The sequence below is a fragment of the Copidosoma floridanum genome, unplaced genomic scaffold, assembly GCF_036245765.1.
Source record: "Copidosoma floridanum isolate Cflo_tuat_1 unplaced genomic scaffold, Cflo_Japanese_pri ptg000004l, whole genome shotgun sequence".
In the NCBI taxonomy this organism is placed as follows: Eukaryota; Metazoa; Arthropoda; class Insecta; order Hymenoptera; family Encyrtidae; genus Copidosoma; species Copidosoma floridanum.
In genome coordinates, this window is record NW_028321881.1 from 3,777,809 (window position 1) to 4,066,166 (window position 288,358).

Genomic DNA, 288,358 nt, shown 5'->3' on the forward strand with positions numbered 1-288,358 from the left:
CATTATTTACTGCCTCGAAGGCAGCGAGAGGCATATTCGAACGGTTGATCTTTTCCGAGCTCTCCTTGACTTAATAATGCTTCTATCGCGTAGTGTGAAGCGTCTGTCGTCACAATAAAGGGTTTCTCCAAATTAGGTGCAGCGAGTACTGGTTCACTACACAATGCATCGACGAGTGTTTTGAAGGCTTTTCCTGCTACTTTTTCCATTTGAACTCTGCTCCCTTTATCAAGAGTTTAGAGAGTGGCTGATAAATTTTCGCATGATTCTGGATAAATCATCTCCAACATCTGACAAATCCAAGAAACTGTTTAATGTTTTTCTCATTCGTAGGTCTCAGGGATTTTTTTGCTGCTTTAATTTTTTTGGATCTGTTTTAATCCAACCGTTTTCTACTACGTGTCACAGTACTTTTGCTTCGCGTTTCAAGAATTGGCATTTCTTCAGTTTAGTTGTTAAGTCTGCCTCCAAAAGCTACTTTAAAAGTCTAATAAAACGCCTCCTGTGCTCTTTAAAGTTCGAAGAAAATACTATGATATCATCCAAATACGCGTCGATCTGATGCCTTGTAGGCCCCCTAAAGTAAGGTTCATTCCTCTCAAAAACGTGTTTGGAGATTCTGTGTACGCCATCGGCATTCTCCTATATTCCATCTTGTTTTAAATCTACAAAAAGGATATATTGTGCTGTTACTAGATGCTCAAGTATATCGCTTTAAAAAAGCAGGGGATGGCAAGCATTGCAGTGCTAAATATAGAAGTCTAGAATCGGTAACTACCCACCAGCATTTTTCACCGCTCAGCCCTACATGCTTTGGTACAATCCACATATTCGATTCATAGGGCGATTTCAAAGGCTCGATGTTGCGTTACTCAAGCAATTTCTCTTTCTCTTTTTTCATCTGTTTTATTGGCACTGGTGGGTAGATACTATAGATTAGCACTTCACTGTCACGGGTTTGTCCGTCGTTGTCATGATGCCATATTTTAATATATGAGTTCCTTTAAACGGTTCTCCGTCCAGGGCAAATACGAATGAATTATATTCTATAAGTTCTCGGACGAGCGATTTTTTCTCCTTGTTATAGCTTAAAACATCCATGAGCTGCATTATTTTATAAGCTCTTGATATATTTTTTTTTTTATTCAATAAACTATCTAAATTATCAGTGTTCCTGAAGTCACCATTGTTCCCACCGCTTGCACGATTATTTTTTACGCTGACTTGAACTTTTCTCATTATTCTTTTTTCTTGTCTATTCGTTTAAAAAAATCTCATCATTGCCTTATTAATGCCCTGAGCGTCATCCCCTGACGAAATATGGATTGTCCTCCCGCATCACCTAACATTCTCATAACTCAATTTCTAGTACAGGCATGCTTATTATCAGTCAGCCTCTCACCCTTTCGTTTATTGAGCCTGTAGGTTCACAGCCTGGTTCAGCATCATGTCTCTGTATGCTCGGAAAAACTTGGGATCTTCGTTTGCTGCTCCTTATGTGTTCTTATCTCTGAAAACTGTGGAGCACATTGCTGTGCTGTTTGCTACGCCACTTGCTTTTCTTTTCGTTTGAACGCATGTTAAAGCACATTATGTATATGATTACTGTCAAACCTATCTCTCAAGTGCGAGTTAGCGTCCCTCAAATTTTCGGTCATCCCATTTTTGGCTGTATATTCTGCATTCTTTAAGGGCGACACATTCGCCACCTCGTTTTTTATGATGTTTGAATACTCTGCAACCCACCCCCATCATGCATTTTATTATTTGGGGAACTTTCTTCACAATTACCCCTGGTTTTAATTTTTTTAAGAACTCTTATATTAGCATACGCTGTTTCTAGCCTATTTTTTCTCATTTCGTTTGTGTTTTAGGACTATGCTCTAATATTACTGTTAGCGTTCCTGACTTCAGCTTATTTACTGTTTTGAGAGAATCGTTTCCTCAGTGTCACTTACCACCTTATTTTGCACGTTGCTGTGGCTCTCCATGATATTTATCTTTTAAACTCTAATAACCTATAGAACCGTTACTAAAACTATTTTAATTTCGGTCCTTGCTATACATTTTTATTGCTTTTACCCTACGGTAGTAATTTTGTTTTGAACTTATTCAACCAAGTACCTAGCCTAATCTTTGTCAACTAGGTCCTGATTACTTTCTTTTTCTCAATCCAACAGTATTTAATGAGGGACCAACTAGTTCATTTGCTCGCCACCAGACACAAAAAAGTATTGAATGCAAAAAAAAAATATGTATCAAACGCTAGAAATCCTCACAAGATTATTTTTTTTATTTTTTATTTTTTTCTTCTTATTTTAAAATCACCTGGGAAGGAGTGAAGGCACTCATTATTTACTTGAAGGTACTAACGTGGTATTTCCTGCCAGCGTGAAAATCAGTATGATGACTCCAACCATCCTGTTGACCCATTGTGGCTCGTTGATTGTTCGGTAAATTTCCCTTTGCTAGTAGTATCCTTGGTAGTATCCTCAGTCCTCTTGTAACCATCTTTAGGTGCTCTCCTTTTCTTGACGGTCTTGCTACAACAGGTGACTCTCTCCACTGTATTCCTCTTTATCTTGTGACACGACATGATGTGTGTTTCCTGAAAATCGCGTGAAAATATCAACTGACAAAAAAAGTTTTATTTATTTAATTCAGAAAATCCATTTTAATTCTGACACTTACTATTACGCAGAATTCTAAGGCCTTGGGGTGCGCACGAAGTAAATAGTGGAGGGATTGGTATAAACTTCTTTATTTATTAAAAACGAGCAAAGAACGTGTCGCGTCTGGAAGACTCTCGTCCTTGCTGGTTCCCACGAGAGAGAGAGAGAAAGAGAGAGAAAGAGCTCCCTTCAGCATCCTATCGACTTGTCTCTCTGCTCTTTCCCACTACAATTGTTTTCAGTAGGCCCAAGAAATAGGAGTCGCACATACGTGTGGGTATGATACCGTACGTAACAAGATACTTGACCAGCTAAAAATATATACTCATTATAAGTTACACTTACGTGCCAGTAAAATGATAACAATCTCAAAATTGTACATAATCTAAGTTAAAGGGTTAATTGCATGAATGACATAGATACTTTGTCATACTTTGATTTTTACCTCAAGAGTTGAATCACAATTTTTCAGTGGATTTTTATATGGTTCTTCTAGTTTCAAAACAAAAAAATGAGGAGCTCGAAAAAACCACTAAGAAGGTGTCTCTTTATCTTCTTCTTCATTTTGTCTGTAGCTTTTACATCCTAATTTACTATCATCATACATACACTAGATAAAATGACCAAGACTTAATGCTTTATGACATTAATATGCTTAAATACTTTCAATAGGTTCTAATCAACACTTAAAGTCTGCATATACAACAAAAAGTACGCGGTTCTTTTGTCTTACGCTTTTAATTTCAAGGGTCTGCTCCTTATTTTTTTCATTAAGTAGCTTTATTTTACTCTTGTTAAAATTCTTACAATCCCTTTTATATGCTCCCAAGTTTTTCCTGGATTAAAAAAAGTGAAGGCAATGATCACCCCTATTTGCTGCATGTTAAAATCCAGATAACTGCTTACGTACTAGACAAAATAAATTTTTGGTCCGTGTGTTATGATATTTGTACTCAATATCATCATTGTTTATTAGTATCTTTGTAGCATCTTCTTCTACACTATCCTAATTAAAAATTTTTGTATGTAAACAATTGACGTGGCTTTCTCTTTTTTTTTTATGTCAAGTGACTAGAAAAAACGTCATGAGTGTTACCTTTTTTAATTTATAATTTAACTGATGTACTTATGAGCTTTTTAAATTTACACATTTTCTTGAGGAATCATTAATGTTAACATAATTAAAATTCAGCTATTTCTTATGTTGAAGATGATTAGAGACACGATTTGAGTTTTTCTTTTACTGCATGTTATGGTGACAAATTAGCTCATTGAAAGCATTGATTATCAACTTTTATTACATTTACACAAACATCTAGTAAGGCTATAAAAAAACTGCCTAGTAAAAATGTTTATTTACTTATGTTACTGACTTAATTTAAAATCGAGCGCAGGGACTAGCCAAATTCTTTTTCTTGAAAATCGTATGAATTTTTTTCCATAGTTTGTTTCACATTCATTTTAAACCATGCATTTGGATTAGCTGTGTTGTAAATAGGCTGCAACTCAGTATTAAAACGGGGGACAGTTGATGCTTGGGTACCTAAGTATAAAGTTGTACTTCTATAAAATTATATGGCTATTAATATAATTTTGACTATAAAAATACATTCTATGAAACAATATTGTGTGTATAGGTGCAATTATCATGAAAATGAGTTTACCTACGTTGAATAAGTGTGATTTCAATTAATATTAAATTAATGATTACAAACAATATACTACGGCACAGTACAATAAAAATAGTATATAAGCTTGCCAGTACGAGACTTTGCTCTTTTATTGAATCTTCCGGTGTTTTAAGAACAATATTTTACTGCCTACGCTGATTAAATCTGTAACGTCACACTTACATCTATCACATACGATCCTACACTTATTTCTCGTCTTTATTCAATACTCAAAAAATAATTGTACATAGAAAATTAAGAAATAACATTATGTTGTATAGCTTTCTTCAATAGAGTAGTGAATGTCCCTTTATCATCACACATAGGTATTTTTGACAGATACTATTCAAACATCAAACATATATTGGAATGGCATAAGAAATATCCATAATAATTGCAGCTCGTTTGACTGTACTATTATTTTGTACATGATGCAGTTAAAAAAATGAATATTCAACATATAATTACATCAAAAATTTTATCAAATGGCATTAATCTGAGTTGTAGGAATCTCCTAATTTTTTGGGTGCAAAAGATTGCTTTTAAAAGAACCTATCGAATTTTTAAAAAGACCCACAAGTTAAATTTTAAAAAAATTTAAAAAGAGGGGATGAGGTGTGTGAGAAAGCACGTATATAAGCACATCCACATACGAAAAAGAATCGCTAGCTTTACTGTAGCCATAAGCTTTCCTGTCATTTCTCTGAATTTTCTCCCAGAAACTATGTAAAGAACATTCTTAAGTCAAAAAATAACTTATGTATTTTGTACAAAACAAAATTTTCTTGTTATTTTTTTAGAATTTTTAAAAAATATGAAAAAATTGTATAAATAATTATTTATTTATTAAAAAAGTAGCAAATAGAATTCATAGGAATACATATTTAATAATGAATTGGAAGGGTGCTCTGCTGAAATTTGTTGATTTCCAAGTTTTCAAAGAAACACTTGAGAAAAAAATTAGTTTATTGAGTAAATTGTTTGTTTATGTAATTGATAATCAAACCAAATAAATCTATGTACATTCAATAAAAATTTCTATTGAAAATAAATAGCAAACTGTAAGATAACATAAAGTGATGTGATTTTATACTGTTAGGCCTGCTCATAGCAGAGTAGGTAAAGGTTGTAGCCAGTGAATAAGAGGTCAAGGGCTTAATTCTCTTTGAAAACTGTTTTTTTTTTTTTTTTTTTTTATTTAGAATTGGTGGAGTTAAAAAAAAATTTTTTTAATGTGTAGCATTGTGATGTGATGTGGCTTTATGTTGTGTAGAGGAGACTAAAGTTCTTGATGTGAAATAACAGTTCATGTTATTGGCTTACTGTAAGATCATATGTTAGAAGTCGGGGGCTTGTCTATACATATGCGTCTTCTCTCTCGACTCGAAAGTGCTACAAACACTATAACTGTAGTAATTGTGTTTGTGTAGGCACAAAAATACAAGTGTACAATTAAAAATCGTACTACATAAACATTAATACTATTAGTGGGCGTTGCTACGTTTTTTTTTCTTTGTTTTCTTTTTCTGGATACAAGTTACATTTACAAAACTTCTTGGTTGTTTTTAATAACACTGAAGGTGGTAATTTGTACTTATTTTCTTTTGTGTGACACTTTAGCGCAATAAAGCAGGTGTTCGATTGCACCCAGCTAATGTCTGGACGCAAGGCTCACCTTCACAGCAGCGTCTACCCCAAGCTTGTCTCCAGCGTAAACAGGCACAGTCACTAACGTTTTACTGTATACAAAAAATTTAACCAGATAGTGCGAGTGAGTCACTATCACAAGAACAAGAAAATTTAGTTGAGCGGTTTTGTAAAAATTTATCCAACCAAAAAAAATGCAAAGATAAATTTGGAATGCTTCAGCTGACTTGGACTAGTGACAAGAAAATAAACACAGAACGCTTATTTACGTGGATGCTAGGGAGCTACGATTCAACAAATTTTATTCAAGTGGAAGGGCATCTGCATAAAATAATTGTTCAACGAGTCAAAGCAAGGGCTCATTTTATCGAGAAATCTTGCACACAACTTATATGAGAAGTCGATGATGAGGCAAAAGAACAATACTCTCACCCGTTGAGTTTTGTAAAAAAACAATAAAGCAATCCAAGAAAGGCTCAAAATAACTTGTCTTGGAGAAATAAAAACAGAGGAACCAATCAACAGACCAAACCCCTTTGTAAAGAAGAACGACAATATACTCATAAATGACCTGGTAAAATCACTTGCAGAAGAAAACAAGTGGTTAAAAGATTAAGTCTCAAATTTACAAATTCAGCTACAGACACTAACGGCAACCATGAGAAATTCTCACGCCAACGGAGCAGACAAACAGGACAGGCCGAAGATACCAGGCCGAGGTCGAAACAAGCATCACATTCAGAATGGCCGAGAGATCATTCATCTCGGCAGAGATCATTGTGGCAGCCGTATTTATTGACTCTTCCCGGTACTTCAGTCTAAGAAAGGGGGTGGGATGTTGTTCCTCAAGAATACCAAGAAAACTATACGCCTGCAAGACTGTTGAGAGAAGGAAGCTCCCAAGACATAGGCCAAATTGTTAGAACATGGCAAATTCAATTCTCAGGAGCCTATCATGAAAGTTTTGAGGCATTTATCACACGCATCGAAAAGTGCAGAATGTCAGCTAACCTTACACAGGAAGAACTCCTGCCAGCATTACCGGAATTCCTAACAGGAGTAGCAGCCACATGGTTCAGAAATCAAAAAGGACAGATAGTTTTATTACGAAGACTTCATAAGGGACGGTAGGTCATGGTTCGGAGCTGGCAACGAGCTACAATACCGGCTAGCACTGGACGCTCAGCTACGGACTCAATACTAGGGTGAACCAGTGCGGGAATACTTAGCGCAAATAAAATCTACTGCAAGGAGGATTGAACCTCCATGGCCAGAAGAGAAGCAGCTAGACCTGTATTACCAGAATATGAGGCCAGAATTGCAGATAATGGTCAAACGAAGGAAAATCCAAGAACTGAATGACCTCCTACATAAGGCAATGGAAGCCAAACGGGTAATGCACCTAAACAACATTCCGGGAACCTTCTCCACTGGAAAGCTTTCTTTTTCCGGAAATGGCCATTAAACCAACAAAGGCAAATAAGGAAACAGAAAGACAGCCCAAGATCGCCAGAATTAGCGATCCAAAGCCAGATGATCAGGTGATGCTTATGCTTTCACAGCTTATCAAGACCCAAGAGAAGTTTCTCGAAGAGGTCACTGAAACTCTCAAAGTGAAACTGGAGACGGAGGTCAACCAATCACGACTGGCTGGCCTCGCGTTCATGAACAATACGGAAATGAAGATTAGGGAAGAATTCATTAAACGAGAGAGGGAGAAACCACGCGTGACCAGAGAGGTATGCAAATTGCTATTTGACATGATACACAGGGATAGAACCCCAAACAAAAGAGGCTTACCACTTAACAAAGCATCAACGCGCAGGCAGATGGCCCGCCGAAAGGAAAGTAACAACGGTCCACCCCATGCCTCGAAAAAGGGGGGAAGGCACCAATCCTCTTCATCATCGGACTCTTTATGATACGGATGACCCGAAAGGAACAAGTCCGGAAAATCCGAAAACAAAGGAAAATCCCCACAACCTTTCCACGGTCGATGCTACGCCTGCGATGAGGTCAGTGATCTGGCCAACAGATGTCCTCACAAGAAGGGAGACAAAGCAAGGCGGGCGTAAATGAGGGTGTTACGCCCCCTTTCCTAACTTAACCCTCACAGAACCCTATGCTGCCAAGGAATAAGTCTCCAGTGAATGAAAAGAAAAAGGATGGTTGCTGGTGGTGGCCTGAAGTTCAAGAATTCAAACTCCGAGCGATGTACGACCCCAGTTTCACACACGGTAATGCGATCCATAGGACAACAGATCGCCATCGCCTGTGGTCAACATTTACGTCCATCAACCAGTAACGCTACCATGGCTGATGGGCATTCCTCCAATATCCTGGGATTTGTCACGCTACCCTTCACATTGAGATCCACACGTAAGAAATTGGAGGTAGCCATCCTACCTGATTAAGATACCGACTGTTATATAGGAGCCAACTTCATTAACACTTTTCAAACGGTACATGACCCGGTGGAGCGGACACTGATCCTCCGAAAGAGCGGGGAAAAAGTACCATAAAAAGTAGTGGGGCTTATTGTAGACGAGGAAATACAACTTTCTGCCATTGGCCTGCTTGAGGTTACACCTTCCCAAAAAAAAACAGTTGCAGGACCTGGTGGATGGATATGTGGAAGACAATGCTCCCCTTAGTTGCACATCATGGACAGAACACGACATAGAGGTCACAACAGCCAAACCCATCAAACAGCGATTATATCCTGTATCGGAAAAGAGTTAAAGAGAAGTACATGTCCAGATCAACGAAATGTTTAAGTCCGAGGTTGTGGGACCTTAATCCAGTGAATGGGCCAGTCCGGTGGTAATTATTCAGAAAAAGGATGGAAGTTTCCGATTCTGCGTAGATTACCGGAAGGTGAACGCTGTCATCGTACCTGATGCTTACCTTCTTCCCTTCATGGACACTATATTACGCAAGTTAAGAAGCGCCAGGTATATCTTCACTCTGGATCTAAGTAGTGCCTACCACCAAATTCCACTGACGGATAAAGCTGAGCCTATTACGGCCTTCACAGTAACCGGGAAGGGGCTCTTCCCATTCTGTTGGCTACGATTTAGGCTGAGCAATGCACCAGCCATCTTTCAGTGACTCATATACCGGGTAATTGTTATGCTTATGCGTACCTCGATGATATTGTCATCGCTACCGAAACCTTTGGAGAACACCTGGAATGGTTGGAACACGTAGTCCACAGAATACGAGATTCAGGTCTAACACTAAACCACTGGAAAAGTGAGTTTGTTCGGACAGAGGTGAGATATTTAGGAATCCTAGTTAATAGAGAAGATCTCTGCCCCCATCCTAAGAAGATGAAACCAATTCTGGACTATCCCACTCCAAGGAATATTAAGCAACTCCGGCGATTTCTAAGAATGGCTTCCTGGTACAGGAAGTTACTACAGAATAACGCCACTGTTGAGGAGCCAGTTGTTAGGTTATTACGGAAAGATCAACCGTTTGAGTGGTTAGAGGATCACGGCCCTGTTGACAACCTCGGTAGTACTCCAATGCCCCGAACCTAATATCCCGTTCGTAATTGAAACCGATGCGAGCAACACCGTACTGGGTGTCATACTCCTGCAGATTGTAAATGGTGAAGAGAAAGTACTGGAGTTCACCAGTCACTCCATGATAACCGCAGAACGTAACTATAGTGTCACAGAACGCGAATGTCAGGCCATCCTATGGGCAACCTGGAAGTTTCAACCATATATCGAGGAGTCACATTTCAAGGTGATCACCAACCATAGTAGCCTTCGCTGGCTATTCAATATGAATAACCCAACAGGCAGGCTATCTTGATGGGCCATGGAACTACAGAGTCACGACTTCGAGATGGAACATCGGAAAGGAGCACTAAACTATGGGCTGGATGCCCTCTCTCAAATGTTTGAGACTAAAGAACCAGTAACTGTCGTGGCCTGGCATTGGGGGTTAGAGAAAAACGACCCCTGGTATCAGGAACAGTGCCAAAAGGTGAAGGAATCCTAATGACTACCCACGTTGGAAGTTCACTGGAGGTTATCTCTATACGTATCGTCCCAACCTCACGGTAGATGATATCTTAGGCGATCAGGAAGCTTGGAAACTGGTGGCTCCCCAGGGATATTGGAAATAAGTCATTTGCGAGTGTCACGATGATGCCAAGGCAAGTTATCTGGGTCGAAAGAAGACCTTCGCACGAATATCCTGACTGTACTTCTGGCCTGGATACTATCAGGAGGTAGCTCAATACGTCTGCCAATGCCTGATCTGTCACAAAACCAAGGTGGAACAGAAACCCCCGTCCGGGTTAATGGGGATGAGGGCAGTCTCAGCCCCGTGGCAAACAGTGGCGGCCGGTATCATGGGGCCACTACCCAAAAGCTGATGCGAATTTGAATACATCTTTGTAATAGAATACCTATTCACGAGGTGGGCAATATCATTCCGCTACGTCGGGCCAACGCCAAATCGATAGTAGGTGCGATTCGTGAAAACGTCATTTACTGCCATGGAACTCTGTCGACCATATTGACGGATAATGGAACTGAATTTTACTGATCGGGTACTGATGCCAGAGCCAGTGCCAACTGCTACCCTGAAGAAAAACATGGGTTCTGACTAACCGGGCATCCCCGGCATCGCCCAAGACCCTAGAGACAAAACTGCTGGCCCAGGGATTCTACCCCCGGGTTCCATGCCGATACCCTACGAAGAACCACGAGTGGTAAAGGGACCGCCCCCTGGGGCCACCTGGGACGAACCTTCCTCCCCCTAGTCCAAATGGAAGAACATTCTGCGGGAGGCAGAAGACACCCGGCAAATTATCCTCCAAGGCCACCGATAGGCTCGAGCACTGATCCAACGGGTGGAACAGTATATCTCCAACCACGGATCAAGCGAACGAACCCGCCGCACTGAATATCGTATAGGCGAAGTTCGATGTGGATTGGAGGCGTACTACACTGCTCTAGCCCAAGCCTGAACAGCTCGAGAAGCGGAAGAACGCCGGCTGGGGAAATTTGGTGGGCCCAGGAATTGGCCAAACAACTGGCAGAAGAGTTAAGGGTTCCTGCTGAACGGCAGTGGAAAGAGGCCAGCGAGACCCTTCGCCGGGCTGGTTTACACCCACACTCCACGGGGACTCGTCCCCATTGTTGTTGGTGGTGTGGCCTAGACGGGATCAAGGACGTCAGGAGATTTTCTCGCCGTCAAGAACACCACCTTTGGAAGAGGGTGGAAGGAGGTTGGGAACGACATCCCTAGACTCAACCTTCCAACCCAATGTCCACACTTTTTTCTTAAGGGCCTTGATTCTTTTCTCTTTTTTTCTCTCTTTAACAAGATCTCAACTTAAGTTAGTTTTTTTTATATTCTTATATTCCTTTTCTTGTTCTCTTAGCCCTCACTTGGAGGCTCTTCATTTTAATTGAGTACGAACGTGTATGTTTGTACTTCTGAATAAAGAAATTTAATATATCATTAAGGGACGTTAACCTTATTACCTAGCCCTTTCCTTGTCTAGCCAGGCGAACGTAGAACCCGCGAAACCTAGGTCGTAGAGTTGTTCACCGATTATCCAACGTCTGATAAGGGGGTGTCACGGCACAGCCGCGAGAGGTTCGTGGAAGTGAGAAGGGGAGACGGAAGAAGGGGAGCGAAGCAATGAAGAAGAGAGAGAGGTGGCAGACTAGCTTGGGACCCGTTGCAAGGTAGAGCTGAACACGGTGCGTGCGCAAAAACAAGCGAGGTTAGGTGTTCGAGCCGGTGAGTCGAACGAGAGAGAGTGCGCTTCAAGGTCGATGTCACCCGAGTAGCCGGTAACTTCAGGTGGGATTACCAAGTCAAGTTCAAGGAGTTTGGCTAGTAGGGACGCTTCTCTCGCAGTATCGAAGAAACTATTGGTAGGCTACACGAGAAACCGAAGCAAAAAGCAAGTAAGTCAAGCCAAGTGTTTTAGCATGCGTTCGTTTCTATTAGCTTGTGAGGTCTGCCCACTGCGTAGGATGCGGCAGTTGTACGTCAGTTATAGTTCTAAATAAACGGGGGGACAGCGGTCTCCTTACCGAGATTTATTATAACGTGTTATATAGTTTATTACTAACACATACACACACATGACTTTTAATTGTGCACTTAATACTTTAGATTCAATATATTTGTCTTTTATCCAAAATATTGAGAATCTTTCTTTTTTAACGCATGTATATATATGTCGTCAACTTGAACAGTTCCGCGGCTCAAGTCCTATATCTGTTATTTAACATCTAGCTACTCTATGTATCAGGGACATACGTAGCCTTGAGTTATAAGCTAGCGGAGCACCCGACGCCCGGACTTGACTACAGTGAAATTAGGTAAGATTTACAGGTCATTTGACCTGTACGAAGTACGAGGAGTGCCGTCGAGGTTCCGGGGACCTGATAAGCCCGGCTGAAATTATAGAAGGCAGGACATAAGGGCATGTTCCCTGTGTCGTTTGCCCCCGAGCACCCCGTAACAGTCTCTATCATTTAAAAACTTATTATACCATATAATGTACAAAAGATTGTACGACTCATTATGTGTCAAAATTATCCTTTGTACTCTATGTAAATAAAATATTTTTAAAAATTGTAGGTATGACAACATTGTATTCTCAGTAATCTTATTACAGCTCTACATTTAATGCTTTGCTCAAATACACGGCACAACTTAAGTCATTGTCATTTTTTAGAGTTAAGAATCAATTTAATAGTTTTATCAAACAGTTTATGTAGCTGCCATTTTTAATTTTACTTCTGAATCTGGATCTCCTTCCTTTTTGTTTACTTAGGAAAAAAATTGGAAAGTATTGTTATAATTCAAATTACAGTTCTTACAAATGTAGCTATTAAAATTTTTACAGATGCAGCTTTGAATAATTCATCCATTGAAACATTAAGCAAAATAAAAAAGTATACATATACATTAAAAGTTAAATAAAATCATCTCTGGGTAGCATACATGAATTTAAAGCTGTACAAATAGATTTTTGCCTGTAACACGCGCAACTCCTAATATGCCCTGCTTACCAGCGTTTCAACAAATATCTATGAATTTTTTTACAGTTTTGAAAAGTTTCGGGAAGGGAGAGCCCGTGTATCAGAGCAAATTTGCCCAAAGTCTATACATATAGATTGTGACTGTTACTCAAGCAAACGTCTTTTTTGCTATAACAAAAGTTTAAATACCTCACAATCACGTAAAACCTGAGAACAGAATAGTAGTTATTATATGGTTATACTACAATATTTTCGTTTCTCCCACATATCAAATCAAACACTCTTGAATGTGGGAGTATCAAACAATTGATCACCAGATGGCAGCATGGTACGTCATGGAAGCCAAGTACCATGCTGCCCTCTGGTGATCAATTTTTTGATACTCCCTCAGTAACTGGCACTGTTAGCAATAAGCGCCCACTGGCATAGACCACTATCTGCTGGAAATAATAATTCTAATGCCTCCTACGTTCTTGTAAAATGTTCAAGTTAACAGTCATGATTATTACTGCAAAAAATAAAAAAAAATACGTGCTTAAGTGGCACTAAGAGTTTGTTTGCTTTAAACACTTACTTTTCATTAGTTTAAGTTTAGAACCTAACCCAACTGGACTGGACGAAACCAATCTCATGGAAGCAAGAGAGTTAGGGGGAACAGACCTATAACTTCTGTAATGGTATTTCAGCAGTCTTCGTAATTTCTGTATTCACATATTTCTTTTGGACGATCCAAGAACGTAGAGCCAAAGCTTGTTGTTACACCTTTAATGAAGAGAATTAATAATGATAAACGATTACGAAATAAAGTTCAGTGAATTAATTCCTTAATTGTTATCCATAATATTATTTTGTTTTGTAACAGTGAGATGTTATTCTTTACAATGTTTTGTCCCCATTGATAATAATGGTTCACACTTTTAGGAATATGAGCATTCTAAACAGTAGACAGAGGCACGTTTTTTCTTCATACGTAAAAAGCCATGCACACTTGGTTGAAAGCGACTTTTGTGATGAAAGTCAAAAGCTAATAATCATTTTAAGTGGATTGAGACCTCCTTACCAAAATCAGCAGACCAATGGAAAAGGGTACTTAAAATGTAATCTAAATTTCATGCAAGTTTTTATAAGAAAAGTATGAAAATTACGTGTGTTTTTGTTTTAGTCTGTGAAAGACAAATTTAGAAGAAGTAGTTTTCAGCATTTGGAAAATTATCATTCATCAAGAGCTACTGTGCCCATACAGTCAAATACTGTTGTCTCTGATGTTTGCAATGGTTCAGATAACACGTCTCAGCGTTTATTTGATAATGACGCTGAACAATCCACTTTTCCATCCTGTACTCGACGCAAGCTAGAAGTACAGTTACATGGAAGTGATGCAACAGTGAATTAAAATTTAAGTGTTCTGAAAAATCAAATGAACACAAATAATCACGCTGGGCTACGTTAGAGATTTCGATAACTCCAGTTCCAAGCTTAAAAACCTTATATGCTTCACCTCCAATTTATAATTCTCAAGAATTGATACCTGGAAGTACATATACAATTACAAATTTTTCTATCCACTGTCAGTCTGGGCAATCAGGGGCAGATTCAAGACCTGATAATGGCAATAGCACAGCCGTGGTTGGAAGTAACTCTTTGTCTCATTGTAAACTACAGGACACCGACAAAAATAAATCTATTTCCGTCATGAGTAAGAAAATTACAAACTACTCACTGGGTGGTGTAGTATTTTACAACTGACATGAACACATGGTACATGAATGTAGTAGGAATACAAAAAAAAGTGTCTAAACGACAGTATTTATCCTGAAATCTTAAATAATCATAGTGACTCCTATTTATATTTTAAGATTTGATCAATAATTAAGATAGTATTACCAAAATAAAAAGCCATAAAAAGAATGATGACAGTGAAAATATAAAAAAACCTTAAAAAACGTGATACTGAAAACAATATTTGTATGTAAATAACACATTTCATATTCAATAATTTTTGTCCAGGTAATGTGTTCTCTGCAGCCTATGAAGCTCTGGTAGCTGCTGAATCAGTTAGAGAAAAATTGGAGTCTTGTGTCAATGAAGTGAAAAAAATGAAAAATGCTTTTTTGCAAAAAAGGAAGCGACTGCATAGTATTGACTTGACATTGCTTCAATGACTGAAAGAGCATAAAACGAAATTATAAAATATACTTCTTTAATATTGCAATATTTTAAGTAAATACTTTTTAATTTATCATTATCAAGCTGTAGATCCAGTTACAGTCTACCTATTAATTTACGAAAGATTTTCAAAGCTTACACTTGCATACTGTACTATATAATGTATAAATAACATACATATACTATATATATGTATATGTATAACTAAATTTAACAGAGTATACACTCTTATCTTTTCCAAATTCAATACTTAATTCTCGTGCTTGAAGGGTTTTCTTTTCACCAGATTTTACTGGGTCCATTTTACGCTAAATACGTTCGTGGATAGTGCAGATGACTCAGTCAGAGAACGACATCATTAATGACAGCAAGTGGTCTGCTCCGACTGCTCCTATACATAGTTTTGCGCTCGCATATTAAGATATAGTCCTATAGCACTCGTTCGTTCGCTCGGGCTTCAATAGCGTTTGAGCACGCTGTCTTCTCGTCATCCTAGACCTGTTAAGCAACAGTGTGTTCGTGTACGCCGTCTACTTGTCATCCTAGTCCTGTTAAACGGCAGTGTGTTCGCGCACGCCATAACCATATTGTCCAGGTCTTGGTGAGCGGTAGTGCGTTCGCGCACGCCGTTTTCTTTTCGTCCTAGTCATGTTAAGTGGCAGTACGTTTACGCACATAGTCTCTTTGTCGTTCTGGTCTTGCTTAGTAGCAGTGTGGTTGCGTACACCGTCTCCTAGTCGTTCTGATTCTGTTTAGCAACAATGTCTTCTTGCGTTCTGCATGCTCCTCTTTCTGTAAGTCATCCACCCGTGACTGCATTCAGGTGATCCACACTACGTTATCTGTCTTTATGTTGCAGAAGTAGGAGGACAAGCGCGAATGTTATTCTTACCTTGCCTATGTTAAGACGTAATGTATTGTATTGTATTTTCTACCTCTTTAAGTTACGTAGTGAAACCATAATTACTCGTTTTTCACGCAATTTTGCGTAAAATTTTGTTATTCTAGTTAACGTCCTAAATAAAGACAATTAAATCAGAGTAACTGCTTATATTGTAGGCTTGAGTGGGAGAACTTAATTTTTTTTATTTAAATAAGTTTTACTAGGTAAGACACAACTGAAATGTAGATGAAAATTTGTCAGCCTATAAGCATTGAGCCTCAATTCGATTGGCATTTAAATATTACAGTCTCTTCAGTCCTGTCACTAATCGGTGATTTACCGTGAGCCTGGTTAAAAAACTCATGGCGGAAACGCCGGGCCAGTAGGTGGTCACGTGACGCAGGATACCAAGTTCGCGACGGCAGGGGTACGCTTCTTGACCAGTGAAGGTCTGAAAGTACTGTCGAGACGAAGTTTCCAGTGAAGGAGGCTGAGATTTCTTTGGTGAGAAGCAGTATTTAGTTGACCTCACGCGAGCAAAGTTTTCTCTTGTAGGTATAGCATAACGGTTATTGATATTTTCAAAAAATTTCAACTTTCCACTTTTTCAAATATTTCTTGTTGTTAATTCAGTATAGTTTGAAAAAACATTTCTCGTAAGGTGGCGATTATGCAGGACATTAGATGAAATATTTTGAATAAACATGAGGTTTGAATGCATGTTTTTGTAGTATTAATGTGATACGATCGTGACACATTTAGTAGTGACAAAAGAATATGTTTTTTTTTGTAGCTTTGTCAAATCATAGTCAGAATCTTCCAAAACTTCTGTTATCATAATCTTCTCAAACTATCTTAATTTGAATGATTATTTCCAGAGAATCTTTTTTTCTTATTTTAATGGGGTTGGCACTTGGACAGAGAGATCAAAAGTGAGATCAATCTGTGGCTTGATTGGCAGTGACAATCACCAAGAATTCTTTCATTTTTAAAGAATTCTAATTTAAAACATAAAATAAATGATAAGTAATGGCCATTGACATTCAAATTCAAATTGGAAATTTTGATTTTATTCGAAAAACTAAAAAGAGTTTGCATGGACAGTCGTTTCAACACTCACGATTGAAAGGCGTTATTTGTATAAGCTGTAGTATTATGAAAACTCTGGAAGTTATCAGGAGCACATTTCCTGTAAATCTTAGGGGCACGAGGTGACAAACGTACAGATTTGTTGTGGACGGTTAACTGTGAGGCGATTCTCTTTGTATATTTGAAGTTGTCGAATGAAAGACTTTATCTCTTAACATTAATTGTTTTTTTACGATTAAAATAAACCTACTTCTAAAACTTAGGCTATTTAATTTATCATCATATAAAGCTTAAATTGTTCAACTCTATGAGGCTACTCATTTTTCTATCATATTGTTCATTTTCATTCCATAGTACAAACCTGTGTTTGTACGGGGGAGAATGTTCTGGATCAATCGAGCTTATGTTTTAAAATGATAAATATGAAAGTATTTGTGTCATTCATGTGTGATAAAATAAGAATAATGAGTTCAAATGTAAATGACGAGCGTTGTCATGTTAAAAAAATGTTGTAGATTTTAGTTAAAAAAGACGCTCAGTTTTGCCACCAACTTTAATGACTCAGAGTCATATTTTATTTGGCAGCAATAAATATTCTTCGAATTCGACGATTTTCTAAAGATGTTTCTTACTCTGTGCGATGCTAATTTTGCCACCTACTAACATAAAAACAGGAAAAAAAAGAAAAAGTATACAACATAGACAAAAGAAACCTACACAAAATAAAATGAGCACAAACAAAAAAATATGAATCTAAACTTGCATGAATTCATAACAAAGCACTACTGTAACTCTCTGACGATAACGCACACGTGTATTGCAATGTACATATGTATTGCAAGTTGAGTACACTAGAATAGTTATGTGTGTGTAAAAATATGTAAATCATTAACCCATCACTAAAACCGGTAATCTTTTCTAACAATGTGTACACCACTTTTGAACCCCACCTTTTGTACATTCACCTTGAACTTAATCATTCTGATTCATGTAGTATTACAGGAATCCATCAATGGACTGTAATACTAACTGTTAGTACCAAATTTTGTTTGGAAGGTACGCTAAAACTTTCGCTTAAAAGATACGAAAAGTCAGACCAACTTTTTCAACTAAAAAATACAGTCCACCATCGCTTATAGCATACCAACCCATAAACAACCGACGCTATGAGAAAAGCTAGAAGTAAGAGGAATCTCATTTGAAGCAGCTTCTAACGTCTGCGGTGTCAGGCACGTACATGCGGCAGGCATTACTTGTAACTGATACTTGGATAATTTTATCGAAAGTATTGTAATAAATGTACTACTAGACGATTCCCAATTTATTTGCGAAATCACCATTAAACACCAAGCAACATGAGCTTTTAAGGTAACCCTTATGAACTTAAACAATGTTCCACAGTATCGTTAAGTTAAAAAGTTCATAGAACACCCTGAATAAGATCTTCCAGTACCGCTTGCAATACATACACTACCCATTTAGAGCTATTTTCATAAGGTGGAAACGGCTATGAATGACATAAAACTCCTCAATAAGTCAATTTTGGTCTCCTGAAAATTGAACAATGAAAAGATTGCTGCACTTACACAGTCTAACATTTTTAAGGTTATAGGGATGTCATCACCGTAAGATGACAGCTCAAGTGCCCCAATCCAGTACATAATTGGAACATACGTGCCGTCACTGTGAATCAACCTCAAAAAATTTGTCTCCGGCATCAAGGTCCAACGATAATCATTTTTCTTTCTCTTCTTCCGTACAATCATACTAAAATCACTACCTAAAAGTTGTCGTTAACACCACTGTATCCTATTAATCTACCATTCTCATAATTATTGTAAAATTATCACTAAGAAACCAAAGCTTTGAAAGCTGAGTCTGAATGTATTTTCAAAGGAAAGGAATTACTGCCTAAATGTCATCCTTACAACACTTTTGTTATAATAGTAGTAACAATAATTATAATGTATACGTAAACTATACAAAAAAAAAAAATTTGCAATCTGAGAAATTATTATTCTACACAAGTCATCATATTAGATAACTCTTAACTTTTATATGCACAAATTGTAAATGTTAAAACAATATTTCGTGCAAATGTAACCATGTTTAAATTCTGTAAAAACATATCTGTAATACGTAAGCCTGCATTACAAAGCAGGAAGTTGTCCAGCGAGTAAAAACTTGTTGAGTGTGGGCTGAGTCACGTCCAGCGCTCCCAAAAGTGGCTACCGAACTTGGGGGGAAATTCAAATTGGCTATATGGAGCAAGACGCAAAACCTCAGATAACTCGACAACATTCCATACACCATAACTTGATTAATTAATCCTAAGCTATTTAACCCAATAACCCAACGCGCCCATACGCAGTATCACAAGCATTAATAATTAATAAAATAAATTAAACAATAACGCAAGCGCCAATCCCCACACAACCCGGGGCGCTTTCTAATCACTTTGTTAATGAATATATTAAATAAAATAACACAAGTGCCAATCCCCACACAACCCAGGGCGCTTACTGGCCACTTTAATTATTAAGAAAATTAATAAAGTAGAGCAAGCGCCAATCCCCACACAACCCGGGGCGCTTTCTGATCACTTTGTTAATGAATATATTAAATAAAATAACACAAGTGCCAATCCCCACGCAACCCGGGGCGCTTACTGGTCACTTTAATTATTAACAAAATTAATAAAGAAGAGCAAGCGCCAATCCCCACATAACCCAGGGCGCTTACTAGTCACTTTAAATATAAATAAAATAAGTAACATAACACAAGCCTTAATCCCCACACAACCCGGGGCACTTTCTGGTCACTTTGTTAATTAATGTAATAAGTAAAATAACACAAAAGCCAATCCCCACACGACCCGGGGCACTTACTGATCACTTTGTTAATGAATATATTAAATAAAGTAACACAAGTGCCAATCTCCACACCACCCAGGGCGCTTACTGGTCGCTTTAATTATTTATAAAATAACACAAGCGCCAATCTCCACACAACCTGAGGCGGTTACTAGTCACTTTAATTATTAACAAAATTAATTAAGTAGAGCAAGCGCCAATCGCCACATAACCCGGGGCGCCTACTGGTTACTTTGTTAATTATTATAAAAAAAAAATAACACAAGCGCCAAAAACCACACAACCGGAGGCGCTTACTGGTCACTTTAATTATTAACAAAATTAACAAAGTAGAGCAAACGCCAATCTCCACATAACCCGGGGCGCTTTCTGGTCGCTTTAATTATTAATAAAATAAGTAAAATAACACAAGCGCCAATCCCCATACAACCCGGGGCGCTTTCTGGTCGCTTTAATTATTAATAAAATAAGTAAAATAACAATAGCGCCAATCCTCACACAACCCGGGGCGCTTTTTGATCACTTTGTTAATGAATATATCAAATAAAATATCATAAGTGCTAATCCCCACACAACCCGGGACGCCTTCTGGTTGCTTTAATTATTAATAAAATAACACAAGCGCCAATCCTCACACAACCAGGGCGCTTTCTGATTATTTTGTTAATTAATATAATAAATAAAATAACACAAGCCCCGATCCACACACAACCCATGGCGCCTACTGGTCACTTTAATTATTAATAAAATAGCACAAGTACAAATCCCCACACAACCTGGGGCACTTTCTGGTCACTTTGTTAATTGATGTAATTAATAAAATAACATAAGCGCCAATTCCCACACAACCCGGGGCGCTTACTGGTTATGTGAGGATTGGCGCTTACTCTACTTTATTAACTTTGTTAATAATTAAAGTGACAAGTAAGCGCCCCGGGTGGTGTGGGAATTGGCGCTTGCTCTACTTTGATAATTTTGTTAATAATTAAAGTGACCAGTAAGCGCCCTGGGTTATGTGGGGATTGGCGCTTGCTCTACTTTGATAATTTTGTTAATAATTAAAGTGACCAGTAAGCGCCCTGGGTTGTGTGGGGATTGGCGCTTGCTCTACTTTGATAATTTTGTTAATAATTAAAGTGACCAGTAAGCGCCTCAGGTTATGTGGGGATTGGCGCTTGCTCTACTTTATTAATTTTATTAATAATTAAAGCGACCAGTAGGCGTCCCGGGTGGTGTGGGGATTGGCACTTGTGTTATTTTATTTAATATATTCATGAACAAAATGATTAGAAAGCGCCCTGGTTGTGTGAGGATTGGCGCTTGTGTTATTTTATTAATAATTAAAGCGACCATTAGGCGTCCCGGGTTGTGTGGGGATTAGCACTTATGATATTTTATTTGATATATTCATTAACAAAGTGATCAGAAAGCGCCCCGGGTTGTGTGAGGATTGGCGCTATTGTTATTTTACTTATTTTATTAATAAGTAAAGCGACCAGAAAGCACCCCGGGTTGTATAGGGATTGGCGCTTGTGTTATTTTACTTATTTTATTAATAATTAAAGCGACCAGAAAGCGCCCCGGGTTGTGGGGAGATTGGCGTTTGCTCTACTTTGTTAATTTTGTTAATAATTAAAGTGACCAGTAAGCGCCTCAGGTTGTGTGGTATTTGGCGCTTGTGTTTTTTTTTTTTTATAATAATTAACAAAGTATTCAGTAGGCGCCCCGGGTTATGTGGGGATTGGCGCTTGCTCTTGTTGTATAGTAGAAAGAATAGCAAGCGCTGTATATATATATAATTTGATGTAAGGGCATTCTGCCCTACGTGAGCGCCCTCTCTTTCGACTTTGCTACGCGTAAGTGCGTTCGTCTTGGCGCTAGTGTAATAGTGCAGTCAGTCACTGCTTAGCCCCACCCCAGGCTGCACGCGGCAGTAGCGGTCGTGCGATCCCGCATCACTCTTGTATATTCACTGTATTTATATTAAATAAACGGCTTTCCTGAGTAAATCCACACTATTATTTATTAACAGGTTATGGGCCTTCCACTACCATAGGAAAGTGTTTTATTCATTTTTTTTTTAATCTTCGCCAGCCCAAGTGCAAAAGTGCAAAACAAGTTTAAAAATGGAAAATGATTTAGTGAGAATTGCTAAATTAAAAAATATTGAAAATTGGGGGATGTGGAAATTTCAAGTAAGAGTGATGTTAATATCGCAAGAAGTGTTTGATGTTGTCACCGGTGTTGAAATGAAGCCTGAAACTCCTGGACAAGAAGCAAATGCAGCTCAACAAACAGAGTTTGAAAAGAAACTCAAGGAGTTTGCCAAGAAGGATGGGATTGCACAGAAACTCATCGTCACTTCAATTGAAAGACAACCGATGACCCACATTTTGAGTTGCCAATCTGCAAAGGACATGTGGGATAAGCTCCATTCTATTTACGAGAACAAAAGTGAAACTAGTGTTCATTTATTGCAACAAAAGTGGTTCACTTTAACACGAGATCCAAGTGATGATATTGCCTCGCACATTTCAAAAATACAAGACTTGTGCAATACGCTGAGATCCTTAAAAGAAGATATCTCGGACAATATGTTGATCACGAAAATTTTAATGACTTTGCCATCAAGTTATAATCATTTTAAATCAGCATGGGACTCGGCAGCATTGGATCAGAAAACCGTTGAAAATCTCACGTCGAGGTTGATTATGGAGGAAACAAGGATGGCAGTTCAAAAAAATCCCGAAAATACCGCATTCTACGCAGGCAATAAAAACAAGAAACACGCGAAGAAAAACGCCGAAGCGAATAAGAATTCCTCGAAAAGCGAACCGGGAGAAGATTCCAGAAAGAAGAAAGGCTGCTGGAACTGCGGCAAGCTTGGTCACAACAAGCGGGACTGCTGGGGTCTTCACGGAAAGCCAGTCCAGCAGTCGGGTACTTCGAAGCAGCAGCACACCAACGACGAAGATAGAGACAACGGCGCATTGATAGGTACTGTGTTATTTTCGCGCGACGGTACTAACCAAAACGAAGCGTGGCTTCTCGACTCGGGAGCGTCAGAGCATATGTCGAATAGGCGCGAGTGGTTTGATAACCTCGAAAATGCTCATGTGCGAATTTGCCTAGGTGACGGTCGTTGTGTTGATGCTGTTGGTAAAGGCCGCATTAATATTTTAGCGTTTAACGGAAAGACGTGGGAAAGAAAATATCTTTCGAACGTTTTATATATTCCCGAAATAAAATTTAACCTTTTCTCGATGGGATCAGCTCTTGCAAGAAATATGGTTTTTGAATCTGGTAATAAAAATTGCGCGTTCCGTAAAAATGGTGAGATTGTTCTGACCGGAAATAAATCTGACAAAGAGTCCATTTTTAAGTTAAATATTAAAATTGATAACTTGGAGCAATCCCTCGTGGCGAAACAAAATGTTAACAAAAATAAAGGCTCGTTGCAGCTTTGGCACGAGCGCCTCGCGCACCAAAATTTTTCACACGTAAAAGGTTTCTTGGACCGAAACGGCATTAAGGTAGAAGAATCACCTTCTTATTGCGATGCATGCGTGTTAGGAAAAATGCACAGGAGTCCTTTTCCAATAAGCGAAACTCGTACGACTAAAGTTGGTGAAATTATACATTCTGATCTTTGCGGGCCTATGGAAATAAAGTCAGTTGGTAATTCGCGATACTTTTTATTATTCAAAGATGACTTTTCAAGCTACGTTACCATGTATTTTATAGAGCATAAAAGCGAAGTGAAGGATTGTTTTATAAATTTCATGCAACGATTTGAGAAAGAAACAAATATGAAAATAAATATTTTTAGAACCGATAATGGTTTGGAATTTGTAAATAAAGAGCTTGATGATATACTGTTTAAAAACGGAATCAAGCACCAGCGTTCAGTAGTATATACTCCCCAACAAAACGGCAAGGCCGAGCGCGAAAATCGGACGCTTGTCGAAGCGTCGCGCACGATGTTGTTGTCCAAGAATTTACCAAAACGCCTATGGGCTGAAGCTGTCAACACGTCCGCGTACACTTTGAATAGAAGTAGAAAAACAAGCGTGCCTAACAAGACTCCATACGAACTTTGGCATAATAAAAGTAACGTTTTTAAATATTTTAAAGTATTCGGCACTGAAGTATATACACATGTAAATAAAAATCATCGTCAAAAATGGGATGCAAAATCGAAGATTGGTATTTTTGTTGGTTACGACGATTGTACAAAAGGCTACCGAGTTTTCAATTCTGAAAAAAATAGAGTAGAAAAACACCGCGATGTTTTATTTAAAAATGAATTAAAAATTGATAATTTTGAAAAGAATTCCGAAAGCATGTATGACTATGAATTTTGTACTTTCGAAGTGCCAAACAAGAGTAACGAAAATTTTACTGAGGAAAACGAAAATATCAATATTCCTGTTGATGCGCAAATGCCAATAAATGAAGTAGAAATTGAAAATCTGCAAAATGCTAATTTAGAAAATGCTAATGTGCAAAATAATTTGGAAAATGTTTTGAATAAAAATGTTCAAGAGCCTGAAGAAAGGCAAGAAAATAGATATAACTTAAGAAATCGCGACAATATTCAACCACCTGATAGGGGCGATGCGATATACAATTACACCTTTGATTCGGAAGATATCGATGAACTATTTATCGCGCAAATGGAAGAACCGAAAAATTACGATGAAGCGATTAAAGACAAAAATTTGGATGCGTGGATGGTAGCTATGAAGGAAGAAATTTTAGCTTTGAGTCAAAACAAAACTTGGATATTAGTAAATTCTCCTTCTAATGCTAAAATTTCATCCAATCGCTGGGTTTTTAAAATAAAAGACAATGCCAATTGTGAAAATCCAAGTTTTAAAGCTAGGCTTGTAATAAAAGGATATCTTCAAAAGGTAGACATTGATTATAAAGATATATTCAGCCCCGTAGCACGATATAATTCGATCCGCGTTTTCTTAGCTATAGTTTCCTCACATAATATGTACACAAAACAATTTGATGTAAAATCCGCATTTTTGAATGGCGATTTACAGGAAACTATTTATATGAAACAACCCAAAGGTTTTGAAGACGGTACAAATAAGGTTTGTTTATTACGAAAAAGCCTGTACGGATTGAAGCAATCGGCTAGGTGCTGGAACACAAAATTTGTGGACTGCTTAAAACGATTTAATTTGCATCCAACCGATGCAGATCCTTGTGTTTTTATAAGCAAAGGTTCGGAAGATAAATTAATTTTAATTATTTATGTTGACGACGGAGCTATTTCTTGTAAAAACGAGAAAAGAATTCATGGATTCCTAAAATATCTTAAAACTAATTTTGATATTAAAACAAGCGATTTGAAAATATTTTTAGGAATTGAAATTGATTATTCATCTGACCAATCTATGCTTATTCATCAAAGATCGTACGCTGAAAAAATAGTAAATAAATTTAAATTACTAGATGCAAATAGCGTACGCGTACCAGCCGATCCTAATAGTTTTTCTTCTATTTATGAAAATATTAACGAAACAAGTTTAAATGTACCGTATAAAGAAGCAATCGGGAGCTTAATGTTCCTATCAACAGTTACACGTCCAGATATTACCTTTTCAGTGGGAGTTCTTAGCCGATATGCTGAAAATCCATCAAAAATTCACTGGAATGCGATCAAACGAATTATTAAGTACATTAAAGGTACATTAGGGTATGGCCTTATTTATAAAAGAGCGAACGATTGTTCAAAAATACTGGCGTTCAGCGATGCTGACTATGCAAGCGATCATACAACTCGAAAATCTGTTTCTGGGTTTATATTAAAATTAGGTGATAGCCTAGTATCATGGGGCTCGCGTAAACAAAGCACTATTGCTCTTTCAACTACAGAGTCTGAATTTGTAGCTGCATGTACTACGGCTCAAGAAATTATTTGGATTGACCGATTAATTAGAGACATATTTTGTAATATCGAAGAACCTATGTTGTACGTCGACAATCAAAGTGCGATAAGAATTATTAAAGATTTGCGCTATCACTGTCGCACAAAACATGTTGATATAAAATACAAATTCATTCGCGAAAATTACAATAATGGATTATTTGCAATTGAGTACGTGTGTACCAAAGATCAACAAGCGGATATTTTAACTAAGGCGTTATCAGTAAAATGTTTTGAATATTTAAGAGGGCTAATTGGCCTAAGCCTTTAAATGGTTTACGTATTTTTGTAAGACATGCGATTTAATAAGAACACAAAGAAAGCTTGCGCGCTTGTATGTTTCTAAGTGGGAGTGTTGTATAGTAGAAAGAATAGCAAGCGCTGTATATATATATAATTTGATGTAAGGGCATTTTGCCCTACGTGAGCGCCCTCTCTTTCGACTTTGCTACGCGTAAGTGCGTTCGTCTCGGCGCTAGTGTAATAGTGCAGTCAGTCACTGCTTAGCCCCACCCCAGGCTGCACGCGGCAGTAGCGGTCGTGCGATCCCGCATCACTCTTGTATATTCACTCTATTTGTATTAAATAAACGGCTTTCCTGAGTAAATCCACACTATTGTTTATTAACAGCTCTTCTTAATTAATTTTGTTAATAATTAAAGTGACTAGTAAGCGCCTCAGGTTGTGTGGGGATTGGCGCTTGTGTTATTTTATTAATAATTAAAGCGACCAGTAAGCGCCCCGGGTGGTGTGGGGATTGGCCTTGCGTTATTGTTTAATTTATTTTATTAATTATTAATGCTCGTGATACTGCGTATGGGCGCGTTGGGTTATTGGGTTAAATAGCTTAGGATTAATTGATCAAGTTATGGTGTATGGAATGTTGTTGAGTTATCTAAGGTTTTGCGTCTTGCTCCATATAGCCAATTTGAATTTCCCCCCAAGTTCGGTAGCCACTTTTGGGAGCGCTGGTCACGTCCAGTAACGTCTATACACAGTCAGTAACTAATATTATTTGCTGTCTCTTGCCTACCGGCTGCAACCACGAATTAATACCAATGCACATCGCTTGGTCATCTGCTCACCAACAATAACATTTTCTTACGCCATCCCCACCAAATTCAATATCTAGCATGGGTCTACAGCTGCACTTTTTTCCCAAAGTGTGTTAATTAAATTTACTGGTGTTATCGGCGCCGCTGATTGCACACTAATCAACATCAGCACTCCAACCGATCATGAGAAAGCCTACGTGAACTATAAAGGAAACCACTCGCTGAACTTGCAAATGGTGTTAATAAGATTAACTTTTTTATATATACTTTTTTTCATGGTATTTCAATAAAAAAAGTAAAAAGTGATTCGTAGAATCATAATTAAACATTTTGTTCAAGCTTTTTTAAAATTAATATGTAAATAAGTCTTGAGAATAAAAGAATACATCCTTTTCGATTTTTTAACTACAATAATGATACAATTTTTTTATGTTAATTATACAAACATCACAGGTGTGTGACACTGACTATCTTGTTCAAAACCCTTGGATCTGTAGTGGCTTAACCAACGATCGCTTCATCTTGAAATATAGCCAGATGCATGAACAAATGCACCAGCTGCGTGTGACTAATAACGTCATGGATCGAGAAGAATTTTTTTTTTTATCAGTAAACTCGATTTTCCTTGACATGCAAAACGTATACAACAAGTTTAATTTCTTTAATATAATTTAACAAAGATGGAAAAAAAATTTTTTTAAATATAATGAGAATTTTTATCTGTATGACTCGTCAACTCTTTTTTTCGTCGTGTTGTCGTTATTGTTTGCAGATACTAAACTGTGATATAAATTAAACATTGTTAGAACTCTTTATTTGATTATAGGTAATGGTAGTTACAAAACTTCTCCAACACCATATCCTAAAACAGATCCCAATTCAAGAGAAAGTAGGTTCATTAATTCTTTTAAAGCTGCGAGAACCTTTATCGAGCGAATTTTTGGAATTATTAAAAATAAATGGAAGTGTATCATACAAGAAAGGACCCTTCTTTATACTCCCTGGAAGGCTGCCTTGATTGTGACAGCAGTTGCTATACTACATAACTACATTAGGGACTATAAACGGTACAATAACAAATAATAATGTGTAAAATATAAGTCATTTGAAAACACCGCCCCATTACAATCTAATACAGCTTTACTTGTATCAGAAAAATTACTTACAGTTAGGATTTATAAATAATGAAATTCACATTCATCTTGTAGAGACATTCCATCTCAACTTCTTTACGAGCATGTAGTAAATGATGCATTAGATGCTGAAGAAAATATCATAGTAGACCTCAAGGGTGTGGCTATTTGTCAAAATTTAGCACGGTTGTATTTTTCATATCGGGCTTAAAAGCTACTTTTCTGTTATGGTTCAGATAACTTGTATGCTACTAAGTGTACAACAGTAGATACTGATCTGACCTTAAAACTTTGCTATCGTGCATGTATAGAATAGCATATTGGAGATTTCCATCTGAAAAGATATTGCAATTTTGCTGATGGTGTCGAAGATATCATTTTTTAAGGATAGTCATGCTTCTCCAAAAAGCTGAATTTTAATTAATTTTGCTAGATAACTTTTTTTTATCTTTTGATTATGTAGTATGATTTTCATGAGCCATCTTAAAAGTAAAGAGTGGGATGTTTAACCTGTTATAAATAGATATTTTTTCGATTGCGTCTTTGAAAATAAAGATTCCTAATCTGTGCCAAAGTTGAATTTTTAATGTTATACAAGCTGTTAATAGTTTGAAAAAAGGTGGTGGAGGTAGGTTCTTAATATTATCTGGAGTAATTGTTGTGTGTAAAATTGTTAGAGCTGTCATTCGTAGGTGTTATGATAATTTTGGTCATCTTACCAGTGCTTTAAGTTTTAGTGATTTTGGTTTTAGCTCATTTGTTTTCATTATTGTCTTGTAGAACTCGATACTTGTGACTTTCTCTATTGGCATTAGTGAACTGTAATACCCTAATATATGGAGTAAGTGGGGTGTTGAGGTCTAATTTTTAATAGTCTTTAGTTATTTCTATGTCATTTGTTAAAATTACGTTCATTTTTTCGGTGAAGTTGGCGATAGACATATTTTGCTAAGCAGCAGTTATTATTCTAAAAGGATTAATGTTTTGAGTTAGCAAATCTGTTTAGATTTGAAGCATGAATGTAACATGGTAAACATTTGTGATTATTTATGCATCTTTTTTTAGATAAAGATGCAGCTAATTTCTTGGATTTACAAGCCCTTACGACATTTATAGCGTTGTGTAAGTTTTTTGTCTTAATTTTAAGTAAGTCAAACAATCGCATCAAGTTGGTTCTTTTCTTGCTGTCAAAGTATATTTAGTTCTGCTGATGTAAGTCAGTAGAATTTTGAGTGCGTCAACATTGTGGCTGTCTATTGTAAATATATAAAGGCTAGTAGTTTTTTCGTATGAGCCCCTAATCGTTACGTCATGGCTCTTCAATCTAACTTTAGCGTGCAAATATTTGAATGTAGTGTACAGCTAGTGGATGGAAAATATATTTGTGTTAAGTAGTGTTGCAGTGTATTAAAAATAATAAAAGTATTTAACCCGTACCTTGACAAATAATAGACGATTAAACGTCAATAGCTTTCCCGCGTTCGCTGTTAAAATGACTTGGATGTTTTGTTGAATAATTGACATTACGAAAAGAAAAAATTAGTTGAATGATAAATGAAGCTTGATCTTATTAGGTCATAAATATTACAAATCATCCAAAGGTATTTGAAACAGTGTAATAAATGCTCGACTATCTGACACTTTCAAAAATTCACTTGTTATACAGAACTGAAAAGGACCGCAAATGCCTGCAAGTGTCTTGTGAATACGTTGTTATTTATTTTTTTTTTTTGTATTATTAATTACGTTTTTTACTTTCCTAATATAAGTTCAATACGTTTCTTTTTCTCATGGACGCAAATTAATTTTTTTACACACTTTTTTAAGTGTAACCGTATGACCTTCTTTCTTATAAATAATATTCTTTAATACCTCAAATAATTTATTTTTAGGAGTTGCAAAGTAAAGTTAATTTTTCTAACAACGATTTGTCTTCCCAATCGTTGAGTACACAAATATTTGCCATATAAAGAAATTTTTAGCTTAAGTACTCTTCTCATTCTTCTTTTTATCTTTTAATTTAATAGGGGATAACAGTAACAATAAAGTAATAAGCTTTTGTCGTTGTGGGTAAAGAGAGAAAATATTTTTTACGTCTTATTATAGAATTTTTTTTGTAACGCACTGGGATATTGTTTAATGAAAAAAAAGTCGCATGAATGTTTTGTTTATCGTAGGATTTTACTCTGTTTGTAACGTCCTACGTATTGTCCCGTGTAACTCTACAATTCAACCGTTCAAATCACAATTATTATCATCATTTTTTTTGTTATATTGATTATTATAATTGTAATTCAAATAATTATAAGTGTTCGTATCATTATTATTATTTTTATTAGTACTATCATTATAATTATTATTATTGTTAATGCTGATACTATTAGAATAATTATAACTAATATGATTTACGTCATTAAAAGTACTGTTATTGTTTTATAGTCCATTAGTGGCTTGGAGTTGCTTTAATGGTCTGGCGGTGATGGTGGTTGAGACAGGGTCATCATTTTTTTATCATTATCCGTATCCTCCTCGTGCTTTCTATCTGTTTTTTTTTTGCTTTTTGTGTCCCATATATATTTTTGTATGGAATTTCTCTTGTTTATTGTAACTTCCTTGTCTGTTAAGATATTATTTTTATTCTTTATATTGTTTTTTTCTTCGAAAGGCTGTGTATATGTCACCGAACTATCCTTTATATTTTTTAGCGGATCACTCTATAGTCAATCCATGATAAAATTTAATTCCAATGCATCTATTCTGGTGCCTGGTTTTCCTTAAAAATTTTGGTGCTTGACGTCTAGACTAACTTCTGCTTAGAAATTATCTACAAGATCATTATGTATTGCCTTAATTTTCTTGGTCATCCCAGCACCCTTTTCTATGCCCTCTTTTACTTGAATGAACGGTAGTTAGTTAGTTATTTGCTTGCTATTGTTTACTTTTTTACTTATAGGTCCACTTTGTACCTTTTTCTTCGGCATTGGTCGGCTTGATTTAACCTTAGCTCTTGATTTAGCTCTTAGTCCGTTTGTTCTCATTTTTGCTTCGTACAGCTGCACCCGTATTCGTTCTCTCTAGAATATTTATTTGATCGAGGATTCTCTCTTTTTTCTTAGACCCTTCTACTGAAAAGCTTGCCTGTGCTAGTTGGTATGCCCAGTGCATTTGTGCTCCTGGATTTATTTTTATTATTTCCTCACTAATTTTTTTGGTTGTCACACTTGCTTCAGCTAGTTTCAACTTCCAATGTTTCGGTGGCACAGATTTTTTATGCGCTGCCATCGGTGTATCATAATGCGCAATAATAATTTCGGTTGAGTTGTTCAATCGTTTGACAGAGTTAGAAAAATCTGGGACTCCTTTTGTAGCGTATCTTACTGACGTTTACGGGTTTTGTGTTGCATTTTATTTACTATACTATTCCTTATAAATGGCATGCTCGTGGTTTTCACCTTTATTTCCATGTTTTTCTCTTTGCGCGTGTATGTTTTTGCGTACTATGGTCAGATATCTATTAAAAGTGTTTTCTCTGGTCAGCCTTTTTTCTTTATTAAGAAGCTTTCTTTCGTGGTCTTAAGCTTCCTTTAGATTTGGAATAAGCTTCACCGCTGGATTGCTTATCTATACTCTTATTTAGATGTTCTTGGTTAGTTTTGTCGTTGCATCTTTTTTTGTACTTTATTATCTAAGTTTTCTAAGCCTTAGCAATTAATATCGACTTTTTTTGGCTTTTTTTGGATTCTTTGTCGAAGAGTTACACACATTTTAGTTGAACGCGCTGGTTCACAGTATGGCTAATTGGTAAAAAGTTGGTCCAAAGTAAACAAAAAGGTCTGTAGCTAGAGTTTTTTGATGCTTGGGTTAGCTTTGTAAGTACTCCAGAAAGTAGAGACTGTTAGTAAAAGCAGTTTCTCACTTAAAACTCTTTCTTAATTTTATTTGGAACGTGGCCTCTGTTCAAGCACTATACTACGGTCAACACTTAGTTATCAGTAACTGCTTCGCTACGACTGTGTAAAAATATTCTTACTCAAGAGTATTGAGCGGAAAAAAATAGAATCTACTTCAAAAGGTAAGTTATATACATGTGGAAATTTGTAAAGAGAATTGTCAATAAAAAAATTTTTAGAATTATAAATGTGAGAGTATTTTTTTTCTTTTTCTTTCAATAAAAATTTGAGTTGTAAAAGAAGAAAATAATATATTGCTGCTGACTTATGTTACGAATTTTGTTACAGGTCATTTGTTAAAGTTATTTATTAAATAAAATAGAATTTAGCTGCCAAAATCTGCCCATTGAGTTTTTATGCATGTATTCAAGAACACATTTTGCATTGTGCAGCTGATTGTCGAAAAGCTGGCCAAAGGTAAAAAATTTTAGTAATTAACTTTAAAACGAAGCCATAAAGATTTTTGGGACCACTGATTTTGGATTGTATGTCAAATTTGTGGAACTTCACCTCTTTTATCCCCTGCTGACCACTATCGAAAGTGAAATATCATAATCAAGTTACACATCGTTTTTTGTGTATTTATGGTCACTGACTCAAAATGTTATGTTAAACTTACGGAATTGCACCCCTTTTACCGCCTATCGACTGCCCTCAGGAATAAAATATTATATTTTATAATTTATTATCAAGTTACAAATCATTTTCATGATTTCCGAGTACTTGATTACAAATTTTTTATCAATGAAAACATTTTCTTGTAAAATTTGTAATATTTGCAAACAAAAACAGTTTTGTACTATCACTGTAATTTTTTTATTTAAAATACTCAACATTTCACACATGTAACACGAAATTTGTTATCAGGTACTCAAAAACCATAAAAGACGATACATAATAATAATAATAATTTATAATACATAATATTGTATCTCGGGGGCTGGCTGATACAGGGTGGAAGTGGTGCAATTCCGTACATTAGACAAAAAAATTTTTATCAGTAACCTTAAAACTACTAAAAAAGATATGTATTTTCATTATCATAAGCAACGTAGATATTACTCCTACAGGGGTGTTTGACAAGAGATGCAAAAAGTTGAACTCTGTACATTTGATATAATATTTAAAATCAGCGACCCCAAAACCTGTACATCTTGATTTCAGGGTGAACTACTTACATTTTTGACTTTTTACAAGCTTTGTGACAGTCAGCCACACTGTGTGGTGGTCCGTCGGTATCGACCAGTCCCTCATCCTCTTGTTCATCTACTATAGTTCAAATATACACCGTGATGCATATTTTAAAGGACGATCTTTTTCTATGTATCCTTAGCTGAGAATTGCTTCTATTGCATTTGCCAATGAGTTAATTGTTAAAATAAAGATTTATTCATATCTGTAGCTGTAAGTACCGGCTCGCTGCATAGAGTATCTATTAATATTGTACACGCTTTTTAGAACGAAGTTCTTTATGTCGCGTTACTCGGGGGGCTGGAATTTTAAAACCGACAGATTTTTTTTTTTTTGAATCAGAAATCTCTTCCTCTCAAGTTTTTCCCCTCACCCCGTCCCCCTTCACCAAGTGTTCTCTACACACTTCCCCTCTCCTCACTATATATGTATATCTGTCAACCGTGCCGTGTTACTCTTCTGCACCACACCTTTACCCACCATTCCCCCTCACACTCCCAAGCAATTAATTTTTTAACAAATTTTAATTTTATTTCCCCACACTAATTTTTCTTTGACTTTGAATTTTTTTTTCTTTTAAAATTCTAAAAAAAAAAAAAAAAAAAAAAACATTTTTCAATAAAGAGTTTTGAACCCTCGACCTTTTGCATGTAAGTCCTGTACCTTACCCACTTTGCTACGAGCGCTGCCGATTATAGAAGTCGGTTTCTTGTACTTATCGTGTGATTCGTAACTATAACATTCCATTTTTAAATGTATTCACTGATAATACATTCAATTATGAATTTGTTTTATAAATTGTGTATTTGTTTTTTAAATAATACATCTAAAAAAAAAAAAAAAAAAAAAATTTAATTAGCATAAATATAGTTATGTAGATCAAATATAATAAGGCGCGTTATTACGCATTAAATATTTGTATTTTCATTAAACCTGAGGTTTTTTTGGCATTACAGTAATGCTAATAATTACTGTTATAAATGAAAAAAAGGAATGAAATTCAATATGAAAAAAAAAAAAACGAAATATGAAAAAATAAAATATGAAAAAAAATAATAATGAAATTAAATGAAATTTGAACAAATAAAATAATATATTAAAAAATTATGAAATAAAATATGAAAAAAGAAATGAAATATCAAAAAAGAAATGAAATAAAGAAAATACAAAAAAATGAATATAAATAGAAAAACATAAAAAAAAGTAATAAAGGAAATACAAAAAAATGAAAAAAAAGTAATGAAATTAAATATGAAAAAAAAAGAATGATATATGAAAAAAAGGGAATGAAAAAAAAAAAGATTAAATATGAAAATAAGAATGAAATCAAATAAAGGAAATACAAAAAAATTAAAAAAATGTAATAAAATGAAATATGAAAAAAAATAAAACAAAAAAAGAAAAAAAAAAAAAATAAAACAAGAAATAAAGAAAAAAAAAAATAAAAAAAATAAAAAAAAAACAACAACAAACCAGGGGGGATAAATGGGTCATGGGACCCACGGTAAGAACGAAGTTCTTTGAACATGACGAGTATAAAAACACAATTTCTCAGGTAACAAGGGGGTCGCCAGACCCATTGAAAGAACGAAGCTCTATAAACGTTAATACTGCATTCATGTAGTTTACTAAACAAAAACTTGAAAAACGAATAAAAAAAAAAAAAAAAAAAAATTGTTCAGTACTCACGATGGTTGAACTTCGTGAGAACGTCGTGCATAAATACAGTACTCACGAAGTTCAACCATTGTGAGTACTGAACTATTTTTTTTATTTTTTTTTTTATTCGTTTTTCAAGTTTTTGTTTAGTGAACTACATGAATGCAGTATTAACGTTTATAAAGCTTCGTTCTTTCAATGGGTCTGGCGACCCCCTTGTTACCTGAGAAATTGTGTTTTTATACTCGTCATGTTCAAAGAACTTCGTTCTTACCGTGGGTCCCATGACCCATTTATCCCCCCTGGTTTGTTGTTGTTTTTTTTTTTATTTTTTTTTCTTTTTTTCTTTCTTTATTTCTTGTTTTATTTTTTTTTTTTTTTCATTTCTTGTTTTATTTTTTTTCATATTTCATTTTTTCTATTGCTCTTCTCATTTGAGTTAGACTACTTTTCTTGTTAATTTAGAGAGTGGTTCTGCTGTTTCCATGCAATCTTTAATGAAGTATCGATGTTACCCCACTTACCCGAGAAATCGTTTTATTTTCTCTGCATTTGTTGGCTTACAGAGATTTCTGACTGCTTTTACTTTTTCCAAATTTATTTTAATTTGGATATTACCTACTGTTACGTGGGATTCTAAAGGTTCGGGGTGCTTAATAACAACGCGGCAGTTAAACTCAATCAATCACTTTATTGCTATATTCCTTGAGGGAAGGCGCTTTGCGGTCCCGGGTGACTTATCGCGACTCACCTCCTTCTAGTCCCGACGTTCAAGAGCCCTGTGGCCACTGCTGCGGGCCTTTTTATGCTCTCTCTTTCCCCACTTGTGCTCCTTCCTAATACTAATAGCTGAAGCTCATCCCACGTAGTATGTTCCATACATACTGTACGTGACACTACAATATATCCAAGTAATTTTGCTGTTTTTATCGGAATTCAATTCATCCATGTCTACCTCTATCCCACGCCCTTGTAGACCCATTTCTGCCAGTGTTATCACTCAGTTAAACATGCTTAGATTGCTTACGCACCCCATTAGCATTCACTTAAATTAGTAGTGTCTATTTTGTCCTGAGAATTCTGTTGAATGAGCATCCTCCTTATGAATTTTACCTTGAAAATATCTGCTTCTTAAATTAATCTTAGTTATATATTTTGGAGTTGTCAAGTTTTTTAAAATTTTATTCTAGAATGGCAACGAAAAGCACATACCAACTGTTATCTCGTTTAATAGCTCAAAATCTGTTACGACCCTCAAGCGTTTTTTTTTCCTTCAGTCCTACGGTTTTCGGGACAATCCACATATTTAAGTTATATACGGATGTCAAGGGTATGGTTATTTGAAGCTGTAATAGCTTACTTATTTCTATTTGCATTTGTTCCCTTAGTTTTATTGATTAACATACTTTTTTTGCAACAATTGGTTTCTCCGTTAACGCTGTGACTCTATGCTTCAGTATGTTTGTAGCCCTTAGTGGCTCACCATCAAGGACGTATACAAAAGGATTGTCTTCTATAATATCTTGGATGTGGCTTAGTTTTTCCGAGTTGCAGCTGGACATATCGACAATTTCTATTATTTTATTTACTTGAAACACTTTACATTATTTTGATCATTTTGACAGATTACGACACTTTTTTTGTTAGTTTATTACCTTCTACGTTATCATAGCAATTTTAAATGTAAAAAAAACTGATCATGACTCCGTTCAAACATTTAGCGTCGTTTTTAGCAATGCTAAGGGGTTCTGCCCTTGTTTGATTACACATTTAAAAACATATACTTCTGATACTGGTGTGTCAATTTGTTAATATGCTATCTTTATAACTTCCTCATATGTCTTAGAATTTTTATTTGCTCTTATAAAATTGCCCGATAGAATTGCCTCTTTCACATTTTATAGATATACTCAGCTGACTTGTACGTGGCTGTTCGTATTTTTTACGCACACAAATATTATTTTTCTCAACTCAAATATTATTTTTCTCAACTCTCTTGGTAAGAATTTTTAAATATTCTGGGCCTAATAGCAGTATTCTGACGCCCTTAAATTCCAAATGATTTTTTTGGCGCTCATAAAGGCAATATATAATTTAAAAGTGTTCCAAACAATAATGCTTTTCATTGCTATCACGAATGTATTTAGGACTATGTGCAGAGTGATTATTATACGGTTGAGAGGTAAATTAGTCTTCTCTAACGTGCAGCGTGCTTCGTGCATGACTCCAGTTATTAGGAACTTGTCTCTGCTCTCGATACACGTGTCTGTATTACGAGAACTTTATATAACAATTATTATCTCAGCACTAGTATTTGCTTAAGGTTTCGAGCTATACAATTTCAGATTGTCACTACTTAGTATTACTGCTGGTGGTGTGCTTCTTGTACTTGACATGTTTATCCTGTAAAAGTGTAGATTCTTATTTTCGATAATGCTATTTTCGTCAACTTAAAGGCTACCAGCCACTTGTTCTTATTTGCATGTTTTTATTTCCTGTTTATTCTCAGCCATTGAAAAAAAACTCCTTGGGGCTTATTTCTAGCGGTGCTTTGATTTTTTCTCTTCTCTTATACTTTTTATTGAATGATATTTCACAAGAGTTACCTTCAATGCATATTTTATTTAACTCTGTTGGCTCCTTTTCTTTGGTTGACTCTGTCTCATTCTCACGCTTTATCTTTCTACAAATTCTAGGAGCCTGCTCAGCGCTTGGAGAGCATGACGAGCATCCTGTGAGCTTAAATGCTCTGTACTATTACTTTTTTTTCCTATATCTCGTGTATTATCTGATTTATTTAGAAGTTTACAATCCTGATAATTGTAGTTTCTGTTATAATCTTCTTTAGAGTTATCATTATCTTTACACTTATTGTAATTACCATTCCAAATGTTGTAACTATCACTATTACTTCTTAATTAATCAGCATTCTTGTTGTGGTAATCATATCTGCTGTAACTTACATAATCATAAGGGTTTCTTCTATCGTCATTATTGTAGCTCGCATTGTTTATGTTAAAAGGATAATTATAATTAATCACGTGAATAAAACTTTCTTTCGTATGATTTCAGTTATCGTTGATGTATTTATTATTGTCTGCACCCGTCGCTTCGATTATTTCTTCCACTCTTTGTGTCTCTCACTAGTATGCAACTTTTACTTGTATTTTACTTTCACTTCTATGTTTGCAGTAACTGCAATTTTTAGACTTTCCATTTTGCTTGTCTTGTGTTACTTGTGCTGATGAGTCCTCATTTTTATACTGGGTTTTAAATTTTGTTATCTGCCACATCTGCTACCAGTTTTATACATAATTTTGTAGCATGTTTCTCGTATTCATTGCAATACAAGCAAACTTGGTGATCCCCAGCCATTGTATTTTGCTCTGTCGTATCGAGTGCTTTTGTCTAGTCCTGGTTGTGCATATGGTCATCTGCATATCTGGATTCTGTTCTTGCTAGGTATACTTGAGCCTCAATTCAGGCTGGCATTATTTCATGTAAGCTTTAATCAGTTTCTATTTGTAAAGCGGCCACTATAGCTTTGCCAAATGTCTTTGGATTAAGTCATATTACATTATATTCAGAAAGTACTTGTATCCTGTCTGTTTATTACTTTATGGCTTCAAATTTAGCACTCTCTTTTAATGCTTGTCGTTTCCTAAGCGGTCATGTCATGACCAAGTCATATAAAGTCAAATAATTCTTTTGTATATTTTTTTATCAGATAACGGTATTTTTATGACAGTTTACCTCTGTATTGTTTGATAACTTTTATTTTATTGATAATGTATTCACGCTACCAATGCTGTTATATCTAATTTTCATTTCTACTAAAAATTTGTTTACCGATATAGATTGCACGTGGTGTGGTATGAATTCAGCTGTCTTTTCTTATAATTTGTTTAATGGTGAACCTATAAAAAATCTTTATATAAAGAGCCTAGTGTTCATAATACTATTCTGACCATTTGTTTAAAAAGAGGTAACTCAATATGATTTCCGTTTTACATGGGAACATATTTTCCTTTAATTTTCCCTGGGGGTAAATAGATAAAAATAAAGTTCATATTTTATACTCTGTAGTTCATACTTACCAAGTTGTTTCTGCCAAGATAATTAATACAGCTGCGCTGATCTGCATCCTCCTGGATCTCCTGTTCTTTACAGTAATATGGCTGATCGTCCACTCTATCCCGTATTTCTTTGAGTTAGTAAGTGGCAGCTACCCCTAGCATCCTGGTATATCGTTCCACTGCCTTGAATAATAATTAGTCCCTTGTCTGGTCTCACAGTGTTAAAGATATTTTTGTCTAGATTATTTCTTCATTTTCTTGTTTATCTGTTGAAGGGGCGATTGACACAATATATTTTGCGTTTTGCACTTTTTACACGTTTTCTTCCTTATTGCAATTTTTTTTTCTTGTATTCACTGATATAAATAATTTTTGTTTCGCAATATTCAGTATTTTCCGTACAAGAGATAAAACGTAGAAAAGTTTTGCCTGTAACCTACTTCTGACCCTAGCAGTTACACGGGTTTCTCAATACGTAAATAAATAAAGGTGTAGCTTGTAGTTGAGTTACTTTATTAACACTTCTAAATTATTAGAAAAGTACGTAATAATGTATGAAACAAAAATTCCAACATAAAAAGTTTTCTCAAATACTATTTCAGACTGCGATTCTTAGATCCCAGTGAAGATGACGAATGTTGTACAGATGATTTAATGAGCATAATGACGATGTTTCTCACAGTTAAAGACTTTTGCAATAATATTTTATATAATAACATTCTGGTAGTGTGTGCCACACAACTCACTACTACGAATCATTTTACTCAAATATAAATAGAAACAATATTCTCGTCAAATCTAAATGTATATACTTTTGTAAAAGTCCTATCAAATGTACAAACAGAAGTATATATTTAAATGCTTAGTAAAAGTAAGCAGTTCAAGGAGACACAAGAAGAAGAAGAGTTCTTAAGAGAAGAAATGCTGAAATATTATTAAGGAATGATCACGTATGTCAATTTCATTTAAAATGTTCAAAAAAATGTTTGCCTGTATATTAACTGATCACAAATATATTTTACTAGACTGATAAAAATCTATTATGTTAATATAAAATAATGAGAACACGTTTTAAAATAACAATACATCTAATTAATTTAAAAAAATACTTTTTAAACATGCCAGTTATTTTATAAAACAGCCAGTTCGAAGCCTGGGTGCCATTAAAAAAAAAATTCCATAAATACATTAATTAATATTTATTGCATTTCATTCTTTTTTCTATCCATGATTAAGATAATTTATTGGACTTAAGGACGTTTATCACAGTAAGCGAGGGTGAACTAAAAAAAGTTGATAGGAGATCAAATATTGACAGAATGTTGGCAAATTATTTTTCTAATATGTATCTTCTATTATTCCCGTTCTTACGCATACTTAACCCCTCCTTTGTTGCACTATTAAATAAAAATAACACGTAAGTAGACTTAAAAATTGAGTACACTTGTTAAAGATAATTTGTCATACCAATAGAAACTGAGAAATTCCTCTAGATCATAAAATTGTAATTTAACGTTAATTTTGCCATCAGCTGACAGGCTACGTTGTGATTTTTTAAAAATAAACATCTAAAGAAAAGATGTAGTTAAACGATCTGCAACGTCTTATTGGTTGTTGTTATGGTATATCAAATATACGTTAAATGTTTAAATAATATCAGTCAAAAAAATCTATGTGAGATGTACACTGATGTAAATTTTACTGGAATATAATACTACCCTTTCAAAAAAAGTTGCGCTACATAGTGGTTTCACCTTATCTTTTGGATACAAATATATTTTGGGTATTATATATCAAAAAGCAATAAGTTTGTAAGCGTACGTAACAGATGTAAGCGTGACGTTAGGAATGTAATCAGCGTAGGTGGTAGGAAGTTGTTTCGAAATCATCGGAAGATTCGATAAAAGGGCCCAGGCTTGTACTGACCATCCTACATGTTGTTTAAATTGTATCGAGCTACCATATATTGCTTGTAATTATTTATTTATCAACTTTTAAAAAATTCATTAAAACCACACCAAATTGATGAAGGTGTACTCATTCCAACAATAATCATTCCAGTCTTGGGTGCCTAAGTCTAAGAGCACTGCCCACTAGTTTTAATTAAAAATGTTTGTGACAAACGAATATTACAATTACGAAAGCGCTTACGTACGTACTGTATAGTTATACGTGCGTATAAAAATTATAGAAATTTTTTTTTTTTTTTTCGATTACCAGCGAATAGAGAGCTATTGCAAAAAATATTTTAATCACCACATTTTTTATGGTTGCTTACACATATGGCAGGGCAATATTAGAGGTGGAGGGGTCAAAAATAGTTTTAATTATGTTATTTTAAGCAATGGCATATTGAACAGTTCATGCTCACACTTTTGAATTTTCAATTCTTAAAAATTATAAGCTGAAAGCAGGGTCTATACTAAAAGGTCAGTTGTACTTGTGTACAAGGATTACAAAAAAATTTTTTTTAATATTCTTATTACAGGCAAGAGGATAACTTTTTCCGAAAATATGTGAGTTTTCATATTTTTTAGTATTCTTTACATAAATAACAGGCTAAAATTATATTTGCTTGGGCTGAAAATAAGTCTAGATATGTAGTTGTACGCAAACTTTATAACTTACTTCATTTTACATAAGAACTGGAGGCCACTGGATTACTACGCGTTAAAAATTTTATTTTCAACCGTTTCAAGAAATAAAATGTACGTAACTGACAATAATTATAACTTAAGACATAAATCGTTAAGGTGTAATTCTATTAGTAAATAGGAGGTACCACAAAAATTCCGTGTAGTCAAGAATATTAAAGTAAACGTTACAATACCTTAACTCAATATTGCCTATGACATAAAAAATGATGGCCTGTGCGATACACCATGCAAAATCTCCAAAGTATACATGACCTTTTTCAGGTGTAGAATGTCTATAATTAGTATAGTTTGTAAATGTGAATACTTATACTTATAGCTTAAGAGTATTAGTGTACAAAAGTAAAAAAATTTTTTACTTATACTTTTTTATCCAGTGAACAAAGAACTATTTTAAAAAATTTGTGAATTTTAAAAATATTATTGTAAATGTAATCATACGTTTACTCAATAATGTGAATTATATGACATGGAAACTAATGGCTAACGTAACACTATGTGTAAAAGCAGAGATGAGCAGAGAGATTGCTAACGATAATGCTACGAGGTGAGACAACTTTTTGGCACTGATCGAGGTGATCTGCCGCAGCCAGCCATCGAACCAAGGCACACATTTTTCAAGAGTGCGAGACTCGTATTGAACAGCGTGCGCCTACGAGAAGAGAAGTGGATATGCGTGGGAATGAATGTATAGGCCCACATTTTGGAAACATGTGAAAGGGGTATACCAAATATGTGCCTAACGAGGAGAGGAGCAGAAATCTCAACTATAGCTATATAGCTGAGCGCATAGCCAAAGCCAACGACAACAGAAGTTTTTCTCTTTTGACTGCAACCGAGTACATGCTATTTATATTAAACTACCTCTTGCTCTCTCGCTTTTGCTTCAATGTTATTTATCAATCTGGTTCAATTAAATCGTGGAACTAAATGCTTATTAATTCTATGCATAGATGTTTGATTTTAATACATGATTTCTTAATCCTCCCGTACTTGTAACATTCGCAAATCTATTTATTTTCTATAAAAATACACAGCTTCAACCATTTTTTAAGGTTTTTAGTACAGCTTTAACTACTCATTTATTAATTTTACATATACTAACTGCTGTGAACTGTAGGACAAGCTCCAAAGGATATCCATGAATGTATGTGACTTTAAAATAAGATTCCCTTGTCCTTCGGATTGCTGAGATGGATAAGGCTTATGCCCTTTCGTGGATCGTTTTGCACTTTAAGGTTAAAATCCTTATCATGGTAGACTTTTTTTTTTAACTCAATTTATTACTTTGTTTTTATTTCTTTTATAAATGTTTTGCTTAAAAAAATATATACGTGTCGTCAACATTTTTTTTTTCGGATACATAAAAATAAATATCGTTACGTTAATAGTTCTTGTTAGCAAGGCCATTACATAGTTTTATTATACTTTAATAACTTTTAAGGATTCAAACATAATTAATACATTTTAAAACTCTTAAGAAATTATGAACATTCTATTTACAGCAAAAAAAAGCTGGAGGCAGAAGTTTAAATTAGAGTACAATTATCAGCATTCGTCTACTGCTATTTACTTAATGTTTAAATTTTAATCAGTTAATTAATTTGATAAACATAATAGAAAATAGATTTGTAAACATTTGAAACATGTTTGCAAATTAATAATAAAGTGTGCAAATGTTTAATAAAGTGTGCAAAAGTTCAATAAAGTGTTTTACTTTGATTTACATTTAGACTGCCAAAAGAATAGTTATGAACGAAACAGATCGAAGAATAAGTCATTAAAATTATCCGGCAAGATTCTTAGACAAAATATTTTTTTAAATACCGTAGTATTTTATTAAAAAAAAAGAATTAGTTACCATTTAGGGTGAGGTTTAAAATAAAGCTGTTTTGAGGCTGTAAATTATTAGACAAGTTAAATAATTCATTTTAAATGCAGAATAAGCATCACAATACTTTTAACAATGATACCATATGGTAAGTGCAAAAAAAAATCTTTTCAGAGTAAAAGTTACGAAAGATCCTTTTCAAACTAAAAGACAAAGCCTTTTTATACAGAATTACACTGAGGTGTACTAAGCCAGCGTCGATTAGTACAATGAAACCCAATGAAACGTTGCTTAAGATTATTCACTGACATTTTTGAATTTTTTTTTGCTCTTCACCCAGCTCTCAGTTGGTCATGTACCTCTGTACAAATCAGCTTGTTTATTTCATACTGGCGAGCAAAACGAAAAGTTCAACAAAAAAACATACATACCTTTTTATCAATTTGTTTATCAAATTCCAGTTATTCAATTTCAATTAATTTTTCGTCGATCTGTTTCATTCATTACCATTCTTCTGGCAGTCTAAAATTAAATAAAAGTAGCACACCTTACTTAAAATTTGCAAACAATTTAAGAATATTTACAAAACTATCTTTTATTTTTCTTATCAAATTCCTTAACTACTAAAAATTTTAACATAAAGTAAGTAGCAGTAGACGGGTGCTGATTATACGCTAATTTAAACTTCTGCCTCCAGCTTTTTTTTGCTGTAAGTGGGATGTTCATAATTTTTAAGGAGTTTCAAAATATATAAATTACGTATAAATTCTTAAACGTTATTTTAGTATTATAAAACTATGTAATGGCCTTGCTAACAAGAACTATCTAAGTAACGATATTTATTTTTATGTAACCGAAAAAAAAATAATGATGACACATATAAATTTTTTTTAACGAAACATTTATAAAAGAAATAAAAACGAAAAAATAAATTAAACTACAATAAAGAAAGATCTGCCATGATATGGATTTTAACCCTAAAGTGCAAAAAGATCCACGAAGGGGCAAGAGCCTTATCCATCTCAGCTATCCGAAGGACAAGGGAATCTTGTTTCGAAGCCACATACATTCATGATATCCTTCGGAGCTTGTCCTACAGTTGACAGCAGTAAGGATATGTAAAATTAATAATTAAGTAGTTTAAAGCTATACTAAAAACCTTAAAAAATGGTTAAAACTGTATATTTTTAAGAAAATTAATAGATTTGCGAATGTGTAAAGTACGGGAGGATTAAGAAATCATGTATTGAAATGAAACGTATGTGCATATAATTAATGAGCATTTAGTTCCACAATTGAATTAAATCAGATTGATAAATAACATTGAAGCAAAAGCGAGAGAGCTACACTGAAAGAAGGTCGCGAGCTCCGCTGCCTCTGAGCGCACGTAGTCTGCTTCTTATACTGTGGCATCACTTGTCAAGTCTCTAGCGGTAGCAGCTGCCGAGGATTATGAGCCCATGCTGTACGATGGGCGCACGTACGATGCCTATACACTCAATAGTAACAGCTACCGCACAGCCGATAATAAAGTCGCGTTATGAGATACCCATACACCAGCGGCTTAATGCGTGCACTCGATTAGCGACAGCAGAGCTCGCGACTTTAGCACGCGTGATGAACCAAGTCAAGGGATGCCTGTATACGTATTTACTCTTTACTGCTTATGGCACTGCACAATATTATGATTTCATGTGAATAATCTTTTGTTTTACTGCATGATTTTTTTAAACAACAAAGTTGCTCTATACATACATCCTTACTTGAATATGTTGTGAAAATAAAAGTATAATTTTTTTATAATAAAATTTTTTTGTTTCTCTGTTTTTGCTGCCTAAGGCAATAATGGGGGGAAATAATAAATTTAAAAAAACTAGCGAAGTTTATATTGATATCAAAAATAATTTATAATTTATAATTATAACAACATCATACATATTACGTGCTATGCATTTCTTAAAATATTGATTATCATGAACCTGACTGTTTTTTAAGCGTTATGCGGTATACAAAATACTTAAATCATTAAAATATTACAAATGATTATATCTGCAGTAGTTTTATAAACAATGAAATCGCGTCAGGCGCGTTTGGCGTAAGTAGAATGTACATAACTTGTAAATAAAAAATTCGAAACGTAATGGATCGTGCCCATTATAATCCATACGGTGCAGAAATATATTGTTGTTTATTTATTATAGTTGAGAATAGTGTGGGATAAAGCTGCAGCTTGTTTACTTTGAGCAAGATTTGCTTTCTCATATTTTTTACAGCGTATGCGTGAACATGATAATCGAAGTCTAGTTCTTCATAAACACGAAAACGAAGAATTATATCATTTTCTTCTAAAAAAATTTCTATAATCTCGCCAAATTGAGCTTCGCAGTGTTCTAGGAAGCCTGAGAGTAAAAACATACCAACTTCACAGCGAATATTATTAACAATCACATGTTTATAAAATATATGAGGACTTCTTTTTCAATTACATCTACATTTATCTTATTTACAGAACAAGAGGGACCTAATTCTATATTTGACGTTGATACTTTTAACGAATTAGCCAAGTACAACAGTCTTAATGACATTTTCCTTGTTATTGTGTGCACTAAATTTTTAGAGCTTTTTATTGATTCCGCGATGGTTTTTACTGGTTGATGGGCCGACTCAAACCGCATCGTCCAGAAATGTACAACAGGTCCATTATAAAGTAAAATAGTCGGATAATGAATTAAAAAGTGCATCTTAGGCTTTAAAGATCCGTAGAATTTTAAGTAAGAGGAATTTAATTTTTTAATTAATTCCGTTAAAATTTTTAAATCAGCCATCGTGTATCGTGAACACAGTAAGATATCCAGTATTCTTCGTATATATAAATATAATTTATAATGATCATCATCTTCTTTTATTTTATCCCCAATAATCAAACCGAAGTTATTAACAAACCACAACATCTCAGAAGCTGACATTTTGAGATCGTTATGCTCTAATAAACGATTAGGGAAAATTTTGTTAGGCTTGTTTGCGGTTACTTTTCCACAATTGAATTTTGCTATTCTCGCATTTAAAAGCTCTAAAGAAAAAATTTTTTTTTTTTAAATAAATGTATTCAAAAGTCGGTTCCTAACAAACATACAAGCACCTTCCAAGTAATCGTGCATGAGGTCAACTGACATGTTTTCAGTTACATAAAAGTGTGAAGTGTACTAAGTGTGAATATTGTAGGGTTTTAACATGGTTGAAATTTTTTCAAAATTATTGTCAATATATGGTATGCCAATTTTGCAGAGAGGGTAGGTGTTTGTAGTGCTTCTGTTATGATTACTATATTTGTGTCTTTTTAATCCGACCTTTATGTTTTTATTAATAAAGTTAAAAGGGTAATTGTTTTTTATCAACAGGTTTTTCACCCTAGCAATATTCACACCGTGAAAACGTGTACTGGCAAGTAAAATCGCCCTATCAACCAAATTAAAAACAATATTTCTCTTATAGCTAACTGGATGACCAGAAAAATAATTTAAGATTCGTCCGGAAGAAGTAGGTTTTTCAAACCAGTCAAAATTAAAATTAACATGAGTCTTGGATCAGAGGAAGACTCGGACACCATCCCACACTTCTACCAAAACATCATGGGGAGATTTGGGGCTCATACCTCCAATGCTTTAAAACGCTTGAAGGACCTGCACATACAACTATCAACCAGTATGTCACAACGAAGATTTTTACTCAAATGCAGGTACGCGAGCGTACTTCCTAACCACATAAAAGACCTCTACAATAAGTGTTCAAGTGTCAATTTCCGTTGCAAACCGATACATGCCGATTTCAACAAAAGTACCCTACATTTCTGTCAGAAATTTCTGAACTTCGAAATTAGCGACATTAACACACATATTAGATTTTTGCAAAACTCAATTTCCCGCTTAAAAGATCACATCGCGTCATTAAAATTAGACTACAATATTCGTGAACGACATTATAAATTTGTCAACATCAAACAAAACACCATCTACAGAAGATCTAATCATACGGTACATAAAAAATTTAAAAAAATCTTACCGGAAACAAACACCACAACCAGTAATAATAGTTCAATACACAATTTAACGAATATAGCCATTCCTAAAGATGTCGCCGAAATTGCATCTCTTGGACCGAATTTCAATCTCCCATCATCTTTTCGTGAACGCGATTTTTTATGTATTATCAAAAACCTAGAAGTTGGTCTCTCACACCTCGATACGAACGATCGAGTAAAGACCGAAATCCGTGACAAATTATCTCAATATTTAGTTAATGCTTGTAAACAAAAGCCAGCTATTTATAGAAAGGACTGCCAATACGCAAAAAATTTAAAATCAACAAAAAATTTTCTAAACAAAAATCCCGATATATTTTTCACCTCTGCTGACAAAGGCAACGTTACGGTTTGTCTCAAAAAAAGTGACTATACGAAAAGAATGCATAATTTACTGTCTGATAAATCGACGTATAAAATTATTTCATAAAACCCATTAAACTCTCTACAAAAGAGAACCTCTAACATTTTAAAGAATCTCAACTCTAACGGCTTCCTTTCTAGAACATACCATCCCAACGCTTTGTCGCTCACAGATACAACTCTAGCTAAATGTTATGGCTTGCCGAAAATTCACAAGGTCAATGCCCCTTTACGTCCTATCGTCTCTCTTATCAATAGCCCTACATATTTTGTTCAATAATACTTTTTTTACTTTTGACATTATTTTTTATCAACAAATTTTCGGCACGCCAATGAGATCTCCTATTTCACCTTTGTTTGCTGACCTTGTAATGGACGACCTTGAAAATGATTGTCTCTCCATCTTAAAAAATAACTATAATATTATTCCATCTTTTCATTTTCGTTACGTGGATGATGTATTACTTTTTATTAATGTTGACCATATTGACCAAATCTTAAATATTTTTAATTCATATCATCCCAAACTACAATTTACATATGAAATGGAGATTGACAAGAAACTCAACTTTTTAGACTTGACGATAATAAGAAATTCTAATTATTTTAATTTTGACTGGTTTGAAAAACCTACTTCTTCCGGACGAATCTTAAATTATTTTTCTGGTCATCCAGTTAGCTATAAGAGAAATATTGTTTTTAATTTGGTTGATAGGGCGATCTTACTTGCCAGTACACGTTTTCACGGTGTGAATATTGCTAGGGTGAAAAACCTGTTGATAAAAAACAATTACCCTTTTAACTTTATTAATAAAAACATAAAGGTCGGATTAAAAAGACACAAATATAGTAATCATAACAGAAGCACTACAAACACCTACCCTCTCTGCAAAATTGGCATACCATTTATTGACAATAATTTTGAAAAAATTTCAACCATGTTAAAACCCTACAATATTCACACTTACCCTCTTATTAACAATAAACTGCAGCATATCGTCCGCTTAGGAAAAGATACAACGAATAAACATAAACAGACAAATGTAGTATATAAGTTTTATTGTAAAAATTGTCCTGCGTCATATGTGGGTGAAACAAAGCGAGCGGCGGAGGTCCACATCAGTGAACATATGAAAAGTAAAAACTCCGATTCCGTTGTTTGTGCACACCAAATCAATTTTGACCATGAATTCGATTGGGATAACTTTAAAATCCTTGACAAAGAATCCAATTATAAAAAAAGAATTATTTCCGAAATGCTTAATATAAAACTCGACAAACACAACATCAATAGAAAGAAGGATGTGCTTTCCTTTAATAGAGCATACCTTCCTTTACTACGGAAGTTTAAATGTCCCGATCGAGTTCATCGCCCTTTACCGTCTTCCTTTGCGGCTCCGCCTATATAAGCGCTGGCTTGTGGTTGTAATTTATTGTCAGTCGACAGCACGACAGGTGACGAGTAAGTCAACCAAACTTACGAATTCTCGCATACCTGTGGTAACAATTTACAAAAAATTTATTGTATTTTTGTGTTTGAGCCTTTCAGATCACTTATTGTGTGTTTTTAATTTTAATTTTGTAGCCTGATGAGGCTGACGTATATTGTCAGCGAAACGTTGCGCATCAATAAATCAACGCAGAAAATTTAAATACACTTTACTTGTATTTATTTATTTTCTTACATTTCGCCCCCAACGGATCACTGATCACTTTGAATTTCCAAATTCACCGGAGGGCACTGATATATACTACCAATGTGTGCCTTGGTTCGATGGCTGGCTGTGGCAGGTCGCTTCGATCAGTGCCAAAAAGTTGTCTCACCTCGTAGCATTATCGTTAGCAATCTTTTTACTTATTTCTGGTAAAAGCTCTAAAATTGTTTACTCTTTATGGGTACACATGCTGACCGCTAGTTACGGTCATGATTGCAGGTGCTTTTTTATGGTTTAGTTGTGTAGGTAAACAAGAAGCATAAGAAAATCTTAATAAAACTACTCATCGCAAAAGTAAAAGGTTAGGACAGTTTGACATGTCACAATTAGTTACGTATACTAGTATACTTACTTATCACAATTAATAACAAATTTATAGTGAATAAGTAGTTGATTTCAAGATAAAAATTATTAGTATTAGCTTATGCAGTAAGCGATTTTTCATTTTGCACTAATGCTGTTCATCAAAATTATAATTATAGCTAAGCATTGCTTTTTTTTACCATAGAAATGACACTATTCAAATTACTGCAAATTGTGTACATATCAATAATGTAAAATAACAATGTCTTTTTTTTAAATGTCATACAATAGCTTTTACTATTAACTGTTACTGTTACACAATAAAAAACAAAACAAACTTTTATGACTAACATTTAAACTATTGAAATCGATTGTACAATGATAAGTTTTGTATTCGATACTAAAATTTTACGTACAAAAACATTATTTTATGTTTATGTAAGCAGCACACTCGTTTTCAAATAGCTACTATTACCAATAAAATCCTAAAAACGAAGAACTGTAAACTCCATTTCTAGTAGAAGACATAAAAAATATATTGGTTATGTATTTTACAGGTGTTGGTAAGTTAAGCTATAAATTAAATAAAAGTGCTGGTTATTTTTTTTTAGTTAGCACTTACTGACCGTATATATGTTAGATTTGATTAATTTAATTAATAAGGGTAGAAGAATCGATTTGTAAAAACACATTATATTACTCCTTTTTTGTACGATAAATCGCATTATAAATTACAATACTTAGCATTTTAAAATTAATTTTATGACTTCACTAGACAGAAGTAGTATCAATCAAAATTTTTTGTTTTCTGTTGTGTAATAATAACAGTGAAGGAGGCTTCGGCGTTTAATGCCGTACCTTGTGACAGGGCCCTTTAAAGTTTTATATATGATAAATTACATTTTTTGTTTATTGTCATGACAATTAAATATCTTAATTACATATTCCAATTGCAAAGTTTATTGCCCTAAACAGTTAAGAAATATCAATAAAACGAATATTAAAGCTCATTATTTTTATCAGTGCATGCGCAGAAGACGACAAGTGACTTTTATTTTAACTTTCTCCAACTCCCAGTGGTCTCAGCGGCTTACACATAATTATGACAATTGAAAAAAATAACTAATACAAAAAGTTAAATGTACAGTTCTTATTTTTAGCAGCTTATCGTTTAATTTTGTTGTTATAGTTATCTTACTAATATATAAAGCAAAGTCGCTAAAACCGTTGTAATGGCTAACCGCGAAAGTACTCAACCAATCTTGCTGAAATTCTGCATACTGATTCTTTACACTTTCTAGATGATTTTAGTATAGTTTTTATCTTGAAAAATTTAATAGCAATATTATTAAATAAGTTCAAAGTTTTGTAAAAAAACGCCAGCTTTGTACGTTAGTTCAGTAGAATGCACTAGGTGGCGCTGACATAAAATCGAAGCTGCTAACAAAAGTGACGAGTGCTACTAATAAAAAGATCGTTTTAACCGATAATGTCTCCGGTGAAGTATCAGGAAACGTATCAAGACAAAGCAAAAACTGCTTTAACACTTTACAATTGTGTGGCCATACCACAATCTGGCCTGGTGCCGTCAGGGAATTTTTTACTACAAGTGTGAGTCAGCGAAGACAGCTTTAATAAACACGGGCAGCCACCATGCCTTTCTTTTCAAGTGTTCCTCCCAACGGCATACCCACAGAAAAGGTATTCTCTAGGTCTATTTTCCGTACTAATGATGAGTGTTTGGTTATCCGGGGAACGACCCGAAGACGAGATATTCTTTGGTCAGTGGCGTACCTCTCTCCAGTACGGTCTCCATATACACAGAGACTTCAAGGGTAAAAGTCAAGCTACCCGCAGCCAGCTCTTTATCATCAGGAATAATAATAAGGAATAGCTCAAAGTTTCGCTACTGGCCCTTTTCAGAGCCATTATAAGTATTTACGTTCCTTACTTAACCATCAATCTCATCGGTTCTTTTAAGGCCCACCTACGTTTAAGCTACCTTGCTAATAAATACATTTTTACCACGATTTCCAGAAACGGTTCATTGACTAAAATACTATGTTACGAGCTATATTAACTAAAGACAGCCACTATTAAACTAAGTCAGTCATTCACTTGCAGTTGTCACGAGCGGAGTTCTTCGTTGCAAAGCTGGAAACCCTGGCGACCAACGACTCTAAGCATTCAACTAGGAACCACCAATCCTCTTCACAAAACAACTGAGTCTGCAAAAAAAAAGGTGCTTTAGACACCAACGTCTTCAACGTTATACCAGGAGATCATCCCCAGTTGGGAAAGATCTCTACAACTAGCTTCAAAGTTCCGGACTTTGTAATTTTTCGCCCGATCAGTCTGGGGCTTTAACAGCAGGCCAGAGAAGATCACCCTAAGATATCCAGGCAGTTACGTTTGCTGTAAGCTTTAGTCAAGAAAGAATCTATTTAAGTAGCTCGCCGGTTCTTTTTACGGCCATCGGACGTCGAACTACCTTGCTAACAAATATATTAGAACTTAATAAAAATGACAAAAAACAGTCTTTAGAGCTCACAAAAGTCTTAACTATACTAAAAATGGCAAGAGGTCAAATTAAAAAAAATTGTTATATGCATCTAAGAGTTACATGAACACAATTTTAGGCGTCAAGAAGCTGACACAGAACATTCATCAAGACTGAAACAGCAGCGTCAAAATTGACATATAAAGAATCGATTGCGGGAGAGACCAGCTTTTCAGTCAGTACCCCCATAGTAATCTCTAAGGTCTTTTAGATTTTTGAATAGGTAGAATATTTATTTGTATTTTTGTGGTGATAAAAAATGTAGAGATGAAGCTCCAGAACTTTTCTGCTCTGATTACGAAGTTGTGAGATAAGAGAAAAAAAGTTTTTTTAATACATATTTTTCGGGAGTTGTAAATCCTTTAAGCTTGAAAAAATAGCCTTTTTCGTAGAATATACGGAAGAAATTGCAAATCAACGGCTTTATAGGGCCAACGATTATTTTATGGCAAAGAGCGCACGGTACTTTTACTTTTCAGCATAGTTACATTTTTTTTACTTCTTACAGCTTATTATTTGACCAAATAAACTGTATGGATTCCGAACAAATATGTTCTTAAGAAGATTCTAGAAAGTGTCAGGAATAGATGTGAAATTTCTAACAGAAAACGTTTCACACTACATGTCAACACACTATGTTGTTCTATTTAGTAAGTCTCGGGCGAAACTAAGACGGGGGGCCGCTAGTTCGAGTGATAAATCCCATAACACTGCGTATTAAATTTGGTAAGTTTTTAGTCACGATTTTCTGAAAAATTTAGTGTTTAATCCTAGTATATTTTCTATGCATGCAAATAAATAAGGCACGCTTTGTATACATATTTTTAAAATTGTGAAGAGATGATTATCATTCCAATAAAAACTGCATGAGCCACCTTGTTACGAGAAACTTCTGTAGGAAGAGTCTGGGTACAGTGGTGCTAAAGGACAGTTGTGACAGTGGTCATATTGGTGAGACTGTAAGAGAGAACCACCAAATACGAGAGGGGGGAGCAGTGGAGTGCTGAGCCACTTGTACTTCACAGTATAGCATCAGCAGTCGTGTGATGTCAATGACACTAGATGCCTGCATTACTTTTGGGGAGTGAAATGTAAGTATTTTGATTAAATGTCTTTTTGCATCTATGGCTGTTCAAGTACAGATTGAGCAATAAGTATTTTTCCTCGTTATAAGATACACATTAGTACATAAAAAGCAGTGGTTACTTTTCATGTAAGCTATGTTGTGTTGACATGGTGATCTCTTTTTTTTTAAATAAGTGCGGTGGGTATGGTTGTGGTATACTTCCTGGGTACGGTTGTAACAGAAGTAAAATTAATTTTCTTCTTTTCAGATGCCTCATGAACGTTTCAGGAGAATAAAAAGAGGTGCGTGTAATGTTGAGAGACATACAATGATACAAAGCAGAGGATTCCTGTATGAAAAGCTGCAGAAATGACCAAGTAAATCACATGACATTATTGCGATACGTTTGTTAACGTGATGCAGCCAATGCAAACGGCAATAACGGAGGAAGCACCCCTGGGGTGTGGTGGGTTGTGACATATTTTTTTTTTCTAACAGCTCGTATGTGTAAATTGCTGTACTTGCAGTCATAATCTTCGTACACACGTGTAGAGAAGTCTTCAATTTATCATGCCCAGCAACTTTCATCCTACTGAGTGTCATACTTTCAAAGTTACGGGCTCTCAAGTAAAAATTGGCACAACCGTACCCAGTCTTTCCCTATAACATTAAAAAAAAGGACATTGTGAATCTTACAATCTTGATAAGTGGACGATTGGCAATTAATTTAGTATTGTATTTTGTATTTATGACAAATATTATTCTTAAGATATAGTTAAAACTTTCAATGAAAAACGGCAAAAGTTCAAAAAAAGATCTCACAATTAAGTAAACGAATATAAAGTAATTTTTTCTGATTAAACTTTATGATCACATAAAATTTGTTACGAATGACAAGTCAAAGTTCCTTACCTATTCCATTGAGTAAAGGTAGTCTTAACCAGGCTAACACAAATTTAACAGCAGAAAACTAACTTGGAAAACGCATTGTATGCGTATATAAGTAAATTACAACAGTTGTTGTTTATATTTGCCTAAAAGTATCAACAGGTAGACACATTAAGCTTATCATACAAAACTTTCTGCAGCTACGACAAAAATTGTTTTAATTGCTTTGTATGAATATCAGAATAAATGAAAAAATGGTTTAGGCATAATCGTGTCAGTCTCTTTCTTATTGAACAAATAGTAAAAATCAACCGGATTTTGTCCTTAAATTTTGCTTAAAGCTTTTTGTAAGACCATCGTATTACAAAATTTCTTTAGATAATTGAATTAATTTTAACTATCTACTTATCAGTACGGACGAGATTATCTGAAAACTATTCTTCGTTAAGGTAGAGAGCAAAGAAGTGCTAAAAGTTGCCATTTAAAACTTTACATCTGCAACATTATTAAGTTTTATATTTTTTAAGCAAATTTAAAAAAATTCAAAACCCGATACCTTTTATGGAGATCTTTAACCATAGTCTTATATAATCTATAGCTAGATCCAGTTTTGACAATGGGTTTCTTTGAGGAAAGTAAAATGTACAATGATGGTAAAAAAATTCTAAGCTTTTTAGTGTGACCCTTATTTTTTATAAGATCTAATTTTGCAATTTTATCAAGTCTCAGGCAAAAACTTTATGTTTTACCTTGATGCAACTATTTTTTTTTTTTAATTTACATTCTTACATTTATTTAAAAAATTTTAATAACATCTATTCAGCCATGATTATAAACATTTGAGTGTTTATTACAATTCTTAGAACGCTTACAGTTTTCTCAACTTAACACAATTTTTTTACCGTGGCAGGAGATCTTTGGTTGACTTACGTAAGGTTACAATTTCTACATAAATTAACAATGATAATAAAAAAAGTATAACCATTCTTGAAACCGTGGCTTGTACGAATTTTAGATGGAAAGTTGAGGTATAGATGAGGCCAAAAATTAATATCAGCCACCCATTTTATAAAAGTAAAAAAAATCTTTTAATCTGTAAACATCTAAAGTGCTCTGACGATGTAGTCTAGCTATGATATGTTACCTTAATTACTGATAGCAAAAAATTTGTACCTGCCGCCATCAAGCCTAATTATTATTGTTGTTATCGTTATTGTTGTGGTGGTTGTTGTTACTTATTTGGCTTCTAGGTACTTTATGGACGCCAATTTGCTACACTTAGGTATTCGTTTTTCAAGAACTTAAAGAAAGACCGTTTTTGTGACTCTTTTAACATCGGCGTGGTCTTACGCTGAAGAACTAGGTGCTTACAATAAACAGGAGCATGTGAAAAAAAGTTCATAGATGTACCACAAGTGGACAGAATGGGGAATTGGACACGAGCTCTCTAAATAAGAAGCAAGCACTTTACGACGATGCCACTGTAAGCTAGTCCAATCGATGGAGAACACAAGGTTTTGGTATGTGGTTTTGGGTGCAGGCTGAAGATTCTGACGAAAAAAATATTGTTTATTTTCTTTATTAAATGAAAAAACTGCTACTTTCTTGTTTCATAACAATAATTCATTAGCATGGGCATTAAACCTTAATAAAGCAGGCTAGATCCCTTGATCCTTTCTTATGATGTGTAATGTATGGAACGAAACTGTTTGATACTAATAATATTGAACAGAGTTAGTGTATTATGACAATATGTGATATGCAGTTTTTTAAGTAGACCAAAGTTCTATACATTGATTTATCTATTTTGTTACTTCTTGACAAGATACATTTTGAAGATAGAAAATAGGTCTCAACTCGTGATAGAGAACGAAGTCTAAAAAGCAATGCTGCACCAAATATTTCTAGCCATGCCCATACAATCCAGATAAATAAGCCTTTTGTCCAAAGTACTTTTTATTAACAGAATCAAGAACTTCAAATTAATGGAAAGATCATTAGTAATTTTGGGGTGTTTTTTCTAATACGCACGAAGTAAAAGTGGAAAATGAAGGACATATCGTCACTTCAGACGAAAACCAGCACCGTTCAGATTTTTCTATGTTATTTTAAGCCAGAAAATATAAACTGTGCTGGTCTTCGTACGAGGCGTCGATATTATACATATTACGTTTATGATGGATGGACGATGCATTGACGATTCAAGTAAAAATATACCATTATTTGTATTGACCAACATTTGATTTTAATTTTTGAACTAACCATATTTATTTATTGTAGCTGCAAATCATGAAGCATTGAAATAAGTTTATCCTTAGTAGGTAAAACTTTCTTCCACTTTACTGACTTTTCAGTATTAATTCGCGTTCCTGACAAGGCCCTTGTTTTTGGTTATGTTGCTGTGATCAATAATGTGTGAACTGATGGAAACTAACAAATTTGTCTGGCAACTCCTAATGCAACCAACGATAATTTTTTTATCATTGAATGATGACGTTGGATGTAACACACAAATACTGGATGAACCAAACGGTTATGATTTTCATATATTATTTATAAAACGATCATTCATATTTCATGACATATTGCTGCTAAACAGGCAACGCATATCTCTGGTGCCGCGCTTAACAAGGTACTGAACCTCTTAACACATAACATTTACTTTAACACAGTTAGTTAGTTTTCATAAATTTACATTGTTTTTAAGTAGATAAGTTGGAAAATGCTCTATGCTCCATGAACTCTCGCCACTTAATTATATCTTCATAAGATTCTGATGTAAATGTTGATAACTTTTGATACAGTACTAGAAATTTGCATAAAAACTTTCAAAAACTACGTTAATTATATGATTGGTCTAAGAGAAGTAAGCTGAGATAACGCTAAAAGTTCTAAAAATCTAAGGAAAAAAATTAAAGGTTCAACAAAAAGTTAAAACAGCTGAAACATTCGGTAGAAAACAGCACCTTACAAGACTCTCTGGGAGATATACTCAAAGAAGATTAAGGAGGGTATCTCAAGACGGTTTTTGAACCAAGATTAGATGAATTTGATAGTTGAAAATCTACTCAATCCAATGATATAATTACTTATATCGCTTATCCTGCAAAAATTCGAGATATTATTAATTTAATTTATCGCTTTCTAATACGTATTTTTATGGCGGAGCTCGCACATGCGATGAAAACAATTTGAAAACTCGAATTAATCAACAATTCCCATAATAAGAGCACACACGTTTTGTAGAAAAAAACCTCCTTTTTCAAATAATACCTAACAAAGTAAGTGTTACTCTAAAAAATTTTGAGATATTCTATTAAAAATTGATGAAGTCATTTTATTTCCGCAGGTTAGTATATGTTCCCTTGCGCCAGTGATGCCAACTATACCTGTGTTTACGAGCAAATTCAAGACCTACGACGAGGGTTAGCATTTCTCCACGAGGGAGCCTTCTGAAATTGCTTTATTGAATAAGGAGTACATGGAGATTTCAAGGTGGTGTCATAAGACTTCGACGAATGCGTGTAAGCTGCGATTCGTTTAAGGTGCAGCAGAATACGAGAAGATTTTGTGAGAGGAATATCTCTTGTTTAAAATATGAACATTGACACTCACATTAGAAAATTTGTAGTATAATTACAGTGCACCTATTAACAAAATGAATAAATTCTTAGAAATTAAGGCAGAAAATTTTAAAACAGATGCTTACAAAGATTGTTTTGATATTTTTCATGGAATGAGTATTATCCCCGGTAAATTTTACAACACATGTAAAAATATGTATAATGGGACGGTAAATTTATCTGAACATGTAGTATGGTGAGGTCAGTTTTGCGGGTCAGAAAATTGTGACATGTTAAAAAAAATGAGGGAATAGTTTTAATGTATAATAAAAAATTAAGACAGAAAATAACAAGTATAAATGCAAGAGCTCCAAAAAAATGGCAAAAACATGTTTTTTGCGTCTAGAAGAGAACCGAAGGGTCGTTTATAAAAAGTACTGCATAAAAACATGGACAATTTTAGGCAAAATAAGATGAGCAATGTTGGGTTCAGACTGATGGAGCTATTTTTTTGAAAATCGCTACAAATTTCCATTTTGATCTGTTTTTTCGAAATTCAATAACTCGCATTATAAACAATGATTGGATTTTAAATTGAAATACAAGACAGATTTAATAGAACTTATCATACACTCAAAATTTCAGCTTAAATGGTTTTAAAATTTTCGTGAACCACAGCAAATACTAAATAAGTTCCTCTCTAAAAATGGCCATAAAAAAGTTATTAGCCAACACAGGTACAGTTCTCAAACGTTTTTTGCTTTGTCCATACTTACTCTACAACTATCGATTTTGCCATTCAATTTTTAAAACTAAATGTATTTTAAAACTTGATGTAGTTGAGCCTACCTTTTGAGAACTAGGCTGAGAGTGAACACAGTGCTGCCAACTTGTACGTTCTAAAATACTCATTGTCTAGAGGTAAAAAATTTAAAAAAGTATTGTATAGGTCACAATAATGTACCTCGGCCTGTGCTATGCTCATATATACTGTGCACATATATGCATGGCATATATATGTTGGCTTATATCGTGGTAAGTGGGTGTAAGCTGGGAAAGGTGAAGCCATTTCAGTACATTGAGAGTTTTTCGATTTGTTGATTGAATTGAAATTTGAATAAACTGCCTTTTTGAATTTTTCGTGCATGTAAATTGTGGTCTTATATTTCTCATTTATTGCTGTACCGTTTTAATAGCGTTTAATTTGTTTTCTTTGTGTCGTCGGTTTTTTAAATATTTTTTCGTGATTATAATAACTTTATTTAATTCTTTCGTAAAGGAAGAAGCGCAAACACCTTTACAAGCTATCGTTAATTGTCAGACCCATGATTTATTTCCTGCATCTGTAATGTGTTCCAAGTGTGACATCAAATTGTACTTAACTAAAACATATCTCAGACAAGTACACCTGGTAATGCTGCAAATGCAAGTCCACGAAGTCCATGTGAACTGGTACGTGGTTAGAAGGCTCCCACCTCTTGATCTATAAAATATTACAACTGATGTGTATTTTGTGTCATAAGTTATTTTAACAACACACAATAAAAGAACTTCATACATCTAATAAATTATGTATTGATTGGCGTAATTTTTGTCGGGAGGTTTGCGTTGATGTTGTTTGTAAGCTCTCTTCGTTGAAACAAATCAGAGGTGAAGGTAAAATCGTCCAGATCAATGAGTCCAAGTTCGGGCAACGTGAAATCATTCGAGACAAGCGTGTTGAAGGCCAGTTGGTGTTTGGTGGAGTGGAGAGAGTAGGAATCAATGCTTTATTTTGGCTGTTTCTGAAAGGTCTGCTGTATACCTTAGTACCTTCTATCAAAAAGTATATTAAACCTGTAAAGTTAATCATGAGTGACCATTGGAAATCGTATGATCAATTGAAGAAAGAGAGGTAATACCATTTATCAGTGAATCATTCTGTAATATTCGAAGAGAAAAAGATAAACGTTTGCACAAATTCTATTGAAGGTATGTAGACTGCTGTTAAGAGCATATAGCAAGTTCTTAGACATTTTTTGCAAAAACACACCAACAATTTCTGAAAAAGTATAAATGAAATAAGGGAATAAAATGCTACTGTTAACTCAGACTCCAAGCGTTTAGATAAAACTCAAACAACGTTTTATACTCAACTGCAGAATTTACACAGTTTATTTAAACAGTTCCAGGACTGATAATCTGCAGATGTGGGGGCTTTCCCCTCTCTCTCTCGTCCCAGTCCAGCGTCTTGCGCTGCGCCACAAGTCAGTTGTGTTTTAGCTCTCTGCCTAGATTGATCACCGGTGTCTTAGTAGACACCACACTGTACGCCTAAATAAAAAGTTCTTTCTGTTATATTAAACAGGGCTTTTCTCTCAACCTCCCTTCCTCGAAGAGACATGCTAATGGCAGAAGTGGGACTGCCAAATTGACCCGGACAACCGGATCTTGCCCCTCGGGTACTCATCCCCACATTGGTGACCCCTGTCGACTTCAAAGGGGAAGAGAAAATGCACGCACCACAACCACAAGCACTGCAGCCACATCGGTCGTCCAGGTGGCTATTCTTCCGAGCAACAAAGTAGGCAAGTTTTCGTCCTTGCTTTTCTGCCTGTTGCACTGATTCCTTTTCTTGCTCGTGTCTTTGTGTGTGGTGCAGGTAGCCTCCACAACTCTGTCCACGATCCATGTGGGCTGATCTCTTCTCAATGCCATCATCGCAGCTGCTGCTGCTCAGCGTACGAGAGTCACACACGATTTCATCAACCTCGGCACTGACCAGCTTATCAGACAACGTTATATCTGGCCTGACATGCACCGAGATATCAAATTCTGGTGCAAGGGCTGTATTGACTGTCAACAATCGAAAATTTCGCGTCATGTGAAAAACGAGCCGGCTCAATTTACGGCTCCTGATGTTAGGTCTCGCCACGTCCATATGGACATTGTAGGCCCCTTGAGAAACTGTGAAGGTTACTCCTATCTTCTTACAATAGTTGATCGTTTTTTCGTTGGCCAGAAGCTATTTCTCTTAAAAATATTGAAACTTCCACTGTTCTTCGAGCTTTTCAGGACCATTGGGTTGCTTGCTTTGGTACTCCCAGATACCTGACAACGAACCAGAACTCTTAATTTGAGTCGAAGATTTTAAACACTTGTCTTTCTTTCATCGGATGTCAGAGAAAGAGAACAGCAGCCTTATCATCCGGCTGCTAATGGTCTGATTAAGCGCTGGCACCGAAGCTTCAAAGCTGCCTTGATGTGTCACAACGATGACTGGGTCAAATCACTGTCCACAGTCCTTCTGGGCCTTCGGACTGCTGTTTGAAATGATACTATCGCTTCTCCAGCTTAATTCCTTCTCGAAACTATTCTCCGCATTCCAGGCAAATTTTTCATCCTAGATAATTTCTTCGCCGATCCTCAAATATTTATTGAGGACTATAGAGAGCACATGCGTGAACTGAGACCAGTTTCTGTGGCTAACCGCCACAAAGCTCGTCCCTTCTTTTTCAAAGATCTGCACTCTTGTTAGCATGTCTTCCGTTCAACTCCTGCTCACAAATTGCTTGAACGTCCATACACTGGTCCACACAAGGTGATTGAGCACGTTTCCGATCTTGATTTCAAGATTGACGTTAACGGAGTACCTAAAGTCGTTTCAACCGAGTTGCTCAAACCAGCTCATTTTCTGCAGGATGATTTAGCCTCTCCAAGACTCGATCTGTTAGTTCCTTATTTCCAGCCTCCAGGGCCCATTCCGATTTTAAAAACTTATCAACCTAAGAAGAATACCAATCAAAACGGCACTGAAAAGCTCATTTTTTCTTGTTAATAGTCTAAAGTAGTTTGTAAATCTCCTGGTGGTACCTGATTATAATTAAGCTACAAGTTAACTTAGTCCTTGTTAGTCCTAAGATACTGCGATTGTGATGTTAGCATTAACTTTTAACGTTTACTCACGCCACTTATTCTGTAGTCACAAAGCCTTATGCTTTCCGTACCTGACACTGTAACCGGTGACGCTGATCAATGCTTACAAACTAATTTTATACCAATTATTCAATGTCTAGGTTCTAAGTACGCCAATTTTTTTAAGTGGTTCATTTGCAAAATTTTTTCCTATAAATGTGTATTAAACTTACATTGCTTATCGTATTTTTGGCGCTTTTCAACCATCAACGAAGATCAGATTTGCCTGTTTTTTTGACGTGTGCCATAAACAAGTTATTTTGCTAAGCTTACGTTCTTTTTCAAAATACCTACAAAATTTTCATTTGTATTTAACTACGTTTCTTGGGTAAAAGTGTCTGGGGGCTATCCCCTCTCTCTCTCATCCCAGTCTGGCGTCTTGCGCTGCGCCGCAAGTCAGTTACGTTTTGGCTCTCTGCCTAGATTGATCTCCAGTGTCTTAGTAGACATCACACTGTACGCTTAAATAAAAATTTCTCTCTGTTGTATTAAACAATACTTTTCTCTCAACCTCCCTTCCCTGAAGAGACACGCTAACGGCAGAAGTGGGACTGCCATATTGACCTGGACAACCGGATCTTGCCCCTCGAGCACTCATCCCCACACAGATGGTATAAGTGGTGCCATCTATAGAGCAACGCTTGATCTACTTTGTTTGGGGTGTCTCACATCGTCTACAATCGGTTCCATGATGATCGCCTTACATTGTCACCTGTTTTAAATTAGCAAGCGTGCTTAGAACGCTTGTCAGTGTTGTAAAAATGGAACAGCGTGATGTGATCAAATTTTGTTTTAAACTTAAGGTAGCTCGCTTGTAAAAAGCACCAAAACAAGACGTATACCATTAAAAAGATTTTAATCCGTTGAATCCAACGATATCTTTGTTTTTACCTATAATTTGCTAAAATGTCGAGAAATTGTAACTGAAAGTTTCTATAATGAACATGGGGTCTTATGAAAGAGCATTAGACAATGAGTTACGTGTACATTCATGTCAAAGAATTGAAATTGCACTGAAGTCACACTATAACATACTAGAAGAAAAATCCTTCTTCTTCCCAATGCCGTTGCGCAAAATGAGGGTAATCTAACATTTTCTCGAGATATTTGCGAAGAAAAGGAGTAAGAATTAGTTTGACAGTTATGTACTAAGTGTACTTCGTAGCGTTGTGGGATGTATATTACAGCGTTATGGGTCATCTGCTGCAGTCAGTCATGTTCACTCGAAGTGATATGACCGTCAAATTCCGAAATATATGTATGTTGACAAGGAAGCTACCTTAATAAGATGGCAATACAAAAACCCTCGAAATATGAAAAGTCACGAACGAAGACGATTGCTTAAGTAGAAGTAAGGTATTTCAGTGGTACTCGTGGTTGAAAAATGGACTCGAATCTTGAGAAGATGATTCTCGTAGCGGCCAACCCTCAACCAACAGTAGAATATCTTGACAACGTGAAGATAATAAAAAATTGCTACCAGAGTTTCAAAGAGCATTCCAAAAAATGAGGTTTCAAAAGCTATTTCAGCCATGTACAATCACTAGGATAAGAATTAATAATATAAAAATAGAATTCAGTCAAGTTTCAAGGACATCCAAATTAAAAAATTAGTTTTTAGTAACTAAAAAAACATTATTTTTTCTCATGAAAAGGGAAAAAAAATTTCTAGCTTCTACAGTGCCATTTTACCGTCATGATAAATCTATGTAAAACCATTTTGTTAAAAATAAGTTTCTGAAGTTAACTTTATCATTTTAACTTATCACAATTTGTAAGGAAAAATCATACAACGATTTTGTACGCTATCAATTAAAGTAGGTTTGACAATGATTTGTAAGAAAAAAATAACTTTGCTTATGCTATTAATAACGTTGAAATGCATACGTATTTCCAAGTAATATAATTATCACAAATTATTCTGCACTGTCCGTTATGAATATTTAAGTATCATAATGCAAGCTGTATTACTACTAAAATAAATTCGTTATCTTTATTTCTGTATCTGCATTTGCTATACTTGCAGTGCCATCCCCGGGCCAATGCTCATAACAAGCTTACAGACACAAATAACAGTTCATCCCACGGGTGAAAAAACCACACACGCCAGAAACGCACCATTTCTCTCCCTCCACCTGCCGCAGCGCCTATCTTTAGATAGTAAGCGCTGCCAGCGTCATTCAGATTCTGGCACTCAAGAAGAAAGGAGTGTACGCTTCCCATCCACGAATATTCTTTGCTTAATATCAATAAACTCGTACGTTAACTAAGTGTGTCTCCTCTTATTTCACGACCTGCTTCAAACCTCCAAGATTCTCGAGTACCAGGATTAAGCTCAGACGCAGTAACCAGAATTCTACAAAGTGGCAATCCTGCCAGGATCTTTCGTCGAGGTTAGCAGTGTCACGTAACGTACGACAGAAAAGTGCCTCGAAAACAAGAGAGAGCAACCATCAACGGCTGTTTCTCAAGCATAGGCTCAATGGCCCTTTTTTCGCTTTCACGTCATCTCTTTAGCACTAACGCTCACTGACCTGCTGGGCAACAGGCACATAGCCGGCATCGGCACCTCAGCATTTGCAACGCTGGCAGGTATGGACGACGGAGTAACACCACGCAACAAACGTCCCTTGTAGTAACAAGAGGAAGGTTAACTGCAGTGGGCCTACGCTTCCATTAAACTAAAGCAGCAGCAGTCATCAGCCCAACAACACCAGCAGCAGCGCACGAACACATGTCGGACCCGAAGATACCTCGCTTCTGAACTGAGGTGCCTGTGGCATGGGTTGCTTATGTAGAGATTGTCCTCGAAGCGTCCGCCATCATTGACGACAATCAGCAATACATGGCGCTTGATGGCACCCTCAGCGGAGCAGCAGTGTCCAAGCTCTTGGATACTATCGCCAACTCCCATCCATAGAGCGTTTAAAGGCAGTAAAGACAACGATCCTGTCCCGCTTTCAGGACTACACGGATAACCAACTGCGGAATTTCTTCAAGCAGCTACAGCTAATAGATTCTTAGCCATCCCAACTTCTGCACCAAATGAAGAGCTTTGTGACTGGTAAGGTTATGGACAAGATCCTTAAAATCAGGTGGCTTAACCTTTTTCCTTCGGGTTAACACCATTCTCTGGATCATAAAGACAGCCAACTTTGGACGAGCTTATTTCTATGGTGGATAAACTCATGAGCATGGTTCCAGCCGTGATCCCACAGCGCGTGCCACCAGCACCATTCGTCACCAGTACCAGATCCAACCTGGCATAAAAGGTTGCTGAGATGCAGAAGCTTCTCAATGAGCTACTTTTAGATAGGCAGCAGTTACACAGCCATAGCTGGTCAAGATCCCGCTATGACCAAGGATCCAACTCCGCTGACAACCCAGACTGGTGCTTTTCCTACCAAGAGTTTAGGACAGCTACCAGATGCTGCAGCGTGCTCTGCAACTACACCTCATCCAGACCAGGAAACCAATGAGGATTCCTCCGTCCTAAGTGTTGGAGGCGGGACACTAAGGTCTCTCGGAAGACCACCTACACATTTACGATCCAGAGTCACGAGTGCAACTCCTGATAAGTTGAGGCTCCATCATCTCGCTGCTACCCAAGCACTTCGTCAAGAGCCGGAAGCTAGAGCCAAAACCTCTCGTCCTCACCGCTGCCCATATCACGCTGATAACTACATTTGGTTCTTACATCCTGACCATCGAATTGGGTCTCTGATAAGCAGTTATGTGGAGCTTCATTGCTGCTCACACTCACATCGCTATCATCTACTTTGGGGGCTGACTTTCTCAACTACTTCGATTACCTCGTGAACGTCACGGGTCAGCAACTTATCAGTCCCACGACTAACTTCTGGACGCTCGGCTCCCTAGCGCCAGAAATCATCTACATCGTATGAATCGTCACAGCACCAGCGTGCTGACCCCACCCCCTCCCCTAGAGACCTGGGCCAATGCTGTGCAGACCTCCTTAGCAAATACGCCGGTCCCTGGTTTCTAGAAACTACCACCGCAGTGCTCCCAGACCTGCTGATACATCACACCATCCATAGGATTAATTCTGCCGTCTTTGAGTGACATCGACGCCTGCCCAGACCATGCCTACAAGCAGCCAAGGTGGAGATTGGGTGACTGCTTGACCAAGACATCGTTCGGCTATCGTCTAGCTAGTGGGTGAGCCCCCTTTACCTTGTCGAGTAGTCTAGTGGACACTGGAGAGTCACTTGAGACTATCAGCGCCTAAGCGCCTGTACTACCCTAGACCACTACCCCCTGCTAATTATTGACGGCCTTCTGTAGGAGGCTATGGGAAAGGTTTTCTTGGTAGTACACCTCAGAAAAGCCTTCTATTAGATACCTATCACCAATGATGACATCCCAAAGACGGCCGTCACCACACCATTAAGACTCTTCGAGCTCACCAGGTCCTCTATGTGCAAATTAAACGCCACTCAATCACTCCATTGGACAATGGATCACGTGCTGAATGACCTGCCATTCGCTAAGAGCTATATTAACGATATCTTCTTGGCTTCTGAGAGTCATGAGCAGCACCTGCAACACCTCCACCAACTCTTCGACGTCTTGCGCAAGGCGAAGCTGCGCTTTAAGGTGGCTCCTCACTATAAATCCCACAAGAAGAGTAAGCATACTGCAACACAGCTTTTCATTGGCTGAGGAGGTTCTTGACTAAAAATGGATAGGTACCTATAGTCCCTTTAAAAAAAGCTTAGTCACATCTACACCGTTGATCTATATTGTACAATACAGTGACTCGCGCAGACTTATGTATACAAATCTGACAACATAACCCTTGTATGTAAATAATAATAAGCTGACGATAAGGACCTAACAAAAAGGACAATGCCCACGACAAATCGTCCAGCTTGTCGTAAAAGAGGAAAAAAAAAGGACAATTTACGAGAAAAAAAGTAGTAATAGCCCGAGAAAAGTTGTTAAAAGTCTCAAAAAGTATATTGGTTATCGCTGAAGAAAAGAGATTGAAAGTACTTAAAGTACGGAATAAGGGTACTTTATTACAGTACAAAGACAACTTGTCTTTAAAAATAATGAAGAAAATGGCAGAAACTGGTATTACTAATACCGTTTTACAAGAAGCATTCAGCACAATCGGTAAAGAGGGTCTCCGCCTTTTACTCTCTGAAAATGTTAATAATAAGCAACGGGTGACCAAAGACAAAAAAACTTTAGAAAAAATCTACAAGTTATTTATTAGTGACAAGTAAATACATACGTGTCCCAATTTATCGTGATACATTCTATTAATTTTATCTATAAGTCAAAAAAGTACATAAGTCAGCCCCGCATTGAATTTTCTTCTTAGTTCAGTGTCTCATTTATTTTTATTATAATTACGATTCCCCACAACTCCTATTCATTTTACGTACAACTTTCTGACCAATTCAAACTACGCAGGCTACCGCTCTTCGGTGTAGCATACGCCCCACACTTATCATCTGTTCCGTGACTTGCACAGTTATCTACTATTTTTACAAAATATCCTATAAAACTCATGGTAATGTCCAAGTACCTGAATGTTGTTGGAAAGATTTTGATTTCTTCTATCTGCTACGTAGTTTTCTATTAAGAAATTCAGTATCTTTGCTGAGACATCATACAACCTTCGCCACCAATTTGATGACCCTCCATAAGAGGCTATGTTACAGAGTCTATTTTCCAGTTAGTTTTTTTCAACAATTTTGGTGGTGATGAGGTCTAAAATTTTGGGAAAAGACTCCTTGCACCTTCAAGAATCATCCTTTAAAATATCATTTAATACTCCAGTGTTTTGATTTAGTGAGGAGCCAGCTTAAACCACAAAAGTGCGTTCTTGGCCAGCTCGTGGTCGACTACCTTGGCTACACCGTCTCTGCTAATGGTGTCCGCCCCCCAGCGCACAAGGTTAAGGACGTTCAGGACTTCTTAAAATCAAAGAACCAATCTAAGCTCCAATGGTTCCTACGCATGGTAAACTTCTACAGGCGCTGTATACTTAGAGTTGCTAGTGCCATGATTCCGCTCAACAATCTGCGAAAAACTTGCCACCAAAAAGCAAAAAGGCCCCACTTGCTTGGAACCACGAAGCTGACCTAGCCTTCCAGGAGTGCAAAGACGCCCTTATGGAAGCAGCCACGACAACCTTTCTCAGGCTAGACGCTCCAATCACCTTCAGGAACATTAAACTATCATAACTCAACAGCATAAGAGTTACATTGAGGCTGTAGTTTTGTATAGATAGGTATCATACTAACACAAAAGTTTTAATTCTATCTAAAAGAAAAAAAAACCAATGAAAGTTCTACCATAATTTTTTCTGACTTTGAACTTTGTTTTTAGGGAGTCTGTTATTATATATATAGCGTGTTAACTTTGTTTATTTTAATTATGATCTATCTTTTTTTTTGTTTCTATTGATTAAAGAATTTTCAAATGTGATAAGAGTTATAAGAAAAATAAAGAAGTTTTCAGAAAATATTTGTTGGTTACATTAATATACTTTTTTTTTGTAGATAACACTTCGAGCATACCCACGTTGATCTGGTAAAGCTCCGCCTTACCAAGAGCTTCCAGTACTGTCTAACGGTTATAGACATATTTTAAGAAACCTTTTCTCAAATGTTTTATCAGTGTTCGAGCGATTAATCCTTTTTTTAAATCTTATTAGTGTTGAATTAACATTTTCACTTGGTCCCTTAGTTATTTTTTATTACAGGCCATTAAATCAGCTTGTGAAAATAAAAAAAAAACATTATTAACCATGGACTCTGCTACCATGTTAAAAATAAAGACAAGGAGTTAGTAGATAAGTAATATAATTCTTGTTAACACCTAAATAAACATATATGATAGCAAAAGTAAAGATTATTCTGGACTACAAGTCTCACCCTGTTGATACTAAGAGAGACTCTACAAGAGAGTTCGAGCGTTGCAATGGCCATGTTCTGTCTAATCGTGAACTAAGTACATATTCATTGTATCCTGCACTTATAGTGCTTATGCCACACAATAAATGTCAATAGTTACACATCTTGTAAGACCAACTTATATTCTAAAGGTGACGACCTATATAGATATGGTTGAGAATTGACCAGAGTCTCGTTACTAGTGGTTTACTGTTACTTTGGTCGTACTTTTGATATGGTTTGCCACGTGTCCTTGTAACGATTACAGGCAATACCTTACTTATTAGTCACTTGTATTCCTTGGTGAACACTTAGACCTGGAGATGACCATTTCTTTACTTAATACTAAGATCAAGGAGGTAGTCTGCTGGACGGGTAATTGGAGGATCGCGATTAATAATAAGAAAGTATATGCTGTAGTATATGCCTTAGTACAGCAGCACATGCGTATCTTTAAGAATAACCTACCCCTCGTAATGGTGATCCACGGTCACAAGGTTGCCCTTGTTCTTACAATACTTATCATGGTCATTAATCTAAGTGAGTACCTATCATGAAATCACCATGCCTTACTTTATTAACTGTTGCATTTTATATGTAAATATGTTGAAATACCTTAACTTAAAGCTTGAATACATATAGAACGTGGTTGTACGCTACATATCCCAGCTGTTGCGTGATGGGGAATTGGCACCCTAGTGTTAGAGGTTATGCTGGCTAACTTAACCTTTGCGTCATCAGTATTGACTTGCAGTTGTGATACACCACACATTAATGACCAGCCACCCAGGTTGTCTTAAAAAATTTTTTTTTAATACCTTCATAGGTTGAAGTAACAGTAAGCCTCCTTGTTTTTTAGACCAGTGGTTCGTACAACCATGTATCATCAGTATTCTCTCGCTTTTTAAGCATTGTTTCATTTATAAATAGAATAAAAGTTTGCGATGGATAAGGCCACAAAAAATTTTAACGATTTTGAAATATGGCAGCAGTTGTTACGTATGAAACACATAGCTTTGCGTGCTTCTGCCCCCACTGGTCTGGGCCTAAAAAGTAGTGAAATAGAGATAAATGTGACAGGAAAGGGATAGCAAAGCTCAATAGTAAAGGGGAGATTAACTAATCGTTGAGTTCTAATAGAGTAGGACTTAACTACGAGCCACGGTCTTAGTTATTCTTGCACGGAGAAATCTAAGTTATAGCTAGTGTTCAAAATGAAATACAGACAAAATTTCTTAGAGTCTGATTTATGCGTGGAAATCACTAAATGTTGCGAAACGAGAACTTTTTTTTCCTATTGATTAATGTGATCGAAAAAAAAATAAAAGATATCGCTTATTGCAAAAAAAGTGTCATAAGTGTCGGATGACAAACTCAGTGTGTAAATCACCACAATATAAAAAAACCTAAGTAAGTGGATGAAGAGAGAAAGCAATAAGTGGAAAACTTTTTAACGCTCCTGTGCAACCACTTCAGTAGTAAGAAAGAAAAATTATTTATCAAGCCAGCAGACATATTCACCAGAATACTAGAGGCAACTACCAATTACGAAGCCATTTTAAGCACGAACAAATAATGGAGCATGATATACTAAGCCCTGACATAAGCCACAGGTAGGACACGGAATACATTACACAAAAGAGGGAAATACCGCTAGAAAGCAAAAGCAAATCAGCCCACATGAAACTTTTAATCCTAACTCACGGGCATACACAGGATCATTATATCACTATCCATCGTTACAGGGATCTAATAAAAGAATTTTTTTATGCTTCTTATAATCTTTTAACAACCCCTGAGAGTAATACTGAGAAAAAGGAACAACGATTTTATTGAAAACTATAACGCACTTAATAGAATAGATGCACATGAATTTGTAGACACACATTGCTTACTCCAAACGGGCGATTGGTATAAGCACATGTACACTCACGTCCTAGAATCACCAGAGCACGTGTTAAAGAAAACTCTCACATGTGGGTTGCATAACTCCCTTGCTACATTGAGCCATCTTACCAACACCATACCGATATTTGTTGGTAATTCAGTACTATCTTACAATTTCCAATTATTTGAGAAAATGACCAGAACGGTAGTCTACATTATAGGACCACCGTATGAAAAATTTTTTATAGAAAACCTTGCGAGCAGGTTAAGAAACCAGAAATAATTAGGAAGATTGCTGACTGCCATGCTACGGAGTGTGCCCACTTTTTTTCACTGTTTTGAGCGCGCCATCATGGTCAAGTGCCGAACTAGGCGCATATTTGTTTTTTTTAGTTGAAAAAAATGGTAGGGGTAATGCACCTACAAGGAGAGGAGTGGATTCACGTGAAAGTGTCCATATAGGTGCATATCTTAGAGATGCGTGGAAGCGTATGTTACCTATAAATCTTATTTGATTAAATTGTTAATATTAATGCTTATTAGTTAAAAGCACAGACTTTTGATTTCAATACATTATGTTCTAATTCTTTCGTACTTTTAACATTCGCAAATCCATAATGTTTTCAAAAAATATACAGCTTTCACTGTTTTTAAGGTTTTCAGTACAGCTTTAACCACTTTTTTATTAGTTTTGCACATCTTTACTACTGCAAACTGAAGGACAAGCTCCAAAGGATATCTATGAACATGTGTGACTTTGAAAAATGGTATACGTGTTCTTCGGATAGCTGAGATGGACAAGGCTTATGCCATTTCGTGGATTGTTTTGCTTATAAGGGTTTAAATCCACATTATAGAAGATTCGTTTTTTTCTTTTTTTAATTAAATTATTATTTTGTGTTTGTTTCTTTCACTAATATTTCGGTTAAAAATATATTGTGTTGTCAACATTTTTTTCGGATATATCAAAATAAATTTGTTAATTTGACACTTCTTGTTAGCGAGGCCATTTCATAATTTCATAATACTAAAGTGGCTTTTAAGGATTTGAACATAATTTATGAATTTTTAAACTTCTAAGAAACTATACACATTTTATTTACAAAAAAAAAGCTGAAAGCAGAAGAAAACTCATACTTCTACTACAATTATATGAAGTATAATTATTATGAGTAAAGTACAACTTACATCGAAATATACTTGAATATTTATATACGTACATATACCATATTTTTTGGCTTATATAACCATACCTTATCAATACCGTGTGGTTATTACATTGATAAAATTCATACTACAAATATGTACAAACGTGAAAGCAGATTCTTTAGTCTTTGTAAATAGTGCGTATTGTAGATTGAAAAGTCTCATAGACATGAATAAAGATTTTTTTATTCAATATATACTTGTTTTAACCACTCCTATTATGTATAAACAACTATCCTTTTTACCAACAACAAATTGTTGTTGCAAGTTTACAGAAATAGTTACCAAAATCTTCTAACAGCACGTAAATCTATGCAGTTAACAAAAAGTTTTTCCTCTGCTTTGAAGGTAGCACTATATATATTTTTATAGAATAATTACTATAAAAATGTTAGAATTGTACAATTTTAATTGCACTCTTAGTTCTCGTAACCAATTAATTAATTTAACATATTTTGCAACACACAATAATTTTTACAAATTTATCCCATTTTTTGTAGTTCGTATAATAGACAATCTTAAAAAACCTTTAGCCATACAACGCAAGGCACCTAACTTTTTTGTTTCTGTAGTTGTGGTAACATAGTCATATCATCGATATTCTTAATTACGTAACACAGGTTGCATTCATTAAAAAGCTGTTGGAAATCTCACGACGAGTAGCTTAACTTTAAAATTAAAAAAAGTTTTTTTTTGAGAGTTCTATATATTAATTTTCAAGAAGCATAGCTCAATTAATTCATCATAAAGAAGTCGGCACATAAATACAGGAAACTAGTTTGAATACTTCACGATTTTTCGAAAAAAATGTTAAGCTAGAGTACGTAACTGGTTGGATTTAAAGAAAACAGTAGATTTTTTAACAATTTTGCACTACAAATGTATACATTGTTACTATTTTAAGAAAGTTTTCGTGAAACAGTCAACTTTCAAATTGAATTTTCGTGTGAAAAAAGTCTTTGTAATGATTATTCTTAACAAAACAGGTAAATAATTTAAATATTTGATGTATAAAGCAGAAAAAATCTCAAGGGAACAAACGCAAACGTTAAATCAACAAATTTACGTAACTTTCATCTCAAACTCTACAATTACATAGGGGTAAACGCACCATCTACCGTACACCCGTAAATTCACTTTATTTTGTTACCATGATTGTAAGACAGTTTGATACTAAATATTGACTCAGTAAATTTTAAATTGTTATTTACGATCTCAAGAGAGCACCGAAATTTTTTTGAGGTGTTAGAGCTTGTTAAAATGATTTTATAATAAAAATATGAAATAGAAGTCGTGTTCCTATTTCCGTACTGCCGTTCTCATTACCGGACCCCATCTACCGTACGCGTTCCTATTACCAGACCCCATTCACCGTTTGACGACAGATTTGACTATAACCTCACATTTTGGCTTACATGGCTTACAACTGCATATCGATCTCAGTGCCTGCTACATAAATCACGATGAAAATGTCAAAAGCAGAGAAAGATGGAAAATTGAAAATCAAGGAAAAAACGCCAAGTCAATTATGCAATTCAAAAAGATAGCAGACAGAAAAATCAAAAAAGAAAAACAATTACAGAGAGTGAAACAAAGATTCGAAAAAAAAAATAAAAAATTACGAAAGCAAGAAGAGAAGTTAAAAGCCATTGTAAACAGAAAAAAGTCTGTTGAGGAAGATTTAATGGACGAGACAGAAGCTATTAATTTAGAAAAGCATATTGGAGAACTTCAAGAGAAACAATTAAAACTAAACCAAAAAAGAAACAAAGATTCATCATGAGTAATTTTTGTAGTGCAAGTTATTCTTGAATATTGATAACATCGTAAGTTGATTACTATTATAGTCTCAAGCTTTTTTACTGATTTTTGTTAGTCTAATTAAAATATTTAAAAGCAATAATATCTCATGATATAAAACAGAAATCTTTTTAATAAATAAATTTTTTTTTAATAAATGCAAATAAGTTATTTCATATAAACAAGCAGTAATTAAACTTAGATTAGTTTCAGCTTAACGACAATTAAATCTATTAATACTAAATAAAACATTACTTGGCAAAAACAATTCAAGAATAACTTGCATTACAAAAATTACTCATGATGGATCTTTGTTTCTTTTTTGGTTTAGTTTTAATTGTTTCTCTTGAAGTTCTCCAATCTGGATTTGTAAATCAATAGCTTCTGTCTCGTCCATTAAATCTTCCTCAACATACTTTTTTCTGTTTACAATGGCTTTCAACTTCTCTTCTTGCTTTCGTAATTTTTTTTTTTTTTTTTTCTAATCTTTGTTTTGCTCTCTGTAATTGTTTTTCTTTTTTGATTTTTCTGTCTGCTATCTTTTTAAATTGCATAATTGACTTGGCGTTTTTTCCTTGATTTTCAATTTTCCATCTTTCTCTGCTTTTGACATTTTCATCGTGATTTATGTAGCAGGCACTGAGATCGATATGCAGTTGTAAACAAAAATGTGAGGTTATAGTCAAATCTGTCGTCAAACGGTGAATGGGGTCCGGTAATAGGAACGCGTACGGTAGATGGGGTCTGGTAATGAGAACGGCAGTACGGAAATAGGAACACGACTTCTATTTCATATTTTTATTATAAAATCATTTTAACAAGCTCTAACACCTCAAAAAAATTTCGGTGCTCTCTTGAGATCCTAAATAACAATATAAAATTTACTGAGTCAATAATTAGTATCAAACTGTCTTACAATCATGGTAACAAAATAAAGTGAATTTACGGGTGTACGGTAGATGGTGCGTTTACCCCTAGGTAGTTTAGTAACATTATAATTGCACTTTAAACTGTTATATTTTAAAAGCAGTAAAGCTTGGCTGTTTCAATTTCTGTATACTTATTTTAATTATAGTGTACCTTACCATATTCGTTCTTTAAGAGATTCTGAAAAAAATTTAAAGAGTTATGAGTAAAAACGTGCATTTTTCGACAAGTCCTTCATAAAAGCATGAGTATAAATGGCCAACTTCGGGATTTTATTTCTGAAAAATGGTAACGCTAGGCCTTTTAAAATAATAACATGTTATTCATAATACTAAAACATAACTACACAAATTTTTTCAAAAATTAAGAAAAAGAAACAATCACTACATCCCCCTTGACACCTAATCAAAGCTTTTCCTAGCAGGAATAGAACCAGGCTTGGTTTATATTTATTATTTAAATTAATACATAAATTTATATTAATACATAAATTTGTAGTTAAAAAATTTCTTTAATTCTCACAATTTCTGAATCTAAATAATTCGTCAGGTTAGCATAATAAGGAGTTTTTCCAGAGTAATAGTCATAAGAGAGCCTTTTCAAACTGAATATAAGACAAAACCTTTTTTTTTTTTTTTTTTTTTTTCTTATTTCTCTGATTTGATGTTAGTACTACATTTATGTGTACATAAATAATAATAAATAAATTATTACACCATAACACTATCGTAAATCATTAGGTTTAATGAAGCGCTCACAGAGCATCTTAATAATTAATAAAGCAATAATTAATAACATAAGTGATCATCGCCAATTAACGTTGGGTACTTACTGCTCACCACAATTAGTGGTCAGTTAGCGATCCTTGGTACCTGGTATTTGCGCTTGTGTTATTAAGTAGTGCTTGATGAATTTAATAATTGTCCAATAAGTACCCCGTGATATCTATTAACTGATGATAATGTTATAAACTAATGCTTCAGTAAATAATCTATAAAAATATACACATTACCACCCCAAAATAGTAGTGAAAAAATTGGTTAAAGAGGTGCTTATGTCTTTTTGTTAAACTCTTTATTTTGCTCTCTAGAATAAAATAAACGTGTGGATTTGTACAGAGGCACATGACAAACCGAGAGTCATTTGAGGAGCGAATGAAAACTAAAAAATTTTGGTGAATAATCTCGAGAAACGTTTTGTTGGGCTTAATTGTACCAACGAACGCCAGCTCAGTATACCTAAGTGTACCTCTGTATACAAGGACTTTTTTTTTTTAGTTTAAGAAGACTTTGATAAAAAGAAAATCTAAAAAGGCTCTTTCTTGACTTTTACTCTGAAAAGGCTCTTTCTTGCACCCACCTGATGGTATCCTTGTTAAAAGTATTACGATGATTTTCCTGCATTAAACATAAATTATTTAACTTACTTAATAATATACAGTCTGCAAATAGTTTTATTTTAATCCTGACTCTGAGAGAGATTAAATTTTTTTTTTAATCAAAATACTATGGTATTTTGAAAAACATTTTGTATCAGAATCTTGCCAAATGATTTCAATTACTTATTCACTAATCTGTTAATTGCAATATTATTTTATTGGTAGTCTAAAATTTAATAGTAGTAGCACACCTTATTAAAGATTTGCAAGCAATCGAAAAACTTTTAGAAAACAAACTTCTATTTTGTTTATCAAATTCATTAACCAACACAACTATAATAATTATATAAGTAAAAGAAAGAACAACGGAAATTTAAATGACAGTGGAAGAGAACCTCCGAATGAAATTAGTAATCAGCATACAAACAAAAAAGAGAACTCCCTGACAGAGCCTACTAACAGAGCGCTTGCCATGCTTCTTAAAAGCTGAGCAAATAACAGCAGGTAAAAAAAGAGAGATGAGTATATCCACGAAAAAAGTCAAGACAGCAAGAAATAGGCAGAAATCGTCAGGACAAAGAGATATCAATGATGCAAACGCAGGTGACGAAGTGCATATACATAACGCAAAGAGAGTGCAACGTGAGCCAAACACTTGCACTACGGGCATACAGAATAATAATAACTGTTTCGAGATCACATCGCTGACGCAAAGCCCTAAAACTAAAGATGAAGAAGAATTTATTTACGAAATAGAAATAAAAATTTTAAAAGCAGAACGCACACCACTCTCAGTTCTTTTAAATAGCACTAATCTACGAGTAAATAAAGAAAACTCTTACGCAAACACTAGTGCCAAAATCTTGCTTATATAAAAGAACTGTCCCACAGCAGAAATGCTTATAAATATAAATAGCAGTGATAAAGTTCTAATCATTAACGTGGCTCACGGCGCGATAATGGTATAAGAGTTCCTTTGCATGCAGTTTCCCATAACTTTCTGATGGAAGTGGAAGGATTTGATTCCTAAGATACGGTTAAGTTGTATGACGGCCTAAAAAGGGCCGAAAAAATAGTATTTATATAAAATGGCACTAAGATTTCCCTATAAATGAAAATATTTTACAGAACATTAAAGACGGAATTCTATTTAAAAATTTTATAGCAGGAAAGTAATAGAGCAAGGTAAATGTCATAATGACAAATATAACTAACGAGAAAATACAGGTATGAATACTAGAAGTATAGTTAATGGCATGACAAACTACGCAAAGGCCAAAAGCATTTAGTATCAGAAAGAATGATGCTAGGGACTCGTGAAAAGTGATGATAAGAACTTTAGAATCAAGGTAATGGTAAATGTTCAAGAAAATGAATGTTGGTCTAAAGTGGGAAATAAAAAAAATTATAGTGAAAGGAAGGCATAATCTATAAGCCAAAAAGCAAACATACGAGCACAGGTCAAAGTAATAATAAAACTTGTCAACACATTGAGCTGCAACGAAGAAGAAATAAGGTACAAATGGAAACTAATAGAATTAAACCCTTTAGTATTTGGCCTAGAGCGTGAACCACTAAAGGCAACTAATTTATTGAAGCACAGGACACAAAAACAAAAGATAGACCCCTATCTACAAGAAAAGCCAGGTTTGCTGTTGAATAAAGGGAGCAAATGCAGACAGAACTGGACAAATTATTTTACGAAGGTATAATCAAGCCATTAAGATTACTATATAGCTTCAACTCATAAATCGTGATAAAAATGCAGGACCAAGTTGGAAGAAACGCAGGAAAGTGGTTTTAGATATAAGACTATTAAATAAAGTAATGGTGGGCTCATGTTACGCATAACCATTTTTAAACAAAGTTCTAAAGAATTTGGTGGCTGCGCAATACATAATGATAATCGACTTTAAAATTGGATTTTTCTAGCAGATACAAATTTAACGATGAAGCTGAAGAAATACTATTCAAGTGCAAGGCAAATCTATAGACACACATTCTTAACAAAAGAAAAATAAAATAATTCACTCAAGTGCAAGGCAGTAAAAGTACTTCCTAGACCGACAAATGTTTAAAAAATAAAACAATGTCTGGGGTACTTGAGATAATATAGATGGTTTATAGGAGAGTATGCAAAAATAGCTTAACTGTAGAGGAACAGGCATTTGTAAGATCAAAACATGCTCTATCTAGCTAGCCAGTGCTTACAGCCCAAGTCATGAGAAAACTATTTCTAGTAATAACTGGCGCACCTGACTACGCAATCGGAGCAATTTGAGACCAAAGATTAATAGGTTAACCTTACCCTTGTGAATATGTGTCTAGAACTTTGAAATGCCGTGAGCTACGACACTCAACATGCGACAAAGTGTTCATGCACTATGATGCCTTTTTTCGCAATCCAGTACTAAAAGAAAAAAGAAAAATCTAGAATTACCGCGCCGAAAGCTGTACAAGCTTACAGTAAAATAAAAAAAAATCAGGAGGATGTGAGCGGGCAACCAGTATGTATATTGTGATGTGTCGTGCCTTGCTCACCTTGCAGTCAGCAGCAAGACACGGCACATATAAAATTATTCTTTATTATGACTTACTATAGGGCTAAGTGGATAGGAGAGATAGCTGTCAATCAGTATACATCTCGGCATTTATTTGCATTTATTAATAACTCAAAACTTATTAGTATTTCTATACAATATTTACTCTGCCCGACTATCCAACTTGGCCTGACTCTATACAACCTCAGCCCTGCAGGTGCAGGTTCAGCAGTTGCTGCTCGGCACAATGCTTGTCTACGGTAGGGACGGGATAAAAAGGAAGTAGGCCTACCGTTCTTTTGTTACAGCAGGGGTCTCTCTGTAGCACTATTCTCGGGCACTGGGAGTTCCGACGAGCAGGGGTTGGCACTCGAACCCAGCAGTCCTTGACAGCGTGTGTGTGAAGGTCGTAGTGGCAGTCCGGGTAGCCAACAGGTAGCCGTTGTTGTGCGTCTCTGGTGGCCGTTTGGTACAGCACACAGTCATATCTTGCACACACACCCGTAAAACTATATAATGTTGCGAAGCCCTCGGATTATACGTTCTGGCGGGAAGCAGACAAGATGGAGAGTGTCTTTCTGGTCGCCCTGCCGATTCGTGCTCCCTGATACTGTAGCTACCTGCCTGTGTATGCGTCGGTGCGCACACACACCCACCGCTGCGCACAGTCAAGGGCTGGCAGTGCTGCCTATAGTAGGGATAAGTGAAGGGATAGGTCAGTACAAGGGCCGTGTGTGGGGTAGTGTTGGTGTGCATAGTGCCGCCTCTCCTCTTGTCTGCTACTATGACAGACCTTCCTACCGTGACGTCGGCTTACCACGTCACAAACCCCCCTTCTTGAACCTTGGCTTCACCCTGATTTTTTCGCTAGTCCTAAGGGGTGAGCAATTGTTTACGCTAAATACCCTATGAGAATGGGTGTGTTAATTGGTGTAGAGTATCTGTTTGCGTATAAGTATCGTAGGTCGTCTACTTCTTCAGGATTCAGCAGGAAATACTGGTTGACCTACATTGGTGGCCTTGTCAGTGTAATAAGCGGTGTATTGTCGCGGTGTTGTGTGTGGTGTCAGTGTAAAGCACTAGTTATTACCGATTCCCTACTGTCGGATAGTCTTATACGCAGGTGCACTCGCTTGTGCTTACAATAAACTTAAAAGTAACATATGATGCCCGACATTGAGGGATGTCGTATTATCGGACACAAAAAAAAATTGACTGTGGCAATGAATTAAAAGTTGCACAACTTAAACAAAAAGAATTTTTTTTTTTTTAGAAATAGCAAATTACGTAAATAAGTAAATTTTTAATGTTACGAAACGACAAAAAAAAAATAACTTCGTCCTTTTTGATTGGTCAGAGCCGAAATTGGGATAGGAAATAGACAGAAGGGAAGGAAACAGTAAAGTGTTCTATTGACGTGTATGAGAAAAAAACGTATGCCACCGTCCACCGTAATTAGAATAAATATATAAATCTGCCTGATGCGCTTGTTGATTATCTGCTTGTTTTTTGTTAGTCATTCGTTTCTTCACTTTTTTCTTTGTGTGGGTAAATAAATTGTAAAGCCTTTATCTTCAGGTCAAAGGACTATATTTATTACAAAATATTATATAACATGGAGAATAAAAGAAAGAAAAAATATATAATAATAGAAAATGACAGAAGTTCCTAGGAATAATAAAAAAATAAATCCTCCATTTGGGATTGGTGAGAGAAAGCAAAAAGAATAAGAAAAAAAAATATAACGAATAATAGAGAGGGGTAGAAGAAAAGAAAAAAAAACTCCTAACTGTAGGTATTGTCACTGTACGCTTCCTAGTGTGGCGTGTTGGTGCTCGCCTGCCTTGCCAAATAGGCTCGCCTTTTTACCACCCAGAGATCACAACAATGTGGGCAGTTCGCGACGCTCACGCCCTTTTTGCCGCATTTGTGGCAAAACCTTTTTGCTGGGTTGCGCATTGGACACTGCACATAACGATGCCCCAGATCCCCGCACTCCAAATATCCCTGATTAGGAGCCGAAATGGCTTCTGGAATCTGCACTGGTTCCTCTGCCAGAAGGTCAGCTTCTGGGATGAACGGTGGGGGTCCAGGCACTTCCCTTGGCCATGCCACCTGCAAGTCCATGAGCCGTGGAATTCCCGCCGTTTCTGGAATCACCTGAAGGGATCGTGGTACTGCTTGTCGGAGTGGGCAGGACGGCACCGATGCCGTCAGGGGCACGTATCCTCGCTGTGCCAGGTGAATCTGCCTAGGCACCAACTGGATCCTCTCCATGTCACCCACTAACCAAGGTCCCTCCGCTGGGGTGCTGGCGATCTTTAAGAGCTGGTCCAACATTTTGGGGTTCAGTTGGCCCACCGGCTCTGGGTCGGGACGGATCTGGCATGCCGTGGTTCTTGTGGGCACCTGGGTCGGGATCAGTGGTGGCAAGTTATACCTTGGGGGGGAAGGAGCAACATTCGCCTCCTTCACTGGTGCCGGAGGCTCACTGATCTCCCTTGGTGTGGATGGCCCCTCGGCCTCGAGACCTCGTAACTGGCCGTCGGCTTAGGTCGGTACCCTGGGCTGTGGTCTCCTCTCCACTGGTGGCCTTGATTGGATGGTCAATTGTGCTTGGTAGGTGACCACGCCTGGTCGTCTCCGCTCCTCTTCACTTGGCTCGCGATATAGGTCGTTGAGCCGGGGATCCCTTCCTCGCCTCGATGCGTCTGCCCAGGCCTTGCGCCTGGTTGGTTGGCGCAGGATTCTTTGCCCTCTCATGATTGGTATCTGTAGGGATATAGATCACTTTAGATTCATTGTCAGTCAACTGGCGTGAAGGGGGGGGGGATGTCACCACTTGAGGTCATTAATATGAGTTTTTACTAATTTTCCCTCCTACAGGGACCTACAAATTCGGGCACGAGTTTCGCAGCAAATCCTTGGGTTTCTGAGGATAGTACGTGATTTCTCTGCATTACACTGTCTCCCAGCACAAACGATTCTGCCCTTCGCCCCCGATTGTAATATTTCGCCTGCGTCTCTCGCGCTAATTCGGGGTGCTTCACTACCAAATCTCTAATCATGTCTAGGTGGCTAATCCTATCTGCCCACAATGTTGTATCCGTCAGATCTAACGGCGCCACCAGCGTGTCACGGTTCGGAAGTGCTATTGGTGTTGGATTCCGACTAAAGGTCAGGAACGCCGGAGACAATTTTGTGGATGCTTACTCCATCGTATTTATTGCGAATGCGAACTCCTGCAAGTGTGCATCCGACAACCGGTGATCCTTATCTAGAAACGAGTTTATCATCGGGTTTAAAGTGCGAATCACGTGCTCTGCCAGATTAGCTTGTGCGTGGTATGGTGCAATGGTCTAGTGTTCGATGCCATAAATTTCACACATTTCCTTTAGTTTTCTGTTGACAAACTCCGTACCATTGTCAGTTAAGATGTATTTTGGCCTTCCCCATCGGCTTAATACTAGTTCCTCTACCGCTTTTCGGATGCTTTTACCGTCTGCTTTTCGGAGTGCTTTTAACTTGACGTACTTAGTAAATAGGTCTTGAATAATCAGTATATATTTGTGTCCATTTTTTGATGGAGGTTTTGGCCCTGCGATATCCATTGCTATAGCCATCCATGGTTGTTCAGTAATTCATTTCCCCATGAAACTGGCAGGAGCTTTCTGTAGGACTTTTTGCTATTGGAAATCTTGACATTCCCAGACATACTAGACTACATCTTGGAAGTACCTGGGCTAATAACAATAACTGGTGAGGCAAGCATAAATTTTCTCCACACCTAGGTGATCTGCCTGGGGAGCGTCGTGGGCATCGTGTAGTGCCTGGACTTGGTGTTCCTTTGGTAGGACGATTTTCCATTTATCGAGGTCCTCCATCGTTGAGCTAACGATAGGGTTTGGTTTGTGGAAGAAAAGGGCTCTGTTCTCATACTTCCAATTTGCAAATTTCCGTGGAGCCACCTGCACCCTATTGACTCGCTTCAAGAACCATTCATCGCGTACGTGCTCAATATCGGGCATGATTACTGCGACTGAATTTTCTTGGGCACGGGATAGGGCATCTGGAACTTGATGTAGTTTTTCTTTCCTATGGACAAACTCCAAATCGTATACCTGCAACGCAGTATTCCACTGAGCCAGTCTTCCTACTGGGTCCTTCAATCTATGGAGCCATAACAGGCTGCTGTGATCAGTAATGACTGTTACCCGTTCCCCCTGCAGATATCCCCTTAATCGATCTACAGCCCACAGCACAGCCAGACATTCCTTCTCAATCACGGTGTAGTTACGCTCCGGCTTGCTTAGTGTGTGGCGGATATAACATATCGGGTGTTCTTTACCTTCAAGGGTTTGGGTTAACACTGCGGCCACAGCATAGTCACTGGCGTCTGTTTGTAGGACGAACGGTTGCGTAAAGTCAGGCCTCGACAGGACAGGGGCTTTGGTCAGCGCTTGCTTGAGGCTCTTAAAGGCTGTCTGCTGCTCCTAAGTCCGTTGCCATTTCATGTCTTCGATCATTAGCTCCGTTAGGGGCGATTTCTTTTTGGTGAGATCGGAAATGAACCTGGAATACCATCCAATCATTTCTATGAATCTCTTAAGTTGTTTGAGGGTGGTGGGTGCGGGGTATTCTAAGATCAACCGGACTTTCTCAGCATCTGTCGTAAGTCTTTTCCCGTCCACCACGTACCCAAGGTACTCAACTTCTCCACATCCGAATTCTGATTTTTCGCGGTTAATCACGAGGTTTGCCTCCTTAAGTGCCCTCAAAACAATCTTCAACCACTTAAGGTGTTCTTTGAACGTTTCGGTGACAGTTATTATATCGTCCATGTACGTGTAAACGTAGGGTTGCTACTTTGGTTTAATAATCTGATCCATGATGGTCTGGAATGTTGCTGGGGCGCTGGTCAGTCCGTAGGGCATGCGCACATATTGACACAACCCTCTACCAGGTACAGCAAAGGCTGTGTATTCCTTGCTGTTTTCATCTAAAAAAATTTAATGATAGGCCTCACTAAGGTCTGTTTTTGATATCTACCTAGCTCGGCGCAGTTTGTCCAAAATATCGTCCATGAGTCGCATGGGATAAGCGTTTTTTTGCGTAATTTCGTTCAATTTCCGGTAATCTATTCAAAATCAAAATTTCCCGTTGGCTTTTGGTGCTAGAAGTGGACAGCTACACCACGCGCTTTCGGATTCCTCGATGATTTTCTCATGCAACAGCCGATCTATCTCATCGTATGCAATGTGTAGGACTTTAGGCGCGTACCGTTGGGGACGTTGTTTAATTGGAGGGTGGCCGTGGACGTCTATTGCTATGTTTGGCTATGGTGGTAATTCCAAGCTTTTCTAAGCGAGGAACGATCCGTTCATCGAGGATTTTTACTAACTCTTGTTCCTCGGAAGAAGTCATCGTTATCAATCCTCCCGTACCTATGCGCTAGCGACCGCTGTTGGGCATTCCTGATCGCTCTCCTTACCCTTGAACGTACGCCATGGACTTGTGGGATTACACCATACATCCTTACCGTAATCTACGATAACTTGGAACCTTTTCAGGAAATCTATCCCAAAAATAGCTTCGTACTCCAACTCGTCCACTAATCCCAATGTCAGTGTCTTGGTCGTTTGCCCGATGGTTATCGGAACATCTATGGTTCCTTGAACGGGCAGTATCTTTTCGTTGGCAACAGAAATCGTAGCACGACAGGGTTGAAAATTTTTCAGCCGCCTAGTTATTCCTTTTCCTAAATAACAATGTACCACACCGCTATCGCTCTTAACAGTTCCTCTAACGATAGGTTGTATGTTGTCACGCATTCCCACAACCACGTCGAAAAATCTTCCGGGTCGTCTTTAGCGCGTCCACGAAATTCCACATTCCAGCGAGCAAAAAGGTCTAGCGTGTATCTTTCGCACCTAATTTGTAATTCACGTTGTTGTGTTAACATTTGTGCGCTTGCTCCTGGCAACCCCTGTGGTCCATGAATAGCATTCGTATGAAAACCCCCCTCCCCCCTTTGTACGAAATCGCTACTTGGGACCAAACGGTTACTATTTTGGGTTCCTGGGTTGGATCGTTTTTCGTACGCAGGGAAGTTACGCGTGTTGTGGCTGTGTATATCCACCCGTGGTTGGCTGATACTATCTGTTGATGGTAGTTGTATACTCGCATGATGTCTTAGTGAGTGCAGGGGTACGTTTTGTTGAGGTGTCATGCCGGGATTATACAGATGAATAGTTGAGTGGGCTTGGGGTATATTCGAGCTGTAATAAAGTAAGTTAGGCATTTGGGATGCCACCGTAGGGTTATGCCCACCTCCTCCTTGTACATGGCAGAGTGTGTTGCAGTATCCCAGTTGTGTGTTTTAACCGTACATACCAGTTGTTGGGGCTTCTGGATGGTCATTTGTAGAATTTTAGTTTGACCATGTTACCCGACGTCCTCTTGCATCGCAATGTAGCCTGTTCACGGGTCCAAATTTTCTTTGGTGGCGATTGTTACCGAGTGCCCAAGTTTCCCCGTCACCCCGTCCTACTTCTGCCCCTATTTTTTTGATAGGAGCCCCACTTAACCCCATTGTGGATGCCATGTTAGCCCCAGAGTTAAGTAATGGATTCGTAGCCAACACGTTGAACGGTCTACTCGTGAGATTTCGAATTGCATCTTCTTTAGGCCATTCGTGTGACCTTCTGTAGGATTGCGATTTCTCGTATGTGTGCATCAACCTTTGTGCATCGCGCACTACCAATTCCATTTCATCTCGATTGTCTACTGCTTTTGCATTATCGAGACTACGACGCACTTGCTCGCTTACAACTACACGGAATTGCCGAGGTGCGACTGTCGAGTTGTTGGCGCGATCGCAATCTGTCACGCTAGCGTTCGTCGTCGATGATTCGTTAGGTACGAATCTGGTTTCGCGGCGTTTTGGCCTCTCTACTGTGTCCGAAAGCTCCATGGCCAAATTATTTCGATCTATTTGCATAATTTCGTCTATGTCTCTGTTCCATGTATTAACTGTTGGTCCAATGTATTTTCTATTTAAAAAACGCTGCAACCGATCCCTAGCTTATATTACGGTCCCATAATTTGTCAATCCTAATAATAGTAAATATTAAAATATTTCCCCGTCCGTAAATTGTTCAATAATATCTGCGATTACTCTTGTTATCGTCTCATGGCCTATTGCCTGCAGTTCGTCCCCCCCAGTCACGCTTGCACTAAAGGAACATTCCAAGTCCTCTAGTTAAACCGTCATGTTTATGTGTACATTGTACTAGACGTTACCCAAAACAAAGCCGGATGATAGAGAGTATACTGTACGTTTGTAGTACTTTGTTTATACTGTAAGGCTACTGTAGGGCTCTATTCCAACAAGTTATTCAAAATACCGTATTTTCATACTAGCAATCTGCTATACGAATGTAAACACTGTATTAATCCTACTATCAAACTTTTACTTCGTGTCTTAGAAACTATACCCTATACACCATTTACATTGCATGACGACTATTAATACCGTACAAGGTCACGCCTCAAAATAAAAGGAAGATAATTTATTATTATTTTGTTGCGCGCAAGCAATGGCAAAACGGTAGTGTAAGAACGAATGACCAACAGACAATGAAATTTTCAAAGACAATAGATATTTAAATATGACACACTGTGCATTATAATTGCATAATTTATATTATAAACACAGCTTGCCATCAGAATTTATGTAGGGATACAGCAGGCGATCATATCCCCTATACATACATGTACAATAATCACAGAGGCCAGGCAGTGAACGTAAGCTAACCTACCTGGCTAGGCCTACGGCGCGCACACAAAATGGCCGCTTAAAGCACTTCGCCGAGCAATTGCCTGTACAACTAGTCGAGCGCCATGTGATGTGTCGTGCCTTGCTCACCTTGCAGTCAGCAGCAAGACACGGCACATATAAAATTATTCTTTATTATGACTTACTATAGGGCTAAGTGGATAGGAGAGGTAGCTGGAAATCAGTATACATCCAAGCATTTATTTGCATTTATTAATAACTCAAAACTTATTAGTATTTCTATACAATGTTTACTCTGCCCGACTATCCGACTTGGCCTGACTCTATACAACCTCAGCCCTGCAGGTGCAGGTTCAGCAGTGTCTGCTCGGCACAATGCTTGTCTACGGTAGGGATGGGATAAAAAGGAAGTAGGCCTACCGTTCTTTTGTTACAGCAGGGGTCTTTCTGTAGCACTATTCTCGGGCACCAGGAGTTCCGACGAGCAGGGGTTGGCACTCGAACCCAGCAGTTCTTGACAGCATGTGTGTGAGGTCGTTGTGGCAGTCCAGGTAGCCAGCAGGTAGCCGTTGTTGTGCGTCTGCGGTGGCCGCTTGGTACAGCACACAGTCGTATCTTGCACACACACCCGTAGAACTTTATAATGTTGCGAAGCCCTCGGATTATACGTCCTGGCGGAAAGCAGACAAGATGGAGAGTGTCTTTCTTGTCGCCCTGCCGATTCGTGCTCGCTGATACTGTAGCTACCTGCCTGTGTATGCGTCGGTGCGCACACACACCCGCCGCAGCATACAGTCAAGGGCTGGCAGTGCTGCCTATAGTAGAGATAAGTGAAGGGATAGGTTAGTACAAGGGCCGTGTGTGGGGAAGTGTTGGTGTGCATAGTGCCGCCTTTCCTCTTGTCTGCTAGTATGACATACCTTTCTACCGTGACGTCGGTTTACCATGTCACAATATATATATATATATATATATATATATATATATATATATATATATATATATATTGCTTAGAAGACAAAAAAACATAATAAGGAAGAATAGAAATAATAAAATAAAATCATGAGACTCAGATAATTAAGATTCAAATGTAGTTAAAAAAAATCAATTAAATAAGCATACATTAATCACCCGCAGTTACAGCAATAAAAACTTAGAATGAAGACAGTATGTAACGAAAGAGCATATAAGCAAAAGGAAAGAAAAATCTCAATCAACAGTAAAGAATGACAACAACAGAAAAATCTTGTCACTGGGACGAACAAGCTATATGTTGGCATTCATTAGACAGAGCAAAAATATGCACAAGTACATCATAGCAGCAGGCATACCATTTGTTGAGAAAAAAAAAGCAGAAGAAAAACATATAAAAACAAACAAAAAAAAGTTAAATACACTGCACAGAACATTCCAAAAATTTTTAAATACATTAGAATAGGAGGGAAGTTTACAAGAGCTAGACATAGCACACTTTGACGCACCATCGACAGTAAGGGACATAACAGAGAAGGAACATTCGGTACAAGAACATTAGGGATATCAATTATTATTATATATCAATTTGCATAGTTAAACAAGGAAGTGAAAAGAGCTGGGTAAAAAAGAGAGCACAAGGCTGAAGAGGCCGCAGGAAAAATGATAGCAGCAGAAGCACCTAGTATGGATGAAAAAGATGAAAGAGAAGCAGAAGAACGGGAGGACACGCGCACACAAGAAGAGTTCAGTTAAAGATGAACAACAAATAAATATAAGAGAAATAAAAGTAACCAAGCCTAACCAAACCGTACTGAACGGGCACGTGACTAAGCAATTGCTACAGGCACAAAAATTGTACTAGGAAATAATCACAGTAACAATAACAAAAGCCTAATCACTAGTATAAAAAAAAAAAATTGATAACCATGAATGCCAAAATGAAATGATTGAATTCCTTACAAAATTAAGCCAGTAAACACTTTGAAGGACTATATGTACGAGTAAAAATCGAGGCATAAATTTGGTTTTTAACAGTAGGATATAATTTGTTAGAAAATGTTCTTTGTCCCTTGTTTTTTTTTTTGGTACTGTGCGTCTTAATGTACACTTCACATAATATAGCCTTAAGTGCTTTAACAAACAGAAAAAAGTTTGGTTTCGATTGATAAAACATTTCAGTGGAATGTAGATAAAAAGATTCACAGTTGTTCGTAGTTCGACTTAGCGATGATCAAAATTGGGACCAAAATATTGCTGGAAATACTTAGTCACTGGTAAAGTCATTATGATGCGCATAATCGCAAAAGTGTTCAACTTTTGAGTCATTTGATATTGTAGCCATAGAATTTTTTGTAAAACAGTCGTCAACATTTTTTATGTTTTTTACAGTCAATCCAATTCCTCAATTGCTTCCACTTTTCTCGCACAAGGTTAGAGAGACGAGCTGAGATGTGATTAATTGCTTTATGTTTGAGTAAACTGCTCAAATTTCGTCAATTTTCAACGGCTTTGTCAATTTGTTTGTGCTTGAGTTGATGACTCGATGTTTCAAAAATGTCATTTGCTTTACTTACTTATATGTAGCACTTACATGATTTAAATGTGCATGTCCAACGTTCTAAGCTGTTTTTAAAATTGTTTTTTAAATCTAAAGTTGTACTTATTAACGTGCAAGACCATTTTTTCTCTCTCACTTACATGTAATTTCATTTCATACAACAGCAAGATTACGCATACAGTGATACAATACTACAGCTGCTTTTTCACGTGCTGCAATAAGATCAGTATTTTCATACACTGAAGTTAAACAGAAATTCATGTAAAACAAGTAGAATGATAATAAACTTACACTTAAAATAATAAGAGTAAACACTTCTTGACATGTCGTGAGCAGAAAATAGAATGTAATATTCTACAGGATGGAATATAATAATACGTGCTTTCCTTTTATGAATACACTTAAGAACAATCAATAACTATAAAGTTATTTATAAGAATAATGACTGCCTATTAACTTCAACATCTTTAGTCCTTTGTTTTCTTTTAAATTGTTATGATATATTCAACTACATCATTATTGACTATTATCATGATTATAAGATCAGTGTCCACTTGTTTTCGCCAGAAGTTGGAGTTGATTTTCTTTTGACTATTTGGTTGGCCGATTCTGTTTAGAGAATTTCATACAACGGGAACCAAAAATGTCCAGAAAAAAGACCTCATAGAAAAAAAGGGTAAAAAAAAAATGTACAGCAAATCCACTATGCATTGATCGTGATAAACGAAGAAGAAAATGCTCACACTCAAAGGGTGGAAGCGCGATCCGCAGAATTGCATAAACAACTGAAAATGGTTTATGTTCCGAGGGACAGGAACTGTCTATTTTATTGCCTAATACTTCTGTATTGACTATCAGAATTAACTAACTAATATAGGGAGGCATTGCGTAAATAAAATTGGGTAAATAAATGCAAGGATCCAGAAAATACCAAAAAAATACTCAATAGTTGTCATAATTCAACGGAGAGAACGCCATCATGTTCTCCCAATTCAACAAAGCAAGCGTGTGTATACACTTGCAAGTGACACCCAATATAGTGATTTACTAACACTTTATTGTGTTTAAGAATAAAGAATTCAAGCATATAACCTTAACGACCAACATAATCAAGCCCTCGTCGGAGACATAGAAAACGATTCTTTACCTACAATAAATGGTCAAAATGAAAAAACGAGCCCGATTGGCAAAACCCCCCGAATAATATAAAAAAAAATCCCGAAGCAGACATAAAGGGTCAAGTTATTAACAGACTTGTCGTAAATAATATGAAAGGAAGCAAACAAGATAAAGAGAGCGAAAAGCAGAATGAGAAAGAGTAAGAAAGAGAGAGACAAAAAATATACTGAGCGATAAAGCACTTGTCCATTTATTAAAAAAATTTAACCTTAACAATAATAACTAACAGTATTCCTAAAACAAAAACAATCAACGCACGATATACGAAAGGGTATGTAGACCGCATAGCTCTAAATAGCGAGAATAAGTCAATAGGTGATGTCAGAAAAACTAACGTAAGAAAAGTATTAGTGATAAGAATGTACATAACAGCACATTTCAAAAATACCACACTAAAATCAGACATCTAGTAATAAATAGAATCCCTTAAGATACTTGTTACAGTAAAAAAGCTAAAATCAAAAGGAGTGATACGCGAACTTGTAATACGTAACGTTAACCAATGGGTAGCTTTCATCCAGCAGTTCAAGGAAATCTTCAAAAATCTTAAAATTACAGTAACTTTTCGTTTGAATACCTTAGCTGTACCGGTGTTTCTTTAAAAATACAAAGCAATTGAAAAATAACATGTGCCCGTCATGTTAATTAAAAAAGTTGTACGAGTAAAAACGAGACAAGCCATGTTAATCGTAAATGAGAGTATTTAGCTATAAAGTATGACAATATTTCATTACGATAATATTTACAATTAGTGTCTATTTCTCTATTCTTTTATTTTTTTCTTTTTTTTTAAAGTTTGTTATTACACTTCTACTACGAGTATCAATGAGTGTCCAATAGCTGAAATTTTTTTAGATCGCCTGTCCTAGCTATTTAGTACAATTATATACACGAAATTATGAATACTCCTTTTTTTCAAACTTACAGGTAAAATTAACATTTGCATCACAAATTTTTTTTTAGATTTCGTGAATAATAGAACAGAGCCACTTGAGCAACGATTGCACAGTGAATTCAGGATACTTTTAACCAAAATGTCTGATGGATTAAAAAACTCCTGAATTTTTTCTGTTATATTTATACGTAATATTATTAATGGTGGTCAAAAAAAAGTATAAAATTTTATCGACGTTCTATTATAAAAAAAGCATTATGCAGCAATAACTGGAACTAAAACCTTATCCTGAAGTCTAACCTTCAATTGCTCCCACGTAGCATCAAATGGTTTCATTTAATGTTAAAATTAAATGGAAGATTTGCATGCATGGGTTAAATGAAGGATGTCGTAAAATTTTAAGGTGGAAAAAGAAAAATATTTTAATCAGCCTTTAAAGGAAGCCCAGCTAATCAAGTACTTGTATTAGTGAACGATCATTAAATATTGTACAACAGTGCTACTGCATGTAGCGCATATCGAAACATTGTAAACTGACATGTTCTCCAATTGCCGTTTCAAACTCACCATGCTATGTTCCAATAGAACAGTAGTTAAATAAACAAAAATCAGTAAGTTTAATAATATAAAGAGTATACATACTGAAAACTATTATTGTTTCGCTATGATAGTGTTATTGGAGAGGCGATCTGGCATTATTCATCATTTGAAACGTACTCTGATGGAAAAGACCAAAACGTCGGACGTAGCTATTTTTGCCTATGTACATATTATAAGAGTTACAACGTAATACACATTTAAGTCAGGATAGTACCATTAATTTTCATAAAAAAAGAAATCGTGATCTTTAGATAGCTAGGTATAAGGTTATTAATTATGATGATCAGTTAGTTTAAACACTATATTTATTTTCTCATATAAAGATATAAGTAAATTATAGTTGTGATTTACAGTAACATAATAAAACAGATGAGTAAGAAAACTGAAAATAAAAAAACAAAGTGCTACAAAAATAAACTTATAAGACTATAAATACTGCTCAGAATCTTAAAAATTTGTATGTAATAAAAGATCACAATAAAAATGGTAAGAAGACTACGAGCTCAAATGTAAAAGACAAAGTCAACAACCATGTCTTATTTCGTCTCATATATATCTTTAAATAACTGAGGACAAAAAAAAGAATCAGAATGAAGTTATCAGATATATTAGCTTACATCTTAAAAAGAAGATGACCTCCAAGTCATTCTTATAAATCACATAAGCTGTTACTAGAATGTACTAACGATCCTGTGATTTAGATGACCTATTAAATAGTTAGCTAACCGTCAGCTTGAATCATAAGCTTCGTGAAACCATGAGGATTTATTTAAATGGTATCGAAAGAAAGGCGTAATCTATTCTACAACTATTTGAAGATTTCTTAAACAAGATAAGGATAAAGTGCTTAATGAGGTTAAATTATTGACAAGGACCTTATTTTCTTCATAATAAACAAATAAAATATGAAGATAAAATTGTCCATTGTCCACAGAAGTGTAGAAATTTCTGTTTAACACTTCATTAGTAAAGTTAATCCATACCTATTATAAAATAACTATTGATGTCAGTTTAGTAACTATAAGTATAAAAGTCGGCTCGTTTATCCACTCAGTCAATTTTTTACTAAGCTATCATCAGGAAGATATGTGGAGTTACGGCAAACTAAAACGACACGATAAGTTTACCTGTATAATTACGATTTAGATCAACTACATACATATGATCATCAAAATCACAATGTTACATGTTAATAAGAGTTGGGAGAGTTGAACATACAACCTGGTTCCCAATGACACCAGCTTACTTGTTGGTTGAAAACCTTACTTGGTAGTTGCGGACCTCTATTATGTTTGGGCTCACTTCAGTCCAACAGTGGTTATTGTGAATATGAAACGTCTCATTTCAACTGAAAGTTGATTGATCTGTTAACAATATCCTCTTATGGAAGATCGGATCATTCATATGCGGTTAAGCATATCTTGGCAAAATGCTATCCTATAATAACTGATTTTCAATATGACATTACTATATTAAAATAAAAATACCGATGAGGCACTTCAAATTTCCCAAAATGTAAAAAAAAACTTTAAAAAATACGTATTTCATTAAAAACTATAAGTTTTAAGACTTTTTAGGATAATGTTGCTCATTTAATTGCTGTACACGAGTGTAGTGATACGCGTGCAAATGATTATCTTTGAAGATTTTCTGTACCACCCACTGTGACAAGTTCAACTTCTTGGCAATATTTCTAATCCTGTAAGTCAGATCATTCTCGATACACTGCAGGAAACGCTCTTTACTCCGTACATTATGGACTCTGCAAGGAGCACCAACAATGCGTCCACCATGATTGCCACCACGTGCGGACAAAGGCATAACATTGCCGTTTTCGTGCAGGTGGTTACAAGCATTACGAATAACGTTTGGATGTAGATAGTGATGAGCTAAAAAGCACTCAGCGTATAGAAAGGCTGTCACATCAGCATTCGTATTGCATTTGCCATACATCCTCATCATTTCGCAGTACTTTGCCAAAGTAAAGGGAGCATTGGGTGGCAAGTTCTGTCGTGCAGCCATAATTACCCTAGAGTTGAACTAAATTACCAATGTTTTTGGAATAGTTCTGATATAAAAATAAATCAAGGTATCCTATAAAATGCTGGAAGAATTATTAATATTAGGTACTCTATACGTCTTGCCAAGCGCCTGCCAAGTGACCAACAAGTACCCGTCAAGGGCTCACCAAGTACCCACCAATTACCTAGGAAGTACCCGTGAAAATCCCGGTAAGTACTCAGCAAGTGATCCTCAAATGTCCACCAAGTGCCCCTCAAGTACTCGACAAGTTCCCGCTAAGTAAACTTTAAAAGCCTGGCAAGTAACCACCAAATACCCACTGAGTGCTCACCAAGTACCCGCCAAGTACCCACCAAGTGCCCACTAAATACCGGCCAAGTGCCCGGCAAGTACCCGTCACGTGCCCGCCAAGTGATCGTCAATTGCTTGCCAAGTACGTGGTAGGTACCCACCTAGTTCCCGGTAAATACCCGTTGAGTACCTGTCAAGTACCTACCAAGAGCCTGCCAAGTACTCGCTAAGTGCCCAGCACGTACCTATCAAGTACCTAGCAAGTACGGGCCAAGTACCCTCAGAATTTCTGCCAAGTGCCCGTCAAGTACCCGCAGGGCTCCCGCCAAGTTCCCGCAAAGTCCCAGCCAAGTAAGCACAATATACCTGCCAAGTGCTGCCAAGTGCCCGGGAAGTACCCATGAAGGACCAACCAAGTACTCGCCAAGTACCTGCCATGTGCCCGTCAAGTGCCCATCAAGGACCCACAAAGTGCCAACCAAATGCGTGCCAAGTACCAGCAAACTGCCTGTCAAGTACACTCCAAGTGCCCACCAAGTACCTGCCAAGTGCCCGTCAAGTACCTAGTAAGTACCTGCGAAGCACCCAGGATGTACCTGTCCAGGGCCCACCAAGTGACTGTCAAGTGTCTAGTAAGTACCTGCCAAGCAACTTCAAAGTACCCACCAAGTGTCCACCAAACGGCCGTCTAGTAACCAGCAAGTACCCGCTTAGTGCCCACCAAGTACCCGATATGTGTACCATTGTAGCTCCGTACTTTTATCTGCAAATCTGCATGACACGGTAAAATTGTATAGTCAAGTAGCCTATTTATATGATACCTAAATGATAAAATTATATGAAAAACATCGTGGAGTTATTTGGAAGGAAACGATGTAGCAGAGTCTTGAAACGAGCCTTCTAGGTGGAAAGCAAGCTCTCTACTGTTTTAGCTACTAAGAACTCCCAACGCTGCGTGTTATCTACTGTGATATGAGGGCGTACCTGTAGCTAATATTACATTATTATCCACTCTACTTGGTTTTAAAAACACTTCTATCCCAATTATACTTTGCAAAAATTCAGCTTACATCTAACTTAACGATAAGACCACTTTTTGTGAAGGTTAATCCAGCAAAAGTGTTAGAAGTGCATTTGAGCATTTTTAGGCACACGCGTCTTGTCTTCGTTTTTCTGAAGACTTTCTAGCCTATATTTTTTGGTAAAGCTGTGAAGTTGAAATAATGAAACTAAATAACAACAAAATACACAAGGCATACTGGCAAAATACTTTTTTTTAAATATTTTAAAATTCGAGTATACAAATCTGAAGTAAACAGTATCGTGGTCACCGAGGCTTTGTCTGTTTGCTTAAACTTACCTCGTCACACTTCCGTGTGACTTGATGATGTATATTTGAACTATAAGCCACGATTTTATTTATTTACACACTGAGAAACCCACGTTACACAGCATTCAACTACGCAAACATTAAATATTAGTAAACATAACGTAACTTCTTCTTTTTTTGCAATGGCTACATCGTAATGAAATTCAATAAAAACAGTTAAAATACAAGTAAAAATATATAACAAATATCAGCAGAAATGCCAAGTACAATTCCAATTCTTTTTTTTAGCACATAATCTTTAAAAATAATAAAATGAGAAAAGTATAAAATCAAGGCACACAAATCAGCACATGTTAGAAAATGTAAAAGTATGATATTAATTCTCTTTGTTTCAAATAAATTAATAACAAACATCATAAGATTTTGTTTGAAATATATCTTATTTACATGATTATCAAAGTACAAAAGTCATTTTAAATCAATTCTAAGGCAGTGAAACGTAAGAAGAAAAAGAAAAAAAAAAGTTTCTTCTTAAATGGAAAGCCATATCAAACAAGCAACAGAATTTAAATCAGTTTTTTTTACCAAATAATCAATAGTATTTTAAACAAATTTTATTTAACTATTTCATAATCTGATACATAACTCATCTTTCTTTGTTTCACATTCATTGAACTACAGTTGATTCAAGAAATTTTGTCGATAAACTTTTTTGAGCTCAATTTGTTTTTTCTCTTGTTATTTTATTAAAATCAAGTCTTACAACTATTTTTTGCTAAGCTTTTATATTTTTTTCTTGCCACTTCAGCTGATATTAGAGAAATATTTTTTCTAACATATTTTAAATTGATCAAGAATCATTTATTGTGGATCCCCATGATTTTCTTATAAATAAAGAAAGTTGACAACACTATAACTATCATTCATTAGTTATAGCAGCTATAAGAAGTGAGTTTTATTAAAGATCGTGATTTTTTGAGTTAACTATACAGTGTAAATTTATTTAGTTTTTCTTTTATACTTACAATGTAAAAGCTCAAGAAACATACGTCTGTACCTTGATTCCTAGTCAACATATTTTTTATGAGTTGTTCTCATTCTATAAATAAACGATCTATATTGACTCATAGCTAACTAAAAAGTCTGGAAAATTTTGTCAGAAGAGAAACCTAAGCCTTTTTCAATTAGAAAATTTTAAGATCACTTATCTCATAGAATCGTTTTAAAATAATTGTCCGTCAAAATCGTTATCACAGAGTAATGTTGACCGTTAATTTTGTCAATAAAACACGTTGTTGTTCTGGACTTTATGAAGTAAAGCATTGCAGAATATTTGTACTCCAATAAAAATGAGACAGAAAAAGGGTTGCAATATGCATCTTGCGTCTGCTACTCAAGTTGACATGTGTTATTGATAAGGCTTCTTGATATGCAATAAGAAGTTTAAGGGTTTATTCATATAGAAAGGAACAGTAAACAATTAAAGTTTTAGAGGTAAGGTATAGCCTATCTTGGCAAGCTATTTGTTAGTGTTTATTTTTAATTATCTTGCTCTTAACTAATAATTATTAGAATTCTTACACCTCTGTTTTTTAAGCAAAATAACACCAACAAGTGTCACAATAATCTTTTGTAGAGGGAACTATAGATCACTGTGGATGGGAGTACTGTGGGCACTACCTTCAGGAGTAGGAGTTGCAGTTGCTCTTTTACAAGGAAGTAATGGACCTTTAATTGGTGTGGCTATATCAGCGTCTCTTCTTCCTCCAGTCGTCAATTGCGTATGTAAAAAATTAGTTTCTCTAGAAGATTAGTTTTGTAAGAAACATAAACGCTTACTTAATTATGTTATATTTAGAAAAAACACTAAAACGTATTAAGGACGTTGCCTACTTTTTTTTTTATTCTTTTTTAATAGCTAACTACGTTATCAACGTCAAGTGAATGGCTGGCCACCTTGCATATTAATTGTAATTTATATTAGCTCTCAGCTTATTGTCTCGTATACCTACAGGTATGCACATACGTGTGATGTGTTTGTGTTTTTACGCCAAAACAAAAATATCACTGAAAAGGTAGATATATTTCGAAAAGTAAGTCCATTCTGAAATTAGACCCACACTTTGCCTTTTTTAAAATACCACCAACTGACACTACAGCTGCGAATTGAAGCTTTTGCTGGCTGTAGATGTAACGTTGTCACATGTTTTTGATTTATGTTATTTTTATTATTCTGTCACAAATAACTCCTTAGTATCAAATATAACAACAGTTGAAACTTTCCACAATTGTTTCTCACACTGCATTCTCTCTACACTTTAAATTTTGTTGTCCTGTTTGATTTCCATGATACTTTTTGATACAAAATTTACAGCTGCCCCATAAGAGCATGTGTTTTATTTTCATAGTCACATTTTTCAAAAAATAGTATTTTAACGTAAGTTTGAATAAAACTTGTGTATTTAAAATGCTCTTCATATTCATATACTCGATTCTCACTAACTTCTGTAATCATTTGCAGTAAGTTGGTCACGTCCTTAAAAAACACTGAGGTCGCTAAATTTTACTTGTTTAATCACACTACCATTTTATGTATTATATGTACGTTATTAAATTAAAATACCTAATTACAATATCATTATAATCTTAAATGTACAGCTTATGGCTTTCAAGCATGATGTAGTAGCTTTTATCAATAGAGCTTCTACGAGCTCAACAATAAATTTTTGAAAAATTATTTTATTTTCTACTTTAGATTTTTTTAACGAGTAAATTTGAAAAATTAAAAAAACAAGACACCTATAAGTATGTAAGTTAAGCCATGAATTTCTCTTCTACGAGAAAAAAAGCCACTTAAAATACTACGCAAGGCTTGGTAGTCACCAGAACTTATAAGTTCATGTGTGCTCTGTTTTGACTTTGAATGAGATATTCATTTAAATATATTTTGAAACTATTCCAATGCTACTTATTTGACTCTTTAGGTTTCAGTATAAGATTGTGTCATTTGTGTCAATTGCTAGGTTTAAAATTTATATTTTTTAAATTAAATAGTAATTGTTGAATTGATCTTAAGAAAAACCCAACTGAAAAGAATTTAAGGTTCTAATAGTATTTTTCTAACAGATTTACTTTAAAAATAATTATGAATCATTATCAAAATTAACAATAATCAAAATTCTTTGATTTAAGCACAACATAAGGACTGCTACAGATCATATATATAACATTTATTAAAGCCTTATCTCTGTGTATTCTTATTTTCACTTTCATTTTTTGCTTAATTTGTTCTCGTTTCCTTCAAATGTTCTTTTTTCTGTTGCATGAAAGGATAATTTTACAGTAAATGCGTAAAATTTCTATAACTTTGAATAACACGTAAACATTAAAAGAATTACAGACTCGCTTTAATCAAGTTACCTAACCTTATAGTAAAACTTATTTTATTGTGTCGTTGTATACAAATTATTCTTCATCTTGCGATGTTTAATCTTTAAGTGTTATACATAGCCTTGCATTCTATTGTTCGAAGTAAGGTCAAAGATATTGAGGTTGCCAATTTAGTGGGAGAGAAACACTATCGTAAAAGTAAAATCGTGTATTTGTTGTCAAGAGCCAAACTACCAAAGTCGTGTCTTTCAGAGTCTTTAAGTAGCTCAAACTACACGTACATGCTAGCAAGTTGTTTATACAGATGTATTATAGTTTTTAAATATGCAAATCATTAACTAATAACGCCTATCTGTAACTAATAATCGTATAAAATTCTTTTGATGTATAAAGATGACACTGAGCACAACTACTTAAGACTGTGAATAACTTTTTTGGAAAATTACTGTTGTACAATATTTAAATTAAAAGAAAAGAAAAACATTGAAATTCAGTATGTATTATAATAATGTGATTTATTTAAAGTATAATAGTAAATAATACATGCATTTATGCTCACGTTTATGGTAAATTTAAGTACTTTACAATTTAACACATAAAAAAATAAAAATTGAAAATAAAAATTAAATTAAATATTATTCACAAGCTATGATATCGATTTGGTATAGTTAAATACAAAACAACAAGGAGCGTTGAGGCAAATTACAAGTTGCTTGATGGCTCATAGGGTTACATTATTTTTATTTAATACACTAAAATTAAATTAAATAAATAATTAAATAGAATAAAATTTTGTGGCAGGCTCTCAGATGTGCATGATTAAATATAAAATAACAGTGGTGTTTGGGGCCGGTTTTCAGTTAAGTCATGCTTTTAAACTCTCGAAACTTATTCAATGACAATTAATAGTCGAGTTACTGTTAAAATACATTAAAATACAATATTATCCACGATGTAAGCCATTAATTTTGTTCGCTTGAGTATCTACTAATATGTAGTAAAGAGGCAAGTTTCATAAATCAATAATATAAAAACATTATGTATTACTTATCTATTAAAGTGTATAAATTCGTTAAAACATTAATAAATTTTGTAGCAATAGTACTATTTTTTATAAAATCACTTTTCTTATGCCAAAAAAACTTACTTTAAATATGTCTTTAAACCCGTTATTTGTAAATACATTTTTTTTTTTCATCCACTTAGAGTTTTTTGAATTTAAAAAGCAAATATTTTAAATTAGTTTAAAAAATGTAAGAATCTTTTGTTGCTTGAAAATTCATCTCAAAATAGTGAAAATAAACTAATTACACTGAAGAATGTATTAAAAATTTTAATAAATAGTGTAAATCATTACACTTGTTCAACCTATAAGGGTAAAAAAATTAATTATTTCTTAGGAAGAAAATAAAATTAAATTATGTGTATTGTTACGTACGATATGCTTGGCATATCATACTAACTCCCCCTAGTGACCACGAAGCTACCTTATCAAGAGGGTACTGACGGGAAGGGAACGAGGTAATATAAGGCTCGGCAAGCTTCAAAATCGGGAGAACAAAGAGGAGACTCAGACAGACAGGCAGAACGAAGAGAAGACTCGGACAGACAGAAAGAACGGAGAGAAGAAGCGGATTAGATAGACACTTGAGGCAGAGATCGGGCAATTAATCGGGAACACACACGCATCTGTGCCTTATAAATAAGTATCTTTAATAAAAGTCTTTAAGGTTCCAAGTTTTTGATCGTTTTTGCGAAGCACCTCCTTACCTTTTGGTTTTCCCACGTAACAGTTTTGGTGCTAGGTGTGGGGTTTGGTACGAGTCAAAATTTTTTTTTTTGCACGCCGAGAAGCACACATAGTGCAGTGCCGCAAGAATACAACGATTAAAAATCAAGAAGCCGAGAAGCCGATCAAAAAGGACAGGGCCAGTCATATTCTGCAAGCGACGGTGACATTAACCCGCAGGAAAACAGGACTAGGATACCAACTGCTGATAATCGCAGGATCAAGGATCAAGGAGACAAGCGGCGAGCGCTGAAAAGAGATGATTTTCAAAATCTTATTTTTACTGGTGTGCATAGCAACGAGAATGTAAGTCCATTTATAATAAAATTAATTTTATACCTTACTCCCCAGGCAAAAGAGGAAAAGCACTTATTAGGCGAAAATAAGGTCGTAAAAATTTTTTTTTTTGCTGGATTTATATTTATTATTACGTCCGCTCCCCGTGTTTGGTGTTTTTTTTCACTCTTAGAACCCGAAGAGAAATGGTGCGAGACAACAGACTTAAATAACTAGCAGATTAGGAAAATTTGGGCATATCAAACATAAAACAGAGGGAATTTATAAGTAGGCTTCAACAGATATAGGAAATAATAATATAATAATAATAATATAATAATAATAACTCGTACGCATATATACCACTAATTTCATTATTATAATTCTTATTAACAAAAACAGACTACAGATATTCTAAAAATAATATTTCTCCCCATCTATCACTAAACAAAGAAAGGGCACAAAAAGAGAGCTAGTAAGAGATGAACGCTGCTCTTTTATTTTCATATCTCGCCTGTCACTACTATTTCCACCCGATTATTGTTAAGCTGCAACACAGGTAATTAAATGCAGTCCCTTTGCTAAGAGAATAAATACACCTTATTAGAACTAAAAAGGAGGATACGACACAGAAATACACATATAAAAGAGGAAAAAAAAGAAAAATAAAATAAAAGGGAAAAAATGATTCATCTACGTGACATTATCCATGAGTCAGAGAGTAAAAGCAAAGGCCCAAGTAATAATATGACGGCAGACTTGTACAGGCCAGAGCCCAATAGTAAACAACAAAAGGAAAATATGACGGAACAAATGTTGGAATTAAAGCTGGAACCCGAGGGGTGCGAGAAACTAGACGCCCTGGACGAAGAAACAAAAGCGATAGTCATGAGTTTATTTTCCAAGATAAAAGCAAAACTAAAAAGAGCAGAGGAAGTGAATGTGCCACATGAGTCAAACACAGAGACCAGCCGAAATCCGTCACTGACGATAAGGGATTAAAGGGATATATTTTTTTGATACAAACGCCAAACACAGGACGTGTAAATAAAGAAATGGACCCTTTCTCTGGCGAACGAGTCATCGAGCGAAGCTCAAGAGAAACTGAAGAAATACGTGGATTTCGAAAAAATAAAACAAATACGTTATCTACACAATGGAGCATGCCAGAGAAACAAGAGCGGCCGATTCACGTTACACCTCGTTACGAATATCAAGGCACAAGAAACTCCGGGACGAGAGACTTACATGCTCAACAGCTGTGGGACGGATTAAGAGATATGAACAAAGAACCTGGAAAAATAAAGGAATGTGCGTCTATGGTAGCAGAACCACCGTTGACTAATAATTACACAAACTGGACCGATTTTAATGAACATAGGGATAGGGACAATATAGCACCAACCATGGGCCTATGTACAGAAAATATGCAAGCTACAGGTAATTATAACCATCCACGCAGACCACAGAATTTACAACAAAACATTCTGCCCACGCTCAGCCACATGGCAAATAACATCCCGTTCTTCAACGGCAACCCAATCAATATGCCGCTATTCGAAAGAATGGTAAGAATGACTGCTCAAATGATCGGTCCAGAATATGAATTATTTTTTCTTGGAACCATTTCAAGCAGACTTAAGGGAAAAGCAGCTGAGCATTTTGTGCCTAGATTGGCTCTATTTGGCACGGTTCAGGAATTTCTTCGGAAACTTTCGAACAGATATGAAAGTATAAATAATTCGAACACTTTAATGGCACAATTGAAGATAATCAGATAGCAAAATCAGGAATCGATGGAAAATTACGGCGGAAGGGTACAACGATTATATAACAGCCTCACGATGCTGCACGATTCGAATCCAAGCTTACTGCCGATTTGAAAGCAGGTCCTAAAGGAAAGCGTGGAGGTAGAAGCAGTCAAACAATTTACATATGGGTTGCACTCAACATACAGGTGCAAAATCACAAGCTTAAATCCGAGGACTCTCTGTGAAGCAATCATAGAGGCATTAAAAATAGAGAGTGAACTCAGTCTACGGCACGCAATACCAGTAAGTGCACTGCCTGCATACAATAAGGCAACAACCGAGCGAGGACCACTAGTAAACCTAGCAAGCAAAAAAGATAACACAACAGAAACCACTAACAGGGCACAAGGGATGGCAGCAAACGTAAAACGCTGTATATATTGCGACGGCCGAACCGGGCATTCAGTCGAGGAATGCTGAAAATTACTAGCAGTAATCAATGACAGAAAAACTTCGCGAGATAACGGAAGAGAGTTAAAAGGAAATTGTAATTATTGTCAGAGACCAAGACACTATGCAAAAGACTGTCGATCACGTATGCAAGACATAGAGGAAGAGGAAAGATGTCGAAACAAGGGAAATAACCAACCCATGAATAATACCCATACCAACAGAAATGCCTATGACTATAGGGGTAAAAATGATAACTTTAATAACAATAATCACAATAATTACAACAGGGGCTATAATAATGGCCAAGCGGAACAATATAACAGGAATAATAATTACAATTATAGGAATAATAACTACAATAACAGAAACAATAACAATTACAATAATAAAAATAACAACTACTATGACATGAATGATTACAATAACAGGTATAATAACTACAACCCTACAGGGAGCAATTATTACACCAACCTTGGCTACAGTGACCAGTATAATAACAACAACAGGGAATCATTCAACCGTTATGGAAACAACTATAAAAATCAAGACAGTAGAGACGGCTATAACAGGGACCCAATTAGGCAAGAGCCGCCACAGGAAAGGGGCCCACAGCATCGAGAAAACAACGCATATGGCCCTGAAAATAGGAGGGACGTACCGGCAGCTTTAAACTCGCAACATGTTTGGCGTGCTCCCCAAACGCCGAGCATGAATTAAAGAAAGAGACGGAGAAAAGAGTGTCCAGCGAAGGAGAATGTGCGAGAGAGAGGCCGCAGAAAGCGGAGCAAAAAGTATTGGAGGTCGAAACACACAACAGTCCAAGCAATGATGCAACGCGGGAAAGAGAAAAACGTCATAAAGCAAAATGCAAAGATACTCTTACACAGCGGGAAGGCAAACGCACAAGGAAAGGTAGGAGGGCCCGCAAAAAGAGTAATCAGATAAGGGCACCGGACACACATATAGATAATGACGAACCCAAGCTTTCAGAGGGTGATGAAGAAATAGAGCAGATTCGTCATATAACTATAAATTTAGCAAAAACAGGGCATAGGCTACCATCGGTCCAGTTACAAGGACCACAGTTGAAAAATGGAAAAGCGACTTTTTATGCGGATACAGGCGCAGAGATTTCGATTATAAAGGAAAATTTTCTTAGCACAGACATGCTGATATACAGTAGGTATCGAGTAGCTATTATCGGCGTGATTCACGGAGCACGCAAAACATTGGGCACAGTACAGGCTCCATTGCACGGATTGGAGTGCACATTACATGTTGTCCCCCATGACTTCCCAATTGACGCGGAAGGAATCATAGGGTGGGATACTTTTAAGAGATACCAGGGCCAGATAAGCGCTGCCGAGAATATGATTAAATTTAATGATGTAGAGATACCACTGTTAAAGCCGAAGTGCTCTAAAATACCTACGAAATCGAGACAAATAATTTATGCGCAAATAAAAAACAGAAATGAATTAGAAAATAGTTGGATACCCCTCCAAGAGATGGAGGGAGGAACAATATTCGGAAATCTTATTACCAGAAATATAAATGGGAAAATAGTCGCAGAATGTATTAATGTAAGTGACGAAATAAAATATGTGCCTGTTCCGGAAGTAGAGCTAATAGAATATGAGAAAATTCACCGGAAGCGCGCAGAAAACGTCGAAAGGGACGACGTCGAAAGCTTGCGGGAAGCAATGATAGGATTATTTCATAAAGAAAAAAGAGATGACAAAAAAAAAATCAAAATTTTCACAAAAAACAAAGGGAAGCTAGAGAAACAAAAACGGGTGGACAAAATAATGCAACTTGTAGACACAGCTGGTTGCAACAAGGAAGAAAAAGAACATGTAAGGAATCTAATCGAGTCAAATAAACAAGGAGAGCCGAACATACATGATTTATTAGAGAGAAGGTCCGATGAATTATGGGCCCTAGTAAGAATTGGCATGAAAATGCAAGATGTAGAGGGAAGGCTGGGAATGAGGATTGACTTGTGGGAGCCCAATGAAAAGCGCATAAGCCCCCCATTTGAACCACCACCCCCGCCGGAACCTGAAAGCAACGGTAAGCTATTGACTGAAGAGAATACAACGACAATAGTTATAACAATATTAATAATATTAATAATAATAATAGTAATATTAATAATAATAATTACAGAAGTAATACAGGAAATAAGAAAAATAAAGCTAGTACACCGACATAGTATATTGTATAGGAAGATAGGATAAACAGAAAAATACGTGTATAATACATTTATATAGCGACAAGCGTTAGTTTTCATGAATTCGCGGCCCTCGGATGAGCCGCGAGTGAGCAACAAATCCTACGAAAAAAAAATATGAAATAAGTGGTCACTGCGCAACCAACAGATATTCTGACAATTAACCCACCCCCTTGTGGAGATAGAATATCGTAAAAATACGTATAAAAATTAAGATTTTTAAAATTTTCGCAGCCGCTGGATGCAGCGCGAAGACATGACAAAAAAAATGGGATTAATTAGGTTTACGATAAAACTTTTTTTGCGGCCCCGGACGCGCTGCAAACTAGATATTCACATACCTTAGACTTAGATTTGCAAAAAAAAAAACTAACTATATTAGAAAGGTACGCATGAACACAGCATTAATAATATTAATCAATTGTAATTTGATGTAACGTGAATGAAAAAAGCAAAGCGAATGAGGGGCGCGTGAGGCACTCTCTAGTGAGTAGACGTACTCAATAGGAGTAGAATAAACTCACAGGCCAAATGTACGAATTATGGATGGTAAAGACAAATAAAAAGGAAATAACAGACGTATAAGCTGACATATACTTGAAAATTAAAATAATTTGACTCTTGATCACCCGATTAACTTCGTTATTGTAAAAAAAAAAAAAACATATATATAAAAAATAAAAATTTTAGCAATCATTGTTCGGTAGAGAGGAGGATAGAGGAATAATAAAAAATAAATAAAACAATTGCAGGAAAAATAAAACTATTTTTTGAAAAGGCCCACGAGTCCACGTCGAGTATGAGAGATTAAACCTCCTTTTCTTACTTCCTACTATCGTTCTCGATTAGAAACAATCCCACTCCTACCATCATGATATACTGATAACCACAACACCTGAAACGCCACACATAATCGTAACGAGATATAGAATTGACTACCATGTCTAAATTAATGAATAGCCCGTTCGTCAAACTGTCCACTTCAAAGTTAGCATAATTTTGCAAAAACTACATGGACCAGTACTTAATCGTTCATGTAAGGGAGACTAAAAATAATGTACCCAGATCACCGCTCGACGATGAAGAGGAAAAATCGACCACACCCAGTGTGCGGCAGTGTTTCTGAGAACTTGGCCATCGAAGGACAACGTTACTAGGCCACCCTTATTCAAACAGGGTCGTCGATATTGGAGAGAAGGCACACGAATCTACAACCCACATGCTTAACTGAAAAAAAATAAAAGACGCTTGCAATCACATAAGCTGTCACTGACATAACGACATTGTGCAGCAGTGTACGCGAGCTGCTCCTGCTTTTGCAAGAAAGAAGAAAAATAAAATTGCATCCATAAGGACCACACACGGAGATTCTACTGGCGTAAAAAGAAAAAATCACGCTGTGACGCAAGTAGAGTTGAAGCTCAGCTTTGAGAACTCAGTCGCCACGCAAACATCTTAAAAAGTACACTTTCTCTAGACATTAGAGAGGAAAAATGAAAGCTTTGTTGTTGTAAAAAAAAAAAAAGGCAGCGAACTAAATCAGCACATACGTCTACGGCGGCGTCAAGAGTGGTTGTTGACAATAAAAATACCCTTATAAATCCTTTCCTAAATCTGACCACATAAGAAAAGAGATTAGAGGAGTATGAGGGAAGCGTTTTATATAAAAAAAATGTATGGATAAAAAATATTGGAAATATGTTCGATACTGGTCAAAATTTTACTGCCAGAAAATGATTTTTTTTTAATTCATAACTCCAAGCTTGTCTCGACCAAAAAAAAAATACTAGTGAAATGTAAGGCAACCAATCGTCAAACTATTTGACTCTACAGTGTTCTTGAATATGTTATATGACCCCTGAGGCAAAATGGAGCGCATAATATTATATCCGACTCTTCACAAACTCAATAAGCGACTTATATGCGTACGTAGAGCCGATGCGAAATAAAAGATAACGTAATGAAACATATTTAAGATGGAGAATTTTTTTAACTAAAAGAAAAATTTTCACGTTGACAAAGACACTAAAATAAATTACAATAATTATACAAAAAAAGTAAAGGAAGAGGATTAAAAGATATACGTTTATTATTATATACTTTATATGTGAGGAGAGAGCCACACTCGCAGCTTAACGCTAACCAAATCAAGGGGAAACATAAGAGAAAGGGTAAGGTACATACGGTAATACATTTAAATAAATACCTATAGATAAAGTATAAGTAGTGTTAGGACAAGTATTTACCACAGAAATCAGGGTTGGCAACTAATAGCTAACAGCTTTATATATTATAGGGTTAATAAATTTGGCATGGGGCTTCTTTTTCTTATGTATAAGTGCCTTCTCCATCGGGGGGGCCCTACTACTGATATGTTATAGAATGTTCCCAGGAAAACAAAAGGTTCAAGAAGAAGCACAAGAATTGGCAGTAATTCAAACCACTCCAACAGTAGCTCAGAGCAGAAAGTCTACTGCAATCCTCTAGACGGATACTAGAATTGTCGGTGACCATGATACAAAATTAGAATTCGTGAGCCTCGGGGATGAGCGCTAGGAGTCGCTCGATTGCGTCGGGGGGCGCAGTCCGAAGGATGATACTAAGAAGGAATCTTTTTTTCTCTAAAATATGTAATAACAAGAAAGATGTATTAAGTTTAATTATGTATAAAAAAAAAAAAAAAAAAATTTTGTCGTTGATCATAATCTACAGTAATTGTAAGAATAATAATTATCATAATCCCTCGGAAGTCGCTCGGCTATACCGAAGGGCACAGTCTGTAGGACAATAAAATTTTTTTTTCTTTTGATGATAAGGTTGTACGGAATTTTTTTTCTCTCTTTTTTGATAAATAAGTGCAAGTGAAAGTATAAAGAAAAAAAAAAAAAAAACCACACTGTAAAACCACACTTAATGTAAAGTAGTCGTAAACAGAAGCCCGCATCGTGGCAATTGTATATATAATTGTAATGTAAGGCAAAGCACATACAAAAACAATATTGTTGTACACTCAGCACACGATGAGAGGAGACTGAATGATTGTGAGAGCAAAAATATTAATGTAAAGGGAACAGCGGTTCTCTAAAAGAATGGAAGAATGAGTGTAGGATACTAAACTACATAAACAACACAAACAACAGAATACAATACAGCACACACACGCACACTTGCAATAAATCCACAGGCTCAGTACCGTAAATATCAGAAAGCCAGCGTCGTCGAGGGTGACGACGTCGCGGCCTCGGACACGTTACGTACGATATGCTAGGCATATCATACCAACTCCCCCTCGTGACCACGAAGCTACCTTATCAAGAGGGTATCTACGGGAGAGGAACAAGGTTATATAAGGCCCAGCAAGCTTCAAAATCGGGAGAACGAAAAGAAGACTCAGACAGACAGGCAGAACGAAGAGAAGACTCGGACAGACAGAAAAAACGGAGAGAAGAAGCGGATTAGATAGACACTTGAGTCAGAGATCAGGCAATTAATCGGGAACACACACGCGTCTTTGCCTTATAAATAAGTATCTTAAATAAAAGTCTTTAAGGTTTCAAGTTTTTGATCGTTCTCGCAAAGCACCTACTTACCTTTCGGTCTTCCCACGTAACAGTATTTAAAATTTTTTTTTTTTTTAAACTATCATTTTATAAAAAATGGGTTTCTAAAATTTACAGAACCAAATAACAGTATTATAAACAGAGATTTGTATCGGGGTTTACTAGAAAAAGCCATTAATTTCCTATTTTTAAACATAATCTTAATACATACGCAAATTACGTTTAATTTATATTCAAAATATTTGTAATAATACTACATGTTACTTGTTACAATTAATAAGTAATAATGATAAAATTTAATTTGATTTACAAATGAATGCCTTAGTTAGTTGAAAATTTCTATATTTTTTAAAGTAAAACTAAAAGCAAAAGGCAGTAATTCATGAAATTAGTATGGATAAAAATAAGTTAAAATAAATAAGAATTTTTTTTTTGTTCATACTAAAGATATATAAAATTTATAAAATTTTCATTAAGCACTTTTGTAACTATTAGAATATCATGTTTTGTCACCATGTAAAGAAGCTGACTATCTAATTCGTAAACATCAAAATCATTAAATTGTGTAGTTATAAACAGTTACTTATGTAACTTGCCAAAAATTGATATTTATTTTTTTAACCAAACTGTTTCCTACGATTCTATGGCCTTGGGGTGCAGATAAAGTAGATAGTTGAGAAACGAGTATCAACGTCTTTATTTATGCAAAAATGAGGAAAAAGCACGTCACGTCTGTACGACCTTCATTCTTGCCAGTTCCAGCCAGAGAATGACCAGCACCCTTCAGCATCCTATCTGCTTATCTTTCCGCTCCCTCCCACTATCTGCAGTAGGCCCCAAAAAGAGGGGGCACACGTACGTGTAGCTATGATATCGTACGTGACACGTTCAAGCCCGCGCCCCTGTTGTTCTTAATGGCTATTTCCTTTTTAATTTGTATGTTTATGTGAGAGTAATGTTCGTGTTATGTTGTCTGTATTGTATATGAGATTTCTAACATAGGAGTAAAAAGGTGAAAAGGAAAAAAATCCTGTACTTGCTCCTTCTTTACACAAATCAGCTAAATTATTTTTTTTTGCGTAAATATTTATTGTTTTTGCTGACGCTTCTTTTCCTTTGTAATATAGTGAATTATTGCAAAATTTTTATTTTTTAATTATTATTTGACATGTAATTCATGGCCGTAATTATTAATTATTTTCATTCTTTTAAGCTCGTTAACTCTATTGTTGTACGTAATAAAATCCTCTAAATTTAACAGTTAAGGGTTATTACTTAGTTTTAGTGCTTATCGCAACTACTTCATTCTATTTCAAGAAATTGGTTTTCCATTTTGTTAAGTGTAGTAATACAGTACGTTATAATGTTTTGTATAATATGACTTGTTCTTCTACTGTTGATCTAATCATAATTTCAATCCTATTTATTAGTGTTATATTGTTGTTACAATTGGCTACGCTACGAACCTATTAGATGTATGCTACATAATGTGTTTTTTTGTTCGTTCACATGGTAATTGAATTAAAATAAGCAAACGTAACTTAGATTTATATATTATTAATATAGCGATTGCTTCTTTATTTTCTTTTCTTATGCACAAAGACGTAGCATATTGTTAGCAGCCGATGGTGCACCTCTGATTACTGTGCGCACTTGGTTTTTGCGATGTGACAGGTCTCTGTATGCTCTGTACCATTATTGGTTGCACCATCACTGCATCCGCTGTTCGGCCTTCACTTCCAGCACTGCTCCTTCCACTTGTAAGCACTATGACCAAATTTAGTATTGAGGGCCCTCCCCATTTAAAGAAATCCGAAATATCCTACAGCTGCTTCCAATATTTCCACCACCGTCCACGCGTTATCCCTCCAGTCTGACTGCTCTCCCTTTTATTAACACTACCTCGTATTTGTATGCTTGGTGATATATGCTACCGTCCTGTTTTTTCATTTTGTATATTTTTCCCTATTCCCGCGGGTATATTTTTGTTCTTGAAGTCTTTTAAGAACCTTAGTAGAGAGAAAGAGAGAGGCAAGAAAAGAGAGCAGTTAGCCGTATGGTTATGCATTGTCCTTGTTAAAGTTTTATATGCGTTTTTTTTCTATACCTACGCTTGTGCATATAAATAAACCTGGAAGGTTGTTAGCTTGAATACGACATGACCAAATGCATTATAATATTCACAAACCGTGTGTTTATTTTCAGCTGTGAGTGTGGCACCTTCTTTACAGATATCTCTTTTCTCATACGCTATACAGTAAACATATATCTATTTCTCGCTATTCTACTGTGACTATACTCCCTTGTTGCTGCATGCTGAGCATTTTTTTTACTTTGTCGTTATTATTTGCTTAGTTTATTTTATTTCTTAATTCGTTAATTTTTCTTTTATATTTTTCATTTTCTTCAGCAATTCAGTACGAACACTTTAGTATTATAATTAATTATTATTTTGCTTCAACAGAGGTGAGTCCAGATAGATTATCAATATTGTGCTAGAGGCTCAATTAGCTTACATTAGTCCATCCGATTTTCTGTTCGTAAAATTTTTCCGCTTCCTTCTATCCGTTGTTGTGTGTCATGTATGGAAAGCAAATTATGATGGAGCCTTATAACTTTTGATAATTCGACGGCGCTGTTTCCCATTCACTGCAATTTTTGTTTTACACTTTTTTTCTTCCTTTTTGCTAGCTCATATTGCGGCTTTTCGTAAATTCGTACGCCTTATTTTCCGTGCAATAGCCACTATGCTTGCCCGGATGGGTGACTGCTTAACCACTTTTTCAATCTTTTTTTTTTTTCGTTTTTGCTTGTTTGTTTATTTATTTGTTCCTTTTTTTTGCTGCATTATCCTGGTGGCTTGCTGCTACCATAATATCTTCGGGTCTTTGGTGTGTCCCACGTCCTAAGGTGCTGGGCGCGTTCACTTCAGCAGAAATTGTTGGCGGTGTTTTCAGCAGCATTGCTGATTTTTTTACGCCACCATAGCGTCCCGGTAATCCGTTACGTTTATATTTTTGTGGATATCCATGCATTGTTTGTTTTATATTCTCCTAGATACTAGCGTCAGTTTAGGAAGTTCACTGCGCAGTCCATGGGCTTCCATCGAGTTACAAGAATTGCTTTCGATTGCCCCAGGTCTGTGCCAGAATAATCTTTGTGAAATTACTGGGGGTAGTAGAGTGTTTTACATTATCTTTAAGAATGTAAGGGAAAGTCTTGAATGCCACGAATGTTATTGCTTCAGGGGACCATACTGTCCAGCGATAAAAACTATAAGTTTGCGTTACCTGAAATCTATTTGATATTCTTTTCGGACTCTTCTTTGCCTTTTAATTTTTTTTTTTTTGTCTATTGTAACATCGGTGTATCCACATAAATTATTTTTCTCTTGCTTCAAAACTTTCCGCACCGATTTTAGAATACCAAATGCAGAGGCCAATGTGCATCTGCAAAGAGGTGAATCACCTGCAAGAATGCTCCTAGCTAAGGTACTACGACCATGCATGACTCACATACATGCACGCTGGCCTATGCTGACCGGAAACAACGAGCAAAGTAATAACGAAATAATTATGAAAATCAATTGATGCAATAATCCAACTGGGAATAGCTGCGCTAAAGATTAATATAAGATATAAGTATAATGTTAAAAACTAGAATAACTTAATGACCTAATGAGTTAAAACCCATAGGCTAAGCGAAGATAGTAGCAAATGGTAAAATTATTATATATTGCTAATACAACCTGTAGAAGCGGGACCATTAAACCTGCACACCATTAGCCAGCAACAATATTACATAAGCCTACGAAAGCAATCTTATCGACTTTCAAAGAATTATCTGATTTTTACCATTCATGTTCGCAGGCTCATGGTTTACTGTACAACCCTTTTGTATCACGTCAACAATTTCATAAACATACTGCAATAGCCCAAATTGTAATCTTGTTAAAAACTGTCACTGTTTCAAATGTAAAGAACAACGGTAAAGTCATGGCACTTCCCCCTTTTCCTGACGCAGAGATGTCGAGAGAGTCCGCACTCTTGCCCCCAACACGGGTAACAGAATTCCCGATTCCCCAGGGCACCCTGAGCCGACTTCCTCTCCTACGACAAGCAGAAAAATCCATAGTTGACGAAATGTTACTAACATTTTGAAATACACTTACAACTAACAATGAATGGAAACTATTGATAAATTCAAGTAAATTAACAATATAACAGTTTGCAACGAGCCCCTACTACTGTTTCTATAGATGTCCGTGTTTTAACCAAAGAAACCGCTGCTGTTAAATGATCATTCATGATAATTTATTAGTCCGATCAATGCTCACGTGTACAGCGGAAAAGCTAGCAATTATTACAATAATTTACTACTACTAAGACTATTATTAATATTATAAAGTACCGAACACTTATTTAATCAAACCTGAATATTAAGCGATTTTCACCGCTCTTTTTGCATTGGGTTCGATTGAATGGGGGAACAATAGCTACTATTAGCTAATACTTATTGATATTACATCTTAACATTAATATTAAGTTATGATTAAATTCTGTCAACTTTTGATGTAAAAGAGAAAGGAAGGGCATGAGTAAGTGAATCACCTTTCCTTCTCTTGACGCACAGAGGAGAACAAGCCGGATGTGGGATGTGCCAATTTCTGAGTGGCTAAACTAGAGCAGTTCTAGCCAATTAGATTTTCGGCTATTGTCTTTTCTCCAAAATTTTCCCCCGGCAAGTTTTCCTGCATTTTTCGAGCCAGCGCGTGACCGAGGTCCGCTTCTCGCAATAAAAAGGCCCGTAGGCCCAGAGAAAAATTCAATTCAGTTCGGCACGCGAAATTTGACGATACCCTTCGAAGTAGACTGAGTAGTGAGAGCCCGACTCTGCTACAACTTAGTCTTCTGTGAAGCGAGGACACAGTCGAATTTCGCTACCACCCTCGAACGATTAACTGGTTGCCAGAGTCCGTTTCTACTGCCACTTGTTCTTCTTCGAGAGCGACTTACATTAACGCTGGTTCAACGTCTGTAGCAATTTTCACGTTTAAAATAAAAGTAAGGGACCAAATATCATATTCTTTTTTTTGATCAAGTGTTTCCTTGTAAGCGAATAATTTTACTCGCCATAGTATTGGTACCCGTGGATCACCAGGAAGTGTAAAGTATTTTTGTTTGCGCGAACGCCGTATTCGTACCCGTTGATCACCAGGAAGTATAAAGTGTTTTGTTTGCGCGAATGCCATATTAATACCCACGGATCACTGGGAAGTATAAAGTGTTTTTTGCGAACGCCATTACTCGCCACAGTATTGGCACCTTTCGGTCACCAGTAATAGCAAATTAATCTCCAGTATAAAGTGTTTTTTGCGAGCATCATTACTCGCCACGATATTGGCACCCTTTGGTCACCGGTAATAGCAAATTAGCCACGGACCATCCGTTGCCCTCCGTGGTAATAATACTATCAGAATAACAACGAACGATCGGATTAAGGCAAGTACCTACCGTGATATTAGTGTGTCAAGGTCAAATTACGTACGATATTCTTACTCGTGATGGTGTTAACAGTTTTTAGGTCGTGAACGAGGTATACACCGCTCTTGACAAAAGAAAGCAGCGAGCAAGTGCATCGGAATATTGCACAGCAGTCAGTCTTAGTCGCGTGAAAGCAATTGTACCCCTTTTTGAGTAACGCGTCTTTAGGCCGAATTACCCTTTAAACCCCGTGTCCCACCTACGCGCCCAGTGTGAATCCCGAGCTATTGAGCGAAAGCTTCGGCTCAAATAATACGTTGCACCGACGTAACACTATTTTGTCCTTTATCTTGCGTGCTTGCAGCCTACTTTTAATATTTTTGTATGTGTTATGTAGTTTTTCGTTGATTGTAGCTTCTTACTTTTGTTTGAGTAACGCTACTTGTTATTAACCTTATTGTTATTTTCATCATTATTGTTACATAATACTAATTATCATTCTTATTCTTATTACAAATTCTTTTTGTTACCTTTTTCGTTAGAGAATGCTACGTGCGCATCTTGTATGCTTTATTTTTTGTTCTGATATCGTTCGTGCGTTATTTTTATAACTCCCCACCTTTACTAGTGTGCATATATGTGTTAACATTTCTCTTCAGTCCTAACGTTATTGTTTATTTACCTGCTTCCGTCAACGCAATTTTTCATTCACAGGGCGTCCGGGGGCCATGAAAATTTAAGAAAACTAAGTTTTTGTACGTGATTTATCAATATTCTCTCTTTACAAGCGGGTGGGATAGTTGTCAGAATATTGGTTGGTTGCGCAGTTACCAGTTACTTTATTTTATTTTTTTGTATAATTTGTTGTTTACTAGTGGCTTGTCTGAGGGCTGCAAAGTTATGTAAACTAACGCTTTTCGATGTATATATATATACGTATATTTCTGTTCATCTTGTCTTCTATACAATGAAGTATATCGGTGTACTAGCTTTATAATTTTTGTATTCTGTATTGCTTCTGTCATAATTATAATTATTAATATTACTATCATTATTAATAACATCATTAGAATTGCTATAACTATCGTCGTTGTACTCTTTTTAGTCAATGGCTTACAGTCGCTTTCAGGGTCAAGTGGGGGTGGTGGGGGCCTTATGCGCTTTTCGTTGGGCTCCCATACGTTACTCCTTATTCCCGGCCTCCCCTCTGCATCTTGCCTCCTTACAGCGATTATAACTTGCTCCCGCAGTACGTCTGATCTTCCCTCCAACAAACTGTGTACATCCGGTTCCTTGTCCGCCTTTGTTGTTAAAGCGAAGATTGTTTCTGCACTCACTAAGCACTTCGCTGACTTACGTTCTTCTTTTTCCGCATTTTGTGCCGTTGTACTATTTGACGTTTGTGGCGTATCACAATGAGCTATTACTATTGTCTTCGAAGGTCGCATTATTGTTGGCGTAATGAAATAATTTGGCTTTTGTCTGTTTGATATATCCAGTTGTCTATTGCGCGATTTTCGTTTTCATTCCTTGATTAGAACTGCTGCTGGTGTACTCGTTGCTTTTACTCCCCTTCGAAACCCTGGTTCTTTCATAATACAACCGAATTTTCCGTCCGTCATTCCTTGGGAAATAGGATCATCCCCTGCCGCAGCGATCGGTCTCAACATTTTTTTAACGTCATCGTCTTATGTATCCAAACCTGTGCCTTCTATTTCCATATCACACTTATTTTTATTCTGTCTGTCACACAATTGTTTTTTTTCGCACCCTTTTACTACATTCATAAGTACCGTCAGTAAGTGGCTCATTCGCTGTATGCTCGTACTGTGATGTCTCTCCTCCACTCTCCTCTTCCTTCGACCTTTCTTTCCTCCGCCTTCAAAAACACCAGTCTCAAATGTCTCAATGCTTCCTGCTACCTCGATGGCTTCCGTTAACTCTCGCGTGTCTTTCACTCTCCTTGCCTCTTCGGCCGCCAAGCTAGCTTGTATGAGCTGCCAGCCCCAAACGTTAAGTCCCGTAGTGTGACTTCCTGATTCGCTATTCATTATTACTGGTGTTTCGCAACTTGCAAAAATAATATCTTTTGATGGACTTTCGTTGCGTTCCGTAATAAAGAACGGTGCTTACTCGCAAGTTTTCCGTTTCTTTGGTACGACCTCTTTTTTTTATCGCTAGTACGCTTGTTGAATTTACTTCATGCTGAATTCGGTCCTTCCTTCGTATGTAGGCTAATCTATTGTTTATCAGCCTCTGTAAAAAAATTTATCCGTTCCATCGTATCTGTTTCTTTTTTTAAATTGATAACTGTAATATTCTTTCTTGATCGACCTTTTTTTCTGACTGTTTTCCTTGTATTTCTGCTTATTTTTTTATTTATTCCTACTTTTTTCTTGAATTCAGAATCTCCTTTACCATCAGCTTGACCATCTATTTCCGTTCCACATTTATTTCCTTTCTGTCCATCGAAATTTTGTTTCTTCTTTTTTACTGTTCTATCTGAATCCTTTGAATCAGAGTACATAACTTTTTTTTTTATAGTATTTTCCTGAATACGCTGTTTACGGGTCACTCGTATTTAAAAAATGCGTGTTGGAGGCCCATCACCATCAGCTATTCTTTCTTTCTCTTGTTTGTTCACCAGCTAATACAGTTCTTGGCGTGGCCGTTCAGTGTTTATTTCTCTCTTTTCTATGACGAACTTCGAGAGGGTACGTCAGGTGGTTTGTTTGAAATGCCTGGTCGATATACTACGTCAAACTGGTAGCCTCGTAATTCCGCTTTCAGCCAATTAAATATCACGTCAGGCTTCTTTGACGTATGGCAATGTTTTGGCATTCGAAAAATTAAGTTAAATAAGTTTTCAATTAAAAAAAAAAAAAAAGGATCAATTCATTCATTATACCATCTGGTTGTACCCTAATAAGCTTTGATGTAGTTAATTTGCTTACCAATACGAGTAGAGCATTCATTTTGAAGTTTATAAAAAATAAGTAGAGATTTTACGTAATAAAATTAATTTTTTCGATGGCATAAAAGTTGTACGTAAGAAAACTTAGGCGATTTCAAATTAAATGATGGCTAGCTCTAATATTCAGAAATAATGTAAATAAAGTACGCCAGATTTTTTTATAAAAAAGAGTATTTCTTTGTTTGCTTATTACTAGGTCAACACATTCACTTTCGAAGAAATTTCTTGGGAAAATTCGTTATTTTTAACACGTAACTTTATGAAACCCAAAGTTGAATTGACAATTGCACTGTTATGAAAAGCTGTGGTCCCAAAAGTCAAATTCATATATATATATAATTATAGATATATCTGCCTTTATTATATAGTAAACTCAGTGGGGCATTCCACACAAACCCCCCACCACACCTCAACGCCCCCCCACCAACCCCTAACAAAATAAGGTAAAAATCCGTTATTTTCTTGCTTATTTTGACATATCGTAGTTTTTCTCAAAACCCCCTAAAGCCCCCAACCGACCCACCACAGCCCCCCCCCCACAAACCCCCCACGCATTTTTTCATGGACCCCCACTGACCCCCCACAAAATCATATGTATAGTATAGAAGTATAGTATGTCTTTATTCAAGCCAGGCAGTACAACCACGTATGGCTTCATAAGATAATAACAATGTTTGTTTTAATATTCAATCAAATAGTTACAGATTAGTGCACAATACTGTAATCAGCTAAACTTAAATACAATCAATTGTATTTCGATGTATTGGATCCCTTGGTTTATTTGTAAGCATAAGGTTTTTGGTGGGCTGACTTTTTTTGTTAGCATTTTGTAACGATGCATTTTGCCAGCCCTGTCAATGTGTTAAAGTCTATTACCACAAGATATTATTTGGTTCCAATAACAGCTAATAATACAATAAATAATGACAAGTACTAAGGGCTATGCTGTTCAAATTGACTTTATTTGAAAAACCAGAAAAAAAGAAAAAATTTATTTGAAGTTTTTCAAATAAAGTCAATTTGAACAGCATAGCCCTTAGTACTTGTCATTATTTATTCTATTACCACATTTCTACCAAATGACATGGAAATATTGTGTCGTATTTTTTCTCGTAACATCCCACATCCCCCCACCTACCCCCCCACGGCCCTCCCACCGACCCCCACGAATTTTTTTATGGCCCTCACCGTCTCCCCACACTACTTTTGGGGGACCTGACCGTGATCATACCGTCTTCACCTATCTTTAGACAAAACTGTCTCAAGAAGAAATTTAAAGTCATATCATTGATTCATAGGTGGTTGTTGCGCAAAACATCATTATCTATACGACTAAGTATGTTTGAAAACCAATTTATACGGAGTTATTAATATTTTGAAACCAAATAATATATACACATATATTGGTGCGCATAATTATTATATCATCATAACGTATATAGTCCTTTAATACACAATCCCTTTTTTTACGTACATAGTTAAATTTAGAGTATCATTAATATAAACAATGGAAGTTTCGCATCACTTAATGAGTCATCTTATAAAGCCTAATTAAACCACAAAGATTTACGTCCATTTCTATTCTGTTTTAAATTAATGCTGAAATTGGTACAATAGATAAACACGATATACATTTATAATATGTATCATTAATTAATAAATTTTACCTATACATAAAAAAATAATAATTAAATCGTGTTATGAATAGTAGATACATTATTATATTCAAAAATTTCTTTCCAAACTATATTTTCAATCCCTAAACTGTTTTCTCTATCGACTTGAACAAAAATTCCATTTTTATTTTTGCATCTTGATAAAGCCACGTATAATTGACCATGAGAAAATAAAGGTTTTTTTAAGTATAATCCCACATTATCAAAACTTTGACCTTAAGACTTATTTATAGTCATACCAAATGTTACAACCAATGGGAATTGTTTTCCATATAAAATAAAAGGTAATAATGAAGTATTTCCAGTATTCATTGTAATTCTTGGAATAAAGACTTTATTACCAATTTTTTCTCCCGTTACTATTTTGCCTTCTACGTTATACTTCAGTAATTAAGTAATTCGCAATCGTGTACCGTTACATAATCCGTCTGATATACTCAAATTTCAAATTAACATTACTATTGTACCTATTTGTAATTTAAGTTCATGAGATGGCAAGCCTTCACGAATGTTGTTTAACATTTACGGGAAAATTTATATAAATATTATCATCTGATTTATCAACACCTTTACATGTTTCAGTATCGATGCTGTAATAAGTTTTGTTTCCCCATGTAATTTACTTGAAATCTTATAGTTTAAAAAAAAAGTATATTCATTATGTGAAGTTGGTATCACGTTATTGTCAAAATAGTTGCTGTAATTATCAAACATTTTCCTACAGACATCATCTGTTATCCAGGATTTAGAAATGTTAAATGTTTTAAAGTCCCCTTCTCCAACTCTTAACAATAATTTTGAAAATCCATCATTACTAGAACGGATATTATTTTGTAATCTTAAAATTTTAAAGGAGTTGCATACAAATGATGATTTAATAGTTTCTTCTAAATAAAGTTTTATAACCGTTTTCTATAACTGGAAGAATTTGTCGAAAATCTCCTCCTAATACTATTAATTTATCACCAAAGAAAAGTTTTGTAATACACTAGTCTCTCAACGTTTTATCAACGATTTCTAGAGCTTTTTTCAGAATCATAGAAGCCTCGTTCCATATTATTAAATCAACTTCCCTTAATTTTTTTTTTTTCACTTTCAAATTCTAAAAATACACTTTTAATATTATCTAAGTCTAGAGGTAAACGAAAAGTTCTATGACTGGTCATACCTTTTGGTAGTAATACAGATGAAATTCCTGTCCAAGCCATTGACAAAATATTTTTACCTCTAGAAATAAAGTAGTAAATGAGTGTCTTATATAAGTTGGTTTTTCCGGATCCACCAGGACCATCTATGAAATATACTTTTTCATTTTGTTCACAAATAGTTTTAAAAATTTTTCTTTGATCTTCATTTAAATTTGTGTACATTATATCGAACATTTTTTTACTGAAAGATATTTCCTCAATATTGCAATTATTTATATAGTTGCTAATGGTTGGTGTCAGTGAACTAAAAGATTCACATGATTTACCTTCCGATACAAAAATTTGATTAATATGTAGAAGAGCACAATTATTATTATCATTATCGAAGTCTTCTGAAAATTTTTTTTTATATTCATTCCATATTTTATCTCCTTGAATGTTTTCTGAAATCAAAAACCAAGCAAAAAGTTGTCTTGACTGGTATGGAAACATTATTGTTATGGCTTCTTTAAAAATATTGTCGATTTCAGAATCATGTTTTATTGAACCCATTGCAATTTTAGTATCCCTGAAATTTTTTTATGTTATTCCATTATGTTTTTTAACGTCTTTATACGATGTAGCCCCATGTAATTTATTTATTTCTTATAAAATATTCAAAAGTTATGGGACTGGCGCGCAGTGCGCGCAGGGGGGCGTAAGCCTCACTAGTATATATATATATATATATATATATATATATACATATACTTTTTGTAGTTATAAATAATCTATTTCTTGAAAAAAAAGATAGGGTCAACACGTTAAATATTGAAAAAACAAAGAGGAACCGTCGAACGTGAGAATTGCTTTGTTCAGGTATTGTAAGCGCACATGCCTTGTACTAACGTAAACATGCAAGCATGAAAATTAAAGTCTATTACAATTATAATTATATAATAGCAGAAGAGAGCCAGAAAGTACGGTATTGTCGGTCTTAATGTGGCAGGGCCGTTATCCTTACACAATGTACCTCGAAAAAACTAATAATTTTTTAAATATCTATTTTTCAATCTTTTTTAGCGTATTATTAGTATTTTGTTGACATACTCAAATAATTAATATAATCGTGAAAAACAAATAGAAACGATTTTTTGCGTGATAGGTACCCCATAGGGTCCCCTTCATAGATATGACTCCAAACGCCCAAGTCACATTAATTTCACTCTTTTTTAATTTCATAAGTAACTTTTTAAACAACTTCTTGGTTCACCAATACATTGTCCTGTTAGTGCTGTTTTGTGTTACTTGGCCATGAGACTTCTGGAAAAGTCTTGCCTTAAGAAACTAATGTTCAACGTCTCTTATTTGCACGATATGTCGACTCTGTACAAATGTGTGAGCCTATAAATTAAACTGAGGTAATGATGAAGATTTTTAAAAGTTATAACAAAAGTTTCCTTCTAATGTATCTTTCCTACCTTTTTGCTTTTTATCAAGCGAGTATAATAAGGAAACGCTTCCTCTTTTCTAATTCCTACAAATTGAGTGAACTGTAATGTTTATCGTGATGTTGATCTAGCCGTAGATTGTTATTTATAAGATTCCAAATCCACGAAAAACGATGCAAGATTCCACCCTATTATCGTTTACGCTCTCTTATTACAAGGCAATTTGAATCACTTACTTGAGCCCAAACACTTAACTTTACTTGATTATTCAAAGTCAAATGGTAAGAGCTTACGTAACACTAATGGCACTAAAAGTAAACCACGGCTAAGGTTAGGCATAATTAAAACACCGATTTAAAGGAAAAAATCTCTAACGGCATAAAAAACCCTTTTCATTATAAAACAAGTCCGAATCAAAAAATCTTACTACCGTGAAGAAAAGTTTAATTTCAATGTGTATGGGTGAGTGTGAGTGAACTGAAAAAGAAGAATAAGCTCGTGGTTTAATCCTTATCGACAAAAAGGCGAACTCGCGAGTAGCAAAGTACAGTTGTTAAACTGTCGGTGCTATCAGCACGTTATTTATTCAACAGTTGTGAATCGATGGTGCAAGTAAAGTGAGGCAGCAATAAAAGCTCAAATCAAACGTCGTAGACTAACTGTCGAAAGGTACTGACAAGCGAGCTCACACCCACTTGCGCGCCCGTCAGCAGGCCAAGCAGAGCTCTTGGCCACCGCCCCAGCAGCCTATCAACAGGTGCCGCAGTCAGGAGCTTCACGATAGAGTGGCCAGGCATGACACGTACAAGACAAAGGGTAGAAGGGGACAAGAAAGAATCGTGTTCCTATAAGACACTGTAATCTTTTAGTCTTACAAGTACCAAGTTCAAACCACCTTGGTATATTTTTTTTACTTTTTGTTACTTACAACTCATTCCATTTACACAAAATCCAAAATCAATTTAGGGAGATGAGCTGTCGTTTTATTTTCTTATATGCTGCTATTTTTGCAGCAACAAGTATAAACACCACACATGATTACAAACGTGATTGGAGGCTTCTTAGTTTATTAACAAACATTTAATAGCTCTGTTTTGTTTTACAGATCAATTGCTCGCGTATTTAGTTTGATTATAGAATATAGTTAACTTGTAGAAAAAGAATTAAGTGCATGGTGAAACGGCATCTAACCTAAGAATTTTAGTTTTTTTTAATGTAAAAAGCATTCGAAATCGATGAGATTTATCTGTTTCTTTCCGATGTACTTTGCCTGCCTTCTTATTTTCATTAAGCGAGCATGAAAAGCAAACGTCTGCTTTTAATAATTCTTACAAGCTTACATTGTTTAAAATTTAAAGCAGACACTGGCTTTGATTGGTGGTCACAGAGTTCTTTTTTTTCAGAAAAACAACAAAATGTCATTTTTGTTGTGGTTCGAGCACACGCACATGTAGCAGGGCTAAAAAGTAACAAAGTATTAAGTATGAGTGACTTTGTAAAAAAGTGTAAAGAAAAATAATTTTGCTTGATTCTCCTCCTACACCCTACCCCCCTTTACGAACTTTTAGTTTCCTGTGCACCACATTAATACATAACGCTATAATGCCACTACATAACACTTTTTTTAATTTTTCTTAATTGTATTTCTTTTTTTTTTAACCATTAAAAAAAAAAAAAAAAAAAAAAACAGTTTGCAAAGATTTTTACCCCTTGACCTCCTGCATACTAGTGGAGGCCCTGATCCACTCTGCTCTGAGCAACCCTGATGTAGAAAAGTCAATTACTTCTTTTTATTGTGTTGTTCACGACCTATTTTTTGTGTCTAATTTTAATTAACGGCTTATTAATTGTTTTGGCTTTATTATATAAAATAGTGGTATATAAATAGTTTTTTTAATAAAATCTAGTTTTCTTGTTAAACATTTTTTTTTTTTGAAAACTTATAAAAAAGTATATCTTGAAACAGAAGCTTTTGTATGTATAAATAGACATATAATAACTTATTAATAATTTGTTACTCTTAAAATACGTGATTAATTGTTTATACAATTTCATCATACGTTTTTCAAATTCTTAAGAATAATAAAAAAATTTTTTGTTCTGTATGAGTACAATCATTCATTTCTATTGCTGAATGTTATAACACCTTATCACTTGCTTTTTTGTCCTAATTAAATATAAATTACTCATAAAAAACACTAGATTGGTAGAGCATGACTATTTATTAAGTAAAACTTTTATAAATTAATATTTCGCCATTCCACAGGTGGCCCCTTTAGGATGACAAACGTCATGGAGGTGCTAGTATAGCACGTCGATTAGACAGTTCATTTACTTTCTATAGTTTATACATAATAACTGATATAATAAATATAAAATAGTTTTAAAACATTTTTCTTAAAATTGTATAAGAACACGGTAAAAAATATCTGTCTCATTGACGTGCTATCCTAGCACCTCCATGATGTTTATTATCCTGAAGAGACCATCTTTGGAATGGCGAAATATTGATTTACAAGAGTCTTACTTGATAAATGGTTATGCTCTAACAACCTAGTTTATTTTATGAGTAACTAATACCTTATTTTAATTGCTTTTTCTTCTTCCAAAAAGTTTTCTTTGTGATCAAGGGGATTTTTTGACTTAAGGACGTTCATTACATAATCAGTACAGGTAAAGTTCAACTTAAAGTTAAGAGAGGTGGAAGGAGTCAAATACATGCAGCAACGTTGGAAATTATTTTTCTCATATGGATATACTTACATACACGCTTTTACGCATACTTGACCCCCTCTTTCTACATTTATTTAAAAACCAACTTGTGGGCTGGCTTGAAAATTCGATAGGTTCATCGAAAAATAATCTTTCGTACTAAACAGTGGATAAATTTCTATGGATCATATAAATGTAGTTTAACGTAATTTTTTAATAAGGTTGCATGTCAAATTGCAACATTTTTAAATTTAACATTTAGAGAAGAGTAGAGTTTAAAAATCTGCAGTTCATTTCGAGTACTTTTTATACTTTCTTAGAGAAATGTTGAATGTGAAAAATACCTGTTCAGAAAACTGATTTGTGATAAAGGCCTTGAAGAGATATTCACTGGCATGCGATACTATGTTTTTGAAAGAAGTGGTTCTACAGCATAGTCTGTCTTAATTTTTTAGATACAATTACATTTTATGTATTGGGTGTGGAGTAGAAGTAAGTGTTTCAGCGTAAAAGATGTATTCAGCGAAGGTGGTACAAGGTTGTTTTTAAATCATCGGAAGATTCGATGAAAGTGCATAGTCTTATGCTGGCCCACCCACATATTGTTGATATTCTACTATGCCATAGTAAGCTTCTCATGGTTATTCAGTTTTTAAGTATTAAAAAATTTAGTGAAACTACGCCTCACTAACGTAGGTATACTCATTTCAATGATAATTGTTCCACCTTTGGGTCCAACATTATTTTATACTAGGTGTATTTATAATTATAAGTACATTATCTGCGATATAATTTCATAGAAGTATAACTTCTTGTTTGGCTATCCCAGCCTCTACTGTCTACTAGTATTTAATGTCAAAAAAACATTGGAAGTCGATTTATGGTTGCTTTTTGATAATCTTTTCCTACTTTTTCGCTTTTTATCAAACGAATATGAGAAATAAACGTCTCTCCTTTTTTATAAATACAAATTAATACTATTTAAATGTTAAAAGAGACACTCGCTTCAATTTCGTTGATGCATGTTTGACTGCTACTTAAAGTAGGTATGTACGCGCAGATGCAGCAAGGCGACTAAGTGAGAATTTACATTGGTTAAATAAAAATTACGTGGTTAAATAGCTTTTGCTTGAAATATTTAGCTCTTTTTCGAATCTTCTAAAAACATTGAGATTTTATGCGCTCTTGCCCTTTGTTTCCTTGTAATCTTTGATTTTTATGCGATCAAGCCTGAGATCACTGAATTTGTATTTTGTTAGAAATTATTAAAATGACATTTTCTTGCCATTTGAGTTCACACACACAAATTAGTGCTACTTAGTGACCATTAACAGTGACAAAACAATGAGTTTGTCATAAGGTATTGGTTTACTGTATTTAATTAGCTTGCAAATCTACAAAAACATTAAGATTCGATGCACTTTTGCCTTATTTTTAGCAACTTTGGTTCTAATTTTGATAGAGTTGTAAGTAGAGTCATCTGTATCGCTTGTACTTTTATTAAAAGAAATAAGAAAATAAGGTAAAAATAGTATCTCAGGTGAAAGTACCTTCGTTTTCTTTCCACTGCATGTTTTTCTGATGCTGGGGAGCTAGATGTCTGACATGCGGCTGATCACTTCATCTATTGTTGATAGATTTATGCGAAATTATAATTTTATTTATGCTTTTTTTAATGGTGTTTACTGGATTAGCATAAGTAGGTAGGCAAAGAATTCTGGGGTTTGTTATAGATCAACGTAGCTTAAGTGGTAGTGACTAATTTTTTGATACTGAGGTTACTATGTTAAATGTTTCCTTTAGATGCTCACGCTTAATTTCAGGAGTGGTTGCAACATTAGCGAATACTAGTCTCTTCAGCAGTTTCATAGCTACAGCTTGTCTTAGCTGGATTTAACTTTGTTTATCAAAATGTGTAAAAATCACATAGTAGAATGTTCTCTTTCTTTCTTTCTTGCGAGTAATTAGATCTAGTCACAGTCTATGACTTTATCTCATGGCGTGCTGAATAAAATCACGTTCGAGCTTGCATGCAATACAGTGTGAAAGAGTAGACGCACATGTCTCATTTTTCTTACGTTGGCAACGGAAATTTGCAAGTGGCCTCGTGCTTGTACAATGGTCGTTGGCATTCCTGACGCCATTCTCATCTAGACAATGTCGGGCAAGGGCACCACCAACGATTTATGGAGACAGGTACTATTTTACCAGTTTATGCGGATTTTGATTTCTGAAATGGAGGAGCAGATAAAAGATCTGTTTGAGGATGATCTAACCATTTTGATTCATGTGATTTCACGACAAATTGGTACTTTCGTTGGCCACATCCAAAAGGTGATCTGGGAAGTGGGTGAACATCCGTATCATTACCCTCACGTCCAGGAGTTGTTGTTTCACAATCGACAGCCGTAAGTGAGTTTTTGTGGTAGTTTATTAGCGTTAATGCACACTGATCCCAATTTTGTAAGCACCATTCTGTGATCGGACGAGTGTACGTTCACGAAAAACGAAATGCTCAACTAACATAAGCACCATTATCGGGCTGATGAAAAACCTCATTTGACATGAGAGACGAGTTCTCAATATCACTTGAACACCACTATTTGGGCTGGAATAATTGGCAATTTCATCGTAAAAAACTTGATTTTTTATGTAATAGCAGTAGTTTTTGTCTAAAATGTGCATTTTCCTAGAGTGGTCACTGGGCCCCAGAGCAGTTGTAAGGCCATGCCTAAGAGACTCCTGAGTCAACTCTGGTAAGCTGCGCATTTTCGACACATGTTTTTTTTTCTATCAAGGGTAAACTAGCCCCTTAAAAATATCTAAGGTAAAGAAAATGAAAAGTTATCCGGGACACAAAAATGAAAGCTGTTTTTTTACTGTTTATTCTAGATTTTTTCTTTAATAAATTGCCTTAATAAGTAATCCAATTTTGTATGTGGTTGTCAATGACATCTCATAATTAAGGTTACATTTAAAATCGTAAAATAAAACTTGATTTTTGATAGACTGACGGCAAATTTTAAACTTTTTTGTAAGCGAAAAATTGATTAATATTTGCTTAAGTTAGCAGCATAAGTAACATCCACTTATTTTTATAGATTGATCCATTCTTTTACCTCCAAGGCTTACAGGTGTTGCCTACCTGCATTTACTGCGGAACTATTTGCCAGAATTGCTAAATGATGTTACCATGGCAGTTCGCAGAGTCTAATTGTATCAGTATAATAGGGCTCCAGCGTACTTTTTGGCAGTCGTCCGAGCGCACTTAAATGAGCGACTACTAGATCGCTGAATTAGATGAAATAGTCCAATAAATTTGACTGCTGGATCTCCAGATCCAACTAGACTACTTCTTGTGGGGTTGTATTAAAATAGTCGTGTATAAAACGTCAATAAACGCTACTAAAGAGTACCGTTAACATAGCATAATGGCTCCTAAAAAAGAGTGGCGAAGTGGAATGACTCAACAAGCTGTTAATAATATCGAAAGAAGGGCAAATTTTGTCGTAAAGAACAATGGAGAGAATTTTGAGCACCTTAAATACAATCCACTACCAAGTTGGTACATAAATGATGCAGAAAATTTATTGAAAACCATAAAAGTGCAATAGAAAGACCTAAATTTTACATAAGTGTGTATCTTTTCTTTTTTCCAAGTACAATACCCAACTATTTTAAAGACGTGGTATCTAACGAAATATCATGAAAATAAAATAATGCTCTCCTCCCAATGTCCTGCAATTACAAAGACCAAGGGTTCTTTATTAAATTAAAATTTTTCGTTTTCTTAGACGGAATGAATAGCTTTATTGTTTCATAACTGTTCTATGCACATTTAACAGATCACCACAAGTTGAATACACTCTATGAACCTGCTTAGCTTGACTTGTGAGTGCTGAATGAAAATAAAAAAATTGTATTTTGTTAGTCTTTCGCAAATACTGGCTGCCCACATGATCTTCATTAACATTACATTTTAACATTTTTTATAATAAAATAAGAACTTTAGGATCAAAAATGGAGATAAGTGTTTGCCTTAACTTTTAGATATTGTAAGTTAGTGAAACATTACAAAAAAAAGAAGATTACACAGGACCACAAAAACAAAATTAAAGGTTCCCTAAACCAGACTGCGTGAATTATAAGTTCATTGGGTCACTGAAACTAAATTCCAAGGCCAGTTTTTCTCTATCACGTCAGGTTTTTACATGACCTCAAAATTAAGCCCAAGACTTAGCAACTCGTGGAATCTTTAACCACCAGAAATTCTGGCCACTGCAAATTCCTTGATGCCATAACCTTTTGACCTCAAAAACTGATAACTTTATCACCACATAAGCTCAAAACCCGACCCGAAACACTGACACGTATCTCTTTTTTAGAAAATTGCAGAAAATAAGCTCTAAATTAAAAAATTGTAAGCCTTATTTAGTTCAAACCTGATAAACTCCAAATCTTTTAACCCTATACCCCGTTAACACGAAAACCCTATAACTCCGTAACCATATACCGTAAAACCCGACGAAAAAGAGGCATATGCGTCTCTGACGTTAGAAAATCGCAGTAAATTAGCTGTTGTTTGAAGTATTGTAGGTCTTATCTTATTCAAACTAAAAAGCCCCTTAACCTCTTGAGCAAGATTTTTTTAAAAAGAAATTATAAAAATCTGAATTATGCTAATTTTTTTTTTAATTGCTAAATGTAAGCTCTGAATCTCAGTTTTGGCACACGTGTCGACATTTGGGGCACCTCCACGTGGTGCCGGTGGGCAACGGAGTTGTTCCGTGATCTGGTAGAGTCCCCGGATCGTGGCGCTCACACCATCATGGTCAGCACACGAAAAAGTACGGTGCAGGGATTCGGAACCCCAGTATCGGCGGCTGTTTCGGGCGAGAAAGCAAGCCCACAGGCGTCGTCATTAAACAACTGCAGCTCTACATCAGTGGGTAACTTGGCTTTGCAGACTATGATGTTTTAAGAAAGCCTATATGTGATAATAGCGTAGACTCTTTCTGCGTTATTTGTGGCGAATACATCGTCAGTAAGCTCAGAAAGACTGTTACAAATTTACTTAAAACTCGGCATGCAGAATTTTTTGGTAAATAAATAGTTGACAAACAGTGGATTCATAATTTGATATGCATGGGGTGTTCCTCGCAAATAAGTTAACAGAAGAAAAGAACGTTTTCTTTCCCAATGATCTGGCAAAAACCAGAAAATCACACAAAGGATTGTTATTTTTGTTTAACAAAAGTTGTCGGGTACAACCAAAAGGTAAAGTCTTGAATTTCTAATGCAAATGTTAAGTCTGTGACTTTTCCTACGCTTCTTACTGCTGAACAAAGTTTTAAAAGTTGTATTACTTCCGATGGCATTGAAAGTCAGATATAAACATTAAAGGACAAAGTTCAAGCTTATGCAGATAATAAGGATGTAGAGATGAACAGCGAAACATCGGAGAAATCAAGAGATGCGACTGACATTTATTCTGGAGGTTTTACTCAAGAAGAGCTCAATGATTTGGTACGTGATGCAGGTACCTGATGCAGGCCAAAAGGTTTTGGCATCAAGGAATTTGCAGTGGCCAGAATTTCTGGTGGTTAAAAATTCCACGAGTTGCTAAGTCTTGGGCTTAATTTTGAGGTTATGGAAAATCCTGACGTGATAGAGAAAAACTGGCCTTGGAATTTAGTTTCAGCGACCCAATAAACATATAATTCACGTAGTCTGGTCTAGGGAACCTTTCATTTTTTTTGTGGTCCTGTGATATTCATTACACTTGCTCGATAAAAAGAAAAAGGTAGGAAAAATTTTTCAGAAGGCAACACATACAGCTTATTTATTTTTAATTTCAAATGATTATTATTCATTAAAAAAAAAAATTAGATTTTTCGGATGGATGCCACTCTCTTGTACCATAAATTTTTTTCCACAAGTCGACTGTTGTCAGTAGCTAGGCTAAATACACGTGCAATTAATCAATCAAACAAAAAAAGCTCCATTATTATTTTTAATTTAAAGAAAAATTAAATTTTTTTGGAAAAAGCTGTTCCACCACGTTTGGGTTTCTTTGTCACTTAGTAGCCCTGCTTCATGTGCACGTGCTAAAACTGCAACGAAAATGATAATTTGATATTTTTTAACTAAGTAAGAGCTCAGTGATCCCAAATTAAAGCAAGTGTCTGCTTTAACTATTTAATTACGTAAATTTGTGAGGCAAAGTAATAAAGGACGTTTATTTATCTTACTTGCTTAATAAAAGTAAGAAGGCAGGTTCAGTGCATCAGAAAAAAATACATGCATCTCATCGATTTCTAATGCTTTTTTTACATTGAAGAAAAAATTAAACTCTTTGGTTGGACGCCGTTTCACCATGTTCTCAACTTTTTTTCTACAAGTTGACTGTATTCTATGGCTTAGCTAAATACGAGCGTGGTCAATCTGTAAAACAAAAAACAACTACAATATGTTTTTTGAACAAATTTAAAAGCGTTTTGGCATGCTTGTTATTGTGTGTAGCATACATATCTGTGTTATAGCAGTAAAAAAACCAGCACACAAGAAAATAAAATGATAGTTCATCTGCCTAAAATCGCACTTGATAATGTGTAATTGGAATAAATTTAAAGAAAATATATTTTTTTTAAATGTTTCCCAAGGTGGCTCGAGTTTGGTACCTGTAGGACCGAAAGATGACAGTTTGCCCAAATTGTAAAAATAAGAAAAGTGTTAATGTTTATTAATAAATACTCTCTTGATAAAAAACAAAAAGGTAGTAAAAGTCTTTCATAAGGAAACACGTAAAGCTCATTGATTTCCAATGCTTTTTTATTTTGAAAGAGAAGCTTGGTTCTTTGAGTGGACGTTGTTCCACCGTGTAGTCAATTAAAAAAATTATTAGATTCTCTAAAAAAAGTCTGTTATATCACGTACTTTCTTCTTTACTGCTATTAATTAATACAAAGTAGCCCTACTGCATGCGCGCGTACATACCTGCCACGAGTAGCACCAAAACGAGCATAAAAGGAAATGGATTAAGAGTCCCCTTGAATTTTGAAATATCATTTATTTGTAGTCATAAGAAAAGTAGGAACGTTTACTTATTATTCTTTTTTGACAAGTATCAAAAATGTAGAAAAATTGCATTGGGAGGAAGTGCACAAAGCTTATCGATATCTAATACTTTTGTGTATTGAAAAAAAAAATTTTAATGTGTGGTTGGACGCCATTCCGCCGTGTAGTCAACTTTTTTCCGCAACTTGACTGTATAATATGATTCAGATAAATACGCGTGTAATTGATCTGTAAAACAAAAAAAAGTGATGTATTATTTTTTAACAAAGTGGAAGCTGTCAATCACGCTCATATTCACGTGTGGCTCACATGCCTACTTATAATGTAGTGACAAAATGAGCTCCACACAAGATCATAAAATGACATGTCACCTGAATAGGTGTTGTATTTCGTATAATTCACATGGAGTTTAAGTGAAATAAAAAAGAAAAGAATGAAAAAAAAGCTTTTCATAGTGGTTCAAACGTATTACCTACGGGGACAAAAGATAACAGTTAGCACACTGCACTATCACGTTAAGTAGGTACACTAGCTTAGATTTCACATATATTCCGAAGAAATCGATAAAGCTTCAGCTTATTGATAGAATTATCTTATTCTCTCAAAACAAGTTTTAGTTTCATACTTACTTATAGAATAAGGTATGGTAAATATGAGTTCTAGAATCTGTGGGACTAAGGAACTCACGCCACTAATGCGCTTAACTTATGCTATCATTTTGCACTCTCGTATTTGTTACTTGATTATTTAAATAAAAGAACCATATTTGGTTACAACTGCTCGATAAACAGAGTAAATCTTGGTCTACATGTAAGGAAATGTATCTAATCTTCATGGCTTTTGTTGTTGTACACAAAAAAAAAGAGTGCTGTGGTTGGAAGCTAATTTGTCATGTTTCAACTACGTTGCCTCATGCTTTCGTCCTTGATCCGCAAAAAAAAAGCTCTGTTTTTTATTAACAAAATACGGATTTTTTGATCTTGCGCTGGATCGCACGGTTCAAACCATTTATAAGATTGCGGCTAGCCACTTTTATCTGCAGTCCGCTTTGCCTTCTTGGATTTTTCTAGCATCTACTACTGATAGTTGTCGCCAGCAGCAGCAGCTCCAACTGCCTAATATATATAATCTATGTAGTTGACAGTGTCTTAAAAAATATTGCAGAAGGTAAAATGATACAAAATTTTTTAAAAACTCAATAAGATTTAAATGGGGGAGACATCTGAAAAATTCACTGGGATAAAAAGGCTTCTCAAAGGAAGCTACAAAATATCTGCTCACAATGACGGTTAAGACTTGTCTAACCATGCAGTCGCCTGGCACGACGAGTAGAGACGTGGAAGAGACAGGAGTAGATAAAGGCCAGAGTGCAGACTCTTTTACTGACAGTTGCGCAGCAAGGTAAGGTTCCCACAACACAAGAGTCCTCGAGACAACTTAAAAAGGGGTTAATGAAAACGCTGTGGTCATTTACGTTCACTTCATAACATACTGATGTAATTTTAAAAAATACATAAATTGAACGTCACTGCCAAAATAATGAGTAGTATATGACGTTATTAAAAATATTTGTAGGTTATTACAATTTACATCGGATTTACTTTATTGTAATGGAACAATAAATATAATTATGTGTACATGAATATATATTTGTACTTAAGATTGTTTATTAATATAAATAGGGCTCACACAAGACACTTACGTGTAATCATTAATACGTAAATAAATAAGTTTACAAATTACGTAAAAAAGTACAATTTTAAAACAAAAATACGTTATGAGAGATAATATATGTCATACATAAGGAACGAAATAAGGGCGTTCAAGGAATTTAGAAGATAGATTGCTACGAAAAACGTGGAAACATGAACGAAGATCTTTGAAGAAAAATGGATGAACCTTGTGCGCGAGCACCGACTTTTGCTCACTTATATGCTTTCTATAATCTTTAATAAAGATCTAGAGGTTAGTGAAAAAGTCATCTAGGATCAAAAATTTACAAGGGAGACGTCCTAGCAGCTTCTTTGAAGAAACGGTGCCAATGTTCGATGATACCATTGGCAGCTAAAGGATAGGCTGCGGTCTTTTTGCGTTGACAACCAATCAACTAAAGGTAATCGTTAAAATGGGCAGATTTAGACAGCAATCCCTGATTGGTGCTGACACATCTTGGGGCCCAAAAATAAGCTACGCAAGCTTCTCGAAAGGCACGTAAGAATGTGGAGACTTTGATGTCCTAAAAACGGTGGCTTTTATCCATTAAGCAAAGCAATTAATAATAGTGAGAATTCATGTAAATCTTTTACAAGTTTTTAGAGAACCAACTATATCCTAATGACTATGACGAAACCTGTCATCAGGAGCTACAAACTGACCTGGCTCCTTAACTATATGTTGAGTCACCTTTGATTGATGACAATAAAAATATCGGCGATACCAAGACTTTTATTATTGTGCATATTGGGCCAAACCTATTTTTGCCAGATTAACCTGGGAGTGACTTTGGTCCTCGTATGCAAGGCATTGTGAAAGGTGTCGAAAATGCGTCTACGCAAGATCTTAGGGGTATGTGGTCAAAGAATTTTACCATATAAGTTGCCGAATAGGTGACAATGTTCGTGATCTAATTCTATGCTTTTTAGACTAAGCAAGCAGTCTGATAATTCCGGGAGAGACTCTAGCTCATCGTCATGCTGCTGTTGCCAGATAAGTTATGACACTTCGATACCTACCATAAGTCAAATCATATCGATACATGACAGAACGTTAGCTGCAACGTTGTCAGGGTCAGAAAGGTGTTCAATTTCTGTTTAAAACTAAGAAATGAGGCAGAGCTGTTGGCGCTGTCATGGGAATGCTTTGCCAGACTTCTGTATTAAAGCAAATATTAACGGTTATTGATCAGTGATAATTCTTAAACCATATCATAAGTTCTATACACTGGAAAACATATTTAGCCATAACATACTAAGCATGTTTTTCATCTGTGATTTCAGAAAAGTTAACAAGAATTTGAGAGACTTGCGAGTCAGAATAGTGTAGACTGACTGCAGGCTAGTCGACCTTTTTAAGCAGCCAATTAAATAAAAGTTCAAATGAGGGGTAATGAACCTACGGCACAGAACGTTGACGAATAATCCAAAGGAGCGTAGGAAGTCTGCTCCCAGAATACGGCTACGAACATTGGCATAGAGGAGTTACCAGGTGAAATTACGTTTTAAGTGCAGATTGAGCGCCAATTCTACCTTACCATAAGTGTGTATTGAGGAATCATTGACTGTGAACAGTTTAAAGTCACTAAGTCTAGCTGCAGAATTAATCTTAAGCAGCAAGAAGACTTCCACTCCTGTATTGATGAGGAAAAGAAGGTACGACGAGATATCACGAATGTGGAAATGTTTTGTCCCAGACTTAACCTCGCTTGCCGCTTTAACGCAAGGAGGGCAGCCTATTTTTCCAACGGCTTGGACCAGGAATAACTTCCGTTGCACCAAAAAGCTTTGTCGTCGCACTTTTAATAAATATAACAAAGGTTGCCTTAAAATAAATTTGAATTAGCAATGACCTTGTTATTTTCATTATTCCTGTTGCGTAAGTAGTTTCTCCGATTTTGTGACCTTGAACGATTACGGTTTGAACTACCTACACTCATAAGGTGATGAACACTTTGTTCTTAAACGATTACAGTGTCAGCAAGTTTTTTGAAAAATTTAATAGAACTATCGTCCATCGAAGAAATTTGAGGTTTAGTCACAGAATCACAAGGTAAGAGGTGCAGTCTGATTTCAATGCTTGATCGCAAAAATGTTAGCAATTACAGACGTAAGAAAGTCGCAGTGTCTACCTGGTATCCCTGCTGAGCTTGTAAGAAAAGCTCTATTATGACTGGTGAGAGCTGCACGAAAACCAGAAGGTAGTTAGTAATTGTTAGTAGTAGGTAGAAATTGCTCCAAAAAGAAATCAAAAGGACCTTATTCCCACAACCTGTCATCAAGGCACGTATACGGATTAAATTCATTGAAGATTTGCCTTTAAGCGATACCTGATTGCGCGAAGCTAACGAAGGTACTTCTTTGACAAGCCACCAAAAGTATACATCACGCAATGTTCAATCTGCTCGTAAGTATCTCCTAGTCACGGGGAAACGCTTAACAAATAGAAACTGCACATTATAGCATCAGCATCAAGCTCTTTAGCAATGTAGTAAGCACTGGTGGTAGAGACTGTGATAGTACAGTTTCCTAACGTGATGGCCGTTTGAGCGAACCAAGCTTGAGGATGAGAATGCATGAAATTCGCTATCTTAGGTGCGCTAAACCAAGATGGTGAGCTAAAAGTCGATGCTAAGTTGGAGAACAAGCGTGATGAGTGGGTATCGATGAAGGGCTATTGCTGGTCGATGCTGTTGGCCAGCGTGATGACACAAAGGTACTGCACATCTCATGTGCTGTACTGACATAGCCTGGGATTGATTGGCTTGGTTTTTTTGGCGTTGATAGGCTGAGACGATATCTTTCGGTAAAGATATTGACGAGACGTTAGCACGTGCACCAGGAAGACTGGCTCTCTATTGTCAGAAATAATGACTGCTATTGCAAAAACTTGCTGCTTACTCCTTCTAAAAAGGAGTAAGAGAATTTCCTTCTTTCTTAAACCAGTCGGGGTCATCGAAATGAGATTTATGTTGCCTATGAGTCAGCTTAAGCTGGTAGTCCCATGTCTGCCGTGTCCAGAAGTTAAGAAATAATGTGAAATGATTGAACGCTTGTCACTATTAACGAGAATAGGTTTAATGTTTACTTAAATAAAAAGAACTTTGAGAAAATTACAAAATGTACGCTAGCAATGAGGGTCAAGACTTGTCTGCCTGCGCAGCGGCCTAGCACGATAAGTAGAGATGCGAGATAGAGAAAGGCGTAGAGGAAGGCTAAAGTACCAACTATTTCACTGACAGTTACACAGCAAGGTCAGATCCCCACAAGGAATCACTGTAAAATATGCGAGAGAAACAGAGAGTCACATACATATAACGAAGTATTTAATTAGGTAGAAAAAACGAGAAATCAACGAATTTTTTTATTATTTTACAATGAGGCAGTATAGTGGTCAAGAGAAGGCTATAAAAGTTGCATAGATACCAGCACTCCTCACAATATAAGTCTTAATTTTTTGATTTGCAGGGAACCTGGTGGTGGGTGGTTGTGCTAAAAAGTTAAATACTGTTTATAAGTCACTGGCTCCAATAATACCTTCTTTTTGTGGCTTATTATCTATTGTGATTGACATGAATGATAAATCTTGTTTGGTATTTTTCGCATCGTTTTCATGTACACTTATAAATGAAAACTTGGTGCCATCAGTCTTCGCACGGCTAGCATAAAGGGTGTGATAGGACGATAGTTGGAAACTGATTGCTGTGAGGGCAAAGGGTAATGCAGAACGTATCTGAAAAGCGTAACCAGCAGATCGGACGGTGACGAGCGAAAGAAACCCTTTTGGTGCTCTTAATTTTTCTTCTTGATAGAGAGTAGCAGTGTAGCATGACTAAAGTCTGTGAAAAGCAAAAAGACACCCCAAGTCGTCTATTCATAAGTTCTATTCCAAGGAATTGATAGTTAGTTCCAGATTAGTGGCGAACAAGGAAAGCATGTGCCTAGTGATTGCAAGGATTGTTCCTCTAGTGACCTAGCTTGGTTCTGCACTAAGCGTCCAAGGCGTGGCTTGTGTGCCACCAGTGTGACTTGAAAGCACGTGTGTGAGACACTGCATGGTAATCCCATAATAGGTATCGTGGTACGTGATTGCTTCTCCTGTGACCTAACGTACTTCTACGGCAAGCGTGAAAAACGTGACTTGTGCGCTTTAATGTGACTTAGAAGTGCGTGTGTTGGGCTCATTATAGTGACAACGTGATTAGGCACCATGGTATGTAAGATTATTGGAACGTGACTTGCTTCTTACCTGCTATCCGAGTTCACAATCAGCAGCGCGTAACTGTAATCTTTAAGAGGTGCAAATTTGGTTCTATGACATGGCAAGCTGGTTGGGAAACTGCATGAAGGTGGCAGTTACATTCAAGATGAACGGGCCTGCCTTATAATCTCGCTCTGTAAGTTAAGGTAAGAGAGCTCTCTCGGCATGGAATAAAGGATTCTTGCGGAATAGCGTGCGTGCTTGGTGTCTGTATATACATATATCTTTATACACGTTTTTCTCTTCTCTAGAATCACTGTACTATCCCTGGATGATTTTTTATTAGTAGCACCTTCCTGTCAATGTAAATTTTCTTTCTTTTTACAAATAAAACATCAAATTGCTTTGGCTTTCTCTTCAATTTCGTGGAGCTTTTTGCACCTTGGCAAGTTAGTTATATTTTCCTGCGAAACGGTGTCTTTTATTTCATACAATCAAGATTCCTTATTTTTCGTTTCTGCATTGTATTTTTTTGTGTGTCTAAAGTAACAAATTCAGTAACTTAACGAATCATGCTGCCCTGGGTCAGGAGTACATCTTGAGTTCTGTGAAGTAGATATTTGAAAGGTATTAAGCGCAATAGTCAAGTGTCAACGAATCTCGAGTCAAGTGTTCGTGACCAGGAGGTTGTGAACTTGTTTTGAAAAATCAACTGTGGCGTCCGTGACCAAGGAGAACAATTAATCTTTCATTGATTCAATAAAGGCGAAGCAGGAGAAAGTACGCAAAATTTATTTCGTTTTGGGTGCTGAACGTATCAGTGAACTGGAGTATGTTACAAAGGACGTATACGGTGAACTTTTAAATGCATATCAAAACATTTTTTAATGACTTTTTGCTGAAGCTGAGAGAAATTGTCTGACAAACCCACTGGTAGAAAATAGTCCCGAAATCTTTTTATCCGTGGCAGCGACGGAGGTAAGGACCACGTTTGTTTCATTCTGCTTCCTGAGTTTTGGGGAGATTATGAAGATTACAATATCTTTGGCAATACTTTTTTTTTTAATCAAGAGACAACCAGTGATTTCTAACGTTCATAAGATGCATTATTTGAAGAAATGCTTATAAGAAAAAGCCGCTGATTTTCTCAAGGATATTATCATTTCTAACTATAACTTTGTGACTACTTGGAACGCCTTAAAAGCACGTTATTGCAATGTCCGATGAAGCATTATCATTCGTACCGAAGTGTTCCTAAATCTCCCTAAACTGCGAAAAAGGTCTGGTATTGAGTTAAGAGCTCTTATTGATAAGACTCAACGCATAGTACGAGCATAAGGTAATCTTAAAATGCCAGTAGATAAATGAGATCCTTGGTTGGTCTACATCCTCTCAAATCATTTGGATCAAGAGTCTCGTGAGGCTTTAAAGAAGAAGATCATTGACATTAGGAACCAGGCTATCGAAGAATCTGGAAAAAATCTGAGTTAACAGCTGTTTATTTATCCTAAGTATTCGGTCTTATACCAATTTTTCAACAATAAGGCCCAATCACGGAGTATGGCGTTGCCAAAGAATGAGAAAAATTTGGTTTAATTGTCTTGGCCCACACGTGGCTAACAAGTGTTCATCTCTTGATCGTTGTACTACCTGCAAGGCACACCATTCTCTCCTTCACAATCACAAGACTAGCTCTAGCGTTTAATATTGAAGTCAAGGTAATTGTTTTCTCTGAATTAACTTCATCCTTACCGTCTTATCATTTGCAAGAAATAGTAGATGGTAAACAGTATTCTGACATGACATTGGCTGACCCACAGTTTCTGCGATGAAAAAAAGTTGATATAGTGATAGATGTGGACCTGTATAAACAGCTTTTCCGCTCAGGCGTTAAAAAACTGACATCCTTAGGGCTGATAGCACAAGATACTGTCTTAGGTTGGATCATTTTGGGACTACTATTGGGTAAGACCTCACGGTGGGTGGCAGATGGCTCTACTAGGACCTGGGCTGTAGTGTCGCATTATTGTGTAAACCAGAAGTTATATGTTTTTCTTCCACGTTCTTTGACCTTGAAAAAATCGACTCCCCAATCAGCCATTAAAGACTGGACGACAAAGCTTTTGTGGCGTTATTTTGCGATAAGTACCACCATAGCACGCAGGATGTCCAGATACCCCTGAAAACTGAGCCCCCCAGCCCCTCTGTAAAGATACGCCATATTGCGTTCAGGTTTCTTTCGAAAATACATTGACGACTTGTAAAAGATCTGGAACTTTTACGATAGTACTGCAAGTTTATAAGGATTCATGAGGAGTTAGGTCATATGGCTCAGGTAACCCCTTCAGAACTTGGTAAAAGCAAGGCCTGGTATATATTTTATCACGCTGATGTAACGAAATCTTTCTTAGCAAAGAAAATTAGGGTTGTTTTCAATGAATCCTGTCGTACAGAAAAGGAATATTCATTAAATGACTTTCTATTACTGAGTCCCACACTTCAAATTGATTTGATATTGGTTTTTTTTTCAACAAGCGTAAATATACGCTTGTATTTACTTCTAACATTGTCCAAATGCTTAGGCAGATCAGGGTTAACTCACAAGATCAGGATCTTAAATGGATTGCCTGGGCTCCTAACACTGAATCAGACCCTATTTATTATCGTTCAACTACGGTTACTTACGGTACAGCTTGCGCCTCGTACGTGGACATCTAAACGTTCTATTAAATAAAAAAATACAAAGGAGCACGGTTTCTGATACCTGCCCAGTGCCTTCTATCAGAGACGTATGTGGATGGCACATTTACTGCATCTGACGATCTAACATCGGCAATTAATACTAAAAATCAACGGATTGAAATTCTCATCATCCAGAATTTCTTCCCATAGAGTTGCAACAAGTTAAAGCCAAGCATATCGACGATGACTTGTCAGTTGAAACCTTGGAAGTGCAATAGTACCCGTCACACGATGCATTTAAGTTTCAAGTTACTAATCATGAAGATTTATGTGTGGGCAGCACAAAACTCACAGTGTTCTCTAATCTTTCTGATTATTTGGTCCTTTTCATTGATTATCTCCTGCTACAGCGCCTACCAAAGTGTTGATGCAGTATGTATGGTTGTTAAAATCTGACTGCGAAACTCCGGTATCTGGTCACATTCGTGAGAGATGGTATGATTTTTGTCAATCTTTAGCAGCCCTACACTCTCATTCACTTTATATATAGTTGAAAGTCCCTATAGGTCGTTAATGTTAGATTTATGTGTTTCCTAATGCTTCTTCTAGCGCCTAGCACCTTTGCAGCAGTTACATATCGACGAGTGTAAGATAATAATGGAACCTACAGTGTTACTTTACTTGATGCCAAATCCAAGGTTACCCCAGTGAAAACTGTCAGTATACCTAATTTAGATCTTTGCGGGGCCGCTCTTCTCGTCAAGCTTGGGAATCATATGACAAAATTAGAATTTCTTCAGAACCTTTTTATTTCCGCATAGTCTGACAGTCAGATCATTCAAACCTGGCTTCACAGGCACCTTTGCCATTGGAAACCCTTTGTAGCTAACTGAGTCTCCATAATTTAAATGGACTTACCCTTAGGTTAATGGTCATATGTCCCAACCAAAAAGAATCTAATAGATCTGGCAACACGGAGCTCAAGTCCGAAGCAGTTAGTGAACTGCTCTCTTTGGTGGCAAGAACCAGACTGGCCGGCCAAGTCTTGTATAGAATGGCCAAAGTCTGATTAACCCGTCAAGGTTCATGCTGCTCATACAATACTTACTGAACCTGCTGTCTTAGGCAGTTATTCTTTACTGACTACTATTATTCGCTCAGTTGCCTATTTAAGATGCCTCATGTCCTATCTTTGATAAAAAAAATAAGGACGCAGTAGACCACTACTACCAGCATCTTATAGTTGAAGAGCTCGTGAAAGCTAGAAACGCAGTCATTCATCGTGCTCAGGAGGTCGCATTCACGAAGGAGATAGAATTGTTAAAGATAGGAAAGTTGTTAAACCAACGTAACAGGTTTCTCAATCTGAAGCTCTTTCACGACAAAGACACTAGACTACTTCATGTTGGAGGATGATTGTCTAATTCTACTTTACCGTTTGAAACTATATACCCTTTTATCTTACCTCATGGCTTGTTTCTCAGTTTCATGTTTGTTCGTTTTGCTTGTTGGCAATGTCTTCACGGAGGGCCTATGATAACTTCCAGTTTCTTTATACGGCAAGTGTGGATTTTAGGTAGAAAAAAGTTTGTGACAAGTATTGTACATCACTGTGTAGTTTGACCAACGGGTAAAACCACTTTAAGCTCAACAGTTAATGGAGGATCTTCTGGCCCTTAATTTTAAGGAAAGGAGGACCTTTTTAGTTTGCAGCATTGATAATGTTGGTCCACTTAAAATTCGTGTGTCTCATGGTTCATCAACTTATTTACGATAACTTCTGAAAGAGATGGTCTTCTGATTTTGTGCTTGGATTACAAGAGCGTAATAAGCGGTGAAGTCCAAGTGAGAGCTTTGTGGTGGGATAGCCGGTATGAGTAAGAAATAACAGGTATTTTCCTTCGAAATGGTCTTTGGGCAGAGTGTTAGACGTTCACGTAGGTCATGATGGCTTAGTACGAGAAGCTACTGTAAAAACCGCTACATCAACCCTACGTCACCATATTACACAAATTCGTCTAATCCTCCTTGATGAAAAATAAGAACTGAAGGCTGATTCTAATCTTCAGTGTACTGATGAATGGGATTAGTTCGTCTAAAGGATAAAGGCGGGTGGTGCATTTGCATTGTTTTTACATACACTTATAAATTTAAACTTGGCACTGATTGACCTCAAGCTGCGCATGACTATCATAGAAAGAGTGACAGAACGGTAGTTGAAATCTTAATTTGACATAAGAGCATAGTATGATGCAGAGCGCATCTTACAATTATAATAAACAGATCAGATGGTAACGTACGAAAGAGGACCTTTTGGTGTTTTTGTTTCTTTTTCCTAGTAGAGAGCAGTGGCATAGCATGGTTGAAATTTGTGAAAAGCAAAAGGACATCCCAAGTTGTCTATTCGCAAATTCGCTCCCAAGGCATTGATAATATAATTAGCACTGGATTGGTGGTACATGAAGAGAGCGTGTGATCTCGCGCGAGGGGACCTAGTGTGATTCTGCGGCGAGCGTCAAAGACGTGGCTTGTGTGCCACTGGTGTGACTTAGAAGCGAATGTATAAGGGGCTTTATGGTGACCACGTGATTACTCATTGTGGTACGTGATTGCTTCTCCTATGACCTAACGGGGTTTTAAGGGAAGCGTGGCAAATGTGGCTTGTGTGCCACTGGTGTGATTTGTTAGTGCGTGTGTGAGGCACTTTGTGATGACCGCATGATAAAGCACTGCGGTATGGGCGATCATCAGAACGTGACTTGCTTCAAACCTGCCGCTCGAGTTCACGATCAACGGCGTGTAGCTGTTACTTTCACGAAGTGCAAATTTGGTTCTACAACATAACGATTTAATTAGGGGACTGCGTTGTATTGTAATTTCTGTCGAGGTAACTAGGACCGCTTGAAACCGTTGCTCTGTAAGTAACGGTTACAAAGTTCTTTACTAAGAAAGCCTATTATAGAACGTTTCTGACAAAGGATGATAGGGATAGTCGTTGGGTTCAAACTACTTCATTCCAATAGATCACGAGAAAGCACGAGATCGGCTCAGAATCTCTCGCATTACCTGATTGTCGTACCCCATTGTGGCACAACCGCTATTCTAATGCCTTGCTCTTTTATCAAATTTATGAAAAAATCAAGGCAACATCAGCTTATGCCCAAGGCCGATCTAAGCTCTGCACCTTTGACTTGGCCTTGTAAACTGGCTATTGCCAAGCATTTGAGCACTGTACTTGGAAACGCTGAGCCTGCACTAAAAAGCGCGAGACACGGGCGTTGACTGGCTATGCTGGGCCATATCCATGACACTTAGAATCCAGAACGAAGGCCAACTAAGAATAATATTTATTGCTCATTTTTTCATGAAGAATGTTGAGGGGCAGGTAATTTTTTAGCGCTTTTCACCTGTTAAACGGCAAAAACACTGAAGCTCTGACTTCTGGTTCTTAAAGCTAAAAATTCAGGACAATGGCCCTGCTCACATTAAAATATATTGTTTATTCATATAGTTCAAATGTATTTAAATCAAAGTATCCCAGAAAAATCAAAAAGGCAAGTTATTTTATAACGTGCGTGCTAAGTGTGTGTATATGTATGTTTATACACGTTTTTGTCTTCTCTAGAATCACTGTCCTGTCCTTGGATGATTTCTCGTTAGAAGAACTTTCCTGTCGATGTTAATTTCCTTTCCTTGTTCGAATAAAGCATCAATCTGCCCTGGCCTTCTCTTTAATTTTGTGAAGTTTTTTGCGCCTCGACAAGTTGGTTATATCTTCCCGCAAAGGTATCTTTTATTTCATGCAACCAAAATTACTCATCCCTCGTTTCCCTTTTGTATTTGCTCGCGTACGTAACTTGACAAATTTGATAACTAAATTTATCAGTGCTTATGAGGAAAGAAAGTAGTGATTTATCTCTTAAGGGCATCAGAGCCTGCTGGTTTTCTTATTCTCCTAATGCACCTAGAATTCTTGTATCATCAGAGTCTGAAGTGGCCATGGGTTTGTTATAAGTAGATAAACTTTGTTTTTTCTAAGTTCGACGCTTAAGAAATCTTTGGGGTAATAATGATCCAATAAGATCTCCTAGTCCTCTTTCTATTCGTGGTGGTATAATAAGATCAGAATTTTTATAAACCTTATTTCATTCCCTTGTTATCCGCTTCATTGTGGTAGGGGGTTAAAGCTTATTTAAGCTATGATTGTGTTTGTTACTTGCTTATTTTGTACTTGCAAAAGATTTTTTTGTTCATCACAGACATTTTGTTCCAAATAGGCTTTTAAGGTAGTGCACAATACGATGATGTTCCATAATTATAACTCTCGCTGCTGGAGCTTAGGCCAATGGAGTGACTACTGGTACTATTACTGCTAGATGTGGACATTTTTCTAAGTCTTTGCACCCTCCACGTCCACCCGTGAAATAAATGTAATTTTTAACGATATATTACTTACAAAATCTGCGGTTTTATGCGATAAAGCGTCTGAATCTAAACTCTAATACCTAGGTTTGTACTGTTTGGTGTACTTGCACCATTAGAGCTGTAACTGTTGTCAATTGATTTGACTGATCAATTCTGTTATTGATTTAATCCTTGTCAAAATCTCGTTGACTTCATGAATTATAAGTTTTCGATCGCATATATATATAACGTTGAAACTGCAGCTATTACTACTTAAAATTTTTTTAGTAAAGGAGTTATGTTTCTAGCATTTTCTAAGACTATGAAGCATATAGGCTACAGTGTGCTTTCCTTCTGGATCTCCTTGACTTGCAACAGCACCAATAGCTAAAATGGGACGCGTTGGTTGTTTAAATAAATAGCTTGTCAAGATTGACTTCCACAAGTATTAAAAACAAGTATTAGAAACCAGTAAAGGACTTACAGCTATTTTGTAGCAATCTTCAGGAAATAATTTAATTTGTTTAAATACATTAGCAAGATTAAGTGGCAAATAAAATTTTGATCCACTAATTTTTTTTATCAGTCAGTTGTTGGTATATTATGTTGTACATACGATGTATGTTAAGCAGCATCGCCTTTGACATGAAACTGTTGTAACATTTTTCTTACTACTTGGCAAGACTAGTTTAAACTTGCGTTATCATAATTAATCGGGCAAATTTATTTTGTAGTAAATTTTTTTTTTTTTCTGTCATTCTATTGAGGATGTGATCACAAAAATCCGAATCCCAAAGATTATCAAAGTCATCTAAATCAAAAGGTATAAAATTTTCTGGAGGGACCTCAATTTCTACTGCTTCTCCTTAATTCCTTACAGCCATTATAAGACAGCAACCTTAATTGTTTGTTGCCTCTGCTTTTTTTGTATACTGGGAGTCATAATTAATAATATAATTAACCACGGCTGTTAGTTTGTATTATAAAATTTTCCGTTTGAACTCTCCTTCTAGCCAGTATTTTGTATACACAGTTTTGACCAGAAGTTACTCTTGTACTCTTAAACTGTTGAGAAATTCCGAGTTTTATTCATTAATGCAAATATCATCTATGACTTGGTGAAATTTTTTTTTTGTTTATTCTACCGTCGAATCAAGCAACTTAAGTCAACACTGTTCGACACTTTTTGTTGCAGTTATATCTTTGAATAGAATGAGATTTATAGGTCTTGTTTGCAGTATGAAGGCTTTTACACCGTAATAAAGTCCAGCTTGTTTTGAAGCTTGAAAAAAATTTACTTATACTTCTCTCTTCATAAATTATGTTTCTTGTTAAAATACAAGATAAATAATTATTTATTAGTACCAAAAATATTAGGAATATCTGTTCTTTAAGTAGTGATATTTTAAAAAAAATATCTTGTAAGGGCAACTTTTATAGGTATTTATAATGACTGTCAGTAATTATAAAGATATTCTTATGGCAAAGACGCAGTATCAGCTCCTATGTCTGTAAAAAATGTGTCCTTACCTTTATTTTGTTATGAAAAAGTAAGCCTTCCTGTTGACAAGTTGCGAATTTTTCTTGTGACGGACAGTTGAGCAATTGCATAAATTGGTTCATCAGTGCACACTAATTTTGGTACTTTCTCGCCTCTGCATCTGGGTGACAAGAAATGTTCTCATTTGAAAGATGGTTTAGTTGAAGAGAACTTGGTCAAAGATTTTGTTAATTATTAGAAGAATTCAGTCGTTAGTGCCCCATAAAGAACCAACCTTAAAAGAAATGCTGATTCGTTATGTCAAACATTTAAGTAAAGGGTGAAGCTCGTAGATTCGTTCTACGAACTAATATATTTAATAATTATTTGTCAGGAACTAACTGTCAGACCAAAGGCCTTATTTACTCTAGGGGTTCTGGTGTTTGGTTTTATGAAGTAATAAACATAAGATCGTGTTAATGTATCATACGCGAATTCAACATGCACCTGCCTTAGAAACTTTCATCTCAAAGTTTGTTGGTTAAAAAAAGAGCTTGTCCTTTAGCGAAGGCTAGTGTTGTTTTTCAACTTTCGTAGATATGTTTGAACGTTTTACAAAGGCAATAGTCATTTTTTAATAAAGAATAAGTACCTTAATACGCACTGCAATAAGTTTGTGTAAAAGATAATTTAAATAAGCTTATAATCCATTTTGGTATTGTATTGGTTGTGTGGGGACAAATTTCTATGATCCTACCGCTAATCTTTCAATGATTAACAAGACTGTGCTCCACTTGTTCTTTGTAACAATTTTACAGACGAATAAGTAAAGTTATTATTTTGATACCGGAGAGCTGAGTGTTATATTATTTTTTCGTCTTAATTCAACGCGATTAAAAAAATTTCTTCAACGTTAAGACTGTAATAGTAAGACAAATATTTGCGATCACTTATATTGACATCGTTATAATCAACTTGTGTGTTCGTTTCATTGAGCTAAAAATATACAAAATGTTCTTATCTGCATTATTGGTGAATTAGTACATTTTGTCATACTGTAGAATGTAACTGCTGAGCAAGATACATATGTAAGTTTTAATTCTACATGGTGTCAAGAGTATTGGGTTATAATATATTACCAACTTTCTTTGGCTTTCTAAACTACCCGTAAAGCGTAAGCAAAATTTTTTTGGTATGTGTGATATTATGTAGGCCTAAAATTTATAGAGAAGACCTCACATATACAATGTATTACCATCTATTTCTAAACATCATTTTAAATCAAGCTGTAAATGTTATTGAGTCTCATAAAAAGCTGTTTTTATTTTCGCTACTTGCGCACCTTAAATAATGAATTGGAAGATTTTCTTGTAAAAAGTTGGCTCCTAAAACAGTTACCCCCTGTTTTATTTGTAAAAAATAATAGTTGGTAATGTATTATGTGAAAGCTTTAGAGGGAGCAAAGTATGCTTCTGAACGATTTACGGAAGTGTGTAATGTAATTATTGTTACTTTGTCTACACAACTTTCTGCTCTACCTTTAAGTCTTGAAATAAATATTTTTTGAAACATAGGTTTTTCCACATCTGAAAAAAGAAGTTCCCGTTTTTAATATTTTGCAAGAAATCTGTAAGAACTTTATTTTGGCTACTATGAGTGGGTATGTGACGGTCAGCTTGATTGCTAAGGTAGGCTAAATAACTAAGAGCAACTTTGCGTTATAAATCAAGAAATCAGTAATTTTTTAGCATCTCTTATCATAAAGTATCATTCTAGTAACTGTACTCTTGTAGCTATATCAGCTATCTTGTTAATATAATCTTCAAGTGTATGATCAATTATCAAAAATGTTTCAGTCAAGAAAATTAAGAAGAAAATACAAAGTGAAAATTCTGATACAGTTAAACCATACTGAAAGTCAAACAAAAGGCTTAACTCCCAAACAGAAATGCCAGTTTATGACGTTCAAAGTCTTAAGTCAAGGGTGAAACTCGTCGATTTGTTCTACAAACCAATGATTGAATTTCTGTTAGTTAGGAACCAGCTGTTAGCACAAAGGCCTTATTAGCTCTCTTTTACAGTATGCTTTTCATTTAAATTGTTGACTTGGCGTTGTAGTGTAAGGTTTCATCAGGCTATATGTATGAAGTAGAATTGGTGTGTTCTATGTTAAACTGACTTGGACCTACTGTATAAATTTTTATTTATATAATGCAGTAGTTGTATATTCAAACTTACCTTTTTATTACAGGTTCTTGTACAGATCTTTGCCATATGCAATTTTATTTTCTTCTGTCTCATATTAAGTTTATTAGGTGGAGACGAAATTCCTTTAGAATAATCAGAATTCTAAATTTTCCAACAAGTTATTAAAAAAAATATTTTAATAACATCCAAGTAGTATCTTACATGACGGTTTGATATGAGTTTTGTAAGGTTGATAATAATCGAATTTAACAAAAGTAAAATCATAATCTTTTAAGCTCACCTTAAAAATGTTTATTACAATAATTTGACAAGTGTACTTATGGTGATTATAATAGTAAAGCTGCTGCTTGTTTCTCTTTAAGTCCTTTTTTAGGTGAGCCTATAGTAGTCTGATTTGCTCGAGCTTTTTTCACACAGCTCAGTCACAAAACAAAGTATTATATTTGCTTGCAATGCATGCTTCTAACACGCAGCTTGAATATTTGTTAAGGCCTTATATTTTCCATAAAGACTTATCCTACTTACTGTACTTACCCTACAAATTTTATGGTAACTTGAGAATATTTTCTGAAAAAAATAAGGCAAATTTTGTTATAAGGAAGAAGCTCCTTACTCTTGCATTTAAGTAGGACACATCAGGTTGGGTATTCTATCGACCAATCACAGTTTAACATAGTGACTGTTGACAGTCACAAGCATAATTTTGGTTCAATAGTTATTATGTACAAACAAAGATTGATGGCTCATGATGCTGATGTCTGAGATTGTACATTTTGGTACACATTTATATGGAAATTATTTGCGATATTTGTTATAAATTATACGCAGTACTATATGTTCGAATCACTTATTGTTTGCACTCTTGCTTTAAATTGTTGTTAGAGAAGTGTGTATTGGATAATTGTTTAAAGGTTATACTTGCGGTTTGATCTTTGTGACGGTAGCTTTTTTTAAAAGAAGTAAGTTATATATTACGCAATTGCAAAAGCAGATATGCAGCTTAAGGGTTTTATATTTGCTAAGCATCGATTTCTCATTTCCTCAGAATAAATCTGGGTGTTTTAAAGTAGTCAGTATTCAGTATATAACATGAATTGTTACAATAGGCTTTTGGCTTCTTTTTTGATAGTTTTAATTTAAAAATTTGTGATCCTACAGCACTGACTTAATAGGTTGGAAAAATGAAAAGAAAATTATGCAGCATTCTTCCCCGATATAGAGTACACACGTCTAGAATTAAATCTTCAAATTTATTGCACACGCTTCTAAGAGCAGCTCTTATTTGGAATTTCAAATTTATTACATTTTAGTCCCTCAACAAAGACCCTATTTCAGTCTTATATACAATTTTTTTTGGATTTTTTAAAATGCATGAGATTGTTGCTTGTAATAATGACTTTAGGATCTCATACTATAGAAGACATAAAAAAACCTGTATTTTGCTAATAGATATCATCCTATCTGCAAACTTGTATTGATACATATCAAATCCACTTCTAACACTAGTATCAAATGAGTACACGATTCAAGGTGGTACAAAAGAAGCTTCAATGACTGTTGAACTGAAACTCTATTGACTTAAAAAAAAATTGTATAATATTATCCCATTAATCAAAAGTTATAGAGTTCTTTTTTATTATGAATTTCTGGCTATAATTAATAGCTATAATTTTTAAGCCGAAAGAATAAAAAAATTGAAATTTCTTTCGACGAATGGGGTTTGATCCTATCTTTTACTTAAATTCAGTTAGAACACTCAGCTATCCATGCATTTTAGCTGCACATGTCAGAAGCAGGAATATTTTTTTTGAACATTGACTATAATTGACTTATACAAAATACTCTATATATTCTGACCAAGAAAATTCGTAAAGATATTGCTGCCAATATTTATTGTGTATAGTATCTAAAGTAGAATTATAACGAAAAATAATATTTTAAGCCAACCTTTTTAAAGATGAATTTTTAAGGTATTTTTAGTCGTTTTTGGCAGCATCACTTATAGATGTTAGTTGACAGTACGTAAACCTTGGTGGTTCTGGAACCCCCAAGCTCCCCCCCTGAGGCGGTGGTGGGGAAAGAGGCTGATCGGGCGGTGGGTGGAGGGGCACGGGTGGTATAGGTGAGGTAGTAGGGGCAGTGGATAGTGCGGACAACTCGGGCCGTAACGTCAGGGTAAGGCGCCTCTTTCAGATGCTGTGACTTCAGATGGTACTGAAGGCTCCCTTTCTTTTCGACCGCGAATTGAGCTCCAACGTCATCAGGATGGGTCCGAAAGGTATAGGTGACAAACCAAACGTACAGCACGAGAGAAAGATGATCAATCATGAACGTGTATTTCTTATCAGAGGATGTAGTGGATCGCGTTTTCTGTTTAGCTGCGACCAACGTTGGCATACTCGACGCAGTACCTTGCCAAGGAATTCAGCCAGCTTATGAATTTAAGTTTGAGATTTTTAGGATAGTATGTAAATGGGTTTCAATAATAACAAAACTCTAAATTTAATACACATACATTTTTGGTAGCTTCAAAAAAAAAAATATACAAGAATTTCATGGTTATTGATTTTTTTTTATCAATATATCATATCCATCTTTACTTGGATAAGAGCGAATATTTTCGGAATATTAATTCTCCTTCACTTTTGGTTGAGATGCCTTAACAGGCTTTTCTAAAAGAGATTTTCGGCTATATTTATCTTCCTCCTCCTCCTCTTTACTGAGGCTCTCATATTTCGGTTTGCTAAAGATCGGACCCATGTTGTTGATGTTGACTACTCAATCTTTACAGTATAACTGAAGCAATACGCAAATTCTCATCAGCTGATAAGACGGCGCTAATTTCTTTGTACTACCACACGGCAAGATGTACTTTAATTTTTTGATTTTAAATTTTATGCTTACTTTATTCTTTTTTTTTGCCTACACACGGTCATCGTTTTTGATACCAACATTCGTATTAGTTCCAGAGTCACTATTAGTATCAGTATCGTTAGCATTAATTCCATCAACAGTATCCCAACTGGAAAGCGTTTTAGAAAATTTTTCCTTATAACTATTAAGCGCGTCTCAAAAACATTCTGAGTCTGGTTCAATGCTACTTTCCACCAAAGAGCAAAGCCACAATTTTATTTGATGAGTTTCACTAAGTGCGCAATATTGCTTTTTACGTAGACTTTTTTGTACATCATGAGTACCACACATTAACGCCTTTGTCACAATCACCCTTAAACCAGCGAAGTCCATGCACTCGCTTCGACTGAAACTCGTTGTTTTGGCGCACATGCATACGTAAGGTGGAAGAATTGCACGGAGGCCGCACAATCCAATGACTGATCACTGGTCTCATAAGCGACACCACAGCCACTTCTTTTGGTAAAAACTGTCGAGAAGCGTCCAGAAAACCTTTAATCGCAATAACATTATTGTCATAAAAATCCATTTTTATTTTGCAGCTCAAAAGCGTCGTACTCACTGCGATATAAACGCGTATCCGTCACGTTTGATGCTGCGTGATGAACTAAGCAGCACTCTGCACCGTAATAAGTTTATATACACGTTAGTGTAGGCACTGCGCAAGTATCTGTTTTATCAGAATGAATCATCGGTTCTTAATATTTTAATCCCAAACTAGTTTTAAGGGAAAGGCTACATAAATTATAACAACAATATAATTGAATACATTGATATATAACATAATTTCAAAGAAAATACAGTTTCATTGAAATTTTTTTTATTATACATCTTCTTCAGAATCAGTAACATCTTCCCATTCTATATGAAAGTAAAATTTTTTCATTCGTTTGACATTGTGGGTGGCACACATAGACCTATACGCACCATTATGGTGAGGACATGCAGTAGCTAATGTTGGGAGTTCAAACTCTGGATAATCAAGAATATCATTAACTTGAAAATTTAACCTTTTAAGCCACCTTTTCTTCACTTCTCTAATCACAAAAATCTTTTTAGTATCTTTAGGATTCTCCCAAAGAACATTACCAATTTCTGTGCAGTTGATAACAACTGATTGCCAATCTTATCCATAATGGGGTAGCTCACGCCATAAATTTTCACGTTTGTATTTATCATTTAGTTTGTGCCAAGGAAATGGCGGTTTAAAGAGATATACTTGAGGCCCATCATCTTCATGGAGTGGAAGAATCGCCAACTATTTAGGCACATAATCGTTGCCAGGCTTCTTGAAGCCCTGCATGTCCACCATGTACTCCATCATAATAAAGAATGACTTCACTGCTAGTATTTTTTTTTTAGTTTTATATACGTGCTTAAACAAGTTTTCTCAAGTCACCACTAATAGGATTATACTCTACGATGCGATCGTGTAAAATGAGACAGTGAGCAGATACATTTTCCGGAAAATTCTTTCGTGCTTCAAATTCCAAGTGCACGTCCACTGGCGCAATTTTCAAATCTTTATTTTGATTAGAGCAGTCAATTACAATAAGAGGCATGTGTGTGATAAAATCTTTTGTATTCAGCATAGGTTCTGGTTCTTCCCCGTAAAAGGTGGCTTGAAAATTCTTATACATATTATATAAAGTTAAAAACTGATTTTCATTAATTTCAAGATTAAGATTTTCATAAGGATAGTAGTGTGAGTTTAAGAAAAGCTTTACATTGCTGATATTACAGTGATCAAAGAGACTGGCATTAAAAGCAGTATTGTTTTTTTGCTTATTCTGAACGCCCAAAATAACAAAACAAGGCTTTTCCAACCGATTACAAGTTTTGACAGTCCTCACATGCCTAGAAGTTTTTGGCAAAAGAGGATACTCATACAACTCCTAATTGCGGAAACTCATAGAAATAGGCTTGTCTTTTGCAATAACATCAAGCAAACGAATTTTTTGTTTGTCTGATGCAGTTATGTAAGGCACAAACTACTTAATCTGAGTCAATTTAAGCTTATACTTTTCTAAAAATAATGGCACTAACATCATCTCTTGATCTTGTAAGAATTAATTCATGTTTTGCATTAACCACAACTTTGCGTGAGTTCTCAGTGAAACCAAATATCATACTCATAGGTATTGACACTTAAAAATAAGAATGATCATTGATAATAGATTTTTTCTCATCAATGTCTATCTAACCAGCATTTTCAAGCATTAAACTCTGACTGGGAGAGAAAGATATCCATCCTTTCATTAAAATTGTCAATCCAACATTTTAACACCTATCAGTTTCCATACCATTTAGTTCATATCGTATTTCTTCAAACAGATGGCAGATGGCGTCACCAAATAGTTTTGTTTTCTTAAGAGATTTATCATCTCTAGTTGTTATACGTCCAGAAATACGTAAAAAACTTTGAGAGGGTAAAAGACACAAATCTTGATGTTGAATTAAGATGCGAATTTTATCACTGCTATTTAATGTTGATGCAATGTGGGGTCGATGTGCATGAATATCGTAGTGTGCAACCGACTCATCAAACACGACACCTCACTAAATCCCAAGAAACTTTTTCATCACAACTTTTTTTCGTTCGCAAGCAGCAAAAAAAAGCAGAATTTATTTGCTACCAAGAGCTCTTACTTTTAGGCCTAAGTTTTCAAAGAACTGCACGTTGTGACGTGTTAACGCTTTGAGCGTTCGTCGACGACTGATCCGTCTCATATATTTTGGTTTAGTCTTACAGCTTCGTCCAATTTTGCTGTCTCGTGGATAACTATTCGTCCTCACCCTCGTTAATTTGTTTTCATAGCCTCGTTTAACTTCACTATTGTTGTACACTATGCCCATTTCAGTGAAGTTGTTTCAAGTGTAGTCTTGTATTTATAACTTCTCCACGAAAATTAATCAAGTTACCTTCCTGATCAACAATGCGTACTTGAAGATGATCTATAATTTTAACAGCAACAAGTAAATAAATAATTTGCGATGGAACTTCGACAATCTTGTATCCTGGTGGTACAGCAGGGAAAAACTCGTGGATGGTATGAACTTTTTCTCCGTTTATATAGGCTCCACTAGTGATATTACACTCAACTCTTAATGTGTTAACCTTGAGAATAGCAACAGGTAAATCTGAGATGTGAGTACTGGTATCTCTAAGAATTCGTTCAGTAAAGCCTAAAAGACGGCCTATAGAATCTTTTGGCCTGAAGTCAATAGTATGACTACACGTTATAACACTGCGAAGAGTATTATTGTTTGGTTTGATGCTATTAGCTTTATCGTTGGGTTGTAACACGTCGATCAGAAATGACTCAATATCTTGAATTTCATAGCTGCAAGTTGGAAAAACAACCACTTGATCGCTTACGTAAAATTTATTATCACCTTTGTTGATATTTAGAATTGAATTGAAAGTTAGGAGTTCATTTAGACCAATAATGTTGTTATGTGCTGGTGACAACTCGATAGGTGGAAAATATTGTGCTTTAAAAATAGATGATGTTCCTAATAAACTTAATGTCAATGATTCTTTCATGACGGTTTGTCAATGACTAATGTTACTTAAGTACTGGGATACATTTTTATTGGCTAATTAAGTTTTTTACGAAGAAAGCTTAGGCAAAGACGGCCGCAGTTGTGTGTACCAAAATCTTGGAAGCTTTTATAATAATAACCTTTTATATTTGACACATCTAACACGAAGATATAGCAGTAGATTAATAGGTGGCTGTAGGTCACTAAAACTGTTGAAATACATCACTTTATTGCTTCGCTTTCTATAGGCAACCCAGTGAGCACCAGGACCATCCTTATCATCGTGATTGACTACTGCTGATTCGGAAAAACGTGGGCCATCGGCTGGCAAAGCATTTCTCATGAAAACTCCACGGAAATGCGGTATTTTCAAAACTTTTGCATACTTGATGAGGTCATAGTCTGTGAGAGCTTGGTAAGGCAGTTTTACGTAGAAATTCCATCTTTTAAGCCTTTTCCAAGCCTTAAATGTAGACCTAAGCCGTTCTTATGTGGTTTTAAAAACAAAACCCTTTCCAAGTAACAGTGCTTCCATTTCTTTATAATGCCTCTCACTCTCCTCTAGCTTTTTTCGAGCAACTTTAGCATCATTAATAGCCTTGACAACTCCAGTTACACCATTAGTGATGGTGCCTATAGAACTTAGGCCAGTAAATGCAGGAATAAGGTATGGTAGGAATCCTCCAGTTCTTTCAGGATAAGCAAAACTCGAGGAATTACAATATTTTTTCTACCACTAGCTTTTTTCACAGTATCCTGCACTTCCTTTAACGCCAAACTTATAGCTATTCGAGCACTGCGATTAGGAATCATGGTCTTTGAAGCACTTTGAATTATGCTTTTCAAACTAGTTTTCTTCGGCTTCATTTTGTTCTTACTTACTTTGCTAGAATTCATACTAGGGAATGCTCCTATGCCGAGTTTGGATTTAAATTTCATGGCACTGGTAATAGTAAAAGCAGCAGCTTTTTCTCCTAAACTAGCGTCTGTGGCTTTGAATCTTCGCCACGCCTTTTTAACGAGAATCTTGTCAAAGATGTTTCTTGCTGTAATATTTTTTCGATCCTAAGAATAGGCGTGTTGCTTGCCTGCCTGAGCCAATGGATTGATACCTGGATCTCCGCGAGCTAATCTCGTGGTTCGTTTAGTGCCCGGTCCACAATATTGATATCCGGGTACGTGCAGCTCTATAGGCAGTTTATTGATAAGTGTGTTTATAATTCCACAGCCTTTGCCATGATGAATGATCATCACTTTTCAAGTGCTTAACGATGAATGAGCTCGAAAATATATGTAGAGCACTATTTATAGTTTCATATTTCAGCATGCAGTCAACATGAGCTTCGGGGAACAAAATATTTAACTTCCTGTCATAAATTTCAACAAACTGATATGCAAGATTAGAAAATACAATGACATGATTTTTAAAATATAAAGGCAAACCATTTACAGTAACATGTTTCAGTCTCAGTTAAGTCAACATACAGTAAACATAAGTTTTGTAGATCAGATAATACAACTCTCTGTCATGAATTTGGACGGAATCGTTAAGCAAGATAAGAAAATCCAACGCCATGGTAATTTGCTACCCGATAGGATAACAGCTGTTCTTTGTGAATCGTCAAGCTGTGGAAAAACAAACAGCTTGCTGGCTTCCATTACTCACCCCAACGGATTGAGATTTGAAAATGTTTATCTATACTCAAAGTCGCTCAATCAGCCAAAGTATAAGTTTCTAGAACAACTGATGGAGCCCATAGATGGTGTTAAGTATTTTTCATACAGCGATCATGAATCAGTCATATCTCCAGATAAGGCACTACCTACATTTATAATGATATTTGAGGACATTGCCGGTGAAAAACAAGATAATGTGAAAGCCTTTTTCTGCACGGGACGTCACGAAAGCGTTGACTGCTTCTATCTATGCCAATCCTATGCTTAAGTTCCAAAGCACTTAGTCAGAGATAATTTAAACCTTTTAGTAATATTTTGACAAGATGACATGAATTTGAAGCACATCTATAATAATCATGTTAATACTGATATGACGTACAATAAATTCAAAAAAATATGTGTAAACTGTTGGAGAGTTGGAAAACATGGATTTGTCGTATCAGACAAGGTAAAAGATGTTGATAATGGTAGACATAGGAGAGAATTTTATTCTTTTGCTATAAATATTACTCATGCTTATTAAGTGCGTATTAGTCTCTTGTTAACCATCAAGCGATCAGTATGGACACTTTTCGTGAGGAAAGAGACGTTCTTCGGCAAGTTAAAAAAGCTATAGAAGCTGTTCGACCTAAGCATCGATTGTTAAAGTCAGGAAGAGAAAACTTTGAAAAGCAGATTGGAGAGACTTTCAAGCCTATTACTGATCCACTTCTAAAAATTATCAATGACACAAAGAAAGTCAAAAACGTGCCACTTAGCTCTACATCTTTACTTAAAAAACGCTTCAAGCCTTTTAAATCAAAAATTAATAATACCGACGCATTAATGTTCCAATCAACTAATAGTAATAGTGATAATGAAGAAGATACTTCTTCGTCGAATGATACTTTCAAAGACTATGATACCGTTGTTAAAAAAAGTGACGATGATAATTTAGCGCATAACATCGATAAAGATGAACCTATAAATTCATACTTACAAATACTAGGTAGAAAGGAGTTGGAACTGGATCGAATTTATAGGATAAGAAAAAAAAAATGGACAACATATACTTGGTGATTGGCCTAAATATTTCATAAATAATCGAATTCCAATGAAGGATCTAAGATATCTAATGATTTATGGATTAATGGAGTTACTTATAGAAAAGCATCCTGATAAAAAGCACATGACACCAGATAATTTAGTTAAATACAAACAAATCTTGAAAACGTCAAGTGCGCATGAAAGAATATTTGACAAAAATAAGACGATTTGTCCATATAATAGTAATAAATTAAATAATGTTATTTCCTCATTATTTAATCTCACTCAAATTAAGAAGAAAGGTGGGTCCATACCTTCATTTAAAATTGCTAGGCTGAACATGCAAATGGACTACGTTTACTGGGACGACCCTAACGAGCTGGTCAATCGGCTAAGATTACTAGTGGCAGAAAAATCAGCTGGTTATTCTAGTCACACTAATAAAATGAACTGAATCGTTGAGGAGCTTCGTGAAGCTAATATCATATATTGAGCATCGTTATTAATTCTACTTCAGTGTCAAAATGAGCATCGACGTGTTCGGACGTGGATCAGCTACGTCGGAAGGTGGTAGTCGAGGTCCTCGAGGAATTGGATATAATTTCACCACGGATGATCAATTTGACTTGGAAAATAAAAGGTTGTGCAATGTTGCACCAGCTATTTAACCTCACGATGCTGTAAATTTCACTACTACTGTATTCTGTTAAGTGATGTATTCTCAGAAACAATACTAAATTTGCAGCGTAAAACAAATACAGTTAAGAAGGTTGTAGCACATATATCTAGTATAACTCCAAGAGACAGTTTAGAAAGATGGAAGCAGTAGTGGAAGAGCTTCATAAACCTGCGAGACGCAACTACCTTCGCTGAAAGTTTGATATTCGAGGCTTGGATAAAACATGGCAAGCTGATCTTGTGGAGATGATATCTTATGCTCATGAAGATAAAGATTATAGGTATTTGCTTACAGTTATAGATGTATTCTCCAAGTATGCATGGGCTGTGCCTGTAAAGAATAAAACTGGTAAAGATGCGACTGCAGCTGTGAAGTCGATATCAACAGAGGGAAGAGTTTCAACTAATTTGCAAACAGATCATGGCAAAGAGTTTCACAATGTGAATTTCCAAAGTCTCATGCAAAAGAACAAAATTAACTTGTACTCGACTTATAGTAACCTCAAAGCATCTATATGTGAGCGATTCAATCGTACACTAAAGCATGATATGTGGAAAAATTTCAGCTTGCGTGGCAGATATAAGTGGATTGACATCTTACCTAAGTTACTGATGGCCTATAATAATCGGAAACATCGGACAATAGCTATGAAACCAAAGGATGTGTCAGCTGCTGCTTAAAATGAAATTTCAAAAAAAATTTCATCAAGAACAATCGGGATGAGAAAACTACCGAAATTTAAAGTGGGAGACAAAGTGCGAATAAGTAATGCTGAGCAAGTATTTGAAAAAGGATACACACCTAACTAGTCGACTGAGGTATTCACTATAACACGAGTAGCTCTAACCAATCCACCAACTTACCATTTGAAAGATTACCATAATCAGCCAATTTTTGGAGGCTTCTACAAGCAGGAACTGCAGAAAACCAAGTATCCTGATACTTATCTTGTTGAAAAAATTCTTGGTCGACGAGGATATCAAATATTTGTCAAGTGGTTGGGCTTTGACAATACTCATAACAGTTGGATTAATAATAACAAAGAATAAAAGTGATATGTACTTTAAAAATTATTAAAATTCAGAAGTTGTAAAAAAATTTGTATAAAACTTGTTGAGGTCTTTTAATGTTATCAATTATATGTGCAAATAAAATTTTTTTACAATACATGGTAATGTTATATCTTACATAAGATTCATTGAGATAAATAAAAACTCTAAACATGTAATAGATTGTATCATTTATTTTTTCTCACGTTAAACTAGTTTCACAAAAATAACTTTCTTTTTCTTGTATTTGTATAATTAAACATTTATTGGTTAAAAAATTCAACACTATCACCATTGTAGCGAACTGACAGCTTCTTTCTATCAATAGATTTCAACAAACTATTAAATGATAGTTCGTTACTCACAAGATACTCAGATACTTGATTAGGTAAAAATATTTGAAAGTGATCGTCTAGTTCAGCGATAGCTTTCGTGCCGAATTTAGTGTAAGCTTTTCTCAGCTTCGACACTACATGACTTTGCCCCTTGACCATTTCGTTGATCTTCTTTGTTTGAAGAAATCTTCCACAGGCCAGCCGATTAAGTGCTGCGAAATCAGCCATCTGAAACATAAGAAAATTACATGAGTTTTATAGATGGTAAAAAAAAAATATATGAATAAGAAAACACGTTACGAACCTTTATTTCTGAGCTTTGCTGTTCCAAACAGATCTGCTTATCTCTGTAGAAATTTTTCAACTCCAAACCTGTTCTTTTGAGAGCTTGTTGTTGTTGTCCTGAGCTGCTTGCGTTGGATGATGAAGCGGTCGATACTTTTATCTGCTCACTACAGCTCTGACTGAGCTCTGCTGGTTGATGCTGCCGATGATGTAGGGACTATCTCACTACTGAAGAAATCTCCTCTTCTGCAGTGGCTGCTTTTTTATTGGCTGCTGGTCTGCTATGATTTTCTACACACTCTCCAGTTCTTTGTTCTTCTATTATTTTAATCCTATAATGGCCCCAAGGCAGCGTATCTGTAGAGTTTGATAAAATATATCGTTTATCATCTCGGGAACTAAGAGCAATTTTATTTTGCCTTTCAGTGCATAGCTTATGATGACGTGATCTTATATTAATTTGCTCTCAATTAATGTTTATAATTTGGTCACGTAGGCACTCAGTATAGTCGTTGAAATCGATAGTTGCTTTTACGACGTTACTCTTAACACCCTTTGCTTTTTTAATCACATTTTCATTTTCAAGAAGAATACTATACATCTTACTTCTGAGCCCAACAAATTTTAATATAATATTTCCATTGCACTCATCTTTCATGAGCCCAACAATTTTTTTATTTTTTAACGGCATCGTAAATTTATTATTTTCTGGATAATCTGATCTGTCAAATTCATTGATATCCAATTTCATCATTTTATAAATATCATGGTTTGTTACCTTATATATCAGATTGTCTGTATTAGTATATATGAGTTTACAATTATTTTTGAGTTTTTGGAGAGCATATAATCGTAATGAAAACGATACACAAGTATCTTAGATAAATCTAAGACACTAAGCCCAATGTATATTGGCTTTTTCATCATTACTTTTGCACGTTGTAGCTGTATGGCTACAAAATTCTTATCTAAAATATCACAGCTGTTAAAATTTGGCTTTGCAATGGACGATGCCGCACCATAGCGTAAATCCCAATGGTTGAGAAGTTTGACATCGATACGCTTTCTCTTATTTTTCATCGTTTTTTTAAAAATAGCATTATTAAATAGTTTGAAAAGCATTTTTTCAAATTTTAAAATTTTTTATCATACCTGGGCAAGCTTATTTTACCTTTATTTTCTTTAACGCACTTTACCGTATGTGTTTTTAACATTTTATCAGTTGTAAGGTAATGAAGACAGTGGTCGCAAAAATATATATTTTATGTTGATGTTTTGTTAAAGAACTTCTAACCAACCCAGATAAGTCTTTAATATATACGTAGTGGTATTTTATATGATTATTAGCACTCTTATCACCATCTTGGATTCCTAAATATTTTTTTCTATCTTTTTCTGCCTTATCTTCGTCCATTGCCTCAGCATTAAAAAACCTTCTCTATCATCTTTTACCTCATCTTTATCTATTGCCTCAGCATTAACGAAATCATCACGTTCTCCGACAATATTTTTTTGTTTTTTTATCTCCCCTCGCTATACGTATGAATGTAATAATTTTGTATAAGCAGCAAATTAATATGTTTATCCTTTTCTTCTGCTGTCAAGTAAGGGGGTAAAGTTTTAGAACTATTTTTACTTTTCTCCAAAAAATACACGTTAATAGACACATCATTATATTTTTTAAATTTTGTAAGTTGCTCAGACTGCACTGTACAGGTGATCCCCTTGAAACTATAATTGTTTCCGTATTGAGTATTATTTGACACTTGTTGTGCATTTTGATTCACTGGATGTAAAGCTGACAAATTGGCCCATTTAAAGCATTGCTGATCTGCGTTCTATACATTCACGCAAGCTTTTTTTTCTCGATAGTAGTAGGGAGTTCTATATAAGAACAACCACTCATTGCATTGTACTTATTTACATTTACTACTAAATTCATAATTGAGCTCAAAGTCAATCCAGAATCGCGCTCCTGAAACTCTTCTATATCTGTAGAAATAGGCTTCTGGACATTCGTTTTAAGGTGGTTCTTCACCTAACCTATTTACTTAAACTTACAGGGAATCTTGGAGAGATTGTTATTAAAGTTATAATACATCTTCTCTTAAAATTTCAAGTCCCTTTATTAGGCAAATTTGTGAAAACAAGTCAGTCAAAAAATACACTTTCAACATGTATTCTTATGTAGGTTACTTTACCATACTACGATATCATGTAATATCTCGTCAAGTAGACTTAAGATCGTAATAGAAAAAGATTGTAGTAAAAAAAGAACTTTTTAGCTTTCTAATAATAAAACAAAAGTTTAGGCTAATCAGAAAAATAGTATACGAAATTCAATCGTAAACGTAATCAGTTATTGATCAGTGAGAGCGAAATGTCTGCTGTGAAAACGAGCAGACGCTCGGATCACGCGTGCAAATTTAAAATGACTCACTTACTAATACGGCAATAAGACAATCAGTAAAATTATTTATAATTAATATTTGTTGAAAATGAAAATTAGAGTTTATTTTTGTGTTAAAAACGTACATAAGGTAATCATAACAAGAAGCATATCAATATTTCGGATACATCAGATAATAAAAACAAAAGTGAAGGGGTTACTCTTGTGCGGCAGACGACGCTCGACGATTATATAATATTATATAGGTACATGCAGAAATCGGTGGCAACGTCTCCTTAAGTAGGAGCGTACATGCCATTTTCAGAACCTTGCGTCAAAAAAAAATTTTTTCATAACTCTTACTCTGACTTTATTAGCTTATTTATTTGTATGTAAATGCAATGATATTATAGTCAAGATCCAGGACAACATATTTTATTTTACAAATAATACGCTAATCGAAAATTAGAAAACTACAGGGTCCCGTGTCACTTTGATACGGCACCATCGTGAAGAACCACCTTAAACCATTCATGTAGGTCTGTCATATCAAAAATAGAATCAGATTCAGGATTTAAATATTTAACTTCAACAGTCTCTGTATCATTTTTTACGATCAAAAACTCTGCTGCTAATACTGTATTAATTTTTGAAGCATTTTGCTCGTCGAGAATTTCTCGCACTTTTAAATTGAATATTTTTTCCGCAGACTCAAGAAATTTTATTATATCTAAATGCCCACTATTTGCTATAACAGCCGCTTTTATGCGATTTTTAAAAGCACTACTAAGATCTTTCCATGTCACAAAATTATAATCATCTTAATTGTCGAATTTTTCATCAAGCCCTGACCCTTGCACTTCTAGAATCTTATGAAATGCTGCTAAAAACGTTGATAAAAGACACTCAATATTCAACAACTTATTTACCACTGGCGATGACAATTTTACAGATAGCTTATAGTTGGAAATACTTTTAAGCACTATTTCACTGTTATCAATAGAATCTCGTATCTCGGTCATATTATCCCTATGCAGCAAGCGTTGATATTCTATTCGCGCTATTTCACAGAAAATCACGTAACGCTCCACGGCGTTGGCGTTAGAAAAATTCTCTCGGAGTTGCTCAATTATACTTACAGCTAGCGTTAACGTAATCAAATGAATGACACGCTGCTTGAACTTTTCTTTTATACTGATTTGTCTCTGCAAAAGCTATACGAGTGATGACTACCGGTGACTAGCGTTGTATATAAAGAGATGACACATCGATAGAGGGGTTGGTTAACTAATAATCGTCACAACGTTAAGATGACGAAGTACGTGGTTGATGTTCAAGGCTTTAAAACCGTGCACAACGAATTTATTTTCAAAGGGGTCTCTATAATACCTCTACAAGAAAATGCTACTCCGTCAGTTTTTGTCTTTAAGCCCCCATATTCTTGGGCACAGCTCTTACCTAAGAACAAATGTGAAAATCGATGGCTGGAGTTTAGTTACCACGGTCTTCGTTGGAGCTCGGGAGAAGTTACCTACGAGGATCTAGCTATAACCTTTCGAGCCATTATCAAAGAAGATGATGTTTTTTACGTAAAAGGTCTTGAAAAAATTGAATGGTTGTGCCGTGTGCTATTTAATAGGTACATTACTTATAGTATGATTTATACGCTTAACTAAATATTTACATAATATAATTGTTTTTATAGTAAGATATACGATATTAGGCAATGTCCAGCTTTCAGAAAAAATTAGTATGGATGATATCAAATGCATGAATCACTTATTTAATTCAGCTCATTGTGCTGTAAAGAATGGTACAGCTTTAAAAAAATGAGTTTTAAAAGAGCAGCAACGACAAAACGATATTCTTTACTTATTTTACACCTGAAACACAATACTTATGCAGTAAATTAGTTGTTAAAGAATCTATGTCGATTTTTTTCATTAACGCCTCCTTATTACTGCGCCAATTAAAATTAGTTTATCGTATTTAATTACTCTATTCGTTGGTGAGGTACTGTGGTGAAGAAGAGTAAGACGTTAAACAATGTTGGGATACGCTTTCGATTATGAAATGGTTTACATGTTCCCTCTGGCAACTCGCATTACTCGATACGCCCGCTCTCAAGAAAAAAAATATGACGCTGGCACATTATATGCCTAAATAAGAAGCGAAGAGTTATTGGCCACGGCTGACACATACGTGTATCCTAGCATGACTCGTTGCACCCGCTTTTGCTAAGAAAAAAAATATTACGCTGGTACATTGTACGCCTAAATAAGAAGCGAAAAGTCATCGGCCACGGCTAGAACATCCGTGTGGATAAGAAATAATAGCTCCATTAAGTGGCAAGGTACTGCATCGAGTAAGCCAACGTTGGTCGCAGTTAAACAGAATACGTGATCCACTTTTCCCAATAAAATTTTCTCTCCAACAACTCGATACGCCTGCTCTTGAGAAGAACAAAAAAAAACAACGATTACGCTGAGACTTCTAAAACAGTGAATGGAAGAAGAAAATAAAAAAAAACATCCGCTGATAAGAAATACACGTTTGTGCTTGATCATCTTCCTCTCACGCTGTACGTTGAGCTTGTCACCTACACCTTTCGGGCCCATCCTGATGACGTTGGAGCTTGATATATGGTCGGAAAGAAAGGGAGCCGTCAGTACCATCTGACGTCACAGCATCCGGAAGAGGCCCCTTCCCGTGACGTTACCGCCCGAGTAGTCCTCACCACTTACCGTCCCTTCTACCTCTCCTATACCTCCCGTGCCCCTCCTCCCACCATCTGATCAGCCTCTCTCCTCACCACCGCCTTAGGGGGGGAGCTAGAGGGATGCCACAACCGCCATGGTTTACCTACTGTTGACATTGTCTGATGGCAGCTTGTATATTAAAAAAATGGTAAATGCATGCAAACATTGCTTTTGTTATTCTAAATTACATTATTTTTTGTTAATGCGTAACCCTCTACTGACCTCATACATACTTAAATAGTTACTTTTTTAAGTATATTCCTCAATATATTCCTTCACACCACCCAGAATGCAAACAAATAGACTTGGCATATACGAATAATAAATAATTAATTTATTCGTATTATTATGAGTTAGATCATAATTAGATTTATATCAATTCTACGTTTATTAATTTGTAATTTTTGATGTAAGAGATCAACGCCCCAGTGATAATACAAGTCTGTTAGATAAGAGGAGAAATGGTCCGATGCTTACTAGCCCTACTTCGCCAATGCCGACATACCTGCCACCTGTTTCTAGTATTGGCAGTACAGCAAATACTTGGCCATGCACAGAAGCTTATATGTCTGCGTAAAAATAAACATATGAAGCTAGGGCTCTTGGGCATCACGGGTAACTAAGCCAGCAGAAGAAGCACTTTAATTCTTATTTTTTGACGATCATGACATGTTCTTCTAAGAACTGCGTTGATACTGAATGCGTGCGCGTGTAGAAAACTGCGGTGGTATCTGTAACACTAGATATCAATAGAAGGTGCACAGAAATGCCTGTTGCTGTTGTAACAGCTGGTACCTATGCACCACCCTAGACTATTACGCCTGAGCACCAGTCTCTAGCCGTCAGACCTTCTGATAACCATTTTTTCTGCAACGACTAGTCTGCACAACTACATTGCACGGTAGGCCTGTTTTCGTTTATCCTATTCCTGACGTCCAGAACATCGTACCAGGGGGCAGCCAGTCAGGAAAAAGCACTTTTTCAATTTAAAATTATCTAAAAACTACAGCATTTGTTTGATTAATGTGATGTTTTTCTTATTTTTAAGATAAAATAGTTTTTACGACTTCTGCTAAAGCCAATTTCAGATTTGCGTTATCAAACTGATTTGATCTTACCTCAAAAGTTAAAAATTATCAGTTTTTAACGTCAGTTATCCTAAAGTCAAGCTTACAACTTAAAAATTTATGATGGCGGAAAACAAAATAGTGGCCTTAAATGTCAAAATATATATACGTATGTTTAAACACATGACAGATAAAAGTTTACTCACTGTAATATTCATCTTTCACTATAATGGTGTCTTACTTACAAAAACTTTTTTATTTAATAAACTATTTTGTTGTAAGTATACTATTATTTGCAGTAAAGAAGTGCACTAATATTTTCAAGTCCATATAGACAAGTTGGTAGGGAACGGAGCCAACTAAGATAATTGATAAAAAACGAGCTAACTTAAATTTCATTTGAAAAAGCACTCAACTCAAATTGGGCTTTAAAAATGAGTCGTCACAGGTTTGAATAGAAGAAGCAGCCAACTCGAAAGTAATTTTTTTTCATTCAGTTCTGTCATGGCAGCACTCACATGTACAATATAGGTATCTGTACATAATACCTATCTGTACAACATCCCTTACATGTACAGTATACCTATCTGATTAAACAAACATTTTTCCATCATCGAATGTTACAGAAAAGTTAATCATTTTATCGCAATAAAGCATACTATACTTTTTATATTCTATGATCAGACTGTGAACAAAACTTATTTTAAATGTTACTTTCAAAATTTTTAACAAATTTCTTTGTTTTTAATTTTTTTTTTGAAAATACAACTTACTTCAGCTACGAATGATATTTTTTTTAACTTTAGTAGAAATAGTTATTGTATTTTTTTTCGAATTGCTCCATATACTGATTCTATGTCAAAGTGGCATACTATTTTATAATATTTTTATTAAACTTTGATACTCTCGTTCAAAAGGGATGAGGTATCATACAGAAAAATTCCGTACTTTTAAAAGTATATTTATTTATATATACATTTGTATACAACATTACGGTCATATTTATTTAACGTTTTCCTTCTTCCTTCTATGATTACAGCAGAATTTAAAAGTACATAATGAAATAAATATAGTACGCTCTGTTAAAATAACAAATTATTCTCCTGAAATATTGGATTATTAAAACAACTTTATTTGTTTACATAGGTTCACCTTTATTGTGATAGTCAGTGCTGTGTCGTCAAAACTTGATGAGAAAAAACTCCCAAGTTGGCTGCTTCTTCAACCAGAATCCAACTTGATTTTATTCTTAAGTCAAATTTGATTTGACTGCTTTTTTAAACCAAATTTAAGTTGGCTCTTTTTTTACTAACAAATAATCTGAGTATGCTCTGTCTTATACCAAACCGTCTATTTCCTTCATTTGTGATTCACTTTTCATGCGTTTTATTGAGATTTTAAATGGATACAGTATAAGAATGCTTAAGTATTACATTAACGTATGGACTTCATATGTAATAGATAAATTATCTGTGGCAGATACAACGCAGTATTCTAGAAAAAAGTTTGATTTTAGTATGGACCAAGGCTTAGTGCAGTGTCAGAGCATATTTATTATACTTATAACTCTTTAGTCCGTTCTGATTTATGCAGGATGAACTTTTTCTATATAAATAAAAAGAATGCTTATGCATACAAATACTTTTTGTTTAGTTTTTTTAACCTCTCTAAGAAACATCTATACATACATGTTGACATAGATATATTTGATTTATATTCTTATGATGGATAAGATTTGATTAATTTGTTTGATTCATAGAACAGCAATAAAGAAGATCTATTAAGCATGGGCACGCGCGTGTGTGTGTGCTCGCGCGCTTAAAGTATTTAAGATGTACAAAATAATTTAGTTTACACCTACGTGTATTTGAAAGCATGAATAAAACTAATCTTTGTTTGTTAAATATGTCTTTAACATAGTGTAATGAAGGCTATGAAGATATTCATAACAACCTTGGCAAACAGCCTACCCAACCGACAGAGTATTTAAGTAGGCTTCTTTGGACAACTTTATACAAAAGCAAAGCAACAAGTCGCATTAGCACCTTAGCATGTTGTGTATAAAATTGTGTAAGCATGCTGTTGTAGGTTTTGGAGGTAAAACTTGCAAAATTGATTAATCAATAAAACATTGCAATCGATGGTGTTTGCTGAAAAATTGTCAACTGCTGCAAAACTTTAATAACAATATTGTCTGGATAATCTTAGTTGTTGTTCAAATGTTATATAATAGTGTCATATTATTTTTCTAAAATAAATTTAAATGATTTAGAGCAGTGTTACCTAAATAATATAAGTATCACAAATTGAAAAGGATTGATTGTGTTGGACCTTAAAAAACTTACTTTTTAATACTTCAACATACTTATGAAATTTGAAAAAAAATTTACAGTTCAATTTGATTTTTTTACTGTCATAGTAATAACCCTGAAAATTATGAAAAACTAATGAGTCTTTTTAAAGTATCTAAAAAATAAAATATTGTTGATTGTATACATAATTGGTAAATCCATTTTTATTACAGACAAATTTTTTTCACGTAACTTGTACCGTATCGTATTATTTTAATATAATAAATCTACAAGTTACATACTGGTAAAATTCCTAAGAAATGTTTTTGAAAAAATGAATATACTTAACTTTCCTGTCATTGATCTGTGTAATCAGCTTTATTTGGTAAATAATAACAAAAGAACTGTTGATTTATGGCTTTGCTACGTAAACATAGCATACATAATAAGTGATACAGAATTCAAAATAGGAAAAAAAATTTACTTAAATCTTAATTGTTTTTTTAAAAAGACTTACAAAATTCATATATGATATGAAACTGCTTAAGACAAAAAATACTACTTGGTTGCGAAATGTATGAGTTCGAGATTTTAATGCTGAGGCACCAGGTCCAGGAAGACCTTTAATTCTTAACATTTTTTACATCTGAGGCCATGATTTTGGTTTCTAACACATCAACTTAATAAATTGATGCTCAGATTTATAATTAAAGACCATGAATACTTTTACGTCATAGTTTTTGACAACATTTGTGCAGTTTGTCAGATTTTTAACCAGCATATTGGATCTACCATATGAAATGTCAATATTGTAATAATGCATTTATTTTGAATTATTGTGAAATATTCTATAAGGTTACATAATCAGTGTACTCAATGTATTGAAAACATCATATAAATAAGTAATAAATGTAGTCTCTGCGTGATTTTAAACCAAGAAAGGATTTTTCTCCAGTTTTAGATCCCTGATCATCTACAGGTGAACTAGGTTAATTTATTAATAGTTGGAGAATGTGGCAATATTAATTCTTGTTACTTGAAATGTTCGTATTAGAAGAATAAAAGGTAAATGCTGAGCATGGTTTTTTTAACAGCCATATAAATAAGATAGGTGTCTTTGCACTGGCAGAGTATCTATGTTACTCCATAGTGCTTCATACTACAGGTATTAAAATGCAAGCTTTCATGGATAGCAGTGCGGTACATTATCTGGATTAGGAGTTACTAAGTGATTAAGAAGTTTTCAGTCCCGTCATATTTTAATTTTTAGTGACAACAGAAAAATACACTTTAGTGTTATCATAAATATTAGTAAGGATGTATGAAAAACTCCCATAAGTTCTAGCAAGAGTTTAAAGGTAAAGAAAACAGTCAGGCTGCGTCCACAGTAAGAAAATTTTCTGGCAGCCGAGAAGACAGGTACCCTTTAACGCCGAATGATTCTAGCGCCATCTAGTATTATTTCGTGTTTCAAGAAAATCCCTAGGACTCTGTGTTAGTTAAGCATATCCAAGATCAGTGATTATTTGCAGCCTCAACTATCTTTGACTAGCATCGGATCCTATCGTAAATGCCGTTACATCGGTATATCTTAGCTTTAGACGGCGAACCACTGCTGAGTAGACAAAGCTCATTGTTAAACTTTCTAGACAATTTAGGATTTTTACGAGCTCGTCATGAAATACAGCACATACGATATCAATTACCGCCTAAACTACACACATACAATCAAGCACGGCATGCCAACGTAGCTCGTGATAACCCCGATTATGGCACGCATATAACATGGAAGTCATGGGCAATGTCTTACTAAACTTGCGTACGCATTTGTCAGCGACCCAATTCCTAGTTAGCATAGTATGATCTGACGAAATTAGACCTATGACTACGCCACCGTAGCTTTCTTGAAATTGAATCTTATTATTATGGATATTGAATTGAATAGTTTCTTGTTGGCTTTGAACGTTACATCAGGCGTGTTTTAGTGCCATCTAACGTGCCCCTGTGTACTATAGGCTATGCGTACCGAGCCTACTCATGACGTCTTATCATCTTGATCTATGACCAGTGATTCCAGCCTCACTTAGCTATATTTGGTATTTATGCACTTATCAGACTTTCTCGAGTGGCATCTAACATGCCTCGTGCGTGGCCCCGCGTATCAGACGTACCTTAGCACAACCGACAATATTCTTTAGCTATTCAAGACCTGTGCATTGTTTAAGGGAGTGCAAACTGAGCAATTTTTTTCTATGTGCAACCGTCTTTACGTTAGACAAGCCCCAGTGCTACCTGACACGTCTGGTCGTCTTTGGCATATCACAGCATCACCTAAAATTGTCCCCACACGTCCGTGAGCCTTTACTATGCTCGAGTGCAATCTTGTTTGATCCTCGCAGAAGGATGCAAGTGTTAAGCAGAATCTAGTGACAGTGTCTTTCACCGTAAGACTTTACGTGCTCTGGCACCAGCTAGAAAACTATTGGGTATCTCTTACACCCCCGCAAATGCGTACGATGAATACTTCTAGTTTACACAAACGGTTATAAGGGTACGCAAGCGTAGGTAAACTGACCAAGGAATTCTAGTATACACGAGCATGTCTAAGGAATACTAGCGTATGCAAGAATACGTGAACACAACTGAGGAATTACAGCATATGCAAGTGCATGCAAATAAATACAAGGAGTACTAGCTTACACAAGCACACATAAGGAAAACTATATTCAATACGAACACAACTTAGTAATACAAACTTATACGAGTGCATCCAAGGAATACTATCTCATACGGGGACTTCCCAGAAATACTAGCGTACACGAGCACATCTGAGGAACACTAGAACATGCGAGCGTACGCTAACGCATCCGAGAAACACTAGCGTCCGCAAGCCTGCCTGAATGTACTCTAGCGTATCTGAGGGCGTGCTAGCACAACCAAGAGAGCGCTGGTGCACACCACATATTTTTAATATTATGAATTTTATTTTCTTTTGTTTTATTCAATTTTAAAAAAATTAAAAATGTATCCAAACTGATTTGAACCCCCATTCTCCTGCACACTAGTCAAAGACCTTGTCCACTGTGGTATGTGCGATCCCCGCGTGAGGAATTTGATTAGTACATTTTATCCAAAGGACTAAAACTCTTTTTTATGCTTATTTTGACTTACTGTAAATCAATTTACTTGAATTTATAATAAATTAAATAAATAAATAATTTATTTAATTGAATAATTTTCTTAGTTAAATGTTTTTTCCATAAGCTCAGAAATCAGTGTACCTTAGCACAACTGCTCTTTTGCGTATTAATTTATTCTTCTTTATTTATGATATTTGTTACTGTTACGATAAATATATGATTCTTTATAAAATTTTTTCATGATTTTAAAAATTTTTATAAAAAATAAATAAGTTTGTCACTGTATAAACATCTTTGACGTTGAACTCACATCTGTCACATTCTCTAACACACTTATTTCTATATTCCATGTTTAATACCGATTTTACGATTGTATCAACATTGACAAAATATAAAAAAATTGTAAGAAAAATTATATATTTATTGTAATGGTAACAAATGAATCATTAATAAAGAAGAATAAATTAATACACAAAAGAGCAGTTATGCTGAAGTACACTCATATGTGAGTTGACGAAAAAAATATTTAGCTAAAAAAATTATTTACTCAAATGAATTATTTATTTATTTTATTTTTTATCTAATCAAATAAATTGATTAACAGTAAGTAAAAATAAACATAAAAAAGGAGTTTTAATCCTTAAGATAAGATGTACTTATCAAAGTTCTCACGCATGGATCGCACAAGTATGTGGTGTGTGCCAGCGCTCACTCGATTGTGCTATCGCGCCCTTGGATGCGCCAGCACCCACTCAATTCTGCTAGCGCACCCTCCAATGCACCAGCGCTTGCTCGATTGTGCCAGCGTGCCCTTGGAATCCTTGGATGCGACGGCGCTCGCTTGATTGAGCTAGCGCGCCCTCAGAATCCTCGGATGCGCCAAGGCTCATTCAGATATGCCAGTGGTGCAAGCGCTCTCTCGGCTATGCTATCGCGCCCTCAGATACGCTAGAGTACATTTGGGCAGGCTTGTGTACGCTAGTATTTCTTGTATGTGTTCGCATCCACATGGAGGATTATTGTCTAAATAAAGATCGATTCTTAAAATAACGTCCTCGTTAATTAATGTGTTGAAACCCAAAAGTACGATGTATGACACAAACATTTTAAGTGCATGCAGCATCATTGAATTAAGGTGTATGTAAACGGTTAAATTGCATGCATACATTGCTAATCTCGATGTCACAATACATACACTAAAGTTTTCAGTGAACGCTCTTGCATTCACTGTAATTTTTAGTGTACGTTGAAGCGTTCACTGAAATTTTCAGTGTACGTTGAAGTGGTCACCCAAGTTGAGATTTTGTATCCATATACCATGATACAATAATACGTTAATAAAGTTATTAATACACGGGAAGTTTTTAGAAAGGGTTTGACTTTTCAATAAGTTGCAAGGTTCAAGGTTTCAATGATGCGTTTGTGTAACCAGGAACGTTTGATACTCACGACCATATGATACGAGCCACATAACCTGTAATGTGTTAACTTATAAATATCCTACACGGTACCTTAAGTTTTACTGAGACTTTGGATGCATGCATGCTTATTGACGATGCTCTTTTATTTTCATCCAAGTTTTCAGTGCTTGCATGTAAGAACAGTGATTATTTAGGACAGTAATCCTCCGTGCACTTTCGTATGCTGGTATTCCTTAGCTGTGTTCAGGTATTCTTGCATACGCTAGTGTTCCTTGAACACGCTCGTGTACATTAGTATTCCTCAGACGTGTTTGTCTACGCTTGCATACCCTTATAACCGTTTATGTACACTAGTAGCGATGCTGTGATATGCCAAAGCCGCACGGACGGGGCAGGTAGCACTAGGGTTTATCTAACGTGAAGAGGGTCGCATGTACGAAAAAAGTTAATCAGTTTGTACTTCCTCAAATATTGCACACGTGCGGAATAGCTAGAGAATATTGTCGTTTGTGCTGAGGTACGTCTAATGCGCGGGGCCACGCGTGGAGCATGTTAGATGCCACTCGACAATGGCTGATAAGTGCATAAATACCAAATATTGCTAGGTAGGGCTGGAATCATTGGTCATAGATCAAGACGATAAGACGTGATAGGTAGTCTTGGTACGCATAGCCTATAGTACACAGGGGCACGTTAGATGGCATGAGAACACGCCTGATGTAACATTCAAAGCCAATAAGAAACTATTCAATTCAATATGCATAATTATAAGATTAAATTTCAAGGAAGCCACGGTGGCGTAGTCATAGGTCTAATTTCATCAGATCATACTATGCTAACTAGGAATTGGGTCGCTGACAAATGCGTACGCAAGTTAAGCAAGGCATTGCCCATGACTTCCATGTTATATGCGTGCCATAATCGGGGTTATCACGAGCGACGTTGGCATACCCTGCTTGGTTGTATGTCTGTAGTCTAGAGGGTGATTGATATCGTATGTGCTGTATTCCATGACGAGCTCGTAAAAATCCTAAATTGTCCAGAAAGTTTAACAATGAGCTTTGTCTACTCAGCAGTGGTTCGCCGTCCGAAGCTAAGGTATACCGATGCAATGGGATTTACGATAGGATCCAATGCTCGTCAAAGATAGTTGAGGCTGCAAATAATCACTGATCTTGGATATGCTCAACTAACACAGAGTCCTAGGGATTTTCTTGAAATACGAAATCATGCTAGATGGCGCTAGGATCATTTGGCGTACAAGGGTACCAGTATTCTCGGCTGCCAGAAAATTTTCTCACTGTGAACGCAGCCTCAGAGATGCTTAGCAGTGGTCATTTGTACGGGAGGATAAATGATGATACCCCTTGTGAAAAAAAAAAATTTGTGAAAATCCTCTACGATTTGATTGTTTGCTGACCAGAACAGCTCAATATCACTACCGTTGTTTAATACATTATAGATGTCTGAGGCTACCCTACAATTAAACAACGTCGCTAACAGTATGCGCCCAAAGTATTACAAATCTCGTATGGTGTGTTAGACAGTTTATTGAAGGAAGAAATTATCAACGAATCCAAAGGTGCTTAGGGAAGCTGTCTACTTCTTGCACCAAAAGCCAGTGGAAAATCTTATTTTTGTATAGGTTACCAGCAATTGAATGAAACCACAGTAACATACGTCTTTTCCATGTGATTTACGGATAACATCCTGAATAAGTTGTGTAGTGCAAGGTGTATACTGAGAATTAATCTTAGCAAGACATACTTGTAGTCATCGCAATGATATTATTGGCTACGAAAACTGTTTAAAAAATCTTTTTCAAGTGCATGGCTATATTTACTAATTTTTTTTTTTTTTTTTTTTATAATAATGACGTTTTTCGACATAAAAGAAACTTAAGATGATTTAAAAAATCATTAAATTTATGATAAGTTGTACGTTTAGCACTGTTGGTTCATAGACCGTAGTTTTTCAATATTCTCTCGCAAGGGTTATTTACTGGGTCACATCTCCCTTTTTCTATTCTTAAACAACGAAGTTTTAAATTGTTGAGTTATCTCAACAAATAGCAACACTAATTTTAAAATATGAAAATAGAACGAACAACATAGGTGTTATACACTATAAAGTTTCCTTAGTCCTCCCATTTTTATGACTTCTGTTGTAAATGCATAGTATTTAACGAGAATCTCCCCCTAAAAAAATTGATTTGTTACACAATAGTTTTTTTAAGAACAGATTATATCCAATCTTGTCTTATAAATTAAATGCTTTTTGTAGTCATGTTGTATTAGCATTGTATCGTCACGTGCAAAGAAACTCTCCACTCTTGTTAAACCTTATAATAAGCATCAAAACTGTAACGTCAAACAAAGATTGGCTATAAGGTATATAATAAAAACAATATACACTTATTACGTTGAAGATCTTTATTTAAATATCGCTTATATAAGGCAAAGTAACCAATGTATGCTCCGGGCCAAAAGTACTTTTCTGCAATAGGGCCCAAAACGATTTACGGGGCTCAAAGTGTGCCCACGGGCGCGAAATTGCACATTGCGCCTTTGGTAAGAAGAACATTATACGCGACTCGGGCACCAACATATAACAATCGCGCCCTTCAGGCGCTCATATTTATACTTTGTGCCCTAGTGACGTAATGTACCATTTCCGACCTCGGGTATTTTTGAGGGTCTGGCGTGCCCTTGGTAGGAAAAATAGGATTCACCATAAGAGTATCATCGCTCTACGGCTGCCTTACGTCCCTCAGGCCCTGCTTCGCAGATCCCTTGGTATTCGCTAATCCCATTAACCGATAAACGTTTATACTTGTCTACGAATTTGATACAGCAAATTTTTCCAACACTATGCTTCTCATAAATGTTAAAAATAAATTTGTGTCTTAACGATCCTGACATTATTATTTAATTTTAGAACACTAGAAAATTTTTAAAAAAAGGATTGATAAAAATATAATTTGTTAAATACATTATGTATTAAAAACTTATTTTGTTTCACCTCTCTTAGACATGCTATAGGTGCAATAATGTATGTCACTTATACTTAGTTACCACGCATAGATCTTAGTAGAAGTGTTATTTGATTATTTGAATAGATGTTTGTCTATGTACGGATAAAATGTTTGTTAATATCAGCAGCAGATAACCTGGGGAAAGAATAGGGACCTTTTTGTCTCAATATTGAATAATTTTTTAACAGAAGTAAGTTGCCTTCTTTGAGTCACCTAAGCCTGATGCGGAGTTAATATTCCAGCATAAGAGAGCGATACATTACACGTTATTATAAAAAGAAGGAGTGCGAGGGGGGTCCAAAATAACGATATCCTATTTTAATGTTGTAGAAAAACTATGAATGTTTCGTTCAGCGACGTATATTCCAACGGCAGCGATAGCTCACTGCACCGACTATTCATTATTTCAACAGCTAATTACAAGGCCGTAAACTTTGGCTTTTTACTTATACTGCTTCGTGATTTGCTGTCAAAATAATGAACAGTCATTGCACTCAGCTATCGCTATCATCAAAATTTACGTTACTTAAATAAACATTCATAGTTTTACTACAAAATTAAAGTGGACTGTCATTATTCCCTCCCCCCTCTGCAGAAGCAAAGTATACTTACAACTACAAGCTAGCTTCTCATACCACACTCAAGCATTTATAGTATGTGTACTTCCCCACTTCTCCATCTCCATCACAGTGCTCAGGTTCGTTCAAGTTTAAGAGCTACTTTAACTAGGGAAATCGCAGTAGATACCTCACTGTACATCAGCACCCGACAGAAGAGCTGTTCTTATTGGAGCTTTAATTACGCTAATGTCAGGCTGGACCTTACAAGCGAGCCAACATCTGTGCACATCTTCCATGTAACAACTTTTTAAAATCAAGGAAAAGCTGTTGTTCTACGAGGTTCCTAATATTTAACGTGACGTGCTCTCTTCTTGCAACTGTCAAATTACTTTTACATTGTATACAGTCTTTCTGTGGCCACTAAAACAAATTTTAAGTGTATTAGTTTCTCTTCAAATTGAGAGTTTTTGTTTTATTTACCATAGCTTATTCAACAAACTTGCTACGCAAATAAGCCTAAGCAAATAGTCACGATTTATGGTTACACATTATTTTTGCTGCACAAAGCTTGTTATTAACCGCTAGATAACGATTAATAATCATCGAGCTGACAGTTTTGGTGCAGCGAACATACAATTATTTATAGCTTGTACTGCATATTTAAGTTTTTTGGGCCATCATTTACCTTGGCTGTGTAACGTCCAAACTTCTATAAGTAAAGGGTGGAACTCGTAGATTAATTCTACAAACAAATGAATTTAAATTTTGATCGTTAGGAACCCGCCATCTGCCCAAGGCCTTATTTGCTTTTTCTTACAGTATACTTTTCTTTGACATCGTTGATACGGCGTTGTGGTGTTAGGTTTCAACAAGCGATATGTATGGAGTGGTGTACGCTGAGTTGGCGTTGACTTATTTTTTACGTCTTATGTCATACGGTAGTAACGTATCTTAATCGTCTTTTTATCTCACGTCCTTGTAAAGGTCTTTGCTATACATTGTTTATTTGATTTTTTCTCGATATTTAATTTATTCAGTAAGGTTAGAATTAAGGTTTCAAATTCACATTTGCAATGTTAGACAACTGATAGTTTCCTTAACTTAACTTACTTCTATAATTGTGGGTTAGCCGCTACTTACGCGCACGCAGTCGCAAGATCTTACAAGGTTGACTGCAACGATGTTCTTAATCCTACACGAGAGCATTCGTGGCGATGACAATAATTAGGCTTCTGGTTTTAACGTCGGAACCAAAGTCGACGGTCTTTCCTCTCACTTTTTAGGCGAGCTTACAGTGGCCTGGTTTGCTCGAGATCTTCTCACACAGCTTAGTCACCGAACTAACTCTTACATTTGCTTGAAATGCACACTTTTAACACGTAGCCTAATCACTGAACTAAGTTTGACATCCACTTGAAAGATGCAACAGAACTTACTCTCCAACCTTTATAGTTATTTTGCAACTCTTGATAAAAGAGAAAAGGCGAATATTGTTATGTGCAAGGAGTTTTCATACTCTTGCGTTTAAGGAGGACGCGTCAAGTTGGGGATATGAATGACTAATTAGGGCTTAACCTAATAGCTTTTAACTAACACGAACACAGTCCTGGTGCAATAAGCTTACAGTAATTGATGGTTAAAACTGCTGATCTCTCAGATTTTATATGGAGTACAAGATGGTGTCGAAATTGTGTATGATATTTATTGAGTGCGTCCACGGTAAAGAATGTTGAAATTGTTGGTTAATCTCATTCTTTGGTGTACTTATGCGAATTTTTATTCGAATTGTTTTTTAAAGATGAGCGTTTTATAAGATTATTTGACGTTGCACGCGTAGTTTGAGCTTTGCGACGGTAGCTTGTTTTAAAAGAAGTAAGTTATATGTTATGTGATTGCAGAATCGGGTATACCACTTCATGGTTCGAGATCGCTGAGATTTTGTTTTTTATAATTCAAAAACAAAACTCTGTGCTTTAAATTCAGAAGTATTAAGTACATGACATGGAATGTTACAGCTGTAACAGTAAAACATGATTTTTTTTGATAACATTTGTTAAGAGCGTCGTTCAAACAAAGTATTTCATGACATAAGTAGCAAATTATTAGTTCTTGTAATAAGTGAGTTCCTTTACTTTTCAAGCCAAATTGATGGAGCTATAAGAACTTATTTAATTGCAAAAATCTTTGATTGTTAAAAAAAAAGACAACTTAAGAAAAAATTCATTTCATGGCGTGGAAGTTCGCTGTATTGATAAAAAATGTTGTTTGAATTTAAGATCTTACTTTTTCTTGAATTGTATTGGCAAATAAGCTTTTGACCGAGTAATTAAATTGTTTTTTTTCAAATTAAAAAGCTTTCGCAAGGTTAAAGATCGCTTTTTGTTGAATAGCTTATTAAAAACTTTTTTACCATGTGCACAAAGTGCCACTGTCACTTTGCACCTTTGGGCCATCATGTAGCACCCCTGTAATCACTTTGGGTCAACGGGCAGTTGAGTTTTTCGTGTCTTTTGGGCCCGAAGTACTTTTCTGCCTTAGAGCCCAAAGTGATTTATTGGGTGCAAAGGGTGCCACTAGGCACATACTTGCACTTTTTGACCTCGGTAAACACCTACGCGACTCAGGCACTAACATATAAGAAGAGCGCCCTTGAATTTCTCATTTTCATAGTTTCAGCCTTAATGACGTAATTTACCGTTTCGATAATTTGTATTAATAAGTAAAGAAATAAGCAAAAACATATAAAGATTGTATCTAAAATATCAAGAGCACGTTCTTGCAACATAACATTACAAAAAACAAATTTCTTAATAATAGGAAGTACCTTAATAAATATAAGATTTTATCACGAATAGTTTTAATCTGCTAGTTTATTTAATTATACCCAGGAGAAAAGAATTACAAGACAAAATGTAATAGACCAAATTAAAATAAATGTCCATAACTTGTTTGGAAACAACTTAATACAGCACGTGGGTTAGATAAAACAATGTTTTCAAAAAATTTGGTAATGTTTGGATGAAATTTAAGCAATTTTTATGCAGTTGGCAAAAAATTCTTTTATTTGTCTCTTTTTCAGGATTTTATTAGTGGAATAAATAAAAAGCTTACGGTATTTTAATTGTTTTTTAACCTAGTTAACCAAACTTGTTTACCTTCAGTCTTCCTTAATCGAACAGTTTTATATGCATATTTACCTTCTTTATCATTTATATATTTTTTTTTATGGGTAATGTTGTTTTAGCACAATTTATGACATTTTTCGCTTGAGTTATTTGTCATTCTGTATCAATCATTGATTAAAATATTTTGGTGCTTTTAACTTTTGTCAATATGACTCCCTCTTTCCTCTCTCTTAATCTTCGAATTCATACATTGTTCTACGGTTGTCTATGTACTTAGGTACTATCACTACGGCATTTAATTGTAATTGACTGTTATGGCTACTCATTTAGTAAATACTCACTTTTTTCTGCATGTTTTTGTGTTTAATCTAAATTTTGCTAATGATATAAGTACTTATAAATGTTTTTTTTGCATTTGGATTTCATTTTATTTATATTTTAATCGTGAAATTAGTTAAAATAGTGAGCATAGCACCTTTATTTAACAATGTTCTAATGTCCCTATTTATATATAGATGAAAGTGTTTCATGGTCCATTATTCTTTTATTTTTCCAGTATGTAAATGTGACACGTACTCTAACTTATTTCTAAGGCATGACTTCTTGCCATTACATAATTTGTGACCTTTACAAACTGCTCAAATTATTTAAATAGTGGGTTCTATTGTGAGTTGTGGCGGAGTTATTGGAAAACTTGACAAATATAACTGAATTATCTAGAGTACCACTGAGAAAAGTATAGTAAAGAGTTAGAATGTTTGGATATCTTCTATCTCAGCAGAAGACTAAAAAGAACATTTCTAACAGTAACTTTAGTATGGATTCATTAACCTTCCTGTTTGGTGCAAGAAAAAGTGGTAGAAAAAAGAAGATACATGAGGGCAGAAGACTAATTTTTAACACTTCGCAATAAAAAGTAACGTGAGAACTTATTATTATTGTATCAATGTTGAAGTTTTTTTTATAAATATTCTCTTGGTAAAATCTATTGTACATGCTAAAAAACATAAGCTTCTACGTAACAGTAAATATTTAATTTGCTTTTTTCAGGAAATTCTAGAAATTGTTAGGTTTTATCTAGATAATATTTTGTAGCCTTTCTCGCGAATTCAAAACAATTAAATATTAGATTTTTGCTATTCTTAATGTTTCTTCGCCTATATTGTTCATGCCTGAAAGCCTAATTAAAATAAGCGATGATTTAATTGCTTGTATTCATGTACATATATTTATTTCAGGGGTTGTTTTGGGCACTTCTTTGCATTTGGATGATATACAGACCATTCAAAGTTGTCCATATCAAGGGAGAATCGTATACTAATTATACAAGTCTATATAGTCATGTCTACTCTCACAACTTACCCATTGAATTTTTTTGTAATGGAATAATAAGTGCATGCCTAACGCTGATAAATATTCTATGCATCTTTATTTCGGCTATTGTTGTTTTAAAGGTAACTTAAAGTTTCATCCTTAACTTTTGATAAAAAAAAAAAACAACTGCATAGTTACATTTAACAGAAAAAAAATTTTTTTTAATGCGAAGAACTTTAGAACAAATTGTTCATAAGTAATTTCGTAAGAGATGTGGACAGAATTGAGATTATTATTAGGAATAAAACAATTACTTTTTTAAATAGTACAATTTTTCTTTTATTTGTAATGACAGTATTATAATAAATATTTTAAGAAATCAAAAAACTCGTTATTGGTTTCAAAAGGACGTGAGGTATCAAAAATTGCACAGAATTGTATATTCTAAAAAACATGGGGTAATATTGTATTATTTACAAAAAAATTACAAAAAAGCCTTCTAATATTCAAATATCCTAAAGAACAGTGCCTGTGCAAATAATGTGGTTAATTCAAGTCTTTTTTTTTTAATTACAATTCAAGATTAACTTCTTTCAAGTAAACTTCTTGCTTTATCTTCGAAAAGAGAACTGTAACTTTATAAATATATGCAAAGAAACTAAATTTCACTCTTGTTGTATTAAAATTTACTTATAATGTAGGCCCCAAAGTTAAAATTTTTTAAAATAACAACTGTCAAAACTGATATCTCTGCAAACCATCACTATGCTAGTGTTAGAATTTTTAATCTTTTATTAGGCATCCCTGCATTTATAAAAGTATAAATTAGATGAACTATCATATGCATGTAAGTATATTTTTTTCCAACACTCCTATGCTAGTTTAGATCAGTTTTACTCTATCCAAAATGATTAGGCAAGTAAAAATTTGAGCAGAATTTTTTGTGAAATTGAAGTGGGATCTGAAACTTGATTAGAATTCTTAAAAAACTTGTCACAACAAGGTTAAGAAACGAGTAAGGATATGTAGTCGTTGGTAAATAATTAAACACAGTTCTTAAACTAAAACTTAGGGACACTACAAACAACCATATGGCAGAACGACACACTAACAGTACAAGATAAGAACTGTTACCAAACAGATTTTAAGGAAAACTGCAGGATTACTGAGACTTAGTATTAAATGAAGTGTGAGGTGAAAAAAAATGATTTGGAATGCATGCATGAGAACTGTAACGTTATTGCTTACGATATTTTGTTCCATACATTAACAGTAAAAGAGTTTTTTTCTACTGAGAAAATGTATCTCTTTTGATTCTTACCTACGTTTATTATTTCTTTTATTATTTGTTGAGGACCAGATCTAAAAGAGACATACAGATGCAAAGCAGTATGCTGTCGTATGTAACTTGTCCGAGGCTATGACGCTAACTTTCTTAGTGGTGCTTACATCCAACTATTTTTATTTACTAGTGTGCTGTATGTGTCATCTTATTTACATTGTGTGATCAACTTATTTTTAGAAAAGTTTTTTTTTATTGCTTATATTTACTAATTCTTACCTTGTTTCATAGCTATACAAAAAAAAGTTATATAAGTACACGCAGTTGCACTCGACAATAACTTAATTTAATTCAAAAAGTCATTTCTTTTTATATTCAATAACCTTCAACTTAGTAAGTTGTAAAATAAAAGTAAGTTTTTATAAGGGTATGAAGAAGTATAGGACATAAATATTATTTCTCTTAGAAAGTTACTTTTTTTTTTTTTTTTTTTTTTTATACAAGGACTGCTTATTACGCGTAAGCATACAGCTTTAGTTTTTCACTGTTAGTTACTTTGTCTTCTTCTGTGATCAGTAATGAAACACTTCAATAATTATTGGTTGCAGTCCCATACAGTTCGTTTATCTTAACTTTCATTTTATTTCTGCTCCTTCTACCTGTAAATATTCTAGATAAGCTTAGTATTATTAGGATCACCTATCCTAAAATCTGAATGACCTTGCCACGGCTCCCAGAACTTCTTCTGGTGCTAAGCATGCATACTTCTCTGAGTTGGACTGTTCCTCTATTATCTGTTACTTTTTGCCTGCACGTTAAATTATATTTGTTAGCTTTATATTTATTATATCTCTTTAATGTATCATTAGGCTTATGTTCCTAATTACCGTGTTGTGTTAATCTATCCTTTTTCACTCCATTTTTCATACAACATTTTTTAAGATTAAGTTTAAGCCCTTAAATTTGGTTATTCAACAATCACCTTTCTGTTTTCTCTAGTTTTATCTTAGATGATTGGGCTGTGCAGTTTCTTTCCTGATCCAAGACTCGTGAGTCTGAACTATAGTGTCATGTGGATAGTGTGATAGCACTGCATATGCATTTTTTTTGCCCCGCCATAGTAAATGCATGCTGATTATTTGTCTAAAAACGTGTAGGGTGTTGGATTTTTAATTTGGCTTCTATTGCTGAGCACTCCTACAATTTTTTTAACAGAATCATTATTCTTCTCTATATCTTGTGTTAGTTCCACTTGTGTTCATACGTGTTTGATCCGAGAAACTCTGCCTGTATTTCTGTATCTGAAATCACATTTAGTCCAGCTTACTGGAGGTGCAATACACCAGATTCTACCACGGAGTTTTTAGTGAATTTCTCGAATTTCCTTTCTTATTTTGATAATTTATTTTGTCTGCTTCACATTTTTCCACAAATAATTTAATTTTCAAAAATACTTTCGTTCTTTTTTCATTAATTTTTCTGCTTTGTTTTAAAATCTTCCTCTAAAGTATTTGCTCTTCATCGCACAATGATAAAATTCATAACTGGTATTTCAGGCATTTAGTTGTATCAGTTGTGCTGATCAAGTTTGACTCTGCTAACGCCTGCATCTTAATTTCATCTGTTCCTGAAAATACTTGCATCATACTTAGCTAGCTGCAGACCTCCTGACGTATAACAGCGATGTATGTGTTTCTCCTTATTTATAGAGCACCCACGAGTTTAAGGGTAGCATGTCCTGCTAAGGCTATACATTCATTTTTTTTCCTTGTTACACCACATTTAAACTTAGTTTGCTGGTTTGCATTTGAGAAAGCATTTTTTTTTTTTGATTTATAATTAAATTCCCATACTCGTACCATAACTTTTTCGATATCAATGCAGCTACTTAGACTAGATCTCAATTTTTCACCAACATTTTAGAGCTTGTCTCGCGTTACTTTACTTTTTTCAGTTAGTTCTGAACCATAATGGTGCTAGTCGTAAAACACAAAGCGGACACTTTCTTTTTAATTTAACAACTTTGTTCCTTTTCAGTCAGGGATATTCATCTAACTGATTATTTTTTAACATAAAATCAGTTTTTATACATGAAAAAAAATTTTTTATCTGTATTGTACACTTTCTTACACCCATGTTGTATTTTAACACAAAATTATTTGCTTAACAGCCAAGAAAAACATTCTTAAATATGAAAAATATTTTCTTGCCACGCATTCTATATGACTAATGTTACAGTACTCAGTTAGAAATGTGCTTCTTTCTTACTTTTTTCATATATCCTCCCTTATTTTTCCATGAATATCATGCTTATGTCAACGTTTTGCAAGAGGTTTTGTAGTAATAAGACGTCTACGTATCAAGATTATTATTCAAGCATTACATCTAGCCTTAATTTCTTACGTTTTTTAACGACTTACTTTTCGTTAATGCCACAGTTTAATTATTACTAATCTCATTACTATTTTTTTCTTAACTATTTTCTTACTTTTTTATGTACCTCTGAGACACTATATAATTATGCTGAAAAAAAGCGTTTTATGATTGTTCGAATATGGTTTTTTTCTTTTCTCCATCTATTTAGTGTTGGAGTTATGCAGCCCTAAATGTTTATGATTCTAAAACCAAAAGTGTGGCATTTTCCTCATAGTTTGAATACTTTTATTTGTACTTTTATTCAGATTTATATGCTTAGCAATAGTCGTTCATTTTATACTTATTGTTTTTTTGTATTTAGGTCTTAGTTATACTTTTATTTTAGTTATTACTTACCTTATTGTTAATTTTTTTTCACTATTTATCGTTTTTTTTTACTTTTTCATATACTTCTAAGACACTGTGTGCTTATGCTGAAAAAAAGCGCTTTATGATTATTCGTATATGGTTTTTTTTCTCCTCTCGATTTGTGAAGTTAATTGATTAAAAGTAAAATTTCTCTGATATTCGCTTGTCGTCAATTTGTCAGCTGTTCTGAAGTGCTTATTATTAGGCTTTACCTCTGATGTACTCTGCAGCAATTCAACAAATATTGTCTTTTATACAAGTCCAGAGTACTACTTGTTTGTCAGCTGTTCTGAAGTGCTTATTATTAGGCTTTACCTCTGATGTACTCTGCAGCAATTCAACAAATATTGTCTTTTATGCAAGTCCAGAGTACTACTTTTATCAACAAGTTAGTAGTGACAAATGTGTCTGTTTTTATTTGTAATTTCTACTTTTTTTTTTTCTTTTTTTTTTACTAATGGCTCTTTATTTGGGCTGCATCACAAAAGTGTTTACATAGGTTTGTATCAGCAAGTGACTTTCTTCATAAGAAACAAGAATTTTCACCAAAAATACTAATGCAATACAAAATTTTCAGCAATAGAATATGAATAAATAACGTTGTAGTTTACAAAAGCAAACAAGCTTCTGTTATTTTTCATCGGTTTATTTATATCGTTTGCAAACAAAAGTCACTTGTTACTAAACGAACAATTTGATCATGTAATTACTGTATTTTAATTTGTAACTGTACGATAATATCTGAGATATTGAGGCTTAGTGTACTTTCAAAACCGACCGTAAAATGTTTTTTCCATGAGTTGCAAGCATGAAATACTAAAGCAACTATTACGTCGACTGATAAAATTCACGACATTCACGACAAAAGCAAACGATATTAAAAATATTGATATTGTAAACATAGAAATTTTAGAAATGTTTCTCAAAAGAACATTTTTCAATAAAGAAGTCTTAAGCAAAAAGTCATAAGTAAATAGTTCTACGATTTACAGTCAACGTGAATACTTACTTCTATAGTTTTACTTAGTTTTTTTTTTTTTAATTCTTTTTAATAACGAGGGAAACTAGTTTTTTATTGTATTATTTGTTATTGCAATTACTGTATGTCATTTTTTATCTTGATGTTTTATGTAATAATACCCTGTATTTATTTAGAGCTTTGTACTAAAATGTATCTTAATAAAAAGTTAAATTAATATTATATTTTTTAATATTTAGGATACCATAGTATCGCTAGGTAAACTTGTAAGACTTACAATAAGACAATTTCGTTATTCATTAAGTATAGACTTTTTTCTTTACCGTACGTTAAGAGTTTCAATATTATTAGGTTTTTGTTACTTTTGGATATGTATTTAATACAAGAAAAGTCATGACCAAACTATAATTAAAGGTTTTTATTTATGCTTTTAATTAACACAGATCCTTGAATACAGGTAATGTTGAACAAAATAGTGAATTTTTATGAAGGAAATTAATAGTGTCTCTATGTAATATGTTACAACAAAGTTGCTGCATCAAGCACACGCAGTCAGATGCAGGGCTCTGGTAAACTAATAAAATATGCGTTTGAGCAGGATCAGCCTACTTAAATAATGCCTTTTAGGCGTAAGTCATGCGTACTTACTCTTTCAGAAGGGTTTACTTGGTTCAAAAATGAGATGTATGGATAATTAGTCGTTAGCAGATAGGCTACTCATAGTGGCACCTCTACTCTGAAGACAGTAAAACGGCTTAAGACTTGGGGACTAAGCCAGTGGAGGTGCTGCATATGTTTGGAAGTAAGATAAGAAAAGTAGAGGTTATTAAAAATGTTCCATGTTTTGCCATATGTATCTTCCTCCACTATATTGTGGTTTTTTAGGCAATTTAACACAACTTTAACCGACCTTAACAGCCTTCATCTAACCTTCCATGGCCCACACTGCGAGATTTTGGGTTGGAAGTGTCAGAAACCTAATATCTTAAGAAGGAAAAAGGTAACCCAAACACTTTTGTTGTAGCATAAAGCTTAGATGATAGCAAATAAGAAATAATTATAGAGAACTATAAAACATCAAATTCTAACTTTAAAATTAATGGAATAACCTCAAAAAAAAAAAATTTTTTAGAATTTAATTTAAAAAAAAAATAATAACTTAATAATAAAATAAATAATTTTTTAACGTAAAATGCTATTATGGCGAAAAAATAACTTCCATTTTTGAACATAACCTAAAAGTCTAAAATTTTAATTTTTCAGTCTCTAAAACCTTATATCTCGAGAAGGAAAAGGGGTATTTCAAAATTTTCTATTGAAGCATAAAGCTTAGATGATTGCCAATAGAAAGAATTTATAGAGAACTTCAAAACGTAAAAGAATAAATACAAAATGGTTGGAATAAATTTAAAAAGCTTTTTTTTCAGTTAAAAAAAAAAGGCTATTTTATCATAAAAATGGTTAATTTTTGAGCAATAAATGCTATTAAGGCAAAATTATAACTTCTGCTTCCTGAAACATAACCTAAACGCCAAAAATTTTAATTTTCTAGTCTTCAAAATCTTATATCTCGAGACGGAAAAAAGGTAACTCGATATTTTTTGTTGGAACATAAAGCTTAGATGAGCGCACAGTGGCTCAGTCGGCTACGTCGTGGATTGGGACGCGGGAGACCGTGGATCGGTTCTCGGCCAGTGCGACCTATCGGGCAAGTACCTCTGTGATTTTTCACATGTGCTTTTTCACCACGCAATGCTTCTCGAGGAGGGTTTAAGCGTTCTCCTCGCAGCATAATTGCCTAATTTCCCCCTACCCTCCTCCCAGTAATGGGAGGCCTCCCATCCCTCTTCCATTCCTTCTCCCAAGTGCTAAGTGCCTATAGTAGTGCCTTTATTAAAGGAGCCGGACGTAGAGCACTATAATATAAGAAAAAAAAAAATAATAAAGCTTAGATAATTGCAAATAGAAAAAAATTACAAAGAATGTTCGAACGTAAAATCAAAATAGTTGTAAAATTTTGTTCTTATTTCAGTTCCAATTATTGCCTTTGTGTTTTCGCTTTTATCAATGTTTTATTAATCGATGGGAAAACTTGTAACAGCAATTTTCAAGTTCTACCAAGTAAAGTCTTCGTTACAATGTAGTACTATCAAGATTTCTTCAATTTTAAATTTGAAAACAACCATTATAATAGGAGCATGTAGTAGCACTTACTTTTGGTACAAATTAATGCTGATTTTGAAATTTGTAACATGCTATTTTCTTCAGAAGATGGAAGTGTGGCATGGCACAAACTTTATCGAAAGAATTTGAAAATTTATGAAAGACAAACTAGTCGAGTAGAAAGGTTAACAGATGTATTCAACCGATTTGTTTATTTATCTGGTCCACTTATTTTATTGATAAATATTAAAGATAGACAACAGAATGAGAATTAAAAAAAATTGTTCACGACAAAAATGTTACAGTATAGAATCAAAATTAAGAGCTGCTTTTTCTGTGTACAATAAAGTAATACATATATATTTTTATGTAAATTGTAAATAAATCACTTTTTTATCACGTCCCTATTAGATTGTATACAATTTATCTCAACACATTGGTAATGAGATTATTGAATAAATACTTTGATTAGGGTATTTGTTATTTACAAACTTTTTACCTTGCAACACCCAAACACCATACATTTTAAGTTTATCAATAAAAAGAATTTTGATCTTAATATGCCCCAAATATTTATATTTAACCTTGCTTTAGTGACAGTACACTTTCTATTAAAATAGCATGGTATTAGCAATTTTAACTTTGTTTATTTGTTTAGAACACTCTAAATGAGTTTTCCAAACTTTAAAATTATTCACATTTGCTGCATATTGCTTGAACTGGATACATATGTTTTTTAACTTAAAACAAAAAATCAAAAGGAATATTATTTGTTTGCTTGGTTTACCATGGAAGCTGTGAATACCAAAATCAATTTGATTAAAAATACTTCTTATCAGCTGAAACAATGATTAGAAAGAGGTAATGTAATTTTTTATTGTTTCAATTGAGGCTGAAATGTGTCTTTAAAGCGTATTTGATAAGCATTTAAGTAAAAAGTTTTACCACTTACCAAAAATTTTGGTTTACTCAAAACATTAGGTTTTAAAGACTAATTAATTAAAATTGTTGGCTTTAATGTTATGTTGAAGAAACTGGAAGTTGACATTTTGCCATGATGGACTTTAATGTTTAAGAACTGATCATTTTAGTAATTAATCAGCTTTTTTTTTTAAATTTTATCCTAAAAAATTTTTTTTTAAGTTATTCTATAAATTTTAAGGTTATGATTTCACGTTTTTAAGTTTTCTATAATTGTTTTCTATTCATTATCATCTAAGCTTAATGCTTTAACAATAATTATTGGGTTATCTCTTTTTCTTCTAGAGATATTAGGCTTTAAAGACTAAAAAGTTAAAATTTAAGGCTTTTAGGTTATGTTAAAGAATGCGAGAGTTCTTATTTTGCCATGAAAGCAATTTCTGTTAAAGAATTATTCATTACATCGATAAATTAGCATTTTTTTTAAATTTAGTTCTAAAAAAAATTTTTTTTTTTTAAGTAGTTCCATCGATTTTGAGGTTAGGATCTAACGTTTTAAAGTTCTCTGTAATTTTTTTCCATTAGCTATTATCTGAACTTTATGTTCTAACAAAAACTTTTGGGTCACCTTTTTTCCTTCTCAAGATATAAGGTTTCTGACACGTCAAACCCAAAATCTTCCACTTTGCGGCCCCTCCTCTGACTTCACACGAAATAAGGTGGACTTAAGGTGGTTCTTCACCTAACCCATGTACTTAAACTTACAGGGAAACTTGGAGGGATTGTTATTAAAGTTATAAGGCATCTTCTCTTAAAATTTCAAGTCCCTTTATCAGGCAAATTTTTCAAAACAAGTCAGTCAAAAAATGCACTTTTAACATGTATTCTTATGTAGGTTACTTTTCCATACTACGAAATCATGTAATATCTCGTAAAGTAGACTTAAGATCGTAATAGAAAAAGTTTTTAGTGAAAGAAAAACTTTTTAGCTTTCTAATAATATAACAAAAGTATGGGCTAATCAGGGAAATAGTATACGACATTTAATCGTAAACGTAATCAGTTATCGATCATGCAGAAATTGGCGGCAACATCTGCTTGAGTAGGAGCGTACATGCCATTTTCAGAACCTTGCGTCAAAAAAAATTTTTTTTATAACTCTTACTCTGACTTTATTAGCATGTTTACTTGTATGTCAATGCAATGATATTATAGTAAAGTGCCAGTACAACATATGTTATGTTGCAAATAATACGCTAATCGAAAATTAGAAAACCACAGGGTCCCGTGTCGCTTTGATACGGCACCATCGTGAAGAACCACCTTAAGTCATTTTGATTGACACTTTGACCTATGTATTTTCCGTTTGGACCCCCTACCGCTCTTCACTCACTATACATAGCCCCCCTTTCACAGATCCCACTATTTTTTCCCGATTTATTGCCCTTTACTACTCCTAATAGACCCAACACGATTCAAGTTTAATCTTTATTGACACAAACTAATTTTCGCAAACTTTAATATGCCTAAATATAAGGAGGCATTCTTATATTATACACATTATATTATGCAAACAAGATCTGCTTAAGATGTATCGTAAACTTCAAATATCTATAGGCTACTTATATTAAACTTTTGATTTTTTTATGATATTATGTTAGTACTTATACCTTTTACTTACAGTGTCAGGGTCATATATGTTTTGCATGTATTAAAAGTACCTTATCAGTATTAAAAGTAATTAAAACATTAAGAAATTAATCAAAAAATATATTAAAAGTACCAAAAGCAAATCTTATCAGTAGTACAGAATATCCTTCGGGCCAAGCAGAGATTCACTACCAAGTTCATGCTGGAAGTCCAAGCACGTTAATTATAGACAAAAACATTAATGAACTAAAGTTGGTAGAATAGAATTGATGAATTTGACTTACGTGATATTGGACTTGGTTCAGAAAGAACCAATTTTGCTTCAGAGTCTTCCAACTGGTAAAAAAGAGTAGATTTAATGTGGTAGCAGATTGTGATGTGGAAACCAAAGGTTAATCATCTCAATAAAAGTTGCCACATATACTAAGACAACACAAGGATACCAAATTTAATTAAATATAGACGCTATGATCACACTTTTATCTAAATGCAGGGCCAGGGTGAATCATGATTTTTGCAGTAGAGTTGTACGGTTAGTTAACAATATTACTTGTTACTTAGGCACAATTTGCATGCAAGAATCTGCCAATAATGCTCGGATTTGTGGAAAAACAAAAAAAGGCTTGTGATCTTTGATAACGCTCCTGCTTGTATGTCGTTGCTTGTACGCAAACTATTAGTCAAAAACAATAGAGAAATAGTGCTTCAGCTAATGTGTACGACGGACCTTACGTCTGATAATTCTCTTTTCTCTCTAAAACGAACGAATCCTGGGGAAGGAAAAGGTAACAATACACGAGACATAGATGTTAAGGTAAAACAGCCATTACTGGGACACTTACAGAAACCTTACTACCAAGATCCTTATTATAATTGAAAAGTGCATGTTTTTGAAATAATTATTGTATGATAACGTTAGCCAAAGGTTATTTTTTTTAATAAAATAAACAATTTATTTAATAACTCTTCCCAAATAATTAAAAATAATGTTTATTTAGAGGAAGTCAATGAAACCGAAGTGGGACAAGATTTTTATGAGTTGTTCTTTAAGTGGGACAACATATGCTAATAGTTGGACAAATAACAATAACTCTTATTTTAAATAAATAACTGTATGAACAGAATTGAATAAAGATTTTTATAAACAAAAAGTAAAAATATAGGTAAGGAAACATAAATCAAATAGACAAAATTAATTTATTCGTAGCAAAGTAGTCAATTAAATAGACGTAAAGCTTACATATTATAATGTATTGGATACACTTAACTCTTATTTAGACTTTTCAATGTTTTTATCACAGTACAATTATTAATACTTAGTTACGTCACTTATAGTTATTTAGAGAAGTTGAGTATTTTATTTCATTTTTTCTTGTTTGATTTTAATTTTCTTTTGAAGATTTTCAACTTCAATGTTTGTGAGTTCTTGATCGAGATCTTTCAACTCTTGTATTTTTTTTGTTACTTCCATGATAAGTGAGATCTTATTATCAGCATTATTTTCATCTTTGATTTTCTTTTTAAGATAATGAACATTAGAGTTAATTTCATTTTTTTTTGCTTTAATTTGTTTCTTTTTTTCTTGATAAAATCGATTGATGAGTGCTTCTTTTTCTTTTTTTATTTTGTTTTCTTCTTTCTTTTTTTTATTCAGTAGTATCTCTTTCTCTCTTTAAACCTTTTCTATTTCTTTATTGCTAAGGACTTTTAATACATGATCTACAGTGTTAACGACAACTTCTTGCTTTTTTGTTTTTTTTTTTAAATTCTGGTATTTTAAGCTTTGATTTTAACATTTCAAAATTATTTTTCACATCGTTGGGCTGTTGTCCTACAGTAAATTTATTGTATTACATACGTTGATATATTATTCAGTAGCTTAATCAGAATATACAAACCGATATTAATTGCAGAATTTTGAACTGTGAAACATTCATTCTCTTTTCATGAACTACCAGAAATACCAGTTGTACAAATTTCACTATTAATTTTTTGAATGGAATTTTCAACAGTTATAAAAGGTGGGTGGGTACTTTCTTTTTCAGATTCAGTAGATAACGTAGATAAATCAAGTGCATGATCTTACAAAATACAAAATTATAAGGTGAATACTGATATTTAAAAGTATTAAATTAAATTAGAAAAATCTGTACCTTGGAGACAAGACGTACTAGTAGAAGCAAAATTCTGACAGCCCCATGACTTATTTCTATCCTGAATATCTTGAAATGATAAATTACTGTTTTCAGGAGTTATTAGTTGTAAATTACTTGATACACTGTCTGGTGGTAAGTGTAATTTACCAGTTACGTTACATGATATGGACTGTATACAATTTTCATGTACAATTGTGTTCGACAAAGATAAGTCAGTGAGTTTGACAACAGATTCCTCATCATCAATCAAAGTAGAAATATTATCTACGATTTCTATAACTACTGGAGTATCAGGAAAAGTATGTTCCATTGTGGACTCATTCGTGATGAATTCTTCGATCAAGGAAACTGTCAGTTGTTGCTCCATGAACTCTTCATCTGGTGTATCAACTGACTCATCCATATTTGACGCTTGAACTACAAAAGCTTATTGCTCATTTGTTGGTGATTCTTCGATTGGAGAGGCTGTTAGTTCACTTATAAGCGATTCTTCAATTGGAGAAGCTGTTAGTTCACTTATGAGCGATTCTTTAATTGGGCCAGCTGCTGACTCACCTGTGAATGACTCATTAACTGGAAAATCTATTGACGCTTTTTCTTGAATCGGTGATTCTTGAGCTGTTTAAAAAAAATGCTGATCATATTTATTATTTTAATATCAAAAAAGATAAAAAATTGTAATAATTACAATTTTTTTTTAATTTCTTCCAAGCTTCAAATAGTGCTTCATATTTAACATCTCCAGTCCAATTAACATCCGTCTCTTTTTCTCTGAACAAAGCCAGTACTTCATTTGACATAATATTTTCTTCAAAAAATAATAAATTATCTTTTACTGATAATGTTGGTGTTACAGAGACTGGGTCACAAATCTGATTGTTTGTAATTTTCTTTTTTTTTTTATTAAGTACATTATAATTCACAGCCTCTGGGTTAAATGGTACTAATCCACATGCTTTAAAACCATTTATAAGACAAGGTGCATAATCATGAGAGTCCAATGCCAATTTTAAAATTTCAGAAAACATGCACTTTTTTATGTTGATAAGTTTATTATCAGCTCTGTATTGTTCATTGGCAATTTTATACTTTTCTTTTAAAACGTGAAACAATGAAACATCAAGAGGTTGACAAATGTGTGTGGAATTGGGATACAAACCAATTATTTCTATTTGTTTTTCTTTGCAGAACTGTATGAGTGGCATTGTAAGATGAGAAGAATGATTGTCAACATAGAGAATAACAGGAAACGTATAGTTATTTTCAATTAACCAGTTATAAAACACATGTTTAATATATTTAAAAAAACTCTCAGCTGTCATCCAGCCACTATCTGTATTTCCTACTGCCCAATCTTTTGGCATTTTTTCCAAGACTTCTTTTCTTGGAATTGTCTTAACGTTAAATAATACCATTGGTGATAATAAGTTACCAGCTGCATTAGCAGTAAAAAGTACAGTAAGACAAGTTTTATCACCACTACTTACAATTTTATAAACCGATTTTGAACCTTTTTTTGCAAGAACGGTGTTTGTATTTGGAGGAACCATCATGAAAGCAGACTCATCAAGATTAAATACACGTGATGGATCTATATTAATAAGCTCTTTTTGTTCCAGATAATTTTGCAATTGATGAAACCAATCCTTCAGATCTTCTTCACACACTTGTGCTCTGGTAGTAGTTAAATTTTGGGCTGTTCTTATACTAAGATGTTTATGTCGTTTCATTAATAGTTTGTACCATTTTTCACCTGGACGATTGTCTTTAAATACATTCTTGGTACCGATTTCAACCATGTATTTTTGTACTGTGTCCAGGAGTTCTTTTTTATTGACTGGAAAGCCATGTTCTGCTCTATATATAATCCAAGAGACGATCTCTTTTTCATTTTCAGTTGATAATACTGAATAAGCTCCTTTCCTGCTATCAATTGGTGTTTTACCTGTGATTTTTCTCCATAAAGTACTTTTAGGTACTCCAAAAGTTACAGCAGCATGACGTAGTGTATTCCGATTTCCAATAAAATCCAAAGCTTTTCTGATATTTTCAACGTCATGCACTTTTTCAACGTTTTTCTTTCTTATATTTTTAGATTTCTTATGAACAGTTGACTTATCTTTGATTTTCTTGTTGGCAACTTCATTCTTATTAGTGTTTGATTTTTTTTTCTTTTCTTTCGACATTTTTGTTTCACTAAAACAATTTTAATTTAATTTGTAAAAAAAAATAAAAGAAAAAGTCAACAAAAACATTATGTCTATGTGATATGTTTGGTGTTGTTTACCTTTTTAAAGTGAAGATAGGTTAAGATTTTTCAAACAGTATGACTTGATGCTTAAATGTAACCATTTATGTTTAAAATGTGGATAATTTATAACTTTCACAAAACTAAGACAACGTGTGTTGCCATAAACGCTTATTTTGTTTAAACTAGAATTTTTAACAAAGAATAAAACACAATGCAACCTCTTGTTCCACTAATAGCAAGGAATGTAAGACGTGGTCTTATACTGAGACGTGCGTATTTCGTCTAGTCCCGCTTTAGGACTAGCATGAAAAATAAAGTCCAAATGTGAGACACGTAATAATAAAATGAATATTTATTTTTATGTTATAAGAAGCTGAAAATTTACTTATAACAAACACACCAATCGTTGGGAAAAAGAATTTTTTGATTTCATTTATTATTTTTGTTACGGTACGTCAGACAAATTTACGTTTCAATACAGGTGACTTCATCCAAATGATACATTTACATTACAGTCTTGAAAGCCGAGATTAAACATTTTTTAGTTAAATCAAAACAAATTTAATAAAAAAACATTTTATACTACTATTCAAAGAAGAAGGTTAAGAATACTTAAGAATTTTTATATTGTAACAACAATTGCATTTAATTTATAAAAATATAATATTTCTATAACTGTCCCAGATTTGGCTATAATTTCTTAAGTGTCCCAGTAATGGCTGTTTTACCTTAGCTTGTTGTGTCAATGGCAGTTTCTTTTAACTATTCCGGCACTTTTTTGCTTACAATTGCTACAGCTTTTTCTGAACTTCACTGCAAGTGCAGCTGCTCTTAAAATATTGTAACTTCGTTCATAAGACACATATACTACATTTTTAAGTATTTTATTTCTTTTTTTCTCATATAGGTACGTATGTATGTGTACACACATTTTTGTCTAGATTTATTTTCATTTTGTTCTAAAATTTCTTTGGCTGTTATTAAGTTATTGTTACGCATTATTCATTGGTCAGTTTAATATTATGACAATTCACGCAATTATAACTTTTTTCTATGATTACAAGGCAGGAAATTCTATATGTAAAACAATAATCCATTTATTTTTATCATTGATTTTATTTGTAGGTAATGAGTATAGTAATCTGCATGAAGTTATAAAAGAATGGTATGAAATAGCCTTATCAATAAAACGTTTTAATTGCAACTTTATGTATCCACCATTTTAATTAAAATAACTTGCAATAAATTTTTTTTAAATTCGCGTATTTTACATCGTTTGACGTAAACTTATGATACAGATCTGAAGTGAGTCACGTTTACTCTTACATGTATTTAATAAAAAATTGTTGTTGAGTTTTGTTTGTATTTTTACGTATGTTTTCATCTTCTTTTTGTTAATTTATTTTAATTAAAATAACTTGAAATAATTTTTTTTTCAAATTCGCGTATTTTACATCGTTTGACGTAAACTTATGATACAGATCTGAAGTGAGTCACGTTAACCCCTACATGTATTTAATAAAATATTGTTGTTGAGTTTTGTTTGTATTTTTACGTATGTTTTTATCTTTTTTTTGTTAATTTATTTTAATATGTTTTATTTGTTTACATGAAAAAAACCCCAGATTTTTGAGATGTTTTTATTGACATACAAATCATATGGTGATGTGAATAAATACACAGTGGGGTAAATATGATCTAATCACTCTCTTATTAAAAGAACGAAAAGTGAAGTAACATCGTTGTGTCTACTTGTGCAAAGCACGAAAGCGTGAAGAAATCTGAGCTGGCACTTCGAGCTCGATGGACGAGCGAGAAAGCTTGGGAGCCGCGGGCCGTGGGCGCTGCTGTCACAGTCATACATACAGTCAGAGCGCTTTCTATCAACAACACGAAAAGCACACGTTAAAGTGAAACATAGCAATAAATATAATTAAATATTGTCTATGTAATAATAGAACACTACCTCTACTTGACTGTCTTTGATATGCGTTTGGCTGCATATAACTTTAGATGAACTTAGTTCCTTCAAAGAACAGCTCTAACAACAATTTTCAAGAGGTCGCTTCAAATTTTTTGAAGATTAAAAAAAAAGATATAAACTAAATGTTTTTTGTATTAAGATTCTTTTTCGTTGTGGTATAGTTTTAAGGATCAAAAAATATTAAGTTCTTAAAAATTGCAGTTCGAAATTTCAATTAGTTCAAGTAGATCCACGTCAATAAGATCAAGAATCTATCCAGCTTGCGGAAATGTTTTCCGAGCAGATTGATAAAAATACTAACATTTTTACCTTACCTTCTGCGAATGGATCAGTAACTGTTTGCCAAAAAATGTACTTTTATACTTCAGAGATGTCAGACATAAATTTTTAGTTGCTCTGTAAATGATTTTAAGATATTTTTTATTAATATTGAAAAAAAGTCTGGTAACAAAAATTCATGTAAAACTCATCTGAATTGAAAACAAACGTCAATTAAAACGTTTCTTTCTGTCAAAGCAAAAAAAAGTCTTTTAGAGGTTGTAAAAAATATTAACTTGAACAAGATGAACTTGACCCGTCATGAATACCCTTGATGAATTGCTTTCTAAATTCTGAATAGGCACAGTAGGTTATTAATCAATTTAGTTATCATTTATAATCATTATTTTCTTTTTTAAACTTTAAAAAAAGATGCTCATCTGTATGAGTGTAAGCACCAAAATTTTGACAGTTAACTTTAAATGACAATGTTCAAGTACGATTCACGTGGCACTTTATCACATTAAAACATTTTATGTCATATACCTTATATTTATGAATTTGAAACACAGAGTTCCATTTTTTGAATTATTAAGACAAAAATTCAGCGATCTTCAAACAATAAGTGGTACACCTGCTTTTTCAATCGCGTGACATATGACTTACTTCTATTGAAACAAGCTACCGTCACAAAACTCAAACTATACGTGCCATTACCCAGAATCTTATACAGCGCTCATCCAACAACATTAAATTGCAGTGGTACATTCAAGAATGTTAAAAATTAACTATTGTAACATTCTTTACTGCGCATGTCCACAGTCAGCATCGTACACAATTTCAACATCAACTTGTACTTCCTGTAAAATCCAAGACACCAGCAGCTTTAACCATTGATTACTGTGTAACTATGGCCTAACGACTGTGCTACTGTCAATCAAGAGAGATTCAGTTAAGCTCTGATAAGCCATTTGGATCCATAACCTGACGTGCCCTTTTTAAGTGCAAAGGTATAAATACTTCTTGCACATAACAATATTTGCTTTTTCTCTTTCATCAAATGCTTTAAAGTAACTATGAAGGTTTGATAGTAAATTCTGTTGCGTCTTTTGAACGAATGTAAGACTTAGTTCGTGATTAATCTACGTGTTAGAAATATGCACTTCAAGAAAATGGAAAACTTAGTTCGGTGACTAAGCTGTGTGAAAAAAGCTCGAGCAAACCAGACAAATGTAGACTTGCCTGAAAAATGATTCAAGGAGGGACAAAAGAGAAGGGACCGTCAACTAAGGTTCCAACTGGAAGAGCAGCAGCCTCATTATTGTCATCACCACGAGTACTCTCATAGAGGATTAGGATCGTCATTGCGGTCAACCATGTTAATCTTGCGATTGCGTGCTTGCAAGTAGTTGTTCACTAACGATCATAGAAGAAAGTTAAGTTAAGAAAAACTATGAATTGTATAAACATTGTAAGTGCAAATTTTGAAGTCAATGACTTATATTATTTGTAAAATTAATAATTCGCAGCTTCATATAATTCATTAAATCTTTAGATGAGACAGAATGTGGTTGTTGTTGACTAAATATTCTTAATTAAAAAATTTATCTAATAATTATATTTTGTCATTTTAAATATATTAAGATTGAGAACTCTAGCTAATAAAAATGTTATTTTTTCCTTTCATTAATAAATTAAATACCAAGGAAACATAGCATATGATAATGACCTTGACAAGATGAATAAAAATTAATATTGTTGCGTTACATTTAAGCAGTAGGTCAATGCCAGCTCAGCTTAGAAAACTCAAGCGCCACTGCATACCCTGATATCATTAAGTTAAAGCTAACTGAGTCAACGATTTGAAAAAAAAAAAAGGATACTGCCGGTAAGAGCAAATAAGGCCTTTTAGCCGACTAATGGTTTCTGACAAACAAAAATTAGATTTATGTGTTTAAAGAGCGAATCTACCAGCTCCGCCCTTTACTAAGAAAAACGAGCGTAACAGATTTGCATCTTTTTAAATAAACTAAGTTTTTTGTTTGACTTGGAGCGTGCTTTAACGACATAAAAATTATTAGAACAAAGTTCTTTATGTCGCGTACTCGGGGGGCTGGAATTTTAAAACCAATAAATTTTTTGAAACAGAAGTGGTTTACCCGAAGTCTCTTCCTCTCAAATTTCCCCCTTTACCCAGTCCCCCTAACCTACTGTTCTCTACACACTTCCCCTCCCCCCACTATATATGTATATCTGCCAACCGTGCTGTGTTAGTCTTCTGCACACCTTTGCCCCCCATTTCCCCTCACACTCCCAAGCAATTAATTTTTAAACAAATTTTAATTTTATTTTCTCTCAATAATTTCTCTTTGACTTTGAAATTTTTTCTTTTACAATTCTATAAAAAAAAAAAAAAAATGAAAAAAAAAATAAAACACTTTTCACTTTGGAGATTTGAAGCCTTGACCTCCTGCATATGAGTCCAGTACCTTACCCACTCTGCTACGAGCGCTGCCGACTATAGAAACTTGGTTCCTTGTACTTATCGTGTGGTTCGCAGCTATATTATTCCATTTTTAAATGCATTCATTGATAATCTGTTAAATTCATAATAAATTATGTATTTGTTTTGTAAATAATACATCTTCAAAAGAAAATAAAAAAAAAAGTAATGAAATAAAAAATAAAAAAAAAAGAAATAAAATATGAAAAAATGAAATATAAAGAAAAATAAAAATAAATGAAATGAAGTATGAACAAATAATATGTAATATTAAAAAATAATGAAATGAAATATAAAAAAAAACAAGAAATGACAAAAACAAAAAAAGGGAATAAAAAATAAAAGATTAAGTAGAAAAATAAACAAATAAATAAAATAAAGGAAATCCAAAAAAATTGAAAATAAATAGAAAAAAAAATTCAAACGAAGGAAATACAAAAGAATGAAAAAAAGTAATGAAATTAAATATGAAAAAAAAAGAAATTAAATATGAAAAAAAAAAGAAGTGAAAAAAAAGGAAAGAATTGCGACAGAAAAAGTCGAAGAACCTGGACTCAAGTTGCTTGATTTAACCACATTATACATAAATACGAACTCTTAACAAATATTTAAAAAAATACTTTACTACTAAAAAGACTGTTTTGGTAGTCATAGCCCTTGTACAACAATTTTAACATAATTTGTACTCACAAAAACTTTCAGAGTCCACAAGCGTTTGATGTGGATTAAATCAATAAAAGACCCAATGAGTTACCATAATTCGTAGAGAGTGGCACTCCGCAGATTTAACTACACTTATAAGTACAAGCCGGGATGTTCAAATTCAAATTCTGACGCTTTATGGCGTAACCCTGCAGATTCTCATTAAATTGATTTTATAAGAAAAATCACAAATTTTAAAAGGCATTGTAAAAGAATAAGAAAAACTTTAACATTTAGCAGTGATACAAGCAGTAGTTGCTCTAACAGCTTGTGCTTTGACAACGTGCTTTATATTTATAAAACACTAGAGTCACGTACGCTACCTTCAAATTTTTTTTGGAAAATCCTTTGACAAACAAAAACACTTGTCACACGTACTGGTAGAGCCAGTAGTATACACAATCAAAGCTTAAAAAAGCTCTCAACCAATACTACAGTAAAGCAGATAACGGAACAAAGAAAAAATGGCTCTAAAAATCCTTCTCTCATTCCATTGACAGCAATGATAGGAGGGCAAGAAGATCCTACTGGACCACCAATAGCTCAAAAGTAAATGAAGTGCCAAGCTCGAAAAAAACGAAGCTTACCTTATCCTGACAGACCCATGACTACCTTAGACTCTGACAACGCAGAAATGCGAAATACATCGGAAGATTGAAAAACCAGCAAGTGCCGATCTTCCAAAGTGATAAGTCTCTACTTCCTAGCCTCTTGAACATGGAACGAAATTCACCATTCATTTTGAACTCAAGAGATAATGAGTCACAACAAGGAGCTATTACTGGGGCCAGTGACTTAGAACAAATATTAAACTTATTAGCACAACCACAAACTATTACGACTTTCTGAACGAGAAAAACAAAACTGCACCTTAAAAATCAGTAGGATTTAAGTTTGACACTAACTCATTAAATACGTCAGAAGATGATATGGGTGCTAAAATTATACTAAATCCGGAGTTGCAATCTCCTACTTGTAGATCAACGCATAAGCATGTTTTGCAAAGCAGTCCTGATAAAAATAATAATTAAAAGTATCCTTCAACTTAAAGGTTGCAAAATACAGTTCGTGCCAACCCATTTCTATGTTGGGATTATTACGTTCCGCAAAAACTGATAAACGCAATGAGAATATAAGCATAATAGCAAATCAGAGTTACCTGAAAAAAAATTTTAGAATTTTAAACTTCATCTAATATTCCACAAAACGATTTCAATTACTCTGAAAACTGATTATCTAATAACTATAATGAGATCAAATTTACTCTTAAGACGCTCTAAAGCTGTGCCATCGGTAATAGGAGACAATGTTGATACTGTATGGAAAAAGCCTTATGGTTCTACGATTGATTAGGAACATTAAAGAAGAAGTGTTAAGCAGCGAGACACATTCATAAAACAGCATTATTACTTAAAGCAGAGTAACTTGACACTGTCTTCTCGTCCTACAGCCAAAATCGAGATGTTAGAGCAGCAATGGAGTGCTAAACGTGATTATTAGGTTATTCGTAAAGAAATTATCATGATTCAATTTTTAACAAAAACAGAAATGGATTACCTCGAAATATTTAGGACACGAAAATGTTCAACACATGTAATCAACAACATTGCATAGCTCATTTTGGCCAATTTGACACCTAGTTTTTCTAACAATGAATTATTATAAGATTGTAATCGCATTTAAAAATATGAATTGAATAAGACACAACTACAAGTAGGTGACGTGGTAAGTGATAGAATGTGAGTATTTTTTTAATGACATTCACGGTGCCGGAACGCTAGGCCATGACTATGCGTAGAAGCTCTCGGGTATCGTGATTGATACATGTTTGATGACGATACATATAGTAAGTAAATAGGTAGTCATTTCCGGGGCAAGGTGCCCCATGTTTATTATAAAGTATTTATAATAATAGCCTTAAGTTAACTGTAGAAGATATGTTTTTAACTATTCATTCTTCCAAGCTTTTTTCTTTTTAACAAAGTATCAGTCCGTGGTTTAAGTTGCATGTATTGCTTTTGTTTTTTTCTTTTTTTTTTCATTTTTCACGTATTTCTTTTAAGACGTGTGACAACTACTCGTAAGAAAGACTGAAAAATTAGAAATGTTTAAAAAATACGTGAAGTATTATAAGGATTAGTACAAGACGTGCGCAGTAATACGTAAAATATGTGTTTGAGGGCAAAATTTATGGAGATGCAAACGAATTAAAAAGCTCTATGAAAGAGAGAGTTTAGCACGTGTTTAGTGGGAAGCAGGGAGGGGGCAACGTTCGAGTATAGGTCAATGGAAAATATACAAGGAAAAGAGGGAGCTGAACAGATTGACAACGAAAAAATCTTAAAAGAGATGAACAGTAAAAATTGGTGGTCAAAAAAGGAAGACAGAGACTACGTAAGAGGCAGTTTTTAAAAAATTTGAAAGAATGTCTTGTGTTTATTAAAAGTACTTAAAAGCTTAAAGAAAGAGAACAAGAAGGCAGACAATATAGAATTCTTGTTTTTAATTTTTAATTGTTTTAACTATACTTTGTGGTAAAAGAGAATACCGATGTATTTAAGGTTAAGAAAATGTGAAGTGGTAGTTTAACGAAAAATAAGAAAATCAAAATGAAACAGCATCCGCTTGGGAATAGAAATAATTAACAATGATGGATTACTTACGTAGTGCATTAACTGTAGGTCAATTTGAATTTATAAATGAGAAAACGAGCTCATGAAAAATTATTAAAAAATTAGATAAGTTACGCTTAAGATAGTTAATAGCATTTCAAATATGTGTGAGAAATGAATTAGACAAAATCAACTGTAGTAACTCTAAAAAATTTAATGAACTTTTTAGTGAATTAAGTGAAGTTTAGTGAAAGACAATAATTAAATAAAAAAATGCTAGAGCAGTGGTTCATAAAAAAAACAAGGTTAATTATTTACTAAGAACATAACCTCCAGCATTGGAACACATTAGTGATTTAATAAACGTTTTAAAAGAAAAGTAACAAATAGTTTAACATGTTAAGAAAAAAATTATAAGGAACAAGATAAAAGATGAAAAATGTAAAAATTAATATGATAGTAAAATTTCAAGTGTGTTTAAAGTTAAAAAGTAAAAAAAATACGTGTCGTATACCAGGATATTTTAAAAATTAATGTTATGATAACAAGTATAATTAACAACAAAAACATCAAGGGGATCGTGGACAGTTGCTTTAAATATAAACAGAGGAAGGAGCGTTTTACAGCGAGAAAGCAAAGGATGTAAGTTTGGCCACTAACAATCCTAATACTTTTACAGCATTAAGAGAGCCCATGGCAGAGCATAGTGTGGTCGTGATGAATATCAACAGTTGCAGAGTTAACAGTGGCAAGAACATCGTCAAGATAACAGTGCTAATTATGGTAGAAGTGGTAGAAAAAATCAAACTTCTTACAAAGACTTATTCTATTTATTTTTAGATAACAATAAATGTATTCATTAAAATTCAAATCTTGCTGATTGTAAAGCAAATTACAATCAAAATAAAACTCAATAGATTGACTAGAACGTTTCAACTAGATAAAGACTTTACTTCTTCTAATGAAAAAACTTTAAATTCAACCACAAGAAAACGAAAATTTTTATCTACTTTTAAATACTCCATACAAGATTAAGTACATACATGTAAATAAAAATAAAGAGCAATTTTAACAGGAATTTTAAGACCTGCTAAAAATCCATCTAATATAATTTAGAAGGCAAATAAATCAACATTTCTAAGTACTCGCGAGAGTTGAACTTACACCAAAGATAACTACATTCTTTATATTCCTGAAACTGTAGATTTAAAATCAGTAAACAATTAACTACTATGGAATATAGAAGCTACATCAAAATAAAAATCATGAGACGTTCAACCAAAATTGGGAGACGTTATTACTAGAAAAATTAAATTCACTATATTTCCACTAGCCGTGAGCAAAAACTTTAATAATAAAATAAAACCTAGCATTTTAGGAGCCTGCTTTATGAATCTTGCATGTGCTACATCAGTAAAGAAAATTAACACTAGCCGTATTTCTAGGGAAGATGAGCTTACTCATAATCCCCCTAAAGGAAAAATGCCATAAATTTTAAACAACAAATTACGTCACCTTCACCTTAGTGTAAAAACTTATTTTGGCGTATGTTCTTATCTTACCCTAAAAAACAGAAAAAAAAAATAAGTTGAATGTCATACAAGTTTATTCAGAGGTCATGAAGATGTAGTAAAAACTTATAGACGGATAAGAGAAAAAGATTATTGGGAAAAAATCTGGAACGATATTGCTGAATACATACAAAAATTTAAAATTTGCCAGGAACAAAAATCAGTCTACACAAAAACGGTACTAGTTTGACGGTAATAGTGCACTTAACCTAAAAATTGTCTAACATTCGTTGGATTTTTTGGTTTCGAAAATTTTTTAACAGCTTCTTATTTTATTGAATCTGGCTTAACTCTGTAACTTCCTATCTTATGTCCTTAATAAATTACTTCGAGCATTAACAATTTACATTTGTCAAGTTGTAATTTAAAATAAAATTTCAAAAGTTTTTCAAATAAATAAATAGTTTTGGTCTCATGATCCTTTCAAGTTCTTGTACATACAATATTGTCATTGAGAAATATAAATAACTTGATGCCTTGTAGGCCCGATAAAATGACATCTATTGATCGTTGAAATATTGCAGGTGCATTGCATAGTTCAAATGGCATTTCTACATATTCATAATGACCATTAGGTGTGCTAAAAGCTGTTTTATGTCTATCTGCAGGTTCAACTTCTATTTGATGGAATCCACTGGCCCAATCAAAAACGAAGAAATAATTTGAGCTTTCAATTCGCTCTAATATTTCAGTAATGTTTGGTAGTGGATAAACATCAAGGATGGTTTTTTTAGTTAGTTTACCATCTATTACTAATTTATTACTAATCTGTATCTTTTTGTTCCATTAATTCCTTGTTTTTTGGATACTATCCAGAGGAGATAACTATAAGGGCTGTTTGACTTTATGATTGTACCGTCATTTAATAGTTTTTCTATTTAAGTTTTAATCTCTTGCTAAAACGATAAGGGGTAGCAGTATTGTTTGACATACACCGAACGGTTGTCTGTCGTACGTATTTGATGTGTCATAACAGAAGAACGAGACCAGGTTATCTAGAATGTTAAATAAGTGAGCGTCATTTTCTACAATTTTTCTTATTTTTGATGGAGTAGCTTTTGAATGGTGAGGTCTTTTCATCTTATCTATTGATAGTTTAATGCGATCTTTAGCATCGTTTGAATCGTTTTCTTCAAAGTCAGTTTTAAAAAAGGTTTTCAGACTCCATGACATCGAAAGACTAAACTCCCTGTGTGCGTCTTTCTATTTCTGTCAGCTCATCTCTTGTGTTAATAGCTATTGTATAACGGTGATCTGCTTTACAACCTACTACCACCTCGCCTATGTATACTCCGGGTTTGGTAGTGATTCTACGAAAATAAGCATTGTCAGCCATCTTGTTTTTAGTCAGTAATTTAATAGCTTCTTTTGTTTTGACTAGTTAATTATAACCTTAGTCTTTATTTACTCAAAATTCTTGAGAATTATTTTAAATAGTATTGCATGGGGCTGTGGGTATTTTATCTTTATCGTAAAATGGAAAAATAAATTTTTGAAAAGCTAATTAAAAATTTTATCTAGTTTTCAGTCTCAAGGGTTTTTATTTTCTTTTAATTAACTTTATAAAGTTCATTTTATTATCTCAGTATGAAAAAGGTATAGATTCAACTGGTCTGCTTTCTACTATCAATGCATTTACTCTATAATCGATTCTAGCGTTTTTTTGTGTGAAGAACTTCAACAACAATTTCGTTTGCCATACCACAGTCGACGCCCCTGCTCTGAAGCTAAATAATCATACTGGTGTATATGCGTAAGTTTCTTTGTGTTCTGTTGTAGCGAGTTTTTTCCAAGGAGAAGAAAGGACGACAAGCGAAGTGCCAATGGGTCAAGGTTGTATGAAGAGTGCGTATGGAGATTTTTGTAAGTGCCATGGCGGCGACACGAATGAGAGAGATCGGTGGATAAGGTAAGCACACGGTCGTTGGGTCAAAAGATAGTTAGTTGACCTACCGAGTGACGTGTTGGGGACTGACGCGATTAATAAATTCAGTGAGTGTGAGACCACTGAGCGCGAAGTGTAGGAGAGAGAACGTGGAGCCAGAGAGCAGAGAGTAAGCGAATATTAAGTGCAAGAGAGAGAGAGAGAGCGCGAGTAAGAGAGTAAGCGGGAAGAAAGACCCGGAAAAATAAGCTTGATCCCAACCCATCCGATCCTGAACCGCAGCCATCCTGCAGACGAGACGTCCTCCCGTGACAATCCTAGCCGAGCCTGAGGAGAGAGATGTATAAAACAGCAGGCAAGAGAGGCCCAGGTATCATGCAGCGTCGAGTTCCCGGACTACGACCCTCGACGCTCATGGCAGACTTGTCTTCCAGTGAGGAAGTATGGGACACGCCAAGGTATAGTGCGTAGGTTACGAGGGGATACGGGCGAAATCGTCGGCTATAGCGATAGACGCAAGAGAAGAAATGGAAGGATCGAGGCATAGGGCAGTGATTTTTTACGTGCGCCACGGTCGGGCCTCCGTCGAGACATGAGGACGCATGCGTCAGGCAAAGTGTGTGAAGGAGGGAAGGGGATCGAGAGAGAGAGAAAGAGAGGGTGTGCATGGGCGTAAAAATAAAGTACAGGAGTACAAGACATGGGTACAGGTGGGGGGATAAACGGTAAGAAAACGTCGGGGACACCTCTTGGTGGACGCTGCCATGACCTTTACGGGCCGCAACGGCAACTCACTTCGTGGTATAGAGATCGGGCCAAGTGTGGGTGTGTTTGTGCATGTACAGCCAGCCATGTTAAAGAGGCCTGGCCCCGACCGAGAGTCGTGTGAAAAAGAAAGAGAGTGTAAGAGTGCGTGTGTGTGGGTGTGTGTAAGCAAACATCGTGTCTCTCTGAGCGCACCACTGTCGTCGTGGTTGCGATCGAGGGATTACGAACGTGTAATTGGGACCAAAGAAAGGTGTTTTAGTTATTATAATAAATACGTAAAGTGAAGTTAAAGTCACTCTATGTTGTTCATTTGACCCAGACGCGAGTCCTCTTTTCAGATAGATCCAGTGAAGGGAGAGTCGAGAGCGCGAATCATCGAGTAGAGACGTACGAGAGTGAATTATCACGGTATTTCCTCTACAATGGTAAGTTGCTGTCATACTTTAAATGATTTTCTTTTTCTTTTAACAAAACTTAGATTTTAAGCCTTATGAGGAATGCCAATTTAATATAACTGGACTTGTTTACAGTATGGTCTGAACCGTTTTATTTTAGTGTCATTCGTGGGTTTTTTTAGGATTTAGCTCGTGAGTTTTACTTGTTCTTTTTTATTGAGTGAAGATATTTATTTATATAATATGAAAGATTTTAAATAATGCTTATTTTTCAGTTCTTTCATTCAAACAATTTAAAACTGATATTTTTTTGAATACAATCTATTTCGATCACTTTAAAAAGATTTTATGTTGATTATATTACTGATAAATAACTCACATTTATCACTAAATGCTGTCACTGCTGCTTCGGATTTTCATAATGCTTTGTGAACTAATTTTTAGTGGTTTCTACACAACTGAGTTTGTGGCCGGAATTGGGTTGTGGTTTCTGCTTATTCTGCTATCACCAGAACCACTTTTTGCAGGCCTTCTTCATTGTACCTTGCTCCTTAGCGTTGTCTGACACTATTGATGCTCTCGAACTGCACCTGAGTTGCCTCAGCCAACACGTTATGCTTTATGTGTATAAGGTACTCGTAAGTCACTGAAGTAGACAAAAGTAGACTAAAATTTTAGAAGACAGGTGACAGACGTGAAAAAAGCAATTTTTTCTCTTGATGGTGAGTTTCTATTGCGTCAGAGCGAGTAAAAGAAGCCTTTGGTTGAATTAAGTGAACCAGTGAGCGATATTCTTGTAGCCTGCGTTGACAGCAAAACAGTAGGCTTGCACGATAATGTTACATATTATGATTTCATATACAAGGGAATAACAATATAACAGCACTAATTTTAAGTTTTTCAGATCACTGATGATGTTAGTTCGCATCAGGAATAAAAGAACGCCAAATAGAAGTTCAAGTGTAAAAGTAAGTTTACAATTTTGGGATTGGTCCTTTTAGGGATTTTTCAAGAAATTTTAAATATAATAAAATAACGTGTTAATAATGATATTTTTAATTTGTAAACATCATTAGAAATGGACAATCAATCTGCAAGTAAACTATTCATTCATACACACAATACGATTTACGCATTGAAATACATTACATACAACTTTAATACACAAATGCATTCTTACAACGAGGATATTCGTATTATATGTCAGGATATAATAAGCCATTTCCTTTACAGCTATTATATAAACACACACATATAAGTGACGTATAAACTTCACTTGTCATATAAGCTTACTGTATATACACAATTAATTTTGTACGCATTTGACGGATAAATTGCGTTTTTACTTATAATATGATTCGTCTGTATCAACTCGGGATGAAACAGCACCTTCTAGGACTTGTACAAAATTGTATGCATAATTAATGATAAATATTGACAATAAAGGAGTAAAAGTATAAAGCAGGTTATACAAACAAAAAAATAACGAGACAGTAACGTTATGAATTAACGGTTTGGACTATAAAACAAATTTTATTCATAGTACTTTCAACGTTGTGTTTAACACTTGTTTAGAATCCAAGATAAAGAAAAGTGTTGAGGAGATTACAAATGAGACTTTAAAATTTAGGGCTTAATTAAAATTTAAAGTCATTATTAAACGTTCTCCAACGTACTCACAAACTGTATAAAGTGTTTATTTTTGACAGGTGGTGTTTAATAAACTTCTGTAAACTTTTTTATTCATTCTTTAAGTACTACAATAAATTTTTTCTGCGTGATTTTGTTTAGCTCGTACCGCGATACTTACATCATCAGTGAATGTCGACCCAACCATAGCAAAAAGGAAAACATACACAGCTGTAAAAAAAATAGTTTATTAAATAATAACAGAAAAGAGGATTGCGAGCTCAAATTTTAAATTATTGTCAAACAAAAGGAGGAAGATTCCAGAAATAAACTGTTTATTTTAAAAAAGGAAACTACAAACTTTTTACTGAAAATTCTAACGAACTGCCTATACAATCTCTATTCAAAAATTCAGTTAGTGACACATAAATGAGAAAAAAAATACCTATTTTGCAAATATATGAAGCAAAGGCACTAAAACCATTGTTACCGCTATCCACGAAAACTACTGAACCGATTTTGCTGAAATTTCGCATACAGATTCTCGACGCTTCCTAGATGTAGTATAGTTTTTATCTTAAAAAATTTAATAACAATAGAAATAAATAAGTTTGAAGTTTTGCAAAAATACGCAAGCTTTTCACATGAGTTCAGTAGGTTCCATTAGGTAGTGTCGACATAAAATCGAAACTACCTGCAACATCATTAAAAAAGTGTGGTTATAATAGGCCAGAGCGTCTCGAAAATTTCTGCCATCGTTTATATACAAGTCACCGAGCTGCATCAAGAATGTAGATGATAGTCGAGCAGCTGAGTACCCCGGTTACCGACGACGTGCGACGCTCTTCTCTAATGGGCAAGTGACCTAGGTCTACTTTCACCTTGAACCTTAAGGATTGACAAGTGCCACTCGCACCATAATCTGGTCTTATGCTGTCAAAGAATTTTTTACTACAAATGTAAGCCAAGGCAGACGGCCCTGAAGAATACGGGCAGCCACAACAGCCATATTCTTAGTGGTCGTTCCGACTTATCATCTTATTCATTTCCTCGTAAAGCGTTTGAATTATCTTACGTGTTTTTTATAAAATAAAATAACGCCTCGGAATTTAAAAAAATAATATGCTCATTTGTCGGTGTTTGTCTCAATATTATCATTTAGAATAAACCTCTCTATGAAAAAATAAAAATCCACGGGGAAACATAAAAATTTGACAAGTTATTAATAGTTAAAATACCTACTTTATACCTACAACTGCAATGAAGAAAACTAGTACGACAATGATCTACATATCTGAATGGCGAGTCCCCTTTCGTGAGCAGGCTTGATTCCGATAACGTAGTATACTCCAAATAATTTTGTTAGGCCTCTCTGTGCCTACTCGACCTGTCCATGTTAAGTCAGTAATTTCGTTGAGATTATTTTTCTTCGTTTACTATTTTTTAAAACGTCCAATGTTCTATGCTTGCAGCACTGCACCATGTGTGATTTCTAAGAGTCTTTTTCAGCTTGTTAACAATAACCTATTAGGCATGTTGAAAAAAGTTTCTATTTTTGTGACAAAAGCCAACCTTACACTTAGCACCAAACTGTTACGTTGAAAAACGGTGGCATGTGGTGAATGCAAGACAATAAGAACGTTCTATATTTGACAATCTCTCATTACTTATATTGGTAAGAAAAAAGTGTAAAATTTTACTGACTTGTATCAACTCTCAGGACAGACCCCTCTCAACTCTCTCGACTGAGTTACTTACTTGCTATTCTTCGACTGCTCCTATCTTTCATGCTCTTCTATCCTTTAGAAACTAATCCAAGAGGGGCGCACAGGCGCATAGCTACATACTATCGTAAGTAATAATACATTTTGTATAAAACATTGTCAGCATTATTTATTTTTATCAAGACTATTATAGCATTCCTGAAATATGATATATAAAACTTTATAAGACAATAAAATGTAAGAACGTCAGATAAAAAATGATGATTCAGGGATGGTGAAGAATATCTTAGTAGATAAATTATGGGGATTCCAGCCCGGGTGAGCTCGAGTTGCCAGGCGGTTTCAGCCTACTCCCTTTCCACGGCAAACGGTCCCTCTTTTCAGGTTGACTAGTCCCTGATGCAGCCAATGGACGAGCAGAAAATGTGGCTTCCTCGAACTCCTTGTGCGTGTTCTGCTTGAGGTTGTATGCGCCACCTGCAACGCTGTATAAGTTTGCGTGCGCTGTTTAAATGTGCGAAGTTGTGTGCAGCTTGTGCACGTGGTGGTTATGAGCATACAAAAACTTTTTGGTGTAAGCAAGCGTGTTGCATGATCATGTAGGATGTGAAGTGGTAGAGAATTAATTGTTAAACATTTTTGGTTTCTTTACTTAAAAACAGTTTACGTTACATAAAAAATGTTGATAATTTACAAAACGATTCTGTTAAATCTCTTATTTTTAAGGTACAATACAAATTATTCTTACAGCTCTATATTTTTATCGTCATTATTATCAACATTAACCCATTATATATTAAAGTAAATTTTCTTTATTCACTTTACATTATAAAGATTACACATGGATTTGTAGGCTTCGTCGTGCTGTATGCCACTAGCAACCAATCTTGGGAGTTAGAACGGTGGTAAGTCTGTCATATCAGTGTTCTGAAAGCCAAATCTTTTAAGCTTTTGTTTTTAAATCCTTATTACTCGTATCTTTGTAGCATTTTCAAGATTGTCCCGAAAAATATTTCCTATCTCCGTATACTTAATTATTTCTGAGTCCCACGTTAGTCCGTGATAGCAAAATTCAAGGTATATAATTTAATGTTTATACGTTTTTGGCAATTTTTATCAAGTCAAAGCTGGTTTAAAAAGAAGCACTTTTGCTTCTGCATGGTTAGTATTCAGCGGAAGGATAGCCTATTCGTTGAGCACATAATCATTGCCCGGTTTTATAAAATCTTGTATAGCCACAAAATACTCAACGTTATGCTATTATAATATTTAATTTTGTTATTTTTCTATTTTGATGTAACCTTCATTTTTTAGACAAGACTGCTTGTTAATTGAATATTTATTGACAAAGTTTTTCGGCACGGATTTCTTATTTCTATTATCATCATCCTTAGTTAAGATTTTTTCATACTTAATATTAGTTGCAAAATTACTCGTACACGGTTTATGTGATATGTTTATTAAAGTGAAGCTTATAAAAAATTTATTTTCAAACAATTTTACAGTCTTTATCTTTTAATTAATTCTCAGATTTTGTTTATTTAACTTTTATATCTTTCTTCTCGTTTCTCCTCATAAAGTTTTCCCACTCTTCTACTCACTGTTTGTTTCCTGCTTCGTCTTTACTTCAGATACTGCTTAGACTTTTGTCCACGATGGTTTTAAATAGACTGATGCTAGCAAAGCCCTAAATTGACTTTTTACATCTCTATGCAAGTTTCTTGACATCCCCACTCATCGAACTATATTAAACCATACGGTAGTGTTGAATAAAGCAATAAGCTGACGTATTGAAAGGAAAATTTGTATGCGACTCAAATTTTAGCCTCGCATCTACTGGAGCACTTTTCAATGACTTGTTTTGTTTGGAACAATCAAGAGTGATTTAAGGTATTCGATTGAAAAAGTAATATTTGCCTAGTAAAGGTGCACAATCTTTGCCATCGTACGAATTTCGAAAATTAGCATACATATTATATAGCAATGCATACTAAATATGCATAATATCAAGATTCAGATTACCCTTAAAATAATATTGTGAATTCAAATATAGTTTCAAATTTCCTATGTTGCAGTGATTAAACATGCTAGTGCTTACATTTTTCTGATTTTGACGGTTAGTTTGAAAGGCTAAAATAACGTAACTTCTATTTTCCAACTGATTTGATGATTTAACTGTCCATGTATGTTTGAATGTGCTAGGTAAAGGAGGATACTCGTATAAGTTCAAAAACTTTTACGTAAGAACTTGTCTTCTTGCAGATAATTTAATAAATGAATTTTATCAGAATCTGACATAATCATACAGGGAGTAAGCCACTCAAGCTTCAATAATACTTTTCTAAAGTATTTCCAATTTGCTACAGTTGCGAGATTAGCAGCATTGGCATTCACTGGAGTTTCCAACACATCATTTATATAGTTTCTTGTTCTTGTAAGTATAAGCTCATGTTTTACATTAATAACTATCTTACGAGTCTTAAGCAAAACCTAAAGTGATATTCAGTGGCAGCATTATTATGTACTTATATTATAATATCAGAGCAGCCATTGTTATTTGTAAGATCATCATCTATTTTTTCAACACTAAGCCAACCTGCATTTATCATAGATTTTTGATCAGGACTGAGAGATAACCAATATTTTATAAAGTATGTTAATTCGACATTTTTGCACTTGTCCACCTCTATAGCATTTATTTCATATCTTATTATTTCAAATAAGTGGCAAATAGCATTTTATCAATAACGTGTTTGTTACTGCTAGATTTTCATCCACTTATCAGATACAAATCTTGATATTGAATTAAAATACAAACTTCATCGCTGTTACCATATGTTAACGGTGCATACGGCTGATGAGCATGAATCTTATAGTGCAAAATAGATTCATCAAATGTGACTGGAGACTTAATACCTCAAATCTTGTTCATTTTGTGTACAAAAAAAAAGTGTCCAACTTATTTTCCACCAGGGTTGCTTATTTTTAAGCCAAGACTTGTTATAAACTGTATGTTTTGATAAGTTAGTTTTTGACGCGTTGGCTGCTCCCTTCGATATCTTGATATTTTGATGAACTGTCTCTTCTGACGACTTAACAATTTGAGAGCTTGTTGTTGATTGAGTACTTGAACGCATATTGAGCTGCCTCTACAATTTGTTTGATAAAAAATTATACCAATTATAAAGAGATTTTTACATGCAATCTAACAGTTATGACTTTTGATTAAAAATTAACTAAATTATTGTCGTGGTTTATCATACGTAAATGAAAATAATTAATAGTACATTCAATGATCTGTGAATAAATAATTTGTAAAGAAACTTTAATATATTTATATCTAGGTTGTACAGCTTGAAAAAATTTATAAATCGTGTGCGTTTTGTTGCCATTTATGTAACCTCCTCTCGTAATATTACATTTCACTCTTAATGTGTTTATCTTTAAAATAGCTACAGGTAAGTCTGAAATATAAGTGGTGTTATTGTTTAGAATTCACTGAGTGAAACCTAAGGGACGACCTATAGAATTCTTAAGTCTAAGATCAATGGCATGGCTGCACTTGATAACACTTCGAAGCGTATTATCATTTGGCGTAATATCAAGAGTTATGTTGCGAGGTTGTAACACCTGAATTTAAAATGACCTATTACTTTCGATTTTATAACTACCGGTTTATAATACAATAATTTAGTTGTCAACGTCAAATTTATTACAATTTTCATTAAAATTTAGGATTGAGTTGAAGGACAAAAGTTCTACTAAGCCAAGAATATAGCTGTGCTTTGGTGATAATTCAATAGACGAAAATATTGTGCTTCTTAAACAGAAAAAGTACCAGAAACACTTAGTGTGTACGTCTCTTTCATCGTTGTGAAAGTTAAAAAAAAAAATTTTTTTTGATGTAAAAAAGTTATATTTGATTTAAAAAAAACTTTAAGCTCAAATTACTGCAGTTGCCGGAGTTAAATTTTTGATATCGCTAATGATAACGTCTCACCTTATAAACTTTTATATATATCATCAGGTCGATAGGTGGTAGAAAATCTTCAAAACTGTCAAAATATACAACATTATTACCACATCTCGGATAAGCCACCCAGTGAGATCTCGGCCCATTTTTGTCATCAAAATTTACTACAGCTGTTTCAAGAAATTGTTGGCCATTAGCAAGAAAGTTGTTTCTCATGAATACTCTGTGAAAACAAGAGATTTCTAGGATTTCAGAATATTCCATAAAATCAATGTTAATCAGAGCTCAATCAGGTAATTTTACTGCTTTGTTATTTTTTTCAATTTATTTTTTCTTTTTCTTCAAATTTGTTTTAACATAAGGCTTCAAATAGACCTCTAATTCAGTTGTATAAAGTTTAGGATAAAGACCTTTTCCGAGGGCTATAGCTTCCATGGTTTAATTATGTCTCTAACCCTTCGTTAGCTCCTTTGTAGCTGACTTAGTAGCATGGATGCTTTTAATAACCCCTGCTATTTCATTAATTATGGCACCAGATGCACTTAAACCAGCATACAAGGAAAGTTTAACATGCTTTTTGCCACTAAATGTTTTAACTGCAGTAAAAGCACCTTTTAAAAAACTACTATTAACATCTCAAGCTTTTTAGCTTTTGGTGTTTATGTCTTGTAAAGCAGCTTTAATAATTGCATTTAAAGCACTACCTTGTTTTTTTCCACAAATCTTTTTTCTTTTTCTTTTGTTAATACCTTGTTTCTTCTTTTTCCTCTTTTTTTTGGCACCATACCAAAAATTACGTTTAAGCTTCATAGCACCAGTCGCAAAGGTAGCTGCTACTTTTTCACCAATCCTTGAATATAAACTCTTTGCTGAACCTTATCAGCTAGAATTATATTTGCTTTGTGTCTGGCTTTTAAATCTTGTCAATTTTTTGGGTGTGATATATCGTGCTCGTTACACCTGGCGTCCAACGGATTAACTCCTGAATCTCCTCTAGCAAGACGCTTAGCAAGCTGAGTACCTGGACCACAATACTGATATCCAGGCAAATCAAGCTTTACTGGTGAATAATTAATGATTTTATTTACAAGACCTCGTCCTCTTTTATAATGCATGATAATGATGATGAATAATAATGAATAGTGTTCAGAGGTTGAATCGTGACTAAGCGTTTGAGAAAATAAATAACGTATTCATAGTAGATACATTTGTTGCAATAATGAACTTTAAATATAAAAGCGTTGAACTATATAATAAAAAGATCATTTGTAACTTATTCTTTATACCAAGCAGACGTAAAATTCAAAGAACAATCCATAAAATTACAAGTTCTGAATTTTGACGCTATTGTAAAACAAGAAAAGCGTTCGAATCGGCATGGTAAGCTACTCCCTGATAGTGTTCCCGCTGTATTTTGCGGCCCATCTCATTGTGAAAAAACTAATTGTTTATTTGCTCTAATCGTTCATACCAATGTAGTTAAGTTTGAAAATGTGTCCATGTATTCTAAATCACTGCATCAACCATGGTATAAATTCTTAAGAGATTTGTTGGAGCCTATAAAGGGTGTAAGAATCTATGTCAGTTATGTGCTTAAGTACCGAAGCATCTTGTTAGGAATAACGTTTATTTTTCAGTTTTATTCCGTCAAGATAAAGTTAACTTGAGGCACGTGTATAATAATCATGTAAACTCAGATATGACATACATTCCATTTAAAATTATTTGCTCAAATTTATGAAATAATGATAAACATAGATTTGATGTTAGAAAAAAAAATAAGCAAATAAGTAAAGGTCACTACAGAAAAGGCTTTGATAATTTTGCTGTACATTAAGGACGTACCTAGTGCCCTCATTACAGTCGGTCGCAAGACACTGAAGCATCATCATTATAGGCATCATGATAATCATCATCATTATGTATTGAAAGGAGAAAGATGTTCTACGTCAGTTTGTAAAGGCACAAAAGGCTGTTGAAAAAAAGTACAGACTATTAAAGTTTAGAAAAAATAAGGCTGAAAAAGTACTAAGTAAAATTTTTAAAGCAGTTACAGATCCTTTAATGCAAATTGTTACCGGAACAAAAAAACAAACAAAAAACAGTCGTAATATTTCTATTAGTCATCATTATTTTTATTGTAGAAACGTTAAAAAAAATTATCAATTTTATGAAAAAAGGCACCAAAAAAATAGAGAAAAGATCAGTAAAAGTGATATAGCTTCCGAGTTTGCGATTAGTGGAAGGGATAATGATACTGAGTTAAATGATACTATTCAAAATCAATCTCTTAATTTAGTGAAAATCTGTGAGAATTCGTCAAATAACTTTTATTTACAAATACTAAATCAGAATCAAAAAGATTTATTAGATTTAAAGTCTGAAAATTGAAAGAAAAATAAGGTAAACAAGCTTGGTGATTTGTGGATAAACTTTAAAAACAAACGTGTCAAAATAAACCATTTAAATTATCCAAAGAAAGCTGGATCCATTGAGCTACTCATCAAAAAGTATCCTCATGAATCTCTAGTGGTACGTAATGATTTGAAAAAATACTATACAGATTTAAAAAAAAAAGGCTATTTTAACCTACAACAGCAACAAGTTCAATAAAATTACTGCTCCAATGTTCAATATCATTGTCCGCAAACAAGGTGGTTCGTTGCTACCTTATTAAAAAAATGCTTAAACAACGCAACAAGTAGATTATATATATTGGGACAATCCTTATAAATTAGTAGATTATTCACGCTTATTAACAGCCGAAAAGTAAAAAAAAATACAAGATTTGACGAACAAATTTTATCAATCATCGAAGAGCTTTGTGAAGGAGGGTAAATATATATTGAAATGCTCAATTTTTGCTTTAGTATCAAAATAAGTGTCGATGTATTCGGTCAAAAACTAGGTCAAACCGAAGGCGGAAGTCAAGGTCCTCCTGGTATAAGATATCAACTTACAACAGATGGGCAGTATGAATCAGATTACAAGAAACTGCGCAATGCGGAAGCACTAAAACAGCCTGAAGATGCAGTAAATTATGCTCACTTGATTGAAGTAACTAAAAGTCTTAAAAAATAAGTAGATAGATTTTGAATTTTAATGTTTCGCTGACAAAAAAAAATCCCATTTACTTAATCGAATTAAAAAAACTCATACCGTGACAATCAATATGTAAAGAAAATCGTTAAAAAACTGCATAAGGCAGCAACATGTAATTATTCTCGTTTAAAATTCAATATACATGGCTTAGATTTAACTTTGCAAGCAGACCTTGTAGAGATTTCGTCCTACGCTCGTAAAAACGAAGGGTATCGGTATATGCTTACAGTAATAGATGTTCTCTCCAAGTACGCATAGGCTGTATCCATCAAACAAAAAACTGGTGAAAAAGTAACTGCATCAATGCATTCAATATTAAAAAAAGAATGGGTCTCAGTAAACATGCAGATTGATAGCAGCAAAAAATTAAATATGTGAGCGATTTAATCGTACTTTGAAATATTTGATGTGGAAAAAACTTAGTTTGCAAGGCAATGATAAGTGGTTGAATTTGTTTCAGACGTTAATCAAATTATATAATAATAGAAAACACCGAGCAATTCGTTTCAAAATGAGAGACCTTACTGCTGACATAGAAGTTTAAGTCCTGAAAAAGTTTTTAAAAAAACGTAAAAAAAGCAGTGAGCAAACATTTAAAATTGGTGATAAAGTACGCGTGAGCAAGACAAAACAAACATTCGAGAAAGGTTATTAGTTGAATTAGTTGACAGAAATATTTACAATTACGCAAGCAACAGCAACCAATTCAATCACGTATCATCTAAAAGATGATCAAGATCAACCTATTTCTAGAGGTTTCTACAAGCAAGAACTGCAGAAAACAAAACATCCTGATGTATACCTCATAGAGAAGGTCCTTTAAAGGTGCGGCAATCAAGTTGTTGTCAAATGGTTGGCCTTTGACGGTACTCACAATAGTTAGAAAAATAAACCACTAAGATATTTCAAATTTCTATAAGTTTTAAAATTATAAGATTGTAATGCGTATTAAGTAAGAATGAAAATGTTCCATAGAAAGAATGTTTTAGATACATTCTTAAAATTTAGAGAAAACCGTAATAAATTTTTCATTTTCTTACACCACACATTAGAAAATATATAGTATTTTTTGTTATATACCATAAAAAGTTTGAATTTATTTACAGCATTAAATTATTCATTATAGAATTCTTTGTTATTGAACAGTACTGAACTTATTCTAGTCTGCAGAGAAATTTGAAACTCATAGTCAAGTTTTGCAACTATCTTAGGCCCAAATTTAGTATAAACTTTTTTTAGTTTTGACACCATATAGTTTTAGTTGAAAATAAATTCCGAAAGTTTTTTCGTAGGCAGAAAATCAGTGTCTGCGATTTTGTTGATTGTTTAAAGATCTATCTTTAACGAAACAAAAAAACATAAAACTTAGCATAAATTATTTATACACCACGTATGCTGTGTGAATATGCACAAAAATTTACTTTATAAATTTGTTACCTTGACTGTATTTAGATCTTTTACTAGTTGATTTACTTCAAGTCGATATCCGCTTCTGTTGGTTAAGTTCAACCTTACTTGGACCTCTGCAAGAGTGTAAAATGAGCTTGTCTGGTCGAGACAACTGCTTATATAGTACCAATACCTCCACTGTAGGCTCATCTGCTAGTGTTCTGTTTATTTTTGAGGGATCCAGTACAGCTATAATCCTTGCAGCTTCTCCTACCTGATTGGCTACCCCTTCTATCGATCATTTTTTCTTATTGAATGATTCTTTCCCCACTATGCTATAATGACTCCGTGGTAGAGTACTTGTACAACCTGGTTGCAAAAATAATTTGTCGTCATGTGCTCCTAAAGCAATTTTCGTTTTTTTTCAGTAAATAGCTAATGATGACGCGATATAATAATTTTCTCCTCTTAAGTGATGCTAGAACTTTCAGTCAGACACTTAATGTAATATTCAAGGGTTATCGTAGCTCCTACTATAGAGCTTTCTATACACTGGAAAAAAGTTGGTCGCCCTGCGCCACCGAATACAGTCACGCCGTGCACTCACTTTCTTGGTCGCGCCGCATGCCTGTTTTGGGCGCGCGGCGCACCCAAAGTACCTGGCGCGCGGGACAACTAAAATTTAGTTGTGCAGCAGCGACAAATTATTTTTGCAGCAGCGCATCTAAATTTTAGTTGTCCCGCGCGCCAGGTACTTTAGGTGCGCCGCGCGCCCAAAACAGGCATGCGGCGCGACCAAGAAAGAGAGTGCACGGCGTGACTGTATTCGGTGGCGCAGTGCAACCAACTTTTTTCCAGTGTACCTTTAGCTTTTTTTAATGGTTTTTGATTTTGAATTTCCACGCTTTACATTTTACTTCACAATCCTACAAATTCCAACATAATGTAATCTTTGCATTCATCTTCTGTAAGACTAACAATTCTTTTGTTCTTACGAGGCATATGAAAGTTATTGTTGATAGGATAGTTCCATGTCTCAAATTCTCTGATATTCTCACGCATCATATTATAGATACTGTTATTCGTTATTTCATATGTAAGACCATCAGTGTCAGTATACAACAGCTTGTACTGATTCCCAATTTGATTTCTCATAAAATCATAATGAAACTGATACAGGTTTAGACAGGTTCAAGACACTCAATCCTATGTATGTATATATATATTGGTTCTTTAATAAAAATATCAGTGCGCAATAATTGTATAGCAACAAGTTGTTCATCAAATATGTAACAACTATGGAAATTGGGTTGTGCAATATATGCTTCTGCCTAAAATCGTCCTGCCCACTTGTTTACAAGCTTAACGTCAACTTACTTGCACCCATTTTCTATTGTTTCTTTATATACTGCATGAATAAATAATTTGTACAACATCTTCAAAAAAAATTTTTTGCATTTTGACGGTATCAACTGTTTAACTCTATGTATATTTTTGACCAGAAATTTAGATAAACTGTATGGCTGTATAGATTTTTGTTTTAACGGAGACTATGACTCACAGCCTGGTTAAGCGCCCGATAGTGTATTACATATTGTTTTTTGTCGTATAGAGTAGTCAACGATTTTTTTCATTTAGATCCTGGAGGTGTCATGTGCTCAGCACAGAAAGGCAAATATTTGTGTGCGTTATGGAAAGTTTTGGGGCAAGAAAAATCTACTTCGAGTATATACCTGATTTCAGCATCATCTTCTACATTCAAAATAGTTGTTGGGTAAATATTAGCTATCCATTTGAAACCAGCGTAAGGCAATGGTTGGGTTATGGCCCAACCATACAAATTATTAATACCATAATACATGAGATAATTTTCATTCATATCATCACCATCATTTGCTTCCTTTTAAGTATTACAACATTGACTGATGCCACCTCGTATACCACGCTCAATAAACATAAGCATATCGACATCAGTTAATAATTTAAGTCTTACCTCAAATAAATTTTTGTTATTATTATCATTATTATTATTATTTCATAGTAAATTATAATTTAAAAAATAATTTTAAGCCAACTTTAACATAGCATCCAAAGTTAAACCAGTTGTTGTATTATAATGAGCCGGGTCTTCGCTATACATAGGACCTCAAAACCTGCAATAGAAAAATGATTTTTTGCTTGGTTTATGAAATAATAATAATCATGACAGCAAAAAAATATGCGTACTTTTTCGTGAGATGACAATGATTGGTTACTTTTTTATTAACTTTACTTAAGGGATGGTTACATATATGACAAAAAAAAACTTGATCACACATGACCTCCTCTGTTGTTGTTAAATCAATCATCTTGATAGGATTTTTATACAATTTTTCCAGTCGTAAATCAAAAAGGTAAAGAATATTGACAAACCATTTTGCAGGTGTCTCATCATTATATTTATTTTTGTCTATAACTGTTATACTCTGATTAACTATCATTATGACTGCATTTAATAAAACATCCAATACGACACGCTACATGATGTTGGTACGCATGCTTATTTTCAACAGATTTCAATAAACATTAAAAGTCCACATAAACAACAAAAAGTACTTGGTTCTTGTATGTTTAGTTTTTAAATTTAGGTACGTGGTCATTCTTCTCTTTTTTAGGTAGAGAAGCTTTGCAACTATTCATATTTTTGCAATCTTCTTCATGTGCTTTTTCTTTATCTTTGGACCCAAAGTAGTGAAGGCATCGGTCACATATGTTTGGGACATGCTGATGTTCAGACAACTGTTTGTGTACTAAACGTGACAAATTTTTAATTCAATCATAATGATATCTACACTCGGTATTTAAATTGTCCTCAATATTGATTTTATTATCATCCTCCTCATCGTCAATATAAAAACTTGCAACAAGTAGAAGGTTAACTCAATTTTCTCTTTTGTTTCCTAATAAATGACTAGGACAAACATGATAATTGCTATCCTTCTTTTTCACAAAATACAAATTAACTAGAACATTATTTTGTAGTTCAAAATTAGAAATTTCTTCAGGGGGTAGCAGGGAGCTTAATATCATTAAAATTCAACTCTTTTTCGTATTTTCTGTGATTTGAGACACGATGTACATTCTTATTTACCGGATGCAATGCTGAGAAAATAGCGTTCTTAAAACATTGATTGTCCCTGTTAACAGTGTTTACATAAGCACTTTTTTTTAGTGTTGCCTGGTAAGTCCATGAATAAGCTACCTCACATAGACTCTTATTTGTTGATGTTGATGACTAAATTTAAAATTAAACGTAAAAACCAGACAGATCCAGCATCTTCAAAGTCATCCATACTTTGCTTAATTGGTTGTTCCACATTCTTGCAAACCAATCGTCTAAATTAGTTGTTTCATAAATAAATTATGACTTTGTGTTAAAGAATTTTGTATCTATACTTTTAATGTTATCTTTGACTGTAACATATTCAGCGGATAGCACTGTGCTAACTTTTACTGCTTCATGTTTGCTAAGAGATTGTTGTATTCGGTTAAAAAACTGATTCTTTGCATCTTCAAAAAGTTTGTTAAATCTAAATGTTTTAAGTTAACAATCAATGCTGTCATAATTTGTCTTTTAAAAGCACTATTAATATCTTTGAGACTTACTGTTTTATTGTTCTCAGTAACTGGAAGTGTTGTGGACGGTATTACTACTGCTGTTGATGCTCCTGCAGCTATACCTTTACCATGAACGAATCTTGTGGAGTAAATTTCAAATTAGCTAGTTGACGCGATTTCTATATTATTTTCTGGTTTAAACACTTTAGGATCATTTCCAAATACTGTAATTGCTGCCTCAACCTCACGATCTTTGTCTGATACAAAAGTTTTAGACTTATAAATAAATATTTTTTTAACTTTCACTATTTTTTAGCGATTGTAAAGTAGTTGTATTAATGTTCCTAGTAAAGCTATCGCTGTTGAAATTTTTGCATTTCAGAAGTTCTTAAGTAATTTTTTTTACTAAAAAAAAAATCGCTATCCTTGAGAACTGTAAGACTGCTATCTAAATCAATTCAGATATGAGCAGCATCATATGTATTTATAGTTTGCTGTTATGTTTTCTATAGTTGGTGAGCTACATCTTTAAAATATTGTGCAGTAGCACCGGCCTTAGCTAACTTAAAACTGCAAGCTTACTTATTTATAGATTACATAAAAATGAGCTGTTTGAGCAGCTTCAATCTTATTATATTACAAATTTTTTGGAAAATAGTGAGAATACGGAAGAAGGGTGTAAAGGTTGGAGAGGGGGATAGTTCACAGTTGTTTGTATGAAAAGTTCATCACAAAATTTAAGACTTAAAACTTATATTTTGAAACATTACTATTTGAAAACTTACATAATTGACATTTACAGCAACTTAAAGTAAGGATTTATACTACTATTTTCAAAATTGAAAAATTTATTTTTACGTTAACTTAATAGCAAGGATTCACACAATTTGACTTTTATTGCAACTATTACTATAACTACTGCACTGCTTTTTTCTTGCAGCTGCCGCTAAATTCCGTTGTTTAACTTTTTCTAAAGCCTGTTTTTTTGTCCACCTTTTCAAATTTCTTATTGTTTCTAGCCTGCTGTTTTAAAATTTTATCATTTTCTTGAATGCATTCTTTCATCGTTTTTTTAATTCCCTTTTGATTATTTTTTATTTTTGCTTTTGAAAAACTGTCTCCATCCTCAAGGTCAAAATTCTTCTATCTTTAATGATCCATACTTCTGGATTATTTGACTGTGAATGTTTTGTACCTAATGGAACTATGCCTGCTAAAACCATCAAAGGAGCTTGATGCTGTAGTGTGCAGTATAGTAGTGTGCTAAGAATAAGATTAAAAATTTTTTTATGTAAAATAAATAAATATCCTGAAATTTTTTAATAGCTGTAGTATTTAAATTTCCAACGTACCATGGTGCATATTTTTATTCTTCTTTTTCTTCTTCTTTTGCCTCTATCATTGGTATACCTTATGAATGTAATGCGGTTACCATACTTTTCCTAACGGTTGCTACTGCTGCTGCTAGCACTGCTTGATTTAGTGTGGGCAGATCGTTTTCTTCTTCCTCTTCTTTCATTGCTTGTGGAACTGTTTGAAAGCTCCAATTTCGTCTCATCCACCACAAAACTGATGATGACAACTATGTTAATGGTGATTCGACCGCCAATACTTTATCTATTCATGCACATTTATCTGCTTATAGGGTGTTTTCTCTTTATAAAGAAACAAAACACATATTATGAAAAAGTACAAAAAATATTAAGTTACAATACTAACTGATATAATTTTTTTATACCTTTTTTATCTTGCTTAACAATTTCTGCTGCAGGTACTACAACTTAGGCAGTATCTGCAAGAGGATTTACAGAAATATCTTGAAGTGGATCTACAGTTTTAATTGAGGTTGCTACAGCAACATCCACTAGGGTATCCTCCGCGCTTGTAACGTAATTTATAGAGTTAACGATAAGCGTCATCACTTCTTCTTCTTCTTCATATTGTATTGCGTGGTTGTTTAACAGACGACGAAAAAGCCATTTTCTATATCTTCGAATAGCACCCGTTGCTGTTTTTTTCACCATATTATGTGCTGTAAAAAAAAACATTAAGCCTCAAAAAAAATAAAAAATTATTTTAAGAAAAATTTTTTAAATCATAAGTAAAGAATTGAAAAGAACTCTTAACGTCATTTCTGCAAAGAAAGTTAAAATAGATCTTTACCATTATTTCTGCAGTGAAGTAGTTTTAAATGAGAAAAGATAGAAATTTTTTAAGAACTCTTGACGTTATTGCTGCGGAGAGATTTAAAATAGAACTTTTGATATCATTTCTGCAGCCAAAGTTAGATACAAGATATGAAAAAAGTTTTAAAATGATTAGGGAGAGAAAAAGCGAATCTAAAGAAATTATAAAAATGAACGTACCTTGTTTGTTAAAGTGTGATGACTGATATGATTCCCAGTCGTATAAATAATACCCAAAGTTGTTGACTCCTTGCATGGTGCACTAGCTATGACTTGAAATAAAGGTTGAGAGTAACCCTTACATCATTCGGAAAGTACGTGTGAAAGTGTTGGTGAAGGGAGGGGGGGCATGTGTTATTTTTGATTGGCTTTTGCAAAATTTTAAAAATCTATCGTAGAAGGAAAACTTCATACATGCAGAAAATGACCTATATGAATGAGACAAAGGAAAACGGTTGATGCGCATATCATAGGTATGGAACATAGTTTTGCATGCTTCGTACATATTTAGGGAGGGGGTATTGCACTTGCATCTTTTTCTAACTCTACTGTTTTCTTATTGCACTTGTATCCTTTTCTAACGCTGCTTTTTTCTTATTGGATCGAAGTAGTGGCTCCAAGGTTAAGAAAAGCTCAGTAGCTCTTTGATACTTACCATTAAGAAATTATTCTCTAAACTAGTCTGTTAGCCTCATTAATATTTCAAAGGCAAGAACGCGAGCACTTTACTTAACCAGTAAGATTGAGCTCATAGAAGAGTAAGACTTTCAAAATTTTTTAAATGAGCTGCCACTGAGTGTAGTCAATATTTTTGGTGAAATTCCATTGCACCTAATGGACAATGATTTTTGGGATCCAATACTTTTAGCTAAAGAAGAAGAAAACTGGTTACTCATTGGTAAGCTTTGTTCTTTAATATCATTTTCCTTAATATCATTTTCTTTAAACGTTTTTATTTGTTCTTTTCAACTGTTTTCATATTTCCTTTTTTTGTTTAACAGAATGTGACTATTAGGTGGAGTCTCCTTTTTCGAGGACTTTTTCCCCCGTTGGTGTGGCTGAAATACTTTAAGAGTCACCTTTATCTCCAACACCTTTATATATGGAGAATTTTTATGCTCTTCGAGCAGCAGAATGTGTTGCATCACAAACAGCTTCTCTTATACCAAGGTCAGCTCGTGCGGATAATGTCGATAACATTTCTTTTGGAGGTGAGTTTAACTTCTATTTAAATAATTTTTTCTCATGCTTCAGTGTTTTTGTGTTTTTTGTTTGTCTTTTTTTTTTTTTTTTTTTTTTTTTTAATTTTTGGCTTCAACTCCACATTTTTATTATAAATCTTTTTTTTTTCCATCAAATTTTGAAGATAATTATAAGTATACATCTTTAACACTATCCTGCTCTACCGCAGAGGTTATGGTACAAGAAGATTTACGACAATCTCCAACTCCCTCGTTTACTGAAAGATTTTACTCTCTCTCAACGGTGGTTGGATATGTTTCATCACAAAAAGCACCACTTGACTTATCAGTGCAAGTTGATAATATCCCTAAAACACCGCAGTCAGCAAAGCGCAACTTATCATCGATGCCTCATCATCATTATCAGCGATGACACTGCAAGTCATTAGTGCAACATCATCACTGATTACCCTTTAGGTCATCGATGTGCCCGCGTCACCTGAAGTTATCGATATTTCTGTTTCTCCACAGCTGCCTGTAGAAAATGGAGAGTCCTCTCCAGAAATAATATGCAAAGTAAATTATGTATTTAAGAAAAAGAGGGTGGCGGAAACAATAAATAATAATAAAATTAAAAAGGTACGTCAAGTACTGAGCTTCAAATAACTCAAATTAAATAATTGTTGAACATAAATTGTAAGATAGATTCTAAAAAATCGTATTTAAATTTAAAATTTCATGAATATAAGAACATCTTAAAAAACTTAAGAGCTTTCTATTTACAATCCTAGTATGTACTCACTTTATATTCCAAAAAACTTGCTATTCTATATTATACGACTGAGTATATAGTACACAAGGCCTTCCTTGACTTGACTGTAGGTCTCAAAAGTTTATGACTTATGTAAATAAAAATTATATAGTGAGGAATCTATTACAGATCTGAGTTAAATTTAACGTGCACAATTCACATGAAGGGGGTAAAGTAATTTATTGGAAATTCAGTATAATGTGCTTAACCGTGGGATTCATTGGTTAGCACACCCTTGACTAGAGAACATGTATATTTCTCCTTTTAATAATGGAGTATTTTGTAGATACTCAGGGTTTTAAGACAGCAAATAAATTTGTTTTTAAAGAAATTTTTTATGTTAAACTTGGGAAAAATAGAGATTCTATGGCAGTTGTGATAGTGCTTAAGCCACCTTACGAGTGGAATAATTTATTACATGCAGTCAAAAAGCAAAATCGTTGGTTAACAACCAATTTCCATGGTATAAGCTGAAATGTCAGATGCATTACCTATAAAATAACACTTATTGTAATTTAAACTGAACTTGTTAACGTGGAGACAGTTTTCGTAAAGGATCTTAGAGAAAGAAAATACCTTAAAGAAATACTATCATGCAGGTGTGTATACATGCACATTTACGATAAAATATAATAAAGGTGCAAGTCATTCATGTTTTCTACACTTTTTTGAATATTGAAAGATTCGATTAAAGCGTACTGTCTTGTACTGACCAGTTTTTATAAATATCAAACCACATTGTGCTGTTATGTATTATTTATTCATAACTATTCATTTATTAAACTTCAAATATTCATTGAAACCACATTGAAATATCGTAGAAATGCGCATTTGAACGAAAATTGTACCACCATCGTACGAAATATTGTTCTATAGAAGGTATATTTATGTTCGAAATTTTATTGTCTGCCATATAATTTCATAAAAGAGAACTTCAAACTCACGAACCCAACTACCCAATGTCAGTTTGTACAACAAAAGAAAATAATATCGTATTGTATAATATCGTATAAAAGAAAATTGTATTATTATGAAATAGTATATAATAATAATACATCAAAAACGTATTTTTCAACATTTTGTCTCATGGTGGGCCAAGAAATAAAATGTAAATAACCAATTAATAGCCTATTTTTACTTCTATTGACCATATTTGATGTTCTCATATTATTGCTGAATCTTATAAAACGGTAAGAAATACATCAAAAATTTATTTTTTTCAACTTTTCTGATTATAGAACTTAAAATGTCTTAAAATGTACAAAGCTAACAAAACACATACTTAAGCATATTTTTAGTTGTTTTGACAATGTTACACTTTTTCAAAGATTAATGTTATTGGAGTGTTTTGTAGAACGAAGAAAAACATGTTAAAGTGAATCACTTTTATTCTAGTTCTTACATATGTAGGCTGACCTGCGAGATGGTCAGAATTACCTTGAAAATCATTATAGTTTCAAACCGCAATTTTGACTATGTTCTAGTTTTTAATTAGTCAATGTCACTATTGCATCTCGTTAAACTGAAAAATTACATTCCAATGTTATCCTTTAAATTTTTCCTATTGATAAGGCACACTAAAAAAAGCAAAAAAGTTATAAAAAGCCTAGTTTTAGGATATAACTTCTTTGTAACATTTTTAACTGTTTGTTATTAAAATTATGCATTATGTTTGAGTCAGTCTACACTTATTTTTTATAGAATTCTAAGACACTATCACGGTTTTATAAGAGACATTTTAAAGTCTTTACCAGTAGCCACATAAACACTATTAGAACGTTATTTTTTGTCATAATTACCAATCATGTTTTCTCGCAACTAATTAATTTATTTAATACACCTGTGGATGATCTGCAAAAAATTATTAATTCTTTTATCTATTTAATTTTTATAACAAAGTAATACAAGTGACTTCTAAACAATAAGATAAATGCTTACCCATTTTCCTACTAGTATCTTTAATCTTTATCCTTATCTTTGTCTATTTCGGGACATATGTTTTCAGTGTCAAAATAATTCGTGACCATATGAGAAGGTCAAATTACGATGGATGTGTATCTGCCGTAAGACACTTGATGCGGAAGCGCTGAAATATTAAAACAACTGCCACTTATTTGTAGGTTATTAGTACAACTGCAACAGTATCCTCTGATAGCATCTATTTGTTTAGCGTTAGTTGAGTAAGCAATGTAACACTACTGCATTTTTCTGCTACTGTGCCTTGATTTTACTTCAGACCCAATAATGTCTGGATCTTCTTTCAACAAACTGATTGGAAGCGTATTTTCATTATCAGTCATTTCTCCTAGGTGTGAAATAGACTGTTGTAGTTGTTAATTCTTGCTAACTGTATTCTAAAAAATCTAACAAAGTATCCGATGATATTTTCTTAAATGGTACTGTTTTTGTTTTTTAATTCTTACATAAAACTAGCTGAGCTACATATTTTTTAACATGTTTGGTGTATTTCATTCTTTTAATAATTAGGTGTAAATGACAACCATCAGAATTAAGTCATTTTCCTAAAGATTCTATAACACAACGAAATTTAGTAACGAGTCTTAATGTGTTCGATTCTTCTGTAGAAGGTTGTGTATCCTTGTTGATGCTGACATACAAACTATAAAGCCCTTTTTATCTAGAAAATTTTTAACGTCTTGAAATCCACAGTCTTAAAAGAAAACATCTTAATTTTTAAACATACTTTTTAGTCCATCTTCATCTTGTCATACTTGGTAAAGAATCGCCACATTATTAACGGTTCTCTTCAATGGTCTAAAAAGATTGATGATGTAGCTACTTGTAGTACAAATGATATAGGGCTTACATAATGGGACATTTTCTGTCCAGAAAAAGATTTTCATTCATAAATGTTATTTGAACTTTTTTCAGGTTGAAAGTACTTATTTACGGAAGCATTTCAGAATGGATTTTATTGAGCTTTTTACGACTCCTTCCGTAACTTTAAAAATAGTAGCTATTCGTGCATTTTAATCCTATGACCTTAATTAAAATAGAAATATCACTAGAGCTTAAGTGATATTTTCATTAGAAGATTGTCTCATTGATGATAACTTAGTCTCAAGCATAGTGATTGTATCCCATGAATGTTCAGTGAAAGTCCTTACATGTTCTTTTGATATTGAGTAAAAACTGACTTTTTTGTGTGATCGAGTACTTATCTGAGATAGTAATTTATCAAAATTTTTTTTTACTTCACCCAGTTGAATATCAGATTCATTTGTGTTTAGTGCCATCATAGGTACTTGATTTTCATCAAATCAGTTATGTATCAAATATCTAGAGCAACTCTGATTTTCTTCGGTATGAATAATCGTCTTTTTATAGAAATTTATTGGTTATTCATGTTTATTAAAATTGATTTGTAGATCCAAGATGTCATAGTTTTGTCCACATAAAAAACACTAAGCTTCAGAAAAAACTACTTCCTCAAATGTCAAAGTAATAGATTCTTTTTTATGTGCATCAGATTTATCAGTGGGTTGATAAGATAAACTTTTAGTTGATCGATGTGATAAATATCTTGATGCTTATGTTATCTCTGTTTTGTGTTGTTCTACAGAAACGCTAGGTAAAGCTTAAAATAAGTTTGTTTACTCATGAGGTTGTAAGTCGTGTAAAAAATGAGCTGTAGAAGGCAATAAAGATTGAGATTATGTTTTGATCTAATTTCTGTTTCGATACAACTTTGACTGCCTGTATTTTGAATAAGATTCTTAACCCAGCATATCATTTTGTTGGACGAAAAATTCAAAATTTTTATAAAATTCTTTAACTTTATCCTTAGGATTAATTTTTCTGCTAATTTGACAATGACGTAACATATAACTACAAAAACAACGTTTATTGTCTTCTCTCTTTGATATTCTGATTAGTAGCTCACTTGAAAAATCTATTTCAATCGCTATAAATTTAATTGCAGTTACATATTTGAACTGAATGATATATTCCATTCTAAAATTTCTCTCTTAAAATTTAATTTGAGATGTTACTTAAAAAAATTCGTAGCATATTAGCTAAGATGTTTTAAGCAAAGGTTGTCTACAAATAAGCTTTAATTTGGTACGCTTCTCATTATCAAAACTTATAAACAATCATTATAATTTACATCACAAAAGGCAAACAATAAATATAAAAAATGATAAAAAATTTTCTTAGTATGCTTATTTGAGATTCACTAACGGCTTTGCCCGAGACTCACTGACTGAAACACTGAAGTCTGTTGACATGTTATGTGAAACGTTTTCATTCGAAAAGTTTACATCTATTCCTGACACTTCTCATAAAATGAGTAAAGTTGTATTGACCGTTTCTGCAATAAAAGTTAATTTTATTTCAACAAGTGACACGGTAGAAGTTAAATAATTTTTTTTGGTAATTTAGCAAATCATGTTATAAGATATTGTAAGCTGTAAAAATTAATTTCATAAAAGACGAGAAATTTTTTTAATTCGATGACAACTTTTTGAGGCTTGCTTTTATTCTTCAAATGTATTCGTTAGAGTTTTAGTCAGGTGTTCTTCAAAATAGATAATTCATGAAGTTTTATTGCATTCGCATATACAAACACTGCACTAATTAAGTTGATAAAAATTTTCAGAAAAAAAAATTAGCTTTTTGCATACCAAATATTTTAGATATTCCTCTTTGTTATCGTGAGTGGAGACGTTTGAGGAACAAATAAAGCTTTAAAAAACTAAAACTATATAAAAAACAGTTTAGTCTTTCTTATTGCATTTAATTTTATAGTAAACAATCCTGATACGCAGTGTGCAAAGCTAAAAAAAATCATATAGTGGATAAGTGCATAAGCACACGATTTGTTGAAAGCGGTCAAGATTTTTTTCATTGGGCATCAGCCTCCACTTCATCATTAAATGAGCAGTGTGACATCCCATGTCTTTTACTTAATATTTATTACATTAAAACACAGAGTTTTGTTTTTAAAATATAAAAAGCCAAAGTTCAGCAATCTTGAACCATCGAGTGGTATACCTGATTCTGCAATCGCGTGACATATAACTTACTTGTTTTGAAACAAGCTACCGTCACAAAATTCGAACTACGCGTGCAATCTCAAACATTGTTATGAAACGCTCATCTTACAAAATCAATTTGCACAAGTACATCAAATAATGTGATTAATCATCAACTTCATTATTATTTACTGCGGATGTACATAAGAAATATCATACACAATTTTGACAGCAACTTGTACTTAATGTAAAATCCGTGATACCAGCAGTTTTAAACATTAATTACTGTGAAATTATTGCACCACGACTAAACAAATATCTTCGTATCAGACAAGGGTAATAAGGTAAAGCTCTGATTGGTCGTTCAGATTCCCAACTTCACGCATTCTCCTTTAACGCAAGAGTATAAAAACTTCTGACTCATAACGATATTCGCCTTTTCTCTTTCATCAAGTGCTCCAAAGCAACTACAAAGGTTGAAAAGTGAGTTCTGTTGCGTCTGTTAAGCGGATATAAGACTTAGTTCAGTGATTAAGCTAATTGTTAAAAGCGTGCATTTCAAGCCAATCTAAGACTTAGCTCGGTGACTAAGCTGTGTGAGAAAAGCTCGAGCAAACTAAGCCACTGTAAACTTGCCTTAAAATAAAATCAAGAAGGAACAAAAGAGAAGGGACCGTCAACTTAGGTTCTGACGTTAAAAGCAGAAGCCTAGTTATTCTTATTACCATGAGTGCTCTCGTGTAGGATTAGGAACATCATTGTATTCAATCTTGTGAGATCTTGCGACTGCGTTAGCGCAAGCAGTGGCTAACCCACCATCATAGAAGTGAGTTAAGTTAAGAAAACCATAAATTGTATAACATTGGAAGTGTTAATCTAAAAATGTATTATTTATACTATTTGAAAAATTAACTATTTCTGGCTTTTCTAAATTTACTAAATTATCAGATGAGACATAACTTGGCTGTTCATTTAATTAAATTCCTTAACTCATATACGTTTTAATTACTTAATTATATGAAACATTTCAAGATTAAATAGTTCTAATTGATTGACACATAATTTTTAAATATTATTTCTAAAATTAAAATAATATTATTATTATTTTTAATATTGTTGTTTAATATTATTTTTAAATATCGAGGAAAAATAAAATAGACACTGTATGACAAAGATATTTACAAGGCTGTGAGATAAAAAGACAAAAAAGATACACTTCTACCGTATGACTTAAGGTATAAACTCTAACAATAAATCAACGCCAGCTCAGCGTACTTGATTTCCTTCATACATATTGCGCGGTGAAATCTAATACCGCAACGCTGAGTCAACAGTTTCAAAGAAAAGTATACTGTAAGTAAAAGCAAATAAGGCCTCTGGGCCAATGGCTGGTTTCTGACGAACAAAAATCAAATTCAAAGAACGAATCTACTAGTTGCGCTCTTTACTTATAGAAGTTTGAATGTAACATTAGTAAGGCTTACATTATAGTATAAGCTACCTAAATAACTTTTATTACATTCCACTGAAATTAAAACCGTTTATCAAGTTTATGTCTTATAAATGTGACAGAACATTGAAAATAGTATGAACTGACTAACGTATAATTTAAAATACATTAACGAAAATAAGCCTTTGAATGTTATGAAGAGATCACATGATAAAAATTAGCCTTTCATAAGTTTTTTGAACGTTTTTATGTCCCTAGTCATAAGAGAAAATCTGAGGAATAAGGTTTCAAATTAATTTTTGGTCTTACAAGATGCAATCATAATATTTATTAATTAAAAAATATAACATGACCAAAATTACGTTTTAAAACCATAAAATTCTTCTAGGCCGTCTTAACTATTAATTTTTTCTTCAATTTTACTAGTAAGTGAGCTTTTCAAGTATACTGATAAATTTTTTGCAATTTGTCTAATAGTTCAAACGCAAGAAAAAAAGCCATGATGATAAAAGTAGATCACTTATCTGTTAATAGCATGTTACCGTCCGGAATATTATTTTATTAATTATAAGTTCTTAAAGTAACTGCTACTTATTTGTTTGAATCGTTTTACATAAATTTAATTTTTTAAATATCGTGCGCAGTTATAATTTTAAACTTTGCGCTTGATAGTACCGCCTACTGCTCGCTAGGTGGTAACTACTAGTTTCTGGTGGACATCACAAGTAAGAAAGTAGTTAATAGTATATAAGAAGGGCTGTTCGACGGCTTGCACCCTTCCGGATCACTTGATCTAAGCTAAAGTTAGGTTTTCACTCACTCGACGAGACCTACGCTACGGCAGTGGCTAGAGCACCAACTAGTTTGAATAAAATACCTGTGCTTAAATACCACGTTAAACTCAGTGTTTTGACTCTTACTCTACCCACTTTCACCATCATTATCTTCACTATGTGGCACTGTTGTAAAACTACTGTCAGAATTAGATAAACTATTAAAGCTTTTTGGCACTAGTAGTCACTTCTCACATAATATACTGACATGTAGCTTTTCCCGATTGTCATAGGTCACTGCCCAATCATCCACCAGCGACATTAGCTCCAGCAGCGGCATCGAACATCATCAGAAGCACTACCTCTTTATGCATGTCGTCTTTAGCACAGGGTGCTGACTGTTGCTTGATCCTCACTGCCAAATTACCCATCAGCGACACCAGCTCCAGTGGTGGCATTGTATTCCAGCAGAAGCACTGCCTCATTATGCCTAAACTCTTTAATCCAGGGTTTTCCTCGTTGATTTATCTCTACGGCTACATTCAGAAAGGATTCTTATTTACCCTGACTCCCTTTCGCTGTTCTTAGCCACCCATCCCAACAGGCCGCTTATAACAAGCATTTTTCAAATCGGCCTACACATATTAAAATTTGAATGAAAATCATTTATTCCAACGTTTTTTTCTTTGTTCTGCAGAATGCTTCAATAATATTGATCGTTGAAAAATTTAAACATGGTTACATAAAACAACGAGTAGCTTCGCTGAACAATGACTTTGTTATTATAAAACCTTACTGGTCATCCAACTATTTACTATTAACTACTGCGTGAAAGATGAAGTAACAATAAGATTCATACTAAGTCCTGATCTTTTACTCAACAGCCTAAGGACATGATAAGAAAAATTTAGAGATGGTGGGTTTTAGAATATGTAACGTGGTATGGAGCAAAAAGATATTTTAAGATTTATCACATTCAACAGATATTATTTTTAAAAAGTTTTATAGTTACTTTCATTTTGAAACACAGGGTACAAGCAAGAGTTGCTTCTGGGCCTACTACAAACACAGTGACAAACAGTCCTAGCACGTCTAAAATGTTTCTGCATTCAGCAGATATAACTTGTTACTCCAGACCACAAAATTTGACTTTCTAAAGAGCAGGTATGAGCAGATACTCCAGGTTTATAGTTTAGCTATGGCTGTAGGTACTTATGCCCATACTTGCCTGATCATAAGGTTCTTGATTTATTTAATGATTTCTCTAGGTTGATTACATAATCTTACACAGGAGTAAATACCAACGGCATCTTAAGATTTTAAACGTCACCTGGCTATGATTAAATCTAAGTCAGCCTGACCACAGACTTAACTGCTTATAAGATAATTTATGGGCTTATGAAGCTAAACATCTTTCCTCGTTGTTATCACTCTTAGCTATAATATGTGTATAAATTGATATAATTGTATGCTGGATTTTATGGCAGGCATCAAGAATATTTATTTTTCTTTTTTTTTTTTTCTTATCATGTTGTTCTGTTATAATAACTGAGGAACTCAAACTTACTTGCTGAAACATGTCATATGGCAGCAATTCTGTAACATCATTCTCATTTGTAACATCAATGCATGAAAAAAAAGTCACATTGCAATTTTTACCATAGTCAGCTTAATGACCTATAAAAATATGAGAGTGTAAAAAAAAAAACAAATGGGAAAGAAGTGCAAAGTGTAGTTGCCAAATCTCTAATAAATATTCTCATAAAAGTATCTTGGTATGTGCGTCTTTTAAGTTCACCATTAAATTAAATTAGACAATATTAAAATAAACTTATTAAGACATAAATAAAGAAAAACGTAAGAGCCTAGCCTTTGCATTATGATCTTTCTCTACCTCTTCGCATACTTGCGTCACCAAACACCAGGTCTAATGCTTTGTATAAATGTATACATAGTGTTAAGAATAATGCTGAACGTGAGTTTAAAGAAAAGAAAGAGAAGATGAGAAGAAATATAAAAGAAAAAAGAATACGAATAATGTAGTCTTAACGTCACATCACATTGAGAAAAATAAATCTATAAGCCATAAGCAATTTTGACAATACATAACAAAAGTCGTTATCTCACAATTTTTTAAGCTTGTCCTACTAAACAGCGTTTAGAAAAACATTAGTTTTCATGGTTCATACAAAATTGTATTAAAAGAACATTATCCGTAGCTAAACTATGTGGATCATTATTCTTTTCATATAAGTGAAGCTTGTTACTGTGAAGTGTATTACCACAAAATTTAATAATCTTGAATAATTAAAAAATGAAAACACTTTTAAATAAATTGTCTCTAATTTAAAAATGTTATAGCAACTTTACATTCAATAGTTACTTTTTTATATGTTACTATATAGTTACTTATAATTACTGATAATAGTAGATCATAAAAATACTAACAAAAATAAGTTTAGGACTTACTCAAAGATAATTATGCTGCAATTATAATTTTGAAAAAAATCTTCAATGATCTATTTTAATGTAGTATATTTATTGAGTATAGATAAAAGAAATAGCCGCACCGTATACTTCCACTCCGGAGATCCGTCGGTTTTGGCAACATGATATACGTATGGTACGGAAAAGTAACCTCTCAAGAAACACAAGCTTAATGAATACCAGGTACTGATGAAATCTCGAAATTGCAACCTGTATACTTAAATCAAACATTTCAAAAATTTTTATTTTTAATTTATGATCAACAAGTTAATGGAACTGTGGTTTAGATATATTCTACATTTTTTTTAATACATAAAATAAAGTATTATTACGAAATAATGATAGGACTTTAAAAATTTCCTATTAACACCTAGTTATAGATTAAACGAACATATCAGAATGTCTAGAAATGATTTAGTAATATTAATGAACTCTCTACATTATGTAAGTCAAGCAAATTAAAAGAGATTTAAGGATAATAGATATAATAGCAAATAATTATTTTGCTTATATTAATACATGTATTAATACGATCTTACGTATACCCGATCTTTTTTTTTTATTTTATAAAATATCTTACTTGTGGATGAATTAAGGTATTTCTTATCTTTATCTTACTGTGAAATTCTATTATTAAAAAAGTGTAGGATTTCTTATAGTTTTTTATTTATTAAATAATATTAAAATATTCATTTTAACTACATCTCAAAATTAAATATCTTTACTCGAATAATAACAGCATCACCCTTCAGATATCGCACTTAGTTGTTTAATACGTCTTATCATAAAAAGTATATATTATATACACATTAATATACTATTTACTGGAGGACTTAAACTTTACACTCAAACAAATAAGCATCGAATGACCCTTGGTGTTTTCGAACATATTTCTCTTTAGTCTCTCTTTCTCTCTCTCTCTCTCTCTCTTCCTCACCCTCTTTTTTGCACTTACAGTTTTCTTTCATTAAATTTTTGTTTGCTAGTCTTATTAAGTTCTCTGCTCTAATTTCCTTTGCATAAGCAACCTCAATATTTTCAAGTATACTTGTTGATTAAGTAATTACGAGATAATTTTCAAATATAAGTATTTCTTTCATGAAATCCTTACAAGAGTCATTAGAAGGAACACGAAAGCCAGTCTCACTTTTTTGGGATAGCAGGTGTGTCAGTGCAACTCTTTAAAATCATGTGTCTCTAACATTTTTATTCATTAGTCACATCCCTATGTGGAAGTTTTGGTAATTAAGTCTAATGTTAAATACTTTTTTTCAGTTATACTTCTTTCGGCTCGTTATGCGTGGAAGTGAATCAAAGATTTATGACACGTGATCTTGAAAAAAAGTGTGACGGAAATGAATTTTACATGCAACTTCCCTTTTACCTCGTTTCCTTGTCGTACCACCGCACTAATTTTTCCTTCCACGCCACAAGATCTACGCTACCGTAAAACAGCACACATTTTAAACTTTACTTAATTTCACTGCTTCATCTCAAATCAATAAAAACAAAACAAAATTTATTAAAGAATACACACAGATATATAAGAACCACGTAACTGAAAAATCGTTTTGATTTATTACTTTATGCGTATTTGATTAGCAATTAATCATTATAGTTATCACACAAGAATCGTAGAAAGCCCTTACCCTAATGGCAATTGTGGGATTTAAGCCTCGTGGGGCTTAAATCTTTATTGATTTTCATGATTTATTTTCTTTTTAAAACACAAAAAATATGTAACATGAGTAATAAGTAACTATCAAATATGGGTACTTTGTTTTAAGATTAAAAATCTTATGCATAACATTTAATGTAATTTTTCAGTGACTCAAAGTGATTTTTTATCAACCATTAGTCTCTGAGACTTATAATTATAGTCTTTTTTTCGTACACTCTTCAGTGTAGACGTTTAACATAAAGACAATTCTATTTTACAAGTAGTTTCTCTTCTGTTAAGTATTTATTGGATCAGGCAATAGATAGCTTTTATTACCATCAGAGCTAACAGTAATTTTTTGTGTTTCTTTGGCACACACACACACACACACACACACACGCACATATACATATATGTATATATATAAATATATATTATAGGATATAGTTATCTTGGTGGGGCATTCTACATAACCCCTCCTCCTACAGCCCCGTATTCACCCCCCACTGCTCACCCACTGACCCCCACAAAACAAGGTAAAAACCCGTAATTTCCTCTCTTATTTTAAGGAGGCTTGGGCGTTTGGTGTCGTATCTATTGAAGGGCCCCTGTGGGGTACTTGTCATACAAATGATTCTTTGTAATATTTTTTTTATAATCATTTTGATTATACACATGTGTGTACAAAATAGCAATAATACGCGGAAAAGTCATTGGGAAAATCGATAATAAAAAATTTATTAGTTTTCCCGAGGTACCTTGTGTAAAGACGACGGCCCTGCCACGATAAAGCTGACAACACTGTACTCTCTTGCTCTCATCTGCTATTATATACCTATACTTGTGTTAGACTTAAATTTTCATGCTTGTATGTTTATGAATGTACAGCGCATGCGCACTTACAGTATCTGAACAAAACAATTCTCATGTTCGATGTTTTCCTCGCTATTTTCTCAAAATTTAACGTGTTGATCCTATTCTTTTTTTTAAATAATAGATTCTTTATACTTTCAAGTACATGTACCAATTTAATGTGTGGGCCCACAGCTTTTTATTGCGGTACGGTAGTCTATTGAATTTTGGATTCCGTAAGGTTGCGTGTTAAAATGACTAATTTTCACAAGCGATTTTCTCGAAAATAAATGTGTTGACCTACCTATTTTATTTTCCTAAAAAAATCCAGCAAACTTCATCTATATAATCTCTGAATTTCAGACCTAGCCAACATTTAATTCAAAATCGCCCAAGCCTCCTTAATACATAGCAGATTCTTCCACAATCCCTCACAGTCCCTCACACCCCTTACTCTCCTTACAGTTTCCTACGCATTTGTTTGTAACCTCCCACTGCCCCCCCTCAACTATCTCCCACACTACCTTTGGGGAACCAGACAGGTGTTATACAGTCTTTCTCAGACATTAAAGTGTATACAGACTTGTACGTGTCGTCTATGGAGTAATCTATTATTCTCAATTTGCTTTATTATTAAGTTACTTTCAAACAAAGCTGTTTTATCAACACCATTCATCTCATTGTCAAGAAAAAATTTAAAGTCATAGTAAATTTATTGGGGGTTGTTGCATAAAGCGTCATTATAATTATATATTGAATTATGAAGTTATCTGTTATGTTATATAGTTTACTGTGTGGATCATTGAAAATAACGTTTCACGCTCTGAAACCATTGGTATTCATATATTGGTAGTAAAAAAATTATCTATTGGTTCATGATTTACTTAAAGTCTTTTAATGAAAATATTAATGAATACATCATAAAAATAACACATTACATATATTTTTGTACTGTAGAAATTTTCATTTGTGAATAATTTTAACTAATAAAAACAAGTTTTTTTTTTACAACAAACGTTCTTTAATATATTTTTTCACACTGCTTAAATGGCAAATCGGTGAGCTTTATACATACAAATCATCATTAACCATTCCATTTATACAACTAAGAGTATGATTAGGAACCAATTCATATCAACTGTATTTCAATTTGTTTGTAAGTATAAGGTTCTTGGTATGCTAAGTTTTAGTTTTGTTAGCATTAATGATACACTATGTGTAAAATGTTAATTCTTATGAGTATGTTGTATATTATTTTGTTTATGTATTAAGAAACCAACACATACATAAGTTTAAGTAACATTTAGTGTATCATTAAAACAAACCGTAAATGCTTTGTATTAGGATGACTTTTTTTATGAGTCAACTTATAAAAACCTATTTAATTACGAAGACTTGGGTCCATTTCTATTTTGTTTTAAATTAGTGTTAAAATCGTCACAATGGAAAAGCACAATATACATTTATGTGATGTATTATAAGGTAATAAGTTTTGTCCATACATATAAGAATATTTAAATCACGTTGTTATTATTATATACAATATAACTAATGATTAAAAATTTCTTTCCAAACTATACTTTTAATATCTCAAATGTTTTCTCTATCGATTCGAACAAAAATACTATTTTTATTCCTAAATCTTGATAAAACCACGTACAATCGACCATGAGAAAGAAGCTTAATCACCAATTTTTTTTCCGTAACTATTCCACCTTTTGCGTTATACTTCTATAATTTAGTAATTTGCAATCGTGTACCATATCATTACATAAGCTGTCTCATAATAAAAAATTTTGAATGAACGCTACTATTGTACCTTTTTTAAATTCATGTTTATGAGGTCGCAAGCCTTCACTTATATTGTTTAACATTCTTACGGAAAAGTTTATATGAATATTATCATCCTATTTATTAATATCTTCATAAATTGCATTGTCGATGCTGTGTGCCAATTACAGCATATTGGTCCAATGGTATTTCCGTTATTGTTTTCAGTAGGAGATGGAGGATGGAGAACATAAGATAGACGAAAATTTTCAACAAGAGCAGAAAATCTTACGTTGCTTCAATATTACTTACATTGAACTTTCTATTAACCAAATAGTTAGATTTCAAGTCCTATACTCTATGCTGGTAGATTGACGCAATTTTTTTTGCATGCAAATATCATGAGAGAAAGCAATGGAATAAACTTTTTTCGCAATGACCAAAAAATTCTAAGGATTAAATGTTATCGAAGATTAACAGATCACATAATGCGTAGTGCCTTAAGGAACTCTAAAAATTTTGAAAACAATAAAGTTGAAAGTATTTTTATTTTACCTTCAACACACTTCGGTAGTACTAGGTATATGCAGAAACACTGTCGAGATACAATGGCAATAATGCGAAAGTTTAGACGACCTGATTCTTTTATTACCATAACATTCAACCCTTAATGAAAATAAATACAGCAAATTTAAAAAAACATTCTTAAGGGTACTACTCCAGATGATAAACTGAATATAAGTATTAGATTATTTGATACAAAATTGAAATTAATTTAAGACGATATAACTTAACGCAATATTTTCGGAAAAGTTATTGCTCACGCTTATACGGTTGAAGCAGCGAAAAAAGATTATCCCATTCTTATATTCTTATAACATTGCATCTTAACAATAAATTACTCCCTAGTACAAAGATACATAGATATATTTTAGTGGAAATCCTGCTTGATTTACAAATACAAATATTTGTTATAAAACACATGATTTATAGACCTCATAGTAAATATTGTCCATGTCTTACCAGTCATCAAAAAATTTGGTCCAAAAAGTTTCCGAAAAAGTTCAATAATCATACAGTTTTTACAAAAATCTTATATTCAAATTACAACAGAAGTGACAATAGGAAAAATTTTCGTTAATAATTTAATAGTAGTACCATACAGCTCATTTTTATCAACGATACATATTTTCTACATAAATAATGAGTTTTGTACATCTATTAAAAGTATAAGGTATATTTTTAATTATGTTTATGAAGGAGAAGATAGTGAATAATGGAAAGTAACGAGATCATATACGAGTAATAAAAAAGACGATGTAGAAATTTTCGATAAATCATCAGAGCATAACCACTATTTCAGTCCCATGGAAGCAGCATGGTGACTGCAAGAGTTTCGTCTGTGTGGGCGTAGTTATTCTGTATATAATTCATCAGTACGTATTAAAAATATACAAAAATTTTTCAAGAAAATATTATGTTTCAAGCAACAGAAAATGCTGTGCTATATTATAAGCCATGCTTCGCACAAATGATAGTGCTTTATCTCTCTCATTGGTTTCGTATGGTCGCAGTTAAATAACTCACGCAATTTCTGACAGCTGAAGACTTTGTGAGCCATTATTTCTATTTATGTGTTATTTTTTATACTTATGGCCATGTATTCGGGCTCTAAACATACACAGGCATGAGTATTCAAGCTGATTAGGCCTTCCTGTTTTATCGGTAGGGGTAAAATTCTGTTTAAATTGGCGTAGTCTTTCTCTAACAGCGGGATGCTTATGTGGTGTATTCACTGATTATTCTGCTTCAAAATTGTTAATCTAGATATGTCTCTTATCTCAAGCAAACTTATCTGAGATACCGCTCCTGGAAAAATTAGCTAAGGTCTGGATAGTTTTGCCTGTACTTGAAAGTTATCGAGAATCGCTGGCGATATGAGCCTTGGATGTACTTATCCTCTTGCTGAAAAGAGGACGGCGTTCATTATGAAGTCACAGTCTGCTATGTACTGCTTTACGCTTCTTTCCAGTATACTTATATTAACAATTGTTGACCTATCTTTTTTCTGTAAGTTATTTATGTTTTCAATTTTCTTTATATCTGCTTCTTTTTTTTAACGGTGTTCTCTACAGCGCTTACTCTGTTAGACATTAATTCTGTCTGTGTGGCCAAAAGTTTCCCTATATTATGTTTACAATTTTAATTAAAGTTTAGCTTATCTGTTAATGCTTCATGATCGTCACTGTTGAACATTTCGAATAGTAATCTTAGAATAGTTCCCTGCCCTTTTACAGTGGTTGTTTATTCCCTAGCAGGTTTGTCAATCGCTTGTAGGACTTCATTGCTTGCATAATTTTATCTCCTATTGTTTGTATTCTGAACCTCTGGGCAGCTTTATACGCTATTTGTTTACTTTTTTTCCACAATTGTCTGCATATCAATCTTAGTTTGGGTCCCAGCGAGAGGTGGAATGATAAGTCTATTTTTTGTACGATTTTCCAGTTCGTGCTGGTTTTAGCCAACGGGGAAATCTTTTCTGCAATTTATTCTAAATTATTTCGTATTTGTGTTATCGACTACTGTAGCTGTTTTGGTACCTCCAATTGTGCCTTGCAATAAATACATAAAGCTGTTAGCTATACATTGCGCACCCTGATTCCTGCCAAATGGCTTGCGCTTTAGGTTCTGATGTAAATACTTGTCGTAACACTATTGATACCTCATCGATAGCTATTTATTTTAGTGTATTACTGTATGTCCCTTACCTTTTCTCTTATCTTTTTTCTTTACTCGGTTAGCGTTGAGCTGGAAGTGTGACTCTCTACTTACATATAAAGTATATAATAATGAACGTATCTTTAAATCATCTTGCTTTTCTTCTTGTACAAATATTATCACCTATTTGTTATTTTCGTTCATGTCAGTACTTTTTTAACGTTTCAAAATTTTCTATCGCAAATATGTTTTTTTTTTGTCATTACGTATATAACATCGGCTCTACGTGCGCGTATGAGTTAGTTATTGTGAATGTTGGTAATAGAATAAAACACATTTGAGATTTTATAGTCAGATAGTTTGACTATCGGTAATCTCCTATTTGACTTATGTTTTGGTAAAGACGAGCTTGGAGGTATGAGTAAAAAATCCATTTTACGGCGCTGCATTCCACATTTACGTTTAGACCTATGTCGTTCATTTTTCTAGTGTTTTCTATCCTTACATTTTTTTAAACTATGTTTTTCTGTTATTCCTCTTCTCTCTTCTCTAACATGATGAGGTTTAGGATAGAGATTATACGGATATTTCTTGTTTGCTTTTACTTTCAACGCCGTAAACGCAGTTGCTGACTTCATTTGCTACTCTTACGCTGATTTTCCCTCAACAACAAAACTTTTTTTTTTTTCTTCAGTTCTTATGATGTCTAGAAAAAGTAAGCTTTCTAGGTGTTTGTGCCATTGTCTGTGTTTCTGAAGCTAAGCTTTGACACTGCTCATGTGACAACATGATTTCTTGCGCCAGGAGAATCTCTGTATGCTGTCTTCATGGACGCAATTCTGCAGGAGCAGCCCGCGTGCACTGTTGCACAATGTTATTGTGTAAGTTGTGGCTTAAATGGTCACTAGTACCCTTGTTTTTTTTTTTTTAAGCTTACTGGTTCTTATAGATCTCTATGCCTTCTTTCCAGTCTCAATGCCACTATTTGAATGAGGGTGGGCTTGTAACGTGGTATTTCTGTCCCAGAGGTGTTCCAGAATCCCATGAGAGCTTTCCGGCTGTCCTTTCACGGCCAAGTCCTGAGAAAACACTGCCACACACTGGGTGAAGTTGATTATTTCTTTTGAGGTAAACGGTCCGACGAACGGGCTGTTTATTATTCTAGACACAGCAGTCAATTTTATATCTCATGACGGTTATCTGTGACGTTTGAGGTGCTGTAGTTATCAGCATCTCATGATGGTAGGAGTGGGACTGTTTCTGATGGAGAATGACAGAAAGCAGAAAGAAGAGAAGGTTTAATCTATCATACTCGACAGTCGACGTGGGCTCGTGGGCTTTTTAAAAAAATAAATTAATTTTTTCTGTGATTGCTTTATTTATTTCTTATTATCGCTCCACACTTTTTTCTACCTAACAATAATTCCTGAAATGCTTTTTTTTTAAACAATAACGAAGTCAATGGGGTACTAAAAAAATCCGTATTTGTTCATACTCGTATTCCTTTGCTAATTTAACATTAACTTTTCTTTGTATACTTTTTGTATTAAATTGCTTATATTTACAAGCATATGTCAGCCTAAACGTATATTTATTCCTTTTTTATTCGTCTTTACCATTTATAGTTTGTACATTTACGCTGTGAGTTGATTCTACACCTATTGAGTACGTATCCTCACTAGAAAGTGCCACATGCACCCCACATTTGCCTTGTTTTTTTTTTCATTTACGTGATGTCAATTCTAATATTAATTAATGTTATTAAGGCTTTGTACATGCGTACCTCCTTATTACACTTACTTATGTTGTTGTTGTTGTAAAGTTGCGTATCCAAGTCCAACATATGTGTATATCTAATATGCGGCAGGTCTGGGGGCCATGAAGAAAAAGTTTTATCGTAAGCCTAATTAATTGTTTTCTTCTATCATATTTTTGGGCCGCGTCTGAGTCGCACAAAAGTTTTAATCTCAGTTAAATGTTTAAGGAGGTTCTTTCATGTGCCTCACCTTGTTTGCTCTCTCTAGTGGAGCCTTCACCATACACACTTTTTTTATCTTATCTGCGTAGGATACTCTTATTTCGTTACCCCTCTTTAGTTTTACAATTTTGTTGATATAATTAATACCTGGTATTTTATACAAGCCCTCGTATTGCGGATCATATTTACCTTTTACTGGCTCTTTCAGGCACATAAACTATTTCTCCCTCCAAGAAATATCTTGTATTCAGTTTGCGGTCATAGTTATACTTCAATCGGTGTGTGGCCTGAACTTAGTTCATTGCTGCGATAGTTCTCGTTTCCCTCAAAGTTTCCGCTAGCTCTTTGAAATATTCATTCAAAGTTCGGCCCTTAGGTGACAGTTTGATACTAGGTGGTGCTCTTGCTCTTTCCCCAAAGACTAGTTCGTGTGGTGAGTATCCCACACTCTGGTGGTCCGTTGTATTGTATTAATGCATACACATCGGTAAAAGTTCGTCCCAGTGGTCATTTTGTTCTACGTAGACCTTGATGTACTTCGTAAGAGTATGATGCATACGTTCGATGGTGCCATTTGTTTGTGGGTGGAATGCTGTGCTGCCCATTTTGTCTTTTTCAAACAACCTTGTGAGTTCGACCATGCTTTTTTTCATGAAACTAGTACCTTGGCCCGATAACAAATGTTTTCGCGGCCCAAAATATGCTATAAACTTATCTGTAATCGCTCTTACCGTTTCTTCGGCTGTCATTTTTTTCACGGGTGCGTGGACGATAAATTTCATAAGCCAGTCTTGCATAGATAGTATGTGTGTGTACTGATTTGCTGAAGGTTTACTGATTTGCCAGTAGAAGTCTATACAAATTTTTTCGAACAGTCTACTCGGTGTATCTGTAATGAGCATGGCTTGTTTTGTTTTCATTCGGATGAGTCTTTTTGTTCGGTATGATGTGCATCCCAGAATAACTTTACTACTGAAGAAACATGCGCTCAGATGTTAGACAAGTTATTCTTCTAACATCTGAGCGCATGTTTCTTCAGTAATAGTCTTTGGTGATCCTTATAAATGTCTTATTTATTTCCTTATGTCTGTCTATTGCCACCTCGTCGTATTATTTAATAATTTATAACCTTTGGTCTGTTGGTAAGATTACTAGAGTATTTGTGTAGAGTACGGCTGCTTGTCTAATATCTCTATATATTTCCTTCAAGGTATCGACAAGGTATCCCCACTGGGTAAGATTGAGAATCACTAGATTCCTAACAATTCTAATCGTTTTTATTTCGTTTGCTACTACTGACTCTTTAAGGACCTTAATACACTTTTTAATGTTTGATTAAAGTGCCGTTTCTTCAAAGTGTTCCTTTACATACCTGTGCATAATTTTTATTCTTCTTGAATTTGTCATTTAAGTTTCTCCTACGCTTCTTTCTTCGTTGTTCATGCGTACCGGATTATTGTATCCTCTCTCATCCATGACCTCTGTGTTGGGTACCACTTCTGTTACTGTTATAAACGCTAGGTTGTCTAAAAACTTAAATGGGTGGCCCTTCATCCTACTGTATTTTGCAGTAGGGGTGGATCTTCCCCCACTTTTGGTGCCCATAGTAGCCTTTCCGTTGGTAGACATGTTTTGCACACTCTATATTTTTCTATTGATCTTTTTTTTTTGCTGTACTTTCGTTGCTGTCATCATTGCTGTTCGATTGCTGTCCATTTTCTTCTCGTTTTTCCGCATGTCTACTTGTATCTTGTGATTTTTCGGAAAGGTCTTGCTTCTTTCCTGGATTACTTTTGTCTTCCTTTCCCCACTTGCCTTTGTCTACTTTTTTATCTAGCCCAGACCCATGCTCACGTTCCTTACTGCTCTCACTAGTGGTATGGCCTTTGGTGGCTGTGTTCCTGACTCATATTTCATATTTATCGTGCTGGAGGCCTGTAAGAGAGGCGTATAATGTGCATTTCCCCCTACACCTTCTAGATGTAAGTGGCTAAATTTACCGTCTGTCATAGCAACATAGTAAGTGTCAATGTAACTTATATTGGTTAATGCGAAATGCACCTAAATGTTTTTCTTGAATTCTTGAGAGAACAGAAAAGTGCAATCGCTGCTCCCGGACATTGTCTGTGACTCCAAAATTTCTTTTGTTTCTTCTAGCTCTCTGCATGTTTGTAACGAATTGGAGTTTCGCAGAACTGATTGTAACTCCGCAGTTGAGATGTCAAGTTCGTATAACCATATAAGGCTGTGAAACAAACAGTTTCGAGGTGGGTTGTATGGTATTTTCGATATTTTCGTCAGGGTGCTACCGGGTTGTGCGTATGCGCATGTTTCTTTTCACGTTTTGTCCTTTGAATAGTCCAGCCACTTATCTTGGGGTGCCACTTCTGAGTGCTCATTGCGTTTATTTCCTGCCGCGTTCTCGTTTTTCTCCGACTGGACCACACTTCCCCCGTCATATGTGTTTTTATTAACGTCTGCTAACGTGTGTAATGCTGTTTTACCTATCGTTCTTATCTCACTAGGTTCCCACATATCTATTCTCATTCCCGGTCTACCTTCTAGATCTCGCTTTCTAATGTCAATCATTACTAGAGCCCGTAATTCATTGGACCTTCACTCTAATAAATCATGTATTTTTGGCTCTTCTTGTTTATTTGTTGAAAATTCATTTGCTTGTTTTGTGGTTTCAGCACTTTCTTCTGTATCGGTTTCCTATTTTTCTGTAACTAATTCTTAACTTTTACTTGTAGTGTTGTATATTGGCGTGTCACAATAAGATATTATTATTCCCTTCAACGAATTCGTTGTCAGTTACGTAGCTAAAAAAGGTGGTTTCCGTCTAGGCAAAGTGTCAAGTTGTCGCTCCCGTGCCTTTTGTAATTTCTCTTTTTGTTTTAATATTGCTAGTGTGCTTGTAGTAGTTATCTTCTACCAAAAGCCTGGCTCTTTTTTAATGTTTCCTAATTTTCTGTCTGCTGCTCCCAGTAAAATCCATTCTACTTGTTTTGACCCTTCTGTGCTTATAGCGGCAATGCATTTTTTTCGTAAGGCTCCTCTGATTCAAAGTCCGCATCACCATTTTCTTGACCTCCTGTACACATATCTGAGCGTTTTAACGATTCTCACCGCGATATCACTTATTCTGAGGCGGTGCCATGGTTTTTTATTTTTTCTAGATCACCTTAAATTCTCTTCCTACGAGTTGTCCCTACTTTAAATACGTATGCCAGTGGTCCGTCTCGATTGGCCAGGTCTTCATTCTCTTGTTTGTCCGCAAGCTGATATAGCTCTTGGCACGGCCGTTAGGAATTAACTTCCCCCTCTTGTCGTACTGGGTTTCGTGTTTATGCATCGAGTGGCCTGTTGTTTACGCCCGGGTGATAAATAACTTGGAACTCATACCATTTCAGTTCCACTTTAAGTCTGTTAAAACGAGTGTCTGGTTTCCTAAATAAATAAAAATGCTTGAGTGGCTCGTGGTCTGCAACCACCGTGAACTTGCGTCCGTATAAATTTGGTCTAAATTGCTCTTTTGCAAATACAATTGCCAATAGTTCCTTGTCGTATGTTGGGTAGTGGAGCTCGCTTCCTTTAAGACAGCAAGACGCATAATCACACGGTCTATTTTTTTCGATCTCTTCCTGACTGAGAATCGCTTTAATCGCGTATGATGATGCGTCTGTTGTGACGATAAAAGTATTTTCCAAGTCTGGGGCGATGAGTACAGGCCCACTGCACAGTGTGTCTACGAGAGTTTTAAGCGCTGGCTCTTCAAGGTCACCCCATTTAAATGCAGTGTCCGCTTTTAGGAGACTCGATAGAGGCTGGGCAATTCGTGCATAATTTTTAAAAATCACGTATAGTAGCCAACAAATTCTTAAAACTGTATTAATTCTTTTGCGTTCGTTGGTCAAGGGTAATTTCTGGCTGCTTCGAGTTTCTTAGCGTCAGCATCATCTGTCCGTTGCCTCTAATGTGACCCATCACTTTCGCTTCTTTTTTCAAGAATTGGCGTTTCTTATGTTTAATCGTGAAATTTACCACTGCCAGTGGTTAAAACAGTTTTGTGAATCGTCTTTCATGCTCCTTAAGGTCAGGGGTGAATACCATAATGGCATCAAGATACTCTTCTGTTTCATGGCCTTGTTATCCCACGAGTGCTAGTGCGATAGCCTTTAGAAATGTGTTGAGCACTTTTATACACCCCACTGGCATCCTTTTATATTGATAGTGCCTGTATGGGCTTAAGAATGCCGTTTTATGTGCATTATATTGCGTATTTCTACCCAAAAATAATCCAATTTGAGGTCCATTACTGTAATGTACCGTGCTGACGCAAGATTCTCTAAGATGTCACTCTGAAACGGTAGCAGTTAACATGAACCCACTGTCACCTCTTTCAGTAGTAGAAAATCCATGAGTACTCTTAAAGTTTTTTCGTTGTTTGTTCCTAGTTGTTTTACCACCATCTGAATATTTGGGTTATACAGGAAGGTGAGAGGCTCAATTATCCCTCGCTCAAGCATTTTCTTTATTTCAATTTTCATTTGATGTCTTATTTCTGGAAAATATCTCAATCTTTTTGCCACGATGAATTTATTTAATGTCATTATAATTCAGTGCTTTATCTGGTGTGTTACCTTGAGAGGCTTACATCAAGGCCAAGTACATAAGGGTTTTACTTGATCAGATTTCTCACATGTTCTTTTTCTTTAGGTTGCAACCAGCTGTATCTTCGAGTTGCATTATCTTGTCCACGCGTTTTTGTTTCTCTAAGTCTTCTTTGTCCTTTGTAAAATTTTCTGTTTTTTCTTCATTATCACCTATCTCTTCATTAAATAACCTCATAACTGATTTCTCGAAGCTTTCGACATAGTGCCCTTTAACGTGTTCTGAGTTCTTCTGATCAACTTTTTCGTAATCTAGCAGCTCTACTTTTAGAAGTGGGACGCATTTTATCTTATCACTCGTATTAATACATTTTGCAACTGTTTTTCCGTTGGTATTTCTGGCTATGAAGTTTCTTAATAAAGTTTCTTTTTCCATACTTTGAAGAGGTATCCAGCAATTTTCTGCATTTCTTCTAGTCTTTTTTTGCTCGCACACACATAATTTGTTTCGATCTTGCAAGTATTCTAAAACACTCTAGCTTCAACCATGGTATCTCTATGTCACTTAATTTAATCATTTTCTCGGCAGCGCCTATCTGGCCCCAGTACTGCTTCAAAGTATCCAACCCTATGATTCCTTCCGTGTCAATTGGGAATTCATGGGGGACTACATGTAATATGCACTTTAATCCGTGCAACCAGGCCTGTACTGTGCCCAATGTTTTGCGTGCTCCATAAGTCACGATGACTATAGCTACTTGATACCTACTGTCAATTTACATGTCTGTGCTAAGAAAAGTTTTCTTTATGATTGAGATCTCTGTACCTGTATCTACATAAAAAGTCGCCTTTTTGCTCTTTAACTGTGATCTGATTAGACCAATGGTGGCGTGTGCCCTGTTTTCGCGAGTTTTATACTTATTTTGGAAAGCTGATATATTTCTTTGTTACTTCCTCAAAGCTTAGGTTCGTCATTCCTTATATGTGTGTCCAGTAACTTTATTTTATTACTTTTTTTGTGGGCCCTTTTACCTTTTCTTGTGCATTTGTCTCTACGCTGTGTAGAAGTATCATTGCAATTTACTTTATTATGTTCTACTCTTTCCTGCCCTAAGTCAGTACTCGGGCTGTTGTGATGCATTTTTGTCCCCACTATTCTTAGCTCCGCCTTCTGCGGCCTCTCTCTCGCACATACTCCTTTACCGGATACGCTATTCTCCATCTTTTTATCTAGTTCGTGTTCAACGTTTGGAGACTACACCAAGCATCTTGCGAGCATAAAGCTGCGGGTGCGTCTCTCTTGTTGTCAGGGTCATATGCGCCGTCTTCTTGCTGCTGTGGATCCTTATTCTGTGGTGACTCGTTCCTAACTAGATCCCTCTTATAGCCATTCCTGCTGTCTTGATTTTTATAGTTGTTTCCATAACGATTGAATGTTTCTCCATTGTTGTTATTACACGGGTCACTGGAGCCACGGTTAGTGAAATAATAACTGCCTGTGAGTTTATAGTTATTGTACCTGTTATGTTAATTATACTTGTCACAGTAATTGTTATTTTTATTGTTGTAATTGTTATTTATGTTATTGTAATTGTTATTTGCACTATAATAATTGTTATTCTTGTTCTTTGCATTATTGTAGTTGTTGTGTCTGTTATTGTTGTTGTTATTCCTGTAGTAGTAGTTATTATTTCTTTTATAAGGCTCCGTTGGGCCTTTGTTATAGCCCCTGTTATAATTATTATCATTAAAGTTGGGACGATTATCTTTTCCGTTTTCATAATTATAGGTGTTTCTGTGGGTATTGGTGTTATCAATGGGTTGGTTGTGCCCTACGTCTCGCTGTCTCTCCTTTTCCTCCCTCTCTTGCTTACGTTAGTGGCAGGCTCTCGCATAGTGTCCCGGTCTCTGAGAATAATTGCAGTTTCAGTTTGGTTCCCTCTCATTATCTCTTAGCGTTTTTCTGCCATTTATTACTACTAGCAGTTTTAGGCATTTTTCAACTAAATACCCGACTCTGCCGTCGCAGTATATACAGCATTTTGCATTTGCTGCTGCTGCTGCTGCGGCTCCTTATGATTTCTGTTATTTTTTTCTCCTATTCTCATCAGGTTTACAAGTGGCCCCCACTCGGTTGTTGGTTTATTGTGTGCAACTAGTGCACTTACTGCGGTATTGCATGCCATAAGCTATGATCACTCTCTATTTTTAGCGCATCTATATTTCCTTCGCAGAGGGTTCTTGGGCTTAAGCATGTCATTTTACATCTGTATGTTGGGTGCGATCCATATATAAATTGCTTTACTGCGTCTGCTTTGAAGCTTTTTTCTAGAACCCACTTCTGAATAGGAAGTTGGCTTGGATTCCAATCATGCAGCATCGTCTGTTATACAATCCTTGTACTTTTCCACCGTAGTCCTCTTTTTATTTCTAGTATTGCTGTCTCACTATCTCCAGCGGTGCCATCAGCATATCCGAATTATTTATGCTTCCGTTTCTCCTCACAAGTTCCCGAAAAAATTTCTGAACTGTCAGAAATTGAGCCAGTCTCGGCGCGAAATGTTTAGCCACTTTTCTCTTAAGTCTGCTTGCAAGTGTGCCGAGGAAGAACAATTCATTTTCTGGGCCCACCTCTTCCACAGTCATCCTTACCATCCTTTCGAATAGTGGCAGGATAATTGGGTCTTCATCAAAGAACGGGATGTTGCTTGCCATATAACTGAGCGTAGACAGAGTGTTTAGTTGCGCGTTCTGCGGTCTGCGTGAGTGGTTATGATTTTTTGTAGCCTGTTTATCCCTATTAACCTCAGAATCGACTTGATTTGTGTAATAATTATTTCGCAGTGGTACTGTTGCTATAAATTCAGCTTCCTTCATTCTTTTAAATTCATCACTTATATCTTTTTTGTATCCAGTCTCTGTTGTTTATGCGAGTCTCTTATTTTGGGGTTTCCTGGCTCTTTATATTCGTAGCAGTTTGCAACGACATTTGGCCACTCTGGTCTCTCTAGCATGTTCCATTATTTCAGCGAAAAGTTCGCCCCTCCTATTCGGGCCCCATGTATTTCTGCAGCTCCTATGGTATTTTTCCCAATGAGCCGCTCACTGAAACCATCCACTTCTCTGTTTGTAAGACTGATGTTTCCCTGAGCATCACGGAATTCGGCCCTGGGCTCTGTGCTTTTTGGCAGCGAATCTCGAATGATTCCTGTATCTATGTAACGTGATGTGACCACTTCATCTGCATGTCTTAGCCTAGCTTTCATCGTCAAGAGCAGGCCTAGTACTTTGACTTTAGTATTTTCGTCTAGGGCGTTTTAGTTTCAGTTTCTATGTCTAGTTCCAGCACTTGTTGACTTGTATTTTTTTGTTCTCCTCAGTTAACTATATTGCTTATCTCAGTTCTGTCGTCATTTATTTCTGTTGAAAAATTCAGCCCATCCTAAGTCAGTACATATAGTATAGAGTAAGCACTTAGGTAGAATTTATTTGAAAACACAATTCAGAGGGCCTCCCTTACCAGCACTCGCTACGTTACATGTTATGCCGAGGTCCTAATATTTGGTCCCTTTTACTTTGATCTAGCTGTGGGTTTTGAAAGAAAACAAACGGGTGAGAGAATTTCCCTGCTTTCAGTGCTTTATCCAATTCATGACACTTATTTTGTCTCTTAAAAAGCTGTTCTTTCTCCTCTCTGGTCTCTGCCATTTCCTGTTTTCGGCCAACTCGTTGAATTTTTTGTATTATAAGTAACTTATTTTTTTTCCCAGTGCTATAATTCTTTTACCATGTTAATCATTTTTCCAACACGAATTTTCTAATCCACTGCGTCTTAAGTCTGTTTTATCACGTGATTTATGTTATGCGTTTTACGAAAAAACACTAAAGGGGGAAACGGACTAAATAATACATACATTTGAAAAAAAAATAAAAAAATCCAGCAATCTTATCTCAACCTAATGAGTGCCTCTTTTATTTTGTCTTGGGAGTAAGGGATATAATTAATGCACACCAGTAGGAATAAAATTTCTGGGACCATTTTCCTTGCCTTTTGCCTTCTTGATCCTGTGATTATCAGCATTTGTTACCCTAGTCCTGCTTGCTTCCAGGCTGCTCTAACTGGTACTTATTAGTCGGTACTGTCACCTCTGATCGGATCTTTTGCTTCTTGATTTCAAATCGTCGTATTCTCGTGGCACTGCACTACATGTGGTTCTCGGTGGAATTCATTTTTTAATAAGTACAATGAAAGAAAAAAAATTCCGACTCTTACCGTACCCCACAGTTAGCACCAAAACTGTTTCGTAGAAAAGATATGGGTAAGAAGATGCGTTGCGAGAATGACCAATACTTATTATTTCGAAGACCTTTATTTAAGTTTCCGTAATCATAGGCAAAGTAGCGCGTGTGTTTCTCCCGAAGGCTAGTCATATACTCCCCCAAAAGACTTTCTCCTTACTTTCTTTTTTCCTTTTTTGGCCTAAGGGCCCCTTGTTACAAAATTTAAGAAGACAGAGCGTAGAGTCCCACCTATACTATCGTACGTTACAATATAGAATGCATCTCGAAAATAAGAGCTTCAACAAGTGAAAACAAAAAAAAAACTGATGTTTCAAGATATTGTATTTTCAAATTCGTAATTAAAAAAAAAAAATGCTTGCATTTCAAAATTTTTCATACATATTGTAACTTCCAAATTTATTACAAAAATTTTAAATTTTAGAAAAAAATTAATTTTACGAAATTAAAGGACATCACAGCCTTTAATTTTGTACGAGAAATTTATAATGACAAAAATCGTCGTAAATTTTGGAACACTGATTTCACAATAGTAAAAATTTGATAATTTTTTTTGTGCCAAATATTGTACCACTGTTATGTTATTACTATTACATTAGGTAAATATAGATAACTAAATATATAAATTTATACGATTATACAGATATGTACATTTTTAGAACAAAGTTCTTTATGTCGCGGACTCGAGGGGCTGGAGTTTTAAAACCGACAGATTTATGAAACAGAAGTGGTTTACCCGAAGTCTCTTCCTCTTAAGTTTCCCGTCTCACCACGTCCCCCTCACCAACTGTTCTCTACACACTTTTCCTCCATCCACTATATGTGTATATCGGCCAATCGAGCCATGTTACTCTTCTGCACACCTTTGCCCACCATTCCCCCTTACACTCCCAAGCAATTAATTTTTAAGCAAATTTTGATTTTATTTTCTCACAATAATATTTCTTTAACTAAGAAGTTTATTTTTTACAATTCTTTGTAAAAAAAAAAAAAAAAAAAAAAAAAAACACTTTTTAATAGAGATATTTAAACCCTCGACCTTCCGCATGTGAGGCAAGTACCTCACCCACTCTGCTACGAGCCCTGCTGACTATAGAAACTAGGTTTCTTGTACTTATCGTGTGGTTCGTCACTATAATATTTTATTTTTATATACATTCACTGATAATACATTTAATTCATGATAAATTGTGTATTTGTTTTCTAAATAATACATCTAAAAAAAAAAAAAAAAAAAAAAAAAGTAATGAAATGAAATATGAAAAAAAAAGAAATGAATTATAAAAAAAATAAAATATGAAAAAATATGAAAAAATATCATAGTGAAATGTAATAAAATATGAACAAATAAAGTGTACTATTAAAAAATAATAAGATCAAATGAAATGAAATATAGGAGATACAACAGAATGAAAATAAGTAGAAAAATAAAAAAAATTAAATAAAGGAAATAGAAAAAAAAAAAAAAAAAAAAGGAATGAAATTAAATATAAAAAAAAAAAGGATGAAATATGAAAAAAAAAGAAATTAAAAAAAAAGGAAATTAAATGAAAAAAAATTGAACAAGAAATGAAAACGAAAAACTAAATAAATGCATAAAATATCATGGGAATTAAAACAACAAATCAGGGGGGATGAATGGGTCATGGGACCCACGGTAAGAACAAAGTTCTTTAAACATGCCATGAGTATAATAACACAACTTCTCAGGTAACAAGAGGGTCCCTAGACCCGTAGAAAGTACGAAGCTCTATAAACGTTAGTACTGCATTCATGTAGTTCACTGAACAAAAACTTGAAAAACGAATAAAAAAAAAAAAAAAAAATAGTTCAGTACTCAAAATGGTTGAACTTCGTGAGTACTGAACTGTTTTTTTATTTTTTTTTTGTATTCATTTTTCAAGTTTTTGTTTAGTGAACTACATGAATGCAGTACTAACGTTTATAGAGCTTCGTTCTTCCTACGGGTCTGGCGACCCCCTTGTTACCTGAGAAATTGTGTTTTTATACTCATGGCATGTTTAAAGAACTTTGTTCTTACCGTGGGTCTTGTGACTCATTCATCCCCCTTGATTTGTTGTTTTAATTCCCATTATATTTTATTTACTTGTTTAATTTTTTGTTTTCATTTCTTGATTTTTTAACAAAAAAGACATTCTAATAAAATTTTTATGTCTGAATATTTCACTACAAATATAAGTTGTATTTATCATATAATAAGAAATTGTGATACGAAACTGTATGTTGTATGTATATTTTAAGTATTTTGGAATATAAGAAACATGATTAAGAAAAGTAAGCAATCTAAGAAACAATTAAGTATTTTTTTAATAAGTCCATAATTTTCTAGACATTAATTGCCAATTAGGAGTTGTTATACATATATATATATGCGATCTTGAAATCAAATTTGAGTCGTACGTTAGATTACACGAGATTATCGATGATTCAAATCCAATAATTGAAATATAGGTGAGTATTGTGACACGGAAAATCATAAAAACTATATTTTTTACAATGACATCAACAATCTGTATGGATAGACTGTGATAAAGTTATTGGCTGCAAATGACGTTTAATGGATGGAAAGCGTTAATTTAAGCACTCCAGATAATAATGTTGTTGGTTTTATTTTTGAGATTGATCTACAATATTTAGCTAAAATTCTCGACTAACAACGACCAACTTTCATGTTTAGAACATCGAGTACTTTCAGCCTCTTATCTTAAAAAGTTGTTGACGATCATGGATGATAAAAAATGGTACATTCTACACTATCAAAGCCATAACTGGACTCTTAAGTGCAGTTTGCACTTAGAAAAAGTACATCAAGTACTTATATCTAGTTATATTACAATTCTAGAGATTGACATTAGCTTTAATAGTCAAAGATAGAAGAATGTAGATTTAAAGAATAATTCTGTTTTAGTGCTTTGATAGTACTTTATCATAATATCACAGTATTAGGATTAAAAGTGTCAATTTACAGATAATAAAACGCTTAAAAGTTGACTATGACTGTGAGGCATGTATTTGCTAATGAAACTGGTACAGCTGTTAAATGTTACATAAAGGCCTCACAGGCAGTGTCACTGTAATGGATGGATGTCACGTACTATAAGTCTATCAACATAGGCCTGTGCGTAGAAGACTTATCCCAGTCCAATGTGTACTGTTTTTATGGAGAGCTTACAAAATGATATGTACTGGACAATTTCAAACTTCTTTATATAGACACAGACAGGGCTATTTGTGAAATTAATTACGTAGATGTATTTTAAATAATAAATAGCAACTGTCATGAGTAAAGCACGTCACATTATCCTGTAGATAGCAGAGATGAGTAGAGTGATTTCTATCGCCAATGCTATGATGCGAGACGACTCTTTAGCACTGATCGAAGCGCCCTGCCACGGCCAGCTGTCGAACAAGGTGCACATATTACTACTCGTATCAAACAGCTTGCGCCTAAGAAAAGAGAAATGGGTTCACGTGGAAGTGGTCATATAGGCGCACATTTTGAAGAGACGTGAAAGGGGTATTCCGTATGTGTGTCGAGGACATCGACTTTTTCTCTTTCGACTGCAACCAAGTATATCGTATATATATATTAAACTGATTTTTGGTCCCGTTTTTTTTTTCTTTTTTCCCTACTTTTAGTAAGGATTTTAAAATTCAGTATTATTTTGAGACAAAATTTCAGCTATTCTCTTTAAGGATGGCAGTTCGGTTATACTCTCTAATTGATTATTTTTTCTCATAATTGTTATAAACTGCAGAACAAGCTCCAGAGGTCATTAATCAACATAAGTGGCTTTCAGATTTCTAAGGATCAAAGTTACGGTAGCTAAGTTTATTGATGCTTATGCCACCGCTCGAATTGTTGTGCTATCACTGGATCGATTCCAATTTTCTGCAGATTTCTTTTTTTTTTTTTTTTTTGATGCAGTTCATCGTTCTGGTTGAATTTCAATAATTTGTTTTATTTAAATTTATAAATGATGTTGCCAACTCCTTTTTTTTTTGATAAGTTGAAATAAAAATTTTTTTAATACTAAATCTATTCAATAATTGAGTAAGTTAATACTTCTCGTTGACACGGCCATGTTGCAATTTTGTAATAATAAAGTAAGATTCTTGAGATGTAAGTATAATTCATACATTTTCTAACTCACAAAAAATTATAAGCATATAATTTAAGAGGTAATCATCAATAATAAAAAAAATAATTTGGCATGTTTCTAAGGCATAACAAATTTTTCTAAATATTTCATTCATACATTAACAGAAAAAAAAACTTGATAACTGCATATTTTTGCTAATTAGAATTTCATCCTGCAGTAATTGCAGTAGATGGGCACTGATGTAATTTTTTACATTTTACAACAAAAGACGCAAATCAAAATACTTAAGCAATTGGTTGTGCTAGTTTTCTTGTGCCATCAGATTTTCGCTCTTTTAGTAGTAGTTAGCAACATTATTTATAAATTTAAATAAAACATCAATAAAAAAAATATCACCAGAACAATGAACTGCATAAAAAAAAAAATAATAATAATCTGCAGAAAGCTGGAATCGATCCCGTGATAGCAAAACAATTCGAGCATTGGCATAAGCATTCATCAACTGAGCTACCAAAACTTTGATCCTTACGAATCTGACAGCCACTTATGTTGATGGATAACCTCCGTAGCATATCCTGTAGCTTATAACAATTATAAGAAAAAATAATATATTAGAGATTATAACTGAACTGCCATCTTAAAACAAATAGTCGAAATTTTTTTTCAAAATAATAATGAATTTTAAAATAAGTACTCAAAGTAGGGAGCAAAGAAAAAAAAAGAGTGGGAGCAAAAACCAGGCTAGTATATGTACGATATGCATCGATATACTTGGTTGCAGTCAAAAGAGAAAAACTTGTATCGTCGCTTGCTTTGGCTGTGCGCTCAGATGTATAGCTATAGTCAACATTTCCTCTCCTCTCCTCATAGACACACATTTGGTACACCCCTTCCACGTCTTTCCAAAACGTGCGCCTATAAAATCATTTCCAAGCGAATCCATTCCTCTTCTCTTAGGCGCACACTGTTCAATACAAGTAGTAAGATGTGTGCCTTGTTCGACGGCTAGCCGCGGTGGGGCGCTCCAATCAGTGCTAAAACGTCGTCTCGCATCATAGCATTGGCGTTAGCAATCTCTCTACTTATCTCTGTAGAAAGTTAATTTAGTATGTAGTGAGAAATAAATAGGTAAAAAGTTGAAAGTAAGAGAGACAAGTCCAGCGATTGCATGAAGTAAGTGGGTCTATGCAGCAGAATGTACTTTGTCAGAAGTGAAGATAAGATTTAAAAAAAAAAAAATGAAGTTACAAAAACAATAATAGTTCAATGTCAAATGAGATTGAGTAACTTAATTAATTGTCCGAATAAAGATCTAGTAACTGTCTGAAACAATACAACATATGCTAATTACTTCACGTTTTATGCGCCAAAGAAACACAAAAGATTCCTTTTAGCTCTGATGACAATAAAACCTATATATTGCCTGGTCCGATAAATACTTAAACGAGGGTTAACTACTTTTAAAAGAGACTTGCTTTTAATTACAACTTCTATACTTAACAGAATACGAGAAAAAGACTACGGTTATAAGTCTAAGAGACTGAAGGTTGACGAAAAATTACTTGAAATCACTGAAAAGTTAAATAACATTTAACGCATAAGACTTCTGATCTTGCAACAATATTAGAATATTTAAGAGTTACTTATAACTTATTTAAAATTTTTTTGTATTTTAAATCGAAAATATATGTTATAAATTTATTAATTAATTATTAATAGAATAAGTACAAAATAATAAATTAAAATAATTTTTTAATTATGTGATTTTCATATATACTTGTGTGTTCTTTAATAAAAGCATTTCAATAATATAAGAAGTAGAATTGTGACCGTAGATTAGTGTCGGAATGGTTAATAGAATATTATTGAGCAGGAAAAAAAAAAAAACTAAATAAATTAAGCATTTTTAATAAATATTCGCTAGTAACAAGTAGATGGTAATGCTATGTAGCCCTCTTCAGCTAAATAATGTCGTGAATATATATCTGCAGGTCTTTTGTGGCTGAGCCAAGGAAAAACTAAGACATACGTTGGCCCCTGTACAAGTGTTGCTCAATTAAATGATCGCAAATGTTAGACAGAGTTCACTTAGTTACAATCAATCATATACTTTCTAAAAAATTTTATGACCAATCATTTCCATCACTAAAGTGTCAGTTTAGTTCAAGTATCGTATTTTTATAAGCTTTTAATGCAAAAACATTGATTGGTGCGCTTGGGGGTTTGACTAACGAGATGAAAGGATCGTGCAATTGCACGATCTCTGGTTTAATTTGGCTTGGCTCGGCTCGGCTATCTGTCTTTTTTTCCACGCTCTTACTGCCACCCCTCTTTCGTTTGTGAAGCGTACTACCCATATACGTATGTAGATATATAAAAAAGTATGTAATAACTAAGTATCATTTATGTGTTGTACATATATTATACTAGCAGCCCCCCCCCGTCTCGGCTTCCCCTGAGACTCACTAAATGGAACACCGTAGTGTGTTAACATATAATATGAAACGTTTTCAGTAAAAATATATACAAATAGTTCTGACACTTCTCACAACAAAAATCTTCTTATTAAAAATATGTTGTTCTAGAATCTATACAGTTTATTTGGCTAAATAATAAGCTGTAAAAATTAAAAAAAAAATATAATCATGCTAAAAAGTACCGTGCATTTCTTATGGCATAAAATAGTCATTGACCATAAGAAGCCGTTGATTAGCAGTTTCTCCCGTATAATTTATGCAAGATGCTATTTTTTAAAGCTGTAAAGATCACAAAAATTTATCATTGAAAATTTTTTTTTCTTATCTCACAACTTTATTACTAGAGCAAGAAAGTCTTGTATCTTTATCTCTACGTTATTTATAGTAACAAAAATACGAATACATATTCAACATATTTTAAAATCAAGAAGATTCAAGAGATCACTATAAGAGTTATAGAAGAAAGCTAATCTCTAACTTAATAAATTTTTTTGCCATTTTCTTGACGCCTAAAATGATATTCATAAGATGCATTTAAAGTTTTCCTTGTAATTCGACTTCTTGTGACTTGTGACATAGTTAAGACTCTTGTAAGCCCTAAAAGGTACTTTTTCAACTTTATTAGGTTATAATATACTTGTTGCAAAGGTAGTTCGACGTCCGATGAACCTGAAAAGGGCCAGTGAGCTTCCTAAGTAAAGTCTTTCTTGACTGAAGTTTCTAGAAACCGTGACTGCCTGGATACCTCAGGGTTTTAAGTTTTGGAACTACTTGTAGAGCTCTCTCCAAACGTCTCCTGGTATAATGTCCAAAGCATTTTTTTTTTTAACTCAGTTTTGGTGATCTAAGGTGAAAAGGTTGGATCGTGATGCTTGCCCGTTGGTAACTGTCCCGTTGGCTCATGTTTATAATTATTTTTTTTTCATAGCTGTTATGTTCTTCCAGCGCAGTTTTCTGATATTCTACCAGAGACGTTAATGTTCCGAATACCAGCTTTTTCATGGCACTCGTTGATTTTGGAGATCTGGGGTAAAAAGCGAATTACTTCGCTTGCCCATGAAAGAAGAGTGTCGTCGATAGCCGGGTTGCCCAGCTGCACGTCGGACTGCTCTGTTCTTGGTGTAGTTCTGATGATTGACTGCGATGATTGTCAACTCGATGGAGCTTCTTATAATTACTCTTCACTATCTTTGGTAGTGGGTGGCTTTAATTTTTCCTTGACGCTACCTAGCAGATCCTACTGAACTAAAGCGTAAATCTAGCTTATTTCAGCGAAACTTGAAGCTTATTTATCGTTATTGTAATTAACTTTTTCAAGAAAAAAACGATGCAAAAACCATTTCGAAATCATGAAGAATCAGTATGCAGAATTTCTGCAAAATCAGTTCAGTAGTTTTTGCGGTTAGCGATTACAACGGTTTAAGGGACTTTTCTTTGTATATAAGTAAGATACGTATGTACGTATTTCAAATATATGTTGCATATGTTATACACTGTGTTATGTATTATATATGTATGAAAAAAAATTTCAAATTATATTGAGTCCGAGAATCGATTTTGGATATCTTTTGGATTAGAAGTCGAGGACATTATCGCCTGTGCTATGCAACAAGCCGATTTAATTTTCGTTCTAATTATTCATCAATACCAATCGAGGAACTTCTGAATTAAAAAATCACTGTTTAATTAGGCATTTTTCATATTACATATAATATATTTAGCCCACCAACTTCAAAAAAAATAATTATGATTGTTTTTGAGTGGTCTAATGATATTAAAACTGTGTAGAATTATGTTTTAAAGTTCGTTTTGCTTAAATCTCTTAACTGTTAGCTGGTCAGAAAGAATAAAAATACCAGCGTGTAGAACAAAAAGTTTTCCATCAATAAACATTTTCAATTTTATTTTAATTAGAGCAAAATGTTGAGAAAAAAATTAAAAAGTCATTTTGGCAGTTCTTGTAACAGTAAGTAAGATTAAAACAGCCATTGATCGTCTGCTGTCGTGCTTGCTCTCTCTCTCTCTCTCTCTCTCTCTCTCTCTCTCCATTCTATTCATACATAACTAAAGAAAGCCCTTTTTTGTTCCTTTTTAAAATGTATTATACTTGTAGATTATGACTAATTGATATCAGAATAAGTGACACTTGATATCCCATATTGCGATCAGATAAATATCTTTTATAAAGGTTGTATTTATTATAAATAAAACATTAGCGATTACAATATTTTCAAACTTTTAAATATTATCATTTTACTCTGCAGAGCCACGATAATTTATTATACTTAAACTTTTAAAATAACCTACCGTTTTGACATGAACCATTACATTTAAAAGTATTTTCATAATGTACATTTTTTAAAATAATGGTCTGCAGGTGGATATTTGCTTTTAATTTTTTCAATTCTATTAAGGTATAGAATAATAAGTGCCACGAAAAACCTTGTAAGGACTGGGAAAAATGGACTTCGAAGCCTAAAACAATTAATGTCCCAAACTTTTTATACTATGTAGCAGTAAAAAAATAACTATAAACACGTCAATTTTTTCTTTAATATAGAACTTGTCACTTCAATCTTCTATATGTCAAGAACGTGTAGCCGAATTTTGTTCCAAGTCCGTCTGCTTTGTAAAAGAGTGACCAATGTATATTCATTGTATTGTAGAAATTATGCAAACGTAGGCATAATTTTTGGTTTGTCAAAATAATGATCCCTTTTCTCAATGCATATAATCGTCAACGTATGTTAGGTTTTACAAACATGTATGGATCTATATATGTTTCCATGTATGTAAATAGTCGTGGAAGGGATTTACAAAATATCCTCTTTTCGATTTTTCTTCTCCCTCATGCTTGAAAGGTCTTATCGAAGAATACTCTTACCGTGTTTATGTATTCGAGTGGAGGTGAAGAAATATTAGCAACCAAATACTGTCAAAAAAAACTAAAACCACTTTTCATGCATCAGCAAAAAGCTTTCTGAAATGTAGCTTTCAGTACTCTTTTGATTTTTTAAATATAAAGTTTTGTTATATCATAATTTGTTTAACATCATAAATATGTGTATAAAATAATCTTTTTTTTGTTTTTTAAGAAGCTTTGTATTGGTATATTCAATTTATCTATGGACGTTACGGATAATAGAATGGTTAAAAAAAACTTGACACCAAGTAAAATGTCTTTATGAAAGTTTTTATAAGGTTAGTAACAATCACTTACGCTACAAATAAGCAATCTGTACACGTTATAATTTATTAGTTTAAATTAAAAGCTATGCAATTTGTCCTGAATGGTTCTACATGCAAATTTTCTAGCTTTCTGGGGTTAGGAAGGTTCAGCAACATGTCAGACGGAAAAAACTGTTAATTGATGTTTAAAAGAAGATGGGCAGTTAATTAATATTTTTTGAAAATTTTTTGATGTGTCAATTGGTTCAAAACTACTGCTTTGCTTTAAATTTTTTGAGGTAAGGAGGATAAAGCAATATAGAAGATTGAAAAAAAAAATAGTAACAGGAGGACACCACACTGTGCTGTCAGTAACGAACTTTAAATTTGTTTTTCTTGTTTTGGCGTGATAAAATCATTTTGTATTTTTGAAGTTTTTCTATGTTCAAAATTCAGCGTTAGTGCTGGTTAATTTCAGGAACTAATTTTTTTTAATGTATAAAATAATTTAAAGTCATAATTTAATAATGGAGAATAGGAACCGAGAGCGTGAAATTAGGTGGAGCCCCCTAGTATTTACACGTATACATAAGAATCTAGTTATGCTTCTAACGTATACACGAATAATGTAGCCAAATCATGCAGAATTCCATGATACTCTTTCATCCTTATAATGATCCCCTGCCCACTAGTTCTTGCTGTTTATATGAGCAATAATAAGAAACTATAAGCATGCAACTTACATTTTTATATATTGATTAGATCCTCATACATGACGGGTGGATGTATTTAAAGCATTGTGTTATTCTCTTTTTTTTTGTAAAATGGTACACTTGCTGTGACGAATTGTTTCTCAAGTTATGAAAGTTATAATAAAAATGAGCTTATAGTCCTTAAATACACCTACTGTTTGAGGCTTAGTTCAAAATTTTTTTCATTTCTTCATCTTTAAAAGGAAAGACAATTTTTTTTTAATGACATTTTACTTTAAGTACGAGAAATTTCAAGATTTCTTTATAAAAACGAATGCATTCATGAGTATAATGAATACTAATCAAGGTACTTGACTTGTTGTGCCAGTTAATGATCAATAAAAATTTTATACTTGCATGTCACTTGAAATATAATTAATGTTTGCTCATTATTCTAACCTTTAGTTATATACATAAATTACACAGGCAGACAAAAAAATTTATCTGATTTTGATACAAGACCCATTAACGTATAGGTTTTTGAGTGCACTGAATCCAAATCCGAGGTCAGATTTAGTTCATCACCCTCAGGTTTTCCCCTGGCTAGGGATAAGCCCTAGGTAGTTGTGTAATTCACATTCACTCTTGTGATCTCGGAGAACCAGGTACTCAGACGTTGCATAACTCAGGGGCTTATACTGAGTTAATGTGAAACGAGATATACTCATCATAAATAACACTAGAAACATAACCTCAAAACGAGAAAAGTCCTTCATGACAATAGATTCTGACAATATTACTCCAACTATCTCGCATCTTTCTCTTCTCGTTTCCACCACGGTTCAATATTAAAAATGATGACTTTCTTATGAATATGGACCTGAAATCAGAAATTTGTATAAATAAAAATTGTAACTATCTGTTCTTAAATAATAGATTGTGGTATAGTTTTTTGATAATACCTTGTTCTCTTGTCTTCAAACGATCTGTGAAGGGGGTTTCATCTCTTTTTTTTTTTCTTCCTTGATCCTCTCTCAGCAAGTTTCAGCAAAAGTCAGCAAACATATATACCAACGGCCTTAATATCGTCTTTCCAACTTCTTTATATCCTGATAGAACCACTTTCCTTGCTCGTTGCTGAAATCTCCACAATTCTAAGAAATTTATCTTAATGAGAATCGAGAAAATGAAGTTTGCTATTCATATTACACCCCAACTTCCCATAGTTTGTAACAAATATTGCAATTTTTTTTTGTAATCATGCATTATATACCTAGAAAATTGTTAACAACTTGTTGAAAACTTTACCAAGCAGTTTTTACAGGACCTGTCATTGTTGTTACAAATTAAGAATCCCTCAACATTTTTCGTATCCAAGGTCCATCAAAAAAATCCCTTCTTTTAACTTGGCATCTGAAATTTAAGAAAATTTTCAACACAAATATTGAAAACAATTTTCGTTTTTATCAAGTACCTCGACAAATCGTTTCATCAGTCCAAGCTTGATGTGAAGTCGGGAAATCAAAATTTTTTAAGATTTTATGAGTGGATTAGCCACGATGTTGTGTATTGCTGTTCAAAATGTCAGTCTTGGATTTTATTTTGATTTTTCAAAGTGGTTTTTGCGATCCCTACTATTCTATTAATAAAAATAGCAAAGTGTCTTGGTGAATTCCGATTGTTGTCCGAAAGTCATGATATTTTGAGATCACTACATACAAGCTAGTTGTGCTCTAAACAACAGATCTTTTTCAAAAGTAATTTCAAATTCAAGTATTCCTGTTTCAACTGGGTTGTGAAAGCAATTGGCACCTGTGTGGTTATACTCTTATTATTGAGCAACACTGATTTTAATCTCCAGGTCGACAAGTCGATAAAGAGCCTCCGATCCTCAGACTTAAATACATCAAGTTCTAGTGTAATAATAAGTTCTTTAATGTTGTTACAGTAGACTAGCTAACCTTTTTTACTCTGTTCTTTAACGAAGTATTCACATAAACATTTTTTCTTATCTCTGTAGATAGTTGATTCAATACTATGTTCCAGCATATCCGTCCTCTTTAGATCTGAAGCTTAATATTCTGCCACGTTCTTATGGAGTCCTATTTTTCTTATTAAGTCATTCAATGCTTTTTGTGTATACAATATAACAGGTAATATTAAAGTATGACTCCAACGGCAATGCTGTCCAATGGTCTTTATTTATTTATTAAAGCAACGTTTCGGCCACTTTAGAATGAGGCCCTTTTCAAGCAAATTATATCACAGTATACAGGCTTTACGTGATCGCTTACATTTGTCAAAATCTTACTTAATTGACTGTAGCCTGTAAGCAACTCGAACATACTGTACATTTCATGTACTCCAATATTTCATATGACTCCAACGGCAATGCTGTCCAATGGTCTTTATTTATTTATTAAAGCAACGTTTCGGCCACTTTAGAATGAGGCCCTTTTCAAGCAAATTATATCACAGTATACAGGCTTTACGTGATCGCTTACATTTGTCAAAATCTTACTTAATTGACTGTAGCCTGTAAGCAACTCGAACATACTGTACATGAAATGTACAGTATGTTCGAGTTGCTTACAGGCTACAGTCAATTAAGTAAGATTTTGACAAATGTAAGCGATCACGTAAAGCCTGTATACTGTGATATAATTTGCTTGAAAAGGGCCTCATTCTAAAGTGGCCGAAACGTTGCTTTAATAAATAAATAAAGACCATTGGACAGCATTGCCGTTGGAGTCATACTTTAATATTGCAACATACTGCTGTCGTCAGATTCATAGTATTACACACAATATAACAGGCTTCTTTGTATCTTTGTATGGTTTGAAGTCTCCATCTTTGTCCTCGGATTCCTCTTTATCCTCGAGCTTATCTTCGTCGTCAGATCTATCTGATACGTTGCGACCATCATCCTGTTTACTTAAATTATAACCCTTGTCATCAGTTTAAATTGACTGAAGTCTTAACAATCTGTACAGATTTTCTTATCTCTTCGGATACTTCGGATATGTGAAATCAATTCTTATGGACATCAAATTTTCCACAGACATAGCAGAAGACATCAGAGTCACTAGGGCAATTGTAAAGTGTTTGAACTGTAGTTTTTGGTTGTTTGGTTTTCTGGGTTAAAGAAGCCATCAATTTGTAAGGAACTCCGCAGGTTTGAGATCCTGGCCCGATCACAGGTGTGGCTGCCGTTCTACAGGCGATAACCCTCATACCTCTATGGAGCTAAGTATGAGGGACCTCCAACTTTGACGAGGACAATGTCAACTCGTCATTGGACACACTACGGCACTATCCTCGCACCCAAAAGTCTCCCTGCAGGGCAGCATGCCTTCGCTGGCTTCGTTACCATTATATTCTAAGGATCAAATAATTCTACACATTTTCATTGGAGCAGTTGTCATCATCCCCATGAAATGCCATGGATGCAGAAATTTTCTGATTTTCATCTTCTTTGATGAGAAGTATACCTGTTGAAAACTGTAAAAGCTTCAAATGCAGGTATTTCATAGCCTCATATAATATGACACGGGACAAACTTAGTTATGCTATTGGCAAGGTTCTTCTGTATCTAGTGGTGAATCTGAGGACGATGCACTAAATCTGACCTTAAATTCCGATTCTGCGCATTTGAAAACTTGAAGACTAGGGTTAAAAGAATTAACGAATTCTTGGACATCTTAGGGGTTGTTTTGTTTTGAGGTTATGTTCCCAGGGTTATTTATGATCAGTATATCTCGTTTTACATGAACTCAGTGTAAGCCCCTGAGTTAGGCAACGTCTGAGTACCTGGTTCTCCAGGATCGTGAGAGTAAATATGGATTACGGATGTACCTCAGGTTTCTCCCTAGCTAGGGGAAAACCTGAGGGCGATGGACTAAATCTGACCTTGGATTCGAATTCAGTGCACCATAATGTCTGTAAGTCTATAGGTCTTGTCTCAGATTCAGATAACTTTTTTTTCTGTGCCTGTGTTGCATGTAAGTTATTCGTATGTATAAAGTCCATCTATTTGCATTCTAAGACAAAGATGAGTAGAGAGATTGCTAATGCCAATGCTACGGCGTGAGACAACTTTTTTCCACTGATCGGGGCGACCAGCCGCGGCCAGCCGTCGAACCAAGGCGCACATTTTTCGAGAGTGCGAGACTCGTATCAAAGAGCGTGCGCCTACAAGAAGAGAAGTGGATTCGCGTGGAAATGAGCATATAGGCGCACATTTTGGTGACACGTAGAAGGGGTATACCGAATGTGTGCCTACGAGGAGAGGAGTGGAAATGTTGACTATAGCTATATATCTGAACGCACAGCCAAAGCAAGCGACGACACGAGTTTTTCTCTTTTGACTGCAACCGAGTATATGCTATATATATTTAACTGACTCTTGCTCTCTCGCTCTTGCTTGAATGCTATCTATCAATCTTACATTCAATTAAATCGTGAAACTAAATGCTTATAATAATATGCACAGAATTTGATATCAAAACATTTTTTTTTTTTTTCCGTACGTTAATACTTAATTTGAAATCTATTACTATTTTGAAAAAATGTTCAGCTAATTTTTTTAAGGATAACAGTTCAGCTATAACCACTGGTTAATTATTTTTCCTCATCATAATTGTTATGAACTGTAGGACAAGCCCCAGAGGTTATCGATGAACATATGTGACTTTAAGATCTCCTTCCCTCGAAGCTTCGATAGCTAAGGTAATAAGGGCTTCTGCCACTACTGTTCTTGTTTTGCTATCTGAGGATCGATTCCAACTGTCGGAAAATTTTTTTTTTTAACGTGATTCATCATTCTAGTTTATTTTATTTTTATTTATGTTTTATTGAAATTTATAAATAATATTAACAAACCCTTTTTTCCCTATACATCAAAATACATTTTTTAAATACTAATTATATTAAATAATTTCATAAGCTGATACTTATCGTTAGCATGGCCATTTCGGAATTTCATAATACTGAAATTATTTCTTAGGATATAAGTATGATTATTACATTTAAAACTCCCAAGGAATTATTAACATCCAAAGTTAGAGAGAAAAAATCCTTATACATAATTTTCATTAATTTTTAGTTTTTTTTTTCCAATAAATGATGAAGCTGTTCTGATCGATATTTTTATCTATCGATAGAATAATCATAATCTTTGAAGGCACAGGAAAACTTACATAAAACTCCCTAAACATTTATTTTCCGTCTTTTGTTGTAAAAAAATTTTAGGTATACCTAGCAGCTATACTTATTGTGTTAATTAAATATGTAATTTCAATGTCAATTACATAATGTTGGTTCTAGACTAAACTTTTAATTAGCGTATGTAGATATCAAAACTTAATACCTTTGAAAATTATGCAATAAAAATCTGAACAGTAATGAAAAACAGATCTTATAAATTATCGAAAATTATGTTCAAGCTTTAAACTTCTACTTTTTTGAAATTCATAATGTAAGTGACAAGTGGTTGTAACTACCAGGTAAAAATTTTAAGTAACATAACAGTTAACTTGATATATAAGATCTGTTTTTCATTACTGTTCAGATTTTTGTTGCATAATTTTCAAAGATATTAATATTATTTATAAATTTCAACAAAACTTAAATAAAAATAAAATAAACTAGAATGATAAATTACGTTAAAAAAAAAAATTTGTCGACAGTTGGAATCGATTCTCAGATAGCAAACCAAGAACAGTAGTGGCATAAGCCCTTATTACCTTAGCTATCAAAGCTTTGAGGGAAGAAGATCTTAAAGTTGCATATGTTCATCGATAACCTCCGGGGCTTGTCCTACTGTTCATAACAATTATGATGAGGAAAAATAATTAACCAGTGGTTAAAGCTGAACTGTTATCCTTAAAAAAATTCGCTGAACATTTTTTCAAAATAGTAATAGATTTCAAATAAGGTATTAACGTACGGAAAAAAAAAAATGTTTTGATATCAAATTCTGTGCATATAATTATGAGCATTTAGTTTCACGATTTAATCGAATGTAAGATTGATAGATAACATTCAAGCAAGAGCGAGAGAGCAAGAGCCAGTTAAATATATATAGCATATACTCAGTTGCAGTCAAAAGAGAAAAACTCGTGTCGTCGCTTGCTTTGACTGTGCGTTCAGATATATAGCTATAGTCAACATTTCCACTCCTCTCCTCGTAGGCACACATTCGGTATACCCCTTCTACGTGTCGCCAAAATGTGCGCCTATATGCTCATTTCCACGCGAATCCACTTCTCTTCTTGTAGGCGCACGCTCTTCGATACGAGTCTCGCACTCTCGAAAAATATGCGCCTTGGTTCGATGGCTGGCTGCGGCGGGTCGCCCCGATCAGTGGAAAACAGTTGTCTCATGCCGTAGTATTGGCGTTAGCAATCTCTCTACTCATCTCTGTCTAAGAGCTTGGATGGAATAAATAAGAAATATGCATTTTAAAAAAATATTTGAGTATTTATGTGGTTAGTAAAAGTTTTTAAGCTGCCTAGATGAAAAATAATAAAAGTTAGAATAACGGAAATGACATGTGCATACTTTTAACATATTATTAATTTGCATAGTATCAGCAAACAATTCTCAATTTCGTGTAGACATGTTTGTATGAGCTGATTTTTTTAGGTGTTTTTTTATGGTAGTTAAGTTATAATATTCGCAGATGTATCGTAAACACATTAATGTGTATAAATAGATGTCAGGGTTCATGTTAATTGATTTAAAAAAAAAAGTAGTGGTGGTAAAGCTTAAAAAAAAAGTTATAGAAAGGTATGTGGTGGCTTGTGGGGGGGGGGGTCGTCAGGAGCTTTTTCAATTTTTATCGTCATAGGTTTTTTATTCAGACATTTAGTTGCAAGGATGAAAAATAGCTTATTTACTCATTGTAAATACTAAATTTCAATTCTTTACAGTTCTTAATCTTCTGTTTTAACTATATTAAATACGTTAGAGAATAAAACGATTTTACTTCCAGTAAGGCTTAAGCCCCTGATTTTACTATTAACAATAACAAGAAACAATTTCTAATTAAGAATATAACACACATGGAGTTTATGGAAAAGGTTTAATTTAGCATAACGCACTATGTATTGGTATAAAACATAACATTTATATTATCGTAGCCAGTATATGAATTTAAATTGATTTGACAACTATGTTTTGGAATGTACGTAATCTTTAAAATATGCTGACTAGTTGCTCATACAATAAGAGTACTAATGTATATTATCTGAATGAAAAAATTGCATTTAGTAGTATTACGACTTCCCTTTCTTTGAGTATAACCACGGTTAATTGGTGGTGGTAACAATCAGCTAAGAATATTATCTGTACCAAGGAAGCTCTAAGATGAGGAACCAACACACAAACAATGATAGTATTTATATGTTGGAGGGCGGGTTCGTTGCCATGTGTAAAAGAGCGAAATTGCTCAGATTGCCGATTATATACAATACTTAAAAATAATTATTATCAAGTTTCAAAATTTATCTGTTGAATAATTAATTAATTCCTACACCATAGACAGCAATTGTTTATTAATTATTACTTTATTGAATTCTCCTTAATATTGCCTTGATTTAATTAATTTAATATCTTTTTTAACTTATTCAATATTTTTCTAATCTAATATCTTTTTTATTTTATTCCTGTCCCTTTTTGGGGTCTAGATAATATTCTCAGTTTATATAAACGATTTCAAATCTTAACAGCTATTTTTCTAGTTTTTATCTTAAACTATAAAAGAAACTCGCAATCTTACGTGGAGGGAAAGGTTTGCTTAAATAAGTACAATCAATTTATTTTTAATTATCTAATATTTATTTAATTATGTAATTCTAAGAAAATTGTATCTTCATGCATTAATTGTATTCGAGTAATCGCTAACATTTACGTTAATGATGAAAAAAGGAAATATATAATATACTCGGTAATATACTTAAAATTTTTCCGCCCTTTTAATAGAGAATTTTACATAAATGACAATTTGAATTTTCCCTCCTTAATATCTCTGCTTCAACACGTTAGGTTAGACTAATACGAATTTTTATTACAACCACGGAAAGTTAGTGTTAGGTAACTATTTATCCTACCAAGTGACGTAAGATTAGGTCGTTCTCAGGGCCCTTGGGTGTCTTGAGCACTGCTCAAGTCGTCGACCCAGGAACTTTGCCTAAGAACGTGGTCGCTAACCCTAGTGCCTCGACTACTTGGGGATGCGTCGTCTCCACGCTTAAAGCGGTCGAGCACCGAATAGTCCAAGTAGATATGGGTTAGTGGAAGTGTTACCTGTTGGTGGTGTACAAACTTACTTTTTAGCTATCAGCCTTTGTACTTCGTCTCTTTCTCTCTTTTTGTGCTCGTCGCGGTATTATACCGGTGCACGGGAAAATTCCAGGTCTGGGTGAACAACGGAGTTTCTGCGTCCCAGGCTCGCTGGAAGAGAACTCTCCTTTTCATTGCGCACCGGTGTCTTTTATGCTAACGTTATTTTCTTTTGAGTAGCAGGTTTTCCCTTCTTTGTGTGAACGCGCTCTTTCTTAACGTTCTAGACGCACATTCCCCGCGCGCAGCGTTCAAATTTGAATTTTCGTGTTTCACATAGGAATTTTTTATGTAAAAAAAAATGTGTACCCTTGAATTGTCTATTGGATGGATTTTTTATTACAAGAAAATAAATATAAATGTAAAGCGTATATAATAAATTCTGGGTGATAGAAGTGCCCCCTTGCATCTGCCCCCTCTAATTTGTGAAAATAAAAAAATTTTTTTCTTTGAACAAATTAGGTTTGAGGAATAAGTTTTGTTAGTTATTATTAACATTATTTGTTTTTAGATGTCTCATTTTTTTAACCAGCTGGAATTTTTTCTTTAGAGGTAATGAGCTTTTTTCCGAGGCATGATTGCAAAAGAATTTTCTTTCTATGGTTACATAAATTATACAGGATTGTCCCTTTCAGTTTATACCGATTATATTTCTGTCCATTTATTATGTTTTGTTTGGTTATGTGCCATTTTTCATCGTTTGATCGTACGTTCAATGTCAATCTTGATTGTTTAGGTATATTATCGTTTGGTTTTCTTGCCAATTTTTTTAATGTATTGAAATCCTCGGAACTTTTTCGGTCTTTTTTTATTGATGTGTCGGTTTAACGAAATGGCTGCCACAGTTTTACTCCACTTGATTGATGATGTTTTTAAACTGTAATCCAATATGGACGAAGGAAATTGGTGTGATATCGAAACAATTGCTAATACTTTGATCTCTGTGGTGGAATAATTTTTCTCTGCCCCCTGTATTGATCTATTTGCAACGTATATTCCTTTTTTATTCCCATCGCATGAGATGGCTTCGAATGCGATTTTACTAGTATTTCTTTCCACTTTAGCCTTAGATTGTTTCTTAGCTTCAAGAAAAATTTTACCAATAAATCTACATGTTGGAAATTTAATCACCGGAAAAGTCGGGAAAATTTTCTGTGCGTCGTTATATTTCTCATGAATGTATTCGGATGTACTTGGTAATTAACTTCCCGTATTTATTAATGCCTCCAGCTTAACCCTTTTAATTTCAAAATTTATTTCCAGGCATACAACAGTTTTACTGGTTAAAAGATTCCCGTTTTTCGGTTCCTCTAGTAATGTCTGTTTCAAATCTTCGAACACTGTATTTATTTTCAGATTTACTAAAGAAAAATTTTTGCTTTGATTTATGTGTGCATTTTTAATGGTATCCGATTCCTTATCATCTTTCCTTTTCCCTTCAAATTGGGTATCAAATGTAAATGCTACTGGGAATGCTATTGGTCTTAAATATTTATGTGCCTTTACTGGGAATTCTTCTTGGATAATTAAACAGTGGTTTTTTTTAATTTTAGTTAGACAATGTTTTGATTCATTGGTCCTTATAATGCCCCCTCCTGTCGTTGTTTCTCCTAAGATATCTGCTTCAGAATCTTTTGGGGTTTTAGATACAACGTTTATTCGTTTTCCTGATTGGTGATTTTTTCAATTAAATTTATCTGAGCTTCCTGAGTTCCTCGATTATATGAGTTACTTTATGGTCTTTCTACGTTTAGTCGATTGGAACTATTATTGTTGTTGTTGGTTTGTTGGCCTGAGTTCGTATTTTGGTTTATGGTGGTGTTACTTGTATTGTTATCGCGGTCACGCCAATTGCTATTGGGTGGGTTTGGTGTTGAGGCTCGGAAGTTGCTATGATTTCGCGTAGGGCTTGAGTTTATTTGTCTCCCGGAATCTATGTATGAATTTTCTCGAATCGTTATCGAGCTATTTAGCGCGCCTACTGCATCTATAGAATCTTAGAGTTTTATGAGATCGTCAATTTTGTTAATTCCCCGAAGAATTATAGACTGTTGTATGACTTTGTCAAAATGATTTGCGAATTTCTCAACAGCCTCCGCTTCAGTGGGTGGTGCTGATAACATTTTTATGTAACTACACAAATTTAACACGTATTCACTACGGCTCATATTATTTGTGGCTTCGTATGCATTCCATTTGAGCGCTCGACAAACTTTAGCTTGTACCGTCGCGTTCCAACATTTATTTAAAAATAAAGTTTCAAAATCATTTATGGAATTTATTCTTCTTTCGATGTGCTCAAACCAATCAAGTGCCGGGCCTTTTAATGCTTGAGATAATACTAATTTAATCGTGTCAGTTTCTATGGAAGTTATTTCAATGTAAGTTTTTAAGGCTTTAAGGAATTTGATTGGTCGATCACTTGCAGCTGCACTAAAAGTAGGTAAATCTACTATTAATTGGGAAACTCCTTTGCCTTGTACGTTATTTAATTTTCGGGTGATGATCGATTCCACGTCTTTTTTGTGTTGGGCGATAGCCTCATATAAGCGATCATCTTTCTGTTCTAAATTTACTATGGCTTGTGTTTGTGCCGTGACTGTTTGATTAAGTTTTTGAAATGTTTGTGTTGTTTTCCCTATGATAAGTGCAAGTTAATCGAATTGTTTATTTAGGTTATCGAGTATTTCTGATTGTCTAATGAGTTCTGCCTGACGTTGTGCGTTTTTAGTACGTATTTGATTTTGTGTTTGTGTGAGTCGTTCTATATGGGTCTCCAGTGCATCGTACGTATGTGTAAGTTGCATCGATTGTTCTTTCAGTGTGTTCGTTTGTGTAATGACTTTATTTACTTTGTCGATAATTTGTTCCAAATTATTCTCGGGGTTGAGAGGTAGAATTTCAGCCATTAGCTGCTTTTGGACCCCTATGACCTCGAAAATATTTCCATCATTTCCACCCACTGTATTTGCCTGAAGTGACACCTCTAATGGGAAAATTCCACTTAAATTATCTTCGTTTTCCCCGTAAATCTGAGCCGTTACTTGTTGTGTTTCTTCATTATTGCCCCCTCGTCGTGTTTTAACCATTTTTAAAAGAGACGAATAATATAAAACGTTTGATAAAATTTTTTGCACCCGTTTAAACACTCCCTCTTACGATTGCGAGTCCCACTAGGAATACCATTTACGACTTCCCTTTCTTTGAGAATAACCCCAGTTAATTGATGGTGGTAAAAATTGGCTGAGAATATTATCTGTACCGAAGAAACTCTAAGATAAGGAACCAACACACAACCAATGATAGTGTTTATATGTCGGAGGGCGGGTTCATTGCCCTGTGTAAAAGAGCGAAATTGCTCAGATTGCCGATTATATACAATACTTAAAAATAATTATTATCAAGTTTCAAAATTTATCTGTTGAATAATCAATTAATTTTTACACCATATGCAGCAATTGTTTATTGATTATTACTTTATTGAATTCTCCTAAATATTCCCTTAATTTAATTAATTTAATATCTTTTTCAACTTATTCAATATTTTTCTAATCTAATATCTTTTTTATTTTATTCCTGTCCCTTTTTGGGGTCTAGATAATATTCTTAGTTTATATAAACGATTTCGAATCTTAACAGCTATTTTTCTAGTTTTCATCTTAAACTATAAGAAAAACTCGCAATCTTACGTGGGAGGGAAGGTTTGCTTAAATAAGTACAATTAATTAATTTTAATTATCTTATATTTATTCAATTATATAATTCTAAGATAATTGTATCTTCATGTATTAATTGTATTTGAGTAATCGCTATTATTTACGTTAATAATGAAAAAAGGAACTATCTAATATACTCGGTAATATACTTAAAATTTATCCGCCCGTTTAATAGAGAATTTTACATAAATGACAATTTAAATTTTCTCTCCTTAATATCTCTGCTTAAACACGTTAGGTTAAACTAATACGAATTTTTATCACAACCACGGAAAGTTAGTGTTAGGTAACTATCTATCCTACCAAGTCACGAAAGATAAGGTTGTTCTCAGGGCCCTTGGGTGTCTTGAGCACTGCTCAAGTCGTCAACCCAGGAACTTCGCCTAAGAACGTGGTCGCTAACCCTAGTGCCTCGACTACTTGGGGATGCGTCGTCTCCACGCTTAAAGCGGTCGAGCACCGAATAGTCTAAGTAGATATCGGTTAGTGGAAGTGTTACCTGTTGGTGGTGTACAAACTTACTTTTTAGCTATCAGCCTTTGTACTTCGTCTCTTTCTCTCTCTTTGTGCTCGTCGCGGTATTATACCAGTGCACGGGAAAATTCCAGGTCTGGGTGAACAATGGAGTTTCCGCGTCCTAGGCTCGCTGGAAGAGAACTCTTCTTTTTATTGCGCACTGGTGCCTTTTATGCTAACGTTATTTCCTTTTCAGTAGCAGGTTTTCCCATCTTTGGGTGAACGCGCTCTAGCGTTTTCTTAACGTACTAGACGCACATTTTCCGCGCGCAGCGTTCAAATTTGAATTTTCGTGTTTCACATAGGAATTTTTTATGTATAAAAAAAATGTGTATTCTTGAATTGTCTATTGGACGGATTTTTTATAACAAGAAAATAAATATAAATGTAAAGCGTATATTATAAATTCTAGGTAATAGAAGTGCCCCCTTGCAGTATAGTTTTTTAATATACCGTACAGTAAAATTTTGTATTAAATACACTGCTAATAGAAGAAATTTAGAGCAGAGGAAAAGAAAAACAAATAAACATCTCAACAAAAGTTTGAAAAATTAACGGTGGATTAGGGCTGCCAAAAGACTGTACCTAAACCTCTTAGCTTATGATCTTAAAAAATACTTTTAAGTGTAACTGGTATAACAATTAATTGAATAAGAGGGAGAGTTGGTATTAAGAATACAAGTTTGACCTAGAAGTTTTTTATGTTAATCTGTGTAATAATAGCATTTATGAAAAAAAGGATAGTTAAAACTATGGTTAAATTTATTGTTCTGCATATTTTAAGCTCAAACACAACTGTTTTTAAAAACTTGTTGTGTACATTAAAACATGTGAAAAATTCCACATACTTAATGAAAATAATTCACATAGAAAGTTATCTTTGTTGTACAATGTATTTTGCTGAAAATCTTTGTGAAAGAAAATATTTTAATTTTTGGCAGTCTAGAAACAAAAAAAGATGTACTTATTATTAATGATGTCAATTTTAATTTATATCTTAATAACCACATTTAACAAATAACATAGGTATACTCACAGATGACACTAGTGTACAATGAAAGTTTGGCTCACCTGTATTCTCTGCATACAAACTCCTGAATCTTAAACTTAAAACGATTGTCATCTAGTTAAATGTATAGTTAAATGGTCATGTGACCAAGATTCTAATTTTTAATATTAAAGAATTCTGTATAGATCTAGATGAATTAATGATAATACATTGAATTTCGTTAAAATTTAGTAAGAGAATTACAAGTTTCGCATAAAAACTTAATTTTATTGATAACTGCACCGTTGAAACGCAGAGCAATATTATTATTAATAGAAAAAGTTAATTAAAAACAATTATTTTTGCTATTTTTTGTAATTTAAAACTCATATTTTTGAATTTATTGAAAAACAATAACATTGTCATGGCTGTTTAGACAACGTCCCAACCCTTATCAGGTACAAAAAGCTATGTGTAATAAAAAACTTTTTTTTTATATTATTATAATTATTATTACAATTATTATTGTTATTATTTTTATAACTATAGTAATATTACTATTGCTATTGATAATTTTGGTCTCTTTCTCAAAGTTTGTTGAGCCAAGAAGAAAAAAGGATTAACTTCATGTACATGATCAAGGGGTGCTTTTTATCATTTAAAATATTTGGTTTCCGTGTACCGTTAATATGCTCTTTACAATAAGCTGCTTACGACTTTTTTTTGGTATTCTGCGTGTTTGTACTATGTCATTTACGTATGTGCAGAGTATAAAAGCAGCTACACTTAAAACTCTCGATACACTACGATTATATATTTCTTTTGTAAAAACTAGAGGTTTTCTAAACACTGAATTTAACATAATAAGTTTATTGTATTTCACGAAAATTTGTATCGTTAAGAACACTTTTCATAAGTCATAGCTTTTTGTACCTGATGAGAGCCAGGACGTTGTCCAAACGGTCTTAACATTGTTTTTGTTCTTGAATAAATACTTTTATTACATACCAACTGTCATTGAATGCCTTATAAAATTGAATATTATGTATGTATCTATAAAGGTTATAATTTATTTAACATTCTTTCGCTTCATGTTATAAAATTTATGGCTTTATGAGTATTTTTATCATAATTGAAAAGAAAAGACGTTAAAGCAAAGTGAAGGCTTAAAGTACTTCTCTGTTTGTAGTCCAGCAAGTGGGTTTCATTGAATGGAAGATGATCCTGCAGAAAAACATTAAACTGCTTTTAGCACACCTAACAGTTATTATAAATATAAAAGAATGTTTGACAATTTTTATAACAAGCGAATCATTACCGTCGTTGTTTCAAAACTTTTGCAGCAAATTGCAGAACCTCAAACCTCTTTGTTCAGGAAAATAAAAAAATTCGAAAGAAGAGATACTTAACAACAACTTTAAATAGTTGAGGATAGTAATATTAAGAGCACGCGTGTTAGCTAGCGTTAATTTACGTGAGGACTTTGCATGAATAACACAGGCATCTGACACGCATAATATGACCTTGAAAAAAAGACACATAAACTTAGTAAAAAGAGCAAAATTTTTGATTTTTTCATATCTTACGTTTCGTCAAACCTTGTCAACCTCTTTACAGATCTATAAATAGTTTAAACAGGGTTATTAATCATAATATCAAGTTGTGCTAACTTAAGAACATAGCCACAAACACGCAAAGCCCGCATATATTCAAGTACGGTCATCAGAGAAGATTCACAGATCATGACCACAAATGGTTTATAATGCACACTGAACGATGAGTGAGGAAAACTGAACATACTACATACATACTACACCACTAAACATACATTTATAGAGCTCTCACACATACACTTATCTTGTATCTTAGCCATGGACTGGAAAAACTATAGTAGTTAGAACAGACATTTTGGGTCGTGAAACCAAAATAGAAATGAAAGGGATGCAGGGAACTGTAATTAAATTTTCAAACCCAAGATATTACTTATGAAAAAATATAAACAGATAAATGTATAAGAAACATTTAAGTTAGGGTTGTTAACAAAATTTCTCACAAATATATTAAATAAAGTGTGTCAGAGAAGCATTGAGACTAATAATGCCGGTTTTTGTATTCATGTTAGTTTTATACCAAATTATACTGGGCAACTCGAAAAATTTTCATTCAAACATATTTTTCTACCTGTCTAAATTCTTAACTTTTTCAAAGTTAAAACATTTAGGAACCTTACATCAGTGTTTTGCTGAAACCGATATATCTTTCTTTTTCTTTTCTATGTCGCCTTTATGTTAAAGGATTCTACATTACAAATTACGTCAGGTTAGTCCTGTGTAACTGGCATCTTCTCTTTTACAATGACTTTTATATACAACTCCCGAAGTTAATCTTATAATCTGTTTGTCTTGACCTAACCTAATAAAAGATAAACACTTGTGAACGTTCAAAAAAATTCTTTGAAAATTATATTTTTAAAAAACTGTCATCGACACACCCACAAAAACAGGGTGGTATGGTAAAATTGTCAACGGCCTCTTTACGTTTAAACAGAAAGTATGTTCAAATAGTTTGTTACAGCTTAACCTCGAATAAACAAAACATAGCCTTTATTTTTTGAATTTCTGTGTACAATATTCTAGATATCCATTACTTGTTGATTAATTTTTTTATGAATTCTGAATTTTAAAGTCAAAATTATGAGTTGTATATAAAAAAAAACTGCTTACGACATCTGTAGTCATTGGCTTTTTGACAAAAATATTTGTGTGTGAAAAAAAAGTTAATACTCTATCTGTGGCTGAGCTTCTTCTATACAAGTTAAGAGTACTGTGAGAGCTCTTTGTTCTGTTTATCACGAAATCTTAAATAAGTAAAGACATTGCATTTTGTCTTCTTTACCGTAAACTGCAAATAAGTGTTAAAATAATTGAACAAAGAACGAACATGATAGACTTTGTCTTCATGAACAATAATTATAACATCGCCAACATATCTCTTATAAAAAATAACATGAAAAGAAGCCTCACCAGAGGTTTTAACTCCTAATTGCTCTAAAAGTATTTCAACAAGTAAAGGACTTTAATAACCTTCCATACGCAAAATTTTTCATCTGCTGAAAAAATTAATCATTAAAATTAAAATAAGTATAACTGAGAAAAAAGTAGATACTATTACGGAACTCCCTCTTACACACCAAAAAAAGATCTTGTACATGAGACTTTTTTTATGACATACTTTGTAAAATTATTTCAAAAGCTACATTAAAGAAGAAAGAAGCTACTTCAAAGAAAGCCAATATATAACTTGAAGAATCAAAAATTGTTTATATTTCAGTGAACTTTTTAAGCTAAATTCTGATATTAAGATCTCTAATTTCAAATGGCCTGAGAGCCATTTGTCGTAAAGACAAAAGAGTATGATTAGTGATGAAATAATTCATCTGGCTGGGAGTCCTTTCTTGTGTCCCTTTATCGAAGCGTAGGTTTTGGACAATGAGCTATTACCAATGCTAAAAATTAAATTGTCAATGTTATCCTTATCGTCAAGGACACCATTGTTTCTTCGCTTATCTATAAACTTTTTGCAAGCATTTTTTAGTTCAGATAAGCGGTTTGATTTTTATTGCCTGTTATATACTGAACCTGACAGAAGTCGTTAAACCTTGTTAACATATTCCACATGATACATGATGACTGTACTATTGCCTTTTTCAGCTTTAAAAATAAACAAGTTGTTATTATTGCAAAAAACTTTAGTAAAATTATGATCTCTGGTGATCACCTTATCTCAATATTTATAACTGAGTTTTGTTAATATTTTATTTTTTAGTTTAAAAAGTAATGTAGATCTTGTAGAGTTAATATCATTTGTGAATATTCTATCAAACATTAATGCTGCTTTTATGGATGTTAATATTTAAAATATGTTATTTTTATTACCATGAAACACAAAGTTAAAAAAGTGACCAGCATTTAATATTTTCGTTTTGTAATCAGGCTAATAGTGCCTTGACAAATTTTTTAGACAAGTACAATTCTTGCTTTTATACAGTAGGTTAAAGGCACTTTTGTTATTATTTGAGTGCTAATTAGTTCAATATTTATGGGATTTTGTAGCACATTTCCCATTACTTATAAGTTTGCTTAGTTTTGTTTTAGTTTGAGCTTATTTTTAATAATTATACAGTGCAAATTTCGGCTAAAAAATATTTTAAACTTATAAACAAAACTAACTCCAAAATTTTGACACAAGTCCTTCTCTAAAATGTTATCAGTTTTAAGAAGTCTATTGGATTGAGAGTCAATATTTTAAATCTTCATATTAAAAGTTTCGATTCATGTTTTTAAGTGTGAGGATTCATAATTTGACTTACGTGAGCTACTCGCACAAGAGACTGCTAAAATATCTATTTAAATGTATAAAATGTTTTAGTGGAATATTTTAATTTCTAGAACAGAAAGAATAGACCTCCATGACAAAGAATAGTTAACATGTTTCTCAACACTGACGTACACTTTTAGAGGTAAAGACTAAAAGGAAGCCCTTTAATAAATTACATAAGGACAAAAAGAAGCCTTATCATAGTACGGATTTAGCACGTTGTGTTCCAAGTTGTGAGCACTCAAAAAACTAACAGGTAAAAAAAACTTGCTATAAAAGAAAGCAGCATTCTTAATTTTTCATATCTGACATTTTGTTAAACCTTATCAATCTCTTTTAACACCTATTAATTGTATTAATAGAAACATTACGCATAATATGTGGCTGTGCAAACCAAAAAACATAGTAACTAATACGCATGCATGTATATATACACACTGTTGCAAAAAAGCCCCCCCTGGCTACTTTATTGATACCATAATTGTGTATCGAATTACAAATAGAATTGATCGTTTAATATCATAGCATAATAAATTAAATTGAACTCCGTCAGGAATTCCATTTTAAACATGAGTGATCGTACTAAAAGATCCACAGAACGTGACTGCAAATGTCAAGGTTTATAACACAGACCATACTATAAGTGAGAAAAACTGAGGTTCACTAAACCTATAGTCATAAAGCTCCCATACGTACACTTATCTTGATTACCTGAGTTAGAAGAACTATAGAAGTGAGTTAAGTTTTTAATGCTGACAAAGGCAATAGTACAGTTGTGACACCCCACGTCATGAACTTAATATTAATAACTTTAAAACACAGAGTTTTATTTTTAAATAATAATAAACAAAAGCTTAGTGATCTTCAAACTTTGAGCAGCTCACCTGCTTCTGCAATGGCGTGACGTATAACTTACTTCTCCTAAAATAAGCTTCCATCGCAAAACTTGAACTACGCATACAAGCTTCAACAATCTCATTAAAATCTTATTTTACAACATCAATTTGCAGTGGTATTCCCAAGAACGTTGATAACTAATAATTTCGACACTCTTTACTGCGTATATCCACAAGTAATATCATGCACAATGTTAACAGCAACTTGAACTTAATGTAAAACTAAAAAGATCAGCAGTTTTTATCATTAATCCTGTATAATTATTGCAACAGAACTGTGCTCGTGTCAATCAAAAATAATAAGGTTAAGCTTTGATTGATCATTTAGATCTTCAACTTCTCGCGTCTTCTTTAAGCGCAAGAGTATAAGAACTCCTTGCAAACAACAATATTCACCTTTGCTTTTTTATCAAGTTTCCTTAAAGTAACTTGAAAAGTTAGAGAGGAAATTCTGTTGTGTCTTTCAAGTGAATGTAAAACTCAGATTGGTGACTAAACTGCGTGTCGGAAGCATAAATTTCAAACAAATATAAGACTCCATTCAGTGACTAAGCTGTGTAAAAAAAGCCTGATGAAGCCAGGCCACTGTAAACTCGTCCTAAAAGTAAATCAAAGAGGAACAAGAAAGATAGTACCATCAACTAAGTTTCTGACGTTAAAAGCAGCAACCTTATTATTGTCATTTTCACGAGAACTTTTCTGTAGAATTAGGATTATCGTTGTGGCCTACTTCGTAAGATCTTGTGACTGCATGCGCGCAGGCAGTGGCCAACCAACGATCGTAGAAGTCAGATAAGTTCAGGAAAACATTGAACTCTTAAATCATTGTTATAGCGAATACAAAATATTATAATTTATGTTATTTATATAACTAACAAGTACTGACCTTTCCTCATTTATTATATTAGCAAGTATGACATAACTAAGTTGTTGATTAAATTTATCTTCATAAGTAAGATATTTCAAAATTTCAAATTCTAATTCATAAAAACATGGTTTTCACTTTGATAAATAAATTAAATACTAAGAATCACTTGAAAATATTATAACAAGAACGTGAGGCAATAGACTAATAAGATTCGCTATAATTGCATTACATAAGATGTAAATTCAAACAGTAGGTTAACGCCAGCTCACGTATGACACAGTACTACTAATGCACATATATCATTTGGTAGAATCTAACCCTATTACGCCAACTCAACAATTTAAAGGACAATTATATTGTTAATAAAAGCAAATAAGGCCTTTAGGCTGACGCGACCACTGGTTCCTGACGAACACAAAATTAATTTGTTTATTTGTAGAACAAATATACGATCTCTGCACTTTACTTATAAAAGTTTGGACTCAAAAAACTGCATCCTCTGTAGGACTGAGAACTAAGCCTTTTGTTTTACTAAGAGTACACTTTAACCCAATCGACAAATTTTTTTTGCCTTTTTATTTCATTTTTTTTTTTTTTTTTTGTTAATTTCTTTTTTGTCTCATTGTATCTATTTCAAAAAAAATTTTTTTTCAATGGCCCATACACTTGAGGTTATCAGCAAGGTAGGGCATAAAGATACAAAGGTACAGTTTTAAGAACAGGACCATAAGGCAAGGAAAGCCTAAGAAACACTTGAATTTCTTTAATTATCACGAAACTAGCCCTTCAGAATTCAGCTTTACATATAAACTAAGCTGACCTACACACACACATACCCATGTATAGTAGTAAATACACCTCTCAGAGATTTCTAGCCAGATATTGAGAATGGTACATCAGACGGTCTTATACACCATTTAAAAGCACACTTTGCAAGACTTACGCTCGGTGAATTAGTGATGTTAATTATTCTCAAATAAAACAGGGAAAAACGGTTAACGATTTTTATGAGAGAATCTCCTAACTCATTAATCAAGGTAATAGTGCAGCAAAAATCAAGGCCACTTCCAACAACATTTCTGAATATTAATACCCTTATTCCAAGTTATATCTAAAGATAGTTGACCATTAAACATTCATACTAGGTCAAGCCGATAAGTTCAAGACCAATATTATGTCAAATGCAACTCAAACCTTCAAAGCACCATGTAGCCTTACATGTAGCCTTAGAAGTAGAAGGAGTTTGAAAAAAAATATACCCGAACAGTCATACTACCATGTACCATCAAAATTTACACTTTTAGATACTCTAACGACACCAACAGAGAAGCTTTCCAGGGTATCTTCACACTTGCGAGCTGTAGACAAGCTGGCAAACATTGACTCTAAACATAGATTGAGCAGAGCTCGAACTTTCCCCCGTCGTCCTCCCAGGCTGCAGAGCACGACTATTGCAATGGGCAAGAGGCCTAGTCAGAATGACTCTTCTTTAGCTAAGTCGAAAGAGAATTTGTCCTGTGGATCTTGCTTCGGTCGCTTGGCCTGTAAATCAGAGCTACACAAGGAGGTGGAACGCTTTCCCAAAGCATCATAAATTGTAGTGAGATGTTGTGCCCCACATCCCTGATACGTCATTGGAGAAGGGCAGCGACTGACTTAGTGTCCCTCTCGAAGGCAGTTGTAACACTGTCTCCTTTGTGAGACCAGGCGCTGTCGATCCTTTATTGGCATCTGCTTGTACGTGGAGCAGAGACTGGTATAGAGATAGCCCTCGCATGTTGCGCAATGGGCTGCTTCGGTGGTGGCAGCTACCGTACAAAATTAATGAGAAGTCATGTTTGGACCACTATCGCTTCTTTGGTGAGCCACTGTCAGCTTAGGAAGTTTATTTGGAGCTAGGGAGAAGAGTATCCGACATCAACGTCGTAAAAATTTTGAATGAGGGATGCACATACCCAGTCGCTTGTGATTCTTTGTCGAGGGTCTCAAGCTCTGCTTCCTAAATTCGCCTAGTAGTTCCATCCATAACGTCAGCAGAGAGAGAGACAAACCAATCGCCCCATTGGTTGACGGGGCATTTGAGGGCTCTCAGCTGATCATGATGCTACTCCAGGTCATCGAGCAAAGTTTTGAGTCCTGCGGCCGACTCTTCTCTGAAGGAATACATCGACCTGAGCGATTTTAGATATTCTTGGGCCAACTGACGTCTGTGATCGTAGCGTGACTCTAAAGTAAACCAAGCAATACCGTTATTTTGACCAGTGATTTGCAGGCTGTCAAGTGCCAACTTGGCCTCTCCAAGCACACTCGTTTTGAGATAATACAGCTTGTCCACAGGTGATAACTGCTTATTTCCGTTAATAAGGAATTTGGCCAGATCTCTGAACGCCTTCCGGTTCTCTCGTCATCCATCGGAGGTGGGTGAGGTGATCTTTGGCAACCTACAGATGTCTCGCGTGGGATTCGACTCAGGAGCTGTCTGGTGCATACGAGCAAATAGCGCGCGTTTGTCATACAGTCGCCTTCTTGCTTCCACATAGAAGACTTCTACCGTGAAGTACTTGTTATCAGCAAAGTCGCACTCCTTCTAGACAGTGCTGTCCAACAGCAACTTCAGGTGATTATCTGTGAAGCTCACCCAACAGCCTTTGAGGAGCTCAAGTCAGCTGAAAACGAGTCCCTCACTCTATTTATCAGGTGGAGTGTTCTGAATGATCGTTGATGAGTTTTCGATCACCTTGCTCAGGGCGAGTTGAGAATCTAGTGATTCCATGTCTGTGTAAGGCAAAGTTGAATATCTTGTAGATAACAGTGGGATACCCCGCGTAACTGGCATTAAGGAGCAGCGTTGCAACTAGTGGTCGTGACTCAGGGCCGTGACCCTCGGAGCATGACGTGAGGTCTAAATATTTAATTGATAAAAATAGCGTGAAAAACCGTTTTAGGTTATCTATTGCGTAGCATATTGGCTCGAGTATGGCTACTCATATTCCAATTCATGTCCAACATTTTGATACTTCGGATGCCGAAAACTGGCGAAATAGAGTGCTCTTTGGTGAACACTGTCGCATGGCAAAAAACTCATTCGAGCAGCCAAAGGAGGCTCTCTCTTGGCCGATGCAGGTGGCCGTCGTTGACTGCCACTTCATCATTGCGAAGATGTACATCCCGATCTGACATGCTACCCTCTCCCATTGTCAGAGAGGTTCAGAACGTGAATATCAGCAAAGACGGGAGTACAAAAAGAGACGCTTGAGTCTGAAATAACGAGCGGCGGAACATGCCCTTTTTTTATGCACCAAGCGTCCAAGTGCCCCAGATCCAGCTCAAAGGATCATGATCATAAATACAGCAGCTCGGCGGAGCTTGCTCGATCAGGAGCAGACTGGGTTCGGGAAAATGATTCACGACATACGTTGTTGGGTGCATTAAAAAGTCCTTATTCGAAATTACAATCAGAGGTTTTGAATGAACATACTTACATCGCACAAGAGGTAAAACCACGCGCTCCAAAAGAAATGTTGCCTTGATCTCACCACACGCAGATGGCCCAGTAAGATAAAAT